The following is a 229,469-nucleotide window of genomic DNA, read 5'->3' as shown; positions in this document are numbered from 1 at the left end:
AGATGGGGACATCAAACTTGGAGAGAAACTTAGAAGTAGTTATAGACCATAAGTTAATAATTACATTCAATGCCAAGCAGCTGTAGCTAAAGCAAATACAAATTTGGGATGCTAGCATAATACTGCCCCTGTTTAACTCCCTAGTAAGGCCACATCTGGAATATGGAATTCAGTTCTGGGCACTGCATTACAGGAGGGACATTGCAGTTTTAGAGCACATGCAAAGGTGAGCAACAAAATTGATTAGAGGGATGGAAGGTCTCACTTACCAGGAAAGGTTAAATAAACTGGTCTATTTAGTCTGGAGAAAAGGCGCCTTAGTGGAGATCTAAGTAACACGTATAAATACATCAGAGGGCAATATAAAAGCTTGGCGGATGAGCTTTTTGTTCCTAGGCTTGTGCAGGGGACTAAGGGGCCTGATCTGCCTATGGAGGAAAAAAGTTGTATCCATCTATTTAGGAAAGGGTTCTTTACTGTAAGAGTGATTAAAATGTGTATTGTATTACTACAGGAAGTAGTTGAAATTCTATATATGCATTTAAGGGGGTGCTTAGATGCTTTCCTTGCATTGAAAGACATCCATGGTTATAATTACTAGGTAATTACTTGTGGTTTTGATCCAGGGATTTTATCTGATTGCCATTTGGAGTTGGGAAGAAATCCTTTGAAGCACACTTTAAGTGAAATGATGAGTTAAACAATGCACATATGTATACAGTGCCAATCACACTTAGAACATGACTGCATTGTTTTTCTTTCTAGGGTTAATAATCCAGTGCAAAAACAAATTATTCCTGCAGTCAGATGAAGTTTAATTACTGATAAGAGATCATTCAATAAAACTGTTAGGGAAAAAAAGAAAAAGTTAAATACTTGCCTAAGTACAGGCTTCTCCGATCTGCCTGCAGCCCACCCCTGCAATCCTGCACAATCTTCTTCTTCATGGCTGTGCTCCCGTCCATGTATGAGTGCGGCTGCACTGCGGCCATGGTGGCACGTACCTGCGCAGTGGCACACAGCTGCTTGGGTATGGAGGAAAAAGCCACGCTCATATACAGACGAGAGCATCACCACATGAACATGTTACACAAGCCCTTGTTAAATATTTTTGAAGGGTCCCAGGGCTAAATCGGTGGAGGCAAGAAGGATGGGGGAAGCCTCTGGATTACCCAGTGGTTTCCCTCTATTGAGGTAAGTATCTATCTTTTGGGGTCCTTTCTCTACTCACAGGTACTGTGTAAACATTGTGATAAACTTTGCTGGCAGCAGGGTGGAGATAAGACGTTTAGTATGTTATTATTCTCAGTATTGGAGCTGAAGAGCAGCAGCCGTTGCGAGTGAGACAGTTACATCTTCAGACTTTCTCAAACCTTGAAACCAATACAAGAAAGTGAGATTACAGAAACGTTCTAGACTTAGTTTGAAAAATATTATTGTTTATCTCACCAGTTTATTTTCACCTCAGATCAGAGCCGTTTCTAGACTTTTTGCTGCCTGAGGCAAACTTGTGAGGATGACCCCCCCACCACCACCACCACCGAATTGGAGTGATCGCACAGCACCTGACAATTTGCACCACACGTTATTGCTGCGGTGAGCCCCCCTAAAAACACCCTCAGTATAGGTAGGTAGCCAGGTATAGGTGCCCCCAGTGTTGGTAGCTAGGTACAGTTGCCCCCAGTATAGGTTAGCCAGGTACAGTTGCCCCCCGTATAGGGTGACCAGGCACTCTCTTCACTTCCTGTTTCTGCCTGGTGCTGTCCCCAGACTTCTGCTACCTGAGGAAGTTGCCTCACTTGGCATCATGGGCGGACCGGGCCTGCCTCAGATTCACTTTTGTAACTCTACGCAAGGGTTGCAATACCACATAAAGGGTATCTGCACAGTGAAATATGTTGTACAGATATAAGAGCTGGCCATACCTGGGGGTACTTCAGTGCTACTATAACCTTGGTGGCCCCTAAGCTTCGCTGGCTTTCCATCTATTTTTTTGCTTTCCTACATTGCAACTGCAACCCCCCCCCCCACACACACACACACACACACACACACCCACCCCTGAAAAGCTTCAGAGCAAGGGTGCATGCTCTGTCCTTGCTGCATTCCTCCTTTGATTGTGCTTACAAAGACTGCACAAGAACACAGGTCAAGGCATGTAAATGGAGGGGAGGTTGGCTAAGGGGCTACCAAGCTTATCAGGGCACTAAAGAATCCCCAAGTATGGCAAGCTCTTGTATTTATTTTTAGTACAGGTGTACTTTAAAGCTCATCTAAAGCCTCCCAGCATGCTCACTACAGGGGTTTCCTAGTAGATGCCATAAGTAAAGTGGGTATTGCTAAAAGTTAGGGATTTTTTTAAAATAGGAATTTGTAGAGTTAGGGTTAGTTTACAGTCTTCAGTTGCATTGCAGAATAATTATGCATGCCAACTCACTGCCCATACAATTCTATGGGGCTGTTCACAGTAATGCGTTGTAAATGATCACGATATTCTAACTCACTGCATGCAGGCTTTGTATTAAAGTCTATGTTTATTCTCCATTGCAGTTCACACTCATTATAACGTATGTGTTATGCAAAGCACCGTGAATCCAGCCTTACTGCTGTATGGCAGTGACTGGCTGGAGATCCAGGACCACAGCAATTCTGCTCCCACTGGATACAGTAGTGAACGGCAGTAGGAGCACTAAGAGCTGAGTAGCAAATCCACTGCCAGAGGGCAGGCTGCACATTTCTCATTCTGTCTCAAGTATTGATGTCCAGATGATTTCCTACTACTCAGTTTCACAGCTTGTGTATACCCAATAGGGGTTTTGTCCTGTGCAATGCACCTGTCCCTTGTTTCCAGCAGAGGGCACTCCTATACAAAACTCAGACACCTCTGCAGCTCATATTAAAATATTTGACAAAATACAACATTAATAGCAGACCACAACTGAAATGTCCTTGGTGGCTTTATAACTTTTGAAACAAAATTTGCTTTCCTCAGCACTATGGAGACCTTAAAGGGGAACTGAAGAGGTAGATATATGGAGGCTGCCATGTTTATTTCCTTTTAAGCAATACCAGTTGCCTGGCAGCCCTGCTGATCCTCTGCCTCTAATACTATTAGCCATAGCCCCTGAACAAGCATGCAGCAGATCAGGTGTTTTAGACTTTAAAGTCAGATCTGACAAGACTAGCTGCATGCTTGTTTCTGGTGTTATTCAGATACTACTGCAGAGAAATAGACCAGCAGGGCTGCCAGGCAACTGGTATTGATTTAAAGGAAATAAATATGGCAGCCTCCGTATACCTCTTACTTCAGTTCCCCTTTAAATAAGCCAGTTGGGATTGTAATGGAATTGTTTTAATACTCTAAAATACCAGTCTTATAAAGCACATAATAAGTTTATATACTGAAAGCAGTTCACCCGATTCCATCCACCTAGTTTCCTCATTTGTCTGTCTACTTCAATGCTATTTCTGGTCCCGTAATCATTCTCGGCATAACTGTATGTTTATCCCAGGCATTTCTAGCATATTTTACATGATTTTCCCGCACTGTGTGATTGTATGATCTCATCCTACTAGTGCTTTCACCTATGTGCTATCAGAGAGGACATAAATAGCAATGCATATATGGACGCGGCAGTTTGCACTCCTCTGTCTCCACCTTGGGATTCCCATTACTTGTATGCAATGTATTTTTCACTGACACATCCCACAGTTACCACGAGTGCATAGACCATTACTATCCATCACTGACTCAGGATTTGCTTATACTGGATGTCGCCAGGCTCAAGTACTCAGCGGGAATCTGTACAAATGCTAAAAACTTTCAGACTGTACAAAGTTTATAGTTTTAGATTATGTGCAGCAGCTCTATTCCCTTTGATTGGGAACCGTTTAACTACCAGTGAATGAAGATTACATTTTAATAATCTGCCCCATGTGACTGAGATGTTAACTCTCATTCAAATCCATGCACACTTTAGGGCCTGGATATCTGATAGATCAACAAAATGTAATACAGTAATTTAAGTTCACCTCAGAACCTTCTGTCAAGCCACTCCTACCCTTTGAAACTCTTTTCCACACAGAACTGTTTCATCCCTGGAGGAGTTTAAATCCATATTGTAAAGCTACCTGTTCAGTATGATATTTACAGACATATAGCGGTTTACTTCATGTAATGTATCCTGACGATAGTTACTGAATTGAGACATGCTATTCACAAATGTAGTCTTGTGGGAGAAAAGCTAATTACGTCATTATGTTGCGGATGGGCAACAATGATATTGAAAGAAGAGGTTGTCTGTGAGGTAACCTGCCGTGTCAGCACTCCTATGCAGTGTTTTTCATTGAACACTGGAGGTGAACCACATTTTGCACAGGTGAGACTACCTACTAATCTGGATTTGTGGGCTTTGCTATAATAGAAAATGAAAGTTTAACTTTCCTGTCAAAATAATGGTGTGTTGTGCCAGAATGTGGGTGCATTTGGTAGCCTTTGTGCATTTCTAACCCCTATTGCCAAGATGGCACACTGCTTTGTTTTCACTGCTTAGCTGGATGTTTCAAATGAAGACCGTGAAACTTCACTGCATTTTTTTCTTTCAGTTTATCACCTCCACTAGCAGGAACACTTCAGTCAAACTACCCAGTCTCCAAGAAGTCAGCACTGGAGTAGAAACCTGAAGGGAGAGGGATCTTTCATGCATCAGTAGTGTCAGAATCACACTTTTGAAAAATGCATGCACCATTGGTCGAACATCTGAGCTGCATGCTTGTTCAGAGTCTGTGGCTAAAAGTATTAGGCTAAGTTCACAGTGGGGTATTGCGGTGCGACTTTATTTAAGCATTTTAATGCAGAAAATGCAATATTAAGTCTATGCACTGTTCAGAGTGCATCAGGGGTGATGCGTTCCAATGGACTACAATATCCCAACGCAGTGCATTACCACATAACATGGGTGTAAAGTGGCAGTGAAGTATATTTTCATTGAATGCCTGCTGCACTGTATAGGACACAACGGACACATAACATGCAGCGCAACATTTCCATTCCTGCTTTTACTGGAAATGCAACGCAGCTCCCACTGTGAACCTAGCCTTAGAGGCAGAACATCAGCAGGACAGCCAGGCAATTTGCATTGGTTAAAATGAAATAAATATGGCAGTCCCCATATTGTCTCACGTCAGGTGTGCTTTAAAACATTATCCATCAGTTACATTGATTATTTTAACGTTTTTAAGGTAATACATTTTCAAGTAAAATGGGGGGGTTGAACTATAGCTGGCTGTTATTTGAATAGGTATTCCAAACAGGGTTGCCATCTCATACCTTTAACTACCGGCACATCTAAGTTAGGGCTCGTGCACACCTAGAGCGCTTATGAGCGCTTTTCAAAACGCTAGCGCTCTGAAAAGCGCTTAGCTAATGTATTTGAATAGGATGGATCACACCAGAGCGATGTGATTTTTTTTCCCAAACGCAAACGCGGCTCCTGCAGCATTTCTGAGGCGATTCAGCCTCAGTGTTAAGCATAGGAAAATGGAAAATCGCTCTATAAAACACTAGAATAAAGCGATTTTTTTTCCAAGCGTTTTAGTTGTACACTTGCAGCTCTACTGTACAAAAAATAAAAAATTGCTACACCAAAACGCTCCAAAAATCTCTAAGCATAGCTAGAAAATCGCTAGACACACACTTGCGATTCCGCTAGCGCTTTTAGGTGTGCACCAGCCCTTATACAGGTTCTGGGGCTACTCACACATACATTAATCAGTGCCTAAACTACATCTAACTAGCCACAAGGCATGTAAAATTCAATGTGTCATGTTTGAAGGAATGAGGTGGCAACCCTAATTCCGAAGATCAGAACAGATTTTAACAGTCGTTTATATATAAACTCGGTAAATTATTAAATATTTACTTTTTTTTTTTATATTAGGCCTAGTTTACTGGATGCTTTCCAGACCTTTATGCACTGCATGTAAATATCCCTAAAATGTTCTGGTTTGAATTCCCCTGTGACTTAGTGCCAGCAGATCTGAGAGGCATTTCAGAGCATTATATTTGGTGGCATCCACATGAACGTAGCAAACGAGGTGCAGAGACTGTTCACTGGGAATAAAGCTTGAAAACACGCATTTGAGGACAACCGAAGTGAGAGTGAAATGGAGGCTGCCATATTTATTTCCTTTTAAGCAATACCAGTTGCCTGGCAGCCCTGCTAATCCTCTGCCTCTAATATGTTTAGCCATAGACCCTGATGAAGCATGCAGCAGATCAGGTGTTTGACATTATTGTCACTGCTGCAGCCAAATAGATCAGCAGGGCTGCCAGGCAACTGGTATTGTTCAAAAGGAAATAAATATGGCAGTCTCCTTATGCCACTCACTTCAGTTGTCCTTTATTGCATACATCCGTTTCCAGTCATCCACAGCAGGCTATAGTAAATGTCTGGATAAACTCACACAAATGCAGTATGATGAACCTTGTGTAGGCATGACTCATGGATGGGTGGTAAAGAGGACCTTTATCTTCTCACATTCAGTACTAGAGGTCATGGTTGCAAATGACCATATGTCACAGTTAGTAGCTGCTGTATGGAGCAACATAACTAAGCCAGAGTTTGTATGCAGCCTTTTTATGATTAGCTTCGTGCGATGGCAGAGAGGGATGGCAAATGAGAAATGACATGAGCTTCACATGCTTGGAAGGGCAATGTGCCAGAACCCAGCACTCTCTCCACATTCACTCTACAATTATTGCATCTTAAAGGGCTTTATTGTTCTAGGAAGCTAATAAGATCTAAGATTTAATTCCAAGATTGCTTTTTCTGTGGTATTACACAGATTTCTTTTATGCAAGATGTGGACTTAGGTCAAATTCAAGCTGGCACCCAGAATGAATTATCAGAGGCAGCAAGATCATTGTGAGGTAGACCAGACAGACTGTGCAGCGGATTTACTTATATAATTCCTGTGGATCCATCTGAAAATGGCGCCTGCAAATAATGGCGCACGGTGTTGCCGCTAATCTGTTTGCCGCTTATCGCTATTTATCGTTAAAGCCTTATTGTTGTTTAACGTTAAAGCCTTATTGTTATTTAGCGTTAAAGCCTTATCGTTATTTAGCGTTAACACACAGAACCCTCTCTGTACCTATCCCTAACCCCCCCTGGTGGTGCCTAACCCTAACCACCCCCCTGGTGGTGCCTAACCCTAACCACCCCCCTGGTGGTGCCTAACCCTAACCACCCCCCTGGTGGTGCCTAACCCTAACCACCCCCCTGGTGGTGCCTATCCCTACGACCCCCCTGATGGTGCCTAACCCTAAGACCCCCCTGGTGGTGCCTAACCCTAACACCCCCCTGGTGGTGCCTAACCCTAAGACCCCCCCCCCCCCGGGTGGTGCCTAACCCTAAGACCCCCCCCTGGTGGTGCCTAACCCTAAGACCCCCATCTGGTGGTGCCTAACCCTAACACCCCCCTGGTGGTGCCTAACCCTAACCACCCCACCTGGTGGTGCCTAACCCTAAGACCCCCCTGATGGTGCCTAACCCTAAGACCCCCCTGGTGGTGCCTAACCCTAAGACCCCCCCGGTGGTGCCTAACCCTAAGACCCCCCCGGTGGTGCCTAACCCTAAGACCCCCCTGGTGGTGCCTAACCCTAAGACCCTCCCAGTGGTGCCTAACCCTAACCTTGACAGTGTTACATTAAATCCATTCACCGTTTTGCAGTTAAATAATGTCTGCAGTTTGGCTTATGTAGGGCAATATTGATAAATAATGTTACTGTGGGCAATAACGTCTGCTGTTTGGCAAATGAACGGCACTATTGATAAATAACGTTAGTGTGCACAATAACGTCTGCTGTTTGGCAAATAAACTGCACTATTGATAAATAACGTTAGTGTGTGCCACTATTGATAAATAACGTTAGTGTATGCCGTTTTTCTTCTTTTTTCCCTGTGCGCCATTATTATGCAGCACTAACGATAAATAGCGATAAGCGTATCTTTTTAATGCGGCGCCATTATTCACTTATCCGAATTCCTGTACAGTATAGATGTAGGCAAAGTCAGCTCTAATTATGCAGGAAGGCACTCCGATATGGTTATGCATGTCAAAGCTAACAACCTGTTGGAAGAAGACAGAAGGTTTACTTTAAATGAACTTTCTGCTCCACTTGGCTTCTCATTGGATCGGAGGCAACACGTTGTGACAGAGAAACTGTGCGCCAGGTGTGTACCCAGAAGTCTCACCAAAAAGCAGATGCAAGGACGAGTTATGATGTGCAGGAACACTGTACAAGTGGGATAGATAATAACAGATTTCATAACCTGTTTAGTTGTGAGGTGTGATGAATCATAAACTCATCATTGTGAACTGGAATAAACAGTCTATTGTATGCAAATATGCAGATTTCCCGCTGTCAAAAAATACGCATATCGGGATGTTTGCTACGGAGTTACTGTCATCACTAACTCTGTACATAAGCAGGGATTCTACCTACACCCATTGCAACATATGATAAGCTGGCTTACTGTATCATAGTAGCAGCAGGTTGGTTTGGGTCAGTATATAAACTTAAAGTGACCCTATAGTGTGAGGGATATGGAGTATGCCATAGACCAGAGCTCCCCAACCCTGTCTTCAAGGCCCACCAACAGTACGTTTTGCAGGAAACCACACACAGTCACAGGTGAGGTAATTAGTGTCTTAGCAGAGCTGATTAACTAGCTCTGTGGATTTCCACAAAACATGCACTGTTGGTGGGCCTTGAGGACAGGGTTGGGGAATGCTGCATAGACAGTGGCTTAAAGGAATTGGAGCACAGGATCAGCAGGCAAATGGCAGTGTATCCATGTATATAATAAAAATTTCCAAGCCTTACTTTGGGCAAACACCCCCTCCTGCCCTGCCCCACTCTGATCGGCGGCAGCGATCTGTCCACCCCACACGTCCTCTCCTGACCCACCACGCTTTGATTGGTCCCAGCACTGATTAGATGGTGCGTCCAGCGAGGTGGTTGTGTACTGCGTGCCACCAGCTAGTAATAGGAATAAAATATTTGATTTATTTAAGTATTTACATAGCGCCAACATATTACGCAGTGCTGCACAGAGTATATTGTCTTGTCACTAACTGTCCCTCAGAGGGGCTCACAATCTAGTCCCTACCATAGTCATATGTCTATGTATGTATCCTGTAGTGTATGTATCATAGTCTAGGACCAATATTAGGGAAAGCCAATTACCTTATCTGTATGATTTTGGGATGTTGGAGGAAACCCACGCAGAAACGGGGAGAACAAACAAACTCCTTGCAGATATTGACCTGGCTGGGATTTGAACCGGGACCCAGCACTGCAATGCGAGAGCGCTAACCACTACACCACCCTGCTGCCTGCGCGGCATAAAATATGACAAGCTCCACTTTTGTTCTTTGTACAGGATCATTTTAAACCTGACGGATCATGTGACTTTGAAGTAGCTTGGGAAAGAGAGTATTACCTTTAGCAACAGGCCATACCTTCTTTCTTATGGCGGTCACACATATAACCATTTCACTTTTGATTGAATAACTTTTTTGAACGTAATCAAAATCAAGCGTACTTTGTTAATAATGATTTGCTCTAATCCTTTTTTCTTCAGAGATTAAAAGGGAAACCAGAAACTCTCCCAGGAAAAAAAATTAAAACACTAAAGTGTTTTCACTTCATTATGAGAAAGTTACAATTGTTTATTCAATTTTGAATGGAAATAGAAGTAACAATAAAAGTGACATCTTCAATCTTTTTCAATTGCTAACACATTGTGTTAGCAATTGAAAAGGATTGAAGATGTCACCTGAGGTGAGAGGGATATGGAGACTGTCATATGTATTTCCTTGTAATCAACTCAAATTGCCTGGCTGTCCTGCTGATCCTCTGCCTGTAACTCCTTTAGCCATAGACTCTGAACAAGCATACAAATCCGATGTTTGGCTGAAGTTCAACTGGATTTGCCACATGCTTGTTTATATGTTTAATTCAGACACTACTGAAGCATGAAAAATCAGCAGGATGTCAGGCAACTGGTATTGTTTAACCACTTGCCGACCGCGCACTCATACCGCGCGTCGGCAAAGTGGCAGCTGCAGGACCAGCGACGCAGTTCTGCGTCGCTTGCTGCAGGCTAATTAATCAGGAAGCAGCCGCTCGCGCGAGCGGCTGCTTCCTGTCAATTCACGGCGGGGGGCTCCGTGAATAGCCTGCGGGCCGCCGATCGCGGCTCGCAGGCTAAATGTAAACACAAGCGGAAATAATCCGCTTTGTTTACATTGTACGGCGCTGCTGCGCAGCAGCGCCGTAAGGCAGATCGATCGGCGTTTCCAGGCCAATCAGCGGCCGGGGATCGCCGCCATGTGACGGGGACAGCCTGCTAGAGGGGAAAGGTATGAGAGGGAGGGGGGGAATTTCGCCACGGAGGGGGGCTTTGAGGTGCCCCCCCGCAACACCCAGGCAAGGCAGGAGCGATCAGACCCCCCCAGCACATCATCCCCCTAGTGGGGAAAAAAGGGGGGCGATCTGGTCGCTCTGCCTGCACCCTGATCTGTGCTGGGGCCTGCACAGCCCACCCAGCACAGATCAGCTAAAACAGCGCTGGTCCTTAAGGGGGGGGTAAAGGGTGGGGTAAAGGGTGGGGAAATAAATATGGAAGTCTCCATATCACTCTCGTGTAAGTTGTCCTATAAAAAACTGCCATGTCTATGGACTTCATTGTGATCAATTTAGATGCAACTTTCCAAACTGCTATCCATAACAAACTGAGCGTCATATTTTGTTCAAGTTGCAACGGAACCTTATTTGTGTATATTCTCTTTCTAGTTTCCTGACCGGCTGCTTTGGGGAGGCTCTCCTGATCTATGCGGAGAGGACAGGGGCATGAAGAAGGTGAAGATGCTTGTCGGATGATGATGAGCCAATTTGCAGTTTTGGGAAACACCGGATGTCAATGACTGAGATGTATGGTCCTGCCACACATGCAGAGCCTCACAGCAGCTGTATATCTCTAGCACAACTGCTGCTAATGTTACTCTGTGAAGTGTCTGATTACTGTTAGGCCCGGGGCCTGCTTCTGCAATCGTGCAAGCCCTTTGTGTTCAGGGATCTCTTAAGGGGCCCATACACTGGTCGATTTCAGCCATTGATCGATCGATTCTATAGAATCGATCGAAAATTGATTCTTTCAAATCTATCAATCGATTGAATTGTGGCCGATTTCAATTGATTTTGATGGATTTGATCTATCTGACAGGATGGAAGATCTAGGTCGATCTGCTGCTGCCAGCAGATCGATGGCCCATAGAGTTGCATTGGATCTAATGGTCCAATAATGCATTTAGATCGATTTCCAATAGAATGCATTCGGAAATCTATTGGAAATCTGTTCCTGATATGTGGCACACATCAGATAGATTCCTGTCAGATTCGACTTGACAGGCATCTGACAGAAATCTATCTGATGGTCGAATCTGCTGCAAATCTATAAGTGTATGGCCGCCTTTACGTGATTTCTATGGCGATCAGAAATGCTGTACAATCTATTGCCCACAATTGTACATCGCTTCTAATTTGTGGGGAGTTTGCAACCTGTGGAAATAAAGTTAAAATTACTTACTGAGCTTCCCGGGGTTAATTTCTGCCAATGTCTGGTGCAAAGCCCCACCCTCTGGTATAAGAGGTCATAGGTGCTTCTCTATTTCCTTTTTATGAGAAGTGACCTCTTGTGCTAGGGGGAGGGGATTACATGTTAGAAGCCGGACTTCAAGAGCAAGTAGCAAGGGCAAGTAGTTTAAACTTTATTTAGCGTTAAAATTTTCCACAAAATCGCTGCAAAATCACTTTTGAAATGTGATTCAAAAGCAATTTTGTAGCACTCCTATCTTTTGCAGTGAAATCACTCCAAGAATTCTGCAGGACCCGCGATTGTGATCTGGCCAAATCTGATGCTCCATAGATTTGTATTGTAAGAACGATGATCTATGCCTGCTGCAGCACATCTACAATACAAGCTCATGCTTGTAGCTGCTGGAGTGACACTAAAGCAGCCCATACACTCAGCCGATTTTCTGGCCGACCGATCGATCCCGATCGATCGATCGATTGATCGATTGCAAATCGGTTGGCCAATCGACCGATCGATGGCCGATTTCGATCGATTTCGATGGATTTCCATCGAACTTGCAGGGTGGAAAATTTAGGTCGATCTGAAGAGATTGCTTATCAGTTTGCATTGGCCTTAATGGAAATCTGATGGCAAAAAAATGCCATCAGATCGAATTTCAATAGATTTCAAACTGAAATCTGTTGGAATTCTATCCTGGTAAAAAATGTTCTAAAAACGCATCAGATAGACCATCAGATGCATTTCTTATCTATCTGCTGCCAATCTGACGAGTGTATGGGCACCTTTAGCAGCAACTCCATTGGATAAGATTAGTAGCAGTTGCCAGTGGTTTATGTGTTTTAGCATAGCCTTTACTGTATACAATGCATATAAATCAAGATTATACATTTATGCTAAACATAATTAGCTGCTGAATTCAGCCATCCAGTGTGAAGTACAGCAACCCTTAATATCCAGTGGCTGATATTCCTAGTCTGATCTGACTTCAGTAAGTTAATGCACTTTCCACATAATCATTGTTCCTTGCATTGTTGGATAAGCTGGTTGGGCAGTATGTTGTTGCTAGGTAACATCAAGCTTACATAATGCAGCATGTACTTGTATGAATGTGATGATCAGTTACACAGGACTGTCATAGTAACAAAGTAAAGGGACATGTAATCTGTCAGTGTTATCACTCCTTTTACACAGAAAAATGTTAGCAGTTTACTCCATAGGCTGCACAGAAAACACTGACTTTTAAATTGTTTTATCTGCTTTCAAATATTTTACTGTAATCATTCTATGTGTCATTAGGTGCAGATGCCAGTTTTTATGGCTGAAGCCATACCTAAATTATTCCGTCCAATCACAAACGGCCAACTTTATAATTGCACTTCAAGAGCTGATCCAAAACAGGAGAACAATGTGATAAAAATGTACTGTTACCTTTAAGGTGGCCATACATCTATCGACTTGACAGTTGTTCGACAATCCGAGCCAATAGCATGCCCGATCAACGATGCGACCAACTTCAGGCCGAAATTGGTCGTATGTATTGATCGGACATGACGCAAGATGTCAGGCCATCATGGTTGATCGGGTGCGCAGCGGTAACGGTGTGTAATATTGGGAGGAGTGATGAACTAGACAAAGCTCCCGGTGCTATTTCCCCCCCCAATGTAAAATCCAAGTCCACCGCTGGCTCTAGACTCCATCTACAATCTGCATACACACGTGCCCCACATGGTTGCCGGAGTAACGTGGGAAGGTGTGTGACATAATGCAGCCACATATACGCCGGCAACCATGTAGAGGTGCATGTATGCAGATTGCAGACAGAGCCCGGAGCCAGTGGCAGATACGGACAGGTAAAGTATACTGTGGAGAGGAAAGGGGGGGGGGGCAGCGGCGGATACAGCGTCACAAGGCCAATTCCGGTATCGGCCTGTAGTGTATGGGCAGGCAACAGATCTCTCTCTCTGAATGAATCTCATCGGAGAAGAATCTGTCTCGTGGTCGATCTGCCTATACATTGCCTGATGTATGGGCACCTTTAGTATACACATTTGCCAATGACTGATTGGCACTAGTTTAATAACGTAATGAAAGACTTGTATAACTCTAAATGGTGCACATCGCATATCTCTATACAATGGGCATGATTCACAAAGCTTTTTCACCTGTTTTCACCTTATCTATACTATTACAATTTTAAGCTTCCAAAGAGTAAAAATACAATATAATTAAGGTAAGAAAAGTAATATTGAAATTAAGTTAATCAGGAACAACTTACTGAGTGATTATTTTGCTTGTAAATCTGCTGAATGGTTATTTTTATGGATTAGGTGATGAATAAGACATTTATGAGAAGTTTTGTGAAGAGAGCCCATTGTGTCTACACCTCACAAGCTTATCGGTGTGCAAAGTGCAGTAACCCACAACCACCAATCAGATTTATTGAATGATGTTCAGACGTACATCATTAAAATGTGAATTCTGATTGGTGGTCGTTTCTTCTAGCACAGTAGGCTTTGCTTTACTGGATAAGCCTTGTGGAGTCAAGCGTCTGCCATGTTCAGTTTATTGTGCTACTTTATGTAAACATTACATTGAGAGTCCATTAATGGTTCAGTGTTATATGTTCCTGAATATAAGTTAAAATTAAATAAATGATTTTTTTACATTAGTCTGTTTATCTTTATTTGAAGCATTTCAGTAGGAAATATTAGTATTAATGAGCATGCATTAGGATGGGAAAATGACATGATTATGTACAGTTTGTGCACAGTACTGTTCTCTGCAGGTACAGACAGTGCTTGATACCCGGGTTCTGCCAGTTCTGTGAGTACTGGAAACCCCAAGAGATATACACATCCATGCCCCCTGAATGCCAAGCACCCCAAATAGTAGTGATACCCTAGCAGAGGCTAGTGTTCCTCATTTAGGTGTTGTGCTGATCTGTTATGTGCTTTTGCATGCACTGGAAGTTAAAGTGGAACTATAGGCAAAATATCCCCTCTCCACCAAGATTAGCCACGCTGTAAAGCCTTGTACACACGTTAAATAAAAGTAATTTGAGACAGATGTCACCATTTTGGATGACAATCGTAATAAAAATGTAGCCAAACTACACAACTGATATTGAGTATTCAGCCCAATCCAACTCGCAGATCAATTTAAAGGACTATTGGGAGATATTGTGCAGTCGGCCAGTGTGTACAAGTCGTTCAAACGACATTGGTCCAGAGCATGCATGCATGTCCTGTGAAACGTCACTTCCGCTTGCATGTGCAGTTCTCCAACAACTTAATGGTTTGGAATATCCATGTGTGTGTAGGTCTGTATGTTTAGCCACTTGAGGACCCACCCTTTACCCCCCCTTAAGGACCAGTGCTGTTTTAGCTGATCTGTGCTGGGTGGGCTGTGCAGCCCCCAGCACAGATCAGGGTGCAGGCAGAGCGACCAGATCGCCCCCCTTTTTTCCCCACTAGGGGGATGATGTGCTGGGGGGGTCTGATCGCTCCTGCCTGCCTGGGTGTTGCGGGGGGGGGGCACCTCAAAGCCCCCCTCCGCGGCGAAATTCCCCCCCTCCCTCTCATCCCTGTCCCCCCTGGCAATCTGGGCTGCACAGGACGCTATCCGTCCTGTGCAGCCAGTGACAGGCTGTCCCCTGTCACATGGCGGTTATCCCCGGCCGCTGATTGGCCGGGGATCGCCGATCTGCCTTACGGCGCTGCTGCGCAGCAGCGCCGTACAATGTAAACAAAGCGGATTATTTCCGCTTGTGTTTACATTTAGCCTGAGAGCCGCGATCGGTGGCCCGCAGGCTATTCCCGGAGCCCCCTGCCGTGAATTGACAGGAAGCAGCCGCTCACGCGAGCGGCTGCTTCCTGATTAATTAGCCTGCAGCTGCGTCGCTGGTCCTGCAGCTGCCACTTTGCCGACGCGCGGTATGAGTGCGCGGTCGGCAAGTGGTTAAACTATGTCGCTTGAGAGACATCACTTGCTTGTGTTTGCTGCCTTTTATATAGCGTGTGAGCAAACCTTTAGAACTTACAGAGACAAACAGTTGTTTGCTAGATCATTACTGAAAAGGTTATCAGATCATGTTTCAGGCCTGGAACCCACTAGAGCGGATTTTTTTTAGCTTTTAAGGAGCACTTTAAATCGCTAGCGATTTCCCTAAACGTTCTGCCAATGTAAATGGATGCAACACACACACGCTCACTCCCAGCTAAAGCAATTTCTCACTTTTATGTGGTCAGCAGGTGCCAGTCAGCCAATCAGGTGTACTGTCATACACCCTTTGCCTGCCATACCAAATCTAGCAGGAATTGCATAAATTATGTAGCATTCAGGTGGGAGGCTTCGGTTGGACGTAATCATAGATTACATTGCTAGCAGGGATGCCCCGAGCAGGCAGGTCTCCCACACGGTCCCCTCCCTAACCACTCACCTGTTAACGGCATCCTGGAAGCTGCCCTACACCACCATGCCATACCCAGAGGAAAGTGCAGCTGAGCCCTGGACCATCACCAGGGAATTCACCCCCCCACTGCCTCTGAACTGAATGCTAACTGCAACACACACAATTGCTCACTGCGCCACCTGAATGCTACCTAATTTATGCAGTTCCTGCTAGATTTGGTACGGCAGGCAAAGGGTGTATGACAGTACACCTGTTGGCTGACTAGCGCCTGCTGACCAAATTGCTCTAGCTGGGAGTGAGCAATTGTGAGTGTACACCAACATGTTAAACAGTGAAAGATGAGTCTTCATGAAACGCTGTCAGGAAGTATTAATGTGTCCGCTTTCATTTATGCTTCATTTGCAACAAATATGCATGGTGGCTTTAGAGAGTTAATTTATACAGGCCATGAAATGAAATTGTTATGACATGGAAGTAACAGTAATCTATTAATGTCATGGTTCACAGCATCTGCAGATGGCAAACTGTGTGCTTTCTACACTGGATACCATAAAGCCAGGACTGTCATCTATTATGTGCATGTAAGAGGGGTGTTCAAAAAGTTAATGTTCAGACTCCGTTCCAGATAACACAGACACTTTACATAAATGTGCTGACCATTCATTACATTGCATACAAAACAAAAGCAAACTTTTATAACTTTTTTTAATAGACCCTATGCTGAATGAATAGGTGCGTTGTGAAATGTAAGTACTAAATGTGTGTGTACACACAATGCATATCGCCTGAATGGATCTGGACTAGATCCCTTGGAAGACTGTTTGGGAGCCAAGGGCTGTACAGACGCCTCGCTCTGCTATAGTCACCACAACTTGCAATTGTGGCCGGGAACATCGTCCTGAAACAAGAGAAACCTTTCCTCAATTTTCCACACCTCTTTTCCCGTCTGTTGATATGGAGGTCACTTCCATTTTAATATCCAGCGCTCCAGATCTTTAAATGAGCTTGGGGGACACCGATACACATGCTTGATTGTCTTCCAAGAATCCCTCCCCCCCCCCCCCCCCCCCCCCCAACCAAAAAAAAAAAATGAATAATAATTTGGAATTTCATCTAGGCATACTGGGTCAACATAATCAGTCATCCATTAGAAGCTACCATTTGCCTGAAAATAAGGCCTACCACAAAAATAAGTTCTAGCATAAACAGAGCAGAGTCAAAGCATCTAAGCTGCAAGCTCATTCTGAACCAATGACTAAGAGCTTGTTCACACTAAGCGATTTCGCTCTTTTTTAAGCGCTGTTGATTTTAAAAATCGCCTTAACGCCGCTAGTGCAATGGTCACTTATGCTTTCTATTTAATTGCAAACGCGGCTCCTGCACTATTTTTTGAGCGTTTGTGTTCAATAGAAAGTATAGGAAAATCGCAACGCGCTTGAAAAAGTGCTTTGAATTGGGATTTCCTGAGCACTTTTATGAATAAATACATTTTATTTATTCATTTCAAAGAGTTATTTATTCATTCAAAGAGTGTAAAAAATCATAGCTCCACAAAAGCACAGGGAAAAGTGCTCACCAAATCACCAGCGCTTGCAATTTGTAATGTGACCAAGGCCTTACAGTTTTATACTAGGTACACACAAGATTTGCTGACAGATTTACTGTCAGATTGATTATTTCCAACATGTCTGATCTAATTTCTGATCAATTTTCCAATCACTCCTATGGAGAATCGATCAGAAAACGATTGGAAATGGATCAGAAATCAGATTGGACATAATCGATGTGACAGTAAATCTCAGCGTGTGTACCTAGTATTAGAGACACAGCATCAGCACAGAAGTCAGGAAACTAGCCTTGTTTATAAGGTAATGAAGATGGCAGCCTCTATGTATAATAATTGTACTCGCACTTAAAGAGGAACTCCAGTGAAAATGTAATAAAAAAAGTGCTTCATTTTTACAATAATTATGTATAAATGATTTAGTCAGTGTTTGCCCATTGTAAAATATTTTAAATCCCTGATTTATATTCTGACATTTATCACATGGCGACATTTTTACTGTTGGCAGGTGATGTCAGTGGAAGTAGCTGCTGCTTGCTGTTTTGCCAGTTGGAAACAGCTGTAAACAGCTATTTCCCACAATGCAGCAAGGTTCACAGACAGGAAACTGCCAAGCGTACGTAACCCAGATTTTCTGTGTGGGAGGGGTTTCACCACAATATCAGCCATACAGCGCCCCCTGATGGTCTGTTTGTGAAAAGGAATAGATCTCATGTAAAAGGGGGTATCAGCTACTGATTGGGATACAGTTCAATTCTTGGTCGGAGTTTCTCTTTAAGGTTCCCTTTGATAGTTAGCTAAGGACAATCTTGGTGTATAACTGATGTCAGGAAGAACCTGTATATATGATAGATTGTGACTTGGAATGGTTATTTGAAATGCCTGTATATAGTTTTACTTTGGATTATTTAACCAATATGAAGCCCAGCCAGAGCCTAAGAAGCTTCTGTTAGAAAAAAAAAACCAAAAACCTGAAACATGAATGTATGACCTAAATGTGTTCAGGATGCTCAAAGAATGAACAGGAAAACGTTCAGGGTTATCTTCAAGATAGCATGACTTTTCAGCGCTGCTGCTGGCCGTGTGTATGGCGTGCCAGACACAAGCTAGACATCACGCCAGGAACAGAAGAATACATTCCATTTAACTTAATGAACAAAGCCAGGACAAAATATTGCTGCACAAAAGAAAGAGGTTTAAATAATGCCATTGTGTCAGATAGCTTCATCCACAGAAGGCCCACTTACATCAAAGTAAATATTTCTTATACACCGTCTCAAATGCAAGAAATACTAAAGGCCATAAGTACTTACAAGTGCATATCGGCTCTGCTGTGCAGTAGCTCCCTGAATAGAAATATACCTTGCTTATTTTTTTGCAGAATTTCAAATGTTCTATACCAGCATTTCTCCACATTACGCCAGCATGTACCTCTTCATGAACGATGTTTGCAGACACAATAGTTAGGAATACTAAACCGTACAAATGCTTTTCAAAATGTACTTCATGCTTTTAATTAAAGGAGTACTGTAGGGGGTAGGGGGAAAAAGAGTTGAACTTACCTTTGGGCTTCTAATGGTCCCCCGCAGACATCCTGTGCTCGTGCAGCCACTCACCGATGCTCCAGCCCCGCCTCCGGTTCACTTCCAGAATTTGCAATTTTTAAGATGGAAAACCACTAGGCCCGCACAGCCGCGTCCTCGCTACTGCTGACGTCACTAGGAGTGTATTGCTCAGGCCCAGCACAGTCTGGGCCTGCGCAGTATGCTCCTGGTGACATCAGCGGGAGCAAGGAAATGGCCGAGCAGGCACAGTGGTTTTCCGACTTTAAAGTCAGAAATTCCAGAAGTGAACCGGAGGCGGGGCTGGAGCATCGGTGAGTGGCTGCGCGGGCACAGGATGTCTGCTGGGGACCATTAGAAGCCCCCGGTAAGTTCAACTTTTTTTGTTTCCCCTACCCCCCTATAGCTGTCCTTTAACTAGCAATATTTTTATTAGTTTTATTCATTCAGGCTTATTTATACATGAATATTTTTTAATCCCAAAACTCATTGTAATTGACTATGACAAGTACCCCCTAAATTTAACCCAACTGCCCCCAGGGGTGCTGGGGGAAAACCTACATTCCACATGGACGTCAGCACTGCATGGATCTTTGTTGTATGGCTCTCCCATTGGCGTTGAGAAGCACATGGCATGGCAATATTACCTGTAGTTACGTGCAGAAGTACCACAAGATCCGCTAGTAGCATGATCCATGGTACTCTAGTAGCGCAACAGCTACTATGGTAACGAGCACATGGAAAAGAAAAATTACCGGCTAGTGAGATAAATTACAGACATGAGTGGTAAATACCTTAAGAAATGTCAATTTACAAAGCTTAGAGTATGTAGTAAATCAAGTAACAATGTTTGGCATTTATCTCCAGTCTGGAGCTGTCAGTAAGGAACAGTTAGCCTGTGGTAGAATGTTAGAGGCAAAGGAGCCAGCCAATAGGAGGAGCCATACTATCTAACTCCTCACCCCATTAGTGCCAATGTACTGCCAGGCAGGACATCTGTAAGTAAACAAACAGTAGTGTGTAATCATTGTATCAGTAAGCAGCCTCTTTCCTGAACATCTGGACATCCTTTGGGAGGCAGGAGGGGGAGAGGGTTGCCGTTCCTGCCTCGTTGATCCTGGCTGATGAGGCTGAGCTGGGGGTGCTCGGGTATTGATACAGGGTCAAGACCATTGGCCATATGCAATTCACTTTTTCTCCTGAGTTTTCTCCTTGGTGATATTTTCACACCTTGTCATAAAAAGTCTTTTATACCACCAGCAAGCAAGAAAATATTCAAAGTAAATTTTGATAGCACTTTTCACCTAGTACTTTTTCAATTGTAAAATGCTCAAAAGAGAGTATACAAATTATTTCCTAGGAGATAACTCATGAGAAAAATGTAATTGCATATGGGCCCATGGCTTCTGGCAAGAACCTGGAGTGAGTGCGGGGGCTGCCTCCTGCTGTGCTGTCTCCTCAAATCCATGTGTCAGCAGCTCTGACTCCGTTTTATGCTCCTGGCTGATCCTCCTTAAGCTGATGAGGCAACTCAAGTGCAGCATGGAGGGGGATGGCAGAGGCCGCACTGCTGCTCTAGAGGAAGGTCCAGGCTACTGCACTAACAGTGCTGCGGACACCAGGCCTTGACCCTGCAGCGATCCCCAACCCCAGCGCATCCTCATCAGCCTGGACCAGGGAGTTGAGAACGACAGCCCCTTCCCCCTCTGGGCTCCAACTGGACATCCAACTGCTCAGTAAAGAGGCTGACTTTCTGAACAGATTCAAACTTCGTTCAAAATTTTTCCAAATGAGTGAAAAAAAAATCTCTGCTTGTTTTTTTCCCAAATGGCCCTTGTGAATTGAGGTCCATGTTTTAGTCTGATAGCATATTCTGCTCCTGTGGGAAAATTAGCCAGCCCAGGACCTGAGAACAAGAAAGCAACTGGGAGAGTTGCAAAAAGTGGAGACTACTGGGACAAGTATAAAGGGGAAAACTGAGGAGAGATGAGTAAGTGAAGTACTGGGAATTTTGTGAGGCTTACATATGCTTTATGACCTTACAGCCTGGGTTACTACGAATTTGGTAAGCATATATTAAGCTTAGTGGTTGGCACATCGTGTGCTGAACACAGTGGTGTGCTACTCATGGGGTCCGGGAACATTGCACTGAATTATTTGTTGGATTTTTGAGCATGTTCTGAGGAACATTTGTGTTTGGCTGCAGCTAATATCCTAGGACCTAGATGAACCTTATTGTGAATTGTTGTACTGATGTTATTGCTATATTGTATTTGGCATTTGCTAGTTCATGCAAATTTACTACCATGTGCATTTTAAAAAAATGGCTGTCTGAACTACGGCTTAAAAAACAATCCAGTCCAGGTCTGTTATATCACTTCTACTGGTGTGTGCCAGCTTTCTGCTGATCAATGTGATAAAAACTATTTTGCAGTGAACGAATGTGCTATGACCATAAAACATGACAACTCCAAAGGACTGAATACTTTTTGCAGGCATTGTAGCTTCTGTCCTTGGATGCTCTGTTTTCTCATTCATGTCTACAAAGTGTCTATGCTAGGGGAAGCTCATTGTTCTGGGGAAGCGGCTAGAAATGTCATGTGCCACAAGGTAAAGATCCAGGACTTCACCTGGGTTTGAAACAACTATTTTTAATATATATTAAATGTATATGTTACGGCCAAACCCAGAAATCGGCCAATTCTAGAATTGGCCGGCCGTTTCTAGAACTAGCCGATTTGACATCGGCCAAAGTCCAAAATGCTGGCAATTTCTGACATTGGCCGGCCAGTTCTAGAACTGGCCAAAGTCAGTCGGCCAAAGTCCAAAACGCACAAATCCCAGAACATCCTGGGTCCTGTCCCGCACCATGAATGGCACTCGGAAATTCCTCTCTGCTCTGAAAGATGCAGCATAATAATCTTTTTAAAGAAAAGCATTTCTTAGTTACAGCTGATACAAATCCTGCAATAAATCTGCAGTGTGTCTACATCCTGCTTTCTTGGGAGCACACATATTAACATCCTGTGCTTTTAAATTAGCTGCTCTGCTGTGGCAGTCAGGTGACACAGCGGAGAGATCAAATTACAGTGGTGATTAGTCACAGATGAGGGGGGGATGCATGGCTGGGGGTGCTTTGCTGGGCGCTTTGCATGGCTGGGGGCTTTTCTGGGTGCTTTGCTTGGCTGGGGGTGCTTTTTGGGGCACTTTGCATGGCTGTGGGTGCTTTGCTGGGGGGCTGTGCATGGCTGTGGGTGCTTTGCTGGGAGGCTGTGCATGGCTGTGGGTGCTTTGCTGGGGGCTATGCATGGCTGTGGGGGTCTTTGCTGGGTGCTTTGCATGGCTGTGGGTGCTTTGCTGGGGGGCTGTGCATGTCTGTGGGGGTCTTTGCTGGGTGCTTTGCATGGCTGTGTGTGCTTTGCTAGGGGGCTGTGCATGGCTGTGGGTGCTTTGCTGGGGGGCTTGTGATTAGTGACAGAGGAGGGGGAATTAGACAGGCTAAACTCTCTAAAGTGGACAGGCAAAACTCTCTAAATACATACAGGGTGCTTTTCTATGTTTTCCTTTTACCCTGTGCAAGAGTTCAGGTCCACTTTAACGTGGCATGGAGAGCTGTGAGGGCAGCTGGCAGCATACAGGCCAGCCCTGGGTCCCTGCAGGAGAGGTGTGAGGAGGACTACGGGGAAGGCGGCAGCAGGGACAGCGCGTACTTGCAGAGTGGGGATAGATGGAGTGGCCGAGCTGGAGAAGGAAGGCGGCGGTGAAATCGGCTGCAGCCGGCAGCATACAGGCCAGCCCCGGGTCCATCAAGGAGGAGGGTGATGACGACTATGGGGAAGGTGGCGGCAGCAGCAGCGACACAGCAGGGAACTGCAGAGAGCTGAGCGGGGATAGCGGGACACTTGCAGCAGTAGGGAGAGGTGAGCTTCGGGACTTGGCCAGCCACGTTAAGTCACAACGCGTTCTGGCCGGCCAAAGTCCGAAATTCTTAGTCGTTACTTACTTTGGCCGCATGAGCCGGCCACTTCGCATTCTGACCGGCCAGAACCCGAAGTGGCCAGACTTCGGGTTCTGGCCGTAACATATATATGAATTGCTTTATAAACTGTGTTTACCAGGTAACACATGCGTTTAGAGGCAGTGAAGCACTTCCATTGTACTGTATGGTTGTACCGCACATTTAGCACATGATGCAACATTTTGGCACCTTTGCATTGCGATGGTATCACACTGTGAAATGACCCCAATAGGTAACATACAGCATCAAAGTCATTGCCCATTCAGTAGGGAAACCGTACAAAAATCCATAAAGCTAGAAAGTGCTGATAAATAGCCATAATGCCGAGAATATGGGAGAATAGAAAGGTGGCCAACCAATCCACAAAGGGCGCAGCATCTACACTCCAGCCTTCCAACAAGCAGAGCAGCATGTGGATGAACAACATTAGAATAGTTCCTGCTATTAGGCAGAGCCTCCGCCTCAGAACCCATTGTGACATGTTTACCACCTTTCTGAGACAGTCAGAACAAAATGAGCTGAAATAGAAATATTCTTTTATATCTGCATAAAAATTGAGTTTCCCATGGTGAGGCCAGAGCTCACCTGCAATAATGGTTGTCTAAAATCATAATTCTTCATCATTCATGAGCTTGTTTACCCTGTAAACACACTGTCTGGTTATACCTACTATCAGATCCTTAATGACCATTACTGATCACAATGCTATTTTAAACCCCCACCAACCAATTAAAGTTGCTCCCTCACCCCCCTTCATAACAACAGAACACATACCTAGCCTCAAGGCTAGAGATGTGTCTGTACTGCATCGTTCACTGAATTGTCATCCGAGATCATTTCCCAAGCCCCGATGGGTGTCAATTCTGGCATGTGTGTACTTAGCTTTAGGGAGGGTGGGAGTGAGCTATAGCTGTACCTGGAAACAATAGCAATCATGCATGGTTTTCCAGCATGCCTAATTAGCAGTCGGCAAGCATTTGGGGGGAGAGGGGGTCACCTGTACACACTTGGAAAAGGCATCCCAAACAATCATGAACAATTATTTCACGCAATAGGAATTGCAAGTGTTTATGGGCCTTTACTCTGAGAAGTCTTCTGTCATAATAATAAATAAGTCCAGGTTGATAATGTGAGTGTTACAGCAATATGAAAAGAACTAGAAGTTCAGGACTTGGTCCTGCAGGTAGGTGTGCTACTAAGACCCCAACACTGATCTCGTTAACACAATCTGGATTAATTGCACAAATGTAAAAAAGAGCCTTCTTCTTTTTCCATGCTAGAGTGCCGTTAAGCAGCTTCTTATGTAGTGAATTATAGGCTCTCACTGCCGGCAGGAGGCATTTGGAACCAGGGAATTTCCATTACTATAAGCAGCACAGCTGAATTACATGTTTTTGGAAGGTGCAGTCATAACAAGGGTGACTTCGAGGCAAACATGGTCATGTCATTTAACCCACAGGCTGGGAACAGTCAGAGGCCGTAGGGTTGCAGGCTGTCTATACATCAGTGTATGTAAATTATAATGCTTATAGATTAGTCCTTTGAGTTGTGCGCTCCCTCCATGAATCACAAAATTCCAGATGGAAGACCATCTCTATGGACATCAATCCAAATTGTTTAAATCAAAAGCAGTGAGCTGTGAATACACCTGCAGTACCATGCAGAGAGAATGTGAATGAAGATACACAGCAGATTACACTATAGGCCTATTCCGTAAGGACTGAGCATTTTACAGAGATGGGCCAGCTCTACTATTAAAGATGGCAAGATTATGATTGGTCATTTACACCACTTCCATATAGTTTGAGTGCTTACCTGTACAATCTGTTCATAGTATTCAAAATTTTACCAATCAAGACCGGATGTGTGTATGCACTTATCCATTCAAGAGAGAAGGATTAACATCTTGGCCAATTATTTTCTTTCAAATCCCCCCCCCCCCCCCCCCAATTATAGTTACCATAATAAAACAGTGACAGCATTTAAAAATACATAGTTGCCTTAGGGACTCAGCGTTTTTAATATGTACAGTGCGAGAATTACTGTTACTTTTGCAAATAAGGGCTTGTCATTGTTGATATAGTATAAACAAAAAAAACACAGAAAAGATACTTTATTTCCAAATAAAAACCAGAGTTCGTACCTGCTAACGATGTTTTGAACAATCCTTCAGGGCAAGAAGAGATCTCGCTCCTCCCAGACGCAGGAACAGACAGCACTTCCCCTATAAAAAAGTTAGACCATTAGTCCACCCTCAGTGCGTTTAGACAAGTACCAATAGGTGAACAACCCACTAATCCACATAAGTGCCACTATTAGACAAATACAATAACACCCGGGTGGGATCATTGCCCTGAAGGATTGTTCAAAACATCGTTAGCAGGTACTAACTCTGGTTTTTTCACACAATCTTTCAGGGCAAGGTGAGACGATTAACAAGTAATACAACCTTAGGGAGGGACCACCGCTTGGAGAACTTTTCTTTCAAACGCCTGATCATGAGCAGACATTGCATCAATTTGATAATGAGGAATAAATGTTGAAAAGCTTGACCTCGTTGCAGCCTTACAGATTTTCTCCGGAGAAGCCTCTGCATTATTAGCCCAAGATGCTGCCATAGCCCTTGTGGAATGAGCTTTAAAGGAAGCTGGAACCTATAACCCCAATCCTTTATAAGGCTCAATAATAGCTAACTTAATCCAATTAGCAATAGCAGACTTAAGGCCCATACACACGTCGGATTTCCGCGAACGACGGGTCGTTTGAACGTCCCGTCGTTCGCCCGCTAAATCGGGCGTGTGTACAGACTGTCGTTCGCTTGATAAGAGTGAAGCGAACGACAGTCTGTACACACGCCCGATTTAGCGGGCGAACGACGGGACGTTCAAACGACCCATCGTTCGCGGAAATCCGACGTGTGTATGGGTCTTTAAGAGCTTTCTGTCCTGAATTCTTTCCCGAAAATAAAACAAATAATGAGTCTTTCTGATATCTGCAGTTCTGTTGAGATATTCTAGAACACACCTTCTAACATCCAATGTGTGAAAAATCTTTTCTTTTTCACAACTTGGTTTAACACAAAAAGTAGGCTAAATAATATCTTGGGATCTGTGAAACCTGGACATTACTTTTGGACAAAACTTCTGATCAGTTTGCAACACTAATCTTGAAATCTGGAAATCTTGAAAATAAGGACTTTTCATGGATAATGCTTGAATTTCACTAACCCTTCTGGCTGTAGTGATTGCAATCAAAGGCTGGAGTTTTTCTGGACAGAGCCTTTAGAAATCTAATAATGAGAGGCGAAGCTGATGGCATACCTAAGAACGCAGATAAAGCTGCAATTTGAACCTTTAAGCCGGGTCTACACGGCACGATGTGTCTTTTGATAAGATCCGACAGGTCTGATCTCGCTGCGGCCGATTGCCCGCTCGTTCCCTGCGAGCGAACAATAGCGAGGAATCGAGCAAAAGATAAGCGGTGCTGGCGGGGATGAGGGGGGATCGAATCTGACGCACGTGCGGACGAGCGGGGACGCGGCGGGTACGCGCAGGGACGCGGCAGAGTCGATCTGGCGGCTAATTGATCCGCCGGATCGCTCCGTGTAGACCCGACTTTAGAGTACTAACAGACACCTTCTTATCCCATCCGTCCTGCAAAAAATCCAGTACTGCTGGCACAGAAAGCGAATCAAATTTTGACTTAATCAACCAGGAATGAAAGATTTTCCAGTACTTTAAGTAAATCTTTCTTGTAACATCTTTGCGACTACTAATTAATGTAGACGCTGCTTTGTCTGACACTCCCATATGTCTTAGTAAACTTAGTTCAGCGTCCAAACTGCTAGACTCATGGATTCTGGATGAGGATGCCATAAGTTCCCCTGACACAACAAATCTGGACTGACTGGAAGAACCCACGGTTCCTCTGTCGCGAGATATTTTAGCATCACAAGCCAACTTCTCCTTGGCCAAAGTGGTGCGATTAAAATCATACGTTTTCGACAAGTCCTCCATTTGCTGAGAACTGCTGGAATCAGATTTAGAGGTGGAAACGCATAAAGAAGTGGAAAGTTCCACTCTTGATTGAATGCGTTTACTCCCAGGCATGAGTCTCTCATATTCAATGAAAAAAAACTTTAGAACTTTGGCATTCTCCTGTGTTGCAAACAAATCCACGGTCGGGGACCCCCACCTTTGCACAATCTGAGAGAAAATCCTTTTGTTTAGTGACCATTCTGCTGACAGAACCCTTTTTCTGCTTAATTTGTCTGCGTCTATGTTCAATGTGCCTTTGAGATGCGCTGCTTTTAAGGACAATACATTCCTTTCTGCCCAGAAAAAAAACATTTTCGCTTCCTCCTTCAACAACAGGGATCTTGTACCCCCCTGTTTGTTTATGAATGCTATTACTGTCACATTGTCTGATTGAACCAGAACATGAGACTGTAGAATTACATTCTGGGCCTGGACCAGAGCTAGACTTACTGCCCTTAATTCTCTCCAAGTGGACGACCTTTGGGATTCCAATTTTGTCCATTTTCCTTGGAATGCTCTGTTACCCACATGAGCCCCCCATCCCCACGAACTTGCATCCGTGGTCAAAATTGTCTCTATTGGTTCTTTTCATAACCTGCCCTTCATCAGGTTGGATTCCTCCAACCACCAATGAAGAGATGACGCAACCATTTCTGGAACCACCACTCTGCAATCCAGAGTCTGAGGACGACCGTCCCAATTTTCCAACAGGAACTTTTGTAATTTCCCGATATGGGCCAAAGCCCACGGAACCACTACCATTGTGGACGACATCAAACCCAGCAATCGAGATATCATCCTTAGAGAAGGACTGATCTCTTTTGGAAGTTGAAACTTTAATTTTTGAACTTTTACTACTGGAAGTCTATCAGCATGCCCAAAAACAGACTCTTCTGGCTCGGCACTATAGATGATTTTTCTAGGTTGATGATCCAACCCAGAGACTGCTAATGATCGGAAACCACCTTTAACCACTTCGCATCCAGACCTTGTTTTCCCCTTATTGACCAGAGCAGTTTTGACGCTTTAGCGGTGTCCCTGTTTAATCACCAATAACTGTACTCGTGCCACATAAATGATCTATATATCTTTTTTTTCAAGACAAACTAAGCTTTCATTGGGGGGTATTTGGTCCCAAGTAAAATGTTCCTCTCTATGCATGTTAATGGGAAAAAGGGGGGAAAATAAAAAAAATTCACTATTTCTCAATTTTGACCAATTTCTGTTTAAAAATAAAAAGTGTGATTGACATAAAAACTGTGCCACCAGTTAAAGTCGCCCGAGTATAGATATCCAGATGTGTCCCCAGTATCACCCCATCCCCCCAGTATAGCCAGATGTGTCCCCAATATTAGCCCCCCCAGCATAGCCAGATGTGTCTCGTGTTTGCCACCCCCAGAATAGATTGACATATGCACCCCCAGGAATAGTGCCCCTCTTTATAGCCAGATGTGTCCCCAGATCAGGATTACCCCCATTATGGCCAGATGTACCCCCAGGATTAGCGCTGCCCCCATTATAGCCAAACGCGCCCCCAGTATTAAGTTATGGGCCCCCCCAGGTGCCCAGATGTGCACAATTTGTAAACCCCCCTCCCCTTGGTTCCTCAGATGCCCCCCAGTAAACATGTAAATCCCCCTTTAGGTAATCCCCCTCCCCCCAAGAAACTATAGCCAGATATCCCCCCCCCCTCCATCAGGCAGCCCCCTCCGTGCACATATAGTTAATAAAAAGGCACAAGCAAGCAGCCACACTCACCTACCTCGTTCCTGCGACTGTCCTGAAGGCTGATCCTCCGATCCCCGCTCTGCAGTCAGCCGCATATTGCCGGTAACCCGGGTCCCGGCTTGATGACGTCATCAAGCCGGGACCCGGGTTTCCGGCAATATGCGGCTGACTGCAGAGCGGGGATCGGAGGATCAGCCTTCAGGACAGTCGCAGGAACGAGGTAGGTGAGTGTGGCTGCTTGCTTGTGCCTTTTTATTAACTATATGTGCGCCGAGGGGGACAGATGAAGGATCGCTGCAGTTCACTACTGCACCGATCGTTCATGGGAGGGGGGTGGACTAATTGGCCAAAAGGGAACATGTTCCCTTCCACCAATTAGTATTGCAGCTGACAGTGCCGGAGGGTGCACTCTAAAGAGCACCCGACCGTGCACAGCAGGGCTGCAGCCAGGTCAGTATATCTACGTCGCTTTGGCTTGGAGGATGCCACAGCTGACGTAGATATACTGTAGTGAAGGGGAAAGTGGTTAAGTGATTGTTGAGTTCCTCTACTGAACTGCCTAAAATTAGTAAATCGTCCAAATAAGGAATTATTAGAACCAATTTTTCTCTTAACAGAATGAATGCTTCTCCCAGGATTTTTGTGAAGATCCGTGGGGCAGAAGTTATCCCAAACGGGAGGCAAACAAATTGGTAATGCCTTACAATTCCGTCTATTGTTACCGCAAATCTTAGAAACTTTTGCGACCTTGCATGAATTGGCACATGCTAATACGCGTCTCTGAGATCGAGAGACGCCATGAAGGCCCCTGGAAACAGTAGAGCTCTTACGGTAAAAACTGACTCCATTCGAAATTTTTTCTTTTTCATGAATGGGTTTAATTTTTTCAAGTTTAGTATCAATCGATATTTGCCTGAGGGTTTTCTTACTACGAAAATTGTAGAATAAAACCCCTCTTTTTGTTCTTTTACTGGTACTCTGCGAGTAACTCTCTGTTGAAGCATGTTTTGTACATTTTTTAGAATCTCCGGAATCAGAACTTGGTCTTTTGGAGGTTTTAAAACCACAAATCTTGATGGCGGAGGAAGAGCAACTCTATTTGATAACCGAACCTAATCAGCTGACGAATAAAAGGACTTTTTGACACTTTGCTCCACCTGTGGAAAAAATATCTTAGTCTTCCCCCGACCGCCAAGAAGGAGTCATTGTGATTTTGGCTGGGAATCTGGGGTCTTAGTCCTAAAACCCCCTTTTCCCGATTAATCAAAGGCCCATCTCCTACCTTTTTTCTGGTCTTTAGATGGATCTTTTTGATCGGTCCTGGGTCTATGAAAAAAAAAAACATTTGTAGGCGCTTTCTGTTTTTTAGGAATTTTTTTTTATTTGATGTTCTCTCTAGAGCAGAATCCAATTCTGGTTCAAACAAAAGATCACCTAAAAATGGGACTCCACAAAGTCTATTTTTGATGATAAATTTCCATCCCATGTTTTTAACCATAAAGCCCTACGGGCTTACATTAACCAGAGCAGTGGACCTAACGGTAAACCTGATAGTTTCAGCTGAATCATCAACTAAGTAAACTGCAGCCTTAGAGCAAATAATTAAATTACAATTTTATCTATCGGAGCTTCAGCCAATATACTAGCCACACAAGTTGAAGCTACTGCCGGCCTAAATGTAGCTGCACTAGCTTCCCAGGATCTTTTAAGATATGCATCAATCTTTTTGTCAATGGGGTCTCTCAGATTCCCCAAATCTTCAAATGCTAAATCCCCTTGTTTAGTGACCTGTGAAAAAGGAGTATCCAATTTTGGACATTTATCCCATAATAGCATATCCTAGGCTGAAAAAGGAAAGCGCCTCTTAACAGCTTTAGATAATAATATTTTTTTCTGGATCCTTCCATTCCTTCAAAATAGATTGTTTAATAGCATTATGTACTGCAAACACCAAACTTTCCTTTTCTTCCATACCTTTATACAATTGATCATGTATTGACAGGTTAGAAATCACATATTTATTCAACTCCAAAGTATCATTAATTGCAGCAATTAAAGTCTCAGTATCTTCAATACGAAACCTACAGTTGTGTTCAAAATTATTCAACTCCCACTGAAATCTGCAACCATTTTGTTTCATCAGTCGACAGAACACTACCACAAAAGTTTTGGGGTAGTGTTCTGTGGACTGATAAAACAAAATTAGAACTGTTTGGGCCCATGGATCAATGCTATGTTTGGAAGAGGAAGAACAAGGCCTATGAAGAAAAGAACACCTTGCCTACTGTGAAGCATGGCGGGGATCAATCATGCTTTGGGGCTGTTTTGCTTCTGCAGGTACTGGGAAGCTTCAGCGTGTGCAAGGTACCATGGATTCTCTTTCGTACCAGGAGATATGCAGTCCATTACAAACCTGAGGCTTGGGAGGCGTTGGACCTTTCAACAGGACAATGATCCCAAGCATACCTCCAAGTCCACTAGAGCATGGTTGCAGATTAAAGGCTGGAACATTTTGGAGTGGTCATCACAGTCACCAGACTTAACTCCGATTGAGAACCTCTGGTGGGACCTAAAGAAAGTAGTTGCAGTGCGCAAGCCTAAGAATGTGACTGAACTGGAGGCTTTTGCCCATGAAGAATGAGCTAATATACCCGTAGATCGCTGCAAGACACTTGTGTCAAGCTATGCTTCACGTTTAAGTTGTTATAACTGGAAAAGGATAATGCACTAAGAATGAATGTCACTTGGGGGTTGCTGATAATGATGTGAGCACAGAAAAGACATTTGTGGTTATTTCATTATAAATGTTATGTTGTATTTGTCTGACATACAAGTGCCTCTTTGATTTAATTGTAAACAAGATGACTGAAATGATCAAAATCAATGTCAAACTGGCCAAAACACTCAATTTCAGTGGGGGTTGAATAATTTTAAACACAACTGTAAATCTGGATGAAGATTCAGTCTCCAAATCTTTAGAGTCTGATTCTTCCGAACTAACCACCGTTTCCATATGTTCTTGATCATGGCTATCCTTGTCTTCTAAAGAAGCCACTGACACTATGTTTTGGGCAGAAGAAGTACCTGCCTCTGTTAAAGAAGATTTAAATGAAGCCAATGATTCATTAACCCTCCTGGCGGAGGGGTAAGCCGCGCAGGAGGATTTCTCAGGCCCTGCTGGGCCAATTTGCATAATTTTTTTTTTTGCTAAACACAGCTAGCACTTTGCTAGCTGCGTGTGCACACCGATCGCCACCGCTACCCGCCGATTTGCTGCTACCCACCGCGCTGCCCCCCCATGCGCTGCCTGGCCAATCAGTGCCAGGCAGCGCTGAGGGGTGGATCGGGACTCCCTTTGACGTCACGACGTCGATGACATCATCCCGCCCGTCGCCATGGTGACGGGGGGGGGGCCCTAATGGAAATCCCATTCCGAACGGGCTTGATCGCCGGAGGCGTTCGAAGAGGGTGGTGGTGGTGGGGGGGGGGCTATCATGTAGTGAACCCCAGGCTCGCTGCATGATTAAACAAAAGAAAAACGCCAGGGGGCAGCGCACCAGGTATTTTTTAAATAGACCGCCAGGAGGGTTAATCTCTTTTCTGAATGCTTGCGTGTCCTGTACAGAAGGTCCAGGCTGCTCCCCACTACCTTATCCATACATATCTGACACAATGGCCTCGATTCATAAAAGTGCCTGCGAGCGGGGAAAGTCGAGCGGGGAAACACCGCTGTCGGTATTTCCGCCTTCAGGGTGGTAATTCATAAAAATGTTGCCTGTTGTGACAGGCGTGCGGAGATACTCCGCTGTAGGCAGGCGTTAGGCTGTCGGGAGACATGCAGAAGCCGGAGAAGCAGGCGGAATCCCTCCGTGCGGTGTTCTCTCTGCAGCTGCTTGGGAGGTCTGTCCCATTCACTGCAACGGATTCCGCACGCTTCTCGCCACATCAGAGGTAGCGGTAATACCCGTCCGCATACCGCTACCTCTAATTTTTATGAATTGACCACTTGTTACTTTTGCTGTGATAATCACCGCGCAAGGCGGTGATTTATCACTCTGCTCGTGGATGTCGGCTTTTCATGCGGAAAAAGCCTTTATGAATACAGATCTTGCTGTGTGGTCGGTAAAGTGTGCCGTTTTCTGCATTCCCGCATGCGGGAATGCTTTATGAATCGAGGCCAATGTCTTGGCATATGTCAGCACCAATTTAGCATTACATAATGGGCATCTTTTATATGCCGGAGGCACTTTAGATTTATCAGCAGATTCCGAACCCTTTGCCTAGAAGAAACAATAGGCTACATATAAGCCTTAACATATAAAATAATACTGCCCCAACTTCAGCTACAGAAAGATAGTACCATCTCACCTTCTGAGCTGCTGGATTGCTTTCCGCCTTCTCTGAAGCGGACATGCTGAATTACAGCCACATCCAGCCCAAGACGCTGTCTCTCTGAACTGAAAGCTCCCCAGCGCGTGCAGCTCCTCCTTAAAAAGATTCCCTTCAGCCGGCAATTAGCGTAAATCAAAGGTGGCCGGAAGGAGTCAGAGTGACCAGGTATATGACGCGGCTTCCGGTTTACCCGCCGGATATTACGCATACCGGAAGCCGCATGTGAAGGAATGGCCACATGTCCCCGCTTCAAAACACGCCAAACCGCCCAGCTTACCTCCACATCAGCCGCCTCTCCACCACCTGCCACCGCGGAGAAGCCCACACCATCTAGCCTTGCTCTCCCTGGTGTCAAGAGAGAAAGGTAGGCACACCCCACATATTGCAGCATGGAGCGATAGGCTAGACTGCCTCAGAACCACAGTTTCAGCCACCCTGTGGAATAAAACCTGCAGCCCAGCACACAGGCACTATCCCAAGGGGAGATGCCGACCTGCCTGGACGCAGGAACAAACAGCACTGAGGGTGGACTAATGGTCTAACTTTTTTATAGGGGAAGTGCTGTCTGTTCCGGCGTCTGGGAGGAGCGACGTCTCACCTTGCCCTGAAGGATTGTGGGAAAAATATTGTCACCATACATTGTACTAGGGACATCATTTAAAGGTTACCATAGATTAAGATAATGGCTATATTTATACTTACCTGGGGCTACCTCAAGCCCCATGATGTGCGTGAGCTGTGATATGTAGCGATAAAGTTATTGGCGAATAAATGGGAGGGGAAGCAGAGGATATTGACAAGCACAATCCACAAACAGTCAAATTCTAATCACAGGCAGCTAACATCTGGCCCCAGTGATTGACTATAGTCACAGACCAAACCTTCAGTGACGGACCTAATTTACAGACTCAAGCTGGCAGACCAGTGACAGACCATACCCCAGAGGCAGACCCCTGATATAAAACCAGTACCCGTGTCATATAGGTCTCCAACAACAAAACCCCAGTGTCAGATGAGATCCTAATTCATAGCTCCCAATTATCCCTTTTCAGAGGGATGCCCCTCTTTTGGAAGCAAACCCAACCCTTTTTCTTCTTTGTTTGCCCATCTTTGAAGTCCAATTTACATGCACCTGGTGATGAAACACTTAATGGGCTAAGAGCTTGGTGTAAGCATAGCTGGAAGTGTGGCAGGGGTGTGCCTTAAATTAATTCGGGCAGCACGGTGGCGTAGTGGTTAGCTCTCTCGCCTTGCAGCGCTGGGTCCCTGGTTCGAATCCCAGCCAGGGCACTATCTGCAAAGAGTTTGTATGTTCTCTCCGTGTGTGCGTGGGTTTCCTCCGGGCACTCCGGTTTCCTCCCACATTCCAAAAACATACGGATAAGTTAATTGGCTCCCCGAAAATTGGCCCTAGACTACAGTACTTACACTACATAATATAGACAAATGGCAATGGTAGGGATTAGATTGTGAGCTCCTTGAGGGACAGTTAGTGACAAGATATAAAGATACACTGTACAGCGCTGCGTAATATGTCGGCGCTATATAAATACTAAAATAATAATAATAATTCCTCTTTATTTTCAAGGCAAGCAGCCTAAATATTAAAATCATATATCTACGTCCTCGTAGCTTCAATGAAGTCACAAAGGACGTATACTGTAGTTGTGGAATAAGTGGTTAATAAAGCCAGACTAAATCTCCCTTGGTTTCTTATTTTCAATCTTTATTAAAATGGCTGCTTCTGCAACCAACCAACCAACATCAATCTCTTCTACATGTTTGTGTTAATCTGAATATGCCAGCAGTCAACATGCTAATTGAAAATGGCTGCACCATTATACAAATCACTTGAATACCATCCAGTAATAAGCAATGCATTCCCTTCCATGGGTCACGGAGCCTGATGGCAGCAGCATAACATTTCACCTATTATTTCATACAAGTTAATAAGTTTTTGTTTTGCTTCTATTAACATTTTATTAGGTTTAGTCCCAAAGGCTATACTGGAGCTCACAGCAATTCAGGATCCCGGCTTGTTGTGAATTTTAATACCGCAAAGTGTGGTTTTCCGCTTAGAGCAATGAGCTTTGTTACTTGGGGAAAGCATTCCAAGGTTATATGCAGGGTATACCGTGATGTATTTATTGCTATTCTGACACACTGCAAGTTACAGCAAGATGCTCTTCCATTAATACATTCTGTCTGGCAGGCTGACATTATTAAATGAAGTCTGGAATATAAAGTAGTAATTGTTGTAGTTAGTGCACCAGCATTCATTTTTATGTTCCTTCACAACTCTTTTTTTAAGTCTAAATTCCAATTTTGGAGCCCCTACACTAATGATATGAATCACCTGATAGAGTGCCAATAAGGCCCTTCCAAAGTGTTCATTATGTTGCATCGCTATGGACATTACCATCACATTGATATTACTAAAACGCTTTCACATTGCTTGCAGCTTGCGTGGTGGGTTCCAACGCAGTGACACATGTTGACAGTGGCAGTGAGGCATACTATTATTATTATTATTTATATAGCGCCAACATCTTCCACAGCGCTGTATGTCAGGGCTGTGGAGTCAAAGTCGAAGTAATTTTGGGTATGTGGAGTCGGTGGTTTCATAAAATGAGGAGTTGGAAGTCTGAGTTGGATGATTTTTGTACAAAATCCACAGCCCTGGTAAGTATTAGACTAAAGAGTCAGAGTAATTTTGGGTACCTGGAGGCGGTGGTTTCATAAACTAAGGAGTTGGATGATTTTTGTACTGTCTCCACAGCCCTGGTGTACTGAGTATATTGGCCTCAATTCACTAAGATCATGCTGGAGATAATAAGGCAAGAGAAAACTTACCACCACACAGTGAGAGAGTTATCTTATCTCTTCATTCCTTAAGTTTCCTCCTCTGTAGTTATTTTTACACGCAGTTAATTACCGTATTTTTCACCATATAAGACGCTCCGGAATATAAGACGCACCCAGGTTTATAGGGCAAAAACCAGGGGAAAAAAAATACATACTAAACCTGGTGCGTCCATGTCCCAGGAGCGTCTTGTACATGTTCTAGCCCAAATGGTGTCCTCGTTTATCCCCCTTGTGTCCTGATGTGTGCTCCTGTGTAACCCATGTCTGCCCCATATGTCCAGTGTGTCTGCCCCATATGTCCAGTGGGTCCCCCATTTGTCCTTCTGTCACCCATACATCCCCTTTTCTACTTAATGTGTCCCCTTCTGTCCTTCCTCTTCTCCTCAGCATGTCTTCTTTCCCACCCCCTTGCGTCTCCTGGTCCCCCGTTCTGCAGTGCATAGCCGCAACTTACCTAAACAATGCTCCCGCGGCGATTTCATACCTCCGCACTACCCCCTGCTAGCCTCCTCTCCCTCTCCCCTTGCCCTCCATGTGTTGTAATGTATAGCGGCAGCTTACCTTCCAAGCGCATGCGATGAATGCAGACCTCGGTCTCCACGCTATTCTCGCTCTTGTGTCCGGCTTGTAGTGATCGCGTCATGCAGACATCGGTCTCCACGCTACTTCTCGCTCTTGTGTCTGGCTTGTACTGATCGCGTCATCAGTACAAGCCAGACACAAGAGCGAGAAGTAGCGTGGAGACCGATGTCTGCATTCATCGCGTGCACTTGGAAGGTAAGCTGCCGCTGTACATTACAGCACGGGGGGGGGGGCAGGAGAGACAAGGGGGAGGGAGAGGAGGCTAGCGGGAGGTAGCGCGAAGGTCTGACATCGCCGCGGGAGCATTGATTAGGTAAGTTGCGGCTATGCACTGCAGCACGGGGGACCAGGAGACGCAAGGGGAAGCGGACAAAAAGGCAGGGAATCCCCAACATGTTGGCGGTTTGTATCAGCGGGCGTTCGGAAGTTGGGGATTCCCTGCCTTTGCCGTATATAAGATGCAGGGACTTTTTCTCCCCATTTTTGGGGGAGAAAAGTGCGTCTTATACGGCGAAAAATACGGTAACAGCCTGTTTTTAACTGGAGTTATTTTAAGGATTGAAGAGTTAACTTAAAGACAGAAGAGTTAACTTTAGGTTTGCCTGAGGAAAAATGTTTCCTGAATACTACATGCCTCATCACCATGATGATAACTCTAGAAACGTTATTAAAGACAGGAGATAAGCTTAGTGAATTGAGGCCATTGTCTTGTCACTTAACTGTCCCTCATAGGGCTTCGCAATCTAATCTATTCCATCGTCATATGTCTAGAGAGAGATACACACACACACACACACACACACACACAAAATGTAGTCTACGGCCAATGTTTAGGGGAAAGCCAATTAACTTATCTGTATGTTTTTTGGTATTTGGGAGGAAACCCACACAGACACGGGGAGAACATGCAAACTCCTTGCACTACGTGCTTTCATTGTACAGTATGCTACACTGTGTGGTCACAGTGTGACGCTACCACTGTACGACTAAGGACCCAGCAGGGCCAGAAACGTGTCAGATTTATATAAAATGTGGAGGAGAACAGACTTTCATCTTTACATATTCTGTTCCAGCACCCTGTGATTCTCAATCACAGCTGCATTAATTACTGAAAACTGGACACGCTTGCTGTATTTAAATGTATTCTATTTCTATAATGCTAGTGCTGTACCTGCCCACTCCAGTAACTGTTGTGAAGAAACTAAATATATAACAAATTATAATGTTTTAGTCCATCAGACACCCCTCTAACAGTGATGCCTCCAGGCATGTGCCTATTGTCCCTAAACAGAAAGCTGACACTGGTGGTTTATGCATAGGTACTGTAGGTAAGCTCTCATACTACATGGAAGTGGTAAAATTGGCCAATGCAAATTTGGATTTGGGTACCAGGCTTTAAAGAGAAACTCCAACCAAGAATTGAACTTTATCCCAATCATTAGCTGATACCCCCTTTTACATGAGAAATCTATTCCTTTTCACAAACAGACCATTAGGGGGAGCTGTATGGCTGATATTGTGGTGAAACCCCTCCCACAAGAAACTCTGAGGACCGTGGTACTTCTGGCAATTTCCTGTCTGTGAACCTTGCTGCATTATGGGAAATAGCTGTTTACAGCTGTTTCCAACTGCCAAAACAGCAAGCAGCAGCTACATCACCTGCCAGCAGTGAAAATGTCACCATGTGATAAATGTCAGAATATAAATCAGGGATTTAAAAGATTGTACAATGGGCAAACACTGACTAAAGCATTTATGCATAATTATTGTAAAAATGAAGCACTTTTTTTATTATATTATTTTCACTGGAGTTCCTCTTTAAGCTATAATAGTTAGTTACTAAACTAATAGTAAGCTATGCAGCTTACTATTAGTTTAGTAACTAACTAATATAGCTTAAAGCCTAGTACCCGAATCCAAATTTGCATTGGCCAATTTTACCACTTCCATGTAGTATGAGAGCTTACCTACACAATCTGTTTCTTGTATTGAAAATCTGCTGCCCCTCATACTACATGGAGGTGGTAAAATTGCTCAGTGATTGGCAAATCAAAATTGGATGTGCACCCTCAGAAATTGATTAAGGATAGTAGTTTTAGCCAGGAAATTTACATTGTTTAAATGAAAAATACATATGGCACCCTGCATATTCCTCTCACTTCAGGTGTGCTTTAAAGTGGATCTGAACTCTTGCACAGGACAAAAAGGAAAACCTAGAGAAATGCACCCTCTGTCTATATTTAGATAATTTAGCCCATCCCCCCTCACTTATGTCTAATCACAAGTTGTAATTTGATCTCTCCCATGTCACAGGACTGCCATGGCAGATAAGCTCATTTGGAAGGATAAGTTGTTAACAATATGTCTGCTTCCATGAATCAGGAAGTAGAAACATTGCTGATTTATTTTAGGATTTGTATCAGCTGTAACAAAGAAACTTTTTGTTTAAGGGTTATTATGTTGTTGCGTATCTTTTAGAGCAGAGAGGACATTCTGAGTTCTGGTCCACTTTAATCTATAAAATAGGTGGTGTCCAAAGAGACGAAAACATAAAATGAGTGACAATGAATCAGTTTCCTTCTAAAGAGGCTACAAACCGTTGTGTGGAAAAAACACTCTCTATTGCATATGTAATGCATTATTCCAGGGGTCCTTACCCTCTTCTTTATGTGTGACTACCCATGTATGGTGTAAAAGTGCATCTGTAGCTAGAGGAAAGTCTTCACATAATGTGTGGATTGCAAATAATTTGGCTTGTAAGCGATTGGCAAGACAAGCAAATTTTTTATGAAATTTGGACTTAATAACAAGCAACACCGTGATTATACAAGCACAGTACATATAGGTGAATCGCACCATTACAACTGAGCCGATGGTGGTTCTGATGCTGCAGGATTGGGCTTCGTCTCATATCCCCAACACCAGTTATTCTTTTCAAAAGTAAAATGCAGGTTAGTTTGTTTTACCATATGCATTGTTACCTTATACAGTACAGCCAGGCCTGGGACAAGGTTCTCCAACACTAGAGGAGAATATTGTGCTGCCCCCCTCCTGAATTGTGCTTGTGCCAGTGTAGGTAGCCAGATGTGCCCTCAGTATTAGGCAGCCCTATCCCCAGGATAGTTAGCCAGATGTACCCCAAGTATTGGGCAGCCACCCTCCCCAGGATAGACAGCATGATGTACTTGTGGTGATATATTGGGGTGCTGATAATGTTAAGGATAATAACAGAACATATTTCTGTCCTGTTTCTGTCTACTGGGTAAAACCTCAGATGTGTATTGTGCTTGGGAGTAATTGGTCACCTGGCCAGAGTAAACTGAAGGCTAATGTGAGTCTGCATGTAAATGTACATTACCTCTGCCCTCATTGTCCAGCAGGGGAAACTGTGTCTACTGCTAATTAGCTGCCAATTGAGGAAGAATAGGCTGGTCGGCATGGCTTTTGAACTCTGGAGTCAGCCATTGTCCCATTATACAAAGCAAGCCTACCAGAGTCTTGGGGACAGGGGAAGCTGACACCTAAAGGTTTGAAATTTACATGACAGCCGGCTGGAAGGGGTTGGAAATCTCTGCAGACTTTAAAAACGGAGACAGGAAAGCTTTGATGCTAAGAAATAATGTTGAGGAAGCCTTTTGATGTCTGTTAGGATACAATCTTACCTGTTGAATTCTGCAACCTTCAAAAAGCTAAAACAGGAACCCTTTAAAGTTCGCATATCACAGGAAGACTATGACAAGCGTTCGGTGATGTCACAATCTAGGAGATTGCATTAGTTCCTGGGGGCTGGACATTAAATGCCCCAGGGGACACTTCGGACTATTTAAGTTGGTCCAGGACAGTCACAGGGCATCTTCTCCTGGAGATAGCGCATAGCTAGGGATGATCTCGACTCCTGGTCGAAAAAACGGTGTGCTCCCGCCAACAACGTTTAGACCTTCAAGTTGGTAACGTTTTAATCCCCATTTTATTTTTACGCAAATATCCTTGTGTGTATTTTTGTAACTTTTACTTTGTACATTTTTTGCTTTGTTTTTTTGTACATCTGTTGTATATATTACTTTCTGCATTGTTCCACTTTTTTCCTGGAATATTAAATTGTTATTTAATAAGCTTGACTTCTGCTGTACTATACTAACACTCACAGCTTAGAAGAGACTGCAGTGTAACTGTGTATAAGTCCATGCCTAATTGTATGCTTGAACAACACTACCATATGAAATTGTAATTGCATTGTGTGTATGGGGCACTTCTGCGCTCGACAGCAGAGTGGGAGTGGCTAACAGTATCGTTCGGAACGACTGTTAGTGGTTTTGCTGCACGACAGTGTACCTTGCATTACAAGTCAGTGCCTGCTTGTGCTGTGTTACTGTACAACTGTACTGTGTGTGTGTGGGTGCGTGGCGTTCCCGTATTCAGCCTAAGCGCAAAGCTGACCCAAATACGAAAACGCGGATTGCGTGCTGAGGACTCGACAGCAGAGTGGACGTGTCTAGCAAACCGCTAGTGGTGGCAGTGAGAAGTGTTCTGAGGGGTCACAGCCTTGTTTGTAGCTTGAATAAGGCTGCTCCCTGCTTGATCTGGTCAAACCCGCAGTCGGGAACCGTATACGCAGGCATGCTGCGGGCCGGTTCCTGACAGTACTCCCAGTATTAGGCAGTCCCCCTTCTCAGGATAGCCAGATGCGCCTCCCCGGTATTAGGTAAGTGCCCTCCTCAGGGTAGATAACAAGTTGTACTCCCAGTATTAGACAGGCAGCCCCTCTCCTCAGGATAGCTAGCCAGATGTGTCCCCAGTATTAAGCAGGCAGACCCCCTCAGGATAGATAGCCAGATGTGTCCCCAGTATTAAGCAGGCAGACCCCCTCAGGATAGATAGCCAGATGTGTCCCCAGTATTAAGCAGGCAGCCCCCCTCCTCAGGAGAGATAGCCAGATGTGTCCCCAGTAATAAGCATGCAGACCCCCTCCTCAGGATAGCCAGATGCACCTCCCTGGTATTAGGCAGGCAGCCCACCTTCTCAGGATAGCCCGATGTGCCCCCAGTATTAGGTATGTAGCCCCCCTCCCTGGGATAGATAGCCAGATGTCCCTCCCCAGTATTAGGCAGCTCCCTCCTCAGGATCAATAACGAGGTATGTTCCCAGTATTGGTGGAGGGGGGGGCACTAGAGCACCATCTGGGCTGCCTTCCCAGCCTCTGCCCGACCCAGAGTACAGTACTATGTGATATATATGGTTTTATAAATGTTTTTGGATTGCAGAGTGAAACATCTGAGTTTCCATGAATTCTTATGGGAAAATCTGCTTTGACATAAAAGTGCTCTGGAAAACAAACTTGTTTCCGTAACAAATTATGTTCACAAACCAAGGTTCCGCTGCGTTTATAAAGGCATACAAATATCTCCTGTGTGAGAATTGAAAAGGAAAGTTGAATGAATGAGGGCCCTGGAAAGAAAAAAAAATATTCACATACATTTTAACAAATTCCATATTTAATGAATCCAGCTTCATAGTTTAGCATCTTCCTTTATTTAAAAATTAAATAAGTATCGTGAATGATGAAATTTGAGCCAGCAAGTGAAATAGACTACAGCCTAACGTGCTACCAGTCAAAAGGCACAATTTGAGCTCAGCACCAGCAGAGCTTTCTCTACAATACTCATGTCTGCATTCAGATTACGGATCCAAGTTACATCATCGCCTGGCAATACTGACCTTAGGCCAGAAACCCACTAGGAGCGATTTCTAATCGCTAGCGATTTGAAAAAACTCTTGGTAATGCAATGCTATGGGGGATTTTTATAAAATCACATCGCTCAAGTGGAATCACACGCATAGCATTGCATTAGCAAGAGTTTTCAACGCTCAGAAAATCGCTCCTAGCGGGTTTCTAGCCTCACTCATGGTTAGCCCTTCATTATCAACTGAAGTTTAAACAATGGTAGAATAGAACTGAAAAGCTAAGTGAACATAGATCATTATGGATGTAAGTACATTAAGTATGTACGTACGTCAGCATAAGTTTTCTTAATGTATTTATTTAGAAAAGATAGATTGATAGTTTACACCACAACCAACTCTGATGAAAACAAATAGCACATAGATTAATAGCCTTGTCCAGCCCAGAATGACAGAGATACAAATAAAAAGTGAGAGGCAGGAGTATGGTTGGGGTCATGTGGGGCATCAACAAGTAGTCACTACCTACAGTCACCCAAAGGATATGCAGTCATTTGCTGCACAGTAGAAATAGTATTGCCCAGTCATGTTTAGCTGGGTATTGGTTACGTGACTGGTTAATGTTTTAGGGTTACTTTTGGTGACAAGTTTTATTAGTGACAACCTTTCCTGCATCTATATAGTAATAATATTATATAAATGTAACATTGATATGGCAATGAAAAGTTTGTTTTACAAAACAACACTTTCCTTTTGATCAATGTAATTAGCCAATCCCAGTTGATCTTGGTGGTCACCTGATTGGAAAAATCACATTCATAGTTCTCCAATCACTTTTCAGATGTTGCTGCGAGGTACAAGGCCTGGCCCCAGAAACAGGTGTGTGCAGCAGCATAAAACAGGGTCATTCCTGCAGCACTACCCTAAAATAAGCTTGGATTCCCCCCACCTCCAGCCCCTGCTGACTACTATTTCACAAACAAAAATGCCTGTGTAGCTTTATTAGAAAAAAGTACTTGATTCTTGTCAGTAATGCTTATTCTATACTTTATATTTCCCAAGTGACAATCATACAGCACATATTTGGATCAGAGATTTTGATACTACTCAGACTCCAAATTTGTACACTTCCAGCAAACAAAGTGACTCAGCCTATTATTTAAAATGATTGACATTAAAACCATCTAACATTTTCAGAAAGGAAATATAAATGACAGATTCTCTATTTGTCATAGCAGGTGCACATTAAAGATGGAGGTTACATAATGGCCTGCCACCGTTGGGTACTATGTTAGAGATGTAGTAACCAATGAACAGAGTTGTAAAGTAGAATTTACTTTATTTGAGCCAGAGCTGGGAAATTGGTCAGATACGCTGTTATTTCAACTTAAATTTTTAGTTTTAAAACCCAAACAAGAACGGACCTTCCAGAATCACGGACTCTCTCTTCAGAGCATATCAACTCATGCATTTCAAATAAAAATACCCCCACCCCCATTTTTAGGCTAAAATTGTGGTAATAGCCAATGGGGACACTTCTTTAGGAATCAAACCCCCTCCCCCTTCGGTGTCATTTACTACATTTACTGTAATGCTGGATACACACGGTGTGTTCGTGCACGAGATTTCCCGCTCGATTCCCGTCGATTCATTTATTTCCAACATGTCCGATTTGGATTTCGATGGATCGTTAGGTCGATTTGGCATGCTTTGCATGCAAATCTACCTAACGATCCATCGAAATCCAAATCGGACATGTTGGAAATAAACAAATCGACGGGAATAGAGCGGGAAATCGAGTGCGCGAATGCACAGTGTGTATTCAGCATAAGAGTGGTCCTGTGTTGCTTACCCAGGGTGCAGAACCATTTGTTGACCTGTCCCCACCTCCCATGAGCTGGGAAGTGGTCACATGACTTATGGTCAGAAGTAGGGCTTGTCATTGAGATGCTAGCTGCATATTGATGCAAAGTTTGTGCATTTGATTGGTCTATTTTGAAGCTGCATAAAATCAGCATCAGCTCACACTGGCATCTCAATGACCATCCCTTGTCACAAGCTCTCACTGGCATCTCAATGACCATCCCTAGTCACAAGCTCTCACTGGCTTATTAATGACCATCCCTAGTCACAAGTGGCATGTGTGATCTGCATAAGAAAAAGAGGTAGGAGGCTAGTGAAGGTCCATTTTGAAAGCTGAAACTTGGGGCTTTTAAGATGCATGGGTACTGATTGCAAACTAAAGCAGGTCTCACCAGCTGTCAGGAGGCAAAGGTAAATACAACCTCATTTTAGTTGAGCCCAGAGTCCACCTTCAAATATGAATATTATTGGTAAATAAAGGGAAAAAACCCACTCAAATTCCCATAAAAATAGGTCATTAGTTACTGTACTTTGCAAATCACTGCTCTTTGTTAAGCATTTTAGAATGAGCTCAGATGAATAATGACAAATGTAGTTGAAGTTGTAATTATACTGAACAAGAAAGCAGCTGTCTGCACACATTTAACAGCTTAATAACATACAAGTAGCAATTATGCTCCAAAATGAGACATTGGCATCCATTCTCTTGTGATGCTTGACAAGGCTATGCTGATTTGTAGAAATCGCACATGAGTCAGTATCAGAGATGAGTGTATTGTTGATCAAGACGAAAAAAGGCAGTTCCTGTCTCAGAACACTGCTTTACATTTAGCACAAGAAAACGTGCTTAAGATGCACTCTAACATAGAGCACATAAGAGTCTCAACACCAAGTTGTGCGACGCAAAGCATAATCTCCACAGCGGAGAAGTGCAATAGATTCAAATGTCGTGGCTTTTTACGAAAAATCATCACTGAAGAAAGAAGTTCACAAAAACATCCTGGCTTTAGACAGTATACAGTTGGAATGAAATGCTGAAATACTTTGTAGTGTTGGTCCAAATGCGTGTCATGCCCAGTGCCAACATAAAGCATGAAACCCACACAGTTTATTCATCCACACTCAAGTCCTTTACTTGGGTTCCTGCAATACAGGTGGGCAAACAAGTTCTTTCTTTGTAAGTAAGAAAATAGGAAATACATTGGCACATTTGTTTTATGACACAGTGAAGGTTAAGATCTGACATGGCACCTCAATGAATTGTCCTTCACTTTACGATGAGCATTAGACCCTGAAGGTGACGACATGACAAAGTCCTCTTGTGACTTCAAAGTACTCTAGAGGTCCAGAGTAGTACTAATGACTGAGGTCCATATATGTTACATCTCCTCTTAACAGGTATTTGGAATACAGTCTATGTAAAAACAATACCAGATAGCTGAACCAATGAGAACACTGGTATATAATGTAAGTGTACATGCTACGTACCCAGGCGCTGGTAGCCATTTTGTCAGCTTAACAAATATTCAATAAAATAGGACTTCGAAAAGTATTTCTTGCTGTGCCACCTATTACTATTATTAATGACTTATATACTAAGTATATACCTTCATCTGCTCCCAATCCAAGAATACACCACTGCTATGGAGAATCCACAAACTCCAGTAGTACTGGCTTCAGTTACCCATGGATGTTCCACACAACTATTTGGAGAATAAACTTAAAAAGTGTCATAAAAGAAGCTGACACTGTAGTAACATTGCAGGAAGGAGTAAAGGGTAGCCAGGCAATTTCTTCCATTGTCGACGCAGATGCAACGATCCTAGAATCTAAGCTCCATTCATAAACCTCACTGATGCCGATAAGTGAACATTTCTGCCCCCTTATTCAGGTTGCAACCATGAAAAATCTAAGGCAAAACAACCGGTAAAATAGGTTCACTAATATATTGCAGCACTGGTACTTTGGAGCATGGAATGGTGGCATTACTAACCGATCAGCTGAATGAAATGGAGGCTGCATTTTCATGAGTGTAAGGTCAGTTGACAATATGGCTACCTCCGGTATGGGACAGTAACAGAAACGAGACTTCTTTTTTTTTCAAACGTTCAGTAGCAGCTCAACATGCTTTGCAAGATCTTCCAATGTCCAGAAGACAACCTGGACAACATAGTCTGTGCTAGGAGCTTCGCATCAAACGTCTGTAATGGGGCATAATTTCATGCTCTGGCAGGTGAAGAGCAAACTCCAAAGCAACAAGGACCGGAAACTCAAATGCCATCAACTCGCGTCTGTTCAGACGAAATTTCTCTTCCAGCTTCTGTCAAGAGGAAAAAAATCATACAATTACTGTTGATGTAATGCTAAGCACTTTCTTCCTGGCAGAACCAATTCACTCGTTTTTAAAGATAAGTTTACTTTCCTTGGAGCTGTTAAGTATATTATAGACAGATTTGTAGGTGATTGGTGTGACTCCTTCAAACAGAACTCTAGAAAAACTCTAGACCCATTTCTGTAAAGAAAAACATTGCCCTTTTTGGTATTCCCAAACATACAACTATAACACAAGAAGAACATTTTGTTGGCATGCTGAGGTGAAGTAAGTTTCCAAGGGTGGTGGGGAACAAGGACAATATACTTCTCAGTATCTTGTTTAGGACATCTTATTTGCTATCAGGAGCCATTCCAGCTTTGACAAGACAAAACAGTAACAGACTTTTTCCATTCACCACAGCAGGCTGTCTTTAGATGGTAACTCACTTTAGTAATACAGCAAGGGCTAAATGGTTTGTGAATGTGTTCCCTATTTTTAAGGTCCCCTTAAATTGGATCCGAGATAAACTTTTACTCATTGCATAATTGTGTTCCTTTCTTATAGTTTATAGGGCATTCCTCAAGCCAAATACTTGTTTAGTATATAGGGAATTACTGTATTAAAACAAAACAAAAAAACACTCGCCCACAGCTTTTCAGAGAGCCTTGGCACTCAGTCCCAGGTAGCAGGGGCTTATGGGAGCTCAGTCTGGGCAGGAGGAGGAGGGGGTTACTAGCCATTGATTTCAGAGGCAGAGGGGAGGAGGGAGGAGGAGAGGGGACTGAATTTACACACAGGCAAGCTGATAGCATCTCCAGCCCTCAGGCCTGTGACAATGTGACAAACAGAACATGGCTGCCCTCATTGTATCACAGCAATAAATAATGATTAACTTTTAAAGCTGTTTGCAGATAGATTTGCTGTGTAAACTATCTAAACTTTAGATAAGATATATAGACAAGTTATTTGTTATAGTTACTTTTTCATCTTGGATCCGCTTTAAAACACAGAAAAAAAAAATGTTGGTTTCTACCATATACTAGGATTCTGAAAATAAATGAGACATTTATATTTCTTGTAAACCAGGGGTCTCAAACTCAATTTACCTTAGGGCCGCAGGAGGCAAAGTCAGGAGGAGGCTGGGCCGCATAAGGGATTTCACAAAATGCCCAACCAACTGAAGCAAACTATAAGGAAGCTTTTGCCGGCGCGGGCCACAAAATATTGCATCGAGGGCTGCAAATGGCCCGCGGGCCGCGAGTTAGAGACCCCTGTTGTAAATTGCATTTCTTGAATCTACCTAGATGTTGTTAAGCATGTTAGGTGGTTTTCTGTAATCATGGATATCTTGTAATGTGACAATCAGGAGGCTTCTGTACTTACATCAATGAGGTGCTTGACTTCGTGTTTTCGGAGGTCACTCCCAATTTTGGCTGCCAATAGGACACAGGCTCCAGCACAAAGCTTTCGGTTCTGTTTGTTTAGTTTCCCCTTCAATGCAAGTTTCTCAAAATATACAAAAGCCATGGCCACAGTAGGCTCCTCATAGCCACATTCTTCCTGGGCCAGCTTACGGATATCCCGCTTCAGGCTGTGGACAACAATTAAGAGAATGATCTATGCAGCAGAACTGTAATGATCGGTGTATCTTTACTAAAGATAGAGTGGCCAGGTTGGCAATGATTTGAATTAGTGAGCTACTCAGGTGCAAATCGAGGGACACAAGAAAATCAATTGAAGGAAACTGAAGAGAACACATGAATGTAGATCAAGCAGGATCATAAAATATCCATATGCAGAGGTATCTTACCAAACTTGACAACTAAAAATTAAATAAGACGACTCAGTAGATCTAGATGGCCACTACCTGAATGTAAACAATTGGTTAGCAAAAGGAGATGGAAAATGCCAGCTGCACCACAATTATTAAGCGCATATGGCCATCCTATAAAGAATAAGGTCAGGCTCTGCTTCAATTCCACTGTTCAAGTATAAAAGAAAATTAAAAATGGGGACACTTCAGTCCATAGCCACTATGTAATTGAGATTAAGTCATAATTAAAATCCATTATAGTTAGCAATGACCACAATAGTAAACCTTTTTTTAAAAATGGGGACACTATAGTCTGTGATTACCAGGCAACAGAGATGAAATACTCTGTGTTGCCAGTCGCAACTATATTATACCAAGGAACCACACGTAGCCTAATAGAAGAAACAGGCTGCAATGAATTAACATACCCACAAAATGGATCCTATGTAATGGAATTATATATACATATATTCACCGTTGAGAACGTTTGAACTGTGCTTAATTGGAAAACAGAGAATATGTGGAGCTGAAATATGAAAAATGTCCACAAGATGGCAGCAACTATATGCGACCTTATGGTCGCACTCACACTTGTAAGGAAACTGAATGCCTGCAGGCACAGCAACATCCACAAGATGGCAACAATACGACAATATGGTGCGACGTTATCGTTGCACTGACTGGAGACGTCATAAAAAGACAAGCCAGGAAACTACCGCCCATTGATCACATGAGTGGTGAGAGCCTCTAAGAGGCGGAATCCTGTTATATGCTTATGGACTGTAGTTGTTATGCTACATGAAGGTAAAGAACCTGCTAAGATATGCCTAACTGTTCCAGCCATCTATGACTGTGGCTTAGAGGAAGCTCTACTTTAACCATTTCTGCCACCCAGATGTGAAGCTCACGTCCGGGTGGCTGCTCTGCTGCGGTGCTGCGCTTCGGCGCGCTCCCGTGCCATCCCCCGGTAGCCCTGGGATCAGTGAACGGGAACATGCTTCCAGATCACCAATCCGTCTTCCCAGCAGAAACACCGAAGCGCTCTTACGAGCGGCTTCAGTTTTTCTGCCTGGAAAAATTTCCGCATCCTCCTTGTACTTCCGCTTAGCGAGAAGCACAAGGAGGGGAAAAAAAGGTGGCCATCTTGTGGCCAAATAGTAAAACTACATCTACATATTTTTTACATTACAATCTACACATATAATAACATTCAAAATTAACTGTTTATTTCCCACACCAAAATATTACCCAAATAAAATGTTTAATGGAAAAATAAAAAATTACAATAAAAAAAAAAAAGATAAATAGTTACCTAAGGGTCTGAACTTTTTAAATATGCATTTGAAGGGGGTATACTACGGACATTTTTTTAAATTATAAGCTTGTAAATAGTGATGGATGCAAAAAAAATATTGGCGCCATACATTGTGATAGGGACAAAATTTAAATGGTGTCATAACCGAGACAAACGGGCAAATAAAATACATAGGTTTTAATTATGGTAGCGTGGATTATTTTAAAGCTATCATGGTCGAAAACTGAGAAATCATGCATTTTTTCAATTTTTTTCTTATTAATCCTGTTAAAATGCATTTATAAAAAAATAATTCTTAGCAAAATGTACCACCCAAAGAAAGCCTAATTAGTGGCGGAAAAAACAAGATCTAGATCAATAAATTGTGATAAGTAATGATAAAGTTATTAGCGAATGAATGGGAGGTGAAAACTGCTCTGATGCAGAAGGTGAAAAAAAATCCTGCGGGCTGAAATGGTTAAATCATAAGGAAGAACTTTTTTGAAGTAAAACATTATATTGGCAGAGCCTGGAATTGTCACTCTAGAGATATAGTGTTAACCCAATAGCAGCATGATGGGATCCCAGGTGTGATTGGGGCGTGTGATGTGCGACGTGTGTGAGCCCAGCAGGCTGTGCAACTTTACATCCCGCAGTGGATTTTATGTTTTTAAAGTGACACATTGAGTGACTAATCAGTGTTTAGTATGATTTTTTTCCGTATAAAACAGTGGAATTGAAGCAGAGCCTGACCTTATTCTTAATTGTATGGCTTTTTTGCACTTGCCAGACTCATGCTCCCTCATTATGGTGAGGTATCCACAGTTGTGAAGGCCAGTGAGTTCCAGGAACTGTGTTTTGTAGTCTACATATGGCCATCCTATGAACTACAAACAGCAATGCAAATACTTGTGCATACAGATTGTTGAGGAAACAGTAGTCTCTGCTTTAAGTGAAACTTGCTGCTTATCTTAGGATAATCGCATGAACAGCTGCTAAAACAGAGGATATGCCAAGGACCTATATGATGTAGTAAGTTGTGTGTGGTTGGTACTAGAAAACAGGGCAGTGGAGTCAGTACAAAAATTATCTGACTCCAACTCCGACTGCAACTCCAGGTACCCAAATGGCTACAACTCCGACTCACGACTCCTTTGTCTAATAGTTACCAGGGCTGGGGATTTGGTACAAAAATCATCCGACTCTTCAGTTTATGAAACCACAGAGTCCGACTCCAGGTACCCAAAATTGCTTCGACTCCACAGCCCTGCTAGAAAACTTTAATATACTCACAAGAGTAAGTTACCACTAAGGTGGCTACTGCAAGTGCAGTTGGAGAGAATAGCTCAATCCCACTTGGGACAGTCTGCATGTCACATACCTTCTGATTTTGCTGAGAGTAAGCTTGATATGAGGAAACTTCTCCTTAAAGGTCTCATTCATATCCTTCTTGAGGTCAGATGGTTTCACATATTCTATAACAGTGGTCTGCAAAGTAAAAAGATCGTACATATCAGGGGAGCCATGTTATCCTTACCAAGTTGCAGTATTGTTTCCATACATGCATACATTGGAAAAAGCTTCTGTGTTAAAGTGAGCCAAAACCTCCTAACTTGCTAAGTTGAAAATGAAGAGGTGAGGTACTGAAGGAGGTCTGAACCAGAAAATGGAAGACACAAGAGAACAAATGGGAGTTACATATAGTGTAGTATGTAGATGGAAGGTTTAGAAGAAGAAGGGTACACACAAACCTGGGTTGCTGTCAGGCCCGGGACACCCATGACACCAAGTAAGGCAGCTTCCACGGGCGGCGGAAGTTTGGGGGCAACATCAGGCACAAACAGAAAGTGAAGAAGAGTGGAGAAGTGCCTGGCCTGTCGCCCCTCTCCTTACCACCGCCTGCCTGAGGCCTTAGCCGCCTTGACGACCATTCGCCTGTACCCCGGCACCCCAGGCCCCTGCCGCACAGGATACACACCGCACATGATGAGGACAGCGCCGGTGGGCAGAGGCAGAAACCAGAAGTTAGGAATGCTGCTCATTACCACCATCGGCACCAACGGGGAAAGTGAATCAGCAGTCCGCCGGCCAGGCCCATACATACAGGGATGATGAGCTGGCGCCCGCCGCTGCCAGCCAGTGGGGCAGGGAGGTGGTAAGTCAAGTGACCGTACGAGAGAGTCCTGTGTTCCATCCGGCTGCAGCAATGCAGGGAGGATGGAAGGGGGGGGGGGGGGGGGGGGGCGAGAAGTGACGGCAGCCAGCCAGGCCTGTGTGTGGGGGCTGGTGGTGACTCGGTACAAGAATGAGGTGAGCTGGGCTGGGTCTGGGTGTTTATAATATTTTTTTTAACCCTTTGGCGGCCAAGTCAAGTAAAACTTATCTTGCCACAGGGTTGAATTTTTCCTGCCCCTGGGGAAGTGTGCCTTCCCCATCCTGGCAGGCTCAGCGGCGGGAGGGAGCTTTCATACATACCTGTCCGGACGGCTAGATCTTCCTCCACTACGGTGCTGACATACTCCCGGCAGGTCATCTTGGTTCCGTTCACACGATATGACATGTGATCGGGATCCCGGAGACCATGTCAACGTTACAGCGCTACCCGGTGGTGGTGGAAGAGGGTGAGGGAAGAGTCTCTTCCATCAGCCCTCTTTCACCACCAGGTGGCACTGTAATGCTGACACGGTCTGCTGGATCCCAATCACGTCATATCATGTGATCGGGACCCAGAAGACCTGCTAGAAGTTCAAAGCCGCCAGTGGAGGAAGAGAAGAAATCGTCCAGAGCAGGTAAATATAGCTTCTTACTGCCACATAGTTTAGTTACATAGCAGTCAAGTAGTTGCAAGGGATGCATACTTTTTCCAGTCCTCCCAGTTCATTTCAAATGCTTTCAGTGTTGGCAAGGTAGTTCAACCTGCATCAGGAAGTCTTTTATATATGGATAGTCATGGCCATTGACTTATCTAGGTTTACTTTTAGGTAGGTTTGCATTCCGGTACTCTCATCTAAAAGGGATTCTGCATACATATTGAATTTACAGACCCAAAAGACCATTTCATAACCTTTATTATTTTCTTCCACCTTGATGGCAACAGCCAGTGGCTCCACAGGGTGTTACTGTAATTTATATATGTAATGACTGCATTTCCACATTAAAACCTCTGTTGGGCCTTTTGCACACTGCAAATTGCAAATCTGATTTCTGATTCAGATTTGCGATTCAGATTTTCCCTGGATGCTATCAACACAAGAAGAAAAATGCAGAAAAAAAAACCCCGCAGCATGCAGTACCGATTAAAAATCGCAAATCGGAATTGCATGTAAGGCCTCTTATACAGAATACAGGCGATTATGATTTTTTGTATTTGATCCGATTTTTGATTCAGATTAAAAAATGCACTGCATGCTGTTTTTTAATCGAATAAAAAAAAAAAATCAGACGTATAAAAAAGAAAAAAAAAAAAAAAAAGAAGAAGATCAGAATCGCATGTAGTGTGCAAGAGGCCTATAATCACGTCAATGGCAAACAGAGATGGTCCGAACCTCCGATTTTAGGTTCGCGAACTTCCGCAAAAGTTTGGTTTGCGCAAACTTTTGCGAACCGCAATAGACTTCAATAGGGACGCGAACTTTGAAAACTAGAAACACTTACGCTGGCTGGAAAAGATGTTTTAAGGGGTCTAACATCTGAGTTTTTGAATGGATGAGTGGGATACATGCCAAAAGTCCTGGGGAAAAATCTGGATTTGACGCAAAGCAGCGTTTTAAGGGCAGAAATCACATTGAATGCTAAATTGCAGGCCTAAAGTGCTTTAAAACATCTTGCCTGTGTATACATCAATCAGGGAGTGTAATTGGAGTACTGCTTCACACTGAGAATCAGAATCAGAATTTATTTTCCGCCAAGCACGACTGGGTCGTGCCCGGAATTGGGCTTGGCATAAGCAGGGCACGGAAACAGTAAAATGACACACACCAGAGATAGCAATCCATCAAAAACAAATACAATACGGTACAGTAATTACATAAGCAGCCATTTCCAAAAGGAGTAAGATGTACAGAGGCGCCAATAGGATAAAAGATATTAAAACGTTTTAAAAAATTCGGGTGGCGGCGGTGGACCAGCCACTCAAAAATGGACTTTGAAATGTCAGTTTAGAACAAATAATTTATTCACATACTCCAAAGAACAGATCGCAACGCGTTTCACGGGCACAATCCCGCTTCAGCAGGCATTCAACAGTAGGAGTAATACACTTAAACAAGTCCAGTGTACGCTTGGCACCCAAATTTTTTTAAACTTTTTAATATCTTTTATCCTATTGGCGCCTCTGTACATCTTACTCGTGATTACCACCCTGGGTGGAAGGGTGACAAACCCTCTTTCTTCCTTCAGAGAGCGACATCTTAATCCTGAGTGGGGACAGGTCTAACCTCCCCACCTGCCTATACAGTGGTTGCCTGAGCGGTAACCCACGTTTGTGAGTATATTACTTACTTATCATAATTCCAATTCCTGGTCAATACATACTACACCATATTGGGCTCTCGGTTTCTCTCCTTTTATATTTCCAAAAGGAGAGTTCTGCAGTGCAGGCATGCTTAAAAGACTATTCTAGCTAGTGAAAGCAAGCGGCCTAGGGAGGGGCCGCTCTTCTTTCGGTTGTGGGGGATGGGAGTGAGTCCAGTGAGTTCAGTGATTTGACAGCTGAGGGGAAGAAGCTGTTTCTGTGCCTTGAGGTCCTGGTGTAGATGGCCCGATACCTCTGGCCTGAACGGAGATGACAGAAGAAGCGGGAGCCTGGGTGCGAAGGATTATTTGCGATCCGCAAGGCTCTGGAGCGTAGTCTGGTATTGAAGAGTAGGTCCAGTGGGGGAAGTGGTTTTCCGATGATCCTTTCCGCTGATCTGATGACTCTCTGTAACTTGTGTCTGTCGCTGGCAGAGGAGCCAGCGTACCAGAAGAGGATAGAAGAACAGATGACGGATTCCATGGTGGCTGAGTAGAAGCTCGTCAGCAGTTTCTGGTCCATGCCGAACTTTCTCAGTTGGCGGAGGAAGAATAGTCTCTGCTGGGCTTTCCTCTGGGTGCAGGTGGTGTTGGCCCTCCACCTCAGATCGTTGGAGATGGTTGTGCCCAGGAGACGAGCGCAGGGGACCCATAAGACTTCCGTGCCGTCTATGTGGATTGGGGGTGGTGTGGGTGCACGCTTCCTAAAGTCGATGATCAACTCAACGGTTTTTGCGGTGTTGAGAACCAGCCCGTTCTCCTTGCACCAGTTGCAGATTCTTTCAACCTGATAACGGTATGCCTGCTCATCATTATTGGTGATGAGGCCCACAATGGTGGTATCATCTGCAAATTTGATAACTTTGACAGAGTTTTCAGTGGATCTGCAGTTGTTTGTGTACAGGGAGAACAGGACTGGTGACAGGACGCAGCCTTGTGGGGCCCCTGTGTTGGTGGTCCTTGGTTGGGAGAGGATAGTACCTACCTTGACGACCTGTGATCTGTTTGTGAGGAAGTCAGTTATCCACAGGCGCAGGGTGGGGTGGACTTTGAGCTCAGCAAGGTTCTCCTGAAGTATTTGAGGGCTGATAGTGTTGAACGCTGAGCTAAAGTCAAGGAGGAGGATCCTGGCAAATGAGTTTGGTCTATCCAGGTGCTCGTTGACTGTCTCTAGGCAGATGTTAATGGCGTCATCCGTGGACCTGTTTGCTCTGAACGCAAAATGGTGTGGGTCCAGCAGGGTCTCTGTGGAGACTTTTAGAAGAGGCATAACCATGCTTTCAAAAGCTTTCATAATGACGGATGTGAGAGCCACAGGTCTGTAGTTGTTGAGGTCGGAGATTCCCTGTTTTTTGGGGACGGGGATGATGGTCAACCTCTTGAAGCATGCTGGGACTTTACCCTCCTGGAGGGATCTGGTGAAGATGGAGGAGAGAATAGGAGCTAGCTGTTGAGCACATGTTTTTAGGCATGCTGGTGACACTCCATCTGGGCCTGAGGCTTTCCTAGCATTTAGCCTTGATAGGTAGCGCAGGACATCATCCTTGTTCACAGCCAACGAGGGTGAAATTGGACATGGAGCAGATATGGTGGAGGAGGGAGCAGGTGGCTTCGGAAGACCTGCAGGTGCTGCTTGGTTCTCAAATCTGCAGTAGAATTCACTGAGGTTCTCGGCAAGCTCAGTGCTAGGAGTTGCATGTTGAGGGGGGGGGGGGGGCAAACTCACTGTGTAACACACCGCAAACAGCTATTTGTGTAGTGACGGCCGTGTTGGACTGGTGCGCACCATGGCGAGAGTGCAGGCCATGGCGGTTTTCAAGCACATATGGTCGCCGGGCTGTGGTAGCTCAATGATAGAACAGTGACTGTCCAGCTGATCAAATTTGGTCTGTTCAGAATGAAGCAACGACCTTATTATCTTGGGTATGCCCCCCCCGAGACACTCTTATGGCCGGCGGTCATTGCTTCATTGTGATACGCAAGCCCCTTCATCGCGGCAAGGTAACGATCACGAAGGGGAATTGACACATGTACATGCCTTTTGTGTTGTTGTTGTTCCAGCTGCAGTGCAGCCAGAAAAGTTAGGCAGGCATGTACACGCACCAGAAAAATTATTATAGCGGACGCTGCTAGCAGCGGCCTTAAAAATTCAGGAATCCACCTGGAGTCCTGGACCCTGTTGGTGGTGGCGGAGAAGGCAGTCAAGCAGCCTGCAGGCAGAGATGCTGTGTGGGGAGCGACTTAGTCTTGGGGCAGGCAGTCACACGGCATGCAGGCAGAGATGCTGTGTGTGGGGACTGACTTAGTCTTCGGGCGGGCAGTAGCTCTCCAGGATCCATGCCTCATTCATTTTGATAAAGCTGAGGTACTGAACACTTTTGTACTTAGGCGACTTCTCTTCTCAGTGACAATGCCTCCAGCTGCGCTGAAGGTCCTTTCTGACAGGACGCTTGAGGCAGGGCAAGACAGAAGTTGGATGGAAAATTGTGACAGCTCTGGCCACAGGTCAAGCCTACGCACCCAGTAGTCCATCGCTGCTCATACTGTCAATGGTTCTCTCTCTACCATTGTTAAAGAAAGCGTACGGCCGGGGAGTCAGGGTTCAATTCCATTCTGGAGCCTGGGAAACGGCTACCACCACACATCCAAGGAATTCAGCAGGCATGGCATGCAAGTCCCGAGGTAGTGACAAAAAATAACAATACAGGAGGACTTTCGAGGCCTTGCTGTATATGAGACGAATCAATTTTAAATCCTTTCACGAGAATCTGTTATGGAGGGCAAGTCTGCCATCCATTCAAGTGAAAGGTATTTACTGACTGCCAGGTATAATACAATGTGCAGTCACAGATGCAGTGAAAGGTATGCAGTGACTGGTATTACAATACAATGTGCAGCTGTCACACAGGTGCAGTTATCAGGTATGCTCGGAGTGGTATATAACACAGCATGCGGTCACACAGGTACTGTGAACAATTATGCAATGACTGGTATTATAAATGTGCACCTGTCACACACAGACAGGTACCGGACAGGCATAGTGACACTGCGTACTCTCACGCAGGTAGGTGGGTGCACTGTGAACAACAGGTAGTTATATGCAGTGAAGGGTATTACAAATCTGCACCTGGCACAGTAGTAATTACCACCAAGGGGCCAAAGGCCAGCTGCGACTGACTGGCAGAGCTGTATATAATGCAAGTGGGACACACACACGAGAGATCACAAGAACAAGATTAGCTCTCAAAAGAGCTGTTGAGGGGTGCTTTTTTAGCAATAAGAATCAGCAAGGAGCAAGCTAACAAGCCTACAAGAGCCTAACTAAGATTTCCCTATGAGAGTCTGCAGCAGCTCTCCCTTCTCCAATTACTGCAAGCACAAGAGTGAGTCCAATGCCTGACACTGCCTGACTTTTATAAGGGGGGGGCTCCAGGAGGGAGTGTAGCCTGATTGGCTACAATGTGCCTGCTGACTGTGATGTAGAGGGTCAAAGTTGACCATCATGATGCACTATGGGGGCGAATTGAACTTCCGGAAAAGTTCGCTGTTCTTTGCGAACGCGAACCACGGAAGTTCGTCGGGAACAGTTCGCCAGCGAACTGTTCGGGACATCTCTAATTGCAAATTGGAATCGCATGTAGTGTGCAAGAGGCCTAAGGAGAAGTACATCAGTCATCAGGAAAGCAGTTGCTCATTTCAGTACTAACTGGTGACGCGTGCTATACTGCATGGGGTAGCAGTGTGCATGAGCACCATCTTTCTATACGCCTCACACACCATCCAATCAGTGCTGCAGTCACCTTGGGGCTGGGCAGAAAGGGACATCTCTGAGGTGGATGGACACACACAAAGTGGTAAACTTGGGAAATATTATAGAAGAACCTGGATTTGGGCCTTCACATTTACAAAACTATTGACGAGCCAGTTTTCCTACATTATAAGGGGACAGTCAGATTTATAGCAATATGTGAGAGTAAAACCACACACAGCACAGCAAAGTGAAAAATGCTTATTCCATGCGTTGCTGTCATTGCAGCAGAAGCAGCAAGTGAGAGATTGCAGAACTGTAGAAGTTATCTTGCCATATACATTAGACTTACCATATAGGAAGGGAATATCAGAACTCTTTTGTGCTTGCCACATGGCCACTGAGGGTCATCCAGCAGATCTGGATCGTACTCCGTAAAGTCTCCCAGGTCACTACCTATTTAACACATAGGAAACGAGAATATCCTGTTAGCCACGTAAATGTTTAACATACTTGTATATCTATCATAAGCTTCTACAGCGGTTATCTGCATGTGTACATAGCACCTGGTGTGCTTGGTGTGAGCCAGTCTCTAGTTTAAACCTATTCAACTAGTGACAGAGTCCTGTTAAAGCAGCAGGGACAGTCATACTAACACACACACACACACACACACACACACACACACACACACACACACGTATAAGTAACTATAGTAGACTTGTTCTACCTACATATGTATTGTACTGTCCACATTGTGAATTTTATATGGTAAATACAGAGGAAACTGTTCCAGGCATTTTATATCCTTTTTATATCCTTATTGCCTCTGTCTGAAACCACTCCTGATGTAATTTCCTCCCTTACACCTGGTTTCTCCTCTGCCTGAAATGATGTATGCATTGCAAGCCCTCCTTCCCACTGAGATCTGTACTGTACTAGAATCTGCTCTGACATATCTAGCTTGCTTTGTACACATGTGAGCACCGCATAGATCGTATTTCAGCAGCTTCTGCAGAGGGATGTGGTGTATTTTTCTTCTCAGCCTCTTGTCACATTGAACTACCCTCAGCCAATCAGAGAGGAGCAGGAATGTGAGAGGGGTGATAACAAGCTTCCCTCTCCCTGGCAATGTACCACAAAAGAGCCAGGCTGACTGAGATAAGATTCATTACAGCAGACACATTTATGATTATATTGGAATAGTTGCAATGCAGGGCAGGGCAGCCTCTGTATCCCACTCAGGTCAGTCATCCTTTTACCTCCCTGGTGGTAATCCCAAGCTACGCTCGGGCTAGCTGCCGGGAACTCTATGCAGAGTATTGTGTGCAGCGGAAGCTTTTACTCACCTCCTGGGGGATCCAGAAGTCAGTAGCCGTTCTCCTTCCTGTCCTCTGAGGCTCTGAATTACTCTGGTGAGATCACCGTCATTGATCTCACCAAAGTATTACAGCAACACCTGGAGGACGGAGGTACAATTGCAGCGCTGGAGCCCAGGGAGGTAAGTGAGAGAAGGGGCTGGCGTTCTGGTAGCATGATTTTTTCCTGATTTTAGAGTCTAAAACCTTTTTAGACCCTAAAATCTGGAAATAATGATACTGCCAGGAGGGGTTAAAGCAGAGCCGCAAAATACTCTGCAGCTAGTATTCACTAAGCTTTTTGTTGTGTTATGTCTACACAGGTTTTGGAATAATCCTTGTACTACAAAAAAAAAAAAAGGTCCTGTATGTGATATTAGTTTTATTTTCATGAACCAGTTTCTTGTAGCATTAGTTTTCAGAAGTACTTCTGTTAGTCAGAAGGAGTGGCTAAATATGAATATATGAATAGAAGTGTCAGAGAATATTAGTGAGGGATAGAGGAATGTGGAGAGAATAGGAGACTGGGTTTACATTTACTGTACATTAACCATGGAGGCTTACAATTACCAAAAGTTTTCTCTTTTTTTTTCTCCTCCAAATATCAATTGTCTCCTAAAATTACTACATGTGGGTTTGGTATGGCTGTGTAAAACTTTAAGCTATAGGCTTGCTATAAACCAGCGGTTCTGGATGCTTGCTTGGCTTAACAAGGGCGGAAAGGGATAATTTGCATATTTAGTAGGTGTGCATTGTGGGTAACCACAAATGTTCATTTATAACTGAATTATTGCAAATTTCCTTCTGTTTTAAGAAGGCAATTACACCAAGCTTTGCTTTTTTAGTAGGAGGGCTTTTTGGTTCCTTTCATCCCCCTATACATTCCTAGTAGTTTGGGTCACCCTAAGCTGCTTGGTTACTCTGTTGTACTCGACCAAGCCCTATTTCATACAGCCTTATCAATCCCTGCCATGTACTGATGAGGACCAAAAGTCCGAAACAGGCTGTCTACATGTGGGTTTGGTATGGCTGTGTAAAACTTAAAGCTATAGGCTTGCTATAAACCAGCGGTTCTGGATGCTTGCTTGGCTTAACAAGGGCGGAAAGGGATAATTTGCATATTTAGTAGGTGTGCATTGTGGGTAACCACAAATGTTCATTTATAACTGAATTATTGCAAATTTCCTTCTGTTTTAAGAAGGCAATTACACCAAGCTTTGCTTTTTTAGTAGGAGGGCTTTTTGGTTCCTTTCATCCCCCTATACATTCCTAGTAGTTTGGGTCACCCTAAGCTGCTTGGTTACTCTGTTGTACTCGACCAAGCCCTATTTCATACAGCCTTATCAATCCCTGCCATGTACTGATGAGGACCAAAAGTCCGAAACAGGCTGTCTACATGTGGGTTTGGTATGGCTGTGTAAAACTTAAAGCTATAGGCTTGCTATAAACCAGCGGTTCTGGATGCTTGCTTGGCTTAACAAGGGCGGAAAGGGATAATTTGCATATTTAGTAGGTGTGCATTGTGGGTAACCACAAATGTTCATTTATAACTGAATTATTGCAAATTTCCTTCTGTTTTAAGAAGGCAATTACACCAAGCTTTGCTTTTTTAGTAGGAGGGCTTTTTGGTTCCTTTCATCCCCCTATACATTCCTAGTAGTTTGGGTCACCCTAAGCTGCTTGGTTACTCTGTTGTACTCGACCAAGCCCTATTTCATACAGCCTTATCAATCCCTGCCATGTACTGATGAGGACCAAAAGTCCGAAACAGGCTGTCTACATGTGGGTTTGGTATGGCTGTGTAAAACTTAAAGCTATAGGCTTGCTATAAACCAGCGGTTCTGGATGCTTGCTTGGCTTAACAAGGGCGGAAAGGGATAATTTGCATATTTAGTAGGTGTGCATTGTGGGTAACCACAAATGTTCATTTATAACTGAATTATTGCAAATTTCCTTCTGTTTTAAGAAGGCAATTACACCAAGCTTTGCTTTTTTAGTAGGAGGGCTTTTTGGTTCCTTTCATCCCCCTATACATTCCTAGTAGTTTGGGTCACCCTAAGCTGCTTGGTTACTCTCCTAAAATTAGTGACATTTTCTACAATGTTCCAGCTTTTCAAGCCCTTTAGCAATTGTGGTTTGTGACTCGCAAACAGCGAGGTACATAGATTATTTTTAAGGTGCTCTGCATTGAAAAAGTTTATCCGCATTGATGTTTCTGAAGTTTTCAGCCAGCACAAGCAACATACAGGACTTTACATCATCTCTGTTTGGTTTGCATGGGCTACTGCACTTTGCAGAAGAAATGTAAACACTTCACCTAATTTACTACAACAGCAAAGATGTGTGCATGACAGCCAGAGGGACTGTAATTGTATCCCTTCCTTAAAGCACTACAACTGTAAGAGAGCTATATGTAAAACGATCATGTCACCTGTATCAATGCTCCCCTGGATGCTGTTGGCTCTCCCCAGGGTCAGGTTGCGGTGACTTGCATTACGAAACAGAGGAAAGGAGCATGTAGAGTCTATCGTATTCCTGCGAACTCCCAGGGCATTGGTCGGGTACAAAAACTGGGTATAAGATACAGTCTAGAGGGAAGAAAAGATTGCCAGTAGCTGATCAGTGAACATTAAACATTAACAGGTGCCGTCATTTCTTCCATTAACTCTAATGTCTCCTAAATCAGCCATATGTTGCTAGAACAAAGAATAGTATACCATAATTTTTATTGCTTTCGTAAAACAAGAATAGGTATTTACAGAAGGTTTTTTTTTTTTTTTTAAATGCAATTCAAGAGATATGTAAAAATAGCCTTATTTTCCTCTGTGTGCACTAATTCAGCACATCTCACTATGCATTGCCAACATTACTGACTGAAAGAGCTTGGCCTAGTGAATGGAACACCTCACAGCTGCCATATATTTAGCCACAAGGAACAGTTCTAAAATCAGCAATGGGACATCATTATTAATGTAACTCTCAAAACACTGTGTGAGCTGCGACCTAAAAATGATTATTCTAAGGATTTAATTGGCTACCTGAGCAGCAGAGAGCCAGATGCAATGGTAGGGATGTAACCCAATCAGCTGACATGAAATCTGCTTTCGTTAGGATTTCCACTTCATGTAGATAACAGTCTGGAAGGGTTACATGGGTTAACGCATCCAGCATTATTTACACAATGTTATTAAATAGGCTCAAGAACAGATGGCTGAGTAACAGCAAAATGGTCTTTTAAAAATTACGAAGCTGCTATAAATAAAAGCGAATTCTGCTTATTACAAATAACTTTTTACTGGTTGAAATTTTGTGTGGTGTCAATTCCAAAGCATTTTAGTAAGTGAAATGGCGAAGAAAAATGAAGGAAGGTCCCTCTTTGGTAATTTACCTCACAGGTGCCATTCAGGTGCATAGCTAAGGGTGGGCAAGGGAGCACATATGTCCCCAGGCGCAGCAAAGTGAGGGCACTCAGCACGACTGCCGCACCCCCACATGTTTGAGAGACGGCTTGCTGGCCACCTGAAGTGCAGGGCCGTTTTGAGCAGTGCGGGCAGCGCGACCGCCCTGGGCGCAAACCGGCAAGTAGAAGGAGGGCGCAGGTAGAAGGATATAACCACTAGGGAGCTGGTGATGTGCAGTGCAGCCAAATGGAAGAAGTTTACCAGCTCGATCACCTTCCTTGACTCCTCCTAGGCTGCCTGAGTCAGACATCAAGTCATCATCACGTCACCACCGCGTGATGACACCTGATGTCCAGTAGCGGTACTGCAAGCTGTCAGTGCGCGGCACCTATGGAGGAGTCGGCTTTATTCGCCCGTGTGTAATCCTGGTCCCTGCTTCCTCCTTGATGAGCGGCTGGTCACTAGTAAGTAGGCAGATCTACTTGTGACCTGTGGATGTGTGACTGTCCCTTAGGGTTCGCGAGTCCACGGAGGTGGGGGGAAGGGGGCGCAATTTTTATACCCTTGCCCTGGGTACAATTTAGCCTGGAAACTGCCCTGCTGAAGTGCCACTGCTTTTCTCCCTCCTTCTGCAGTGGAGTGAGTAAACGTTAAAGAGGATCTTCAGCCTAAAACATACTGTCATTAAGTTACATTAGTTATGTTAATTAAAATAGATGGGTAATATAATCTCTTACCCACCCTGTTTTAAAAGAACATGAGGGCAGCTATCTTTTTGGTTGAAAGGAGGTGACAGGGAGCATGAGACACAGTTCCAACTGTCCTGTGTGCTGATCACCCCTCCCAGTTGCTAGGCAACGTGAACAACAACATAGGAAATCCTATCATGCTTTGCATAGCATCAGGGAAAAAAGCCCCGGACAGTTTTCTTTGATGGGTGGAGCTTAGCTAAAAATGCAGCTAAAAATGATGCTTTGGTAAGAAAAGCAAAGTTCTGATGCTGTGAAACTTAATGAAACACCAAGCCTTTTCAGTTCTGCTGAGTAGATTTTTAGTCCGGAGGTTCACTTTAATACCAGAAGACTCACCAGCTCTGACGTTCCGGAGATTACATTTTTCTTCTGTTACCAAGGAGAGGATGCTCTGCACGCTGCAGAGGACAGATGATGGCGTCTCTGGAACATTGGAGCCAGTGAGTCTTCTGCTGTTCCATCTGGCTATGTAGAGGGGGGCACATCTGGCTATCTAAACAGGGGAAGGGAGGCACATCTGGCATTTATAGTGGGGCACACTGGCTATCTGAACGAGGAAGGGGGCATATTTGGCTATCTGGGGGGGGCACATCTGGCTATATAAACAGCATTTGCATATTTGGCTCTACCCATGACCATGCCCACATTCTGATGCGTGGTCACACCATTTTTTTGCGGAGGGCACAAAAACTGTCTTTGTCCCCGGGTGCTGAAAACCCTACCTATGCCTCTGGTGCCATTATGTCACACGGCAGAAATACATTCTCAGTTGCAGTAAGAAGAGTTCCATTGGCACAGCAATAACGCAGTTTTTTTTTTCTCTTTTAGTTAAAGGGTTTGTTTCTGACATACTATTAGGTAATAGATTTGGAAAAAAAACAGTATTAACCACCTTTTGACTTTGGTACGTGTCTAAAATGTGACACAGTTAACTCAACATATTGTCAATTCCGCTAAGATTCACATTGCTACTTCATGGCATTCCCATTTCTTATCCTTCTCAACAGTCCTTCGAAATATAGACTCCACTATGATATCTGAGTGTATTAATGCTAAAATAGCTGACCGTTTAGATGTATTTGAGAAAACCTGGGATCCTTGGATCTCATTCAGGGGTCCGGCAGCCTAAGGTTCTGGATTATGACCTGGCTATTACATTTCTTTTCCCCTATTTGATCATTATATTCCGTGTCTTACATAGTTCATGTACTGTATGTGCTTCTACCATTGGACTTCTGGCCTTTTTCAGTGATGAATACTGCCTTTGAATTCCTATATATTTGTTGTCTTACTGTGAGAATTTAATGACTCAAGATGTTATGGTTAGCCCATGTTCAGGCTCTTTTGTTATATTGAGCTTTAATTATTTTATGTTCCTCTTTTGCTATCAAAAGTTGTATGTCTTTACTTTTTGTTTAATAAAGAGATTTTGAAACCTAAAATGTGACACAGCAACAAACCGCAATCACAGATGTTAATATATTTAGGCATCTTCCACTGCCTGTGACTACTCCTGTGCACTGTCCGGGCATTTGCTAGTGTTTGGCATGGGCGGTGCAGAGGCGGCCTCCCTACTGTGTCGTATCAGAGCACGGCTCATACCCCTGCGGGGTTATAAATGCTGCCATCCGACTGCAAAAAAACTGCAGCCAAAACTGACTTGCGGCCCGGCAGGCTGAACTGCTTGACAAGCATGCAGTCCAGCCTCCCTTATGAAAGGGGCCTAAATATTTTGAACTACTAATTTTAATACTGTCAAAACTAAAACAACTGCTTTTTCTTTCAACTATTGATATAATTGCAAAGGATTCTGTTAATCGATCATTTACAGCTAAAAAGTTAATAGATGCAGATTTGTTTAACTAGTTTGCCTTTTTAGACGTAGATTCTATGTCCAAAAACGTCCTCTGGTGTGTTCCTGGATGTAGTAACTACATCCCCGATAGGAAGCCGCCGACCGCCAGTGCATGTGCATGCTCCCGCTCAGAGAACGCTCAGGCATACGCTGGTTTAAAAGTGATTGATGATTAAGTTCAGCAAAAAAAGGTTTTACAATTTTTTATTTTTTTTTAAAGATTAAGGGTAAGTCACAATACAAATAAAGTGTTGGGTAAGTTTCTTCGTACAGGTTTATTTTCTTGTCTGGAACAACACTTAAATTGACCAGTTATAATTTGGTAAATTACTGTATTTTTTGGACTATAAAAAAAAAAAAAAAAAAAAAAGAGGGGAAAGAAGTCACCGTGTTATAGTCCAAATGCAGGGAGTTCCTGACTTGCGAGCGCCTGCCAATACAAACCTCCCACCCACCGCAATGTCGGGGACTCCATGTACTGTACCCATGCAGAGGAGGACACAGGGGGACAAACGGAGGACACAGGGCAGTGTTCTCCCCAGGATGTTTTAGCCAGGTGCTCCACAGTTTTGGTGAGCGCCCGGCTGTCATCGGCTCACTTACTCCTCTGCTGTAAGCAGAGTTGTGCAGCTGGAAAAAAATTCTGGGGAGAACACTGCAGGGGGACAAACGGAGGACACAAAGGGGCATAAAGGAGGACACAATAGGGACACAAAGGGGCATAGAGGAGGACACGATAGGGACACAAAGGGGCAGAGCGGAGGCCACAAGGAGGACAGAGGAGGACACAGGAGTACACAAGGTGAACAGAAGAGGACACAGGGAGACACAAGAGGTACAAAGGGGGCATAATCCACAAGATGCCCCTGCACCAGGTTTAGTATATATATTTTTTCCCCTGGTTTTTGTCATCTAAACCTAGGTGCATCTTATGGTCAGGATCATCTTATAGTCCGAAAAATATGGTATATCCCATGATTGTAAGATTATTCTGGTGGCAACCAAGCTCTCTTTCAGCGAGGGTTAGATTATCGGTAAATAATGCTTAACACACACTTTTTGGTATATGTTTAGATTCTATGTATAGTGAATACATTCTATATTTAAGTGTTGGAAGATATCCAAGCCATTGACTGGATTTTGTGGTTATATGTTCTATCCAAAGTGCAGGTCACCTGCTGTAGTCTTACAAGCTGTGCTTACATTCTCACCTTCCCATCAGCACCAAGCTCCACCCCTTCTAGTCCAAGGATCATCTCTCTAGTGTTCATACCACCAGAAGAATGGCGCTGTCTCGTACCTTCCAGTTTCATATCCCTGTGCAGAACACAAACACATAGCATGATGGGCCAGCATTTCACAAGAAAGTTCAGGAATGCGGTGGCTATGCATTATCATAATGTAAACAAAAAAAACGTATGTAATGATATACCAGTGCTACACAAATAATTTTCTGTATTAATGTTATTAAAACAGATTTTTACATTTTAGTTCGCAAACTGCCCAGTAATTCCTCTTTCCCTGCATGAATAATTAGCTGAACAGAGCAGTAAGTATCGCAACTCTGAACACACACCTGCATTCAGCCCTTTCTCACTGAGGATGCTACTAAAAATTTAGTGTATGCTCTTGACGAATGTAAAACCTTCTCTGTTGCCTACCAACTAACAGACTAGCAACTCCAATCTATGCTGAACTCTGCTGCTAGGCCTGTCCACCTCTTTTCCCACTTCTTGACATTTTGTTTTTTTCAGCTCTTCACGGTTAGCCAATTAACCAAAGAAACCACGTCAAGCTCCAGAGCTTGGCCTACAATGCTCACCACAAGCTTTCCCCCACACATCTCCTCACTTGTTTCCAGATACTATCCCAAACCCAATCTCTGCTCAGCCCATACCCTCCTTTAGCCCTCCACTTGAATTACCTTATATCTGCATACACAGGACTTTTTGTGAGCTTCCCCCTCTTCTGGAATTCCCTTTCACAACACATCTGTCATTCTCCAAAGGTTGAAATTTTAAAGTTGCACTTTCAAAACTTACCATTTTTACAGGCATACAATCTAGCTGAAGCCATTCTTTTCAGCCTCTGACCAAGCTCTGCTTTTTATAGAACAGGACTTAAAAACTCACTGCCTCTGGATATGCAGCTTATGCACTGCCCTAATCAATTTCATCCTTGTTACTTTTCACTGGCAAGGGTAGGGCTCTCTCCTTTTTCTTTCTTAACCTCGTTCAGAACGGGATTTCCTTATGGGCAAGCGGCGCCAGCGGCGATCGGAATATACGGGGGGATGCCGCAGGGAGGGGGGAAGCATGTAGCTAGCGCTAGGCTAGCTACATGCTAAAAAAAAAAAAAAAGTGAAAAAAACCCTCCCGCAGCCGCGGGAATTAAACCATCAGGGGGGTTAAACCTGCTGTGGGTTTTAGTCTCTCTGACATTCATGTGGTCTACAGACTCAGTATTATTACTACTTTCCATTTTGTACCCATTTGATACTTTCATAAATCAACAGTATTCATAATAACTCATTGTTGGTTGGACTTGATTGATGAATGTCTTTTTTCAACCAAACTAACTATGTAAAATATGTGTATGAAGGTGTTGGAAAATAGTGGAAACAAAACCCTCAACAAGGGTGGACCATAGAAATTGTTTGCAGATTTGTTTCTTTAGTTTCACAGTTCACTGCCCACCTCATCTATATTAGGTTTAATGCACAAGGGAAGAATTGGAGCTTATGCCAGTTACTATGCTGACAGAGCTTGCTGCAGGCTTGTTATTCACAGGAAGTGGGGTTGCATGATCTTATCTCTGAACAGGAAGTTAGCCACTATGGCTTATACACACGGGGTACGTCTGTCGCCACAACCACGTGGCACACGCGAGTTGCGGCGACAGGTCGCCCGTGTGTATGACGCGCGCGCCCCAAACCGTCGCTACTCCGAGCTGTCGCCAGGTGATTGACTTGCTCGATCGCCAGCAACAGCTGTCGCTGCAACTGTCGCTAGTCCGCCGTGTGTATGCGGACTAGCGACAGCAACTCCATAACTCCATACACAATGTATGGAGCTTCCGGCGGGGGGGAGGAACCTTCGGCGACAGCTTCCGCCGTGTCTCTGCCTTTGGGCAGAGACGTGTAGACAGCTGTCGCACGGGCGGAGCTGTGCGCCCCCGGTGCGCTAGCCACTAGCCACTTTTGTACCCCATGTGTATGTAGCTTAGATGTCTTGCTTCTGAATGGATATGTGTAAAGCTGTTCCAAGCACAGGTATAAAAAAAACTAATAAATGTGAAAATACAGGGCCAAAGGTGACACAATTTGCACAAAACAACAAGCTTGCTAGTTTTAATTTAATTGAGAATCAGTTATTATTATACAGTATCTCGTTATGGTAAACTCGATTAAATCCGACATGTCCGATCGGGACTTGATCGATAGTGTGGTCGATTCTGCATTGATAACTAACCAAAATCGATTACACTATTGCTCGAGTCCCGATCGGACATGTCGGATTTAATCGGTCCAATCAAATTCGATCGATCGCATGTGGAATTGTATCGTTTAGATGGAGCTTTACACACTGTCTGTGCTCGCTTGCTGAAGCATTAGTACTGTAACCCCCGAAAAAAAAAAAAGGTTTAAACTTACCTGGGGCTTCTAACGGCCCCCTGCAGCATCCTAGGCCCTCGCCGGGACAAAACAATAATCCTGTCCCCCACCACGGCTCACTTCTGGAATTTGTGACTTTAATGTCGCAAACCACTGGGCAGCTCTGACCTCGTGTGTCCTCGCTCCCGCTGATGTCACCAGGAGCATACTACGCAAAAAAATGGCTCCCAATTATTGACTGAATTAGTACTACAGTACTAAAAAGTACTACAGTATACTTATCTGTTTGAGTATGACAATTTCTGATATAGTAAACTACTTTCCTGGTTCCTTGGAGTGTAGTATAAAGGGATTCTACTGTACCACTGATTGATTGCCCATATAGCAGACAGGTAATAAAAGAGGCTGTAAAGTTTAAATAGAAAATGGTGCCGTTTGGCTGTGCTGTGTTGTAGAGATCAGTGAATCATGCTTTATAACTTGTCTAGTATTACGTATTTCTGACAATACAGAATATGATCCCTTCTTCCCATCTAAACCCCTGACTCTCCCCTGAAGCTAATAATGGAGCCGATGTGTTTTATCCATCTTGCACCTAGCTACATTCACTCTGACAACACCTACTGAAGGAGAACAAAATGTGTAGGTGGGTGGTGCTACCCTTACATGCCAATATAGGAGTACTCCTGCTTACTTGGCTTAGATCCTGAGCCCTGCTGAGATAAGGCCTTCATTGTCTGATTGAGAAGTTCACAAGCTTGAATGTCTGGACCTCAGGGAATAGAGGCCTGCAGACTCACGTGACAATTAGTGCTAAAATCAGTTTGTACCCTTCTGGCAATCCTCTACTTTGGACCTGGCCAGTATCAACGCTACTACAAGTTTATTGAAGTTCCCACAGCAGGGTGCCTTCTCCTTCTGCATCCCCCACCCCTCTCTATAGGACAGGATAGGACATTAAGCCAATAGCTAGGGCAGCATGCCTGTGCAGCCCTTTTCTAAATAGCCTCCCACAAAGACCACAAGCAATCATTTTAGAAGAATATTAATGCAGCATCTGAAAGTGGCGTAATACTTTAAGGGCCCATTTACACTTGCAACAGCAAAGTGCTAGCGTCTTTCGCGGGTGATTTTACCACGATTAGAGCGGTAAAATCACTGAGCACTCTCGAGATTCAGAGCGAACATGATCAGCACTTTAAACACTGTATTGCGATCGCTCCAGAATCGCAGCACAATGCTGCACGGAACACGTTTTGCGATTGCCGCTAAATAAAAAACACCCGCAATTGGCAGCAATCGTGGCAGTGAGATCACTGCCATGAGGTTAATATTGTGCTAGCGTTTTAAAAAGCGCTAGCGCTTTGCCGATTGGTGGGAATCACCCCCTAATCGCCCAAGTGAGAACAGGCCCTTAAAGATTATGCTCCTATAGAATAGAGTGCTCAGTGCTGGTTGAGGGGACTGCCTTTGACATGGGAGACCAGGGTTCGAATCCTGGCTAGGGTCAGTACCTATTCGGTAAGGAGTTCAAGGTAAGACTCCCTAACACTGCAGGGTGGCCTCCTGAGCGTGTCCCAGTGGCTGCAGCTCTTGAGCGCTTTAAATCAGACAGGAGAAAAGCGCTATATAAATGTTCGGATTATTATTATTATTATTAAAAGAAAAAAATGAAATTTGAAACAGGGCTGCAAAGTCGATTGGTTCATAAGCTAAGGAGTCAGAGTCGTATTATTTTTGTACCGACTTCACAGCTCTGCCAGGACTGGCGAGTTGGAAGTCGAGGAGTCTGAGCTATTTTGGGTAGCTGGAGTGGGAGGTTTCATAAATGGAGGAGTTGGAGTCCGATGATTTTAGTACAGACTCCACAGCCCTGGCTTAGCAGCAATTTTTTATTTAAAATAATGTAACTAAAGGGTTAACTTCTATTGCTAAAAGGAATCACATTAAATGGCAATCCTGATTTATACAAGGAATAACATGGAGAGAAGTACTTGGTGGGGTTATTATTGTTTGGATGCCTAGGAGTGGGTACATGCACCGCAATGCAGAATGTAAAAACATTTCTGGAATTAACTAATTACAGCTAACTTTGTTGAAAAAACTTGACTGACTGGAATGATAATTGAGTGTGTGAGATATGTAATTCACATACCACCATAATATACGGGACAAGAAAGCCCAGTAATTGTTATTTCAGGAAAGTATGTCAGTGGAGTATGAATGAGATAGATCAGGGGATAACTGGCTCTGGGTAGCGAATGTACATCCATTCATCACAGGAATACTCCCCATCATTCATCTTGCTGTAAGGGAGTAGCTCAGCATGGCCTGCGAAGGAAGGCAGCTCTGTTTGAATTGGTATGACCTTGAACAAGTTGCTCTAGATCCAATTACTTTCCTGCTTAGGAATGTGAGCCTGCTGAATTCCCTCTGATTGCATTGTTACAAGGTACCCAGAAAAATATTATTTCACATTTGCAGACAGCCAGACTAAAATGTGAACGCACAGTGAGCTTGCCAGGCACGCACTGTTATAAGAAACCTAAACTCAAAGAAAAAAGTTAAAGAGGAACCGTAACCAGGGATTGAACTTCATCCCGATCAGTAGCGGATACCCCCTTTTACAAGAGAAATCTATTCCTTTTCTCAAACAGGTCATTAGGGATGTGTGTATGGCTGATGTTATGTTGAAACCCCTCCCACAGTGTGATGTCAGCACCAGGTTACCAACATCACACTGTGGGTGCATTGTTGCATTGTGGGAAATAGCTGTTTCCAACTGCCAAAAATGCATCATCTCTTTCCACAGACATAACCTGCCAGCAGTAAAGATATTGCCATGTGACAAATGTCCGAATGTAAATCAGGGAGAGGAAAGATTTTACAATGGGCAAACACTGACTATATCATTTATACATAATCACTGTAAAAATGAAGCACTTTTTTTTCACTACGTTCTTTTCACTGCAGTTCCTCTTTAACTTACCTGGGGCTTCTACCGGCCCCCTGCAGCCACCCTGTGCCTGCACTGTGGCAAACCGATCTTTCCGTCCCCGGCAGCAACCCACTTTTGTTTTTGGTGACTCAGCGAGTCGATGGCCACTGCACCTGCACAGCCCTGGCTGCAAAAGTGCTCGATCACACTCTCGTCACCTGGAGCAGGGCACTCCCGGCGATGGGAGTGTGACTGAGCACTTTTGCGGGCACTTGTGCAGGGCGCACAGTAATAAATACATCTTGGAATGTGCAGGATGCTCTTGGTGACAGGAGCGTGATCAAGGACGTGAGCAACAGTGGACATCAACTCGCTCAGTCACTGAAAATTAAAGTGGGTCACTGCTGGGGATCGGTTTGTCATGGCGTGGGCACAGGGCAGCTGCAGGGGGCTGGTAGAAGCCCCAGGTAATGCTGGTCATACACTGGTCAATTATAGGATGATCGACTGACCTAACGATTCTCAGAATCGATTCAAAATAAATGAATCAATCAATCATGAATCGATTTTTTGCTTATACACTAGGGTCGATTTTTGTTCCATTTTTCCACCTTTAACGATTGGAGGCTATTTTTGATAAAAAAAAAAAAAAAAAAAGCACCCTGATCAATCAGATCGAGTTAAGTTTGATCGAATACATCAGGGTTTCTCAATACGTGGTACGCGTACCCCTAGGGGTACGCAAGACTACAGCCGGGGGTACGCACAGTGGCTTAGCTGAGTCATTCCATCTTGGCTGCACTCTCAACACCGCTAAGGGCTAGTTCACACTTGATTTAAAAACGTATCCGTAGCTACGTTTTTTGTCCCGGACGAAAAACGTAGCCACGGATACCAATGTTAAAAATAGGAATAGTACACACTCAAGTTAAAAACGTATCCGCGTGCGATCCGCAGAATACGTTTTTAAACCCGGAACGCTGAGTCCGGACTTGCAGCATTTTTCACGGACCCGTATACACGTACGGGTAGTGAAAATCAATGGGGAAACGGGCCTCCCTCTTCACTGACATTTTGGGACACTGGAAACGGATCAGTTTCCAGTGTCCCATGGTGAAGGAGGGGGCCGCCATGCTGGAGGGGGTAGCAGCCAGGACAGGGGGCTGCGGGCAAAGCGGCGGCTAGGGGGGTCACATCCCCCCCCCCTTGCTCACCTGGGTGCCCCCCGTCCCCGCTCCCCCTCCAGCTCGCATATAATGTAATAATTTGTACCTAATTAAGTTCGGCGAGACGGGCACTTCCGCCCACACCGCTCGCCGTCACTTTCTGCGATGCCGCCCACTGAAATACAGAGGGCGACATTGCAGGAAGTGACGGCGAGCGGTGTGGGCGGAAGTGCCCGGCTCGCCGAACTTCATTAGGTACAAATTATTACATTATATGCGAGCTGGAGGGGGAGCGGGGACGGGGGGCACCCAGGTGAGCAAGGGGGGGGGGGGGGATGTGACCCCCCCTGGCCGCCGCTTTGCCCGCAGCCCCCCGTCCTGGCTGCTACCCCCTCTAGCAAAAAAAAAAACAAAAAACACGCAAGCGGATCCAAAACGTGTGCTGCAAAAAAGGCAGCACGGATCCGCTTGCGTTCCGGGTTTTGAAAATCGGAGCCCGGACCACGGATGCGTCCCGCACCCGGAGCTAGTGTGGCCCAGGCCTAAGTGTCCCAAGCAGCGCAACAAGACCCGGTCTGTACGTAGCCGCCCTGCTTGATTGCACAATATATACGGACAGCTGCAGGCAGCAGTGCCAAGGGCAGGACGGCTGGGTCTGGACTGGCACACACAACACGTGGGTCTCGCCTGGAAGAGGAAGTAGGTCTCGATGGAGCAGCTGCAGGCTCCGTGCCTGATTCCTCTGTCTAAGCAGAAGATTTGTTGTTCAGGAGTGTTTTCGGCTACTGGGCTGGCAGCTGCATGTTTATGGTAGCCAAGGCAGCTTCTGACCTTTGTTGAACTGTCAGTATAGCGGACAGTGAGGCCTGGTTTGCATCCACACAGGCTGTCTTTTAACAGCGCCCCGCACGCACCATGCGTGATGTCTCTTCAGCCACGAGGATCCTCACCCCGTGCTGCCCGCTCTATCTGCTCACATTCCTGGGCTCTGCAGAAAGTAACGAAGAAACTGCAGAGGAAACCTAGACTTTGGCTCCCACAGAACTAGCCTGCCACAAAGTAAGGTGGGCACTCAAGGTGTGTGTGTGAGAGAGACTCAGGAGGTGTGTGGGTGTCTCACTCAGGAGAGGTCAGTCTATGTTGTGTCACTCAGGAGGGTTGTGTGTGTGTCTGTCTATCACTTAAAAGGGTTGTGCCTGTGTTGTGTCACTCAGGTCAGAAGTGTGTGTGTGTGTGTCTGTCACTCAGGAGGGTTGTGTGACTATCACTTAAAGTGTGTGTGTGTGTGTGTGTGTGTGTGTGTGTCTATCACTTAGGAGGGGGGGGGGGTGTCTATCACTCAGGAGGGGTGTGTGTGTCTGTCACTTAGAAGAGGTGTGTGTGTGTGTGTGTCTGTCACTCAGGTGTGTGTGTGTGTATAAATAGAGTATGTATGTGTGTCTCTGTGTGTGTAAATTGCCTGTGTTCTCATCGCCCACTGCCAACCTCAGCCAGCACCCTCACCGGTCTCTCCCACCCTTCACACACTGCCAGCCTCACCCAGCACCCTCATTTTCCCGCAAGTGTGTGTGTGTGTGTGTGTGTGTGGGTGCACGCACACGTGTCGGTGTGCGCGCGCACTCGCCGGGGGTACTTTGCAGAGCAGAGATGAAGTAGAAGTAAGGGGTACTTGGTTTAAAAAAGTTGAGAAACACTGGAATACATAATGAAAAGCTGTCGATTCTTGTTCCATCGATTGAAATAACCCAACACACTCAATGGATTCATTTTAAGAATTCGAACGAATATCGGCCAATAAGAATCGCTTCTCAATCAAAATGACAACTGGATTTTTGATCCATTCGATTCATTTATCAGTTATAATAATCGATCAAAGGAAAAAAAAATCCACCAGTGTATAGTCATCTTAAATTAAACTGGCTTTTTTTTTTTAGTGGAGAATAGGTTTCCTTTAAAGTGAACCTGAGGTGAAAAACTGATGTGATAAACAATTGATATTATCCTCCTACTCCTAAAAATGAATTTTTTAGACATTCCAGGATTTTATTTTAATATTTAAAGGGGAACTGAAGAGAGAGGTATATGGAGGCTGTCATGTTTATTTCCTTTTAATCAATACCAGTTGCCTGGCAGCCCTGCTGGTCTATTTCTCTGCAGTAGTATCTGATTAAAACCAGAAACAAGCATGCAGCTAGTCTTGTCAGATCAGACTTATAAGTCTGAACCACTGAAACACCTGATCTGCTGCATGCTTGTTCATGGGCTATGGCTAATAGTATTAGAGGCAGAGGATCAGCAGGGCTGCCAGGCAACTGGTATTGTCTAAAAGGAAATAAACAGGACAGCCTCCATATACCTCTCTCTTCAGTTCCCCTTTAAAGGAAACGTCCAGGAGAGAAAAGGGTCAATATAGTTCATGTTTTTACATTTAGGGACACTTAATAGACTGCTACTGAGCAGAGACAACAAAACATTTGATCTACTTTCTAAATGTTTAAAGGATACATCCAGGGGAAAAAAAAATCCACTTACCTGGGGCTTCCTCCAGCCCCCGGCAGCCGTCCTGTGCCCTCGCAGCAGCTCCGGTGGCTCCCGGTCTTCTCCTCGCCAGGTCGGCTTCTTCTGCGCTCCACCGCTGACGTCATCAGCGATGCACGGCGCAGGCGCAGAACTACTGGCGAGGTCGGCTTCTGCAGCGGAGAAGACCGGGAGCCACCAGAGCTGTCGCGAGGCACAGGACGGCTGCCGGGGGCTGGAGGAAGCCCCAGGTAAGTGGATTTTTTTTTCCCCTGGATGTATCCTTTAAACATTTAGAAAGTAGATTAAATGTTTTGTTGTCTCTGCTCAGTAGCAGTCTATTAAGTGTCCCTAAATGTAAAACCATGAACTATATTGACCCTTTTCTCTCTCCCTCTGCTCTCAGAAATATATAGAAAAATATATTCTGAAAAATATATTCTGACAGGAAAACTTTTATGGCTATAATTTGCTTTGTTTTCAGTGATTTTTACTATATATTCCTGACTTGACAAAAGTAGTTCCAGCCTTAAAAATTTACTCTTTCAGGCAGCAAAATAAAACAAGTAAACTGCCTGAATTTGTACAGTACTAAACATATTAATAAACATGTTTATTTCATCATGTCACATGTCGCCTCAGGTACACTTTAAGCTGGCCATACACTTATAGATTTCCACCCAATATTACAAATAATCCATTCCTTTCAGAAATATCGATTCCTATCATACACTGCACATTTTTTCCAATAGGTTCCAGCAGAGAAACTATTAAAAAAAATCGATCCAAATGCAGAGCTGCAATGTTTGATGCAGCGCAAAGCTATAGGCCATGGATTTGCCAATGCTCTTGCCCCACCCCAGATTGTTTTACATTTTCTATCCTGTCGGATTGATACTTTTGATCGTTTTTTTTATCAAAATCGTTTAAAAAAAAATCAATTGACATTTTGGAGAATCTGTTTTCAGCAGAATAATCAAATCTGCAAGGAATCGAATAAGAAAATCAATGAGTGTATGGACACCTTTAAAGTTAGAACATTCAGTAAACAATTATGAATAATTTATTAAGGAGATTAAATATTTAGTTAACTGAACAAAGCAGATAATTTTGCTACAGCATGCTAAAAAGAACAAGAGAGAGGACAGGGAGTAAACATTACACTAGTCACTTAATGGAGATGTTAACAAGTGAGAATAAAAAAAAACAAAACACCACCTTGTCTGATAAGAGAATAAAAAAACACCTGTAGCCAGTCACACTTGAAGAGAAACCCTGCACTGCCTGTCCCCCCTCTTTCCCTGTATGGAGTACAAGGCCTAAATGAGAAGAAACCTCCACTGCCCGCCCTCCTCCCTCTTTGCCCGTATGGAGTAACAATAACAATAACATTTATATAGCGCTTTTCTCCCTGGGGACTCAAAGCGCTGTGACCCTGCATTATGCAGTCTCAAAGGCTAGGGAAAAGAGGTGAGTTTTTAGCCTTTTTTTAAAGCTGTCCAGAGAGGGAGCCTCTCGTACCGATTGTGGAAGTGAGTTCCATAGAGTAGGGGCTGCGTAGGAAAAGGCCCGAGCACCAAATGTTAAGTGTATCCTGGGAATAATCAGCTTCGTCTTGTTGGCAGAGCGGAGGGTGCGTGGAGGGGCATAAAGTTCCAATAGATCCGCTATGTATTTGGGTCCCATGTGGTGTAGAGCCTTGAATGTCAGCAGGCAGATCTTAAAATTGATTCTCCATTTTACTGGCAACCAGTGAAGAGTTTGCAGTACTGGGGTGATGTGTGAGCTGCGGGGGGCATTGGCTAGGAGTCTGGCTGCAGCATTCTGTACTAGCTGTAAGGGGCGCAGAACCTTTTCTGTAGATCCGATGAACAGGGCGTTGCAGTAGTCTAGGCGGGAGGATACAAATGCATTAACCAGGGCAGGTAGGTCTTCAGCTGGGATAAGGTGTTTGATTTTCACTATATTTCTTAGATGGAAGAAGGAAGACTTGACGACAGCTGATATCTGCTGTTTGAGTTTTAGATTCCCATCCAGGATCACCCCAAGGTTTCGCACAGAGTCTTTATACTGTACAGTATCTCCCCCAATTGCTAGTTTGAGGTGGTGAGCGTTTTGAACTTTATCCATCATGTGTGGACCACCTACCACCAACACCTCTGTTTTGTCAGAGTTCAGCCTCAGCCAGCTGGTGTTCATCCAATTTTGTAAATCCACTAGACACGCATTTATGGATGCTGATGGGTCTTGGGTGCCAGGCTTGAAGGACAGATACAGTTGTGTGTCATCTGCATAACAATGGTATCCTAGGCCATAGTTCTGGATTATTTTGCCCAGTGGGAGCATGTAGACTGCAAAGAGTAATGGTGATAGTACAGAACCCTGTGTACAAGGCCTAAATGAGAAGAAACCTCAACTGCCTGCACTCCTCCCTCTATGCCCGTATGGAGTACAAGGCCTAAATGAGAAGAATGCTCCGCTGCCCGCCCTCCTCCCTCTTTGCTCATATAGAGAACAAGGCCTACATGAGGAGAACCCTGCACTGCCTGCCCTCCACCCTCTTTGCCCATATAGAGTACAAGGCCTACATGAGGTGAACCCTGCACTGTCTGTCCTCTCCTCCTCCTTTACCTGTATGAAATACAAGGCCTGCATGAGGTGAACCCTGGACTGCCTGTCTTCCTCCCACTTTACCTGTATGGAGTACAAGGCCTACATGTGAAAAACCCTGCACTGCCTGTCCTCCTCCCTTTTTGCCCGTATAGAGTACAAGGCTTAAACGAGGAGAACCCTACCCTGCCTGTCCTCCCTCTTTGTCCCTATAAAGCAAAATTTTCCATGCCTCCTTACCATATAGAGCAGGGCCTCCCAACCTTGTCCTCAAGTACCACCACAGTACTTGTTTTGCAGAAAAAACACAAATATTCACAGGTGAGGTAATTAGTGTCTCAGCGGTGCATTGATTAACTACCTCTGTGGATTTCCACAAAACATGCAATGTTGGTGGTACTTGAGGACAGGGTTGGGAAGCCCTGATAGATAATCAGAATCATATGCACACCATGCATTTATTCAGATTACAAAGGTTTAGCTGCTCATTACATAATAGTAAAAAAAGACTAGGTGTATATTACAACGGTTATTCCTTTTTAATTCCTAGTCCAATGACACTTTGCGAAATTCTCCTTTAAGACAGCAAGTTGATAGCACATCCTCTTTGACAAAGCCAAGAAAATTTACATGATTTTCCTGTGCACAGGATGTGAATATCTCCTGGTTGTCGTGGTAACCTTACATTGTTAATTCTGCAACTGCGTTCTGACTATCTGTGAGTCAGAGATAGTTTGTTTATCAAGGAAAATTGACAAGCTATTGAGTCAGATATCGTTTTTTGCAACCCACATAAAGCTGCTAAAAATACATACTAGTAGAAAGTCACAGCAGGTCTTCAGGATATTTCATTAACAGTCGTTTTTTGCCTATTGTAGACTGCAATGGCTACTGTATCCAAGCTCTTAAAGCTTGTTTCCCATTTGAAACATTAACTCCGGAAGTAGGGCAGAAAGGGACTGCAGCTCCTAAATCAGCCTTGGACAGGATTGCAGCCCATTAACATCATCCAAATCCTCAGTTATGGCACAGAAAGGTAAATAAGGCCACATACACACATCAGACCAATTTTACCCCCCTTCCGTGTAGTATGAGAGCCATACCTTCACAGTCTTTTCTATGGAGCTGAACTCCCCATCAGAAAAAAAAAATCTTTGCCAGATGCTGCACACACAGATGCTGTACAGACACAAAAGATCAGTATCTGCAAAAGATTTGTTCCTGCCAAAGATCCGTTCCTGCAAATTGCATTCATAGTCTATGATATCTGCATATCCTCATACACACCTTGTTTAACTGACATTCATCTGCAGATCTGACAATCATCTGCAGATCTGAAAATCCATCCTGGTGGATCTGATCTGCAGATGAATGTCTGTTAAACAAGGTGTGTATGATGATCTGCAGATATCATAGACTATGAATGCATTTTGCAGAAACGGATCTTTTGCAGGAACAGATCTTTTGCAGATACTGATCTTTTGAATGTCTACAGCATCTTTGTGTGCAGCATCTTGCAAAGATTTTTATCTGATGGGGAGTTCAGCTCAATAGAATAGACTGTGTAGGTATGGCTCTCATACTACATGGAAGGGGGTAAAATTGGTCTGTGATCTTTCATTTTCCAAAGACTATGGTCTGATGTGTATATGAGCCTTAAGTCTGCACAGGCACATGCTAACCTCAAAGCCCATATTGTAAATGCCAGGCTTTACACTCTCTCTTTCTCTCCCAGACAGATCTTTCACTTGGCTGCACTTTTTTTTACAATAATTGCCTGGACTTAAAGAGGAACACAATAATTATGTATAAATGATTTAGTCAGTGTTTGCCCATTTTAAAATATTTCCTCTCCCTGATTTACATTCTGACATTTATCACATGGTGACATTTTTACTGCTGGCAGGTGATGTCACTGGAAGGAGATGCTGCTTGCTTTTTTGGCAGTTGTCAACAGTTGTTATTTCCCACAATGCAACAATGCTACCACAGTGTGATGTCAGTACCTCAGTGCTGTGAGGCACTGACATCACACTGTGGGAGAGGTTTCACCACAATATCAGCCACACAGAGCCCCCTGATGATCAGTTTGAGAAAAGGAATAGATTTCTCATGACACAGCTGAGGGGTGAAATTACAACTTGTGATTTAACACAAATGAGGGGGAATCAGGCAGGCTAAACTCTCGGACTACATGCGGGGTGCATTTCTATATGTTTTCCTTTTGTACTGTGCAAGAGTTCAGGTCCACCTTAAGCCTCGTACACACACTAGATAATCCTCAGCTGACACAATCATCCTGTGCCATCTCAGTAATGTATAGTAATGTATAGCTGTCCCATGAAGGATCGCTAAACAATGGGTGAACAACAAGCCCATTATCTTCTTACTTACCCACAGCAGGATGATACTGGTATGCTGCTCTCCGTTCCCCTCCATTGAGCAGTACGGACTGCTCAACTAGAGCCCAACCGCATAGTGTCCATTCCCCAAACTGTAACCCTAAAGGTGCCCACTAATGATACAGTTTTGATTGACCCCTCTCCCCACTCTGCCCCAGATGATCTGGAAAATAATAGCTTTTCCAAATCAATAGACAATATTACAATCGTAATATCGATCGGATCTACCCTCTTAGGGCCCGTTCACACTTAAAATCGCAGATTGCCGGCGCTTGCGGGAGTGATTTTTCCGTGATTAGCGCGGAAAAATTACTGGACACTGAGACGGTTATGGAGCGACCGCGATTAGCGTGCTATGCACGCTAATCACGATCGCAAATCGTGTAACGCTCGTCGCCGGCAAACCGATGAATGCAGCGCGGTTGCGGTTATCGCTAACCGCAACCGCGGCAGTGAGAACACTGCCACTCGCTACATTGTGTAGCGGTTCTTGCAGAACCGCTAACGGTTTGCCGTGAGCGGGAATCGCGTGATTCCCGCTCAAGTGTGAATGGGCCCTAACTCCACTTGATCTCAGCAAGTTCTATTTTTTTTTTTATAAATCAAATCTGTCTCATGTCTTAAAAAAAAAAAAAGTATGCTGATCATACGTTTCATGCAGTTTAGTGGGGTTCCCCAGAGGAGGGGAAAGTCTGCAGTACAGGAAGTGGCAGGGCCTGGACTCCTGACCAAAGAGCCAATCTAAAGGTGCCCATACATAGTACAAGTTTTTAGTTTTCTGTCCCCAGTTAGAAAAACCTGATCGATTATTCCATTTGATCGAATACATTTTAGTATCTTTTAGAGGTACCATACACAAAAGTTTGCTTTCTCTGAAAATCCAGGAAAAACATTAGTTGGTAAAAAATCTTCCCCTAAGTCAGGGATGTCAAACCGGTCCTTTGAGGGCTGAGGTCCTTGCACATTTTAGACACAGCTCAAATTAATTGATGGGTCTGAATCAGGAAAGGTGTGGTCCATCAGGTAAAACACATTCCTCTCTTTCTCAGTCCATCCTAAACACTGGCATGGATCTGGCCCTCCAGGCCTGGAGTTCCAACACCTGTGCCCTAAGTAAATCGGATTTTGTTTATAATTTGCCTCATGCATTCTTTAAGAGAGAGCTAATCAAATAGGTTCTACACAGACCCTCTGCAAACCAAGGAAAACATCTCTGGCTTTTTTATTATTATTTCTATGGTTGTGCTTATTGCTCCTCTAACACTGGAAAAAGTTACAATTCTGATTCATCACCACAGCTTACCTTGCTGAACTGTGGACTTAACATGTTTATCTTGAGATATCTGGTGCATTGTACCTTAGAGAATCCTGATCTGTTCTAATATTATATATGTCAATAAGACACTACAAACAGTTGTAAAAGAAATACAAAAAAAAACTAATTAAAGTTATAAACCTCAATTTCCTCTGACAAAAAAATTGTATACTTTAATGAGCCTGACCTACATGCCAGTAAGGGAGGGATCACACTTGTGTTTGCGGGAACCACAGACGACTACCCACAAGCGATCTGCCGCACGATTGTGCATTTTAGATCATGGTTTTGTTTTGATTTTGTTTTACAGTAGCCATAGATTACAATGGGAAACCGCATGCACTGTGCAGAATTTTTTTTTTTTTAAAGCTATGCAAAGTCACAGGTGCCTCCTGAAATGCAGCAGCCCAATAGACAATCATTACGTGCAATTTTGAACTGCAGCAAAATGCTGCAGATTTTCCCAAGTGTGACCCCTGCCTCAGGGCCATTTCCACTTGTGCGGTGCCGAATCGCAGCTGATCCCCCACTGACGAAATCACATGCGGTTGCGATTCCGCATGCGTATTTTACCGCGATTTCGCATGCGATTTCGCATAGGTTAGTAGTGATGCGATTTTAACCATGTCACTGCCTGTGTGATTTAACAATACTTTCTATGCGAAATCGCGGTAAAATACGCATACCAAAACCACATGAGATTTCCCTATTAAATACATTAGTGGCGATTCGCATAGCGGTGTGCGGGATGCGAATTCCGACGGCTCTGCCATGCACATTTCTCCCGCACAGAAAAACGCTCAGGATTACCGACAAGTGGAAACAGGGCCATCCACTTGTATTGGCTATGCGGACAAGGCATGCGGATTCGCGATAGTGGAAACGGGCCCTAACTCTACTCTACAAAGTCAAGGAAAGAGCTATAATAAGAAAATAGGTAAGAAGTGATAAAACACAAATCAATCCAGAGTAATATGCAACACTGTATTGTAGCTTTGTATGTACTTTAGAACCGTGTCGGTTTCTGTTTATTTGTTCTTAATCATTGTTTATCAGGTATTATTCAGTGTTTGAACTTGGTGTGCCAATATTACCTGCTTCTTTCTTTGCTAAAGGGAGGACAAACTAGCACTAATGCTGGGAATACACGGTACGTCTTTTGCTAAGAATCGTTCCGATAGATGCCTTCGATGATAGAATTCCGACATGTCCGATGTTCCGCTCAATTCTTTTCCACTCGATTTCTCATAGAAGTGAATGGAAAAAAGATAAGAAAAACGAGTGGAAGATAAGAGAATCGAGCAGAAAATCGAATGGCTAATAGATCGTGCGCCGAATCGAATGTGCAAAATGTAACGTGTATTCCCAGCATAAGTTTATTTAAATGACCATACTGCAAAATCTGTAAATTATAAGTAAAGTTATAAAGTAAATCTAGTAGTAGGCAGAGGGTGGGCAGCTGCTGTAGCTTGATCAGACCACCCTCAGTTCATTCCACTAGTGGGAAGCTGATCGACCTCTCAGGACTGGTCTCATCTCATATAGCAACCCCATAGTCAAAGGGAGGCCGCCCAGTTACAGACTGTTTGAGGACAGCCTTAAAGCTCATGTAAAATGACTACTAAAGTACTATATAAGTAATCAGTGTGCTAAGATGTAACTTTTGTGGGGACAAAATTACTTCTCGTTTGCTAAAAATCTGATCTTAAAACTGTGACCACAGAGTGGAAGGCATTCCTTTCAAGTTCTGTGGGTGGAGCTGCTGCAGTTTCTTAGATTACATCATTCTGCTATTCAAACTGGAGGAAGGCACAAACTGAATCTCTATGAGAAGATTGCAGCCTGCACAAATGACAGCAACCCCCAGCTCAATTTATACTATTTGTGTCCTTGCGCGCTGCTTTATGCATGTGATTGCCCTGATGCATGTTCACATCCCTACATTGTAACGGAATGTGTTATCCAAACACCCCTTCTACAGTGCGTTTCTCAATAACCTGAGAGTCAACTCACACGGTACTACAGCATTCTGCATGCTATGAAAATTAACATGCATGATATAAAGAATAGAGTGTGCAATGTATTATGACCGCGTTGCAGTGCTGGTGTTACGCAACGCACATAGGGCCCGATTTCATTCACTTTTTCTCTTAAAGGGATACTGTAGAGGGGTCGGGGGAAAATGAGTTGAAGTTACCCGGGGCTTCTAATGGTCCCGCACAGACATCATGTGCCCGTGCAGCCACTCACCGATGCTCCGGACCCGCCTCCTGTTCACTTCTGGAATTTCAGACTTTAAAGTCTGAAAACCACTGCGCCTGCATTGCCGTGTCCTTGCTTCTCCTGATGTCACCAGGCGCGCACGGCGCAGGCACAGACCATACTGGGCCTGTGCAGTACGCTCCTGGTGCCATCAGCGGGAGTGAGGACAAGGCAACGCAGGCGCAGTGGTTTTCAGACTTTAAAGTCTGAAATTCCAGAAGTGAACCAGAGGCGGGGGCAGAGCATTTGGGAGTGGCTGTGCAGGCACAGGATGTCTGTGGGGGACCATTAGAAGCCCCGGGTAACTTCAACTCATTTTCCCCCGACCCCCCTACAGTATCCCTTTAAAGCGGAACTGCAATATAGAAAATAAATAAATAAACATACCAGTAGATTCTAAATTATAAACTCTATCTGTCTGTATGATTTTTGCCGCTCCCCGCTGCTGCAATCACTGTATTTTGTAATTTTTATTAATTTCCTGGTTTCAGCCAAGATGGCCGCAGTGCCTGATAACTTCCGGGTTACTGCTCCTCATTAGTATGTATTTTTTTTTTTTGTGGTAGCGTGCACGAGAGGATTACAGCACTGCACATGCGTAACTTGTCCTCTCGTGCACTCTCAATCAAGAGCCCAGCTACCATTGCGAGTACAATTGTACTGTTTGTAATAACCTCCCTAGCGGTGAGAAGGAGCCTGGCTCGTCCAGCTAACAGTTGCTGAAAGTGGTATGGACGAGCCAGGCTCGTGAACGCAGCCAGGGAGATTTGTAGCAGCTGATACACCCTCCCTCCACGGTGCATCCCTTCTTCCTCCTCCTGTTCCCCAGCGTTAGGCTGTAAACCCCCCCTCCCTTCACTGTACATTCATTCCTTCTGATTCCCCAGAGTTAGGCAATACATCCACCCTCCCTCCACTCTGCATTCCCTCTGATCCCTCAGCCAGCGTTAGGCTGTAAATCCCCCGTCCCTCTGCTGTGCATTACTTCTGATCCCCCAGCGTTAGGCTGTAAATCCCCCCTCCCTCCACTGATCTCCCCCTATTGTGGGCAGTGTCCCTGGCAGCGCTGTGAATAGGGCAGGGGGTGATTTACTCACCGAGGCTCTTTCCAGCGATGACTGAGTATTCTTCTCTGCATGCAGCTCTGGGCTATTGTAAACAGTACATGCGGCTGACTGTATACAATAGCCCAGAGCTGCATGCAGAGAAGAATACTCGTTCATCGCTGGAAAGAGCCTCCGTGAGTAAAACACCCCCTGCCCTATTTACAGCGCTGCCAGGGACACTGCCCACAATAGGGGGGAGATCAGTGGAGGGAGGGGGGATTTACAGCCTAACGCTGGGGGATCAGAAGGAAGGGATGCACAACGGAGGGAGGGTGGATTTACAGCCTAACGCTGGGGGATCAGAAGGAAGGAATGTACAGAGGCCTATCAGGCCTGTCTCCTCCTCGTTCATGCGTCATATCAGCGCTTACGCTGCGCTGAAGGAACGAGCGTGGAGTGGGGCGGAGAAAGGGCGGGTACCTGGCCTGAGGGGAAGTAAACCATTTAGCAGGGAGAGGAACACTGACTCGTCTGCCTGATTTTAGCATCGACTTATAAATCGATGCTGTTTACCGGCAGAATCTCGGGATGGAGAGAACACACAAAGAGCTCCATAGGGCGCACAGAGGTATGTCATCGTTAAAGGTACATACCCATATTATCACATTGTATTAAAAAAAGATCCTTCAGTTCCGCTTTAAGTTTTCTCCCAGGAGATGCATTTTTTTATCCTCTGTTTAATTTAACCTTTGCACTCTGCAATTGAAAAAGTACCAAAAAGTAGGTGAAAAAGTACTGTCAAAATCATTCTGAGCATTTTCTTGCTTGCTGGTAGTGGATTAAAAGGCATTTTATTTATAATGTGAAAATATCACCTAGGAGATAAAACGTAGGAGAAAAAGTGGAACCTAAAGTGAACTTAAAAAAAAAAAAAAAAAAACGTTTCACTTACCTGGGGCTTCTACCAGCCCCATGCAGCTGCCCTGTGTCCGCACCTTCACAGAACGATCCTCCGGTCCCCCGCAGTGACCACGTTTCGTTTCCTGCACAGAGCCAGTCGCTGGCCACTGCACCTGCACAGCCCTGGCCGTGTGCGTCCTCGATCACACGCCCGCCTCTGGGAGCTTCCTGCACATGCCCAGTATGAGAAAATCTCATGGTGGCTGGCAATTGGCTCTGTTGCGGATATCGAAATGAAACTTGGTCACTGCAGGGGACTGGCAGAGCAGGTACAGGGCGGCTGCAGGGGCTGGTAGAAGCCCCAGGTAAGTGAAACCCTTTTTTTAGGTTCCCTTGAAACAGAAACTGCTGTGGATTTCATAAAAACACAATTGTGATATTATACCAATTTTACTTGTGAGCTAGTCAGCAGACTATGGAGAGCAGTTTTCTAAAGGAGATGTGAAATGATCCTGTATTCTTCAAACTTGTACTCCTGCACGGAATCTCTTTCTTGTCAATTCTCCTAAAATTCCTGTATGTTTGTAGTAAACTCAAGTTCCCCATACTGGTCTTTACTGTACTTCTCATTGAGTAACAGCTGCTGTAATGTACTTACCCTACATGAGCGCAGTCTCGATATGGCAGCACTGAAAATATGCTACAGAATGATCTTCTTCCACTTATCAGGACTATTCTGTAACAGAGATGAAACAGCACTGTCAGTGTACCACAGGCAGAACATTCAATAACTGTGCATGGCAGATGATACAGTGAGATGCAAAGAATTCTGGTCTGTATGCAAATTTCTTTTGAGGGACTGTTTTTGGCATAAAAACAGCACTGGCTTTAGGCATAGGCATTGCTGGACAATCGCCATGTGCATCAGTTTATTGTCAAGTCCCCTTATATTACACAAGAGTGGAGCTCCATGTGATCATTTTCGATTATATGTATATATATATATTTAATAATTGTACGTGAATACCCTTTTGTAAGTGCAAGCTAAGGCAGTAATTAAAACGATTTATACATACATGGCGTGCATATGTAATCTGCGCCGGGAGACTTGGTCGCAGGACACAGCTAGTATGGCTTATCCTGCTGTTGCACAAGTTCCCAGCGACATTACTATTCCTCTCTAGGTCCACATGGATAGTGGGGAATGATATAATAATAATATAGTTGGAGGCCGAATTATAGTGTTTTAAAATGTAACTACTGCTCCGTCTTCTGACGGCGCCGAAGTTACTCAGTGTGCGCCGGTATAGCTGTAATTCCTATTACGGCCTGTGGTGGCGCCGGCTGCGCCAAATCCCCTGCACTGAATACAACTGCTCCGCATACATGAGATTGATGTAATGTGTCTGATAATCTAAAAATTATGACATTAGGATAAGCTGTCATAGAAATGAGAGAGTACATCTGTGTATGATGGGCTGTCATACAAATGACAGAGTACATACAGTGGGATGCGAAAGTTTGGGCAACCTTGTTAATAGCCATGATTTTCCTGTATAAATCGTTGTTTCTTATGATAAAAAATGTCAGTTAAATATATCATATAGGAGACACACCGTGATATTTGAGAAGTGAAATGAAATTTATTGGATTTACAGAAAGCGTGCAATAATTTTTTAAACAAAAATAGGCAGGTGCATAAATTTGGGCACCACAAAAAAGAAATGATATTAATATTTAGTAGATCCTCCTTTTGCAAAAATGAAAGCCTCTAAACGCTTCCTGTAGGTTCCAATGAGAGTCTGGATTCTGGTTGAAGGTATTTTGGACCATTCCTCTTTACAAAACATCTCTAGTTCATTCAGGTTTGATGGCTTCCCAGCATAAACAGCTTTCTTTAACTCACACCACAGATTTTCAATTATATTCAAATCTAGGGACTGAGATGGCCATTCAGGAACGTTGTACTTGTTCCTCTGCATGAATGCCTTAGTGGATTTTGAGCAGTGTTTAGGGTAGTTGTACTGTTGAAAGATCCAGCCCCGGCGCAGCTTCAGCTTTGTCACTAATTCCTGGATATTGGTCTCCAAAATCTGCTGATACTAAGTGGAATCCATGCGTCTCTCAACTTTGACAAGTTTCCCAGTCCCTGCACTGGCCACACAGCCCCATAGCATGAGAAAACCACCACCATATTTTACTGTAGGTAGCAGGTGTTTTTCTTGGAATGCTGTGTTCTTTTTCCTCCATGCATAAGGCCCCTTGTTATGCCCAAATAACTACATTTTAGTTTCATCAGTCCACAGCTCCTTATTCCAAAATGAAGCCGGTTTGTCCAAATGTGCTTTACAATACCTCAAGCGTCTCGGTTTGTGCTGTGGGCGGAGAAAAAAAAAGTCTCTCTTTGCATCATTCTTGCATACAGCATCTCCTTGTGTAAAGTGCGCCAAATGGTTGAACAATGCACAGTGACTCCATCTACAACAAGATGATGTTGTAGGTCTTTGGCGCTAGTCTGTGGGTTGACTGACTGTTCTCACCATTCAGCTCTTCTGTCTATCCGAGATTTTTCTTGGTCTACCACTTCAAGCCTTAACTTGAACTGAGCCTGTGGTCTTCCATTACCTCAATATGTTCCTAACTGTGGAAGCAGACAGCTGAAATCTCAGACAGCTTTTTGTATCCTTCCTCTAAACCATAATGGTGAACAATCTTTGTCTTCAGGTCATTTGAGTTGTTTTGAGACCCCCATGTTGCTACTCTTCAGAGAAAATTAAAAGAGGAGGGAAACTTACAACTGACCCCCTTAAAGAGAACCAGAAATGAAGCACCCTCTTGTATTTTACCTTATAAATCAGTGGGAACATGATAGTAAACACCTAATCTGCTCTTTGCTTCATTGTTCTCTGTTTAATCTGACTGTGATCACCTCTGATAAGAATCCCCGACTGAGCTCAGTCTGACTTTGCTACGGAAAGATTATAGCTGAGTCTGTGTTTTCTGGTGTCTTTTCAAGCCCAAGCCTGCCCCTTGTGGCTCTGCTATAATGACTCAGCTATAATTATTCACTGCAAAGCCAGAGTGAATGCTCAGTCCGGGATTCTTATCACAGATGATTACAGACACTTTTAGCAGGGAGGATGAAACAGAGAGCATGGTAAGTGTCTAATGTTCTTACTGATATATATGGTAAAATACACAAGTGTGCTTTGTCTCTGGTTCCCTTTAAATACTCTTTCTCATAATTGGATTCACCTGTGTATGTAGGTCAGGGGTCACTGAGCTTACCAAGCCAATTTAAGTTCCAATAATTAGTTCCAAAAGTTTTGGAATCAATAAAATAACAACCGTGCCCAAATTTAGGCAACTGCCCAATTTTATTTAAACAATTATTGCGCGCTTTCTGTAAATCCAATACACTTCATTTCACTTCTCAAATATCACTGTGTGCGTCTCCTATATGATATATTTAACTGACATTTTTTATCGTAACAACCAACGATTTATACAGGAAAATCATGACCATTAACAAGGCTGCCTAAACTTTCGCATCCCACTGTATGTGTATGATGGGCTGTCATACAAATGAGAAAGTGCATCCGTGTATGATGCGGTCATCTGCATACTAGCGTCTGAAAGACTAATGTAAAGCTTACCTTATGTGTGAACTGGCCCTAATACTAATAAAATATGAATTTGCCTTTCTTTTACTCCCCATCACATCTGTCAGGTTTGGCTTAATTGTGGAGATAATGTTGTCATCTTTATAAGTTAGCTCAGACAGAGAAATAATAAAGTGAAGAAATAAATGAAAGTGAAGAGAGCTTTCTATCTTCTCGTCCAGAGAGAGGAAGTGCTTATTGGTTGTGTTACCTGCCGCTCTTCGTGTCGTGTTGCCTCATACTCTTAATAAAATGAACCTTCTTGAAGTTCTTTGGTCTGGGTGAACCGGAGAGAGTTCGACATCTGAAAAATAAAGCAATTAGAGCCTCAAGTGAGTGTTTTCATGGCATCTCCACACAAAGACAGGAAGGAAAGATCAGACAAGTTATTGCAGTCTACCCACTTTTCACAGACAGCTGAATTGCACTGTGTGAACTGTACGGGACACAGCACGGTCTTTCCCCTGCACTGTCAGATTTCCTCATAGCTAAGTGTTTTCCTCTCATTTGATGGGCACACTAACATGCAGACAGATTTCTAAAGTTGTTGCAAAATAAAGTGCCATGACATCATCACAGCCGCTATTAATAGTGAAGGGCATCTCTGGGAATTCCTGATCTCTAGATAGGGACGTGGGAATGTGATAACGTTAATACAATGACCCCCAGCACTGACTGAGAGACCTCTAGCTGTAAAGTGCTGGTGTCTGGCACAAGAATGCCCTCTGTGGGCTGTTCAGCACCCCAAGCCCATGTGTCAAGCGGCAATATTAGGTGAAGTCAAAAATTCAAAAATGAAATAAAAAATGCTGGAAATCACACCTATTTTTAATGAGAGACTCTTACAAGCTTTTACAGATGAACGGCAGTAGATACAAATGTGTTCATTTATTAAACAGAACAGCAACAGTACTGAATAGTTTCATATCAACAGTGATTAGAATTACTGGTTCTTAACAAATCTAAGGCTTCAAAAGACTGGATCAAGCTCTTTTCTATTGCAGCCAAAGTATTATTCCAGTTCTACAACAGTAGTAGATCCTCTGGCTTTGGGTCACGTAAATATGGGCATGAGAGGCGCGGTTACATTTGGGCGCTGCCATAGGCAGCACCCACTATTTATTGTTGGCATTTGCAGCACGGGTGGCCTCGGGGCATGCTATTTGTGGATCGGTGCCCAGGGAGTGTTTTCAGGGTTAGGCATGTTGGGGGGGTTTAAGGTAAGGAGCACACCTTCAGTTAGCCACGGGGAAGGGGGGGGGTGAAGGTTATTTACCCACCTAGAGTTAGGCATAAGGGGAGGGGTTAAGGTTAACTGCGTACCAGAAGAGTTTTAGTGTTCAGCACTGGGGGGGGGGGGGGGTGGATTTGGTTAGTGTTAGTCAACAGGGAGAGTTGTGTGTTAGAATAGGGTCACAATTGGACATAGAAAAATTGCTGATGTTGTACAATAGTGGATAACAGAATATCTGTAAAATTACCGATATTATATAGCCATCATTTTTTTGCCCTTTTTTACTCGCAGTGCTATTAACCTTACGCCTGGCTTTACCAGTTACATAGTACATTATGTACCACTCAACATTAAATGCATTATCTCATTATGTTAATAAGGTTTATTCTTCATATGAAACAGAACTCCATATTTTGCAGATTGCCACATACAGTGCTGAGCTAGGATTACAATAGTCAATATGTGGTAGCACAGGAGAACAATCCATATATTTCAGATATCATCATTTACATGATTATGTAATTACACAAGCTTTCAACAGAACCACTGCTGCCTCTGTAGTACAGTGCAGTATAAAGCAACAACATTGCTTGTGTGCTGCTGCAGCCCTCTAGCTGGCTGATCAAATATCAATCAAAAATCACACATTGCTAGTAACAGATTTTCATTAGTTTTGATGTTTATGATAAGCCACTCTGACACTATAAAACCAAGCAATAGAGTTGGCACCATGAGATGATGGCCATGATAGATACTGATAGCTGGCTTTTGCTTTCAGCACCTACAAAATTTCTATTCCTGGATATGTCATGTATAAACTAATCTGGGAATCCCGCATGGCCATCCTCACACTAAGTGATAGGTCATACTGGGGAGGAATTAGTCTCTGTACATAACCGGTATACTGTTAAATGCAAACAGACATTGAGACACTTGCAGAGGAAAAAAAAGGGACTTCATGTTGTGGAATTTGTGGGACCTTCAGGGCCGTATCTACTAAGAGGCACCCGTGGGCCGGTGCCATGGGCGGGTCCTCGGGGGGGGCGGCCACCTATAGTTCATTTATTTTATTTTTTATTTTTTTTTTTTTTCTATTCATAAAAAAATTTTTTAATTTTTTTTTTTTTTGCTGAGCGGGGGGGGGGGGGGGGGGGGGGGGGGGGGGGGGCGAGCGGCGGAGAGGGCACTTACAGATAAGGGGAGCTCGCTCACCCCCGCCCTCCAGCAGAGTGGCTGCGGCCGGCCAGGACATAATCCTTAACTCTGCATGCCGCCGCCTGGTCTAGTGACGTCACTAGACCAGGAGGGGGCATGCAGAGTTAAGGATCTCGTCCTGGGCCTGGCCAACAGCTGCCACTCTGCTGGAGGGCAGGAGCCCGGGAGACACGCGAAGGAGCCGCTGGCAACTGCAGCCCAGCTACCCAGCCAGGAGCCAGCTCGCCCAGCCAGGTAGGTACCCAGCCAGCCCGCATGCCCAGCCAGGTACCCAGCCAGCCCGCATGCCCAGCCAGGTACCCAGCCAGCCCGCTGCCCAGCCAGGTACCCAGCCAGCCCGCTGCCCAGCCAGGTACCCAGCCAGCCCGCTGCCCAGCCAGGTACCCAGCCAGCCCGCATGCCCAGCCAGGTACCCAGCCAGCCCGCTGCCCAGCCAGGTACCCAGCCAGCCCGCTGCCCAGCCAGGTACCCAGCCAGCCCGCATGCCCAGCCAGGTACCCAGCCAGCCCGCTGCCCAGCCAGGTACCCAGCCAGCCCGCTGCCCAGCCAGGTACCCAGCCAGCCCGCTGCCCAGCCAGGTACCCAGCCAGCCCGCTGCCCAGCCAGGTACCCGGCCAGCCTGCTGCCCAGCCAGGTACCCAGCCAGCCCGCTGCCCAGCCAGGTACCCAGCCAGCCCGCTGCCCAGCCAGGTACCCAGCCAGCCCGCATGCCCAGCCAGGTACCCAGCCAGCCCGCTGCCCAGCCAGGTACCCAGCCAGCCCGCTGCCCAGCCAGGTACCCAGCCAGCCCGCTGCCCAGCCAGGTACCCAGCCAGCCCGCTGCCCAGCCAGGTACCCAGCCAGCCCGCTGCCCAGCCAGGTACCCAGCCAGCCCGCATGCCCAGCCAGGTACCCAGCCAGCCCGCTTCCCAGCCAGCCTGCTGCCCAGCCAGGTACCCAGCCAGCCCGCATGCCCAGCCAGGTACCCAGCCAGCCCGCATGCCCAGCCAGGTACCCAGCCAGCCCGCTTCCCAGCCAGGTACCCAGCCAGCCAGCATGCCCAGCCAGGTACCCAGCCAGCCAGCATGCCCAGCCAGGTACCCAGCCAGCATGCCCAGCCAGGTACCCAGCCAGCCAGCATGCCCAGCCAGGTACCCAGCCAGCCAGCATGCCCAGCCAGGTACCCAGCCAGCCAGCATGCCCAGCCAGGTACCCAGCCAGCCAGCATGCCCAGCCAGGTACCCAGCCAGCCAGCATGCCCAGCCAGGTACCCAGCCAGCCCGCTGCCCAGCCAGGTACCCAGCCAGCACGCTGCCCAGCCAGCCCGCATGGCCAGCCAGGTACCCAGCCAGCCCGCATGGCCAGCCAGGTACCCAGCCAGCCCGCATGGCCAGCCAGGTACCCAGCCAGCCCGCATGGCCAGCCAGGTACCCAGCCAGCCCGCATGGCCAGCCAGGTACCCAGCCAGCCCGCATGGCCAGCCAGGTACCCAGCCAGCCCGCATGGCCAGCCAGGTACCCAGCCAGCCCGCATGGCCAGCCAGGTACCCAGCCAGCCCGCATGCCCAGCCAGGTACCCAGCCAGCCCGCATGCCCAGCCAGGTACCCAGCCAGCCCGCATGCCCAGCCAGGTACCCAGCCAGCCCGCATGCCCAGCCAGGTACCCAGCCAGCCCGCATGCCCAGCCAGGTACCCAGCCAGCCAGCATGCCCAGCCAGGTACCCAGCCAGCCCGCTGCCCAGCCAGGTACCCAGCCAGCACGCTGCCCAGCCAGCCCGCATGGCCAGCCAGGTACCCAGCCAGCCCGCATGGCCAGCCAGGTACCCAGCCAGCCCGCATGGCCAGCCAGGTACCCAGCCAGCCCGCATGGCCAGCCAGGTACCCAGCCAGCCCGCATGGCCAGCCAGGTACCCAGCCAGCCCGCATGGCCAGCCAGGTACCCAGCCAGCCCGCATGGCCAGCCAGGTACCCAGCCAGCCCGCATGCCCAGCCAGGTACCCAGCCAGCCCGCATGCCCAGCCAGGTACCCAGCCAGCCCGCATGCCCAGCCAGGTACCCAGCCAGCCCGCATGCCCAGCCAGGTACCCAGCCAGCATGCCCAGCCAGGTACCCAGCCAGCCCGCATGCCCAGCCAGGTACCCAGCCAGCCCGCTGCCCAGCCAGGTACCCAGCCAGCCCGCTGCCCAGCCAGGTACCCAGCCAGCCCGCTGCCCAGCCAGGTACCCAGCCAGCCCGCTGCCCAGCCAGGTACCCAGCCAGCCCGCATGCCCAGCCAGGTACCCAGCCAGCCCGCATGCCCAGCCAGGTACCCAGCCAGCCCGCATGCCCAGCCAGGTACCCAGCCAGCCAGCATGCCCAGCCAGGTACCCAGCCAGCCCGCTGCCCAGCCAGGTACCCAGCCAGCCCGCATGGCCAGCCAGGTACCCAGCCAGCCCGCATGCCCAGCCAGGTACCCAGCCAGCCTGCTGCCCAGCCAGGTACCCAGCCAGCCCGCTGCCCAGCCAGGTACCCAGCCAGCCCGCATGCCCAGCCAGGTACCCAGCCAGCCCGCATGCCCAGCCAGGTACCCAGCCAGCCCGCATGCCCAGCCAGGTACCCAGCCAGCCTGCTGCCCAGCCAGGTACCCAGCCAGCCCGCTGCCCAGCCAGGTACCCAGCCAGCCCGCATGCCCAGCCAGGTACCCAGCCAGCCCGCTGCCCAGCCAGGTACCCAGCCAGCCCGCTGCCCAGCCAGGTACCCAGCCAGCCCGCTGCCCAGCCAGGTACCCAGCCAGCCCGCTGCCCAGCCAGGTACCCAGCCAGCCTGCTGCCCAGCCAGGTACCCAGCCAGCCCGCTGCCCAGCCAGGTACCCAGCCAGCCCGCTGCCCAGCCAGGTACCCAGCCAGCCCGCATGCCCAGCCAGGTACCCAGCCAGCCCGCTGCCCAGCCAGGTACCCAGCCAGCCCGCTGCCCAGCCAGGTACCCAGCCAGCCCGCTGCCCAGCCAGGTACCCAGCCAGCCCGCTGCCCAGCCAGGTACCCAGCCAGCCCGCTGCCCAGCCAGGTACCCAGCCAGCCCGCATGCCCAGCCAGGTACCCAGCCAGCCCGCTTCCCAGCCAGCCTGCTGCCCAGCCAGGTACCCAGCCAGCCCGCATGCCCAGCCAGGTACCCAGCCAGCCCGCATGCCCAGCCAGGTACCCAGCCAGCCCGCTTCCCAGCCAGGTACCCAGCCAGCCAGCATGCCCAGCCAGGTACCCAGCCAGCATGCCCAGCCAGGTACCCAGCCAGCCAGCATGCCCAGCCAGGTACCCAGCCAGCCAGCATGCCCAGCCAGGTACCCAGCCAGCCAGCATGCCCAGCCAGGTACCCAGCCAGCCAGCATGCCCAGCCAGGTACCCAGCCAGCCAGCATGCCCAGCCAGGTACCCAGCCAGCCCGCTGCCCAGCCAGGTACCCAGCCAGCACGCTGCCCAGCCAGCCCGCATGGCCAGCCAGGTACCCAGCCAGCCCGCATGGCCAGCCAGGTACCCAGCCAGCCCGCATGGCCAGCCAGGTACCCAGCCAGCCCGCATGGCCAGCCAGGTACCCAGCCAGCCCGCATGGCCAGCCAGGTACCCAGCCAGCCCGCATGGCCAGCCAGGTACCCAGCCAGCCCGCATGGCCAGCCAGGTACCCAGCCAGCCCGCATGCCCAGCCAGGTACCCAGCCAGCCCGCATGCCCAGCCAGGTACCCAGCCAGCCCGCATGCCCAGCCAGGTACCCAGCCAGCCCGCATGCCCAGCCAGGTACCCAGCCAGCATGCCCAGCCAGGTACCCAGCCAGCCCGCTGCCCAGCCAGGTACCCAGCCAGCACGCTGCCCAGCCAGCCCGCATGGCCAGCCAGGTACCCAGCCAGCCCGCATGGCCAGCCAGGTACCCAGCCAGCCCGCATGGCCAGCCAGGTACCCAGCCAGCCCGCATGGCCAGCCAGGTACCCAGCCAGCCCGCATGGCCAGCCAGGTACCCAGCCAGCCCGCATGGCCAGCCAGGTACCCAGCCAGCCCGCATGGCCAGCCAGGTACCCAGCCAGCCCGCATGGCCAGCCAGGTACCCAGCCAGCCCGCATGCCCAGCCAGGTACCCAGCCAGCCCGCATGCCCAGCCAGGTACCCAGCCAGCCCGCATGCCCAGCCAGGTACCCAGCCAGCATGCCCAGCCAGGTACCCAGCCAGCCCGCATGCCCAGCCAGGTACCCAGCCAGCCCGCTGCCCAGCCAGGTACCCAGCCAGCCCGCTGCCCAGCCAGGTACCCAGCCAGCCCGCTGCCCAGCCAGGTACCCAGCCAGCCCGCTGCCCAGCCAGGTACCCAGCCAGCCCGCATGCCCAGCCAGGTACCCAGCCAGCCCGCATGCCCAGCCAGGTACCCAGCCAGCCCGCATGCCCAGCCAGGTACCCAGCCAGCCCGCATGCCCAGCCAGGTACCCAGCCAGCCAGCATGCCCAGCCAGGTACCCAGCCAGCCCGCTGCCCAGCCAGGTACCCAGCCAGCCCGCATGGCCAGCCAGGTACCCAGCCAGCCCGCATGGCCAGCCAGGTACCCAGCCAGCCCGCATGGCCAGCCAGGTACCCAGCCAGCCCGCATGGCCAGCCAGGTACCCAGCCAGCCCGCATGGCCAGCCAGGTACCCAGCCAGCCCGCATGGCCAGCCAGGTACCCAGCCAGCCCGCATGGCCAGCCAGGTACCCAGCCAGCCCGCATGGCCAGCCAGGTACCCAGCCAGCCCGCATGGCCAGCCAGGTACCCAGCCAGCCCGCATGGCCAGCCAGGTACCCAGCCAGCCCGCATGGCCAGCCAGGTACCCAGCCAGCCCGCATGGCCAGCCAGGTACCCAGCCAGCCCGCATGCCCAGCCAAGTACCCAGCCAGCCCGCTGCCCAGCCAGGTACCCAGCCCACTGCCCGCTCGCTTAGCCAGGCAGTGGCTGGAAAGTGTAATGGTTAAGGGCTCTGCCTCGGACACAGGAGACCTTGGTTCAAATCTCGGCTCTGCCTGTTCAGTAAGCCAGCACCTATTCAGTAAGAAGTTTCTTGGGCAAGTCTCCTTAACACTGCTACTGCCTACTGAGTGCGCTCTAGTGGCTGCCTCGCAAGTGCTTTGAGTCCAACAGGAGAAAGGCGCTATACAAATACTGCAATTAATTACTCAGCCAGCCCACTGCTTGCTCACCCAGCTACCCAGCCAGCCCACTACCCGCTCACCCAGCCAGGTACTCAGCCAGCCCACTGGTGTTATGCTGCCCACTGTGTGATTTACTGCTGAAATGCTGCCCACATTGTGATTATTTTCTGGTGAAATGTTGCCCACATTGCAATTATTCTCTGCTGAAATGTTGCACTCATTGCGATTATTTTCTGGTGCAATGTTGCCCACATTGCGATTATTTTCTGGTGCAATGTTGCCCACATTGCGATTATTTTCTGGTGAAATGTTGCCCACATTGCAATTATTCTCTGCTGAAATGTTGCACTCATTGCGATTATTTTCTGGTGCAATGTTGCCCACATTGCGATTATTTTCTGGTGAAATGTTGCCCACATTGCAATTATTCTCTGCTGAAATGTTGCACTCATTGCGATTATTTTCTGGTGAAATGTTGCCCACATTGCGATTATTTTCTGGTGAAATGTTGCCCACATTGCGATTATTCTTTGCTGAAATGTTGCACTCATTGCGATTATTTTCTGGTGAAATGTTGCCCACATTGCGATTATTTTCTGGTGAAATGTTGCCCACATTGCGATTATTTTCTGGTGAAATGTTGCCCACATTGCGATTATTCTTTGCTGAAATGTTGCACTCGTGATTATTCTCTGCTGAAATGCTGCACACATTACGATTATTTTATGGTGAAACGCTGCCCCATTATGATTATTTGGCACCTATGGGGGGGCATCCAAATTCTCGCAAGGGGGCCCAGTGATTTCTAGTTACGCCCCTGACTACTACCTAAACTGGGGATACCTATAGACCTGGATATCTATACTGGGGACACCTATAGTATGTCTACATTTGGACACCTATAGACCTGGCTACTGTACTTATACTAATTATTTATATAGCGCCAACATATTACGCAGCGCTGTACAGAGTATGTATTGGTTTGTCATATAACTGTCCCACAGAGGGGCTCACAATCTAATCCCTACCATAGTCATATGTCTATGTATGTATCGTAGTCTAGGGCCAATTTTTAGGGGAAGCCAATTAACATTATACTTATCTGTATCGTATGTTGTTGGGATGTGGGAGGAAACCAGAGTGTCTTAAGGAAACCCACACAGACAAAGGGAGAACATACAAACTCCTTGCAGATGTTGACCTGGCTAGGATTCGAACCAGGAACCCAGCGCTGCAAGGCGAGAGTGCTAACCACTACGCCATCATGCTGCCATACCACTGTACTATATTGCACTTACATCTTTAGCAGTACTTCACGGAGTACGTAGTCATGTCACTAACAATCCTCTGAGGAGCTTACAATCTAATTCTCCCATAGTCTAATGTCCTACCATATTATTATGTATTTATATAGCACTGGCATCTTCTGCAGCACTTTGCAGAGAACATAGTCATGTTACTGACTTTTCTCAGGGGAGCTCACACTAATACCTACCACTATTTTGTGCGAGAGAACACTGGCTAATGTGTGTGTGTGTGTGTGTGTGTGTGTGTGGGTGTGGGGGGGGTTTGGGGAGGGGGGAACATTTCCTACTTGCTTTTTTAAGGTCACTTTACTTATACCCAGGGAGAAACCATGGTCCCACTGACTTTGGGCTGCACTCTTACTAGGATATTTTAATTGGCCACACCCACTGTGTTATGGGCACGCCCACTGCATTCTGTGGCCACGCCCATTTTTCGCCGCGGCGCGCGAAGCGCGCCAACATTCTCCTGGGGGGGCGCCATAGGTTTGGGGTGCCTAGGGGAGCCCCAACCCTAAATACAGCCCTGGGGACCTTATAGCTATTATATTTGAATTTGAGCAGCGCCTGTACTGAGTACTGCAAAAATCAATTAACCCTTCGCACTCTCACATGCAAATGTTCAAACAAATGCATTCACAGATTTACTCATCCAGGCACAACTGTTATCCCTACAGCTAAATTAAAAGCCAGGGTTTTAGTTCACAGAAGAATGCATTCTTATGCTTAGTCACCTATGCTTAGTCACCTATACTGCAGTATAGGTGACTAAGCATAAGAATGCATTCTTCTGTGAACTAAAACCCTGGCTTTTAATTTAGCTGTAGGGATAACAGTTGTGCCTGGATGAGTAAATCTGTGAATGCATTTGTTTGAACATTTGCATGTGAGAGTGCGAAGGGTTAATTGATTTTTGCTGTTTCTAGCCACACCCCCTTCAGCACCTCCCTTTCCCTAATAATTTATTTAATGTCCTAACTAGAGGCGATGTGCCTGGATATATGTATGTTTGTACTGAGTACTGGACAATGTCTTGGTTGTGTAGTAAGGACCAGGCAGCAGTTGAGACACTAAAAGATGTAGGCTGCAACATCTAACACTCAAAGTATTAATCAAATATGTCCAGCAGATACGATACCTCTCTGATCATCTGATCACAGAGGGGATCTATTTGTTCGATTGCCTCCACATATATTTTCAATTTCTACATGAAATCTTAGAAAATCTGTGTGCCTGCCGGTCCAAGTCCCCCCTGCGGTTCTTACCTGTCCACCGCGTGGCCTGGTCTCTGCTTCTCCCAGCTGGCTGCTCCTCTTCACTTCCACGTCCCCGGGCCCTTGTGTAGTGTAATGCAGGAAACACTAAGGGCATTGTGACCACTAGAGGTCCCTAGTGTCTATCCCCTGCATTATGTCACACAGGGGCACAGAGACAGGAAGTAAGGAAGATGCCAGGAAGAAGCAGTGACTGGGCCATGTGGTGGACAGTTGAGAGTACCTTCTCGTCGGTCGCCGAATAAAACACCGGTAGCAATGTGCTCCCAATTGGCCGCCAATCAGTCGAAACTTCCCGCCCAGACCGATCGACCAAATCGAGCAGGCCAAATGCTGCACAGATTTCTTGCACATCAACGGGAGAAATCAATGAGTGTATGGCCTGCTTTAGAGACAAAGCATATCACCAGTGATTCAGCAAAGAGATCTGAAATGCACAAAAAAAAAATTGACTAGAATCTAATCTTGGGGTTTCACTTAAACCCAGCAGAGATGGTAATTTTTCTGTCTTTAATGTTTTCTAAAGAAAGACTATCAATTTCCAAGGCAGTAATAACAATGATGTATATAAAAAAAAAAAAAAAAAAGATCTATCACATGACACAGACTCATAGGACATCCAGTATCTCACAAACGTAAAACACTGCTCACATTTTTGTAAATATTTTATTATACCTTTTGATGGAACAACACTGAAGATATGCTTCTTTGATACAATGTGCCACTTTGATACAATGGCGTCAATTCATCAAGCATTACTGCATTTGATAATGCTGAAAACAGCTGAGTTTACGGAGCATTTAGTAAAATGCCAATTCATAACAGCTGTTACTGCATGAAAAGCTGAAATTACAGAGCAGTGAGGTAAATGACCGACTTGTGCAGCAAACACCTCAACAAATGTCAATTCATAACAGCTGTTACTGCATGAAAAGCTGAAATTACTGAGCAGTGAGGTAAATGACCGACTTGTGCAGCAAACACCTCAACAAATGTCAATTCACAACAGCTGTTACTGCATGAAAAGCTGAAATTACAGAGCAGTGAGGTAAATGACCAACTTGTGCAGCAAACACCTCAACAAATGTCAATTCACGAAGAGCAGAGCATGCGGTAAAGCCCAGGAACATGTATGTTTGTATGTGACTGGTTTGTGTGCACTGACTTATCTACCGTGGGTACAGACCTTAAACGGACTTTAAAAACTGATTTGTATGAAATTCTCTTGCAACAATGCTCTTGTTGGTATAAACAATTACATCACTATTTTTATGCACCAGTTGTGAGCATCCCTCTCAGGCCCTGGCTCTCTCCTCAGCCCAGCTGTCACATATCCTCAGTTTCCTGTTAGGTCTGCTTGGTCCATGATGTTAGTATGTGAAGGGGCAATACAAGGGGTCCCAGCAATATAGGTTTACTATAGATACGCATATTATGGTTACTAACTGCCCATACTGAATACATATTATGGGCTGCAAGGAAAGAAAAGATTGCAGCCTTTATTCTAGTATGTCAATTCTGGTAACTGGTTGCTCAGTCGATGCTCATTTACGATTGGTGCTTACATCCTATACAAGGGAGAACTAAGAAGTACTACTAAAACACATTACTGTTATCACAAATGAGCTATATTTCAACAAAGGTTTTTTTTCTACTTATTAATGGTGCAGTTTTTCACAATAAGAGATCCTTCACACAGGCAGCTGAAGGTGGTGAATTCCCTGTCTGTCCGCTGCTGTCTTACACTAGCCAGAGTCACATCTGATCACGTCCACAGCCATGCTCAGAAGCAACATGTTGCAGTTTTCTTCCGCATAATAACACCATCGCGTGTCAACTGCTGACACACATAGTTTTACAAATGCTGCCATTTGGCTGCCTTTTAATTGCACCTGAATGTCACTCATGGGCAGCAGACAGAACCCAACCAGCGTGCAGTTCAGCCTCCAGTCTGAATAAGGCCTGACACAGAGCACAGGTCATCTCAGGCACATCAGTGTTCTCATCCATTTACTATTTGACATTTCCCTGTAGAATTGTGAGAGAGTGATGTCCTTTCTAACATGTAAACTATGCTTGCAGCATTAGGTAGCATAGGTGTGCACATGGGGCAGATTACCGTACTTGACAGAAGATGCTATTTCAAATCATAGGAGCAAAACCAATACGGCGTGGTTTATGATGCAAATAAAATTTGTTAGCAGGCTTCATCAGAGGTTATTTTTAATACAGGTCTTGAGCAAGTGTGCTTATTAATATTTACCAATATCTGGCGGATTAACTTTAAATAGAGAGACTTTGAACAAGCATAACCGGTGAAGTCATATGGCTTTGTAAAGGCCGGCTGCAGATTGACAGAACTGGTCATTTTATTGGCAATTCCTAACCGCTGGAGCAGCCAACAGATCTAAGAAGCCATCAGGTGATTCAACTTCTAAGTTACCACACGAAACTGAACTGTCAGTTTTGGGGAAGTTTGCTTTAAAAATACCATGATAACCGGATTACCTCCGCAAGGGAGCATTTTCTTCAATGTCTTCAAGTGTCTCTAGTGAAGACCGCTGAGATATCAGACGTCTCCTGCAAATGCAAAAACAACATTCTGAAATGCAGCTCACACGTAGAACAAAAATAAAAAAGTATATACAAGCCTTTGTGCCTCCATCTAAATGGACATCACCTCTGCATTAAAAACACCTTAGGGCACTTGTAAGCAGTATGAAGGCTACAAAGGGATACGTGGAAAAGATAGCCAATGAATGCTTCATATATACAGCGAAGGGTCAGAAGACAGCAGGGAAATGGTAATGCTGGGCAGTGGATGTCGAATGCATGTATTACAGAACAGGAGATTTGGGCGCAGCCGGCGCCAGCATAGACCGTAATAGAAATTATGGCTATAGTGGAGCACAATGAGCAACTTCAACACCGTCAAAAGACGGAGCTGAAATTACTTTTAAAACACTGTAATTTGTCTGGCAACCGAATTACATCATTCCCTACCATCCATGTGGACCTGGAGGGGGAATAGTAATTAACGCTGCAGGGTAAGCCGTATATCGGCTGTATCCTGCACCCAATTCTCCCGGCAGCGATTTCATTTGTACGTATTGGATATTGGCTATACAAAGGCATGCTAACAACCTTAAAACGGAAAGAAAACTGATTTTCAAAGTAATATCCATGTTTCCCAATGGCACAATTCCCACTACATGCATTTTACTGGTAGCTTTTTCACAATGCACTGCTATGAAAAAAACTGCTATGAAAAAAACGAACTAACCAACCAACCAATACCAACACATAGCAACAGAGGTGAAACAGTACCAGGAACTATGGCAACGTGCAATAAACCAACAAATAAAATCTTGGCAATCAGATTCCTTGAGTATAACACTGGACAGATTATAGCGTGACTAGAAAAAGATAGGTCAGCATCCAATAATCAATATGAAGTACGTGAAGTCTAGCACTGCAATCAGGTAAGGTTGTGGGGCATAGCAGTAGCCACCACTATGCCCCACAACCTGACCCACTCTCCGAATGGGTATGTGCACCTTCTATAAGGACTTTATATGACGATTTTTGTACGGTTATGAGCCGAGCACAAAGCTCATTTTATGGAAAGTAATTGCAGTGCCAGACTTCACGTTCTTCATATTGATATTGGATACATACCAACGAGTGGTGTTCATACAAATGGTTGAACTGTGTGGTAAGCTATGGTTCTTTTTTCCAATGAACTACTACTTAGTTTTATTACCAAGTACTGGATGAAGGTCAGAAAGAAGTTGGAAAGAGTAAGCAGCTTCCTCGGGGCTTCTTCCCACTATGAACCACCTATTAAGAACGAGTCCTACACTCGCTGTGTTTCTCTCCATTGTAGCACAAACCCCATCTAATATAATGGGCAGCATGCACAAATAGCAGGAACATTGGAAATAGCTTTCTATGTAAATATCTGATGTCCTCTGGGGTTTTCAAATGCATGCAATACAAATATTGCATTGTAGCACATCTAGTGGAAAGGAGCCCTTACTCCCGTCAAGTTTGTTAGAGCTACTACAAAGATTAGAGTGGAACCACCAATTAAATTACCACTTATGAAAACTGCTGCCATTCTTGTGTCCAGGAACACTTTCATTTCAGTTTAACTGCAGAACCTACAATCAGCTATCTTACAAGCACAGGCATTCTCAGCAGTACAACAGTCCAATGGAAAAATCATTCGTCCTGGAGTAACTAAGTGCAATCATTTCATTTCAGCAGCAGGACAATCATGTAGAATGTGGAGCTCTGTTTTCAAGTAGGTGTTTTCTGCTGATTACATTTTCATTCACAGAATGAAGAGGTGAAGACAAACTTGCTTGTGCTGCACTTGTGAGCCTGAGCACAAGATGTCTGTGGTCCAGCAAAAGCTGATAAATTGCCAGCGCTTTCAGCACCAGTCTTTCTTTTGCCCTCCGTCATACTGTCCTGTCAACAAATGCTTTCAGAGTGCCTGTGTACACTGGCAACAATTAACTGACTGACAATGATGGGCTTTACACGCAAGGCCGCTACTGTTTGTTTGGACTCGAGTGATGTGGCAGGCTTTTCATGTGAAAGCTCTAGTTCACCTTAAATAAGATTTAAAAAAATGCTGGAACAAGAAACTAGGGTTTTAACACGTGTAGGGAAAAAGAGTATATTTACTAATAATGGCTGATGCAATATTGCCACTATTTAGTCATGGTACAGAAGAGGGCAGACAATGGCTCTTTACAACAGTACCGCTCATCCAATACACTCCTGTGCACGGTCAGCTGTATAACACATACTACTGACTGAAGGGTCTACAAAAAACAGCACCACAACCTTGGCAGGGTTTATGTCATGTCCAGATAAACCAGAAACAGACCTGTCCATATCCATTTCCTCCTTTTCAGGAACACAAAGGGACCTGTTGTCATTCTTCATCAAATCCAACATGGCATTGATGGCAGGTACACAAATGGCACTACCAGTACTCTGATGTACACCCCCTCCCACAACATAAGTAGTGGTTTTATGACTGGATTTAGCTAGGAATTCAACCTAACTACCAGACAAGTGCATGCTTCCTGTTTGGAAACAAATTTGTATCTGGATACTACGAGAGTGTTGGCCAACTAAGGAGACAATCTATAACCAGCTGCAAAGGCTTCACTATAAGGTCTATATGTACATGAAATGCAAAGTGTACCTATCTACTGCATTCTCATAGTGAGAGCACACTTGCATGATAGACTTGTTATACTTCTCACCCAAGCCCTAGTTTATTTAAACTTTTTTTTTTTTTTAATTAACCCACCCCAAACCATGAAACATAATGCCATATAAAGGTCCAAATGCCTCAGCTTTTCTGAAAACAAAATGGGTGTCAATCTCTCAACTGTTGTAGTCTATTAAGAGTAGAAAGGATATGAGCATCCATGTACAGGTGCAGCCACACTGTGCAGGCACAAAGTACGGCCTGCGCCTTTTCAGTAGAAGGGAGCCATTCATGCATGGATTTTTCCTCTGTGGTACTGCGCAGGCACAAACCCCACAGGCGCCTGCGCAGTGCTGCCATGCTTGTACAAGGAGGGGAGAGTGACCGCAAAGAAGAAGAGGGTCCAAGCCAACAGAGGAGGGGTCGTGGATGATTGGAGAAGCCTCTGCAGCATTTAGAGTATCCAAGTATCTAAACTCTTTTTCCGTTGCTTCAAGTGTGTTTTAAAGCCCTACAACAAGTGTATACCTTGGTATTTTCAGGCAATCAATTACAAAACTTGCTGTTATCGCTAAACAGCCATTAGATAAAGCGCGCGAGCGCCCGCTCGCGCGTGTATTCACTTTTAAAAGTACTTAGGTCAGTATCCCCCTTCACTAGCCATTTCCTGTAGTAGGGACTTCAAAACTGTAGGTCACAATTGGCACAATTATGGGGATGCTAAACCAAGCAGAAGCTCCACCCACAGGTCATGTTGGTAACTCCTTCAGCTCAGCTGTTCGCTCAAGTTATGAAACTGAAATCTAAGCTGCCGAAACATCATTGTATACTAAAAGGTAATAAATGCACACCCGCTTTACCAAGATACGAGATGGCAAGTTTAAATGCTGTGTCTGCAATTTAGCTTTAGGCAGGGAACACACTTGACTTTCAGTTTTCCGCGAGCGCTTTTTTCCACACTTTTTCTGCACACCAAGTGTGTTTCTATGCAGGAAAACGCGCACGTTTTTACACAGCAGCTGATGTAATTGATACAGAAAACTGACAAAATGTGCAGAATCAGGATGCAGAATGTCAGTTTTTTTTCTGTGCGCGAACAAGACAGTAAGTGTGTACTAGCACATTGATTAACATGAGTTCTCAGTTTTTCTGTGCAGAAAACGCGTACGAAAACTGTCAAGTGTGTTCACTGCCTCAAGCTGTGTTTTTTTTTTCTTCAAAAGAATAGCTTAAACAACTCTAAAATAAAATTCCCTAAATTGCTGAACTGTAAAGTCCTCTTGCCAGACATGAAGGGAAGAAGAAGTGAAGACAGGGTTACAGCTTTGCAGAACCTGGTAATCTTGCAACAGAACACAAAACCTTGGGAAATGTTCCATACACATGACTGAGACAGAAAAGAAAGGCACAGGAGAAGCTTACAAGCTGCTTTCCTCCTCATCATTAATGTTTTTCTATAGCAATAATTCCTCTCCTTCTCAATACATCTAGCGCTACACCAATATCCTACTTGTTATCAGAGGCTTATCAGTGCTTTCTCTTAACCGGGCCACACCGGACAGGAAGCAAAGACAGGAACAGCACATATTTTCTAAAAATATTTAAACCTCAGCCCTGCTAATGTTTTGTGTTTGGGTTAAATTTAGCCTTTCTCCAGATAAGGGTCTATGCCTTGGTATTGCTGAGTTCAACAACTCCACAAACTTTGCAACACGCCTGTTTTGTGTCAGTGGAGAAGAAAACAAACAGCTTCTGGCTCTCTGCCCTGTTATGTGGGTAGTCTGCGGATAGACAAGGTCAAGCAGGGAAAGCAGAGTAAGAAACAAAAGGCAACGTGGACTATGTATTACTATTTTACAGCAAATAAAAAAATATACAAATTGCTCACCAAGCTGATGCAATTTATAATGTATGCTGATTAAAAGCTAGAACCAATGCAAACATATGACAACAAAAGTCACACGAAAAAGCTAAATAAACACCTCGCCTTGTTCTTTGCTGAATGTCTGCCGTAGAAATAATCCTTCACTTGCATTTATAGAACAATAACTGCGCACCCATAAGGCACAAGTTGGCAGTGATCGCAATGCGATTCTCGTTCTCAGTAACAAGCATCGCAAAGCACAAGCTTTGCAAAATCACAATCACCGAGTGCAAACAAAGCCTGAGGGCTCAGACACTATCAGACAGACAATACAGTATATCACTATAAGTGCTTTTCTGAGTGCTTTCAGGTCATCAGGGCTTTCTGATCGCAAAAAAAAAACCACTTCCATTCATTTAAAACTGCATAAAAATTGCCGCAATCGCGTAAAATTTGTGCGTTTGTGATTTTATGCAATCGAGGCGATTTTTATGCATGTGAGTGGGAGCGATTTTTTGAAAGTGCTCAGAAAGCCCTGATGACCTGGAAGTGCTTATAATGTGTTTGAGCCTTAAACGTCTGCCTGTATGTACTGCTTTCAGTTTGCATTATTTAGAAGTAGTATTCTTTTAACAATAAAAAGAAAAAACAACGTAAAGAAAAAGATTTCCTGCTGCTAGGTTATTTTCTGGTCAGTATTAATTTGCCAGGAATTTTTTTAAATTTATCTATACAGAATAGGTCCATTTTACACAGCGGTGTCAGTTTAAACAAAAAAAGTAACCCCCCTCCCAAAAAAAGTTTTATCTTGAAATTATATTTCAATACCAGATTAAGTCTTGTGGGCGGAGTCGCTCTCTGGTGCACTGTATCACTAAAGAAAGGGACTGGGGGAGAGGGTTAGGGTTAAGAGTTAAGGAGGTGAGTTTAAGGGTTAAGGTTAGGAGTAAAGGGGGGCAAAGCGGTTAAGGTTAGGGTTAAGAAGGGGGAGATTAAGGGTAAGGGCTAAGGTTAGGAGTTAAGCAGGGGGAGGTTAAGGTTAGGAGTTGAGTGGGAAGTGAAGGGTTAGGAGTTAAGGAGGGAAAGGGGTGGGGGGGGGGGGGTTAGGGAGGAGTTTAAGGGTTAGGGTTGAGGTTAGGAGTTAAGGAGGAGAAAGGTGCAGGGTTAGGGGTTAACCTTCCTGGCGGTAACCCCGAATGTAGTTCGGGTAGGCCGCGCAGGAAGATTTCTCAGGCCCCGCTGGGCCGATTTGCACAATTTTTTTTGCTGCATGCAGCTAGCACTTTGCTAGCTGCGTGAGCACACCGATCGCCGTCGCTCCGCGCCGATTCCCGCCGCTCCGCCCCCCCCCCCCAGACCCTGTGCGCTGCCTGGCCAATCAGTGCCAGGCAGCGCTGAGGGGTGGATCAGGACTCCCAATGACGTCACGGCGTGGATGACGTCATCCCGCCCCGTCACCATGTCGACGGGGGAAGCCCTCCACGAAATCCCGTTCTTTGAACGGGATTTCCTGATCGCCGGAGACGATCGAAGAGGGTAGGGGGATGCCGCTGCACAGTGGCTATCATGTAGCGAGCCCCGCTACATGATTTAAACACAAAAAAAAGGCTGCACCGCCCCCTGGCGGTTTTTAATAGACCGCCAGGAGTGTAAAGCTGGCCACCAACGGTCCAATTTCTAGCGAAAAATCGTTCGAGCGATCAGAAATTCTGATCGGATTGGTTGTAAATAATCTCCATTGGTGGACACAATCGATTATGAACGAGTGAAAAAAATGTCGAACGAAAATTTGAATTTTCTTGGTGGTCGTGATAGATAGGAAGCAATGATTGGTTAGTTGATGGTGTAGTGAACGATTTTTCGTCCAATCAGAATTTATGATCGCTCGAACGATTTTTCGCTAGAAATTGGACCGTTAGTGGCCAGCTTTAAGGTTAGGATTTGAGGGGAGGAGAAGAGTTAGGGTTAAGGAGAGGGAGGTTAAAGAGGAACTTCAGCCTAAATAAATATACTGTCATTAAGTTACATTAGTTATGTTAATATTAAAATAGATAGGCAATATAATCTCTTACCCACCCTGTTTTAAAAGAACAGGCAAATGTTTGCGATTTCATGGGGCAGCCATCCTTTTGGTTGAAAGGAGGTGACAGGGAGCATGAGACACAGTTCCAACTGTCCTGTGTCCTGATCACCCCTCCCAGCTACGCACGCTAGGCAACGAGAACAACATCATCAGAAATCCCATCATGCGTTGCACAGAATTAGGGGAAAAATGCCCAGGCAGATTTATTTGATGGGGCGGAGCTTCTGCGCAGCTAAAAATAAGGCTTGGCTAAGAAAAACAAAGTTCTGATGCTGTAAAACTGTCAAACACCAAGCCTTTTCAGTGCTGCGGAGTAGATTTTTTGTCTGGATGTTCACTTTAAAGTGGATCCGAGATGAACTTTTACTCCTTGCATAATTGTGTTCCTTACATATAGTTTATAGGGCATTCCTCAAGCCAATTACTTGTTTTGTTTTGTTTTGTTTTAATACCCTAATTTCCTATAAACTAAACAAACCACACCCACAGCTTCTCCAGAGTGCCTTGGCGCTTGCAAGGGATTGTGGGATTTCAGTCTGGGCAGGTGAAAAAGGTGTTACTAGCTATAGATTTCAGAGGCAGAGTTTTCACAATCTGAGAGCTGCAGTGCAGATACAGATCAGTTGCCTGTGTAATGGAGGAGATAAGAGTGGAGTTTTCACAGAATATGCAGATTAGCATGCCTAGATACAGATAAGCTTGCCTGTGTGTGTAATTGTGTAATAGTGACAAGCAGAAAACATGTCTGCTCCCATTGTATCACAGGAAAAAATATTAATATACTGTTGAAGCTGTTTGAAGATAGATTTGCTGTGTAAACTATCTAAACTTTAGATAAGATATATAGACAAGTCACTTGTTATATTTAGTTTTTCATCTCGGATCCGCTTTAAGGTTAGGGGTTAAGGGGGGGCGGGGTTAAGGGGGGAAGTTAAGGATTAAGTTAAGGAGGAGGGAGGTTAAGGTTAGGAGTTCAGGGGGAAAGGGGGAGGTTAGCGGCTGAATTTAAGGGTTATGGTTAAGGTTAGCGGTTAAGGAGGGGAAGATGAAGGGTTAGGGTTAAGGTTGGGGGTTAAGAGGGGTGGGTTAATTTACTTTTACTTTAGTTATGTACTGTAAATTATTATGTAAGTATGTGTTCATTCTGCACAGCCACAGCACCTCCACTGATAGAGATTCCAGGATGTAAACTGAGACAATGATGCTGAAGGGATTGAAACATTGTATACAATTGCTGCTGTTGAAGGGACTGAAACATTGTATACACTTTTCCTGAGTGTGTAACTGCCTGGATGGCAGAATACGTAAATACCGGCTTTTCTAATCTTTCGTAAAAACACATACACAATCACATACACAAACATATACAGTATGTAATAAAGTAACAGAGGCGCCAGTAGAATAAAAAAAGGACCGTTTTAAAATCGGTAAGACACGGGGGGCAAGGGTGGACTTACCTCCCCAATCATTCAAACAATACCACTGTGATCAAATGTATAAAAAGCACAGAGGCGCCCTGCTCCGACTACATACAGCTGAGCTGCTCCTTGTCTTGTATTTTGCCTGAGGAAGCGGGCTTGAGACCCGCGAAACGCGTTGCAATTGTTTGGTTTTTGGAGTACAGATTAAATGCTTTTTATACATTTGATCACAGTGGTATTGTTTGAATGATTGGGGAGGTAAGTCCACCCTTGCCCCCCGTGTCTTACCGATCTTAAAACGGTCCTTTTTTTATTCTACTGGCGCCTCTGTTACTTTATTACATATTGTTATCCACCCGGTGGATGGGTGTGGACACCCACTCTATTTTTCTACTACAGAGAGCGACTTCTTAACCTGAGTGGGGACAGGGTTAATATCCCCATATGCGTCCATAGTGGTTGCCTGAATTTCGGCAACCCATGTTTGTGAGTATATATCTCTCATTTTTTTACTTAAACCACATCCATCATCAATAATACACTATTGGGGGCTCCCGTCTCAATTTTTTGTCTCCTTATATACAGTATGTATTCATTTTTATGAATGTTCATGTTGAACTATGTACTATAATTGCCTACAGAATCTTTAAACCCATAGATCTCTGCTGCACATTTAATAAGGATGATGCAATTCTTTCCAGCAACACCCAACCATAAATGAGTTCCCGTTTAATGTTTAATCCTATAGGAACAATAAGAGAGCTGCCTTACACCTTAGGACATAAACCTGTAACAGAATACAGTATACGGTATACTTCACTCCAGTGCGACTGCATCATTGTGACTAAGCAATACTTAATAAAAAAGTCAGATAACAGCCCTCTCCACGAATAACTTAGTCGGAGAGCTTAATGGCTTGTTTGCATAGAGATAACAACTGGAGTTTCTCAACTCTTCCTGTACTGGAAACAATTAAGACTGATGTATCTGATCTTAATGTTTTATTTCTTAGCTGTACTACACATACAAATCATAATATCATAATTTTTTTTCTCGCTTCAGTGTCTCTTTAAGAAGCAAACCAGAATTAAATTGTCTGTGTAGTAAAAGCAAACTTTAAATACTGCAGAAAAAAAATAATAATTTTTGATTCTGATCCACTATCTCAGTTTTAAAGCTCCTCTGGATACAAATTCGATTAAGATTTATTTTTTTTTTTTTACAACAGACAATACATACATTAATTTTAGAATATGTTGCAGAGTCAGAGGAAGACGGGCGGAGCATTGTCATTTTGTAGGAGGAGTAGAGGGTCGGAGGATGTGCGATTGCTGTGCTGTGGAGTCTAGAAAAACATTTGTATGTCACTTCTGGCCAGAGTTCTCCACACTGTAGATGGGTGTCACTTCTGGCCAGACTTCCCCAGACTGTAGGGCCAGTTTCCACTAGAGCGAATGTGCATGCGGTTTCTGCATGCAGATTCACATAGCCAATATAAATCAATGGGCCTGTTTCCACTTGGAACGGTGGACTGTGCAGAAAAAATCTGCACAGCAGAACCGTCAGAATTTGCACACCGCAAGGCTAGTGTGCGATTCGCCTGTAATGTATTTAATAGGAAATTTGCATGTGTTTTCGTTACGAATTTGCGTACGTTTTCGCTTAAAATCAATGTCAAAGCACACAGGCACTGACATAGTTAAACTTGCATACTTACAAACAGATGCACATTTTAAAGCGTTTTTGTGTTCTAGAGACTGTAGATGGGTGTCACTTCTGGCCTGAGTTCTAGAGACTGCAAATGGATGTCATTTCTAGCCAGAGTTCTCTAGATTGGAAATTGATGTCACTTCTGGCCAGAGTTCTCCAGATTGTAGATGGATGTCACTTCTGGACAGAGTTCCCCACATTATAGATGGAGGTCACTTCTGGCCAGAGTTCCACACATTATAGATGGATGTCACTTGTGGCCAGAGTTAGAAAGACTGTAAATGGATGTCACTTGTGGCCAGAGTTCCCCACATTATAGATGGATGTCACTTCTGGCCAGAGTTCTCCAGATTGTAGATGGATGTCACTTCTGGACAGAGTTCCCCACATTATAGATGGATGTCACTTCTGGACAGAGTTCCCCACATTATAGGCGGATGTCACTTCTGGACAGAGTTCTCCAGATTGTAGATGGATGTCACTTGTGGCCAGAGTTCGAAAGATTGTAAATGGATGTCACTTCTGGCCAGAGTTCTCCACACTATAGATGGTTCTCACTTCTGGACTGAATTATCCAGACTGTAAATGGATGTCACTTCTGGCCACATCCACCTCTGACCCACCACCGCTTACTGCGCAAGCCAGGCTGTACTCACGACAAGTTTATATCAGTCAAGCTCTTGTCGGATTTGCTCAGAGATTTTGCAACAGTGGGGTCTAGGAGAACACCGGAAGCCTCTGGACTATCTAGCACCTTCTCTCTACCAAAGATACGTGTTTAACTTATTTATTTAGCTATAGAAAGTGTTTCTGATGCTGAAACCAGGATAATTCACCTTAAAGTGGGTATGAGTCATTTACTACATTGTACTGTATATGTTACTGGAGTTTCTCTTTAATATATGCTCTAAATTGTGTGATACAAACCACAAAGATGCCAACATTTTATTTTGTGACAGCTGTAAAGCTACAACTTAGTAAATGCTACACACCCTTTCAATTAAAAGCCTGTTTAGATGATATCCATGTGATAAACAGGCAAAATATTAAGTCAACAGGCCAAAACTAATAGAAAGTGAAAACATGATCACGTTAAAGAGGGTACTTCTCTCTTCTGTCACTTAGCAACTGGCTAATTAGAGGAAGCATGCTGTAATTCTGGATAGATCAATGTGAGCTTTAACTCCTTTTTATCAGCACATAACACCTGCCAAAAGCAGAGATGCCTGTGCACAGAGAGAGGAGTGCTGTGAGCTGGCCACAGCATATGGGGAGTATTCACATGTATGATAACCATAGATGAGAGCTAAACTGGACATAATAAAACCTATATGCTGAGAAAAATCAACAGCCAAGACCATGCAATGTAGATGTAATTATATGCTCCAAACAGGAGGCAAACTGGTTATCAACACATCTACTGACACAAACACCTATTGCCACTGGTTCCCACGTCCACTTGTGGATCTGACACGCCACCCATGCTGCTGCAAAGCTGTAACAGAATGGTTATAGAGATGTGCCATGCACTGCTATAGGAATTTGGATGCGGTCTGCGGAAAACTGCAGCCAGCACTAGATTTTGGGCCGCATGCGATTTCAGATGAAACCTTTTGACTTCAATAGGTTGAGATTCTGCATTCGAAATCGTATGCAGAAAATGGCCACGATTCACAGCTAGTGGAAATAGGGCCTTAAGCAAACTTCACAACAGCTGATCAATGACCAGATTGTTCAAGAATTGGAACTTACAACACTACAGGTACAGGCGCGCCTGCGCAGTAAGCCGATCACCCGTGCTACTGAGCAGGTACGGCCGCACTAGTACCAGGAGAGGGTCTCATGCAGCAGCGGAGGACAGTGTGGAAAGCCTCTCCCTCTCCTTAGAAAAGGATTTACTTTTTTTACATTTTTGAGGCCTCTCTAATGTTTATTGGAGATCTAACAGACCTACTGGAAGAGTAGACACAACTGATCAATAATTACTAGTGATGTCACATTACCCTAGTCTATACAAATATGTATCTTCATGGAAAATGCACAAATCAGCAACACAAATGCATGGAGAGTTAAACCTACTGACACCTGTACCTTTGATCAGAAATGTCTATGCAAGACCTCATATTCTCTCTGTGTATTCCCATGTGTGCAGATTCCTCTATCACCTGAGCATTATAGAACAGAGCGCAGCTGGCAGAGCAGCAGCCAGGAAACAACAGCAGTCTGCAAGATTTAGTTACATAAGAGAACATCAAACCCCAACACCTTACAGGCAAATCCCAGGAGTCCCTTGCCATTTTAATTATACACTAAACTGTAATTTAATGTGTAAACAGGTAACAGGTGTGAAGAATTTCAATTTATGTCAAAACAGTCAGTGTAAAGGACACATGATGCAACCGCAACCATTACAAAATAGCGATACGGCACTCACATGCATGCCCTGATAGTGACACACACACACACACACACACACACACACACACACACACACACACACACACACACACACACACACACACACACACACACACACACACACACACACACACACACACACACACACACACACACACACACACACACACACACACACACACACACACACACACACACACACACACACACACGTGTTTGAACCCTTCCCAATGTTATATAATTTTATGTAACTGCATTCAAACAAACAAACAAACACAGAACATTTATATCGCGCTTTTCTCCTGGCGGACTCAAAGCGCCAGAGCTGCAGCCACTAGGACGTGCTCTATAGGCAGTAGCAGTGTTAGGGAGACTTGCCCAAGATCTCCTACTTAATAGGTGCTGGCTTACTGAACAGGCAGAGCCAAGATTGGAACCTTGGTCTCCTGTGTCAGAGGCAGAGTCCTTAACCATTACACTATCCAGCCACAGCCTATCAGAAACATGATCTAATTTTCAAACAATTCCTAAAAGTATACAAGTTGAAAAATTATATTTGGTTCAGCATTTACTGAAAGAATAATATAAATTCAATAACATATCTGTATATGGCAAAAGCAAGCAAATACTTAAGGTGCATACACACGTCACATAAAAGTCTTTGGAAAATGAAAGATCACAGACCAATTTTACCCCCTTCCATGTAGTATGAGAGCCATACCTACACAGTCTATTCTATGGAGCTGAACTTCCCATCAGATAAAAATCTTTTCAAGATGCTGCACACAAAGATGCTGTACACATTCAACAGATCAGTATCTGCAAAAGCTCTGTTCCTGCAAAAGATCCATTCCTGCAAAACGCATTCATAGTCTATGATATCTGCAGATCCCATACACACCTTGTTTAATGGACATTTATCTGCAGATCAGACAATTATCTGCCGATCTGAAGATCCAACCTGGTGGATCTGATCTACAGATAATTGTTTGTTAAACAAGGTGTGTATGAGATCTGCAGATATCATAGACTATGAATGCGTTTTGCAGGAATGGATCTTTTGCAGGAACAGATCTTTTGCAGATACTGATCTGTTGCATGTGTACAGCATCTTTGTGTGCAGCATCTTGCAAAGATTTTTGTCTGATGGGGAGTTCAGCTCCATAGAATAGACTGTGTAGAGTAGGGCTCTCATACTACATGAAAGGGGTCTGTGATCTTTCATTTTCCAAAGACTTTTATCTGACGTGTGTACCCACCTTTAGGATTAAACATATACTTTGGAGGGGAGGGTCTGGTGTTTTCAATCAGGTGTTTTCTTAATATAAATAATATAAAAAATATTATATATATATATATATATATATATATATATATATATATATATATATATATATATATATATATATTTATATATACATACATACACACATACATATATGTATACACATACATACATACACACACACACACACATATATATATACATACACACACACACGAAGAAAGCTGTAGCTATACAGCAACACCCTCCCCCCCAATATTCCAAAGCAAACACTTTCTCAAATGTGGAATCCTATCATCCTCTCCCTATTATCTCTAGCCTATCCAGTAACTTTTAAAAACACACGATTGGTTCGCACGATGGCCAGGGGCCCCGGACCTCTCTCACTGGCCGGGGCCCCAAGGCCAATGCGTGATACCTGGAGGGGAGTGCAGGTGGGCCTGGACCTCTCACACCCAGGCTCTGGACCTCTCACATCCAGAAAACCCACCAACACTGCCTCCATACTGAATGCTAAATTCGACACACACAAGCTATAGAACACAGCAATATATGCATGCAGCTACATTTGAGTCGTCAGCAGGTGCTCGTCAGCCAATCAGGATGCACTGTCATACACCCTTTACCTGCCATACCACATCTAGCAGCCATTAGTATTCAGGTGGGAGGCTTCAGTTGGACGCAAATCGCAAGATTGCGTCGCTAGCAGGACCGCCCCGTGCAGGCATCCCTCCCACAGGGGTCCCTCCCTAACCGCTCACCTGTCCGCCATGTCCTAAAGCTGAAAAAAACGTTTAAAAACACACGATTGGTTCGCACGATGGCCAGGGGCCCCGGACCTCTCTCACTGGCCGGGGCCCCAAGGCCAATGCGCGATACCTGGAGGGGAGTGCAGGTGGGCCTGGACCTCTCACACCCAGGCTCTGGACCTCTCACATCCAGAAAAACCCACCAACACTGCCTCCATACTGAATGCTAAATTCGACACACACAAGCAATAGAACACAGCAATACATGCATGCGGCTACATTTGAGTCGTCAGCAGGTGCTCGTCAGCCAATCAGGATGCACTGTCATACACCCTTTACCTGCCATACCACATCTAGCAGCCATTAGCATTCAGGTGGGAGGCTTCAGTTGGACGCAAATCGCAAGGCATCCAGGTATCGCGCATTGGCCTTGGGGCCCCGGCCAGTGAGAGAGGTCCGGGGCCCCTGGCCATCGTGCGAACCAATCGGGTGTTTTTAAACGTTTTTTTTTCAGCTTTAGGACATGGCGGACAGGTGAGCGGTTAGGGAGGGACCCCTGTGGGAGGGATGCCTGCACGGGGCGGTCCTGCTAGCGACGCAATCTTGCGATTTGCGTCCAACTGAAGCTCCCACCTGAATGCTAATGGCTGCTAGATGTGGTATGGCAGGTAAAGGGTGTATGACAGTGCATCCTGATTGGCTGACGAGCACCTGCTGACGACTCAAATGTAGCTGCATGCATGTATTGCTGTGTTCTATTGCTTGTGTGTGTCGAATTTAGCATTCAGTATGGAGGCAGTGTTGGTGGGTTTTCTGGATGTGAGAGGTCCAGAGCCTGGGTGTGAGAGGTCCAGGCCCACCTGCACTCCCCTCCAGGTATCGCGCATTGGCCTTGGGGCCCCGGCCAGTGAGAGAGGTCCGGGGCCCCTGGCCATCGTGCGAACCAATCGTGTGTTTTTAAACGTTTTTTTTTCAGCTTTAGGACATGGCGGACAGGTGAGCGGTTAGGGAGGGACCCCTGTGGGAGGGATGCCTGCACGGGGCGGTCCTGCTAGCGACGCAATCTTGCGATTTGCGTCCAACTGAAGCCTCCCACCTGAATGCCTATCCAGTAACTCTAATGCTGGGAATACACAATGAGATTCTTCAATAGATTTACTGTCCGATTGATTTTCCGATCGTTTTTCTAATCAATTTCCATTCACTTCCATGAGAAATCTATCAGAAAAATGATCGAAAATAAGATAAGATCGGACCTGTCGGAAATTATCTATCGAACCATCTATCTGTCAAAAAATCTCATGGTGTATTCCTAGCATTACTCACTTACCTATCGTTCTATCTGGAGGCTCTCATTAACTTTCCTGCAGCTGATATCCAAAGCTTGGCTATAATGTAGCTGAGCCCCATCAAGGCTTTATATCCATTGCCCAAAATCTTGCAGTCATTTTCACTGCCTCGCCTTTTTAGGCCCCATTCACACTTAGAAACGCAAAACGCTGGCGATCTTTGCCGGTGTTTTGTGTGAGTGAATTTCAGAGGAAAAATCACTGAACACTGTCAATTTTTCCGCGATCACGTTTAGCGCTCTATAGCACCTAAACACGATCGCCGGGAGATCGCCTGAAAAGGGTTAAGTCGAAGCATTTGCGTTTTGCTTTTTTGGGCAATTTGCGGCGATTAGCGCAAATCGCCCAAGTAAGAACGGGCCCATAGACCTTAATTACACTAGCGCTTTGAAATCGCTCAAGTGTGAATGGGGCCTTACAGTTTTCAGCGAGAAGACCTAATTTGTACTTTAGTTCAATTCTGTAATTCATATGCTAACAAGGATAGCCATGCTTATCCTGCTGAGACTTACATCCTATACAATAAAATGCAAGTGTCCCTGCGTCATCAACTGAATGGTTGTGTATCCCTGGCTTTTTTGTACTGAGCATGTGCGCAGCCAGGGCAGTTAGGACAAAGGGCTGGATCTGACAGTTTGCAGTCTATGGTTCACAGAGGTTGCATTGTGGGAAATACCAGCTTTTTCCGACTGCCAAGCAAGCAGCTCCCTGTGCGCATATAGTGGTGGGGAACGAGCAAGCAGGACGCGTATGTGCGCGCATTCTGGGGGCTAGCGGCTGTGACCTAGCGCCCGTTTTTTAACAGGCGGGCCTTTTTACTAGTAAAGAAATAAGGCAAAAGCAGTTGCTGAGAGGACTGGACAATTTCCATACAAGCAAGTTACGGTATCACTGCAGTCCATTTTGGAAGCCAAGATCCTCCATTTTTGCAACTGAATACAATTTTGCACCCTAGAGGTTTTGTCACTAATAGCTAGCCAGCAAATGTGTTGCCATCCATCATAGTGAACCATGTCTGCGCTGCTTCTTACCAGAGACATGTGCGTTGCACTACAATGCAATTCACATGTCATGTTGTGACTAGACCCTGATCACACGGGCGGTTAGAAGTTCAGCTGTAACACAACAGCTCCGTAATCATTGCGAACGGCAGGATTTTTTCATATGGCTGTTTTTCGTAAACGTCTGTTTCAGGCAGCAGCAGTTAATTCATATGCATCAATTTAAAAAGGAAACCCGAGAAAACAGAGTTTTTAAACTATTAATAAAATATTTAATAAAAACACTGAATATTTAATATGAGGGATGTTCATAAATGCAATAACCTTGTCGCCACACTTTGAAATACGTGCCCTACTTCCAGTTATTAATAGAATTGTTCATTATGAATAGCATTTTTTTGTAATAACACAGATCTTAGCACAGTATGCCCAGGTTAAACATGCATAAATTCAGCAGTTTAATTTTTCTGTGTCAGAACACAGGAACTCGCAGCTTTCATACAGGTGGAGTCACAGATAACAGGTACAAGGTCACACCAGTGGAATTGATACTTTCACAGCTAAATAATGTCTACTTGCTTCCTTTCTGAAAAACAAAGCATATCACCACACCAATTGGATGTCCTATGTAGGCATGCTTAGAAGATAATTTCTGAGGAGAACGGCTAAAACTTCTGATGCAGTCTTGAAATTCCACTTTAAAGTTTCTAGGTTTTTGTTTGTTTTTCTTTACCTAAAATGTGTTTGAAAACTTATCACAGCCGGCATGTCCCTTTTAAGTTCGCTGTAGTCCAGCGATCAAACTTAAAGGGAACCTTAACTGTAAAAAAAAAACAAAAAAAAAACAGTTTTACTTACCTGGGGCATCTACCAGCCCCCTGCAGCCATCCTGTGCCCTCGCAGTCACTCATGGCTCCTCTGGTCCCCCGCTGCCGGCTAGTTTCGTTTTTACCGACTGGGAGTCGGCCGGCCGCCGTGCGTTGTTTTTACGCATCCCTGCTGGTGCAGGAAGCTATTGCAGACATCAACAAGTACATTTTTACGTATTACACCCGTAGGAGCCATGAGCGACTGCGAGGGCACAAGATGGCTGCAGGGGGCTGGTAGATGCCCCAGGTAAGTAAAACATTTTTTTTACAGTTAAGGTACAGTTAATATGCAGCAGGGGGTACATGGAGCAGGTACAGTCACTATGCAGCAAGGGGTATATGAAGCAGGTACAGAAAATATGTGGCAGGGGGTATATGAAGCAGGTACAGTCACTATGCAGCAGGGGGTACATGGAGCAGGTACAGTCACTATGCAGCAGGGGGTATATGAAGCAGGTACAGTCACTATGCAGCAGGGGGTATATGAAGCAGGTACAGTCACTATGTGGCAGGGGGTATATGAAGCAGGTACAGTCACTATGCAGCAGGGGGTACATGGAGCAGGTACAGTCACTATGCAGCAGGGGGTATATGAAGCAGGTACAGTCACTATGCAGCAGGGGGTACATGGAGCAGGTACAGTCACTATGCAGCAGGGGGTATATGAAGCAGGTACAGTCACTATGCAGCAGGGGGTAGATGAAGCAGGTACAGTCACTATGTGGCAGGGGGTATATGAAGCAGGTACAGTCACTATGCAGCAGGGGGTACATGGAGCAGGTACAGTCACTATGCAGCAGGGGGTAGATGAAGCAGGTACAGTCACTATGTAGCAGGGGGTATATGAAGCAGGTACAGTCACTATGCAGCAGGGGGTATATAAAGCAGGTACAGTCACTATGCAGCAGGGGGTATATGAAGGAGGTACAGTCACTATGTAGTAGGGGTATATGAAGGAGGTACAGTCACTATGCAGCAGGAGGTATATGAAGGAGGTACAGTCACTATGTAGCAGGGGGTATATGAAGGAGGTACAGTCACTATGTAGCAGGGGGTATATGAAGGAGGTACAGTCACTATGCAGCAGGGTGTATATGAAGCAGGTACAGTCACTATGCAGCAGGGGGTGTATGAAGCAGGTACAGTCACTATGCAGCAGGGTGTATATGAAGCAGGTACAGTCACTATGCAGCAGGGTGTATATGAAGCAGGTGCAGACAATATGCAGCAGGGGGTATATGAAGCAGGTACAGTCACTATACAGCAGGGGGTGTATGAAGCAGGTACAGTCACTATACAGTAGGGGTGTATGAAGCAGGTACAGTCACTATGCAGCAGGGGGTATATGAAGCAGGTACAGACAATATGCAGCATAGGGTATATGAAGCAGGTACAGTAACTATACAGAAGGGGGTGTATGAAGAAGGTACAGTCACTATGCAGCAGGGTGTATATGAAGGAGGTACAGTCACTATGCAGCAGGGGGTATATGAAGCAGGTACAGTCACTATGCAGCAGGGTGTATATGAAGGAGGTACAGTCACTATGCAGCAGGGGGTATATGAAGCAGGTACAGTCACTATGCAGCAGGGGGTATATGAAGCAGGTACAGTCACTATGTAGCAGGGGGTATATGAAGCTGGTAAAGTCACTATGCAGCAGGGTGTATATGAAGCAGGTACAGTCACTATGTAGCAGGGTGTATATGAAGCAGGTACAGTCACTATGCAGTAGGGGGTATATGAAGGAGGTACAGTCACTATGTAGCAGGGGGTATATGAAGGAGGTACAGTCACTATGTAGCAGGGGGTATATGAAGCAGGTACAGTCACTATGTAGCAGGGGGTATAAGAAGGAGGTACAGACAATATACAGCAGGGGGTATATGAAGGAGGTACAGTCACTATGTAGCAGGGTGTATATGAAGCAGGTACAGTCACTATGCAGTAGGGGGTATATGAAGGAGGTACAGTCACTATGTAGCAGGGGGTATATGAAGGAGGTACAGTCACTATGTAGCAGGGGGTATATGAAGCAGGTACAGTCACTATGTAGCAGGGGGTATAAGAAGGAGGTACAGACAATATACAGCAGGGGGTATATGAAGGAGGTACAGTCACTATGCAGCAGGGGGTATATGAAGCATGTACAGTCACTATGCAGTAGGGGGTATATGAAGCAGGTACAGAAAATATACAGCAGGGGGTATATGAATCAGGTACAGTCACTATGTAGCAGGAGGTATATGAAGGAGGTACAGCCACTATGTAGCAGGGGGTATATGAAGCATGTACAGTCACTATGCACCCCCATAGGCACCAGCAGCTTGCCTCAACTATTCCATAGAGCAGAGCATACTGTTCAGCAGATAGCTAAGCGGGGTATTTGTATAGTAAAAAGTCGCCCAAAATGATGAATGTTGATTATGTGTCCGCAGTTATGGGGTCAGGAAGTGTGTGTGAGGAAGCAAGCATGTGAGGAGCCCTGTATAAGAGGGAGGATTCTCATTGCACAAGGCATTGGCTAACTATGCATGCTTTCTTCATACTATGGTTTTATATTAAAGGGAAACTGAAGTAAGAGGTATACGGAGGCTGCCATATTTATTTCCTTTTAATCAATACCAGTTACCCAGCAGCCCTGCTGGTCTATTTCTCTGCAGTAGTATCTGAACAACACCAGAAACAAGCATGCAGCTAGTCTTGTCAGATCTGACTTTAAGGGCTGGTTCACACGGGCGTCTGCTGAGCTTTTGCTTGGCATTGCGTTCAAACGCCAGCATTTAAAAGCTAGCTTTTGAAGGCTTTTGAAAAGCATTCAAGGCTAGCAGTTCTGGTCTCTGCTATTGTTTCCTCGCGTTTACCGCCTCTGAAAGCAGCATGTTGCTTTTGAGACTAGACGCAACGCTGGGATCTACTGCCAGGCTTTCATGAAAGCCTGCAAAAGCCAGCTCTAAACGCTCCCATTCACTTGCATGGGATGGCAGTAGATCCCAAAAAACGCTGCGTCTGAAACGCTGCGTTAAACGCCACAAAAACGCCCGTCTGAACCAGCCCTAAAGTCAGAAACACCTGATCTGCTGCATGCTTGTTCAGGGGCTATGGCTAATAGTGTTAGAGGCAGAGGATCAGCAAGGCTGCCAGGCAACTGGTATTGCTTAAAAGGAAATAAACATGGCAGCCTCCATATACCTCTCTCTTCAGTTGTCCTTTAAGCATTGCATAGGACATATGTGCCATGCTGAATCTGATGTTGGGAAATAACAATTACTTATAATTTGTACAGAAACTAGCTAACTCCCCTTAGGTTTTGGCATTGGACTTTTCAAACAGCTAGGAGGCCAGTAAAGACTCTGTGCCCTTTTCCACAGTGTTTTTCTTTTTGTCTTTGCGGCTGTATGAGTTTGTGTGTTTTTGAAATTGGTTTTGTGTGCATTTTCCATGGCTCCTCATCTTTTCTGATGAAATATCATGACAAGTATATTTATAAATATTAAGCTGGCCATACATACTGTATATAGATTTCCATCCAATATTCCAAAACAATCAATTCCTTTATGAAAGAAATCAATTCAGAGGGAATTGAGCCCTACCACACAAAGCACATCATTTTTTTAATAGATTCAAGCAAGGAATCTATTGAAAACTGATCGAACTGCAGCATTGCACTTCTTTCACTCCAGCCCTCGTCTTCTGACCACATTTCTCTCTGGCATACATGACACTGGAAGTGACATCACACAGGAAACCCACTGATCTCTTGGTAATAACCTTAGAAATCAAATAAAGGCATTTTCAGTATGTTGCTATAGAATGTAACTACCAGGCTAGCTGCTCCCAGCCCGTATTCCTGTATTTCCAGTTTGCATGGCCAGAGAGGATAAGAGCATGTGGAACGCACAGAAGCAGGCCAGACAGGGCCACTGTCCTGCCATTGCCAACCACTTGTGGTACAGCAGATGGGACAAACTCATAGTAATTGTCAGTGTCAATCCCAGTTGGATGCAGGGATTGGGACCTAATCCCTCAGGTGATTCAGAAAAGAGTGCTGTGCAAAGGTGTTGCTTAACAGACAGGTCTTCTGTTGCTATGGAGGAAGGGGAGGAGGGACAATGGTATGGTCTCTTGCACCACATCATGGCCACCATAAATTAAAGGTGCGTACACACTCACTACTAAATGCAGCCTCATCAGTCCGCCGACAGCGCGTACACACGCACATACTGTCAGCTAAAGACCGCCCAGTGGGAGGGTCCGGCAGACCAGTCGTTGCATTCAGTAGTGCGTGTGTACGCACATTAAAATCTGCTCGATTTTGAGCAAAGATAGCCCCAACCAGCTGCCTTGTCCAAGAACCATTTAGCATGTATACAGGGCTGTAGAAACCATTTGGAGACATGCCATCTTTGGTTAGACACTAGCTCTATTGAAAATATTAAAGAGAAAAAAAAAAAAAGTAGAAAAAAAACGTGATCAATTTACACGTTCAAACAGAAGTGAAATTATATTTTGTGTATGGTGGATTCATAGGAGAGTTTGATAAAATCTGCACTCTTTGTGCTTTAGCTTGAACAAACTATGTCATGTCATAATATAACCACCTCTTTATGGAAAGTTGACATGTATCAGTGCACTAAAAAACTTGTCAAACTGGTCTTGGAAGCAAGGATGGGACAGACTTTCAGAAATTACATAATCATAAGCAGACTTCTGTCTTATCACCAGACTAATGTTACTAATGCTATAACAGATCATTTGGAGGTTTTGGTACAAAGCACTATAAGGAACAAAGGTTTATCTCCAGGGAAGTGAAATTTTATAGAAGCTATATCACTATTGTCGGGGTTGGCCTTTGATATTTTGACCTTTTTGCCAGCGCTGAGCTACTGAACTATGTACCTAGCCAAAGGGGTGGCAACCAGGTTTACAGGACTCCCTCCATTATGTAGGATTGTATGGGCATTATTCTAGACACCCAGCATTGCTCCAGAATCCCTGAGGTCAGAGTACGACTTTGGAGTTATCAGCTGCATGCAAAGGGAAAAATGCTGTTAGTGACATTACAGGAGTTCTCAATTTATAACAGGGTCGTGCTCCAGGAGGAGCTCCTTTTAAAAAGTGTAAAAAACTGAAGAGAAGGGTGGTACAGCACCCATGAACAAGAGAAGGCATGCCCAGAAAATCAGCATTCCACGCCACTGGAGCCGTCACGTTCAAAATCCAGATCGATCAGGCACCAGCATAGTAATTACAGCTTCTTTATTGGTCACAGTTGTGTTACTGCTTTTAACCATATGTGACCAATAAAGAAGCTATAAATTACTATGGTGGTGCCTGGTCAATATTGACTTAGAAGTGTGTTCCCCAACCCTGTCCTCAAGGCCCACCAACAGTACATGTTTTGCAGGAAACTACAAACATTCACAGAGCTGATTAACCATCTCTCTGGATTTATACAAAACATGCAGTATTGGTGGGCCTTGAGGACAGGGTTGGGGAACACAGCCTTAGAAGATGGAAGCTTCTGAATATTCCAAGGCCTCCCTAGTCTCCCTTGAGCTCGCCATTCCAGTGTTAGGACCTTCTGAATCTATTTGACAAGAGTTCTCAGTGAAAAACATAGTAACTGCCATAGTTGTGTGTCATATGCATAAATTGACTCCTGTCCTGCATGTCCATTGGTCTGCTGTGCTCTGTTCTGACAGCACTTCGGCTGGCTATACACATATTCCCATTTGATGTCTGGCAGATGCCATCACTCTGATTGAATAAGCAGAAATCCACTGCCCCAACATGTCTGTTTGATCGAATTTTAAATATTTTAACCTAAAATCAATTCTATGGATTGGACACAGTGGAAGATTTGCATTGATCGGGGTGGGGGCAGAAATAGAGCCTGCAGCATTTTTCAAATATTGCATTCAAATCATTGTTGCCCACTCACACGGGGCTTCGGACGCGATTTTGCATTAGCCCAGGGAGTGCACGAATTGCCGTGCCACCTGTTTCATTCAGCTGATAGTTTAAATATTGGTAATGTTCCATTACCGATGTTTTACTATAGACTTAACCGCTCCCCTATTCTCACATTAACCCTTCATTCTAATACCTAATACTACCCTCCCCTCCTAGCGCCTAACAATAGCCCCAGTGTCTAAAACAACTGCGTCAGAAATCAAAAATTACTAGTAGTTCTGATACTAATAGGTGATAGACTATTATAAGTACTAGCCAATTAGCTAGTTTAACAAAACCCTAAGTAGTAGCCGATCAGCTGATCTAACTGCACCCTACAAAAAGGATATATACCATATTTTCCAGACTATATAACACTCCTGCACATAAGATGTACCTAGGTTTAGAGCAGAATCTAATAGGAAAAACAATAAACGAAACCTGGTGCGTCCTTGATGACAAGGACACAAGAGGTACAAGGGGAGCATAATAATTGGGGAAGAGGGAGAAATCTTCAGTGCCTGGAGGAAACCCATGCAAATGGAAGAACACACAACTTCATACCAATAGTTTCCTTTCTGAGAGACCCCAGTGCTGAAAGGCAAGAGAGAACTATCCAATATGTAATCATGTATATGTATAATATTTTCCAGACTACAAGATGCACTTTTTCTACCCCAAATGCAGGGGGAAAAAAGTTAGTGTCGTAGGCCTGGGACCCACTACAAAGCGCTATCGCAATCGCTAGAGATTTGTGGTGGCGCTTTGGAAGTGATTTCCCTGCTCCTATACAGTACATTAGAATGGAAATGCTCCCAAAATGCTGCATGTTTTGCGATTTGCCTAATCGCATTCGCTGTAGTGGAATCTGTCCCATCCACTTACATTGGCAAAGTGTTTAGGGAAATCACTAGTGATTTAAAGCAATCCTTAAACACTCAAAAGAAAAAAAACGCTATAGTGCGTTCCTGTCCTTATAGTCCGATGTTTCATCGGAGTGGCAAATGTTACAACTCAAAACTCACAATAGTGGTAGAACATACGTCCGCAGAATAAACTGAATAGCAAAGTCTCCATTTCCAGTATGTGGTTTTTATATTTCAACAGTCACATCACTTCTTGAATTTGAGATTGCGTACTTCAGTAATCTGAACAAGCATTTAAATAATTTATAAACAGGACATTTTCATCTGCAGAGAGTCAGGGATAAGTTTGGGGATGCGGATTGCACCTACAGACCACGAATTTGGGTTGGATGGATCTGGCAACAACCACCAAACGTCTATAGGTAGCATTTGAGGAGTCCATAGAATTTCACAGAGGTCCAGTTAACATCCCTAGGGTATTACCTGTGGATATATTCCAGTAGGACCAATTTATAGCCACCACTCTATTAGCACAGCATAAGTACAGCCAGGGTCGCGCCTGGGCGGGTGCTGCAGGTGCATTGCAGCCAGGCGCCGGCGGGTCCTCCGTCCGGCGGAAGGCAAGGAAGGACGAGCAGAAGTCCTCCTTTTTGGCAGTGGCGGCGCCACGCTGGGGCTTACCCAGGCTTCAGCCCCAGCTGGCGACTTATCAGCCCCCCCTAAAGCCCCCCGCCGCAAGTTCCTTCAGGAGGAGGACTGTCTGGACACGGGAGGAGGGCCTAGCGCTGACTGTCACCACCAGCTATCAGTCACCGCCCCAGGACATATACATGATGCTGGTACACTCACTGGCAGCCACGCAGAGTGGCCTGCGTATAAAAAAATTCTGTCACGTGACTACGTCCGGCATCATGCGACACTTACAGCGCACTTACCTCGCCTGGCTCGCACAGGCAGCTTCAGCAAGTTGCCGCAGAAGAGGCGAAGAAAAGAAATTGCATGTCTGCAGCAGCCCAGCACTCACACCCACCCAGCCCAGGCACCCACAGACAGCACAGGAAATGTCCGAGCGGCATTGGACTGGAGCCGAGCCAGCCAGAGCTGAGGCAGCAGCAGCAGGAGGAACTCGTTACTCAGTCAAGGCAGCTCAAGGTGGGTGTCCTCCTGTCCTGTGTCCAGCCAGCCAACTGCCAATTTTTGCACAGGCCTGAGCTCAGCTGCCCTGGGGGGCCCCAGCCCACCACACCAGCCAGGATTGAGGCCTTCCCACCCACCATCAGCCAGGCCTGAGCTGCCCTGAGGTGCCCCAGCCCACCACCAGCCAGGCCTGAGCTGCCCCAGCCCACCACCAACTAGACCTGAGCTGCTCCAGCCCACCACCACCATCCAGGCCTGATGTGCCCCAGCCCACCACCACCAGCCAGGCCTTAGCTGCCCTGAGGTGCCCCAGCCCACCACCAGCCAGACCTGAGCTGCCCCAGCCCACCACCAACTAGACTTGAGCTGCTCCAGCCCACCACCACCATCCAGGCCTGATGTGCCCCAGCCCACCACCACCAGCCAGGCCTTAGCTGCCCTGAGGTGCCCTAGCCCACTACCACCAGCCAGGCTTGAGGCCTTCCCACCACCAGCCAGGAGTGAGGTGCCCCAGCCCACCACCACCAGCCAGGCCTGAGGTGCCCCAGCCCACCACCACCAGCCAGGCCTAAGTTGCCCCAGCCCACCACCACCAGCCAGGCCTGAGGCCTTCCCACCACCATCCAGGCCTGAGGTGCCCGGCCCACCACCACCAGCCAGGCCTGAGCTGCCCCAGCCCACCACCACCAGCCAGGCCTGAGGCCTTCCCACCACCAGCCAGGCCTGAGCTGCCCTGGGGCCCCCAGCCCACCACCACCAGCCAGGCCTGAGCTGCCCTGGGGCCCCCAGCCCACCACCACCAGCCAGGCCTGAGCTGCTCTGAGGTGCTCTAGCCCACCACCACCAGCCAGGCCTGAGCTACCCTGGGGCCCCCAGCCCACCACCACCAGCCAGGCCTGAGGCCTCCAGCCCACCACCAGCCAGGCCTGAGGTGCCCTGGGGCACCCAGCCCACCATCACTAGCCTGACTACATATACTGGGGACAGCTATACGCCTGGCTACATATACTGGGGACACTGGCTGGCTGGCTGTCATTAAACGCTGTCTCTCATTACATGCATTTACTGGAGAAACGATGTCTGTCATTATGTGCATTAACTGGTGAAAAGCGGTCTCTTATGTGCATTTACTGGTGAAAGGCTGTATGTCATTATGTGCATTTACTTCATATTTTTTTTGCTGACAATCAGGTTGCATTATGTGGGGAAATCTGCCAATATGGGTGTGGTTATGTGGTTGGGCGTGGTTAATTTAACCACTCCCATAGGCGCCAGAGAATATCTTGCACCCAGGTGCCAGGCACCCCAAGCTTACCCCTGAGTACAGCAGATCACTGAAAGCATTTGCATACAGAATACTCTCTTTAACAGCCATGAAAATCGCTTTCATTTTGCATGTGATAGTAAAAGTCTCATTAGTAAAATACTACACAACTTAGAAAAGGTTTTGGCATCAGTAGAACTGACCACTTAAGAGAAAAATAAGGAAAAAAACAGGAAATGAAGACTCCAGAGCAATGTATTATTTCTTGGCTTTGAATTCTGTTCTTCATTCTCATTTCCAAAAACTAGACAAAGCCATTTATTTACGGAATAGCCAGCACTTGTCTATGTTACATAGAGTGCAGCCAAATCTTAATAGCAAGAGATATTGGAGAATAATGCATATCAGTAGCAGTGTGAAATATGAAGAACTCTTTGAAGGTAGGGGTCTTTATTACAATTTTCAAAAACAAACCACACTCCGTTTTCAAACAACAAAATATAAAACTGATAACTTGTTGGGGAAAGTTCATAAAAAGAGGCCATGTGTAAAGGTTTCGATTAAAGTACACCTAAAGTGAGAGGGATATGGAGGCTGCCAAATCATTTCCTTTTAAAGAGACACTGAAGCGAAAAAAAAGATGATATTATGATTTGTATGTGTAGTACAGCTAAGAAATAAAACATTAAGATCAGATACATCAGTCTAATTGTTTCCAGTACAGGAAGAGTTGAGAGACTCCAGTTATCTCCATACAAAAAAAGCCATTAAGCTCTACGACTTTCAAAGTCGTGGAGAGGGCTGTTTTCTGACTTTTATTATCTCATCTGTTAGTTAACTATTTACTTTTTCTCTGCCAGAGGAGAGGTCATTAGTTCACAGACTGCTCTGAAAGAATCATTTTGAATACTGAGAGTTGTGTAATCTGCACATATTATAGAATGATGCAATGTTAGAAAAAACACTATATACCTGAAAATAAAAATATGAGAATATTTTCTTTGTTGCTAATCTTCTAGTAATTAGTCATAGTACACAACCAATTCATTATATCATATATTTTTTTTCGCTTCAGTGTCTCTAAACAATACCAATAGCCTGGCACCCTGCTGATCTTTCTGGCTTCAGTAGTGTCTGAATCTCACGCATAAAACAAGCATGCAGCAAATTTAGTCAAATTGCAGATAGAAACATCTGATCTGTATGCTTGATCAGGGTCTATGGCTAAAAGTATTAAAGTGAACCTGGGATGACAGGGATATGGAGGCTATCATATTTATTTCCTTTTAAGCAATACCAGTTGGCTGGCTATCCTGCTGATCTTCTTCCTTTAATATTTTTAGCCATAGACCCTGAACAAGCATACAGCACATCAGGTGTTTCTGGCAATATTGTCAGAACTGACAAGATTAGCTGCATGCTTCTTTCAGGTGTTATTCAGACACTACCGGAGCCAAATAGAGCAGTAGTGCTCCTGGTATTGTTTAACCTCCCTGCCGTTATAAAAATTTGCTGCGCACGGCAGGGAGGGTGTTTTTTTGCAATTTTTTTTTTAGCATGTAGCTAGCCTAGCGCTAGCTACATGCTTCCCCCCTCCCTGCGCCGATCGCCGCCGGCGCATATGCCCATCCGGAAATCCTGTTCTGAACAGGATTTCCATGAGGGCTTCCCCCGTCGCCATGGCGACGGGCGCGATGATGTCATCGACGTCGTGACGTCAGAGGGAGTCCCGAACCACCCCTCGACGCTGCCTGGCACTGATTGGCCAGGCAGCGCACGGATCTCGGGGGGGGGCACCCTCTGATGCGGCGGGTTGCGGCGAATCGGCGCGGCGGCGATCGTAAGTTACACGCAGCTAGCAAAGTGCTAGCTGCGTGTAACAAAAAAAAATTATGCAAATAGGCCCAGCAGGGCCTGAGGAATGCTCCGCGGCAGGTTACCCCGAGCTGAGCTCGGGATAACCGGCAAGGAGGTTAAAAGAAAAAAAAAATATGGCAGCTTCCCTATAACTCTCACCTCGTGTTCACTTTAAAGGCAGCACATCAGCAGGACAGCCAGGCAATTTGCATTGTTTAAAAGAAAAGTAAATATGGCAGCCTTCATTTCCCTCTCACTATAACTGCCCTTTAAATCTACTATAGTAGCTTAGTTGCTTGAGCCTTTATCGGGCTACACCATACTCCAATACATTCTGGAGCCACAAGTGTAAATCTGGACATAATGCCTAAGCTGTGTACTGCTTGCTCAATGTTCCCCTCAATGCTTGGGGAGGATTGCAAGATTCAGGAACTGGAGGCAATCTAATGAATATGAAACTTTCTCAACAACATAGTAAAAATGGAGCAACAACATAAACCACAGAACTAAAATAACGGCTTGATGCACTCAAAAGGTTGCTTGCTATAAGACAGGACCACTTTCGCTGTAACTAGAACACCAAGCCAACCAAACTGAAGTTAGCAAGAACTGACTCTTGTATAACATAGGACTGGTTACTGAGCTATAAATGATAGCTAATCTATTTTTATTAATTAAACATTGCTTATTAAAGAACATATTATGCAACACTGCAGAACATAAGGGCGTAGATTATGGAAAAACAACAACAAAAATGTCCTTGGCCAACCCTTCAGCAAGCTATCAGGTTAGATAATACTCAGCTATTTATTATTTTATTACCGGTTACAAACTGCAGCAAGACATCGTCTCATTACTGAAGGTAAACGATCAATCACAAAAAATACCTTCAGTCAACATTAAGAAAGCATGTGTATGGAGTGGAAGAACACAGGATGCAGTAAGCAAGAGAGGTGCCAGGATCTAAGGGTACTTTGGTAGAAAGTAAAACAAGTACTGGTAGGTCATTTTGAAAAGGTAGCTCTTTAAGAACAGTTTAACATGTTAAAAGTGCACCAGAGGTGAAGGTCGGATTAGAGAAAAGAAGCCTCTGGATCCTATAGACCAGTGATGGCTAAACTTTGCACTCCAATTGTGGTGAAACTACAAGTCCCATGAGGCATTGCAATACTCTTCACTTCAAAACAACAAGCACCATCTAAAAGGTTCCTTTATTTATCTACACTACAAGTCCTTTTAGCTTTAAAATGACTTGTAGTGTAGATTGGTTGTTAGTGTTGGCTGGTCATGATTTGAAAAAGGACCTGGAATGGCCTGAAACGCCTGTGTGTCATCAATGGAAACAGGCCCACAACACTTTTGTATTTTTATATGATATTTTAATTGAGCTATAATAAAAAGGAACCTTTTAGATGGTGCTTGTCGTTTTGAAGTGGATTGCAATGGACTTGTGACTCCAAAGTTTGACTGCAGCACATCTTTTTCCATCGGTGCGGTGGCAATTACCATTGAGCATTGCAATACTCTGACAGCTCGAAACATAACTCGGGGAGGCAGCGGCATGATGGGATTTGTAGTTTTGTCACAGCTGGAGTGCCAAGGTTAGCCATTACTGCTGTAGATGCTTCCCACGCCATCCTCCGAATCCCTGTTGCCTAGCACAGACCACCCAAAGAAATCTGACAAGGGCTTGTTGGATTAAATCGGGGGTCGTGCTCCTCTTCAGGCACAAATGAGGTAAACTGGGGAATGAACATTTAACAACAAGAAAAGTAAGGAGTAATTTTAACTTTTGGATTGCCTGGTTAGCATCCTTAGTTATTACTAGTTTACCAGATACAAATAAAGAATGGAGTTTTGATTTTATGCCCGACAGTTACACTTTAATCAGATCAGACATAAAGGCAGGACACTGGAAGTGATTTCAGGGAAAAGCATAGCAGTTTAAGGGGCCCATACACGGTTTGATTTCAGCCTTTGAAAGATTGAGAGGAAATCGATTGCCGATCGATTGATTTGCAGCCGAATTCAATCGATTTGATCAGACAGGATGGAAGATCTAGGTCAATCTATGGCATATAGAGTTGCATTAGATCCAAAGGTCCAATAATGCATTTAGATAGATTTTGAATAGATTTCCAATAGATTTAATTCTGAAATCTATTGGAAATCTGTTCCTAGTGTGTGGCACACATCAGATAGATTCCTGTCAGATTAGACTTGATAGGCATCTGACAGAAATCTATATGATGGTCGAATCTGCTGTACATCTATAAGTGTATGGCCACCTTAAAGCCCCGTCTACACTATGGGATGTTGTAGCGATCCGGCAGCTCGATTAGCCGCCGGATCGCCTCTTCCGCGTCCCCGCCGCGTCCCCGCTCGCCGGATTCGATTCCCCGCTCGTCCCCGCTTATCTTCTGCTCGATTCCCTGCCATCGTCCCCTCGCGGGGAGCGAGCAGGGAATCGGCGGAAGCAAGATCCGTCCTGTCGGATCTTATCAATCGAGCCACATCAGCGGAACGATTGATAAGGCACATCGGAGCCTCATCTACCCGTGTAGATGAGGCTTTATACTCAGTTCTCAGATGGCCTGGAAGCTGATAAAGACACTGGCAGAGATGGGAAGCAGATAAAGAGCAGTGGGAATACTGGGTAAAGCTGGGCATTCATACATTCAATGGCCTCAATTCACTAAGCTTTATCAAACACTTTATCAAACGTTGGATAATTTACCTGATGGGTAAAATCTAATTTTAAATTCACTAAGGTGTTATAGATTTATCGAATGATTTATTGATAAAACGTTCAATAAATCTATAACACCTTAGTGAATTCAAAATTAGATTTTACCCATCAGGGAAATTACCCAACGTTTGATAAAGTGTTTGATAAAGCTTAGTGAATTGAGGCCAATGTGTTTTATAAATTAGAAGATAGGTTTAATAAAGCATCTTTGGTGGTCTCCTGTGTTAGGAAAGGGCATATTTTGATGGTGGTATAAAGACCAGGGAATCAGGACATGGAGATTTACTGAACAACAGAAAGGGAAAGATGAAACGCTCAATTTTATTTAGCTATAAGTGAAATTCCCTCTCAGATTTTTATTGCTCTCTAAAAACTACAGTCTGTCTACAAACATGCCAGTAACTCTGGCAGAAGCCCCAGGTAAGTGAAAACATTTTTTTTTCCCTTTCTTCATCATCTTCAGATTCGCTTCAACTAATAACTGTGACTAGTCTTCTGTACACATCAATGAAGTCTGTATGAAATGGCTCTAAGGAGGTCACTGTCCATTTCAGTGAACTCTGCTTCAGCTGGGTGGGCAGCAGTGCGGTAACAACAAGGGATGCAGAGGTTGTGACCTGGGGGCCACCGGGGGCGGACACAGTGAACCCATCGCAGGAGACTTGGGCACAGCCGGCGCCACCATAGGCCGTAATAGGAATTACGGCTATAGCAGCGTACAGGGAGTAACTTCGGCGCCGTCAGAAGACGGAGCTGAAGTTACTTTTAAACGCAATCATTCGGCTTCCAGCAATTCTGGAAGCGGAATTATTTCATTCCCCACCATCCATGGCGGCTGGGAACTTGTGCAGCCGCAGGATCAGCCATATACCGGCTGTATCCTGCGCCCAAGTCTCCCGCACCAATTTCTCTCGTACGCCACCGGGGATCATTCTTCAATTGCTGTACTAACGCTTCATTGGTGCTATGCTGGTAATGATCACCTCTGTGTGTGCTTTGAATATTGCACATCATTAACTGTTCCCCTCCCCTGCTTATACCACTTTCGCACTGTGGCTGTCCTTGGCAGGTTTTGGTGTTCCATATCAGTTATGTGTAGAGTGCTAGACGAGGCCCAATGCAGAATTTGCACTGAGCCCTACAGTTTCTTAGCTATACCACTGTGTGTGCATAGTGAACATTTCACCTGTATTTCCTCATGTGAGAAAGTAACTCATAACTGTCTTCTGATGTAACTATTAATCTTAATAATTGATGAAACGGCTATAGGATAGTTCATATTAAGCGACAATCACTATGAATGACTGTATCTAGAATTAGATGGCACAACAAAAAATGCATTGCATCTCACAAAGGACCATGACAAATCATGAATACAGTACAAAAACAAAAAAAATAAAAAAATAAAAATATATGAACATAATAAAAGCATCAGAAAGAGGAAATCAATACAAACCGGATGTGCATTGCATTAGTGATTATTACATGATGACCTATCAGGCTGAACCAGTGTTCTGGGAAACACAGAGTAAGGCCCAGTGCACACCGAGCGGTTTTTGGAGCGATCCGCCGGCCGCATCCGCCTGGGAAAATGCTTGGCTAATGTATTGCAATGGGATGGTGCACACCGGCGGTTTGAGGTTTTTGCCAAAACGCAAAAACGCGCCTCTTGCTGCGCGTTTGCGGTTTGCTAAAAAACCTCAAACCGCCGGTGTGCACCACACATTGAAATACAATAGCCAAGCGTTTTCACTGGCTGATGCGGCTGGTGGATCGCATACAAAATCCGCTTGGTGTGCACCCGGCCAAATATCTGCTCTCTGCTCCCAAAACCGCTAGCGTTTTGACGATCTGCTAGCGGCTTTGGTGTGCACTGGGCCTAAGGCCTGGTGCACACCAGAGGAGTTTTTCTGAGTGTTTTGAGTTTTTAAATCTGCTGCTAATGTTATCCTATGTGTCTGTGCACACTGGAGCAATGAGGTTTTGTAAAAAACCCCATAGCATTACATTGGGAAGAGCTTTTGAAACCTCTAAAAGCTCTTCCCAATGTAATGCTATGGGTTTTTTTTACAGAACCTCATTGCTCCAGTGTGACACATAGGATAACATTAGCAGCAGATTTAAAAACTCAAAACGCTCAGAAAAACTCCTCTGGTGTGCACCAGGCCTTATACATATAAGAACAGCCGGACTAAAAGATTAATAATTAAAGACAAACATACAAGTCTGATTATAATGTTTCTTTACCAATACGTAGGATTCAGAGCAATGTACATAAACACACACGCACACACAGGTGAGCATGACTAAGAAAACAATATCAGATCAGTCTGCACCTAGTGACAAGGGTGGAACTGGAAGGGCTTATGACATGATGTCATGGTTTTCAGAGTCTATAAAGCTGCTCACAATTACCTTAGCTAGACAGACTGGTTTTTCAACACTCTTAAACAGGTGACAAATGTGTCATAAAGTGGGAGTGTCAGACTACTGTATTGCAACCATTATACCCAAACAAAACAAGAAGCTTGACAGATAAGTACATTATCAAAACACCAAACGCTACTTCATACGCCTTCTGTACTTTCTAATGGCAGGGCCATTTATTTAACCCAATTTCCGAAAGAGCTGGGAAGCTATGTAAAATGTCAATAACATGGAATCAGGTCAACCCCATATACTGTATGTCAAAAAGATGGGATGAGATATGGTTACCACTGCATGAAATCAGCTATGATTTCAACAACATTCTGTACATTTTGTGGACTGAGAGGGTCAGCCACTGTAGTCTGATAAGTGAAATGAGTTCCATTCTTGCCTGATATAGAATTTCAGCTGCTGAAAAGTTCAGGGACTTCACGGTCATATTCATAATGTGAAAAAAGATTTCGATTGGGCAGAGGTGTGGGCTGCAAGCAGGACAGTTTAGCATGGATGCTCTGCTCCTCTAATACATGCATAGGCCTTCCATGGAAAATACATGGTCTGGATGGCAGCATATGTTCTAAAACCTGTATGTTTCATCGAGCATTAATAGTGCCTTTCAAAGTGTGCAAGCTACCCATGTCACATAGGGGAGGTATGAAGACAAGAAAGGGTGAATATAATGCCTGCAATACACTCGATTAGCCGCCGGATCTACCACAGCCGCGTCCCCGCGTACGAGCGGATCGATTGCTGCTCGCCCCCGCCGGCACTTCCTTATCAGCACTCAATTCCCTGCCATTGTCCGCCGGCGGGGGAGCGGGAGCAGGTCGAGCGGCTTGATTGGGCCAGCTGAATATTATCAGCTGGCCGGATCAGCTGGCCGATACACGGTACAGAAACGTACCGTGTATCCCCAGCATTAGTTAGGGTTAAGAATAGATTAGAAGGGTTAGTCTAATGCTGGGCATACACTGTCAGATAATTCTTATCAATCGAGCCGCTGATGGCTCGATTGATAAGATCCAACCTGTCCAATACCCCGCCGGATCGATACTGTGCTCGATACAGGCGGGGATAACAATGGGAAGAAACGAGCGGCTGATTAGCAGCGCCCGCGGGGACGAGCGGGTATCGATCCGCGCGCATCAGCATTATGCTGGCCATACACTGTTAGTTTTTGTGCCGGTATCAAGCTAGCGGCTTGATGCCGGCGCGCCACCGCTTGTCGGCGCGGAACGATTCCCGCTCGTCCTTGCGGGCGCTGCTAATCAGCCGCTCGTTTTTTCCCATTGTTCTCCCCGCCGGTATCGAGCAGGTTGGATCTGATCAATCGAGCCATCAGTAGCTCGATTGATAAGAATTATCTGACCGTGTATGCACAGCATTAGAGTCTAACTCAAAACCTATGAATCTAGAGCTTTCTGTCATGCAGTTACCAAACTCAATTAGGTCAACTACATCCCTGGAGGAGTTTAAAGTGAACCTGAGGTGAAAATAAACTGCTGAGATAAAACAATTGTATTTATCCTCCTACTCCTAAAAGGACTACGTATCCCATGGTTTTCTTTTATAAACATTTACAAAGTAGGTTTAATGTTTTACTGTCTCTAATCAGTGGCAGCCTATTAAGTGTTCCAGACTTAAAATACATTAACTATTGGCCGTTGTATATCGAAGCCGAGCTCAGAAGCTGTATTCTGCCTGGAAAACTTTTACGGCTGTAATTTGCTTATCAGTTATGTTTACTACAGTATATTGCAGACAAGACAGAAGCTGGCACTTCCATGCCTAAAATGAGTCCCAAATCCCTGCAGGCAACAGTAATTGTGTAGTGTGCTGGATTTACTGTAATAAGCGAATGGTGGAACTATGCATATGTTTGAATACGAAGTTTACATACACCCACCCAAAAAAAAAAAGGTTTGTCACAAAGTGACACTGAAGTAAAAAAAAAAAAAAAAAAAAAAAAACTTATGATATAATGAATTGTATGTTTAGTATGGATAATTAATAGAACATTAGTAGCAAAGAAAAAAAAAGGTCATTTTTATTTTCAGTTATAGATTTTTTGTCTCCAACTTTGCATCATTCTGTCAGATTTACAATTACAAACAACACTCTGTATTTTAAACTATGAAACAGAGTAGATCTAATGACCCTTTGAGCTCCCCTGCAGTAAAATCTTATCTGAATCTGTCTTTCACGGTTTCCTTGATGTATACATGCTTCAGAAAATAGGACAGACTCCTTAAAGAGTAACTGTCAGGCTGCAGAAGCTAATTTAAACCTCTATTCTCCTGTGTTAAACAGTTTAGAAGGAAGCCAAAAAGCCATTAGTGAAGATAAAAATCTCAGTTACCTTTGATGTGTGCTTATCAGAAAAGCTGTTAGACCTAAGAGGACGCAAGCCGCATACTAAACTGCAAAGCATTCTGGGGCCCTCCCCTCGGCTGCTAATGAGACGTTACAGCAGCTTGTAATCAGTCCAGCGTGTAGCACTGATAAATCTCAGGGCAGAGTACACTGCAGGAGTCAGCTATTGTTCCTAGCCACATGGCTCATTAATATTCACTGCACACTGTGTTATTCAGTACGAGCTTTTCTGTGATCAGGAAGCAGGCAGGACATGACGACACATTTGACAGAAAAACATGGAACCTGCCATGAGCTGTCAGGAGCATCAATCTCTGCATATACTATATAAAAATTCTGTGAAGTACAAACGTGGACAGTGAAATGCATATGTAATGGAAGTACAGCCAATCTTTAGCTACTGATATATGTGTTTATTTTCTCTGAGACCTTATACCTAACAGCTCCTCTTTAACTTTCCGTGCTGGAAACAATATGAGACTCTTTCCTTTGCTACTAATGTTATATTTCTTAGCTGTACTATACTAATACAACTCATTGTATCATAAGTTTATTTTCATTTCAGATTCCCTTTAAGGAAGTGTGCGTGTGTGGATTGCCTCTTTACTATGGTAGCCTTCATAAATAAAAAAAAAAAAAAGAAGAGGTTATAAACAATTCTTAAAAGAAAAGCATATTAGAATTAGCAACAGAAAAAAAAACAATGTTCATTAAGTGAATGGTCTTGTTTTTGAGCAGGCAAAGTACACTCCTTCCTCAAGCTGCTGGCTGAATTACCACTTGGTCATATGAGAGGTGGAGACTAACAGCTGTGCCAGTTCCACTACAAACTACCAACACAGCAGCTGTCTGAAGGGAGGGGATGGATAGATTGATGGGCGAGGACGCCACAAACACCCTCAGCCCCGTCCCACACAAATACGAAGAGATTATTGTTGGGAACAGCTACAAAATGTTAATATTTACTGATAAATCCTTGCAAAGGAAATAAAATGGATTTTTTCACAGGCTTTCCATCACAGGCAGGTCACAGGCTTGTTTAGATGTTCAGATCCAGATTACCAACATGATATGCTGAGGTTCTATAACAGGCATGGGCAGACTTGGCCCTCCAGCTGTTAAGGAACTGCAAGTTCCACAATGCATTTGACTTTATGAGTCATGACACTGGCTGTAAGACTCCTGCAATGCATTGTGGGACTTGTAGTTCCTTAACAGCTGGAGGGCCAAGTTTGCCCATGCCTGTTCTATAATCACATGACCAGAGGTGGAAGAAGCAGAATGGTTTGGTAGAAAGATACTGACATATTCAGCTTCTTTAAAAAGGGACTGGAATCTTTAAAAGGAAGTGCAAGCTGTGCAGTTATATTCTACAATAAAGAGCTATATACAGAGGTGGCAGTAGTAGAGGAGAGAGCCCAAGACCTGCTCATGCTTTATTAAGAAAGTGTATAAAAACTTTAAGGGCCCATTCACACTTAAGAGATTAGCGGGCGAGTACCGCTAATCGATAAACCTCTAGTGCATTGTTACCCTATGGCAGTGTTCTCACTGCCGTGATTGGCAGTGTTCTCACTGCCGTGATTAATAGCGGTACAGTGCTATTAAAGCGCTGACCCCAATCGTTCAAATCGTAGAAGTGTCCAGTGATTTTTACCGCACTAATCGCGGTAAAATCACTTGCGCAAAACATTTTGCGGTTTTAAGTGTGAATGGGCCCTAAGGCTTTCACACTGGAGAGTTGCACATTCTGCAAGAGCAGGATCGCAACTCAATGGAAGGGACAGGTCCTATGGCATGTTGTACATGCAGTGTGATATACAGTGAAGCATAGCCTACAAAGTATGCTTCACTTCAACTGTTAGCATTATTTGGCACCACACTGCATGCATCGTGTTATGGCAACGGATTCCGTTGCACCGCACTACTAATGTGTCGATGTAAACATACCATTATAGTAGAATTGCCATTATATGGTCCAAAGCATTGCCCTGAGTAAGTAGCCTAAAGCCTAGTACACACTGGCAATTTTGATAAGCCAATCATTGGTCAATTTTACCACCTCCGTGTAGTATGACCATTTACCTATATAATCTGCATAGAATTGAAAATCTGTTTGGCCCTCATACTACATGGAGGTGGTAAAATTGACCAATCATTGGCCAATCAAAATTGCTAGTGTGTACTAGCCTTTAGATTGGATAAACCCTGCACATTGCATAATGCACGCGTTATATGTTAATTCAAAGCCTGCATGCAGCGAGTTAGAATAACGTGATCCACTACAACGCAGAGATGTAGACAGGCCTCAAATAAATGTATGGGTAGTGAGTTGACATACTAAACTATTCTGCAATGCAACTGATATTGGCCTCAATTCACTAAGATCATGCTGGAGATAATAAGGCAAGAGAAAACTTACCTCCACACAGTAACAGAGTTATCTTATCTCTTCATTCCTTAAGTTACCTCCTCTGTAGTTATTTTCACATGCAGTTAATAAACAGCCTGTCTTTAACTGTGGAGTTATTTTAAGGATTGAAGAGTTAACTTAAAGACAGAAGAGTTAACTTTAGGTTTCCCTGAGGTAAAATGTTTCCTGAATACGACATGCCTCATCACCATGGTGACATAGTTACATAGTTATTTTGGTTGAAAAAAGACATACGTCCATCGAGTTCAACCAGTACAAAGTACAACTCCAGCCCGTCCCCCACATACCCCTGTTGATCCAGAGGAAGGCGAAAAAAACCCCACAAGGCATGGTCCAATTAGCCCCAAAAGGGAAAAATTCCTTCCTGACTCCAGATGGCAATCAGATAAAATCCCTGGATCAACATCATTAGGCATAACCTAGTAATTGTAGCCATGGATGTCTTTCAACGCAAGGAAAGCATCTAAGCCCCCTTTAAATGCAGGTATAGAGTTTGCCATAACGACTTCCTGTGGCAATGCATTCCACATCTTAATCACTCTTACTGTAAAGAACCCTTTCCTAAATAAATGGCTAAAACGTTTTTCCTCCATGCGCAGATCATGTCCTCTAGTCCTTTGAGAAGGCCTAGGGACAAAAAGATCATCCGCCAAGATATTATATTGCCCTCTGATGTATTTATACATGTTAATTAGATCTCCTCTAAGGCGTCTTTTCTCTAGACTAAATAAACCCAGTTTATCTAACCTTTCTTGGTAAGCGAGACCTTCCATCCCACGTATCAATTTTGTAGCTCGTCTCTGCACCTGCTCTAAAACTGCAATATCTTTTTTGTAATGTGGTGCCCAGAACTGAATTCCATATTCCAGATGTGGCCTTACTAGAGAGTTAAACAGGGGCAATATTATGCTAGCATCATGAGTTTTTATTTCCCTTTTAATGCATCCCAAAATTTTGTTCGCTTTAGCTGCAGCGGCTTGGCATTGAGTACGATTATTTAACTTGTTGTCGATGAGTACTCCTAAGTCCTTCTCCAAGTTTGATGTTCCCAACTGTATCCCATTTATTTTGTATGGTGCTAGACCATTGGTACGACCAAAATGCATGACTTTACATTTGTCAACATTGAATTTCATCTGCCATGTATGTGCCCATATAGCCATCCTATCCAGATCCTGTTGCAATATGACACTATCTTCCTGAGAGTTGATGATTCTGCACAATTTTGTATCATCTGCAAAAATAGCAACATTGCTCACTACTGCATCTACTAGGTCATTAATAAATAAATTGAAGAGCACTGGACCCAGTACAGACCCCTGTGGGACCCCACTGCTAACAGTCTCCCATTTTGAGTACGATCCATTGACCACAACTCTTTGTTTTCTGTCCATTAGCCAGTTCCCTATCCATGCACACAAACTCTTCCCCAGTCCTTGCATCCTCAACTTTTGCACCAGACTTCTGTGGGGAACAGTGTCGAAGGCCTTTGCAAAGTCCAAGTATATCACATCTACAGCATTCCCAATATCCATATTAGCATTCACTACCTCATAAAAGCTGAGCATGTTAGTCAAACAGAACCTGTCTTTAGTAAACCCATGTTGATGCTGAGAAATAAGATTATTTTCTACTATGAAGTCATGTATAGTATCTCTTAGTAACCCCTCAAATAGTTTGCATACAACTGATGTTAAGCTTACAGGTCTATAATTTCCTGGATCAGATTTTTTGCCCTTCTTAAATAATGGGAAAACGTGGGCTGTACGCCAATCCACTGGGACTCTGCTAGTTGCAAGAGAGTCACAAAAGATAAGATAAAGGGGCTTAGCTATAACTGAACTTAATTCTCTTAGGACCCGAGGATGCATGCCATCCGGGCCAGGTGCCTTGTCTATTTTTAATTTATTTAGTCTTGCCTTTACTTCTTCCTGCGTTAAGTATTTAATATTACAGTTAGAAGATTGAGACTCTTCTGCCTCTGTAATTTGCAACAGTGCTGTTTCCTTTGTGAAGACAGAAGCAAAGAAAGCATTTAATAACTCTGCCTTACCTTGGTCATCCACCATTGAGTTCCCACCCTCATCCTTTAGGATTCCTTTACAGTCAACCTTTCTTTTGTTAGAGTTGATGTACTTGTAAAACTTTTTTGGGTTAGATTTGATATCCCTAGCGATTTGATTTTCAGCTTCGATCTTTGCCAGCCTAATTTCTTTTTTACAATTTTTATTGCACTCCTTATAATTGCTTAGTGCAGCCTCAGTCCCCTCCTGTTTTAGGACCTTATAGGCATTCTTTTTCCTCTTCATTTTATCCCTAACCTTTCTATTCATCCATAGAGGCCTTTTTTTATTCCTAGACATTTTGTTTCCATATGGGATATATGGGATATACATACTACAATATTGATTGAGAATATGTTTAAAAGCTTGCCATTTCGCTTCAGTGCCCTTCCCTTGTAGTACATTATCCCAGTTCACCAAACTTAGTGCCTGCCTAATTTGATTGAACTTTGCTTTTCTAAAATTCATAGTTTTAGTGGTCCCGCTGCCCCCACTCTAGAAACGTTATTAAAGACAGGAGATAAGCTTAGTGAATTTAGGGCATAGTGTGAATGCATTCTTCAGGCCTGCTTCAACTGCACTGACTGACCAGTTCTTGCCACCCAAAAATGGCAACCTGGTTGAATGGGCTGACAACATCAACCCCCCTCCCGGTGTGAGTGCAAACCACCAACACAGGCTCCCCAAGGGTGTGTCCTGTCACCTATCTTGTTCTCCCTTTATACAAACTCCTGCAAATAATAAAAAAAGACTGTCATGGTTATCAGCTTTGCCGACAACACCCCAGTCATAGGTCTCGTAGACAAGAATAGACAACAAACCTACCGACAGAAGATCGAGAGGACCTGCAACTGGCGTAAGGTCAACAAGCTTGTCCTCAACTCAGCAAAAAAAAAAAAAACACCCTGAACTCCACTACGTTCTCATTGAGGACTCAAAGGTTGCCAAAGTCTCCAACGCACACCTCCTAGTTACCTCCCTCTCCAAGGACCTAAGGTGGGAAGAGAGCTCCTCCAAAATACAATACAAAATAAGGCCCAACAACAGCTGTTCTTCCTGCAGCAACTGACAAGGTTTGGAATGACAAGCACCCTTTTGACCCGCATCTACTCTGTCACCATTGAGACAATCCTTTGACTCTTTATCATCGTATGGTAAGCGAGCACCTTTGTGAGTGACAAGCACAAGCTTCAGAGAGTCATCAAAACCACATAGAAGATTATCGGGACCTCCCTACCATCTCTTCAGTACCCTTCTCCTCCAGAGTGCGATCCAGGGCCATCGAGATCGCAAACGATCACTCCCACCCCAGCAACCACTACCTCAAACTACTACCATCCAGTCGCTGCTTCAAGGCCATCGCTACCAGGACCTCCAGGCACAGGAACTCCCCCCCCCCCTCACTGGTCCTGGCCCTAAACTCTGACCTCACCCTAACAGCAACCCCCAATGTGGAATGCGTTTCCCCCAATATGTAATCGAATACGTAACTGTATTTCATTATGTCCCTACATACGTTTTAACTTTGAGCTGTCTGTGCCACAGAATTCCTTTTAGGTTACCCTACTTGGCAAATAAATATAGGATTCTGAATGTCTGCCCATCGTGAAGCACTGATGCACTATCCAGTTCAGATCCTAAAACCACACTTTCTGAATACAAAACAACTGTATACAAAAAACTCATGAGACAAGCCAAAAATAAGCAGGTCACATCTACTTACTGTGTACACAAGTCAACTTCTCTTGTTGGTTTTAAAAGTGTCTTACAAAAAGAAACTCCGGGTTCTTAGAAAGTCCCCTTTACGTATTCCTAATGATTGGTAGGTTCACTTCAAACTACACAAAGCTTGCAGGTACATTAAACTAGCTTTGAATATGCCAGTACCAATCTAGCCCCACTGCACTATCCTAGCAAGCTGCTTGGCAAAAAGATGCTGCCACCAATACCAAATGTCTGCACTAAAACTGCTCCCACAAAACAGTTCAGCAAATTGAAGCAAAAGTGGTGCAAACTGGAGCAGATGCTCAGAACAAGGATTTTGATTGGTTGCTTTACACTACTGCTCTCCTTTGGCCGTTTACCCCAAATATCCATAACAGTCGTTAGGCTTAATGTGCCCCTTTGTTTGGAGTGGTCTCATTCATAGGTCTACACTGCTGTGTCCCAATCAATAAAGTCTCCTAAGAAAAATACAATAGTCAGGTTTTGTTTTTGTTTTGTTTGGTTTTTTTTTTACACAAAATGAGGCAATATCTACAGCAAAACACTATCTTCTAATGTGTGGAAGATTTGGAACCACTGGGTGTCCCTGTTGGAGATGTCATCACTTCTTGCACCTCCTGTCACATCAACAGCAGAAACAGGAAGGGAAACAGGAGACCAGACAACTGTGCAAACATGACAGAGGGTACAACCCTTCCTCAGCCTGACCAACAAACTGACTGGCAATTCTCCATGAAGAATGGGATAGTGTTTTGCCATTAGTATCCAGACCAATTGCAGCATGCAGATAATAGAAAAGACTCTTGCGCCTAAGCTTATGATAGCTGAGATAAATTTAATAGAATAAAATAAATGGTAGGAATATTGTACAAAAATAGCATATGCTCATACAATACATCAGCAACACCAGACCAGAATCTAGGGTCCCTGGTTCCAAATTGGCCCGTTTAGATCACGGGCCAATTTGGAACCAGGGACCCTAGATTCTGGTCTGGTGTTGCTGATGTATTGTATGGGCATATGCTATTTTTGTACAATATTTCTACCATTCATTTTATTCTATTAAATTTATCTCAGCTATCATAAGCTTAGGCGCAAGAGTCTTTTCTATTATCGGTTTGGTTCTTTGTATGGGTCTAGGAACACCAGCTCATATTCTCTGTGCAGCCTTACATTTATTATCCTTTGTCCAGCGCTGCGATCATCTCTGTATTTCAATTGCAGCAAGCATTCTGATGCACAGAAAATGAGTGCACTCAATATTGGTATGGATGACTGGCCCACAGGAATTTAATAAGGACTGATACAATTACCTGACATACGGTAGGTGGTTTCCAGAAAATATACAGTTTCTTGGGGTTTTAATAAACTTGTAGCATCACGTATGCTTTCTTGACACATGACTCAAAAATATGTTAAAACTTGCTTAGCCACCAGAGATGCAAATTTGGAGCAGAAGCTTGGCAACAAAAAGTTTTAAAAAGGGTCAGTAATTAGGAGAAATCCCTGTCTGTGCACAGCACAGAAGTAGTAAAAGAAAGCAATGGTTGGTATAACCAAAGCATTATACAGCAATGAACACCAATCTAGTCCCCAACAATGTCAACTAGTAGAGACCTTGCTCCAGTAAACCAATTACATGTAGCGTTTCTGACTGGAATGGTGCATTCTTTGAACCATCTCCGAGAACAAACTCCTTGATAGCATTGCAAAGCAGAAAGAACAGCCTCAAATCAACCAAGCTAACTGCCAGCTGGGAATCCCTCAATGTTGCACAAAAATCACCTGTTCCAAGGAGTATCTAAAGAAATATTCTAGTATTCCTAATATATAATTAAACTGCATGGAATCAAATAAAAAAGGCAGTTCAGTGCATCCTGGCGGCATACACTGAAAAGGGGCCCCTGTTAATTTGGGCGCCAGGTGTAGCCGCTAGTACAAGATTGGCAATATTACCCTATTCACCTAACCTCTTTCTCACACCTCCCCTCTACCTACTTCTAACACTAACCCACCTTACCTATTCCCAATGCTAACCTACTTCCAACATTAACTCCCCTGCCTAGCTTTACAGTACAATTTAAACTCCATATAGAGGTCTATCCTGTGCATGGGCACACAAGGCAAAAACACTGGGGAGAAGAATGCATAGTCTTTTTTTTAACCCAGAAATAATAAATGGGTTTATAATTTTTAGAAGCAGTCAGCAACACTGTCTGGTACTAATGACAAGTTAAAGGTGCAGAATTGGACCATGGAGCAGTGGAAGGCAGCCTGGTCTGATTAATCCTCTTTTCTTTGGCCAGCAAATTCCCCAGATCTCAATCTGATCAAGTATCTAGCAGGGTTTCTCAACTCAGTCCTCAAGGACCAGCAACCGTGCACTTTTTTCAGAAAACCACAAACATTCACAAGTGAGAAATTAGTGACTTGGCAGAGCCCATTAATTATCTCAGTGGATTTCCACAAAACATGCATGGTTGGGGGTCCTGGAGGACGGGGTTTAGAAACCATATGGGATGTGAGGGAAAAATCGAGTCTGATCCATGCAGGTCCTATCTTTCCACTAAGAAGACATGGGGCTCATCCCCCCAGGTACACTAAAGGCCCATACACATGTCTGATTTTTGCGAACGACGGGTCGTTTGAACATCCCGTCCAGTCGTTCGCCCGTCAAATCGGGCGTGTGTACAGACTATCGTTCGCGTGATAGACCGAGTTTGAGCGATCCACCGGGCGGCCGTCGTTCGCAAAAATCAGACGTGTGTATAGGCCTTAAAGAGACTCCGTAACAAAAATTACATCCTGTTTTTTATCGTCCTACAAGTTCCAAAAGCTATTCTAATGTGTTCTGGCTTACTGCAGCACGTTCTACTATCACCATCTCTGTAATAAATCAACTTATCTCTCTCTTGTCAGACTTGTCAGCCTGTGTCTGGAAGGCTGCCAAGTTCTTCAGTGTTGTGGTTCTGTGATGCATCTCCCCCCTCCAGGCCGCTCTCTGCACACTGCCTGTGTATTATTTAGATAAGGGCAGCTTCTCTCTTCTCTCTTATCTTTCACAAGCTGGATAAATCCTCCTCTGAGCTGGCTGGGCTTTCACATACTGAGGAATTACATACAGGCAGAGCTGTCTGCACTCTGCAGGAAGAAACAGCCTGACACTTCAGTGGAAGATAGCTGCAGGGGGAAATAAACTATCTCTTGAGATTCAAAAGGAAGGCTGTATACAGCCTGCTTATGTATGAATGTATTTTCTATGTGTGGTGTGGACATGCTGTACATCAACCTACTTCCTGTTTTGGTGGCCATTTTGTTTGTTTATAAACAAACTTTTAAAAACTGTTTTTAACCACTTTTAATGCGGCGGGGAGCGGTGAAATTGTGACAGAGGGGAATAGGAGATGTCCCCTAACGCACTGGTATGTTTACTTTTGTGCGATTTTAACAATACAGATCCTCTTTAAGACGTTTTGGCAATCGCATGCAGTTTCCTGATCACAAAAGCAAAAAAATATAAAAGTGTTGCATATTTCAACCGATGCAATCTAAATGTTACCATTGTGCAACTGCACCGCATGCTGCTTTTCAGTCTCATTCTACAAACCGCACAGCAAAAAGCGAGTTTGTCATTTCTAGTGGAAATGATCATCGAAAGAATCCGATGCTAACGGTCAGAGATGTTATGGAGTCAATACCTGGCCAAGTTGCAGCCTTTTTGGTGGCACAAAGCGAACCTACACAATATTAGAAAGGAAGTGGTAATGTTTTGGCTGATCAATGTATGCAGGAACATATAGTCCTTTGGTTAATTAATAGCTATAACAAATATAAATGTAAGTCCTTGGGAACAACGCTAGCCAAACTGTGCCAAGAAGCTGTGCTGTAATCACTGGGTCAATGCTGGCTTGTGTGGAACACAGTCACATGGCTGCCTTGTAAACAATTCAGCCACAGATTGCATCCTTGCATAAGAGAAACAGGTAGAGGGGTGGATCTGGAGCCTTATCCTGTGTACGTCCTGCACACAGTACAAGACACTGGGAAATTGAGCTCTATAGGCTTGCAGATATTGTGGCCTGTGGCAGGTTAGTTTAGATCACTATATTTTGTTCACAATTTCAGCATGTGAGCCTCTGGCAGTGACTAGCGCACATCGATGGGCCTAGAACAATTATAACCTGAACCCCAGACACAAATTGTGACTTGTTATTAACAAAATAAGGTTATACAACACAAAAAAAGACTACCAATCCCTTATTTGTGTGAAAGAAGATTGCAAAGAAACAGTAATCAGTAAGATTATTGCAAAAAAATGAGCTTCGCATGATTAATAGAGCGCAATAATGGGAATAAGCTGGCAGCTAATCTACACCATTTCTTTACACTGGCCTGAGCTGTCACTGATCATTCTGAAGTTGAAGAACAATGCCACATGTCTGTATTACAGCAGCAAACATACTCAACAGGAAGGTATATCATGTATTAAAACAGTAAAAAAAGATTGCTATGGAAACAGCAGGGGACTGTTAAGAAAGGACGCCGCCGATATTGTAGGAAAGTGGCCATTCCACTATTAGGAGATAAAAGTGACCTATGTACACTGCACCCAGCCTTTCTGCAGAAACCTCTATGGTTGCTGTCAGAGGTGAATATGCTGGTGGCTATTTGAACAGGGTTTTGCATAATTGCAGCAATGGTTTAAGTTGTCATTCTGGTTTGTGCAACTTTTTGGATAACAGATTGTTGGATTGCATTTCTTTCCTTACCGTGACCTCTGGATTTCAAAGGCACTGCTGGTCCCACTCGGTATTTGGTCACTACAGCTGAAGACTGGGGTGGCTGAAGTCCGACAAAAAGCAGCCGGCAATATAGCGGAGGTGAGGGAGTTAAGACGGCCTCTGCTACCTGCGCAAGGTGCTGGAAGAGGAAACCCACTCCCTGCAGATGCTGGACCACAGCTTGTAAAGGCATCCTCCTCCTCCTCCTCATCACACTCAATTAGCTGGTGTTTCCTCAAGTGTATCTGTGGCTCTATCAGATCCTGTCTCCCACTCACAGAAATGGCCAAGGGTCCTGATGGAGAGGTCAGTCCTGTCTTGCTGAGCACTGCATGGACCTGATGAAGAGGTGATCCAGGTAAGGCTGCATTAAGTGCTGTGTTACATATTGCATCCTTGTCTGCAAGCTGAGAAGGCTGCCGAGTCCTGCTTAACACACATGCAGCCCCCTCCCTTGCCACCCCATTAGCCTGCAGGGGTCGCCCATCCAGAGAGATGTTGGTGAGGAAGGAGAGGGCAGCCTGTCTCCTGCGAGGATCCATGCGCTGCTGCTTCCTAACATGATCCAGGCTATAGGACCCAGGAGATTGCAAGGAGCCCACTGTCATCCCATTGATGCTGCTTTTACTGCTTGTAGCAGCAGCCATAGTATGCTACAGTGAGATCAGTGAAAGCTAAAGCTTCATACCAGCGGAGTGCCAGACTACACAGCAGCGCACACACAGCAGTAGCAGCAGCAAGGCACTGCTTGTTATTACTGTGTGCTGGGCGGGTTCATAGATGACATGCTTCCTCTCTTCCCCTCCCCTGTTTTTGCCCTCTGCACGTGTGCACTAATGGGATGGATCTCCCCAATTTATGAACAGTACTTAGTTTATAGATCAACTGCTCCACCGTGTGGAGATTTTAAATATCACAATGTAAAACAAGGAGCCAGTTCATTCAGCATAGTATTGTCATCCTGTTCTTTTGCACACTGGTTCACACTAATGAAGAAGGCTGGTGTTTCTCCATCATCCCTATTAATGGGGGAATGCTGTGTAAAGAGACGACAACTCATTTCTAGGACAGCGTACACACGGACGTTCTTGCTCAAGGTTTAGCATTGCGACACTTCTGATGGAAGCTGCATGTAATGGCTTTCGGTTGTTTCTTGGGGGATGTGGTAATTTCTCCTTGTTTTCAGGGAAATTAGCATTCCAAACTTACATTGCAGTCAAACACACCGTAATGTCAGTACGTCCACATCTGTCAGTACGTCCTCACCTGTCAGTACGTCCTCACCTGTCAGTCCACACCCGTTGCAAGAGTGAACTTAGTTTAACAGTTCTTCTCAAAAAAGCTCTACTTCAAGCAGTCATGATGTAGTAATCATTAAAATCTTGAATGTAGATATCACTTTGCAAATGTAGCAAGAACAAAACTAAAATGTGGCAGTGCAGTCAACAATCACCTCAGCGTGCTGCAAAAGGACTACAGCTGACCATTGGAACCCCAATCCAATATCTAATAGCAGAAAACAGAAATGTATCCAAGCACTTGTCTTAACCCTCTGGGCGATACAATTATATCGCCCAGGAGGGGGCGCAGCACTTTTTAAATTTTTTATTTTTTAAATCATGTAGCGAGCCCTGGGCTCGCTACATGATAGCCGCAGCGCAGCGGCATCCCCCCACCCACTCCGATCGCCTTTGGGGATCAGAACGGGATTTCCTGCTGGGCTTCCCCGGTCGCCATGACGACAGGATGACGTCACCGACGTCATGACGTCAGAGGGGGTCCCGATCCACCCCTCAGTGCTGCCTGGCACTAATTGGCCAGGCTGCGCAAGGGGTCGGGGAGGGGGCTGCGCGGCACGGCTGGTAGCGGAGGCGATCGGAAGTTACACGCAGCTAGCAAAGTGCTAGCTGCGTGTAACATAAAAAAAAAATTATGCAAATCGGCCCACTAGGGCCTGAGAACTCCTCCTGCGCGACATACCCCGAGCTCAGCTCGGGATTATCGCCCAGGAGATTAAAAATAAATAAATAGAATATATTGTTGCAACAAAACTGCAGTATTTATCGATCTTCTAAACCTAGCCAGAACTATCACAGGTCACTACCGAAGAATGTATAAGGGCACTTGAACCTCCCTGGCGTTATGATTATTTCCTGATTTAGGGTCTAAAAGCCGTGCAATTTTTCACAAGCTTTTAAACCCTAAAAACAAAACAACAAAACAAAAAAAAAAAAAACACATATGCAGGAGCTGCTGCAGATCTCTCTGTGGTATAACTCACTCAGGCACGGGATTACCGCTCTGACTGAGCTGCAAATTTTCGTCCCAAGTCTGACTCGGGATTACCGCTAAACAGCGATGAGCAGCAGATAAAATTCGAATGACTTTCATTGGGATTTCATCTGGATATTTAATGCAGCTGAGCGGGTGGGTGAGGGTTGCGGAGGGTTAAACTTGCCCAGCAGCCTTCTTTCATCCGTCCCAAGGCACCTCCCATGCTGCGTTCCAAGCGGCGATCATGTGACTACAAACACTTCCTCCTTACGGGTTGAAGAAGGAAGTGTTTGTAGTCACGTGACACGGTTTGGAAAGCAGCATCGAAGGTGCCGTGGGACGGATGAAAGAAGAAGGCTGCTGGATAAGTTTAACCCTCCGCCCCCCTCACCCACCCGCTCAGCTGCATTAAATTATCCAGATGAACTTCATTCGGATTTCATCCAGATTTAATCCGTTGCTCATCACTGCCGCTTAGGAGGTTAATAGGTGCTTTTGCCATTCTTACAAATTTCTTACTGCAAGCTGGCATGTGATGATTCGTCATGCATAAACAGGCTGCTGAAACCCAACTAGAAATATAAAAGGTTACTGGCAAAAACACTAGATTGTGCTTCAAGGCAGGTCAGTATGCATTTCATGCTATAGGGCAGTCAGTGGTGAAGTAGTTCAATGCAAGTCTACATCAAACCTGTAGCCTAGTATGCAAAATATCCCCATCAAGCCCACCTGAACTGTGTGGAAAAAAATAGATTTTTACTTATCAAAGGCCTCTTCCCTTCAATTGTGCCACGGTCACCCCAAATAAAGTGAGCGACTCAGCTGCATTATGCACTACGGCACATGACGTAAAGACTTGTAGCCATGCATGCGCAAAACGATTCTGGGTCATGGGAGCATGAGGGAGGAGGCGCGCAGCCGGCACAGCGCATGCACCACAGTGACCGACTCACACACTTTAATTGGGGTGACAAAGGAGGGGACCCGGAGGATAATGAGGGACCTCAAAGACTGTGAGGGACTGGAAAAAGTCCCAGGCAAGTAAAATAAAATAAAAAAAAATTTCTACAGTTCATGAAAAAAACTGTTTTCAAGAAAAACATCAAATTGTCCAATAAATATAAGGCAGTCAATGCAGCAAAACATGATAAACCATTTAAGTACCAGCGCCAGAGTCATGTGAGCCGGTCAGGAGCTGCTTTCATTGGCTCCTGACCGCGTCGATCAATGTAAGCCAATGGGAGCGGCTTACATTGATAGACACGGCCAGGAGTCAATAAAAAAGGCCTGACCGGCTCACATGGCTCTGGCAGAGCCAGTGAGCTGCGGCGAGAGACATCGGGTTTGAGCTAGGCCTGAACGATTTTAGGCAAAAATTGAATTGCTCGATTTCTGTCCAAAATCACGATTTCGATTCACGATTTCCTTCAAATCTAGCTTTGATCCCTGTGTGTGTCTCTGTGTCCTCATTGGGTCCCTCTCTCTGGCCCCTCTGGGTCCCTCTCTCTCTCTCTCTCTCTCTGTGGCCCCTCTGGGCCTCTCTCTCTCTCTCTGGCCCCTCTGGGCCCCAAGCTGCAGCATTGTTGGATATACCTTCCAGCACAAGTCCAGCGATGCCGGTCTATCAACTTCTTCTCCTGCAGGATCTATTGCACAGCATACTTCCTGTAGGTCTTGTGACATACAGGAACCAGGAAGTATGCCTTGCACATGAGCCGGCAGACAGCGATAGAGGACGGACAGTGTTGGGTTCGTGAGGAAGTATGTCCAACACCGCAGATGCTGCGGGCCACACTCGCCGGGGCTTGGGGGAAGCATGAAGCCGCTTCTTCAAACTTTCCCTACGCAGAAATTACGTTATTGCGATACTTGCTGCATTGAGGATTCCGAAATTGTGATCTTGGTGATCGCGATTTCGGTTTAAATACGATTTATCTTTCAGGCCTAGTTTATGCGGCGCGATCGGTGGGGAGCAGAGGAAACGGCGGATGCGCGCTGCGGGCGGTGATTGAAATCTACGCCCTACCAGCCAGGAGCCCACCAAAACAGGGCATAGATTTCAATCACCTTGTTCCTAAAGTAGTTAAAACTACAGCCAAAAATTATGCAGAAGTAAAAAAAGTTAGTTTTTTCCTGGATGAAGAAATCATTTGAGCTTCGATGTGTTTTTCAGGGGGTACCTTTTTGACGTAATGCATTTGTGTGAGCAGGTGTGCTCTGAGCAAATACATACTTTTTGAAATGTCAGTTTGAGACTGTTCAATAAATGATACATTTATTTAAAAGACAATTCGGGCCGAAACCTATACTGCGTTATAGATTTTGGCCCCTTATGTGATGGAGTTGGACACCCCTGCTTCTGCAGGATTGCTTTACCAGGATGTAATGTTACAAGCCTCTGGCACACCAACTCGTGTCCATGCCCAGAAAGACCAGGAAGGTGCAACCAGTGCAATCATGTGAAAACAACTACTGAAACATTTACAGGACTAGCAAGCTTGCGTTTTACCGTTCTTGTGATAGTAAAACGAGTACCGCATATACTGGAGTATAAGCAGAGTTTTTGGGACCAAAAAGTGGGCCAAAAGTAGAGGTCTTGGCTAATTGGTCAAGGAGGCGAGTCATTGTTTCCCCCGCCGGCTGTCTACTACACTGCGGTAATAGCTGGAGGCCCACTGCCCCCTTCCTGCCTGCTACCCCCTCCAGGCTACCTATACTTGTGGGCCATTATAGTACCCACGGGGGAGGGGGGGGGGGCGTCATCTTCACAAGTCTGCCTCAGGCGGCAAAATGTCTCCAACCGGCCGAGTGTGCTCAAATAAAAGCTTTGCTCCACAGAAACATGCCCATGCAATCCTGAGCGTTTCAGTGGCAGTACTCTGAAGAACTAAATACATTCTGCTGATTATAATGAAGCAGCAATGCAAGTACAGTTGCAGTAACAGGTTATGATTATAGACTATTTATAGAAACAGAAACTTAATAAATCATTTAGGAAAGGAAGCCACCAACACCTTGTAAAATAAAAACAACTGACTGCCCATGATCTACAAGTAACACTGTATACCGTACATTTATTTACACAGGTTCATTTCAGCAAAGAACATCTGAGGCTTTCAGTTTTCACACCGAAATGGCATTATCCATAGGTAAGATCAATACAATGCTAATTTTCCACCTAAATACCACAAAATCTATTTTCTGTCAAATGCTGTCTGGAGACTATTCTACCATTTAGTGTATGGCAGTAGTTGGATAGTGTCCCTAGGTGCAGCGATCAGGCGTGATGCTAAGCTGGGCAGTTCTGTATCCACCGTTGTACAAAGATAAAGGTTCATACACACGGGGCACCGTTGTTGCTAGCACACAGGAGACGTGCGCAACAGCTTGCCGATGGCTTCGCCTAAAAGACAGCTGTCAACATGTCTCTGCCCAACAGGCAGAGATGCGGCGGAAGCTGTCGCCGAAAGTTTCGTCCCCCCGCCCGAAGCTCCCGTCTGGCTGTGGGTAGCTAGTCCGCACATACACACGCGGTACGCGTGGTAGACTAGCGACAGCTGCGGAGACAGAAGTTGCCGGCGATTGAACTTTTTAATCGCACGGCAACTGCTGTCACCAGCAACAGTTCGGGGTGCGCGTCTCATACACACGAGGCAACTGTCGCCCAGACATGCGCGTGCCACGTGTTTGTGGCGTCAGTTGTGCCACGTGTGTATGCACCTTTAGAAAAGAAAAAAGCGCTCTCAGCTATTGTGTAAATAAGGTGCAGGGTCCTAACTAAGGACAGGTCTCACCTGGGACTGTGTTTGGATAACAGCCTGTGGCGTCTGTCCGGCTTGGTAGCCGGGGACCAGACTCTCAGGCGGTGGCAGTGGAGATGGACATGCTCCCTGAAGGTGCCATCCTTTTACACTGCAGCCATTGTGTTCAATTGCAATGGACAATATAATCGCATCGTAATGTAGTGCAATATTATTTCTATGGTATGTTTCACCTAGGCGCATCAGCAGTGGTTTCTACTAAAATAACGAGCAGCATGCTGTGTGTCTACCTGGCTAAGAGCACATTTACAGTGGCAGTGAAGCATGCTTTAATGTACTGTATGTATCGCACTCCTAACATGCAACGCGACTTTATATCAACCTGCGTAGTGTGAAAGTAGCGTAAACCACCATGGATTTCTGGAGATGGAAATAATTGGCGCATTTTGTCGCTTTATAGCCAAAGTAAATAAGTTTAATGGATCAAGTACATAGAATGGAAATGTTAAAGAAAACCTGAAATAAGTTTAAAAAAAAAAAAGGAGTTTTGCTTACCTAGGAGGTCGGTGATACAGAAACTTAGCTCCTGCGGAGGATCTGTGAGTGTCGGCGCGGGCACAGGGCGGCTGCAGGGGACTGGCAGAAGCCCCGGGTAAGTGAAACTTTTTTTTTAGGCTAGCTTTCCACTATAGTGTTAAATTTTTCGCGTCAAAAAAAAAAAAAAAAAAAAAAAAAGAAAAGATTTTTCTGATTGGTGAAAATGCATGTAAATTTGTATGCGTTTTGATATGAATTTTTGTATGTGAAAATTTGCATTTGTCAAATTTAACAAAATCTGCCTATTAAAGAGTTCAGCCTATCTGGACAAGCATGTTCGTCCAGCTAGGCTCTGCTGCGCGGTGCGCCCGCGGCCCGCCGCTAGCCCCGATCAGTGAATGGGAATATAGTTCCCATTCACCGATCTATGTCCCCTGCAGAAAAACCATCGATCTCTCATCAGAGACCGCCATCTTTCTGCCCCCCAAATTTTTTCCCGTCCTCTTTCTAGTTCCTGGATGCGAGATTGTTCGCATCCAGGACTTTGACTGTGGCCAAATAGTAAACTACACCCACATTATATATTTTTTTTATTAAACGATGACATTATTTTACATTTATGGAAAGTCTCTCCTGATCAGCGCAATACTATTCAACAACTTCAAGATTTCAAGCCGCCACCACACCTCATGTGATTGCACTCACCGGCTACAATGATCATACAAAATGATCATATATGCTCAGTCAGAAAGATTCTCTGCCCTTCTGGTCACTGCTAGGCTCCAATCTCTGTCCTCTTCATATCATCAAAAACTTAATATGAAAAATAAAATGCTCCACATAGCGTAGCACCGTTTCCATAAAATGTATTCCTTCATTAAAAGCACAAATCAATGCACTCACGTTTCCACCATGTATGTCTATCACAGGCATACAGGTAAGCGCAGGGTTGGTAGAACCGTGGGTCACACAGCCGTATACTCCACGTAGCACCGCCGTCATCCACACGCTTCCGCCTTCCCTCGCTCGCTCTGTAGCTCCTCCCCGACTGGTTTCGTCCACGTGACTTTCTCAAGGGGTTAGAAGGTCACGGGCTACTGGCTGTCTTTTTAACATATTACGTCGCTCCGCCTGCTCTACTTTCAAGCCTGCGCCTGCCCGTTACATAGTTCTTTATACAAAGTTGCACAAATATTTTAAAATCATCTTGTAAAAAAGGACATAGCATTACTATGCAGTTAGTGCCCAGCAGTGTTGGCGTAATCTTAAAGTTGGTTTAGTATCATACACATACATACATACATTTATAAAAAACAGAAATAAAAATGAGGACTCTTATCTACACAACATAAAAGGGTACCCTAACTTTACATACTCAGTCATTGGCAATAAAACAATTTATGTTATACTCCATATTTAATACTTCAGGTGCCATGGTTCTTCGCAATAAAATCCATTTTGTTTCTCTTTTTAGCATCTCTCTTTCATGATCCATCCAATGTGCTTCTATGGATTCTATTATACAGTATTGCAAATTAGAGCAATCCTTCCCATGTTTTTCCCAAAAGTGTAACGGTACATTGTGATCCCTATGTCCTTTCTGGATCTTATGCACATGTTCATATAAACGTTGTTTAAAGCATCTGGTGGTCTGTCCAACGTATTGGAGCCCACAAGGGCACTCCAACAAATAAATAACATATTCCGTATTACAACTACAAGGAGTTTTCATCTTAAATATGTTTCCTGTACTATTAGATTTGAAGTGGGTTTGAAAAATCTTTGAACTCCTAGTATTCTTGCACCCAAAACAGTCCAAACACTTTGAAAAACCCTTTTGTCCCAACTTTTTTTATTTTTAGGTTAATCTATGACACTCCTAATTAACACATCTTTAACGTTGGGAGCTTTTCTAAAAATCATCTCTGTTTTTTTCCGGCAGCACAGGTTCCAATGTCTTATCCATTCTCAGCACATCCCAGTGTTTGCACAAAATATGTCTAATATCCTGGTGCTGAGCACTAGATTGCGTAATCATAGGGCAAAAGAATTTTAGTTTTTTCTCCCTCCTCCATCTAACAATGATGTCCTATCTATTCCTAACACTTCTTGCCTCTTACTTTCCAGAAAGTCCGCATCATACCCTTTCTCCATAAATCGCTCTGTAAGGATTTCACTCTGCTCCAAATAATCTTTTTCCTGTGTGGCATTCCTTCTGATTCTACAATATTAATGTTTAGGTATGTTCCTAATCCAAGGTGCATAATGACAACTGGATACCGGAAACTGTTTCTATCTGTTTTTTAAAAAAATGTCCTGGTATTCAGAGAGGCCCCCTCCTTATACACTGTTACATCCAAAAACTCCACCTCCTTTATACTGTAATTGCAAGTGAAATTAAGATCCAAAGAATTATCATTGATAGCAGTAATAAATTGATTCAATGAAGTTTCACTCCCCTCCCACAGAAAAAAATGCGTCATCTATAAATCGTTTCCAGCATTTTAATTCTGGCCATCTGCCCCCCAAAATAGTAATTTTCTCCCATTCTGACATGAAAATATTCGCTAAACTGGGTGCGAATTTTGCCCCCATCGCTACCCCTTTACATTGTAGGAAAAATTTATCCTCAAACCAGAAAAAATTATGTTCCAGTGCAAACCATATGCACTTTTGCAAAAATTCCCCCTGATCCCATTCCAACATACCATCTTCCAGAAGTGCTAAATTAATGGCCTCCATACCTTCTCTGTGTCCAATGACAGTATATAATGAGGCAACATCAACTGTAACTAAAAAAGTCTGTTCCGTCACACTCATCGTTTTTAAGATGTTCAAAAAATGACTGGTATCCTTTAAGAAACATGGTGTATTCTTTACTAGAGGTTGCAGATATATGTCAATATATTCACCCAATCTGGCGAGCAAGGATCCCACTCCGCTCACTATGGGTCTTCCTGGTGGTCTCTCTACACTTTTGTGAACTTTTGGTAAATAATATATAGTTGCTATTCCTTGGTGTCTTAGGTGTCACATATTCTTTCTCCTTACACGTTAAGATGCCTTTATTCAACCCTTCCATCAGTAGAGTTTCCAACTCCTTTTTATATTTCAATGTTGGATCGCCCCTTAATATTTTATATGTGCTGCGGTCTTCTAGCAGTCTCCGCATTTCCCCTAAATAGTCTGATTTGTCTAACAGTACAATTCCTCCCCCCCCCCCCCCCCCTTTATCTGCCGGTTTCAATACAACATCACCCCTTTTGGACATAGATTTCAAAGCCATTTCCACATAATTTGGTTTATGAGCTTTTTTACTTTTAAATCTCTCAAATCATCCATCACTAATTTCTCAAATACTTTAACGCATCCATTATTTGGCAGGTTTGGATAAAACAAAGATTTATTCACCAACCCCGAATGGGTAAAGGCATCTACCTCCTTTAATTCCTCTTGCATAGTTATGGTTGTTCGATTGCAAAAAAAAAAAATTAATATTCAGTTTTCTAACAAAGCATTTGAAGTCAATCATTGTATCCACTGTATTACACTCTTTGGGGGGTGCGTATTTTAAGCCCAAATCCAACAATTCCATTTCATGTGGGGTTAGCTGTACAGAACTCAAATTGTATATGCCTTGTCCTAAACTTCTCTCAGTTTCTTGTTCTTTTCTTCTTCTCCTTCCCCCTCGCTTTCCTCTAAAACGTCCGCTGTTCTCTTTTTTGGGGTAACCGTATGTTCTGTCATTAGAGTTTGTTTGTTGGCCACCTTGTAAGGTTCTTTGTAATTCACCAGAAAAGGGTGATCACCCCCTAAACTAATTCCCTCACCCCCTCTTTCAAATCTTTCCCCTACCATTAAATCTCTCTGCATTTCTGCAATAGCTTGATCCAGTGGGGTATATCGATTATTAGTTGGAATATGGAATTTAGGTTTCCACCCCCTATTATTGAGTTGTCCCCCAGATTTTCTGTACTGTACCTGCTTCCAGCCCTCTCTCTCCCAACCATTTCTAGGAGACTGGGGGTACTGTGGTTTCATCCATGAACGCTTATCTTCTTTTTTATCCCATTTAGGGGTACGGGGCCTTTCCTTCTCTCTAAAATAATGGGGGTATACCTCTCGGTGGTCCCCCAAATCTGTTGTTCAAATATGTTTGTTTTGGGCGAACACTCGGACCATAGGGGCGTTGATTTGCCCCTTGGCGTTTGGGAGGAGGTATGTTCTTATTCTCCCTTTTAGATTCAGCTTCCCTGTTAGTTTTAGATTCCTCATTATCATTTATCACATCAGATTTGGGTTCCACCACTTTTACTTTGGGGGTTTCTTGCCATTTAAATACACGATTATTATGATAATCCGTAAGATCTCTAATAAATTTGCGTTGTTTTTTCTTTTTTTACATCATCCTCTAATTTTCTCAAATAACCTTGCAAATCTTTCGACATATCACCATAATTCACATGACTTTTTAATGCATCTACAGGTCCCCTTACTTTTTCAAGTTCTTCATTAATCTTCCTCAATTTCCTCCTTTTTCTAACCAACAAAAATCGTATGAGTTCTACACCTTTCTTGTTAAAGAACTCAAACCATTCCTCATCCTCTTTTTCATTTCTTTCATTATCATTGGGTGAAATCTTCCATCTGAGACGTCGTGGTATGATCTCCTTAGATTCATATCTTTCCATACACACGACGTCCCACCAAGCATATATTTTCTTCTCAGATATATGACTTAGATTTTTAAAACACGATTCTAAATCATGACAAGTCTCCTTTAAGGTTTCATCAAAAATAAGAGTCCAAATTAAAATTCCTATTGTCTAAATAATCAAACACTTCCATTGCTGCACAGAAAAAGGCAAAAAACACAATAAAAGTACACAACTATGCGCAATCCCACACCCTTTCATGTTGTGTAGATAGAGTCCTCATTTTTATTTCTGTTTTATAAATGTATGCATGTGTATGATACTAAACTAACTTTAAGATTACGCCAACACTGCTGGGCACTAACTGCATAGTAATGCTATGTCCTTTTTTACAAGATGATTTTAAAATATTTGTGCAACTTTGTATAAAGAACTATGTAACGGGCAGGCGCAGGCTTGAAAGTAGAGCAGGCGGAGCGACGTAATATGTTAAAAAGACGTCCAGTAGCCCGTGACCTAACCGCTTGAGAAAGTCACGTGGACGAAACCAGTCGGGGAGGAGCTACAGAGCGAGCGAGGGAAGGCAGAAGCGTGTGGATGACGGCGGTGCTACGTGGAGTATACGGCTGTGTGACCCGCGGTTCTACCAACCCTGCGCTTACCTGTATGCCTGTGATAGACATACATGGTGGAAACGTGAGTGCATTGATTTGTGTTTTTAATGAAGGAATACATTTTATGGAAACTGTGCTACGCTATGTGGAGCATTTTATTTTTTATATTAAAGGGATACTGTAGGGGGGGGGTCGGGGGAAAATGAGTTGAACTTACCCGGGGCTTCTAATGGTCCCCCGCAGGCATCCTGTGCCCACGCAGCCGCTCACTGATGCTCCGGCCCCGCCTCCAGTTTACTTCTGTAATTTCTGACTTTAAAGTCAGAAAACCCCTGCGCCTGCGTTGCCGTGTCCTCGCTTCCCCTGATGTCACCAGGAGCGTACTGCACAGGCACAGACCATACTGGGCTTGTGCTATACACTCCTAGTGACATCAGCGGAAACGAGGACACGGCAACGCAGGGGTTTTCTGACTTTAAAGTCGGAAATTCCAGAAGTAAGCCAGGGGCGGGGCCGGAGCATCGGTGAGTGGCTGCGCGGGCACAGGATGTCTGCGGGGGACTATTACAAGCCACGGGTAAGTTCAACTCATTTTCCCCCGACCCCCCTTCAGTATTCCTTTAAGTTTTTGATGATATGAAGAGGACAGAGATTGGAGCCCAGCAGTGACCAGAAGGGCAGAGAATCTTTCTGACTGAGCATATATGATCATTTTGTATGATCATTGTAGCCGGTGAGTGCAATCACATGAGGTGTGGTGGCTGCTTGAAATCTTGAAGTTGTTGAATAGTATTGCGCTGATCAGGAGAGACTTTCCATAGACTTGTTTTAAATTGAAATTTGGCATCAATTTGGATCGGCTGTAACTGAAATCGAAGAGTGTGTGGGATTGCGCATAGTTGTGTACTTTTATTATTTTACATTTAAGATTAGCCGTTTCCCTCCCACACCAAAAATTACCCAAATACATTTTTTTAATTAAAAAAAAAAATTACAATAAAAAAAACAAAAAAACCCAAAATACAACATATCGTATTTTTCGGACTATAAGACGCTCCGGACTATAAGACGCACCTAGGTTTAGAGGGAAAAATCAGGGGAAAAAATAAAATAAACCTGGTGCATCCATGGTGCAGGAGTGTCCTGTAGAGCTTCAGACACTAACATCAGCAGCAGGTAACAATATAAATAGAGTAGTGTATATACAGTATATACTGTGCTAGTGCTCCACAGGTAAATAAACAAGGTGCTGCAAATAAAAAAAAAAAAAAAGTGCAAGATCAACAGCTTACCCATTAGGAAGACTCCAGAGGGGCACACTACACTCGCTGCCAGCTCCTGATGTACTAGGGGTGAAGCATGTATGTCTCCATCCACCACTCGTACCAGCCAGTGTTCAGAGTGGGGAGAGACATAACACAGACTCCGGGAGTGGGGAAGGGCTGTCTGCAAAAGTGGCTCTCGTCCTCAGCTTTTGACTCCTGTAGCGCTGTTACAAGTGGAAAAGCACCTCTGTATTTCCAGAGATGCATGTGTCCGCATACAGGATGCTTACTTCTACCCAGCTTTGCATGCTCTGCCTCTTAAATGCTACCGCCTGAATGCTGCGTTTACCCTCGACTCTGACTGACTGGCGATCCACTACGGCGACCGGCGATCCCCCACTGTGCCGCTGCTGCTGACCTGATGGTTTATAAGATGCTTAAGTGAAGTCCTGCTGGCTCCCAAGGCATTGCCAATCATCGCTAACAGCCGGTGCCCGGTAAAATCCTCTGACATGCAAGATACATACTTCCGCTTAGGAAGTGACTGCAGACGCATCTGATTGGTCGCGCTAGTTCTGCAGGCGGGATGAAGGTACTGCTCCTGAACCAATCACAATCCTTCCTCCCTGATTGGTGTCAGGGAAGGAGGGTTGTGATTGGTTCAGGAGCGGTACCTTCATCCTGACTAGAGCGACCAATCAGTCACTTCCTAAGCGGAAATATGTATCTTGTATGTTGGAGGATTTTATCGGGCACCGGCTGTTAGAGATGATTGGCAAATGCCTTGGGAGCCAGCAGGACTTCACTTAAGCATCTTATAAACCATCAGGTTAGTAGCAGCGGCAGAGTGGGGGATCGCCGATCGCCGCAGTGGATCGCCAGTCAGAGTCCAGGGTGATCGCAGCATTCAGGCGGCACAGCAGGCAAAGCTGGGCAGAAGTAAGCATCCTGTATGCGGACACATGCATCGCAGGAAATACAGAGGTGCTTTTCCACTTGTAACATTGTACATTCGGACTATAAGACGCACCAGCTTTTTAACCCCAACTCTGGGGGAGAAAAAGTGCGTCTTATAGTCCGAAAAATACGGTAAATAGTTACCTAAGGGTCTGAACGTTTTAAATATGCATGTCAGAGTATATTATATTATAAGCTTGTAAATAGTGATGGATGCAAATTGAAAAGATGCACCTTTATTTCTAAATAAAATATCAGCGCCATAAATTGTGATAGGGACATCATTTAAACTGTGTAATAACCGGAACAAATGGGCAAATAAAATACATGAGTTTTAATTACGGTAGGGTATATCAAATTTCAAACTATAAATGGCCAAAACCTGAGAAATAATGAATTTTCTTCATTTCTTTCTTAATCTTCCTGTTAAAATGGATTTAGAAAAAAATTATTCTTAGCAAAATGTACAACTCAAAGAAAGCCTAATTAGTGGCGGAAAAAACGAGATATAGATCAATTAATTGAGATAAGTAGTGATAAAATTATTGGCGAATGAATGGGAGGTGAACGTTGCTCGGATGCATGAGGTTTTCGACACTGTGGTGCTGAACCGGTTAACAGCTTAGTCATGACTGCTGACAACTTCCTGTAACCATGCATTTATTGTGAATTTTCGCATAAATAACGCAAAAATTTGCATTCCTATGTGGCGCCATTGCAAAGCATTATATCCGGAAAAAAATTAAAGCAGGACCTCAGTTTTTTTTGCGTACAAACGCTTACAAAAATTCGTATTGCATGGAAGTGCAATTCATTATCATTTGTTGCTAAACTAATGCAAATTTTCTAAGCGAAAAATCTTTAACAAAACGCACAAGTGGAAACCTAGCCTTAAACTTATTTCAAGTTTCCTATAACCAATTGCCCTCCCCCGGGACGAATAACTACATCCCTGCAAAATCCCATAACTCCTTGCAGTGACGTAGCTACTGTGTCCCTCCCCGCCCCCAGTGCGCTCATTACCTCTGCCGATCATTAGCCGGGAGATCAATGAATGAGAACACAGTTCCCCAATTCATTGATCCAAGTCCTGAATGAACGCTGTCTATGAGACGGCACCTTCATTCACTAAAGCCAATACTTACAAACCCATGCATTACTTCCTCTTTGTGTAGTAATACTACGCATAGGGAAGTTATGCGCAAAGACATCTTGTGGTCAAATAGTAAAATTACATCTACGAATTTTTCTTTCAATATAGAGACTCTGTAACAAAATTTCCTACATCTATTCTAAAGTGCTCTGGTTTACTGCAGCCTTTTTTTTAGTTGCTCCATTGCTGTAATAAATCAAATTTACTCTCGTTTGTCAAGCTTGTTGGCCCAAAGAGGAAGTGGCTGTAATTGTTTACAGACAGGAGGAGGTTACACTGATAGCCCAGCTCTGACTGAGTCTTTCACACACTGAAAAACTGAAAAGCAGAGCTCACACATTCCCTGCTCTCAGCAACTCAGTATCATCTACTTATGAAAGCTGATAATTGTGAGAAGCATAGCTCACTATTGCAGAAGGCAGACACAGACCTGCTATCAGTAATCACTACTAAAGATTGCAGCATTCTTTACAAGGTGAAACTTCTTCAAAAACTATGAAATAAACTCTAAAGGCTGAATTTATTGTTCAATAATATAACCTTTCATGGAAACTGTAATGCATTTTACAGGAACATGCAATATTATGATGAACTTCCTGTTTGGCAGCCATATTTTTTGTTTACAAAAACAGTTTATAAAACTGCTTTTTTGGGGCCAGGATCTTGGTGGGGATCAGCGAAAATGTGACAGAGGGGGACAGGAGATGAAAACCTACAGACTGATATATTTATATGAGGTTTTTAGGTTACAGATTCTCTTTAACCATTTCAGCCCGCGGGGATTTTTCACCTCATGCATCGGAGCAATTTGCACCTCCCATTAATTCGCTAATAACTTTATCACTACTTATCACAATTTATTGATCTAGATCTTGTTTTTTTCCGCCACTAATTGGGCTTTCTGTGGGTGGTACATTTTGCTAAGAGCCCCTTTACTGCAAATGCATTTTAACAGGATTAACAAGAAAAAAAATGGAAAAAATTCATTATTTCTCAGTTTTCAGCCATTAAAGCTTTAAAATAATCCATGTTACCATAATTAAAACCTATGTATTTTATTTGCCCGTATGTCTCGGTTATTATACCATTTAAATTTTGTCCCTATCACAATGTATGGCGCCAATATTTTATTTGGAAATAAAGGTGCATTGTTTCCGTTTTGCGCCCATCACTATTTACAAGCTTATAATTTAAAAAATGTTTGTAGTATACCCCCTTCAAATGCATACGGTATTTAAAAAGTTCAGACCCTTAGGTAACTATTTATGTCTTTTTTTTTTTAATTGTAATTTTTTTTTTTTCCTATTAAAGATTTTATTTGGGGAATATTTTGGCGTGGGACATAAACATTGATTTTTTTTTATGTTGTTAGATGTGTAAATTGCAATGTAAAAAAATGTGTTGATGTAGTTTTACTATTTGGCCACAAGATGGCCACCTTCATTTTTGGTTTCGCTATGCGGAAGTACAAGGGGGATGCGGAGATTTTGCCGAGCAGAAGAGCCGAAGCCTCACGAGTGAGCGCTTGGGTTTTTCTGCGGGGGACCGGGATCGGTGATCGGGAACCATGTTCCCTTTCACTGATCCCAGGGCTACCGGGGGACACCGGGGCGCGCCCGCAATCGTGCGCAGCAGAGCGCAGCTGAGCAGCCGCCCGGACGTGAGCTTCACGTCTGGGCGGCTGAAATGGTTAAAATACATTTTTTTTTAAACATAAAATTAACCCCTTACCTCCCACACTCCCCAATAGTTACCCCCCTCCCCCCAAAAAAAATACATAAATAGTTACCTTAGGCACTGAACTTTACTATGCATGTCAAGAGGGTGTATTGCTGTTACTTTATAAAAATATGGGCTTGTAATTAGGGATGGACACAAAATTTTAAAAAAATTCACCTTTGTTTCCAAATAAAATATTGGCGCCATACATTGTATTAGGGAAAAATGTTAGATGTTCCAATAACCGGGACAAATGGGCAAATAACATGTATGGGTTTTAACCTCCTTAGCGGTAACCCCGTGTGTGACACGGGGTAAGTCGCCGGAGGGTGCCGCTCCGGCCCTGCTGGGCCGATTTAAATAATTTTTTTTTTTTGCTGGACGCAGCTAGCACTTTGCTAGCTGCGCCAGCACCCCGATCGCCGCCGCCGCGCGCCCGTTAATTATGGTACCATGTATTTCCATGTATTTCAAAACTATGATGGTCGAAAACAGAGAAATAATGAGAAAGCACTGTACAGACTTATTCGCCGTCTAACAGTCTCCGAGCGGCGATCACTGCTGGGAGGCTGAAGGCGGAGCTCCGTCATCAGAGCGGGGATGCATGTGCTCCCCTGCAATCCCCATTCCAGGCCATTCATGTCAATCGGCGTGGAGCGGTCGGCAAGTAGTTAAAACAGATTTAGAATAACATAATTCTTAGCGAAAAAGTACCCCACAAAGAAAGCCTACTCGGCGACGAAAAAAACAAGAAATAGATTGTTTTGTTGTGAGAAGTAGTAATAAAGTTATAGGAGGATTAATGGAATGGAGTGCTGACAGGTGAAAATTGCTCTGTTTTTTTAAGGGGAAAAACCCTTGGAGATGAAGCGGTCAAGTATCAATAAAACACAAATTAAACATGGCATTTCTGTATTTTATAAAATTACTGATAAATTCTATATACTTGGAAGCGACGACCAGGACAAAGGAAAAGGTTCAGGGAAGGGAGCAAAGGGGAGGGACCAAAAGGAGAAGGAGGGGAAGCCAAAAGAGGGATCAGTGAGAGAGGAGCCGAGATGGGGACGCAGCTAGAACAAGGAAAGCAAGGACAGATAGGAGTGAGTGTGGTCAACCTCACCGACTTCAGGCTTGAACCAAGGCATCTCTCTCTCCTATCAAAAGGCCTGTCCTTTGCGCCGATACAGAAAGGCGATGAATTTACCGTTTACAAGGATGTGATACTGTTTTTGAGGCGGGTTTTGCTAAAATTAATGTATAAGGACAAACAGAGGCCGCAGGAGAGTGGGAGTGAGGAAAGGTATCAATGCCTGGGGCTGACTGAGAGAGAGGCACTCATGACCCTAGAAAGCTTGTGGGATGAAGGTAATGGGGAAACAGTCTGGGAAGACTTGGAGGGGGGAGACTTGGACCCTAACAAAAACACAATACCTGTAACAGGACTAAAGAAAAAATCATGCTTCATGCCCCCCATCAGCTCCAACAAATACCTATCCGTTTTCCTTAAAACATTTGGCAGAGAGGTGGGGGCCCTTCAACTAGACCCAAAGGTGATGCACAACTTGTCCAAAGAAGAATGGTTGGCTCTCAAAGAACTAAAAGAGGCTAAGAACATAGTTATCAAGCCCAGTGACAAGGGGGGAAATGTGGTCCTATGGAGAGAGGAAGATTACCTCCAAGAGGCCTACCGACATTTGCTGGATGGCCTAACATACAAACGACTGGAACAGGACCCATTTCCCTCTCTTGTGGATAGAATCAATGAAGCATTGCAAAATGCCTTTTTTGAGGGGCTAATATCAAAATCTGAGTTTGAATATCTAAAAGTCTATGAATATGTGAGGCCAACCTTCTACCTTATTCCGAAACTGCACAAAAATAGGGAGCGCCCTCCGGGGCGCCCAATTATGTCAGGAATGGGTGGCCCGACGGAAAAACGTGGACAAAAAGCTGAAGGGTCTGGTTCAGGGCCTTCCCTCATACGTGCAGGACACTAGAGACGTCCTAAGGGTCATCTCTGATGTCGTGGTCCCGCCGGGGGCCCTCCTGGTGGGGATTGACGTTGAGTCATTGTACACGTCGATTCCCCACCAGGTGGGCCTCGAAGCGGTATCCTTTTTCCTCAGAGAGGCCCATCCCAACCTCCCTGAACACAACCAATTTCTGTTGAAAACCCTGCAGCTAATACTAATGGAGAACTACTTTCTGTTTGAGGGGAAGTTCTTCCACCAGGTGACTGGGACATCAATGGGGGCGGCATGTGCGCCGGCGTATGCCTGCCTCCATCTTGGATACTGGGAGAGGCGAGATGTGTATGTCATGGACATGTTCCGGTGCCATGTCGCCCTCTGGATCAGATTTATTGATGATGTGCTGGTGGTGTGGAGAGGTGGTAGAGAGGAGTTGGAGGTCTTTATAGATACCCTAAACGCTAACGATAAAAATATTAGATTGACATATACATGTGGTGCTGTGGAATTACCCTTCCTGGATCTAAAAGTTGCGATCAGGGGGGATCGCCTGGTCAGCACCACTTATAGAAAGCCAACAGCTGGAAATGCCATCCTCCACGCCACCAGCCACCATCCCGGTCACCTGGTGAGAAGTATCCCATACGGTCAGTTCCTCCGTTTAAGGAGGAACTGTACCGAGGAGGATGATTTCAAACGAGAATCAAGGGAGTTATATGATCACCTAAGAGAAAGAGGTTATTCCCATAGGACTCTGAGAAGATGTCTGCGGAAGGCCAGGGATCGGGAGCGAGAGTCCCTGCTTGTGGGGGCTAACGGGGATGGATCGGGTGCTGCAAGGAGGGAGGGAATTGTAACGCAATTTGGGTCACATTGGAACAATTTAAGGGACTGTATGTCAAAACTATGGCCCATTCTTCTGGCATCCCAAGATATAGCTGAAATTGTGGGACCAGTTCCCACAATCACAGCAAAAAGAGCCCGAAATTTAAAGGATCATTTGGTCCGTTCTGAATTTCGGAGCAGAAAACAGGAGGAGAATAGAAGAAACTGGCTCTCAGCTGTACCACCCCCAAAAGGCATGCATCGGTGTGGAAAGTGCAAGGTTTGCCCATTTGTACATAAAACCAAAACGTTTTGGGATTCAAAACACGAAAAAGAGTATAATATTGGGGCCTTCATGAACTGTGAGACTGCAGGGGTAGTGTACATGGTGACATGCCCCTGCGGTCTACACTACGTTGGCATGACAACACGTGCGTTTAAGACGCGCATTTTGGAACATATATCGAATGTAGGAAATGAAAATGAAAATTGTAAGGGCCCATTAAGACAACATTACAGACAATGTCATGGGGGAAACTTTAGGAATAGTTTAGTTAAAGTCTTATTCTCCATGAAGAAGGGGGACAGGATAACCAACATAGAGAAGGAACTATGTAGAGTAGAAACTATGTGGCTATATAAATTAGGTACATTGGCACCATCAGGGCTTAACTCTGAAATAGACTTCTCAGTATACCTAAACTAGGTGTATTAAAAACCTTGGAGTTCCCCTTTATGCATTGAAGTGAAACAATGTGGATGCAATGTAATGCATGTGAGTGTTTATCTGTTGTGAGGGAGCAGCAGAGTTACTGATGGTAAGAAAGCGTGCTATTGTGCTAAGCGCTACAATTGTCAGAACTAATGTTTCCTGTTGATCTAGATATATGCTCTCCCCTGTTCCTTCTTCCTCCCTCTCCCTCCCCCTCCCTTCCTCCCGTCCCGTCCGTTTTTCCTTACCCTTCCTGATAATTGGAACCTTAATTATATGCACACAAATGGAAGAACTTTTCTAGAGCCATAAACACATAGACGCTTTGAAAAATGGGCAAGTACAAACTCCTTTCCAGTAAAAAAGATGGCCACTGGAGAAGGATCACGTGATAACTCCCTGGATATAAAAAGCCTATGAGCCAGGCAACCACTCCCCCTGACGTCACTCTGAGGAAGCCCAATTGGGCGAAACATGTAAGTGGGAGGAACCCTGGGAGGCCGGCCTCAACTACCTCCTCGATATGTCCGCGTTGGATCCCCGCTGTCTCACTATGCCGCTGTTAGTCGGCTGCGGGAAGCGGTTTTGATCGCGCATGAAGCCAGCCTGGAGCAGGGTGCTGCACACGTGGATTGCTGCGTCACATACAGGCATAAGGAAGACCACTGTGGAGTCTGCGGCCGGAGCGGAGTGAGGGGGACCCGCGGGTCGGCGGGCTATCAAGGTAACCTGTGCCCGTTGTCTGCTCGCTGCTGCGCAGCACAAAGACTGCTAAGAGCTGACGTTTACAATGCTTAGAAGTCTGCCTGCTTGATTTTGTTTGCACCAGCTGGAAAACGGTTTGAGGACTTTCGTGTAATGGTTACATGCTATTGGAGCTGGATGCTTTGATTGGCCCCAACTTTACCTGGGATTGAGGAATAAGCTTAGCCTGAGTGCATATCCTTACCAAACCTCGATACAACACAGCAAGTTTCAAGTTGCATAGAATCCTGTAGAGCGACAGAGAAATCAGCTCTGTATGAGCGGAATCAACTGTGCTTGGGTTGCAGTGAGGTTAATTTTTGCAGCGAGACGTAGTTGTAGCGACTGCTCTGTGTGACTGGCAGTGTGACTGTGAGGAGGTGTGTGGGGGCGCCCCGGGGTCCCCAAAAGGTTTTAATTGCTTTTAAAAAAGTTCAGCGCACTGTGATTTTTGTGACCAATAAAGCATTTATACACATTTTTTCAAGGATCATGAGGCCTCAAAAAGCTTGATTTTCTCTTTGGTTGTTTAAGCTTGGTGCTTAAGTTTGAGGCCCATACACAGCAGTCTAGGATAGGAGCCGTTGGGCCTGGAATAATATTGACTGGCTGGATCCTGTTGGGTGAGGACCATTTTTGTGCTACTACCAATCCTAAAATATATGGCAGATTTGGAGCTCTGTTGCACTAGTTACTGAGACTCAGAAAACTGCATCTTTATGCCTAGCTCATACTTCATCATCTGGTTCCTCTGTTCAGGAGTCAGATTTTAAGCAGATGACTGGCTGGTATATGACACCTGAAATATTACATAAGATATATCCAGAGGCCTCCAATGCTTGCTGGCCGCATTGTGGGGATATTAGCTCTCACTCTCCTATATGGTGGTTTTGCCCAGAAATTATGGGTTTCTGGAATTCGGTCCTGGTGGTGATGGATAGGGGAGTCGATTTCTAGGAATCCATGGGTTATACTGTTACATGGCTTTCCTTTTCATTTGGGGAGTTACAAGAGGTTTATTATACCCTCATTATTGAACGCTGCAAAGAGTTTGATTCCAGAATAGTGGAGATCGACTGTGCTCCACACAGAGAGACTGGTATGAGACAGTCAATAGAAATATGATGAGCTGCATTTTCTGAAGATGGATACAGATAATAAATATTATATGAAGTGAACAGAATGGATAGACATATAAAGATATTCCTACAACCTAGATAGAAAAGATTACGGTAGCGGTTATACAGCTCACCTTACAATGAAAATATGTTCCCTTTTCTGAGGATTAAGAAATACTTAGTGGTATATAGTATATTCTGGATATGTACTACACTCTGGAGATAATAGATTATGAGTGGGGGTTATTATAATTGCTCAATGAAAATATAAAAATAGTATATATGCTATTAGGCAAACCTATCCCTAAAGTCAAAAAATATACCATGAGATTAATAACTCATATTCTCACGGCCACTAGACTCTCTCTGGCCTCCAACTGTCGCAGTCTTTGTAGTCCCACAACACCCGAGATTATGGCTAAAATCAGATGGACCAAGCTAATGGAGTTTTTAACAGCTCTATTACGAGATTCAGAAACCACCTATGATAAAATATGGGATCCATGGGAAACATATTTCTTGAACTATATGCCCCCATGACTGAATTGGAAGTTTGAATGGTAACAGGGACCTGAGGAAATTATACCTTAAACATCAACTACCAAACGGAAAGACAGACCCACGCAAATAGACCTTCTCCTCCTAGTTCTATTTTTTCTCCTTATTCTTTCTAAGTTTTATTTTTCTCTCAATATATATCTCCTTCTCTCTTGCCTTACAATGTTAATAATACTTGTTAGAAGGACGATAAAATGTCATAACCTCTAATACATATGTACCTCTCCTGCTTACAGAATCCCGTATATGTGTATATATTTACATATGTATAATGATCACTCAATGTTTTTGATCTAGCTGTTTATGCTTTGTGAATCCACTTAATAAAATTTTGTGTTAAACGAAAATATAAAAATAGGTCTTACTGTAAGAGTAAAATGGCCAAAACATATTCTGAATTATAGTGTAGTTATTAACCACCCTGGTGGTACGCAGTTTATGAGGCTGCGTACCGCCAGGGAGGGATTTTTGTAATAAATCTTGTTTTAACCTTGTAGCTAGCTCTAGGCTACCTACCTGTGGCCCCCCAAGTCCCCCGGCACCTATCTGCTCCCCCCGATCGCCGCCGGCAACACACCTGTCCACGCAGCTTCACAATTAGCTTCAGTCGTCGCCATGGCGACGATCGGATATGACGTCATGCGCAGTCCCGATCCTCCCCATAGCGAAGCCTGCAGCTGATCGGGAGGCTACGCCATCGCAGGATCCCTGGGAGGCTTTCCCTGTCCTCCTTGAACCCACAACTACTAGCTGGGACCCTCTTGTAGCTCAAGGCCGCTCATTAATAAAGGGGAGCACTGCCACGAGAACATATAAGACAAGATTTCATTGGATACATTCAGAACAGTGGCGTCAACGAGAAGATCCAGAGGGGTGGTGTAATGATCTGTGTCATCCTGCTGGTGGCAGCACTAGGAACTTGAGGTGGACTTCAGCTGTCTACCAGCAGGTGGCGCTCATATTGCTGGGAGCAGTGCAATTCCTCGGCTCACCAGCAGATGGAACTGTGAAAGACTCTGGTCAGTCACCTGAGCAATGTGCTGCATATTTAAGGCCGGACTTCCTAGCAGCACATTGCTAGGTCATTGTGTCTTGTTCCTGCAGTGTTGTGACTCTGGCCATCTGTCCTGTATCCTGAGCTCCTGGTATTTTGACTCCTGCTTGTTCGACTAATCTCTTGTCTTCTGATTCTGTACTTCTGATCCATTCTGATTTCCTGGTATTTGATCCTTGCTAGTCTGACGATTCTTCTGTGTGCTGATTGTGTTGAGACGTGTCTGTATATATTGTATTATTGTATATATTCTCATATTGTGTGGGTGGCTGTATATATTTGTATAGATAGATAGATAGTCAGGGTTCTGGTATTTGTGGTGCACCAAGCGTTGTTTGATTGTATATTGTATGTGTATGGTGATCTGCGTTTGTACACTTGCATTATTGTAATAAACACATTTATATTCTTCTCTGTTGTGCAGACATCAGTATTTCTATTGTGATCTTCCAGTTTGTTAAACCAAAACGATTGCCATGCAGAGATCGTGGATCTGCCAGTCTAGTTCCAGTCACGACCATGATCTGCATGACCAATCGTTACAGGTGATAATTGATTGGCGCTTTTAGGTCAAGCCATTAATAAGGAAGAGACTAAAGAGCCACGGCCATTAGGATGTGTAAAGATATTCACACAAGTACTTGGTTTCGAAAATAATTTTATAAAGATATCCAACATAATCCGAGCAATTTTATTTTATTTTTTCATCTAGGTTCCACTAAGCTCACAGTGTCAAGTCTCTAACATAGTCATAGTCTAATGTACCTACCGCAGCCAAGACCCAGTGGAGGAGAAAGGTCATTAACCTACCAGAATAGTTTTTTGGTAAGTGGGAGAAAACCAGAACTGTGAAAGTACAAGCCAGTCAGCTACTATGCTGCCATTTTTGGAACTACAGTACCTGGAAAAAGGCAGGTCTCAATGGAATGTAAACAAATACTGTATATCATTGTCAGGAACCGGCCCGCGGCACGCCTACGTATACGGTTCCCGACTGCGGGTTTGACCTGATCAAGCGGGGAACAGCCTTATCTAAGCTAAAAACAAGGCTGGGACCCCTCAAACACTTCCCACTGCCACCACTAGCCGTTGCTAGACACGTTCACTCAGCTGTCGAGTGCTCAACACGCACTCCACGTTTTCGTATTTGGGTCAGCTTTGCGCTTAGGCCGAATACGAGAACGCCACGCACACACACACACAGTTGCAATCTTACGCTGTAATGAAGCAAAACCACTAACAGTCGTTCCGAACGATACTGTTAGACTTCCCACTCGGCTGTCGAGCGCAGAAGTGCCTCATACACACAATGCAATTACAATTTCATACGGTAGTGTTGCTCAAGCGTACAATTAGGCATGAACTTATACACGGTTACACTTCAGTCTCTTCTAGGCTATGAGTGTTAGTTTAGCACAGCAGAAGTCAAGCTTATTAAATAACGATTTAATATTCCATAAAAAACGTGGAACAATGCAGAACTTAATATATACAAAAGATGTACAAAAACAAAGTAAAAAAGTTACAAAGATAAAAGTTACAAAAATAAGAGGTTACAAAGATACACACACGGATATTTGCGTAAAAATAAAAATGGGGATTAAAAACGTTACCAACTTGAAGGTCTCAACGTTGTCGGCAGGAGCATGCCGCTTGTTCGACCAGAAGTCGAGATCATCTCTAGCTATGCGCTATCTCCAAGAGAAGATTCTTACTAGGTATCTGCCTCTGCTTTCTATACTCTGAGCTACGCCTGGAGGCTGCAACTTCCTTGGGGAGGGGAGGAACTAGGTTTTAATCAAATCTCAGACATATTCCATTTCCAGGTAAAAGTCTATACATCAAAAAGATTGTGAAGTGAGGCTTTCAACTCCAGGTGAAAACTTGATTAAGGCTTTTTCCTGTCTCCGTTTTTAAAGTCTGCAGAGATTCCAACCCCCTTCCAATAGATGTAATTTACAGGGTATCGTTTGCACCTCCACTAATAATTTAATTTCCCGTAGCCTGTCATGTACATTTCCAACATTCCTGTGTTAGTCTCCAGACTCTGGTCCTCTTGCTTTGTGTATTGAGACAATGGGCTGTCTCCTGGGTTCAAAAAGCCAGGCAGATAATCCCATTAGCACTCTCAGAGGAACTGCATACAGAAACTCAAAGCACCTCATATGGTCAAGACAAATCACCCATTTCCTTGCCCCAAGCAACTCAAGGTAACAGCTCCCTTCTGGCAGACCTACACGGAACACAGGCAGAAAAATGAAAGAATATGTTCCTTTATTCCTAACATCATCAGTACCCCAATATATCACCACAATCATAACTGTATTTATTTGGTTTTTAAGTTTTACATTTTCTTTGAAAATGAAAAAGCGGTTTCTTTAGCGTGCCACATGCTAATTTTGCTGGCAAGATTTGTACGTTTAAGTTAGGCCCTGATTTGATGTATTAATTTATCAGCAGTCAAGTCTGAAAGCTTTGTTCTTGTAAGGTTGGGAGACCTCTACAGCAAGTTGATAACTTAGATTCACCCTTAGATAAAGGGGTAGTGACCCTTGTTTTATTAGAAAAGTAACATAGAAAACGTTACATAGAAAAAGATACTACATTTTGGTCAAATACCTTTCCCAAGTCCTGCACAATAGGGATGGTCAATGAGATGCAAATAATTTAGGAGTTATTGCAGCATTTTGCAAATGTTGTATGCACATTTATGCAACTTAAAAATGAACCAATCAAATCCTGCGGAGGTAAAATTTGATTGGTCCAATTTCAAGCTGAATACATTTGCATGCAAAGTTTGCATAGTCCTGCATCATCTTAAATGATTTGTCTCACTGACCATCCCTACTGCACAACTCTGAAACATTTGCAGCATTAAAGGATTCCAGAAAAAAAAAAAAAAAAAAAAAAGGGGTACTTATCCGTTAGCCGGGCGCATCCTCTAGGTGGCGACAAAACTCCACCAGAGTTACCTCTTTCCCTACTATCCATGTCGGCCTGGAGGGGGAATAGTAATTAGCGCCACCTGCCGGATGCGCCCGGCTAACGGATAAGTACCAAAAAAGGTATGCATTTTAATTGGTCTTCGTGTAAATTTAGTGAGAAAACCTATTTTTGCAATGATCAAGTATCTATTACCAATTCTACATAGTGTTTAGTCTACCAGAGCAAAATTCCCCCACCCTATCCTCTAGGCCAGTGATCTGCAAACTTGGCTCTCCAGCTGTTAAAGCGGAATATAACCCTGCATTTCAACTTTGCTCTAAAACATTATTTACAGCATATTATATGCAAAAAGCATTTTTATTTTTACTAGACCAGCATTGGAAGTGTTAAACACAGAGGTTTAAAGTTCCGTGGAGAGATATGCAGAAGTTCAGATTGTTACATTCTATTTAGTTAAATGTATCTATTGAGAAATGTTACACACTCTTTGGCTGTCCTCCAGCTCCTTCTCAGTCAGAGAGAGTGAGTCACATTCAACACTTAGATACATTTATGTAAACAAAATGTATCTATGTCAGCTTCGGATGCGTCTGCAGAAATCTCCAGGAGCTTTAAAGCTCTGTGTAACCCTTCCAATGCTGGTCTAGTAAAAAAAAAATGCTGGTTGCATATAATATACTGTAAATAATGTTTTAGAGCAAAGTTGAAATGCAGGGTTATATTCCGCTTTAAGGAACTACAAGTCCCATAATTCATTACAGGAGTCTGACAGCCACAGTCATGATTCATAAAGACAAATGCATTGTGGGACTTGTAGTTCCTTAACAGCTGGAGAGCCAAGTTTGCAGATCAATGCTCTAGGCCCACCAACAGTGCATGTTTTGTGGAAAAGTACAAACGTGCACAGGTGAGGTAATTATAGTCTCAGCAGAGCTTATTAACTACCTCTGTGGATTTCTACAAAACATGCACTGTTGGTGTGAACACTCGCAATCCAGCGCAGGAGACTTGGGCACAGCCAGCGCCACCTTAGACTGTAATAGGAATTACGGCTATAACGGCACCCAGTGAGTAACTTGAGCGCCGTCAGAAGACTGAGCTGAAGTTGCTTTTAAAACCCTGCAATTCGCCTCCAGCAATAGCCGGAAGCCGAATTACATCATTCCCCACCATCCACGTCGACCTAGAGGGGGAATAGGAATTAATGTTTCCGGGAACTTGCACAGCAGCAGGATAAGCCATATACCGGCTGTATCCTGCGCACAAGTCTCCCGGCGGCAAATCCTCTCATACTCCTGCTGGTGGGCCTTGAGGACATGGTTGGGGAACACTGTACTAGAGCATCTACCCCTTATTGTGAGGAGTACCCCTTATTCTGAATAACACCTTAAGTACCTACATACATTAGTTAGGCATACTAATCACTGGTAGTCTCCAGTTAATGGTAGGGACTAGGGTTGAACGATTTTCGGTTTTAAACCGAGAATCATGATCATGCCCAAGACGATCTTCTGATCATCAAAGCTGCGTTTTTTGCCGCCGCTGTTACATACTTTGCAAAAAATTGTGGATTAGGGAGTGCTAGAAGTATTGCAAAGTCTGTAACCCTATACAGGGGAGCTGTTTCCCTTACACCGTTATCTGAAAAAAATGATCGACTAAGGGAAGCGTCTGCTTACAGTATAAAAAAGTATTAGACAGAACTAAATTGCAGTTGCATAGAAAAATCCTTTATCCCCCCCTAAAATACACGTCCGTGTATGCCTATCTTGTCAGCTGACCATCCATGCTAAATCACACATATAATCAGGTCATACATTTTTCAGAACTTAATCTTAAACTCTGTGAATTCTCCACACTCCAACTAACCACAGAGTTCAGTTCACTGAATGATTCACCACTAATAGAGGAATCAAGAAATGTCAATGACCAGCTTCAATGTGAATAAACTGCCACAACACTGCACTGCTGCCGCTGTATGCTTGCTCAAAAGGAGGGACCTATGCATAGTCTCCAAAGATCACTACTATGTAGACTATCCGCTGTCTCAACAACCAGGACTCACAATGCCTCCATAGCGAAGTATCTACATTCGCTTTCGCACCATTGCTTGTCAGGACAACAGTTCAGCTTCAAGGTATATACAGACTAGCCATACAGGCTTAGAGTAAAACACCAACGTGTGCCCCAGCGGGCTCTCACCACCGCTGGGCTTCGCTGTTCAATGCATTGTCCTCCGCTGTTGTGTTGGCTGTATGGGTACTGCGCACATAAGGGTCCTAGTGCGGGCACGGGATGCAGTAGACTCCCTCAGTCCAGAGGACGCCGAATAGATCGGCTCTATACTTAGCGTGGCAGTATCGGCGCTAGAATGTCAGCTGACCGGCCGGCCCTTAGTCAATCATTGTTACATACTTTGCTCATGGCCTACCCCTCCGGTAAAGTTTTTCAATTCCAATTGGCCGCATTGCATAGCCGTGGGGTGAGCCACGGGGAAGAGGCGGCGAGTGTTGCCTAGTAACGCTGGCCGCCAAGGAAGTGATGTCACACTTCCTGGTACAGGCCCCGCGTTACTATGCAAGCACTCGTCCGCTCTTCGCCGCAGCTCCCCCTGCGGCTATGCAATGCGGCCGATTGGAATTGAAAAACTTTACCGGAGTAGGGGGGCCGGGAGCGGAGGGTAAGGCCAGGAGCAAAGTATGTAACAGCGGCTAGAGGCGACAAGGGGGATGTGCCTATATACATGAGGGGGATGTGCTTATATACACGAGGGGGATGTGCTTATATACACGAGGGGGATGTGCTTATATACACGAGGGGGATGTGCTTATATACACGAGGGGGATGTGCTTATATACACGAGGGGGATGTGCTTATATACACGAGGGGGATGTGCTTATATACACGAGGGGGATGTGCTTATATACACGAGGGGGATGTGCTTATATACACGAAGGGGATGTGCCTACATACACGAAGGGGATCTGCCTATATACGAGGGGGATGTGCTTATATACACGACGGGGATGTGCTTCTATACACGAGGGGGATGTGCTTATATACACGAGGGGGATGTGCTTATATACACGAGGGGGATGTGCTTATATACACGAGGGGGATGTGCTTATATACACGAGGGGGATGTGCTTATATACACGAAGGGGATCTGCCTATATACACGAGGAGGCCTGCCTATATTCACAAGGGGGATCTGCCTATATACATACATACATACACGAGGGGGGATCTGCCTATATACATACACGAGGGGGATCTACCTATATACATACACGAGGGGGATCTACCTATATACATGAGGGGGATCTACCTATATACACGAGGGGGATCTGCCTATATGCACAAGGGGGATCTGCCTATATGCACGAAGGGAAGGGGGATTTGGATGGCTAACCTGTACTATGGCACCTATACACTGGCTAACCTGTACTGCAGCACCTATACACTGGCTAACCTGCACTACGGCACCTATCCACTGGCTAACCCATACTGCGGCACCTATCCACTGGCTAGGCCTGAAAGATAAATCGAATTTAAGCCGAAAACGCGATCACCAAGATCACAATTTCGGAATCGTCAAAGCGGCGATTATCGTGATTACATCATTTCCACATGGGGGAAGTTTAAAGAAGCAGCTTCAAACTTCCCCAAAGTCCCTGCGATTGCAGCTCGCAGCGTTGGACATACCTTTTGCACAAGTCCAACGCTGTCCGTCCACTATCGCCGTCTCTTGTGCTTGGCAAAACTGTGGGTCTGTCCTGTATGTCACATGACATACAGGAAGTATTCCGTGCATTAGAGCGTGCAGAAAGAAAAGTGGTTAGACGGGCATCGCTGGACTTGTGTTGGAAGCTATGTCCAGAACTGATGCAGCTTGGGGGACAAAGGAGGCACAGAGAGACACACAGAGTGGGTAGTGGGTACAGAGACACAGGAGACACAGAGGGGGCACAGAGAGAACCAGAGGAGGCACAGAGACAGAAAGGGGGTAAGAGAGAGACCCAGAGGAGGTCTAAAGAGGCAAAGAGGGCACAAAGAGAGACAGGGGGACAGCGGGGGAACAAACAGGCACAAAGGGGAAACAAAGCTTGATTTGAAGGAAATCGTGAATCGAAATCGCAATTTCGGACGGAAATCGCTTGATTAATTTTTTTCCTGAAATCGTTTACCAGTGGCCTACCACTGGCTAACCTGTAGTGCGGCACCCATACTTGCTAACCTATACTGCAGCACCCATACTTGCTAACCTATACTGCTGCACCCATACTGGCTAACCTGTACTGCGGCACCTATAGCTAGCTAACCTTCCTAGGGCACCTATAGTTGGCTAAACTATCCTGGGGGCACCTATATGTGGCTACCTATACTGGGGAAACTTATACTTACCATCAGTGTGCTGATCCATCGTTGTGTATTGAAAATCGTGAATCAAATTGAAATCGCAATTTCTCACAGAAATCATGCAATTCAATCTTTTCCTAAAATCGTTCAGGCCTAGTAGGGACTGTAGGTTCATTCTCAACCTGAATCTGTCCATAAGTCGAAACACTGCCATCTTTGTCCCCTGTACTTCCCTTTATAACACCCCCCTCCCATTCCTCTAGTATCTCCTCTGTCCCCTCAGTGTCCCCCTCTGCTCCCCACTGTGCTACCTCTGTTCCCCTGTGTCCTCAATGTAAGGCAGAAAAATTCAATTTCACAGGTTTAAAAAAAAAAAAAAAAAATTCATATATTTTTTTTAAAAAAAATAGGAATCTCAAAAATGACAGGTTCCTTTTGGAAAGAATCAAATTTCACATTTTTTGTATCAGCGGGTCGTTCGTAAGTTGGGTGTTTGTAAGTCGGGCACTACCTGTATTTGTATTTAAATGATTTTGAAACATTATGTTTTTAACAAACTAAATATACTTATTTCAGCATATTTAGACACGATTAATATTGTTTTAATCCCCAAACTCACGGTAATAGACTAGAATAAGTTCAAGTATCCCCGGACCAAACTCAAAGTACCCAAAGGGGAACGTGTACTATGTGTTGAGACCCTAACTAGATGGTATTTTACAGACGCCACACTTTCAAGCAAGCCCTTTGCCAAATGGAGCAGCAAACATCCATGCCACTGTCATACTGGCACCAATACACAATACTGCTAATTGAGAAAAGAAAGACAGCTAAAAGTGCTGTGTGTGAACTACACAAACATCTGCAGGCAGTCAATAGCACTTCTCATAAGAGCCGGAAGAGAGCATTGATTGTCAATGAGTGAACTGAACATCATTCGTATCCTCCTCCTGTCACTGAACGGAGCATTCCGCTTTCCAGCCTTTAAACAAAGCAGTGAGAAAACGAGCAGGGAATTCTCAGTATTTCCTTCATTCTTAAAGAGAACCTGAAGTGAGTGAAATATAGAGGCTGCCATATGTATTTCCTTTTAAACAATGCACATTGCCTGGCCGCCCTGCTGAACCTCTGCCTCTAACTGAAGTATGACTGGATTTGCTGCATCCTTGTTTCAGGTGAGTGATTCAGACACCACTGATGCATGAAAGATCAGCGGTATGCAAGGGAACTGGTATTCTTTAAACTATGGGAGCCTCCATACCCCTGTCACTTCCTTTAACAAGATCACAAAACTGAGATGTTGGCCAGTCTCCCTACTTCCATACCACTATTCAGGCACCTAGACTGAGCTACCACTACTGAGGAAGTGCTATTGAAAATAAAGAAAACCCTAAGGCCCCGTTCACATCACAAACGCGGATGGCCATGCGTGCGGAACGCGTGCGGACCGCAACGCATACGAACGCACGCCATACGCGTTTGTGTGCGTTGCGTGGCTGATCCCATCACTGAAAAGTGAATGGGACAGCCATGCGTTTTTACAAAAAATGCATGCAGCATGCGTTCCCGGACCGCACAGGTCCGGAACGCATGCAGTGTGAACATCAGACATTGCACTCTATGCAATGTCTGATGTCGTGCGTGTCGGCCACCTGCACGCATTTCCAAAACGCGGCTGGAAACGCGTGCAGTGTGAACGGGGCCTTAGAATCCCCCATAAGAAGATGGACTAGTACAAAGACTGTCAGATTTTTTACTACCTACCTCCCTGTGTCACTTCTCCCATTTGCATCCAGATTCCTTAAACACCGTATACACGTTGAATTAAGCCATTATTTATATGCTAACTCCCTGCTTGATCAGTTCCAGTCTGGCTTTGCTCTAACCATGCAATGATCTTCTTACAGCTAAATTCAAAGGCCATCATTCCATAGTCATGCTTCGTCTTCAGCATTTGATATTATCGACCACACGTTACTCCTACTGACACTTTCATCTGTAGGCATAAAGGGCCTCACCCTCTCTATTTTCCTAGCTCTCTGGAAGCAAAGCAGGGATTTTTGGCACCTGTCGCTGCTTGGCGCAACTATAGCAGTAAACAGGGCAGCCATCGGAGGGAGGGGGGGGCTGTGATAACGGACACTGCAGTGAGGGGCCCAAAGCTTCTGGGGGCCCTGTCCCCCCCCCCCTCAAAGCGCTGGAAGGGCTTCATGTGCTGGCTGCATGCCTGTGGCTCACTAACCAGCACTGAGAGAAAAGTGACATCAGTGCTTGAACATTGGGAGCAGATGAATGAGCCTGCTACAGCGGACTTTCTATACTGGGGCACCACCTATATCTTGCTACAGCTACCTATACTGGGCCACCACCTATACCTAGCTACCTATACTGGGACACCACCTATACCTGGCTACCTATACTGGGGCACCACCTATACCTGGCTACTTATACTGGGGCGCCTATAGCTTGCTACCTATACTGGGGGCACCTGAACCTGGCTAACCTGTACTGGTGCACCACCTATACCAGGCTACTTATACCGGGGCACCACCTATAGTTGAATACCTATACTGGGGCACCTGTATCTTGCTGGCTTATACTGGGACTCCAGCTATACCAGGCTACCTATACTGGGGCCATCTACACCAGGCTACCTATACTGGGGCACCACCTATATCTGGCTACTAATGCTGGGGGAACCTATACCTGGCTACCTATACTGGGGGAACCTATACCTGACTACCTATACTGGGGGCACCTATACTTGGCTAGGGCAGGGGGATGAGCTGAGACAGAAGGGGACAAGAGGTAACACAGGGGGATAAAAAAGGCACAGGGGGAACAGAGGCGGACAAAAGAGGCACAGGGAGAAAAGAGATGAGACGGGAACACGAGGTCACACAAAGGAGGCACAAACTGAGGTGAGACAGAGGGGGACAGAAGAAGCACAAAAGAGGCACAGAAAGAAAAGAGGGGGACAAAAGAGAACGGATAAAAACGAACCTACAAGTCCCCATCTCATTTGTTAACCGGGCCTAACTGTATTTTGCTAGTATTTGGCTCCACCCACAACATGTCATGATCACGCCCACTTTTTGCTGCATCATGCTGTGCATTTTTTCTTCAGTGTCGGAGCCGTGCACATTTTTTTCGCCGCAGCGCGCTTCGCGCACGGACACATGGGTGGGGTGGCTAGTGGGCAGGCACAGCAACCAGGGGGGCCCAGGCCTGATGATGTGGGAGGGGCCCCAAAATTTCTGATGGCAGCCCTGGGCCAGTAATGCTATAGTCTGTGCCCAGCTCATCGGTAATTCGGGGATCCGTCGATTGCCAGATCCCAAATTACTCCTCCGAGTTGCTACGACTAAGAGGGGGAGCAGGGTGAGTCGTAATTCAGCTCACCCTGCACCTAAAAGCCCTCTGCGCTCAGCAGCCATGTATGCCTCTGGAAGGTCTTTCACAGTCTTTTACGCGGACCAGTTTTCCTCTCCACCTCCTTTGTCCCTACTCACTCGTGTTCCTGACTACTTGTCTAGGATATCCTCTTTCATGACCTCTAGCTTCTTAACGTAATATGAGTAAAACAGAACGAATCATCTTTCCACCGTTTCTGTTAACCTTTCTGCCTGATATAACAATGCTAATAGCACGCCTATAACTTCAGTTGCCAAAGCACAGTGCTTAGGGGTAATACTCATCTCCACCCTCTTTTATGCCTCACATTCACTCCCTAACCAGCTCCTGTCATCTCCAACTCAAAAACATCTCGGTGTCCGGGGGGCTGCCAGTGCTGGATCCCAGAGGTTGAAGAGGGCGGGAAGCCCCCCTCCCCAGCTGTGTTTTTTGCTACAGATTTTCTTTAAAATCCTTTTTCTCAAAAACTACAAAGGTCTTTTGTTTTTGTCTTCAAAATAAGATTTTTACTCGTTTCCACAGAATCAAATTTCACATTATCGGGCAGTTCGTAAGTCAGGGACTACCTGTAGTTTAATCTGTTTTTAGCTGGCTGGTCTTATATTCCCTTCCAGCCAGAGTGCACTAGAGGGACATTTATGTGAGCTGGCGTGATGGCAATCTGCTGTGCTGGTTACTATATAGTTAGCAGAAAAAGTGTCTTCTGAACACTAAAATTACATCAACACGTGAGGCAAAAGCTGGGATTTACAAATCAAAGCTTCTAGAACATGATCCAATTAATCCATAGCTGTGTTGAGTGATCTGCTGTCCTAACTTCTACCCACCCATGAGAAGTTAATGAGCAGGTTTCACTCATCACTGCCAACTGTAGTAGAAAGTTTGATTGTAAATTGACTATTCCCTCCCAGCATTCTCATGAACTGCTTTAGTTGAGACTAATCTTTCATCTGGCCCAAGTTCAACAGTCTGGTCTAATGAGTACTTTGCACTACAAGAAGCCAAAAGCTTTTACCTCAGTTTTGTGTGAGAAAGGGGTAGAAATTATTTCTGGTATTTCCTCTCATCAGTTTTCCTGTTTAAAATATACCCTTCACTTCTTGCACTTGGGGACGCTGTCAGAGGACAGATATAGAGGATAGTCATTGGTGGGCACTCAGACAACAATAAAGGTTACACAAATGTTCTCGTTTTAGTTGGATGATATTTTTCCCTTGATGTAAATAATGAATAAACAAATATAGTAAGGCTGGCAATACCTTGATTTTCAAGAACTTTATTGATGCAGTCAGCCGACATTTTGAGACTCGCAGGTCCCTTCGTCAGGGCACACAAGACCATCATAAGCATCAAAAGAAATTCCATACAGCTCTTGCCAAAAAGCATTGTGTCTGGTTCAGTGGCTGCTGCAGCAGGAAGTGCCATGTGAGATTCCTTTTGATGCTTATGACACTTATTTGCCCTGAAGAAGGGGATGCACAAGTCTTGAAAAGTTGGCTGACTGCATCAATAAAGTTTTTAAAAATTAAGAAAGGACCAGCCTTAATTTATTGTCTATGGACATATACAGGGGGTCCAGTCAATCACTAAAAAAAAAAAAAAAAAAAAAAAAATTAGCTTGAGCATGGCCCAACTACCCTTATTGGCCAATACCAAGGGTCTGCGGGTTGAACTGCTATGGGTTTATGTAAATAGTGGTGGTCACATGATTGCTGCTGCTTCCTGTAGTCCTCTAAAGCATAGTTCCAACCGTGTCCTCAAGGCCCACCAACAGTACAAGTTTGCTGAAAAACACAAACATGCACAGGTGGGGTAATTAGTGTCTCAGCAGAGCTGATCAAATACCTCTGTGGAGATTTCCACAAAACATGCACTGTTGGTGGGCCTTGAGGACAGGGTTGGGAAACACTAAAGCTGTAAAAGCTAATAACCACCAGAAGATTTTTGCATCAAATTGTTCACTACGAACAACAATTTGCGCGATATGTAACATTTAATGAAAGTTCATTAAACAATGTTCAATGACAGCAGATTTCATGGGCTAATGGTTTGTTTTCAACAACTCGTTGACCCTACACTCTAATTACCACAACCACTCAAAGTCAGATTCACGCCCGTCATTTGTTCCCATGGTACATAATTGATGAAGATGGATTGGGGAACAATCGTTTGTCGCATCTTTCATCGCTGCGTATCCCACGATCCATCTTCCCTGGTCTTGTGGTGGGTATTCAGCTTTAGGCTCAGGCTATCAAATAGATCCCTCTCTCATCGAAATTGATCAGACAGGGATCTTCTGGATGTCCACACACTGTCTACAGATTTCCAATTGATTTCAGCATAAAATCGATTTAATAAACTGTGGAGCCACCACTGCCTGCTAGGTCACCCAGGTCTCCCTCCCCGCCCTTCCATCTGTGCTCCTCCCGGCAGCAGAGCACTCACCAGTGCCTCTGGCTTGTGTCCTCCCGTGTCCACTGTTACTTCATGCTGTGGGTGTCCTCCTCTTGGTCATGTAACACAAACTGTAGTTCAAGCACTGGAGCCTCTAGTGTTTGAACTTCAGCTTTGTTTAAGGAAAAGACTCCTGGAGGAGGAGACCCACTGCGTGAAGTAAAACACTGGATGTCACGGACGATTGCGGGGACGCAGGCGCGTCCTGGAACCGCCCGTGAAGAAAAGAACGATCGCACTCGATTCCTGCATCGATTGCGCTTCAGATCAATAGAACCAAGATTTGATGTGTAGTATTCCTCTGCCTAGGAACAGCTGGGGGATCTGTCTTAGCTGAAGTGACAGCCTGGGGGGAAGGTGTTAATTAGCTTGGACATATTCCCTGTGGAAGGCACAATTTCCCTTTTGGTTCTGGGAACCAGGTGACACTTAGCTGATCTCATGGAGATGTTAATCAACCAAAGGATGCCTAGGTGCAGCCAAGCAGGCTACGAATCCACGGGAGGTCTTGACACTTTGCTCCCTAGTAAAGATCAAAGGAAAGTCAGCTGTTAGCAGCTAGAACACAACCTCAGTCTCATGGCATAATCCATAACTTCCCAGATCTGTCATATTTCTGGGGTTCCTGAGATGGCAGCTTCGCCAAAGGTGGGGGAAGTGTAGCATGAGCCCCGGTGCTGGTTCTGAGGAAGTTTCGGAACATTCTGAGGTAAGGACTGCCAGTTAGGCAGTTTGAAAATGCCCTGATGATACCACAGGGGTCCCACCCCTCATGTCTGGTATCAGGGCGCTGGGTAAATCGAGACAGACCTGAAAATGTTAATAAATCTGCCCTGACCTGTACGGTTCTGTGAGATAGAGCCCATATATGGGTAGATATGATTTCTAGCCCCAGTACAAGGGGAGGGCTCATCTCATCTTTGAAGGGGGTGTATGGCTCCCCGCCCTCACTCCCTCCTACTGAAGCAGGGGCATAAGAATGGCTGAGGACCCAAACTCAGGGTCCTCCACACTGAAACATCTTGCACTCATCAGATGCCAGCTCGAGGATATGCTGGCATCCACCTGGTCTGAACTCTGAACTCTGGACTTTGAAACCAAGAACTTTATGATTCTTCCCACAATAAGGACATCTTTCCAGGAACTAAGTATTTTTCTCCCTTCTTTTATTTTTCATACTGGCTATTACTGTTTTAATAATTGTTGATTTTAATAATTGTCTGTATATATTAATTATTTATATTGCTGTGAATAAAAGACTTCCTCCAAGTCATTCACTGTTTCGCTACCCTGCTTATCAGCACACACAGAAATGATCCCGGGTCTCTGAAGATACGCTACTGTTTGTTTGTTGTTGGCTAGACAGAATATCGTGTGTTTAACCGTTTTATCCGCAGGATTAGTCAGTCAGTTAGTGGGCCCCACGGTCCCATGATAACCGCGGTGGTGGCAGTTTACTCTGAACCAGTGGGTGAAGTGGTAATCACCCGTGTCTCACAGGTTTCCTTCTGAGTTGTCTGCGGCTAATTCTTAACGGTTCCTGCGCATTGACTGCGACCAGAGTTCGCACGATCTGTGCGCTGGCACTGTTTAGAAGGCTAAGTGCGGTCAGCCACTAGGGCCCTAGTGACACTGGACATGGGGTGGTAAAGCACCAGAGGGAAGGTGAGAGTGCTGCCAACACTATGTCAGTAGTCGCCAAATCGAACACCTTGAGTGGCACACTCCAGACCCACTGCTCATTGAGCAAAATGTTCTGTCCTGCACGATAGACAATCTATTTCAGGTGAAAAACGATCAGGCAACGTTTGCATTAGCAATTTATAGCAGATTTTATCACAGTGCTTGACTCTACAGGGTAAAATTGTCTAACGTATGGCAGCTGGAAGGCAGTTGCTGGCTTGAAGATGGGTCTCGGCAATTGCACAATTCAGCCTTATGCAAAGCCCACCTTGCTGTTTCTCTTAGTGCGTAGCGACAAGTGCTGAATCAAAAACACTGCATACTGCATTTCTGGTGCAATAGAATTTATGTTCTACTATAATAGAATGGGAGTTGGCAAGTCTACCATAAAAAACACTTGGGAAACCAGGGCTGTGGAGTCGGTCCAAAAATCCACCAACTCCAACTCCGACTCCTCAGTTTAGGATTCCACCGACTCCGACTCCACGACTCCTCTAATTTGCATATTACAATTTTGTTGATTAAAAGTATGTAACATGAAATTCGTCTCTTAAAGGGAAGGTTCAAGCAAAATAAAAAATGAGTTTCACTTACCTGGGGCTTCTACCAGCCCCATGCAGCCATCCTGTGCCCTCGCTGTCACTCACTGCTGCTCCAGTCCCCCGCTGGCAGCTTGCCGACCTCGGAGGTCGGGGGCCGCATTGCGTACGTTTTTACGCATTCCCGCTAGTGCAGGAACATTAACACATACATTTTTACGCGTTACTGGTTCAATGCGTACATTTTTACGCATTGAACCAGTAATGCGTAAAAATGTATGTGTTAATGTTCCTGCACTAGCGGGAATGCGTAAAAATGTATGCAATGCGTCCCGCCGACCTCCGAGGTCGGCAAGCTGCCAGCGGGGAACTGGAGCAGCAGTGAGTGACTACGACGGCACAGGATGGCTGCATGGGGCTGGTAGAAGCCCCAGGTAAGTGAAACTCATTTTTTTATTTTGCTTGGACATTCCCTTTAACTGCCAACGCTTAGGAATTTTACAAGACAACTGAAGTGAGAAGGATATGTAGACTACTATCTTTATTCCCTTTAGACTAAAACTAGTCCTTGGTAAGAGTACTTGTAAAAGGTACAAACCGGAACAAAGAACATCTATCAGGCCCTAGGCAATGTAAGTGTGGGTACATGTAAGAATGATGTGCAGGTACTCTGCAGGGGAATGAGGAGATTGTAAACAGACAACACCTCTGTGTTCAATGTGGACAGCATTCTCAGTGGATTCCTGCAGCTCTGTGGGGAGTGCATATGTAGAGTATAGTACTACTGTGTAACAAAGTAAACCTGAGACAGATGAAATTAAAGTTTTATACATACCTGGGGCTTCTTCCAGCCGCCTTCAGGATAATCAGTCCCTGTATGTCCTCCTCCACCACCTGGATCTTCTGCTATGAGTCCAGGTACTTGAGCCAGTCAGGCGTAGTGCGCATGCACACACTCCGCCGCCAGGAGCATACTACACCTGTGCAGCACTATTGCGCAGGTGCAGAATGTTCCTGCCTGTGGGAGCGGCATGCGGCCGGACAGCGCTGACTGGCTGAATTACCAGGACTCATAGCAGAAGATCCGGGTGGTGGAGGACAGCGAGGGACTGATTAGCCTGAAGGGGGCTGGAGGAAGCCCCAGGTATGTATAAAACTTTACTTTTCATCCGTTTCAGTTACCCTTTAATTTGTAGTCACCAAACCAAATTTTAATAACATATCACATTATTTGATTTCATCAGCAAAGGGAGTGCATACATTTGCATAAATCAGCATCAATGCAGAATTATTTCCATCTCGTTGACCATCTCTATTAGTGACACAGCTACACATCAGGCTTTATTCTTACAGCATAGATGTTATTTAGTATATATAAGAGATTCCTGTGTACACATCATATATACAGTCACAATCAGATATGTATATCTGACCTTAAAAATACGGGGACTGCTTTATTGAAGCAGCACAAGTAACTAATTTTGACTGGTTTATTTCATTTTTGTGGACTAAGCACAGCTATTACTGTATATATACTGTATATATACATTATTTTTAATGACTATTATCTGAGAAATAGAACATTTTATCATATTTTCTATTTTAATTACAGTTACAAATTCATTAGGAGTCGGAGTCGGTGCATTTTTTCCCGACTCCGACTCCAGGCACCCAAAATTGCCCGACTCCACGACTCCGACTCCACGACTCCGACTCCACAGCCCTGTGGGAAACAGCACACATATACTTGCATTATTCTTGTGCACTTTTGTGAATGCCAGTGGGGAAAGGCCTAAATAAATCAGACCTCGACTTGATGTCAAAACCGTTACCAAGACCATTAACATTTAGAATTAGGGAACAATCGGTTAGGGAACAAAGAGGTTTATTTGTCAAAAAAATCCTCCCTTGACACAGGAATGAATCCAGCACATAGGAATCTATAGAAATGTCAGCACTAACACACGTTTTTGGGGTTTGGTCAGCGATGTGGTAACCAAAAGCTGGAAAACAATCACATGAAGCATCTCAAGAATATTGAATGTCCCAAAGCAAGTACTTGTTGGTTACTATGCCAGAGTTCTGACTGAAAACTCCACTACAGTGGCTGTCAACCAGTTCCAAATATTAAAAATGACACATTAGCAAAACAGTTATTTTGTACCCATATACATGCTAAAGCCATCCTGAAGCAAAGAAAAAAAAAGAGAGGGAAGGCTCTGGATCCCGTAAAGCCTTCCCAGTCATCTCTCTGAGCCCTCGGTGCACCACTGTGTCTTCTTTGAAGTCATTCGGCCTCTTCGGGACTCCTTGGAAGGCTTCGGAAGTACTCACATCCCAACTACTTCCGAAGATGAGCAGATCAAAACTGCCAAAGCACGAGTCCAGGCACACGCACCCCCAGTACAGATGTCCCCGGGGACACGCACCCCCAGTACAGATGTACCCGGGGACACGCACCCCCAGTACAGATGTAACCGGGGACACGAGAGCTTCCGAAACCTTCTGAGGCGTCACCAAGGTGAGAAATTAGAATGGGAAACAGTGGTGGGCCAAGGTGACAAAGCATGGGTCAGGAAGGCTCTATGGGGATCCAAAGCTTTCCCTCTCCATAGGGGAGTATGTTTTGTTTTTCACGCACTTCAGCCCTGCTTTAAAGGATAAGTATAGCAAGAGGGCTATGGAGGCTGCAATATTCATTTCCTTTTAAGCAATACCAGTTGCCTGGCTATCCTGCTGATCCTCTGCCTCTAATAACTTTTAGCCATAGCCCCTGAACAAGCATGCAGCAGATCAGGTGTTTCTGACATTTTTGTGAGACCTGACTAGATTAGCTGCATGCGTTTTTCTGCTGTTATTCAGACACTACTGCAGCCAAATAGATCAGCAGGTCTGCCAGGCAACTGGTATTGTTTAAAAGGAAATAAACATGGCAGCCTCCATATTCTTCTCACTTGAGTTGTCCTTTAAGTTTAAAGACGACACTGGTGTACACTTGCCTATCTACAGTTTCCTGAAGAAATTGCTGGAAAAAAATACATTTAACCAAAATTCTGGCCTGTACTTACATAATGCAGTACCTAGAAAGCCATATTGCTTCTGGCTGCTGTGGAGCATGGAATGGATGGCCTTGTTCAATATAAGCAAATGGGACTCATTGTAACCAGCTCATCCTCCTGTGGCAGGACAATGGGACAAAGCTGCAGTAATTTGAATACTTTCATTCTCACGGGATAGCTGGCAGAACTGCAAGCACAGGCAGCATTCACTCTTTTGTGCACGTTTACTGTATAGAAAAACTGAGAACCAATGAGCTAATTACATTAGCTTCTATGGAATCCCCCCCCCCCCCCCCCCAAAAAAAAAAACACAATTAATTTCCCACATGCAAACACACATGGGCCGTATGCAAGTAACTTTTTTCTCCTGAGTTCTCTCCTAGGAGATAATTTTTCATCTTGTATTTAAAGTAACTTTTTAGCACCTTTCAATTAAAAAAGTAAAGTATCACAAGGTAGGTGGAAAAGTACTATCAAATTTACTTTAAAGCGGACATGAAACAAAACAAAACAAAACGATTTTCACCTTACCCGGGGCTTCTGGCAGCCTCCTGCAGCCACTCTGTGCCCAAGATGTTACCAAATGATCCTCCTTTTACCCCACTGCAGCTTACTTTCAATTCAGGAAGTCACCATCCACTACGCCTGCACAGTGTTGGTTGTGTGCGTCTTCCCTTTGCAGGGACAGTAGAGATTTTCTCATACTGCACGGAACGCTCCTGGCCACAGGAGTACATACAAGGGTACGAGTGGCCAGGGCCGCTCAGGCACATTGGAAATCGACTTACAAGTCGGCGCGGACGAAAGTGCGCTGCAGCAGGGGAAAGGAGGATCGTTTAAAAACGGTGCGGGCACAGGATGGCTGCAGGGGGCTGGAAGAAGCCCTAGGCAAGTGAAACCCTTTTTCTTCCCTTTCATCTTCAGGTCCACTTTAACCCTCCTGGCAGTCTAATGAATTCCGCCAGGAGGCAGCGCAGCATTTTTTTATTTTTTATTTTTTTTTTTTTTAAATCATGTAGCGAGCCCAGGGCTCGCTACACGACATCCCCCCGCTTCGATCAGGAAATCCTGTTCAAAGAACGGGATTTATTGGACGTCATTGGGAGTCCCGATCCACCCCTCAGCGCTGCCTGGCACTGATTGGGCAGGCAGCGGTCTGGGGGGGGCGTGCAGCGCGACGGATAGCGGCGATCGAGCGCGGGGCGGCGGCGGCGATCAGGGTGCTGCAAAGAAAAAAAAATAAGCAAATCGGCCCAGCAGAGCCTGAGAAAACCTCCTGCGCGGCTTACCGCCAGGAAGGTTAAAGGGGTTCTTGCAGCTCCTCTTCTTGTAGCGCGGCTGTGCAATAGACATGCGAGCATGGCCGTGCATGCGCAGTAGCACAGAGCCCGTCATTCCAGCTCACTGCACATGTGCAGGCGGGCTTGCGCAGCTACTGTGCGGCCATACTGCAAAAAGAGGAGCCGCACTGCCCTAACAGGATTAGAGACAATGAATTGTCGCTATTATTTACCGGAGGGCCACGCTCAGTGATGTGGGACATCACAGCAGGGAGGGTAGACTCAATAGGCTTGAGGCATGAGGCTTCCTTCTCTTTAAAGAGTAACTGTCAGGCTGCAAAAGCTAATTTAAACCTCTATTCTCCTGTGTTAAACAGTTTAGAAGGAAGCCAAAAAGGCATTAGTGAAGATAAAAATCTCTCTTACCTTTGATGTGTGCTTATCAGCAAAGCTGTTAGACCCAAGAGGACGCAAGCCGCATACTATACTGCAAAGCATTCTGGGGCCCTCCCCTCGGCTGCTAATGAGACGTTACAGCAGCTTGTAATCAGTCCAGCGCGTAGCACTGATAAATCTCCGGGCACAGTACACTGCAGGAGTCAGCTATTGTTCCTAGCCACATGGCTCATTAATATTCACTGCACACTGTGTTATTCAGTACGAGCTTTTCTGTGATCAGGAAGCAGGCAGGACATGACGACACATTTGACAGACAAACATGGAGCCTGCCATGAGCTGTCAGGAGCATCATTCTCTGCATATACTATATACAAATTCCGTGAAATCCAAACGTGGACAGTGAAATGCATATGTAATGTAAGTACAGCCAATCTTTAGCTACTGATATATGTGTTTATTTTCTCTGAGACTTTATACCTAACAGCTCCTCTTTAAGTATCTCAATTTATACCCAAGCTTCAGCTCAGGTACACTTCAAGTTTAGTAAAGTTTCTGAGGCAGTAGCCGTGCCCGAGGGTCCTGGTGTGCAATTTCAGAGTATGGGCTCTATTCACAAAGCATTACCGCATTTGGTAATGCTGAAAACAGCTGATTTTACCAATCACCTTCGCAAAGTTACAAATCACTAAACCTATTTCTGCACAGAAAATCAGAGTTCCCGACTAGTGAGGTAAAATTACCGACCTGTGTGGTAATTACCTCAGGAAATGTCAATTCACAAAGATTGACATTTCAATTACCAGCCAAAAGTGTTCGTTTTTTTTCTCCAGCTCACAGCAGCCGGTAACTGGTTCTCCCCATGCTGTCTCTGTGCGGTAACTTGACAGGCAGCCTTTGGGGAGAGCCAGGCAGCCAATAGGGAGAGCCACACAGCCTGCTTCTCACGCTGATTAGATGTGACAGGGATGTCGGTGGGTCTTTGTGTTTTAAAGCAGAAGAACCAGACAATTCTGTGGACATCCCTGCATCCCTTTAGATTTGCATATTTGTATTATAGCACACAGATGAGCTCCCCCTTGTGGCTGAAGCACATCTAAAGGGATGACAGTATGCACAGGACGGAAAACCTCCAAGTCACACACACATAGCTCCCTGCCTGATTGCTAGAATTCTGGCAAGTGACACTTACCGACCAGGGCTTAGTGAATTGAGGCATGTTTGTTCGGTAAATTACTTTACTTCAGCCTCATGGGGGAAAACTTTTGTGAATTTGGGGGGGGGGGGGGGAGTGTAAAATATCGCAGGAGGTAATTTACAGTCTAAAATGCTTTTACCAAACTGCTTATTGTGAATGGAGCCCATAGGGTTGCCCACCGGGTCACCATCTCTTTCAAATGACTACCCTACCTCTCTTCCCTGCCCCATTTCTTTAGATTGTAAGCTTGCAAGGGCAGGGCTCTCTCACCCTTTTGTATCTTGGAATTTGTTATTCCATTTTGTGTCTTGAAATTTGCTATACATTTATCACAAATATTAATCATATTACATTTGTCATTGTAAATACCATGGGCTTGATTCACAAAGCGGAGCTAACTGTTAGCACGCCTGTGAAAACCCCCTTAGCACGTCTAAACGAGCTTTTCGCACGCAAAACTTTATGCGCGTAAAACCTTACGCGCGCACTGCACAGAGCGCAGGGCGCTCCGCGCAAAGTGCCCATTAAAGCCTATGGGATTTAGCGTGCACATAGGAATTTGCAAAAACTTTGCACGCGATCTGATTGAGAAATCCGGTGCTAACCTACTTAGCACTTCTAAAGACTTTAGACCTGCTAAGTAGGTTAGCACCGCTTTGTGAATCAAGCTACAAGTCTGTATTTTGCACCAGTCTCTGTATTTGGTGCACAAAATTGTCTGTATTATTGTGTACACCATGTTTGTTTCTTACTTTATGCAGCGCCACAGAATCCTGTGGCGCTTTATAAAATCAATAACAATAATAATTAGTGGTTGTTACCAAATAGCAGGAAACAGCCATGGATCACCTTAGACTACCTCCGAGAATAGCCCAATTCTGTGCCTACTGTAAACCTAGCCCAATCGAGTTACTGCAGAACAAATAAACTGACCAAAGTAAGACAGCATCACATCTCTGAGAATTCTTCAAGAGGAACTGTAGTGAAAATAACATGAATACAAACGCTTATATTTTTACAATACTAATTTATAGATAATTTAGTCATTGTTTTCCCATTGTAAATGTTTTTCTTCTCCTGGATTTATATTCTGAAATGTATCACTGGTGGTGACATCTTTAGTTCTGCCAGGTGATCTATATTTAATGTTCATTACTGAGAGTTCTATGCACAGAGGGAAATATTGCTTGCTTGGCAGTTGGAAAAAGGCAGTATTTCCCGCAATACAATGGGGTTCACAGAAGGCTAAAGGTCATGACATCACACTGTGAGAGGGGTATCACCACAATAACAGCCATACAGAAGGTCTGTTTGAGAAAAGGTAAATATTTCTTGTGGGAAAGGGAGTATCAGCTATCGATTTAAATGAAGTTTAAGTCTTGGTTAAAGTTCCTCTTTAACGTCACAGTAGAGTCCCCCCCCCCCCCCCCCCCCCCAGCTGCCCCCCACCCCCAGCACACATACAGGCACTGCAGCCCTCCTCTTACCGTGACCTCTGGCAGTCTATGGCACTGCAGAAGACCCCTGGCACGGGGTCGGCGCTGGGGTAGCTCTGCACGGCAATGGGTGTCCTGCTGAAAGCAGCTGGCAGGATCCCATAGGTGAAGGAATTCAGGCGCCCCCTGGTGCCCGCGCCCACATGAGTGATGGGAAGTGCAGGCGTGCGAGTCCTGCTCTCCAGTATATCCTCAGCCTCTGCCAGCCCCTTCCCTGGCATGACATACAGCTCCTGCTCCTCATCCTCCCGCAGGACCCCCGCCATGCACACTGCTGAGGCGAGCAGCGCCGGGGAGGCCCAGCTAGCTCTGCACTGCTGAGCATGGCGCACTGGGGTGGCTGCATGATGTCCCGGGGTGCTGCTGGCGGATCCCGTACCATGGACCGACTCCTTCTCCTCCTCCAAATCTTCCCCATTCCTCTCTGCAGCAGCACCTGCATCATGCGCTCCTTCACTGACCTGCAGGGGGCGCCCGTCCAGCGAAATGTTAGTGAGGAAAGAGAGGGCAGCTTGTCTTCTGCGAGAGTCCATGAGCTGCTGCTGCCTCCTGATGTGGTCCAAGCTTTGGCCACCCTGCATGGGACACGCTATTGCCATGGCCCCGCTGCTTGTAGTGCTGGTGGCCGTAGCCATGGCGCCTGTGTGGATGGAGGGGAGCTGTCAGGCTAGGATACAGGACGGCTCCATAGAAGCTGAGAACACGAGGACACATGCAGCTGTACGAGCAGCTAGGCACCGCTTGTTATTGGTGGGAGTGGGGCGGGATCACTAGTGATGACATGATCCTTCCTCCCTGTACTGTGTCCCTGCTGGCTGCAGCGATGGGCTGCAACTTCCTTCAAGTGCTGCTGCTGTGAGTTCTGCGTCCTTAGCCAACTCCTTCACTCTTCAGTCTCTTGTACGCCATGCTATTCCACTCTGCAAGCTTATACTACGACAGATTTGTAGGAGAAACTCCAGATATAAGCAGATGGCCTTTCTGCCACATCAGCCATTCTGAATTACTACAGAAAATACTGTACATTGCAACATATGGGGTACACAGCTGGAGTAACTATTTCTCTGCATTGTTTGTTCTTGTAAATTAAATATATGCAAAGCATAAACATATTTTTTTTTTTTTTTTGCAGATCAAATAGAAATGCAGGATGGGCTTATCATGCGTTTCAGTTAGCTATTTGCAGATCACACTTTTAATTTAAAGGGAACTTGAAGTGAGAAAATTCACTTCAAGTTTAATACATACCTTAGGAAGGCCTTGTTCACATTATAAATCGCTAGGGCTATTTTTGAAGCCCTTTTCCTAGCGCTTTCTGAGCAATTTTTGCTTATAAAAGTGCTTTTATAAGTATTGACATAGGTGTACGACCAAAAAGGGCGTCCGGAAATTTGGGCGCCCAGAAAAACCTAATGGTAGAATATTATACTATTAAAGTGTAAAATGATCGCAAAATAACGGTATTAAATAACAATATCTTAAAATAGTTAAACCTAAGTGCACCCCGCCACACACACACACATACACGCTCACATACACACACACTACCTAACCTTAAACGGATAAAGTGTACCAGAGACCCCAAAAAAAGTTTTATACATACCCGGGGCATCCTCCAGCCCAGTATCGGGTCCTGTTTATTCTGTCAGTCGCGACCAGCCTGCGCAAGAGAAGTGTGCCCGTTATGTATCTCCGCCGGCCGCCAGAGAGATACGTAGAGAGTGCACTTCCTTGCGGCCGCCGGCGAGATAAGTAGAGGGTGCATTTCTCTTGCGCAGACTGGCCGCGACTGACAGAACTAACGGGACCCGATACCGGAGCTGCAGGCAGCAGAGGACGGCGGTGTGGGAGCGATCCGTGCGCATGGGGCTGGAGGAAGCCTCAGGTATGTATAAAATGTTTGGGGTTTTTTTAGATCTCTAGTTTCCTTTAAGCCAATAAAAAAATAGTTTTACTTACCTGGGGCTTTTTGCAGACCCCTGCAGTCATTCTATGCCTGTGCCGTCCTTCTGCAACAATCCAACGAGTTGCGGCAACCCCTTGAAAGCTGGCTGGAGGTGGCCAGTCAGAGGCTATGATCGCACTCCCGTTGAGATTTTTCCTGTGCTTTTTAACCACCCTGGCGTTCTGATTAAATCGCCAGGGTGGCTGCGGGAGGGTTTTTTTTAAATAAAAAAAAAAACTATTTCATGCAGCCAACTGAAAGTTGGCTGCATGAAAGCCCACTAGAGGGCGCTCCGGAGGCGATCTTCCGATCGCCTCCGGCGGCAAGAGATAACACGGAAGGCCGCAATGAGCGGCCCTCCGTGTTTCGCTTCCCTCGTCGCCATGGCGACGAGCGGAGTGACGTCATGGACGTCAGCCGACGTCCTGACGTCAGCCGCCTCCGATCCAGCCCTTAGCGCTGGCCGGAACTGTTTGTTCCGGCTACGCTGGGCTCGGGCGGCTGGGGGGGACCCTCTTTCGCCGCTGCACGCGGCGGATCGCCGCGCTGCAGCGGCGATCAGGCAGCACACGCTGCTGGCAAAGTGCCGGCTGCGTGTGCTGCTTTTTATTTGGTTAAAATCGGCCCAGCAGGGCCTGAGCGGCAGCCTCTGGCGGTGTTGGACGAGCTGAGCTCGTCCAGACCGCTCAGCAGGTTAATCTCCCTCAGGCAGGGAACACACTTGACTGTTTTCGTACGCGTTTTCTGCACAGAGAAACTGAGAACTCATGTTAATCAATGGGTTAGTGCACACTTAATGTGTTTCTCGCGTGCAGAAAAAAAACTGACATTCTGCATCCTGATTCTGCACATTTTGTCATTTTTCTGTATCAATTACATTAGCTGCTGTGAAAAAAACGTGCGCGTTTTCCTGCATAGAAACACACTTGGTGTGCAGAAAAACGCGCGCAGAAAACTGAAAGACAAGTGTGTTCCCTGCCTCACTGAAAACCTTTCTTTCCATCTGTTTTGGTACGTTGAATAGTTATTTTTAAATTCTCAGTTACCTAAGACTTACTTCTAAGGGCTGAAACCCACTAGCAGCCTTTCCTACGCGCTAGTGATTTGAAAACGCTATTGCTAATGCAATGCTATGGGGGATTTTTATAAAATCACATCGCTCCAGTGTGATCACATCCATAGCATTACATTAGCAAGAGCTTTTCAAATCACAAAGCGCTCCTAGTGGGTTCCAGGCCTAATGGTGTTTTGCCACCCAACAATTCTCATTGCTAGAGGAGAATATTGATGATAACAGAAGTGTTTTTTTTATACTCTCTTATTAAATAAGATTTTATTCAGGTGATCACCTAATCATTACCTCATAAAGCAGAATGAAGTGTGCTTGTGTAGGAATTTAACAAACACCATGGAGTGGTTGTCATGTAGGGGCTCTTTTATGAAATGTACTGCGCACAAGAAGCGTGGGCTAATACTAGAGAGCGCACGCTAGGCGTGGTCCTGTCAGTGTAGCATGCGCTCTTCACTTACATTCGATCCTTCCCCTTGCCGCACAATGTGCCGGTAGCACGATCGCGATACTTTACTAGTGTGGCCGCTACTGCATTAATTCACATAGTAGTGGGCACACTAATAAAGTATCACGGTCGCTCTACCAGCACATCGTGCGCAAGAGGAAAGATCTCATTTAAGTGAAGGGCACACACTACACTGACAGGACCGTGCGTAGCGTGCACACACTACACTGACAGGACCGTGCGTAGCGTGCGCTTGCTAGTATTAGCCTACGCTGTTTATATGCGTTATGTTTCATAAATCAACCTCATACTCACAGAGGTGCTGATTTAAAAATAAATTGCAGTGGTTAAATATATATATATGTTACGGCCAGAACCCGAAGTTTGGCCAGAACTAGAAGTGGCCGGCCACTTCGGGTTCTGGCCGGCCAATGCGCGAACTGGCCGCTGCGCTGCGGCCAATGTGAGGAATGAAACAATTCCTGTAAGGTTTAATGTGATGTTGTGGCCGCAGCGCAGCGGGTAAATGTATCACACATCTTTACTTTATTCAATGGCATTAAGCCGCCCGGCTTTTTCCCCCCGCCTCTCTCTCCTCCCCCCGCCTCTCTCTCCTCCTTCTCTTTATGGGCACAGCCGGGCCAGGGACACGCGTGTCCCTCCGGAGTCGTTCGTCGCGGCAGGGGAATCCTGCCGTTCTTGCAGAGCGGGTGCTGGCAGAAGCGATGTCTGCAGCCTCCCCGCTCTGCTCTCCTGCCGCGACGAACGACTCTCCTGGACACGCGTGTCCCCCGCCCGCTGCCCATAAGAGAAGGAGAGAGAGGCGGGGGGAGGAGAGAGAGGCAGAGGGAAAAAGCCGGGCGGCTTAATGCCATTGAATAAAGTAAAGATGTGTGATACATTTACCCGCTGCGCTGCGGCCACAACATCACATTAAACCTTACAGGAATTGTTTCATTCCTCACATTGGCCGCAGCGCAGCGGCCAGTTCGCGCATTGGCCGGCCAGAACCCGAAGTGGCCGGCCATTTCTAGTTCTGGCCAAACTTCGGGTTCTGGCCGTAACATATATATTGTTCAGGGCCAGATTTGTAATATTTACTGCCCAAGGCCTGCTGTCACCAGCTACAAAAGCAAAACACATTCCCCCCTCCCCCCTGTAAACTGTTACTGAAGATAAGCTAGTTTAGGGGCTGCATACACAATATGTGTGTTGCAGTGCATTATGGGCCCATTCGCATCAGCATGTTGACTATGCAGTGCATCCGTTTCCATCGTAATAACGTGAGCTGTACATTATCGGACAACACAAATGTTATGCCCACATTACAAATGAATGCCAACGAGGTACCATGGGTTTGATTCACGCATTACTAAAGTCACTAATTTTGTGCAGCGCAACGGATTCAGTGTGAACTAACCCTAAAGGAACAGCCTACCGTATCAAGCATCCCACTAACAGTGCTTACATCATAGTAAAGTGCTCAATACATACTTATTAGTAGTTTGAAAAATCCTACAGTATGGTAATGTTTCTAATTACAAATAGCCTAAGTCAAGGATTTTTTACATTTTAGTTTGGAAAGGGAGTGAAATGTTTAAAGGGATTTTTTGCTGTCCAGTTTCCCTGTCTCTGTGATCTCTGTGGAGCTTAGCAGCCACAGCAGAAGTAAAAGAGAAATAGTAACACTCCAAATAGGTAACCTCTAATAACACCGACACATATTGTTTACCCAATACTGTTGATCTAATTTGCATGCTCAGAGTAACTCAGCATATGATATGCATCATTAAGTAAGAACAAAAGTATCCTGCACTGCCGTTTTAGTGTTAATGACCTTTATTCATCCAAAAATCAATGTTGACCTTCATGGTGCTCACAGTAGAAAGGCTATGAGTGCTGGGTGGCCTGATGGCTATTATGGGTGGAAATGCCTCCTTCAAGGCTTGTGTGTACTTTTTGTTCTTTATCTTCAATCCATGAAGCTTATATCATAAAACTAGTAAAGGATTCTAACTATTCCCACTTTTTACCAAAATGTTTTATTTTTCACTTGCTTGGTGAGTATACAGAAAGTTATCAAAATGATCACAGAGGGGGATCACAAGAAGAAGTGCTAACCCATTCCTGGAATTGGCATTGGTTAATTGCTTATTAAAAATAAGAAAATATGAGTTTGGATTCAGGTGATGTAATGTGATAAATAGTGATGAGTACATCCAGAGTAAGTTCTACAGTCATGGCCAAAAGTTTTGAGACTGTCAAAAATATTGGAAATTAGAAAAGTTGGTGCTTAAGTTTTTATAACAGCAATTTGCATATACTCCAGAATGTTATGAAGAGTGTTCAGATGAATTGCATAGTACTTCTTTGCCATGAAAATTAACTAAATCCCAAAAAAACCTTTCCACTGCATTTCATTGCTGTCATTAAAGGACCTGCTGAGATCATTTCAGTAATTGTCTTGTTAACTCAGGTGAGAATGTTGACGAGCACAAGGCTGGAGATCATTATGTCAGGCTGATTGGGTTAGAATGGCAGACTTGACATGTTAAAAGGAGGGTGATGCTTGAAATCATTGATCTTCCATTGTTCAACATGGTGACCAGCAAATAAACGCATGCAGCCATCATTGCGTTGCATAAAAATGGCTTCACGGGCAAGGATATTGTGGCTACTAAGATTGCCTCTAAATCAACAATTTATAGGATCATCAACAAGAAAGATTGACTGTATAGGACTCCTAAAGGATGAGGGTGACCAAGGTAAGGCAGAGTTATTAAATGCTTTCTTTGCTTCTGTCTTCACAAAGGAAACAGCACTGTTGCAAATTACAGATGCAGAAGAGTCTCAATCTTCCAACTGTAATATTAAATACTTAACGCAGGGAGAAGTGAAGGCAAGACTAAATAAATTAAAAATAGACAAGGCACCTGGCCTGGATGGCATGCATCCTCGGGTCCTAAGGGAATTAAGTTCAGTTATAGATAAACCCCTTTATCTTATCTTTTGTGACTCTCTTTCAACTGGCAGAGTCCCTGTGGATTGGCGTACAGCCCACGTTTTTCCATTATTTAAGAAGGGCAAAGAATCAGATCCAGGAAATTATAGACCTGTAAGCTTAACATCAGTTGTATGCAAACTATTTGAGGGGTTACTAAGAGATACTATACATGACTTCATAGTAGAAAATCTTATTTCTCAGCATCAACATGGGTTTACTAAAGACAGGTCCTGTTTGACTAACATGCTCAGCTTTTATGAGGTAGTGAACGCTAATGTTGATATTGGGAATGCTGTAGATGTGATATACTTGGACTTTGCGAAGGCCTTCGACACTGTTCCACACAAAAGTCTGGTGCAAAAGTTGAGGATGCAAGGACTGGGGAAGAGTCTGTATGCATGGATAGGGAACTGGCTAATGGACAGAAAACAAAGAGTTGTGATCAATGGATCATACTCAAAATGGGAGACTGTTAGCAGTGGGGTCCCACAGGGGTCTGTACTGGGTCCAGTGCTCTTCAATTTATTTATTAATGACCTAGTAGATGCAGTAGTGAGCAATGTTGCTATTTTTGCAGATGATACAAACTGGGCAGAATCATCAACTCTCAGGAATATAGTGTCATATTGCAACAGGATCTGGATAGGATGGCTATATGGGTACATACATGGCAGATGAAATTCAATGTTGAAAAATGTAAAGTCATGCATTTTGGTCGTACCAATGGTCTAGCACCATACAAAATAAATGGGATACAGTTGGGGATCATCAAACTTGGAGAAGGACTTAGGATTACTCATCGACAACAAGTTAAATAATCATACTCCATGCCAAGCCGCTGCAGCTAAATATGGAATATGGAATATGGAATTCAGTTCTGGGCACCACATTACAAAAAAGATATTGCAGTTTTAGAGCAGGTGCAGAGACGAGCAACAAAATTGATACGTGGGATGTAAGGTCTCACTTACCAAGAAAGGTTAGATAAACTAGGTTTATTTAGTCTAGAGAAAAGACGCCTTAGAGGGGATCTAATTAACATGTATAAATACATCAGAGGGCAATATAATAGCTTGGCGGATGAGCTTTTTTTGTCCCTAGGCCTTCTCAGAGGACTAGAGGACATGATCTGCGCATGGAGGAAAACCGTTTAAGCCATTTATTTAGGAAAGGGTTCTTTACAGTAAGAGTGATCAAGATGTGGAATGCATTGCCACAGGAAGTCGTTATTGCAAACTCTATACCTGCATTTAAAGGGGGCTTAGGTGCTTTCCTTGCGTTGAAAGACATCCATGGCTACAATTACTAGGTAATGCCCAATGATGTTGATCCAGGGATTTGATCTGATTGCCATATGTGAGGGAGTAGGCTGGTGTTGTACTTTGTTCTCTGGTTGAACTCGATGGACGTATGTCTTTTTTTCAACCAAAATAACTATGTAACTAAGTAACTATGTAACTTCAAGAAAAGAAGTTCAATTTTTGTTAAGAAGGCTTCAGGGCGTCCAAGAAAGTCCAGCAAGTGCCAGGATCATCTCCTAAAGTGGATTCAGCTGCGGGATGGGAGTGCAACCATTGCAGAGGTTGCTCAGGAATGGCAGTAGGCAGGTGTGAGCGCATCTGCGCGCACAGGAAGGCAAAGAATTTTGGAAGGTGGCCTGGTGTCAAGAAGGGCAGCAAAGAAGCCACTTCTCTCCCAAAAAACATCAGGGACAGATTGATCTTCTGCCGAAAGTATGGTGAATGGACTGCTGAGGACTGGGGCAAAGTCCTATTCTCTGATGAAGCCCCTTACCGATTGGGGCATCTGGAAAAAGGCTTGTCAGGAGAAGAAAAGGTGAGTGCCACCATCAGTCCTGTGTCATGCCAACAGTAAAGCATCTTGAGACCATTCATGTGTGGGGATGTTTCTCATTCCAGGGAGTGGGCTCACTCACAATTTTGCCAAAAAACGAGCCATGAATAAAGAATGGTACCAAAAAACCCTCCAATAGTAACTTCTTCCAACAATCCAACAACAGTTTGGTGAAGAACAATGCATTTTCCAGCACGATGGAGCACCGTGTCATAAGGCAAAAGTGATAACTGAGTGGCTGGGGGACCAAAACATTGACATTTTGGATCCATGGCCTGGTTACTCCCCAGATCTTATTCCCATTGACAACTTGTGGTCATTCCTCAGGAGGTGGACAAACAAAAACCAAATAATTCGGAGAAACTCAAAGAAGTGATTATGAATGAATGGGTTGCAATCAGTCAGGATTTGGCCCAGAAGTTGACTGAGAGCATGACCAGTCGAATTGCAGAGGTCCTGAAAAAGAAGGGCCAACACTGCAAATACTGACTCTTTGCATACATCTCATGTAATTGTCAATAAAAGCCTTTGAAATGTTTGAAGTTCTTATAATTATATTTCAGTACATCACATAAACAACTGAAACAAAGATCTAAAAGCAGTTTAGCAGCAAGCTTTGTGAAAACTAATATTTTTGTCTCAAAACTTTTGGCCAGGACTGTACGCATGCCCAGTAGAACAAAGCATATGTGCACAAAGAAAAAGGTCACCTTTGTTCTACTGGACCCATAGTTGTGCAGTCCATTTCCGCTCATCAACCACCAGAAACCTGATGGAATAGTGGTGTGAGAAAACGCGGAAAAGCCGCCGCGTGTGCTGCTGAGGAGGCGGCTGATTCCGCGTCCAATGCGGCGGTTTGCACGCAGGAGCGTGTGTCTGGTAGCAGGGCAGAACACGGAAAAGCCGCCGCATGCAACAACAGTAAGGCGGCTGGTTCCGCGTCCAGCGCGGCGGTTTGCACACGGCAGCGTGTGTCTGGTGTGGCTGAGTCTGTTAGTGCACACAGGCTTAGGAATACGCGCGCGCGCTGAGAGGCAGAATTTTTATACTGGGCAGAGAGAGTCAGCTGATCACGCCGATCAGCTGACTCCAGAGCAGGATACTATTGGTTGATCAATTAGGGGTGGTGCTGGAGAGCACTACTCCATATATAGTTACTGCTGGCCAGTTGCAAGTTGTCTGCCGTTGCGAACACTACGTGGAAGCACTCAGACCTTAGTCAGATCCAACAGTGTGTTTGAACCAGGTGGACCTGGGAATTCACAATGAGCCAGATTACTTGAACTGCTATTCTGTTTATGCTTAAGCTAGTTCCAGGGTGTAGAGACCAAGGACCTCACGCCCAGATTAGGGAACTGTATTATCATCTGTGTTATACTCCAGACTAGTTCCAGGGTGCTGAGACCACGGACGCCGCACCCAGACTAGGGAACTGTATTATCATCTGTGTTATACTCCAGACTAGTTCCAGGGTGCTGAGACCACGGACCTCGCACCCAGACTAGGGGACTGTATTATCATCTGTGTTATACTTCAGACTAGTTCCAGGGTGCTGAGACCACGGACCTCGCACCCAAGACTAGGGAACGTGTGTGATCATTTTGTTATACATCAGACTAGTTCCAGGGTGGAGAGACCACGGACCTTACACCCAGACTAGGCATTGTTTGACATCTGTTATGACTTATTGCTTTCCTGACCTCTCCTCTGTCCTCTGATTCGGTACCTCGCATATCTGATATTCCGTTGCCAGACCCTGCTTGCCTTGGATACCGAATCAGCCTTCTGTCTTTGTACTTTATCTGTCCGTGTGTTACCGACCAGACGTGTCCGACCACGAGAGCTATCTCTCCTCTTAAGAGATAGTCTCCAGATCAGATAGTGACATCCACCAGGTGTCACTCACTCTCTGACCCTTCCTGTCTCCAGCCTGACTCCACCCCTTGGAGAGTCTCAGGCTGCTGGAAGGTTCCTGTGCTCTCAGAGCAGTGTTCCTTACTGCCTAATATCACCTGCCCAGCAGGTGCATTACTCAAAGTACTACTGTTACATCAAACACTTACTTACCCATAGGTGTCCAGAGGTTAGTAATATATCTGTATTATCGGTGATTCTGCAGATCATCAATAATCAGATATATATGTGCATTCTTGGTGATACTGCAGATCACCAATAATCAGATTCTCTCTGCGTGCTGACACCAATCGTTACAGAACGGCAGACCAAACCCAAATGGATGCACTCCGCAGCCGTCTCGATGTACTCACCACTACGGTGGAGAATTACACCCGAGTACTGGACAGTCACCAGACTCAAATTAACGCTTTATCTGGGACTGTACAAGTTTATCAGATGGCTGTGGATACCGTGCAATCTCCTCCTAGCACAGACAAACGCAGGTCTGTACCTGAAAGGTTTTCTGGTCACAGATCTGACTTCCGAAATTTTAGAAACAGAGTGTTATCATACTTTGACTTAAGACCTAATTCATCAGGGACCATGGCACAGAGAGTAACCTTCATTAAGACTCTATTGTCAGGGGATTCCCAGACTTGGGCATATAGCCTTCCCACAGGGGATAAGGCTCTGACCTCAGTAGAGGAATTTTTTGAAGCTATGGCTATAATTTACGATGACCCGGATATTGCCTCTACCGCTGAGCGGAAGCTCAAGTTGTTGCGGCAGGGCAAAGGTCCGGTAGAAAACTATGCTGCGGAGTTTAGAAAGTGGGCAGTATCAGCTCGATGGGACTCATTTGCTCTTTTAGACTGTTTCTTATCAGGGTTGTCAGACGCAGTTTCTGATCTAATGTTGGGTCATCCTGAGCCCAAATCCATTGATGAGGCCTTTTCATCGGCCATCAGAATTGATCGTTGTTTACGATACCAAAGACAGACCCGGGTTAAGAACAATGTAAGGTACTTGTCCTACGCAGCGTCTCCTTCTGTTCCATCTCCACCTGCTTCACCCCCACCGGAACCAATGCAGATTGGTCGGTCGAGATTGTCTCAGGTGGAACGGAGACGCAGGGAAACAGAGCAGCTCTGTCTATACTGTGCAGAGGGGGGTCATAAAGTGCAGAATTGTCCCAAGAAGTCGGGAAACGCTGCCGCCTAGGTGTAGTTGGAGGTAATACCCTAGGCGTGCAGTCTTTACCTCTCGATGACAAACGTTTACTTCTCCCTTGCACTATATCCAGGCAGGATAAGACAGACTACTGAGGCCTTCATAGACTCTGACTCAGCAGCTAATTTTATGGATTATGAGTTTGCTAAGAAATTGGGGATTCCGATCTCCCCACTAAAACAACAGATTCGGGTCACTGCAGTGGATGATTCCCCTCTGCAGAGTAATCACCCTCTTTCCCAGACCCCAGACTTGGGGGTTACAATAGGAGTGTTGCATAAAGAAAGTTTATCATTTTTCGTGTTACGAATGGCAACCTCCACGCTCATTCTTGGCATGCCATGGTTACAAGTTCACTCGCCTCAGATTAATTGGGCTACGGGTTAGCTAACAAGCTGGTCTGCCCATTGCTATTATCATTGTCTAGCGAAAGTAACCTTTGGTAAAACCTGGATTCACATGGAGGGATTACCAGATCAGTATTCAGAATTTGCAGATGTGTTCTGTCCCAAGTCAGCAGATAAACTTCCTCCACACCGTCCCTTTGATTGCCCCATTGATCTCAGGTCTGGTTGTATGCCCCCTAGAGGTCATCTCTATAATTTATCTGGGGCGGAGAAGTTGACCATGCAGGAATACATCCGAGAGAACTTAGCTAAAGGTTTTATTCGCCCTTCTCGATCCCCGGCAGGGGCAGGGTTCTTTTTTGTGAAAAAGAAAGATGGAGGCCTCCGGCCCTGCATTGATTATCGAGGCTTAAATAAAATTACAGTAAAAAATCGCTATCCTTTGCCTTTAATAGACGATTTATTTACTCAAGTCACCAATGCTAAGATTTTCTCAAAACTGGATTTGAGGGGTGCTTACAACCTTGTGCGGATCAGGGACGGTGATGAATGGAAGACGGCCTTTAACACACCCGACAGGCACTACGAGTACCTGGTGATGCCCTTCGGGTTGTGTAATGCCCCGGCCTTCTTTCAAGAGCTGATTAATGAAGTCTTTAGAGAGGTGTTGGGCAAATTCGTCTTAGTATACTTAGACGACATACTAACTTTCTCGTCCAACCCCTCAGAGCACAGAGATCATGTTAAGTTTGTGTTACGGAAGTTGAGACAAAACATGCTGTACGCTAAGCTGGAGAAATGCATTTTCAAAGTGACCTCTGTTGCCTTTCTAGGGTACATAATTTCAACCTCTGGCCTCTCTATGGACCCTGGAAAAGTTTCAGCTGTTTTGGAGTGGCCCCAACCTGTGGGACTGAAGGCTCTCCAGAGGTTTCTGGGGTTCACCAACTACTATAGGAGGTTCATAAAGGGGTATTCTACAGTGACCTCACCTCTCACCAGTCTCACAAAGAAAGGGGCAGATACTCACCACTGGTCCCCTGAGGCCCATGCTGCTTTCTCCATTCTAAAGAAATTGTTTTGTACTGCACCCATTTTGAGACATGTCGACACCACCTTCCCCTTTATCGTGGAGGTAGATGCCTCAGAGGTAGGGGTAGGGGCTGTGCTGTCTCAGCGTTCTGGGTTGCAGGGAAAGTTACACCCCTGTGCCTATTTTTCACGTAGGTTTTCACCCGCAGAGAAGAACTACGATATAGGCAATAGGGAACTTCTAGCCATCAAGTTGGCCTTTGAGGAATGGCGACATTGGCTAGAGGGTGCAGAACATACCATTACTGTCTATACTGACCACAAGAATTTGGAGTGCATTGAGGGCGCTAAGAGACTTAGCCCCCGACAGGCTCGGTGGTCATTATTCTTCTCGAGATTCAGATTTGTAATCACGTATACCCCTGGTAGTAAGAACATCAAAGCTGATGCTTTGTCCAGATGTTTTGAGCCCGAGACAGCACAGCCCTCAGACCCAGAAACCATTCTTCCTCAGAAAGTGGTTCTGGCCGCCACTGAGACCTGGAGGGACTGGACAAAAACGTTGAGTCCGTTTCAACAGGATGTACCTGAGGGGAAGCATGAAGGGGTCATGTTTATACCATTGCCTTTTCGTCTTCAAATTCTGCAGTTGTTCCATTCCCACAAGAATGCTGAGCATCCTGGGGCCATCAGAACTCAGGACCTCATGGCGAGGGGTGCCTGGTGGCCGTCATTGGCAACTGACTGCAAAGAGTACGTAAGAGAATGTGCAGTGTGTGCTAGAAGCAAACCCTCCCGTCAGGCACCTGTTGGGACATTGCAATCATTGCCAGTCCCGAGTGAGCCATGGACCCATCTGTCCATGGATTTTGTGGGCGAACTCCCCAGGTCTGAGGGCATGACGGTCATTTGGGTGGTAGTCGATCGTTTCAGCAAGATGGCCCATTTTGTCCCCCTGAAAGGACTCCCCTCAGCCCAGGAGATGGCCGATCTCTTCATCCAACATATTTTCCGTCTGCAATGGTATTCCGGAAAATATAGTGTCAGATCGGGGAGTCCAATTTATTTCTAAGTTTTGGAGGGCTTTCTGCTATCAGTTGGACATGGAACTATCTTTTTCATCAGGCTACCACCCACAGACCAATGGCCAGACCGAGAGAACCAATCAGTCTCTGGAACAGTTTCTGAGGTGTTATGTGACAGATGTTCAGACCGACTGGGTCAAATTCCTGCCATTTGCAGAATTTGCACACAACTTGAAGAGCTCCTCCTCAGGTTTTTCCCCATTCCAGGTGGTGACAGGAAGGTCACCTAAGTTCACCCCATTACCAGTGGCTGCCACTCCGTTTCCAGCCCTGGAGGATTGGCAGAGGTCCTTGAAGCAGACTTGGGGAATGGTAGAAAGAAATTTGAGGAGGGCCTTTCAGAGTCAGAAGAAACAGGCTGATAAAAGGCGTTCCATAGAGTGGGAATTCCTTCCAGGTGACTTGGTCTGGGTGTCCACACGACATTTGGCTCTGAAGCAACTGTCTCCCAAGTTAGGTCCCAGATTTGTGGGTCCGTTTCCAGTGACCAGGAAAATCAATGATGTCACTTATGCCATTGATCTCCCCACCAGCATGCGAGGTGTAAGATCGTTCCATGTGTCCTTGCTCAAGCCGGCAGTACACGTGGATTCCGCTCCCCCCCCCCCCCCCCACCCTGTGTTGATTGATGACCAACCAGAATATGAAACTGAGAAGATTCTAGACTCCCGGCTTGTGCAGAAATCCGTGCAGTATTTGGTATACTGGAAAGGGTATGGCATTGAGGAGAGAACTTGGGTACCAGAATGACGCATGCACGCAGAGGAGTTGAAAAGGGAGTTTCATAACTTGCATCCTGAGAAGCCGGGCAGGAGATGTCCGGAGTCCACTCCTCGGGGGGGGGGGGGGGGTACTGTGAGAAAACGCGGAAGAGCCGCCGCGTGTGCTACTGAGGAGGCGGCTGATTCCGCGTCCAATGCGGCGGTTTGCACGCGGAAGCGTGTGTCTGGTAGCAGGGCAGAACGCGGAAAAGCCGCCGCATGCAACAACAGTAAGGCGGCTGGTTCCGCGTCCAGCGCGGCGGTTTGCACGCGGCAGCGTGTGTCTGGTGTGGCTGAGTCTATTAGTGCACACAGGCTTAGGAATACGCGCGCGCTGAGAGGCAGAATTCTTATACTGGGCAGAGAGAGTCAGCTGATCACACCGATCAGCTGACTCCAGAGCAGGATACTATTGGTTGATCAATTAGGGGTGGTGCTGGAGAGCACTACATATATAGTTACTGCTGGCCAGTTGCAAGTTGTCTGCCGTTGCGAACACTACGTGGAAGCACTCAGACCTTAGTCAGATCCAACAGTGTGTTTGAACCAGGTGGACCTGGGAATTCACACTGAGCCAGATTACTTGAACTGTTATTCTGTTTATGCTTAAGCTAGTTCCAGGGTGTAGAGACCAAGGACCTCGCACCCAGACTAGGGAACTGTATTATCATCTGTGTTATACTTCAGACTAGTTCCAGGGTGCTGAGACCACGGACCTCGCACCCAAGACTAGGGAACGTGTGTGATCATTTTGTTATACATCAGACTAGTTCCAGGGTGGAGAGACCACGGACCTTACACCCAGACTAGGCATTGTTTGACATCTGTTATGACTTATTGCTTTCCTGACTACTCCTCTGTCCTCTGATTCGGTACCTCGCATATCTGATATTCCGTTGCCAGACCCTGCTTGCCTTGGATACCGAATCAGCCTTCTGTCTTTGTACTTTATCTGTCCGTGTGTTACCGACCAGACGTGTCCGACCACGAGAGCTATCTCTCCTCTTAAGAGATAGTCTCCAGATCAGATAGTGACATCCACCAGGTGTCACTCACTCTCTGACCCTTCCTGTCTCCAGCCTGACTCCACCCCTTGGAGAGTCTCAGGCTGCTGGAAGGTTCCTGTGCTCTCAGAGCAGTGTTCCTTACTGCCTAATATCACCTGCCCAGCAGGTGCATTACTCAAAGTACTACTGATACACCAAACACTTACTTACCCATAGGTGTCCAGAGGTTAGTAATATATCTGTATTATCGGTAATTCTGCAGATCACCAATAATCAGGTATATATCTGCATTCTTGGTGATACTGCAGATCACCAATAATCAGATTCTCTCTGCGTGCTGACACCAATCGTTACAAGTGGCCAGAAAGAGGATCCATAAAGCCTTAAAGAGAATCCAGGGTGGGTTTGACAAATCATATTAGGACACAGAGGCATGTTTTGTGTACAGTGACCAGCCTCTGTGTCCTTCCAGTGTGCCTCTAGACCCCCCCCCCCCCCCCCAGCTCAGCTGTCAACCGTTAAAAAAAGTGACAGGCTAGCGACACGCAGTTTGTCACTAGCATGCTATTTACATCTGCCTGTCATTCACCGCTGCTCCCCTGCCTCCTGTATTACACGGCTCCCCCGCCCATGTCCTTTCCCTCCCCACCTCCGTAAGCTTCCTCCAATCGGCTTACGGAGGCGGGGAGGGAAAGGACACAGGCAGGGGAGCCATGTAATACAGGAGGCGGGGGGAGCAGCAGTGAATGACAGGCAGAGGTAAATAGCATGCTAGTGACAAACTGCGTGTCGCTAGCCTGTCACTTTTTTTAATGGGGGACAGCAGAGCGAGGGGGGGGAAAGGGGCTGGAGGCACACTGGAAGGACACAGAGGCAGGTCATTGTATACAGAACATGCCTCTGTGTCCTAATCTGATTTTACAACCCACCTTGGGTTCTCTATAAGCCCCCAGCAAGCACAGAAATATATATTTTCAGTCCTTTTTAATTTTCTAGATTCTAAAAAAAATGTTTGTAAATGAAATCAAAATGTATCTCTTTAGAGAAAACATAGAAGAATGGTTAACTGGATAAGTGCCGAAAAATGTATAGATTTAATCACGCACATGCCTGGAAAAGTTTCTAATTAAAAATAAAAACCCCTTGAGGATGCAGTCTCCTAAGATCTTCTTTGCTTATGCTAATGCCCCCTGCTGAATGCCCACTCCTACTGGTACCTACTGCTGTATTGCCAAAATCACTGTTTGCTGGAAGCTATCAGTACTATCCAGCTGTATGGTGACTAATGTAACCAATATGACTAGTTGGATTCCAGGCTACAACTACGCTTAGCTGGAAAATTTGGCCAAATAGTGGGAAGTTAACAAGTGGATGGGAGGCCTGAATGCTGCAGCACAGGTTGCCCATTCTCAATATTACCCCCTTGTAGCGCCACCCATATTACAGAGAGCTATGTATTTTTTTTCTTAATTTGAAATCATATCTTTGTAGGCTTTTGGGCTCATCACTAAGGTTCTCAGTTGATCCAATCCTTATTTCCCCAGATAGTTCAGCTGTTTCTCTAGCCGAGTATATTGCTGCTCTGCTGATATTTCGAGAATAATGAGGTCTTTGCATATAAGGGATTCAATATTAAAACATTGCAAATACTGATTAAAATAACACCAGAATGTGATCCAGGTTGAATCTGAGACTACAGCTTTACTTTTCCATGGTTCATCTCTTATAAACCAGTGTTTCTCAACATTTTATTAGTATGTACCCCTTTTAAAACCCTGTACTCGCCAAGTACCCCCTAGCATAGTAAACATTACCGCAAGTACCCTTAGACAAATGTATGCATGTATCATATTACATGATAATTGGTTCTAAACAATTTCCAAGCATTTACTATTGCTTTTATTTAGCTAAAATACTAATTTGGTGTTGTTTGAATGGGATTTATCATTTTCTAAAACTCTAAATTTGTTATTCTTGGTGAAGTATAGCAAGTCTGAGTACCCCCTGGAACCGTCAGAAGTACCCCCTGGGGTACACGTACCGCACGTTGAGAACCTAGGTTATAGACGATATTGCTCTCCCATGCCGTTACACAGAGACATACAGTAAAACCCCCATTATCTAGAACTCAGTTAATCAGAACTCTCAAGCAACCAGAAGAAAAATACCAGCCTTGCAAGATGCATAAATCTACTGTTACACTTCTTTGTGCATTAATAAACCTTTGTTACATTAAAGTGGATCCGAGATGAACTTTTACTCCTTGCATAATTGTGTTCCTTACATATAGTTTATAGGGCATTCCTCAAGCCAAATACTTGTTTTGTTTTGTTTTAATACTCTAATTTCCTATAAACTAATCAAGCCACACCCACAGCTTCTCCAGAGTGCCTTGGCACTTGCAAGGGATTGTGGGATTTCAGTCTGGGCAGGTGAAAAAGGTGTTACTAGCTATAGATTTCAGAGGCAGAGTTTTCACAATCTGAGAGCTGCAGTGCAGATACAGATCAGTTGCCTGTGTAATGGAGGAGATAAGAGTGGAGTTTTCACAGAATATGCAGATTAGCATGCCTAGATACAGATAAGCTTGCCTGTGTGTGTAATTGTATTATAGTGACAAGCAGAAAACATGTCTGCTCCCATTGTATCACAGGAAAAAATATTAATATACTGTTGAAGCGGTTTGAAGATAGATTTGCTGTGTAAACTATCTAAACTTTAGATAAGATATATAGACAAGTCACTTGTTATATTTAGTTTTTCATCTCGGATCCGCTTTAAGTTAAGTCAGTCCTTTGTCTTAATTTGTTTTGTATGACTATTTCAATATTAAAACAGAGTTTATGGTAAGCTTACAGTGTGGGGTATAGTACTGTTTTTAGCTGTTTGTAACATTGAATCTCAAGCAACCAGAAACTACACTTATTCGGCATCAGGCAATCCCCATTCTGTACCTTCAAATAAGTTAAAAAGCATGCAAACGCATTTCAAAAACATAAAACTGCACACAAGAAAACGCATGCAAAAATGTGAAAGCAGTGATAGGTAATTTTGGCAAAGTGTTCATAATTTTGCAAAGCTCGAGTATGTGCCTAGCCTAAGGGCTCATTCACATCACGCGTTGCACATTTCGGCAGTGCGTATGGCATGCGACGCCCAAGAACGGCAGAAGTGTATAAACAGCACTTCTGCCATTCAGATCAGGTGTGCTGTGCTGCACTGCACAGCACTGTGATGCGCTATTGCATTGCTGCAAGCATTTTTTTTGGCCAAGCGCAGTGCTGACCCATTCAATATAGCGAATGTGATCAGCAGCGCAGATGGCATGCAATCATGCGCTTTGCGTTCTGATCACACGGCCAGACTGCGTCAATGATGTGAATGAGCACTTAGTTTTTCCACAACAAAATCTGTTCGGATAATAGGGTTGCTATCAGATCTGTGTGACTCGCTAATGTGAATACAGTTTGAGCAGCATCAGCAGCACAGGACGTTCCTAGTAGCAGAAGATTGACCTTTTCACAGCATGGTCCCAGCAGTCAGCAGCACCAGAATGGGAAACATATCAACGTGATACCAAGGAGGCAAGGTAACAGGTTTTCAGAGGCTACACATAAGCACATTATCGATTTGCTTCATTATAGATTTAAAGACTATACAGCTTTCAAATGGGTAGGGGAGTTGTGGAGGGTAATAATTCTACATAGAGAATGTGTGATGCTATCCACCTTCCCCTAGGTAACATGGCCATCACTTTTTAAGCACATGCTAATGCATAGTGAGATGCGAATGTTTGGGCAACGTTGTTAATCGTTATTTTCCTGTATAAATTGTTGGTTGTTGCGATAGAAAATGTCAGTTAAAGGGACTCCGAGCTCTGCCTAAAATAAAAATTTTCACTTACCCGGGGCTTTCTGCAGCCCAGTGCTGGTCGGGACATCCCACGCCGGCCTCCTGGCTCTTCTCCCCACGGCTGTCCATATAGGGCTGTCCAGCGGCTCCCCGGGCGACACTGGCCGAGTGTCGGGGCTCCTTCTTCCGCAAACCTCATCAATGACGTCACACGCCAGCCGCCGTATTTATTTAATCGCGCATGCGCCGTGCTGTCACGCCGGCCGCCGTGATGACGCGAGGCGGCCGGCGTGTGACGTCATTGATGAGGTTTGCGGAAGGAGCCCCGACACTCGGCCACTGCCGCCCGGGGAGCCGCCGGACAGCCCTATATGGACAGCCGTGGGGAGAAGAGCCAGGAGGCCGGCGTGGGATGTCCCGACCAGCACTGGGCTGCAGAAAGCCCCGGGTAAGTGAAAATTTTTATTTTAGGCAGAGCTCGGAGTCCCTTTAAATATATCATATAGAAGACACACAGTGATATTTGAGAAGTGAAAGGAAGTTTATTGGATTTACAGAAAGTGCACAATAATTGTTTAAATATAATTAGGCAGGTGCATAAATGTGGGCACTGTTGTCATTATATTGATTCCAAAACCTTTAGAACTAATTATTGGAAATCAAAGTGGCTAGGTAAGCTCAGTGACCCCTGACCTACATTCACAAGTGAATCCAATTATAAGAAAGAGTATTTAAGGGGGTCAATTGTACATTTCCCTCCTTTTTTAATTTTCTCTGAAGAGTAGCAACATGGGGGTCTCAAAACAACTCTCAAATGACCTGAAGACAAAGATTGTTCACCATAATGGTTTAGGGGAAGAATACAGAAAGCTGTCTCAAAGATTTCATCTTTCTGTGTCCACAGTTAGGAACATATTGAGGAAATGGAAGACCACAGGCTCAGTTCAAGTTAAAGGGGAACTCCAGCCTAAACAAACATACTGTCATTAAGTTACATTAGTTATGTTAATTAGAATAGATAGGTAATATAATCTCTTACCCACCCGGTTTTAAAAGAACAGGCAAATGTTTGTGATTCATGGGGGCTGCCATCTTTGTCATGGGGGCAGCCATCTTTTTGGTTGAAAGGGGGTGACAAGGAGCATAAGACACAGTTCCAACTGTCCTTTGTCCTGATAACCCCTCCCAGCTGCATGCGCTAGGCTTTAAATGTGAAATTCAAAATGTAAAAAAAAAAATTGCACCAAAACAGCAGAACTAGAACAACAAAATCAGAAATCCCATCATGCTTTGCACAGCATCAGGGGAAAAAAGCCTGGGCAGTTTTCTTCTGTGCAGATAAAAATGAGGCTTGTATAAGAGAAACAAAGTTCTGATGCTGTGAAACTGTTAAAGAAACACCAGGCCTTTTCAGTGCTGCTGAGTCGATTTTTAGTCCGGAGGTTCACTTTAAGGCTTGAAGTGGCAGACCAAGGAAAATCTCGAATAAACGGAAGCGACAAATGGTGAGAACAGTCAGAGTCAACCCACAGACCAGCACCAAAGACCTATAACATCATCTTGCTGCAGATAGAGTCACTGTGCATCGTTCAACCACTTTACACAAGGAGATGCTGTATACAAGAGTGATGCAGAGGAAGCCTTTTCTCTGCCCACAGCACAGACAGAGCTGCTTGAGGTATGCTAAAGCACATTTAGACAAGCCAGCTTCATTTTGGAATAAGGAGCTGTGGACTGCTGAAACTAAAATCTAGTTATTTGGGCATAACAAGGGGCGTTATGCATGGAGGAAAAACAACACAGCATTTCAAGAAAAACACCTGTTACATACAGTAAAATATGGTGATGGTTCCATCATGCTGTGTGGCTAGTGCAGGGACTGGAAATCTTGTCAAAGTTGAGGGAGGTATGTATTCCACTCAGTATCAGCAGATTCTGGAGACCAATGTCCAGGAATCAGTGACAAAGCTGAAGCTGCTCTGGGGCTGGATCTTTCAACAAAACAACGACCCTAAACACTGCTCAAAATCCACTAAGGCAATACGTTCTGGAATGACCATCTCAGTCCCCAGACCTGAATATAATTGAAAATCTGTGGTGTGAGTGAAAGAGAGCTGTCCATGCTCGGAAGCCATCAAACCTGAATGAACTAGAGATGTTTTGTAAAGAGGAATAGTCCAAAATACCTTCAACCAGAATCCAAACTCTCATTAAAACCTTCAGGAAGCAATAGGAGGCTGTAATTTCTGTTACAGGAGCATCTACTAAATATTGATTTAATTTATTTTTTGTGGTGCCCAAATTTATGCACCTGCCTAATTTTTGTTTAAACAATTATTGCACACTTTCTGTAAATCCAATAAACTTCATTTCACTTCTCAAATATCACTGTGTGTGTCTCCTATATGATATATTTAACTGACATTTTTTATCGTAACAACCAGCGATTTATACAGGAAAATCATGACGATTAACAACGTTGCCCAAACTTTCGCATCCCACTGTATATAGTATAGTGTGATTTTTGGGAAATGCAATTACCAAATATATAAAAGGGGGGGGGGGAGCCATCTCATAAGCTGTAATTAAGATAGTACATTTTCTTTATTAAATACAATTTTTCCATTAACATATAACAGTATTCTACAAATATTTTAGCAATTTAAAACAAACCTAAACAGAAAATGTATCTATAGTCTTACTACTAAATAGGTGTTTCCTGGAATCCCCCAGTTTTCTTTTCTTTTAAAAGCTAAGAAAAAAGAGCAAGTTTAACATTTTTATTGGCTCAGTTGACTTACCGTCTTTTAATGCCCCAGAGCTAGTCTACTAACCTTTTTATTGATCACCTGCACTCAGAACTTGATCTCTGCCAGGCAAAATTTTAACCTCCCTGGCGTTTTGATTACGCGCGGCGCACGGCTGTGGGAGGTTTTTTTTTTACTTAATTTTCTTTTCATGTAGCTAGCCTAGCGCTAGCTACATGATTCCCCCCTCCCTGCTCTCTCCCTCCCACCCTTCCGATCGCCGACGCCGTTAATACCCATCAGGAAATCCCGTTCCACCTTTGTATGAAAGGTGGACTTGGTTACCACAAATTGATTTTGCAGTTATAAAACCCACTAATCAAGTGTTCTGGTGACCATTTTTCAAAGTAGACTTAAAAGGTAAACAATTTTCAGCTGAAATGCACATACCCAGAATACTCCTGGCCCCGGCTTCTGTACATAGCCAGGCAGGAGCATGGGCATACATAGAGCAAGGAGTGGGACAAAGTATGTGGTGAAGGAGGAGAACTTGTTTAGCTTGTTTGACTGTTGCTTCAGTTGGATCCATGAACGAGGGGCAGAGCAGCACGATGGAGAGGAGCTCGGTGAAACCAGGGACCTGTAATTATCACAACCTTTTAATAGACACATTCTCGTGTTTTTTTTTAGGATTTTTTTTTTAAGTCACTTTAGGTGTACTTTAACCTGCATTTGTGGATATTGTAATGAACTGTTATGTCTGTTTTAATGCAGTGCTTTCTGAGGACCTCCAATATTGGCTTTTGGCCTTGTGCTTGCACACAAAGATTTTCCAGTCCAGTTGCCCCTGTCCCAACCTTATTGAAATGTGTTGCTGGCATTAAATTGTAAATTAACTGATTTTAAAAAAAACATTAACATTTGTCAATCCCAGCATTTGATATGTTATCTTTGTACTACTGCATTTAGAAATACATATTGTGCCTAGTTGAATTCAAATAATGACATTTTGTTTTTTACAGTGTCCCAATGTTTTTGGAAATAGGGTTTTATTTAACCGGAACACTTTCTTGCAATGCTACGAGGTTAATCTGTGGCACACTTGATACAGTTCCTCAAATTATATTGCCTTACCATCATTTCTAGTTTTTTGGGGGTAAATAGTCTGCAGAAAGTTGGCACTTTTTTTCTTGCCTGTACAACCTGTTATAGTAAAGGCAGTGGTGGTAGCCATTCTACAACTACTACTTGACCATACCTTATCCTCTGAATGGAAGCAGAATCTGACTTATAGCCAAGCAGGTAGGTTAGGATATATCTACATCTGGTCATACACTTATTCTCCACTGTGCATGCAAGTAAATTAGAGCTTTCTGATGAATGGCCATGCCTCCTGTCTGCTCACCTGGCTATAAATCAGGCTGTAAATATTATGGTAAGGTGGACAGGCATGGGGAAGGGCCTTGGTATTACTAGAACTATGAAGTATTGACTGAATTTCAACCAGTGAAAGTTTTACAGCATACAGCAAAGTGTGGTAAGGATACACAAAAAGCAACCTTACCTGTAGTAGCAAGTTCATAAACAGAGCAAGAGTTGCACACGATAATAGGTTCCAAGGTGCTGGAGCAGAAATCAATAAAGCAAATATCCAAAAGGTCCACATACTCAAACGTTTAGCGTGATTTATTCACATAGAACACCAGACATCCATTCCAGTCACCAATAACCATTTCGGAGCCATCCCCTTTGTCAAGGTTTTAAACAGAATGATATAGTCTGGTGTACTGTGTGAATAAATCATGCTAAACATTTGAGTGGATGGACATTTCAGATTTTTACCTGTAGTAGGGAATGAATGTATCACGCCTGACAAAGATTCAGTTTAAAATTAACCTGAAGTGAAAAAATAAACATATGAAATAATGATCAGCAGCATTCAGAAAAAATGGTGGTCTTCCTAACTAGCACCCTACCATCATATAATATGCAGTATGTGCACAGTTTAGAACTCTATGAGCCCACTAGTGCTGCAGGACTTCATGACACCCAACTGGGTATAGTGTTGATTCAACTGTCCGGGAACTAGAAGATGATTTTTCAAAATAAGAATGGTTCCTGGTGGAAAAATAACTGGGAAAAGTAAACCGCCCTAAAGATTTTTCTTTGATGCTTCGGTAAAGAGAGGTTTCCTTTTATAGTGTAGACTCAACTCGATTGTTATAATCTGAGGTAATAATTAGTAAAGGGCAGCAGATATGGCAATGTAAACACAAGCACAACTGTTTCATAATTGGAAAAACAAAGTCTCAACTGCTCTGTGAAGCCTTCCAAGCACCTCCTGTGTAACAGGTCTCCTGCCATCTGGTTTAAAAATTAAATTTCACTTGCATACTATTTTGCATTCAGACCAATCAAAGTGGGAATCTAGTCCAACAGACATATTTAATCTGAAATTTTGCAAGTACCTCCGTCAAGTCCACAGGGGCACCTCAAACATTGCGTGCAGTGCTGAGCTGGTTCACCCCAAATCCTCATCCACAGGACCCAACAAGAGCTCAGATTAAACACACCACAGCCAAGAGAAAAGCGGACTATGTTGTTTAAATGAAGGAGCGAAATAGAACAGTCACAGAAGCTAACCATATACAGTGGGATGCAAAAGTTTGGGCAACCTTGTTAATCGTCGTGATTTTCCTGTATAAATCATTGGTTGTTACGATAAAAAATGTCAGTTAAATACATCATAAAGAAGGCACACAGTGATATTTGAGAAGTGAAATTAAGTTTATTGGATTTACAGAAAGTGCACAATTGTTTAAATAAAATCAGGCAGGTGCATAAATTTGTCATTTTATTGATTCCAAAACCTTTAGTACTAATTATTGGAACTCAAATTGGCTTGGTAAGCTCAGTGACCCCTGACCTACATACACAAGTGAATCCCATTATGAGAGAGTATTTAAGTAGTAGTCAATTGTAAGTTTCCCTCCTCTTTTAATTTTATCTGAAGAGTAGCAACATGGGGGTCTCAAAACAACTCTCAAATGACCTGAAGACAAAGGTTGTTTACCATTATGGTTTAGAGGAAGGATACAGAAAGCTGTCTCAGAGATTTTAGCTTTCTGTTTCAAAACAACTCTTAAATGACCTGAAGACAAGGATTGTTCACCATCATGGTTTAGGGGAAGGATACAGAAAGCTGTCTCAGAGTTCAGCTGTCTGTTTCCACAGTTAAGAACATATTGAGGAAATGGAAGACCACAGGCTCAGTTCAAGTTAAGGCTCAAAGTGGCAGACCAAGAAAAATTTCGGAAAGACAGACGCGACGAATGGTGAGAACAGTTAGAATCAACCCACAGACCAGCACCAAAGGCCTACAAAATCATGTTGCTGCAGATGGAGTCACTGTGCATTGTTCAACCATTCAGTGCACTTTGCACAAAGAGATGCTGTATGCAAGAGTGATGCAGAGGAAGCCCACAGCACAAACAGAGCCACTTGAGATATGCTAAAGCACAATTAGACAAGCCAGCTTCATTTTGGAATAAGGTGCTGTGGACTGATGCGCTATTATCTCATATTTCAATGAGATAATGACCCTAAACACTGCTCAAATTCCACTAAGGCATTCATGCAGAGAAACAAGTACAACATTCTGGAATAGCCATCTCAATCTCCAGACCTGAATATAATTGAAAATCTGTGGTGTGAGTTAAAGAGAGGTGTCCATGCTCGGAAACCATCAAACCTGAATGAACAGGAGATGTTTTGTAAAGAGGAATGGTCCAAGATACCTTCAGATTCCAGACTCTCATTGGAACCTACAGGAAGCATTTAGAGGCTGTAATTTCTGCAAAAGGAGGATCTACTAAATCCTGATTTCATTTCTTTTTTCAAATTTATGCACCTGCCTAATTTTGTTTAAACAATTCTTGCACAGTTTTCTGTGAATCCAATAAACTTAATTTCACTTCTCAAATATCACTGTGTGTGTCTCCTATATGATCTATTTCACTGACATTTTTTATCGCAACACCCAACGATTTATACAGGAAAATTACGACGATTAACAAGGTTACCCAAACTTTCGCATCCCACTGTACCAGTCTCTACAGCAGGCATGGTCGGAATAACCCATTTCCGTTTCCGGCACAATTCCACATTCCGCCATATAGAAATTCCGTTACCGTTCCATTCCGACGGTATACCGGGTCATTTCCGCGGAATTCCGACTTATACGGAATTCCGTCGGAAAAATTTTAATCTCTTTCTCTCTCTCTCTCTCTCCTCCTCCTCCTCCATCCATCCATCGCAGTAGGGAATTGCAGATTTTCAAAACAGCTTATATACCATAGCTGGGATTTGAACCCAGGACCTAGTGTGTAGCAGGTATCTGTCTTAACCTCTAGACCATGACCCACACTACATGCTAAAGCTGGCGGTAGCATAAACCATACTTCCATTATGATCAATTCGATAGAAAAAGTAGCATGATTAAGGATTTGTACTTTTTGAAAAGCATGCTTATATACCATAGCTGGGATTACAGAGACTGTAAGCTGGCCCCATACCTGGAAAATCTCCAAATCTCCCAGAGAGAGGCAAGTTTTTAGTTGCTACAGACTGAGTGCTCACAACCTGGAAACTGAGTTTGGAAGACACAGACAGACACACAAACCCAGGGAGAACAGACTGGGCCAGCACTTTGACCAGGAGACACGGGAGGATGAGGCTCATATCTTGCTGCATTGCCACAAATATATTGCAACCAGGGAAACCCACTTCAGGAAATTGCTGGACCTTATACCATATTTTAGCCCCATGGAGGTTGATAGGAAACTCTACATTCTACTGGTAGAAGAGGAAACCACAGAGACAATCGCTGCTCAGTACATCACGGCATGCCACAGACGGAGAGGAGCATCAAATGAACTCTAAATATAAAAAAAGGCCACAAACTGCCTACCCATTGAATCACAATCCCCCCCCCCCCCCATATCCCCATAATCTTTGCGTTGCTTTGTCAACACCTGTATACATTTTGGTCCTGCCAATAAAGCTAATTTGAATTGAATTGAGCCGAAGGAGGAAGATGGCAGTCAAGTAAGCTATGTGTGGAGGAGGCAAGGCTGTCAGGGTGGGTGGGGGGATATTTGTTCAGATTACAGACATTTTACTCACTTGTAGCATGCTGCCTGGTCCTAAGCTGCTGTGGAGAAAGTGACCAGCTGGCTAACTTCTATCAGTTCTCCTATCTCCATGGAGCCCTGTGACTAATATCTTGTTTTGTTCATCAGGCAGCGTTCTTCTTCTACCCCTCCCACATATTCAATAACAGCTGAATGTATAAAATGCAGAATGACATTTGCTATTATTTCTGAGTAATGAAATTAAATATAAAATCACAAACACTGGTTCGCACAACAGCCAGGGGCCCCAGTCTCTCTCACTGGCCGGGGGCCCCTAAACCACCATGCGATACCTAGAGGGAAATGCGGGCGAGCACTGGACCTCTCACTTCCAGGGACTTCACCCCCAATACACATGGCGGTCCCTGTAAAAGATGTAATCAACGATTACGTCCAACCGAAGCCTCCCACCTGAATGAATTCCTGCTAGATTTGGTATGGCAGGCAAAGGGTGTATGACTGTACACCTGATTGGCTGACTGGCGCCTGCTGACGAGATAAAGGTAGGAAATTGCTTGAACTGGTAGTGAGCAATTGTGTGTGTTGCAGTTAGCATTCAGTTTAGAGGCAATGGGGGTGAAGTCCCTGGAAGTGAGAGATCCAAGGCTCGCCCGCATTTCCCTCTAGGTATCGCATGGTGGTTTAGGGGCCCCCGGCCAGTGAGAGAGACTGGGGCCCCTGGCTGTTGTGCGAACCAGTGTTTGATTTTAAATTTCTTTTTTTGCAGCTTCCAGGATGCGATTGACAGGTGAGTGGTTAGGGAGGGAACTGTGTGGGAGATGCCTACACGTGGCGGTCCCTGTAAAAGGTGTAATCAACGATTATGTCCAACCGAAGCCTCCCACCTGAATGTTAATTTATGCAATTCCTGCTAGATTTGGTATGGCAGGCAAAGAGTGTATGACCGTACACCTGATTGGCACCTGCTGACCAGATAAAGGTAGGAAATTGCTTGAACTGATAGTGAGCAATTGTGTGTGTTGCAGTAATGAAATGAAATATCCTATCATGGAGGGTTTGAATTTGCATTTGGGCTAATAAAATGGATAATTTGAAGAAAATCACAATTTTGTCTTAGGCGCGGTTCACATTTAAAAAACGTATCCATGGCTCCGTTTTGGGGCTCGGACCAAAACTGAAGCCAACAGATACCAATGTTGGAAATAGCAGCCGTCTTCACCCACTTCAAAAACTGATCCACTTTGAAAAACTAATCGGAGGATCCAGATTTGTCGGGAGTTTACAGACCGCGGATACACGGAGGGCCTACGCAAGGCAATACAGAAATGGATCTCCCTCTACACAGGTTATTTTATACACAGAAACGGAGGGAGATCCAGATTACCTACTGCCTGCTCCTCCCCTCAATGCCACCCCCATAGGTGCCCCCCAGGTCGCCTGAGGGGGTAGCAGCCAGGAAGGGGGGCAGCAGGCACAGCGGCAGGGAAGGGGGTCGGCAACTACTCCATGTGTTTCTGCAATTGGGAAACACTTGTTTAACATGCTCAGCATCTGTGCCAAGTAAAGCTGCGCTGCTATTATTGAACTGTGTTATTCAACTATACTGACAACCTCTTTATGTGCTTCTGCGATTGGGAACCATCATTTGTTCATATGAAACACATTCTGTCAAATTTCAGCGTTTATGCTTGGAGCAAAGCTTGAACTGTGTTGATTCAACAGTATGGAATCCACAGGTTTGGATCCCTTCCTTTCAAGGATTATTAGGAACACCTGTTCAATTTCTCATTAATGCAATTATCTAATCAACCAATCACATGGCAGTTGCTTCAATGCATTTAGGGTGCGGTCCTGATCAAGACAATCTCCTGAACTTCAAACTGAATGTCAGAATGGGAAAGAAAGGCGATTTAAGAAATTTTGAGCGTGGCATGGTCGTTGGGGCCGGACGGGCCGGTCTGAGTATTTCACAATCTGATCAGTTATTGGAATTTTCACACACAACCATTTCTAGGATTTACAAAGAATTGTGTGAAAAGGGAAAAACATCAAGTACGCGGCAGTCCTCCACAAGGCGAAAATGCCTTGTTGATGCTAGAGGTCAGAGGAGAATGGGCCGACGGATTCAAGCTGATAGAAGAGCAACGTTGACTGAAATAACCACTCGTTACCACCGAGGTATGCAGCAAAGCATTTGTAAAGCCACAACACGCACAACCTTGAGGCGGATTGGCTACAACAGCAGAGGACCCCACCGGGTACCACTCATCTTCACTACAAAGAGGAAAAAGAGGCTACAATTTGCACAAGCTCACCAAAATTGGACAGTTGAAGACTGGAAAAATGTTGCCTGGTCTGATGAGTCTCGATAGTCAGAATTTGGTGTAAACAGAATGAGAACATGGATCCATTATGCCTTGTTACCACTGTGCAGGCTGGTGGTGGTGGTGTAATGGTGTGGGGGATGTTTTCTTGGCACACTTTAGGCCCCTTAGTGCCAATTGGGCATAATTGAAATGCCACGGGCTACCTGAGCATTGTTTCTGACCATGTCCATCCCTTCATGACCACCATGTACCCATCATCTGATGGCTACCTCCAGCAGGATAATGCACCATGTCACAAAGCTTGAATCATTTCAAATTGGTTTCTTTAACATGACAATGAGTTCACTGTACTAAAATGGCCCCCACAGTCACCAGATGTAAACCCAATAGAGCATCTTTGGGATGTAATGGAATGGGAGCTTTGTGCTCTGGATGTACATCCCACAAATCTCCATCAACTGCAAGATACTATACTATCAATATGGGCCAAAATTTCTAAAGAATGCTTTCAGCACCTTGTTGAATCAATGCCACGTAGAATTAAGACGGAAGGGGGTCAAACATCGTATTAGTATGGTGTTCCTAATAATCCTTTAGGTGAGTGTATACTAAACCTGGTGCATCCATGGGGAAGGGGCATCTTGTGGATTATGCTCCTTTGTACTTCATGTCCTCCTCTGTCCCCCTTGTGTCCTCACGTGCCCGCCTCTGTCCTCCAGATACATGTAAAAATGGTGGCAACAAATTTGGGCGCAGGATGAAGCCGGCTCACTCTGCTCCTGAACAAGTCCCGGTGGCTTTAATTACTATTCCCCCTCCAGGCTGCCATGGATAGAGGGGAAAGACATAATTCAGCTGCCAGCTATTGCAGAGGCTTAATTTGCAGTGGTGGAAAGCATTCGTCCCTGTGAGAATGTGGAATTCTCTCCTGCTCAGAACTTATTCTAGTGGATACAGTATTACTCGGTTTACAGTATGAGTAAAAACCATCCATTTTCTGCAGAGAAACAAAATGAACCAAAGGACATGTTAGTGGATCCTGTGTTAAATGTAGGATCTGTTCACACATGTCCCCATGTTCTTGTCTATTGTGTCTGTTGCAGTGATAGAACGCAAACTCACAACAGCGGACAGTGGACGACTTTTCTGGACAGTGGATTGAAGTCAGACATAACAATAATGCTATTACGACATGTGTGACGGACACAAGCGAACATGTGTTTATGCCATGGCTCTGAATTGTGTAGTATGGATCTAGCCTAAAGGATCAAAATATAAAAGATTGCCTACATTTTCAAAAGTACGAAAGCAATGACTTGACCCAAGGACCTAACCTGATTTAGAAGTAAGGAGGACTTCTTCCTCCTGTAAAACAAATTAGTTCACGTATTTCCTCCTCGTCTGGCTCCTTTGGAGTTACTGAGGTTAGACAGTTTATCATTGCTGAGGACAATCGCACAGTTTGGAAGGAGGAAGCCCTGTGTCAAAATGCTTGAAAGACAGGAAACAAAGACCGAGAGCCGAATCTGGTGTAGTATGTTTAGCCAATATGAAAAAAAGTACTTTAAATGAAAATATACTCACAAGTGTGGGTCACCACGCAGGCGACCACTGTAATAACAGGTGGGGAGAATTTTTACCTGACCCCACTCAGGCATAAAAAGTCGCTCTCTATAGTAGGAAAATGGGGATATACCCCTCCACCTGGGGTGGACAAGATATATGAAGTAGAAAAATAGAGGCGCCAAAACAGGATAAGATAAATTAAAAACCGTTTAAAACGAGGGGGTGGGTGGATCCACTACCCTCATAAAAATGACCAGGCTAAATACAAGCCGTAATAATAAACAACTATTTATTGGTCTCCAAATATAATGCAACGCGTTTCACGGGCACACATCCCGCTTCATCAGGCAATCTGAGGTAGGAGAACACAGTTCTGGGTCATTTGTGAGCTAGAGCGCCTCTGTAAGATCTCTTACAGAGGCGCTATACATACATACATACATATATTATCTCATATATATATATATATTTATTTTTTTCATTCATTCATTCAATCTACATGCGGTGCTATGCAATGTTCTGCTGTCTCCTAGCCGGTTATTGCAGACTTGTTGTAGCAAGACATCTGCTGCTGCTGTACACCGATTGCAATCCATTTACTTGCAGATAAGACGTCCTTTAGATCTCCAAGTCTGCAATTACTTTATTTATTCCAGCACTTGGAAGTACCTTTGTTTAATACATTTATCCCACCAACCATGAATACATTTTGAAGCAGAGGGACACCAAGAGCCCCAATAGTGTAATTCGTCTTGGGGACAACAAAATAAATGAGAAGTTAAAATTATACTCACAAACCAGGGTTACCAATAGGCAACCACTGTATAGGCAGGTGGGGAGAACAATCCTGACCCCACTCAGGAATAAAAAGTCGCTCTCTGTAGACAGGAAAATAGGGTAACAACCCTCCACCCAGGGTGGACTCAATGTAGTGTACAAGATACAGAGGCGCCAAAAGAATAAAAGGTAATTAAATGAACTTAAAAAACCAACTGGTTAAACAGAGGAGGCAGCGGTGGTCTTACCCCCTCCAAACAGACACAGGCAAGGACTGCGATTCAGACAGTCAACAATTTATTCGGAACTCCAAAAAACAATGCAACGCGTTTCACGGGCCATACATCCCGCATCCTCAGGCAAAATACAGTAGGAGTCACAGCATCTGTATTATATCAGCGAGCGCCGAGCTCGCTGATATAATACAGATGCTGTGACTCCTACTGTATTTTGCCTGAGGAAGCGGGATGTATGGCCCGTGAAACGCGTTGCATTGTTTTTTGGAGTTCCGAATAAATTGTTGACTGTCTGAATCGCAGTCCTTGCCTGTGTCTGTTTGGAGGGGGTAAGACCACCGCTGCCTCCTCTGTTTAACCAGTTGGTTTTTTAAGTTCATTTAACCACTTGCCGACCGCACACTCATAACGTGCGTCGGCAAAGTGGCAGCTGCAGGACCAGCGACGCAGTACTGCGTTGCCAGCTGCAGCCTAATTAATCAGGAAGCAGCCGCTCGTACGAGCGGCTGCTTCCTGTCAAATCACGGCGGGGGGCTCCGTGAATAGCCTGCGGGCCGCCGATGGCGGCTCGCAGGCTAGATGTAAACACAAGCGGAAATAATCCGCTTTGTTTACATTTGTACGGCGCTGCTGCGCAGCAGCGCCGTAAGGCAGATCGGCGATCCCCGGCCAATCAGCGGCCGGGGATCGCCGCCATGTGACAGGGGACGTCCTGTCACTGGCTGCACAGGACGGATAGCCGTCCTGTGCAGCCCCGATCACCGGGGGAGGCAGCAGGTAGGAGAGGGAGGGGGGAATTT

General features: G+C 44.7%; 2 protein-coding genes across 5 annotated transcripts in view; one reads left to right on the top strand and one right to left on the bottom strand.

Annotated features, from left to right (window-relative positions):
* The window catches only part of TMEM241 (transmembrane protein 241), a 174,599-nt gene extending 160,265 nt beyond the window's left edge, over positions 1-14,334 (top strand). The window contains exon 15 of the mRNA XM_068237258.1: positions 10,865-14,334. Within this exon, the coding sequence (XP_068093359.1) occupies positions 10,865-10,925 (61 nt within the window). The 3' untranslated portion in view covers positions 10,926-14,334. The remainder of the gene's footprint in view (positions 1-10,864) is intronic.
* Positions 14,335-44,957: 30,623 nt separating this feature from the next.
* On the bottom strand, positions 44,958-197,088 carry CABLES1 (Cdk5 and Abl enzyme substrate 1). Of its 4 annotated transcripts, none has more exons than XM_068237255.1 (10): positions 196,325-197,088; positions 102,490-102,561; positions 90,057-90,149; positions 86,842-86,919; positions 66,626-66,731; positions 61,838-61,994; positions 58,401-58,504; positions 51,170-51,276; positions 48,065-48,272; positions 44,958-46,687 (listed from the first exon to the last, which is right to left on the bottom strand). In XM_068237255.1, exons 1-10 carry the CDS (start codon positions 196,966-196,968, stop codon positions 46,547-46,549), a joined length of 1,710 nt encoding a protein of 569 aa, XP_068093356.1. In that variant the 5' UTR covers positions 196,969-197,088; the 3' UTR covers positions 44,958-46,546. The 4 variants fall into 4 exon arrangements, with proteins under 4 accessions (XP_068093356.1, XP_068093355.1, XP_068093358.1 ...); XM_068237254.1 differs by lacking the exon at positions 196,325-197,088 and adding an exon at positions 149,582-150,327; XM_068237257.1 differs by lacking the exon at positions 102,490-102,561.
* Positions 197,089-229,469: the final 32,381 nt, after the last annotated feature.

This window comes from Hyperolius riggenbachi, chromosome 5 (assembly GCF_040937935.1).
Source record: "Hyperolius riggenbachi isolate aHypRig1 chromosome 5, aHypRig1.pri, whole genome shotgun sequence".
In the NCBI taxonomy this organism is placed as follows: Eukaryota; Metazoa; Chordata; class Amphibia; order Anura; family Hyperoliidae; genus Hyperolius; species Hyperolius riggenbachi.
Note: the sequence above shows the minus strand (reverse complement) of the source record. Positions and strands in the feature narration are given on the sequence as shown.

Bases quoted from the DNA above. Each gene is read 5' to 3' on its own strand.
- CABLES1 (XM_068237254.1), bottom strand. From the start codon at position 150,240: ATGGCTGCTGCTACAAGCAGTAAAAGCAGCATCAATGGGATGACAGTG. The intron at 102,562-149,581 runs GTAAGGAAAGAA...TTGCATTTGCAG, and splicing joins TTTGAAATCCAGAGGTCACG to GAGACGTCTGATATCTCAGC. The intron at 86,920-90,056 runs GTAACACAACCA...TCTCTGTTACAG, and splicing joins CACGACACGAAGAGCGGCAG to AATAGTCCTGATAAGTGGAA.